A 272,808-nucleotide genomic window follows, 5' to 3' on the forward strand; every position below is an offset into this window, starting at 1 on the left:
TCTTTTATTATTTTTTTAATTTAACGCGATATCTCTCATTTTGATGTATTTCATACACAGTTGTTGTTTTTGCCCCTTTAACAGTTTGAGCAGATTAGTCTACAACTACAGTCTACGTTATATTCAATGGCTGTGAAGTTTCAGTCACACGTATACTTTTTGTATATGGACGTTTTTGCGATAGGTAGGTCTTGCAAAGGAGAGCGTATGATTTTATCACAAGAATGTCACAGTAACTTTGTTCCAGTATTGGTCAGATATAATAATAATAATAATAATAATAATAATAATAATAATAATAATAAACCACATTGTGGTACCCCGCGATGAACAAAACCCAAAGAATAAGAACCATACATATACTGTATGAATACAGACTCATTCGAAAGAAGAACTACAGCGCATGTCCCCAGTACCTGGCTATTGCTTATTGGACATTCTTGCCCGGGAGGAATAGGTCCACCTACTCGTCCAAAACACTGATAAAGTTATTCTAGCTATGGGTGCTAATGTTCCAGCCTTTAAGAAAATGCACGTTTCGTTCCTGTTAAATAATACAGAGTTGGTTTCGTGGTGGCAGTGATTTGTCTTGTGTGTGCTAAGACAGTAGTGGGTAGGAAATGTTACGTTGTTCTTTACGGCAGGAAAACCGCGCCCTTGGTGGTTAATAAATGGACTCCATACTGACGTCTGCTGTTGTCGTACTGTCTGTTAAAATATCGTTTCGATGTCTTTGTTTTAGAAAGTAGCAATGTTTTTGTCTTGTACCAGGGTAGTGGTACTGGCTCACAACAACGATTTACTGGATTAAGTGGTTATTGAAAACAAATTACTGGATATGTGTTTATTAATTTTAAAAAGTTACCCTATATCTTAAAGAAACTCAGTTTCATATTCCCTTTATATCTTATAGGGTTGTAAAGATAAGCCAAATTCTTGAAAACGGAAACTGGCAAAGTTGTTAAATGTAAATCCTTTCTGACTGGAAAGTTTTTGTCTATTTTTTACAACTGTTTTCTACCAGTAAAGTTCTTGAAATTAGTAGAATCACAAGAGATAAGAGAAGGCAACATAATTTTCCCGGAGTGAACTTTTCAGTCTGTGTAGCAAATTGACCTGTGCAATAATAATAATAATAATAATAATAATAAACTTTATTTTATATAGTGCCTTTAAAGGTGGCTTCTCAAAGCGCTTTACAGAAAGACACAGCAATGACAACAATAAAAAATACACAAGATGTGTAGAGGGTGGTACTAAATACAGTAGGAGCAGAAGGGTAAAGAACGGAACCAGTTAAGTAAAGGCTCTTCTAAAGAAGAAGGTTTTGAGTCTGGATTTAAAGGAGTTTGAGAATGTGACTCTGATATCCTTTTGGAGAGAGTTCCAGAGCTTTGGGGAATAACAGGAGAAGGCCCTGTCACCCATAGAGTGTAGATGGGCTTGGGGGACAGTTAGGAGACCAGAATTAGAGGAGCAAAGGTTGCGAGATGGGGAGTAGGGCGATACTAGCTCAGACAGGTACTGAGGTGCCAAGCCTTATAGGTGAGCGTGAGGATTTTGAAGTCGACACGAACCTTGACAGGAAGCCAGTGCAAGCACTCCAGGATAGGAGTAATGTTAACACTTGCACTAGACCTGGTCAGGATTCTGGGTGCCTCATTTTGGATATACAGGGGTTTGTTCAATGTGGATTTAGAAAGCTCAGCGAGTAGAGCATTAGAGTGGTCAATTCAGAAGAACACAAATGTGTTGATCAGCTTTCAGCCACAGTTAGTGATAACATAAAGGAAATTTTGAGTCATCCAAGTTTTTATGTAAGAGATACAATTAGAATAGAGACAGCAACATTAGTGTCAGGTTTGGTATGGATGTATATTTGACTTAGCAAGAATCCAGGATTTGGTACATTTTCATCTATATGTATTGCACACAGTAGGAGCCTTGTGGGACACAGACACAAAATGTAACCAAACCACTCAATGAATTCATCTGATAATTTTCTTTCCTCTCTAAAATGCAGAAAAACTGTGGTTTCCCTAAAAGGCTTCTTTCATATTGATGAACAAATTAATCCATCAATTTTTAACCTGTTTATCAGATGGCTGGGGAGCCAGAACCTCAGCAAGCAACAGATACAAGGCAATCTGTCACAGGGAACACACACAGACACAAACCTGCACTCATTCACACCAGGGCCAGTTTTTCCCAGAAGCCAATTAACCTACCAGTAGGTTAAACTGTTGGAGGAAACTGGAGCACCCAGAGGAAACCCACGCAAACATGAGGAGAATGCACAACTTCCACAAAGATAGCACCCCAGATCCAGAACTGAGCCTAGGGCCCTGGCACTACAAGGCTGCAATGCTAACCATTGTACTACAATTCTGCCCATGAACAAATTCAATTAAATTTCCTACCCCAAGTCTGGAGCTGTGGAGCAAACGTGTTCTTAAGATAGAGAAAATCCACAATAGCAGGCTTATAATCACTTACAGTCACTGAAAATAATAATGAACTTTGTCTATGCCATGGTTGCTGACCCCTAAATGCAGGAAAATTTTAGCTTTTGTAGCCAAATATGCCACCTAGTAATTTTAAGGGTGATAGGACCATTTTATTCCTGCCACAGGTTCTTCTTATCTCTTAGAGCCAACAGAGCAGACAAGACAATAGTATTACATAGTTACTCATTTTATTCTCCTTACTGGGATTTTTGTCTTGAGTGTGGGCAGAGATAATTGCTCAGGGCTAATAAATGAACTGGGTATATGCAGAAGGCCAGGTGTAACTTGCCTATACTTGTTCTGGAGACCCCCCTCTTGGTCTGTGGCCCAGTTAGAGGTGGCTCACAATCCCACTTGTCACCTCTGAGCTGTGTGGAAATTAAGGAGTCTAAGCCAGGAGGACCTTTGATCAATGGGAAACTCCTAGAACAAAGACAAATATACCAACCCTTATGGTGACACTTAAAGTTAACATAGTCCCTGATACCTGTTGGTCCCACAACCGTTTTTTCACTCTTTGACACCTTAGTGTCCTGTAAATGTTATCATTTACAGTTTTCAGATTAAAAATAAATGTAGAAGTCATCACTGAGTAACATGCACAATAAACACATCCACTTTTCTTCCATGGCTATTACCTGTGGGAAACAGAAAGTATTTAGCTGTTAGCCATTTAAAAGGAAAGCAAGTTAATCATTATTAGTTTCCACACCCTTAACGCATAATGCATAAATAAAACACATATATATATGCACACAAATTAGTTGTGCTGCTCTTAGTTTGAGTAGAACACAGGCAAGATCTGGTTTGATCTGAAAAATCAGGGTCGAAGTAGAACATACCCAAGTATAAACAAACTAGCCACTCTTCTTCTTTAATCTTATACTAATTTTCTAACAGTGTTCATAATTTGAAATTAGTCCCACTCCTGATTTTCCTGAACTGTGATGGGGTCAAAAGGCATTTCACTTTCTAGTGCTTATTTTTGTGTATTGTTCAGCATTCTTCACATCTGTTTATTGGTATAGAGTCATGACACTTCACACTTTTTTTGGTACATTGTTTAACAACAGATATCTAAGTTTAATGCAACACATGACAGATTTCTTTTAACATGACTGTTTTAATTATTCTCCTGATTTGTTTTTTAATTATGAAATTTTGCATTATCTATTGAGAGGATGACTTATTTTTGCTTATTGATCTTTTTAGGTTTTATAAATCAGGGCTGTTTTTCGTTTTTCGTATCATTATCCCAACTTCCAGAAATAAAACCAAAACAAAAAATTGTATGGAATTGTAGTAATATGTGGCTTTGTAAGAAAGACGCCACCTTGGCTCAAAACTCAGGCCGTGTGGTGTGGCCTTGATCCAAAATGGCCGCCTGTTAATTGTGAAAACCTGCAGAATGAGGCATAGCTGATCTGAATCGGCAATTAGCACTCAGAGAGTGAAATTCTACACTGGTAAAAGGCTGTCAAGGTAGCCTCTGAGTGCATTTAGCTATGCCTCTGTGATAGTTAAGAGGCTTGTAGTTGGGAGGAACTGGGTCTCAATCTGTGTTTGGACACCAGCATGGAAGGAGGGAGAGAGAGCTAGTAAGAGAAAATACAACTAAGGTTGTAATGGGGGTCTCACAGCTTCTGGACAGGTGGGCTGTGTTGTAGTTTCCCAGTGGGAATGAGGTGTGCTGCTGAGGTGTGCTTGCTCAGGGGCCCAATGGAGTAGGATTCATTTGCTGGCTGCAGGATACAAACCGGAAACCTTCCAGCCACAGGCGCAGATCCTTAGCCACAGAGCCACCACACCGCCCAGGGGACATGGGTGATTATTAGTGAACATCTGGCATTTGGTGAAGAGTTGAGCTGACTTATGTAGTGTGAAAATGGAAAATAAGGTGACAAGCAGTTTATTGAGTTAAATATTCTAAATCCTGGTGATTTACTGAAGACTCAGAGTGAAGAGTGGGAAGATCTTGTGTATATGAAACTAAGGGATCCAAGAGAAGAGCAGCAGAAGGAAGAGAACTGTGCAATCTTCCCTTACAGAGCACCAGTGTATGAGAAGTAGGATGCTGGAGGGAGGCTGAAAGAACAGGAAAATCCTCTTAAAAAAGTGGAAAAAACTAAAGTGGGACATTGGCTCACTAAAGTGTAATGGCTGTGTTAGCACGGGTTTGTCGCCATGTGGATTAAACCTACTAATAAATCAAAAGGCTGAGTAAATCAAAATTAATGATTAACTCTTCCCAGTCTAACCTGGCCATTTAAGTGACTTGAAACACCCGTTGGCTAATTAAAGAATATACTCTCCACAAAAAGGACATCAAACAATAAGACCTGTGAATCTGTGCCTTTGTATTTGATGTGTATAGACAAATTGAATTTGAACAGACAGCTGCACATGACACCTAAGGCAAAACTCAACCTTAGCTTGCCACAGCTATTTTTTAGTTTAAGGATGTTACACAAAGCATCTTAGCACTCTAAAACTATCTTACGTAAGGTGCGCATATGTTACTCTAATGACATTCTGTATTTTAGAAATTTATCGAACCACTGACTTAAAAAAATGCGTTTTCATTGTCAATTCTTTACAGCAAATGAGAGAAGTGGCTTAGATACATAAAAACATGGTATAAAAGCAAAATCATCTAGACATATGCTTTCCTGAATGCAGAGTATTATACAATATTCATTTACAAGCATAATGAAAAACCAAGCTTCATTTCAGAAGCCCTTGCAAAACTGAACTTTATTTCACAGTTTTCTCTTCCTCAGAGGTTAGTTATAAGAATCCATAATCAGCCTGTAACCTAACCCAATTGTTTAAATCTCCATGGTAGCACACATCTGCACTGAATCAGAAATTCATGATCAGACACAGAGATTATATGATGTGTGTAGGCGGTTGAGGTTGGGGAAGAGTATTCAACTTTAAAAAAGGATGTCGCAAACTGACATTCAAATTAAAATTTTGGGATTTCTTAATAGCAGTAATGCAAAATACTTTTGCAAAGCCAGTTTTGGTACAGGTTTTCTAATTACGTTTTAGCCTTGAAATGTATTTTGTACCTTTATGTTTGATACAATTTTAAGATTTATTAATTGTGTTCTATTAATACAATATACAATCTGTTCCTTGAATTTTTGTTTGAAAGCTTGCATTACTGTGAAACACCTTAAACAAAGACATCTGACAAATATAGTACACAAGTTCTCCATTGTAAAAGATTTAGGAAACACAGCCAATTGCCACTGACCAAATTCTGCATGTACTGTATAAGCCAAATTTTCAAGATTAATCTCTTCTGTTTTGTTTAACTTTATTCAAGGCCTTGCTTACTCTTGTGCTTTAACAAACACTACAGTACATATCACGGGGTTAGTGCTTTTAAAGCCTTTTTGTGTTGTGTGGTCCAAGGACCAAGCATTCCAGCACTACAGTTTGAGCTGTTTGAGCATACATTTGCCCATTTTGTGAAGGAAAATGCCCTTATTGTAAATGTCTGTCCTCACTGAATGTCATTTAGCTTCATAAACCCTCTACTTGGTGTTACAGCAGATATTATGTTGCCTCTTTTTCCCTAAACTCCTTGTGGCTATGCTGACGTATACTTAGTTGTCATGTATGCATTATTAAATATAACATTTCTATAAATTATTTTTTTTAGAAAAAGAATAAAAACAATAGTTGTTAATAGTTAAGTGCTTTGTTTGATTTATTGTTGAAATTATGGTTGTCACCTGCACTTAGTAGCACATAGCAAATGAAAGTTCTGTAATATCTCAAAAGCCATTCATACACTGCTTTACAGGTTTGTGGTAACTGCCAATACATGACCAGACATTTTGTCACAAAGATGGGCTCATAAGGTAGTACATGTGTTAGATGTTACTGCTCAGTGTTTTTTAAAAGATTTGTTCCCAATTCGGTCTTAAATGTTCCTTAGTATACCTGTTCAAGTACATAATTTACATTTGAGGTATATTTTTAAACACTTATCAGGGATACTGCAAGACATGTACAATGAACAACACAGTTTAATTATCTGGACTTCACTATGGTTTCAGATACAGGGCTATTGGCTGCCCCTGTAAAACAAAGAAATCTCATGACTCACCTCTCATTTTCCTTATTTAAACATCCATATCATTCATTGAAGTGTCACATTCTCGGCATGTTTCTTTATAAATACTGTAAAGAAATGTCTATAGGAACACTTGAGCGCTGCCGATAATGAATGTATTCATTCCATTTAAGCTCTTAATATTCCAGTTCTACTAATCATTGTCTTAATACAATTAGTTTATCAGCTTTCTCAAGTCCCCCTCCCCAAACACAAATGATCTGTCTAGCTTTTTAGACATGACAAAACATCACTGTGTATCCAGATACTAGCATTTTTGTAAACCATTAAAATGTACCTAAAATTGTGAAAACATCCTGAAATATTGGATATGAACAATGACAAATGGTATTGATTAATGCCTTCAGTACAGAGCTTACTGTTGATGAAATATGCTCACAGGAGCAATTTTTTTAATTACCTATTTTTGATAAGTATAAAGAATTTCAAAAACAAATAAAAGAGAAAAAGAAAACCACTTATCTCATTGCAGCTGTTCAGCAACCGCTCTAGTGAAGACATACAGGAACTAAATGAGCTTCAGTGCCCTCTGGGGGGGTTGTGTCAGGACAGCTGAGGATCTGGCAAAAGGAGCCGTAAGACGGGAGGCACTTTGCTCATCCCTGCGGCAACTGGTCCTCAGACTAAAAGCCTCAAGTGCTTTCATTTACTCAGCTTTCATAGCCCCAACCAATTCATCAAGCCACGCTTCAATTCCCCTGCACTTGAGCTTGGGGTGACCCAATAAGAAAGAGGAATGAAAGAGCAGACTGTTCCTGTTTTAGATGCGTGATACTACTCATATATGAAATAGATCAATGAAAGAAAGAAGGATTGTTGCAAGGAGAGTTCAAGTCACATCATTAAGAATGCAATTGAATGTATATTATGATGCTGCAGGGGACACGGTCACCATTGGACACACTAGAAGGCGGGTTCCAAACTCACCAGGTTAAGTTAAACAAAGGTTCTTTATTAACAGGGAAGAAAAGAAAAATAAAACAAACTAAATAACCTAGAAGCTAAACTAAAATGCCTAGCTTTTCTTTGGATGTCTGGATAAACATAAATGTTCTCTGTATAAATACTGGGCCAGTTACACTACTTACCAGTATGTTCAACTTCTTCTTTCCAGACAGGAGTAACACCATTTTCTCATGAACACAAAGGGGTGCAAAGGGGTTCAGAAAGAAAAATCTGAAAAAATGTTTTCCAAATCAGTTTTGGGACTGATTTCCTGCACTCATACATGGTTCCAAGTTATTCACACAGCACTTTCTCCTCCTGTTCAGCTTGTCATTCACCTTTCACCCACTTCCATCAATTTGGCATCAGCATTTTATCCAGCTCGGTGATCAACTTATAAAGGCCAATGTTTCAGGGAAAGTACCCCCCCCCCCCCCCCGAGGACTATGCTCCTTGTGGCATCACAATGTGTGATTTGTTACAATGCCTTTCAGTCACCTTTTGCCATGGCTAGGTGATCCCTCAAATAAGAATTATTCCCACCTTGCATATGACGACATTACCTAGCAAATACAAAAGGGTGCTAGGCCCCCTCTACTTTATAAAAGGTTCTGATTGTCTCCTCGAAATCACCAATGCACACACAAACCAGCAGCGGACATTAATATTAAGTGACATTTTTATTTTCTAAGGACATCAACATTTACTACTATCCAAAGAAAGAAAAAAACACACAGCATCAACAGCAACAAAATGTAACTACAAGGGGTACACTAGATCCCAAAGTGCAGCACACATTTAGGGGAACAGTGCTAGCAAGTTTTATTTGTCAGCAAAAGTCTTTGATGGTACAGAGAAGAACACCCACACAAAGAATAGGGATGCCACCCCATACAATTTTCCTTTGTCTCTGTTTGGACTGTATTGGAAGTCCATCTTTATTATTATTACCATATGTTGAACAGACCACAACGAGGGGTACATCTATTATTACTGATCAGTCTCAGACCCATATTAACAGGAAGAGAGCATGCAATCTACACACAGAAGGTGTACCCTGGAACCTTGGAATTACCAGTGTCAACTGCCACGCCACTATACAGCCCGACAGAAATGAGGTCATCATAGGATAAACAAAATGCCATGTCTGTAAGGTCTGCAATTATAAACACTGCTGGGAACAAAACATCCTTTCAATTAAGAGAGATAATCTGGCTAGAAATGTACGTATCTGTTATTGGCCAGAACCATTTAAGGAGGTTTACCTCCCTTCCTGCTTTTAGAAGAAAAACATATTGTTTTCTGAGGGTATTAGATCAATTGGGCATCTAGTTGAAATTAAGATTGTTTTACACCTTACTCCTAAAAGGCATGCAGGAATGAAGTATTTCATTCTAACTGCTCAACATCACAGATATATACTTCAAACACTTAGTGTTCCTAGTCTGACATTGCGGGTTTGTGTGTGAGAGGTCCTAATTTTACATGTTGTACTGGTGGAGTGGATTCAAATAATGATAATGGGGAAGACACTAGAGGGAGCCAAACACAAAGACTTGTGTACTTAGCAATTGTTTAATGTATTAAACAATGTGTGGAGTTGGACTAAGGCATTGGTATCCACAATCTTTGTGAAATATTTTTTATTTTTTTTAATTGTACATTAAAACCAGGCCCCTCCTGGACCTTGTTTCCATCTTATGTCAGGCCGAAGAGGACTGGTGTGTCTGTAGGTTATCTAGGTCTCATTAGAGCAATAGAAACCAGGGAGGTGTGAGAAGCTGCTTAACTGGTCCAATTCAATCAATAATTAACTTATTCAAGCAGTCATGAGCCCAGCTGAATCAAAACCCATAGACCAGCCCTGCAGGACCAGGATTGGGGATCTCCGCTTCACAGAAAGTCCTGATCAGCCATCCATCCTGAAGCAATGATTCGCAATGAGTAAACCACCAATCCCAAACCCTAGCCCTCAAGTCCCGGAATCCAGCAAATTTACTATTTCTTTTTAAAACCTCAAAAAGGATGAGGACCTTTTTAAAAATCCTAAATCAGTTTGGTTTAGCTAATGATGAGTTGTAGATTGTCAAGGTCATTAAGAGCAGAGACAGAGAAAAAAAAACCCTGACACTGCTGCCCTCCCAGACTGCAGTAGATGATTCTTGACTTTTCTGGTAATATGTTTTTATCCTGTTACTACAAGGAATAACATATCAAAGCACCAATAGGAATTTTAAGAGGTTTGCAATCTTGAAACATAACCAAAGAAGAGTTTGTCATACTGGAAGAGGTGTTAGTAGAGCCAGCAGGGGGCGTTCACCCTGTGGTCTATGTAGGTCGTAATGCCCCAGTGTAGTGATGGGTACAATGTACTGTAAACTGGTGCCTTGTTTTGGATGAGACGTAAAACCGACGTCTTGACTCTCTGTGGTCATTAAAAATCCCAGGGCGTTTCACGAAAAGAATAGGGGTGTAACCCAGGCGTCCTGGCCAAATTTCCCATTGGCCTTTACCAATCATGGCCTCCTAAAAATCCCCATCTATGAATTGGCTTCATTACTCTGTTCTCCTCCCCACTAATGCCTGATCTGTGGTGAGCGTTATGGTGCACTGTGGCTGCCGTCGCATCATCCAGGTGGGACATTGGTGGTGGTGGAGGGGAATCCCCATTACCCGTAAAGAGCTTTGAGAACAATGTCCAGAAAAGCACTATGAGTAAACAATTAATATTATGCAGAAAAGACTTGAAGAATTCACCCAAATCTTTTTCATATTTTGCTTCTTTAGGTTCACCCGCTAAATATTTGTTGGATATTTGGATATATTTGTAATGTAGTATGTACAGTATGTTCTTCTTGTCTTTATAAAATGCACTTGCTTGTACTGTATATCATCTGCCAGGCACATGTCCAGCATTCTTTTAGATTTTTATCTGCTGTTTTGTTCCACTAGTTACATTTGAAAATGTAACATATAAGTCCATAAGCATGCAATTTTAATTTGTAGATATTAGTGCAACTAGGCCTGAATTTAGGAACAAGTAAAGGTTTATCCCATGCTGAAAAGAGAAGAAAAGAAACACAACTTTTTTCATCTTACAGAATGATCCTTCCATCGGTACCCTTTTTCTGACCACCCCATTATCTCATATCGCCAACCACCTAATCTGCATAACCTTTTTGTTCACAGCTCCCTTGACCACCCTCAGCAATCATCCACACCAGGCACTTTCCCCTGCAACAGAACACACTGCACTCATTCAAGACCCCTCAGGACAATTCCGGATCACTCAAATAACATCTTGTACCTCCGGCAACCTTGCAAAAAATGCCCAGCTATCTACAGTACATTGGGGAAACAGGAAGGAGACTCAGAGACTGCTTCAGAGAACATGTTAGGGCTGTGAGAATCAAAGCTTTCTCCAAGCCCATAGTTTCTCATTTCACCTCTAAAAGCCATGACCACACTGATCTCTCTGTCAGCATTTTCAAAGAAAGGTTTCTTAACTATTGCAGAAAGACATCCGAAACCAAAATTATCCTGAAACTAGGATCACACCTTCCCTACTTGAAATACCGTAGCCCTGGATTTATACCTTCAGTACTTTAATAAGTGTATCATTTCATGCTGATGTTTCTCCAATCATTATTACCCTGTATTTTCTATACATTTACTAGTTTTTAATGGACATGCACATGCTACTGAAATTAACCATGTTAACTACTGTGAAACCTTAATCAGATATTTGAAGCTGAGCAAGCCTGGGTGTCTTTGGGGGGAACCCCTAAAGAAAACTGAACTGCTACTGAAGTTGTATTGGTGGTCTAGTAGGTGGCATTCCTCCCTTAGTATTAGATTCCAATGCTATGCTTTTCTGTGCTGATGGGACTTCAGGTGGGATTCCGTGGGATCAAAATTAAGATCAGTGCCAGTTATTAAAGGGTAAAATGGAACTAAAATTGTACCTTAATTTTTTTATTACTAGCATAACATTATATTGTTAGTATTATTTAACTAGATTTGGCTCGTTTGAAAGGGTGAACTGAACACCTAATGTGTTTAGTGACACACAGTTTGTAAATAAGGGGTGCAAGCATGCAAGAGTGAAAACATTCATTCATCCATCTTCTAACCACTTCATCCAATTCAGGGTTGCAGGGGGGCCGGAGCCTATTCCAGCAACAGTGGCGCAAGGAGGGATACACCCTGGATAGGATGCTAGTCCATTGCAGGGCAGATAGACACAAACACCCACACATTCACCCCTCTGGTTTCACTGGTCATTCTGAAGGAGTCCGCTGGTTTGACTTCAATGTCAATGGCTTTGAGGATTTTGAATACACATGTACCAGGTCCACTTGTAGTTTTCTGTTTTAAGACTAAAAAAGGTTTAGTATTGAATGGTTTAACCTTAAAAAAGGAGGATGTAACTTACATGTGCATATCTTTCTACCAAATTTAGAACATTCATATTTTGTTAAATATACATACAGAAATATATAGCATGATTGAGATGTTCCATTAAATGCTTTGACTCCAAAAACAGGAAAAATAAAAAAAGTACTGAATGAAATTATAAAGAACAGTGAACCTGGCATTTAAATAATTAACTTCAACTTGAAGTTTTAACCTGCCAATACCTCAAATTTCCCTACAATTCAATGTTTCTACTGAAAAAAATCAATGGTAGATGACATTTGCAGAGCTTGACTCTACATACACTTAGTCAAAAAGATTCTCATTTTAAATCAAAGATATTAAGTTTAAATATGTTATGACCTACAGAGTACAGCTACTAGTCTCACATACGATTCTACATCTAAAAGTCTTGCTTTTTGAACAGTTCCCAGGCTTTCTTTCAGGTTTAGATGAGGCTGTGAGTAACATTACTGTTTATACTAAAATTGCAGCAATGTAGAAAAAAAGGACTTTGAAAAAGGTCAACTTTGAAAAAGGTAAAAGGTAGTTGTGAAACTGAACAGCAGCAATACATCACAAAACAGACATAAACTAGAAAATTGCAAGATCAAGGAATTTGGAATCAAATTGCTGATTCAAGTTTCTTTAATTACAAGATCCAGGAATTTGGAATAAAATTGCTGATTCAAGTTTTATTTAATAAAACATTAAAATAATGGAAATTGTCAATAAATTTGTCAATAAAATAAGAATTCACAGGTAATGGATATCATACTCAGACGCCTGGAGATGCTGCAGACTCATGCAGTTTATTGAATGTGAAACAGCCTTGAGGACACCATTACTTGATGACTGTAATGGTGGCCAACAATGCCCCTAGTACATGCACAGCACTGCCAAAATGGCTCACAGCTGTGGAATAGGAACACAATGAAACAATGATTTGAATTCTACACAGAGGTGACGTGGAAAGAACAGTAATGGCTGACTGAGAACTATGTCTTTTTCAGAGTGTGCCACTAACACCTTGGTGAATGAAACCAAGTAAAACAGTGTTCACTAACTTGAGTCTGAGAATTTCCACATATTTTCATATTTCTAAATCACATGACCAAGTAAAGTGAAGTACCACATTTTTAGATCCAGATTATTTCAAGGGGTATGTATTACAAACAGAGCAGTGATGACAAATAACATCTATACAGCAAAGATGTTAATATAGTAATAAAATATCTACTATACAGAAAATATTTTGTCTGATAATTAAAAAAAATTAAAGTTTTAAATCTTGCATTTATTCATTTATGTTTGGCAAATATTTTCTTTTTGACTTTCTAAGCTTAAACAATACTACCCTGTTATATCTAAGGCATTGCAGTACATTCTGTGAACTTCACTCATTTATGTCATAAGAAGACCAGTATTTCAACTTTATTGGGGATCAAGCAAATTACAATAGTAAGAATGTACTCTGAAGTACCTGAGAGCCCTCATGGAAATGAAACGTGCTATCTCACTGTTATTTTTTTCAGACAAACTGAATGGTCAGACTGCAGTCATGTCTGCAGGCAGCAAAAGGATTTTAACAGTTGATAAATACAACTGCAACTACAGCCCTTATGGATTTTTTTATTGGTTTTATCACTGTAGCTCTCTGCTTTCATCTTGATGTTCTGTAATTAGCACATGGAGCTGCAGACTGTATAAAGGTTTGTGATTGGTCTGCTTTTAAAATATTCATTCACAGTACAGTAACATTGTCTGCATATTTTTATATGAAAAGCTATGAAATTAAAAGATCATGGGAATAAAACTTAAAGATATGAGGCTTATTTTCACTCAAATTCACACACAGTTACAAACCATGGTCCACCTTCATGACTGTAACATCTTTACAAAAAAACACAAGTGAATTTCAAACAAAAAATAAGGCTACTGTATATTAATAGCACCTTGATGGAGGTAAATTAACTTTTTATTTTGTGAAAAAAGACAGTTTTACAAAAATCTTTATTTCAGAGGTTTGCTGAGGTTTGAATATCCAGCTCCCACACATGTCATGAGCACCTTCTCCCCACCTTTCTGTTCTTCTTCCTGCTTTTGGGTTTCAATTTTGAACATAATTTGAAAGAAGTCTCTTATATGACGCAGAAACTCTATCCTGAAAAGAAGAACAGCAAAGCAATGTGTAAGAGTGATTTGCAATTCTGTATTCTCACAAAATACAGCCTGAATTTCTAAGAGCAGATTTTACAATTTACTACAGTATATAAAATATACTTCTAGGTAATATATTTCTAGGTAAAAGAACAGTTTCTTTATAATAACACTCCAGACTGCACATGCTTTATGAATCACCACTTTACATCCGTGGCTTTTTGAGTGGCTGTCAGGCGGTGAACTTGAGACAGTGTGCAGAAATAGCCTAACCACTGAGAACAAAGGAATTACTATTTCTGCAACATACCAATGTTCAGTCATGTTAAATTTCCCATCAACCAAAAGCACCTTGTATACTCTTGTACCCCCTGGTGGTCAGCGGTAATATAAAATATTCAATACAAACTGTTTAGTTACTGAGAATAAAAAGAATTGTAATAAATCTTTTTTTACCAACTGAAATAATGACCGTAGGAAAACCTCTCATCGTTGTTCTGTGAAAAAGTACAAAGCCAATATAACAAATTCTGGCCTGGAATGTAGTCTTGAGCTCAGAAAATGCTTTTTCTATATCTCAGTTGCCAACACCATATACATTTTAAAAAGTGGAGTCAACTGTCCACACAACGTATTAATATTGTGAATAGTGGACACAAACCCAATACACTGATTTCTGACAGCCAGGCTACTTTGAGGTCTCTAAATAGAAGAATATATCCATATCACCCCTTGCTAGTAGCACATACTGTTCAAGGGTATACTTGACACTATTTTTTCACAGGTAAAAACTAACAGAAAAATTAAACTTTAATATATTAAAACTATGTGGATGTCAACTTTGATAACTACATTTTACATATAAGATGTTTGCAGGAACATCTGAACATTTTTCAAACAAAAGTTTCACACAGTAGGTCTAGCATCACAGGTATTCTTCTATTTGCAACCAATTATAACCTTAGAAACAAGTAGTTTTACCTTTTATTCAAACAGTTCAACGAGTTAATTATGATATGGAATGAAAACCTCATGCACTGGTATTGGGTATTGCCTACCGCTGGTATATGCAATGAACAGCAGAGTTCTGCCTAAGTGTTCCTGAGTTACTGAAGGCTCCATATACTTTGAAATTAAACACTTAATTGAGGCAATCTTTTCCTATTCTTGTAGAAACTACTATAGCATTTAAAATAACATACTTAATAAAAATAGAATTTTAAATTAAGACTTAATAATAAAAAAGTAGAACTAGCATTTACTATTTGAGCTGGTGCTGTGATAAATAGTGGCTTCCTGACCTTTGATGCAGTGCCCAGGTAAGTCACTCTAAACTGGCATAAGCAGTAACCCAGGGAGCAACATGCCAGGACACATTGTACACAACAGCTCAAAGGTTGCACTGTTGCATGAGCAGACTTGTGAACGAAAGGAAACAAAAAAGAAAAACAAATCCTAACCTTGTATTTAACTCAACCAAGAAAAGTTTTAAGCATTGTAATTCCCCCTTCTATATAAATCTAATAACCACTAAAGTTAGTATCTTCACATTTCTGAAAGCAAGAGTTTACACTTACTTCATGACAAGGTTAAAGGAAAAGAAAAAAATAGTTTTGTTCCAGGGTAAAATACTGCATTTACCTTTGAAAGCATAATGCACAATTCTCTCCTGTTGTATTTTTTGACATTTTGACAATGTCCTGTTGACATTTTCTATATGTCATCTTACTTATTAAGGTGTTCTGGGCAAAGAGTAAACAGTGATATGTACTCACTGAAATATTTTATGCAGCTCAGTGAATGGCTACACTAAAACTAGTCCCTAAGAATGACCTCACATTCCTCAACATATTGGTGAACAGCACTAAGTGAAACAAACATATCACATTTCATTCATTTCAGTAGGCAGATCAATATTATATAGCTAATGAATTTCCATGCACACTGAAGCTTCAGAAAAAAATCTTAGAATAGTTCTGCTGACAATGGCTGAGCAGGATCTTTGTGATGGCACTGCCAATCTTCAGTTATCATAGTACTGTACTTTTGAAGTACACAGCACCGGTACCATGATAACTGAAAATGGACAGTTCAGTTCACTTCTTTCAGATTCTCATGTGTGAAATCTCCATTTCTGTTCAGTACTTCTTACCCGAAAGTAGCCTGTCAGGACAAAACTGAAGACCCTCTTTCACAGATCTATCCAAAAACAGCTATTATGGCAGACACATCATTAAAACATTTGTTATAAAATGGCAAATGTGCATTAAAAATATCTAAGTGGGTTTTTCAGTGGCTTTAATAAAGACACAGTGATTGACTTCTACAAGACTAACAATTAATAGCTCATTTCACTGAGCAACTGTGACTGGGCCCTTTTGGGCCGGAACACAAAAATGGCATACGTGTCTACTCTGGTGACATTTCAGAATGTAAGCAAGGCTAAGGCTAAGTTCAGTCTTAGGGTTGGAAAACCACTGAGGAAATGTACATTCAGTAAGACTGAAGCAGTACAGCAGTAAGATAATACGCTATCCCAGAATTGCTAACAGGGGAAACTGCACTAGAGGAGATGTTATCATTTGTATGACATTAAAACAAGGCTCTTTTGACTACATGGCAATTGAAGATTCCATGGTTATGCCTGGAAGACTAGGGATATTAACAACAGTGTCCTGGCAAAAGTTTGCTTTGGGTTTGATCTAGCTAGCCTACATTTCCCCTTTATCAAACTTCCTCATCTGCTGTGTAGAGGACCTTATTATAAACTGCAATATAATTCAGTGGTGGATACTCCAATAAGTAAAACTATTTGTGATCATTTGAAATGATTTCCATTTGTATCATGTTTATTTTTACTATTAAGCACTGTATTTGCATTGGAAATAATTGAAAGGGGGGGTGATCTAACATCAGATGGTTTGATGTTGAGATGAGAGATGAGAGACTAGGAAGGAAAGATGACTGCCTCCCTGGGCTGTGTCCCCTTTGTCTCCAAAGAGGGAAGGCTGATGTCCTATTCAAGTGTCCCTATATGGTGAGGGGGAACATTACAAGGTAGCATCCCCAATATTTTGTGGAAATAGGTGATGCAGGTGGATGGGTAATAAAATCCCGTATTAAACCTGGTGTGTTCAGACTGGAAAAGGTTGGGAAAAAACAATAAAAAACAATGGAAGGTGTTGAAAATAAAACCAGTACTTAATGACACAAACATACATCTTACATGTGTATGTTTTTGCTAAATAACAGTTTAACCTCTTTTGAACTTAAATACTTTAGTCATGAATATAACAAAACTTTATACCAATGTAAATTTTATAATATTTTTCTATTTGTTGCACAACTCTTACGTGCATGCATTCCTTTTCAAAGATTTGTGACAACTGTGTACTTTGCAGCTAGAGAGATAAGCATAAAGACAGCCGAGTTACAGTAAATCGCTCCAGATCTACACTAAAGACGAATTAAGCACACGTGACCTGGTGTGCTATCTGTGTGGAGCTTGTATGGTCTCCTCACATTTGTGTGGGTTTCCTCCGGGTACTCTGTTTCCTCCCACTGTCCAAAGACATAATGGTAGGTAAATCGGCTTCTGGGAAAATTAGCCCAAGGTGTGAGTGTGTGCGTGTCTGTGAGTCAGCACCTTGATAAACTGGCGTCCCATCTAGGGTGTACCCTGCCCTGCGGCTATTGCTTGACAGGATAGGCTCCAGCTCCCCCACAATCCTTTATTAAATAAAGCAGTCAGAAAACACATGAGATGGATTTACTGATCATGGATTTTTTCCTTCAAAAAATGAACTCTGCTTGGTATTGCTATGGTTTTATAGAAAAAAAAAACAACTCACGTGTATGGAGATAGAGGTCCTAGCAAAGCTTTAGAAACATCTTGCTGTCCTAAAGTCATGTACAGCAACACCAGACTCTGATTGATTGAATCCACACATCCTCCCTGAAAAGAATAGCAAGAAGTTAAAAATCAATTTAAGATTTGCACATTTTTGTATCTTGACAAACATTTTATTGTATAACATATGATTGAAATTTCTTCCAATTACAACAGGATCAAATTTTAGGAAATGAGCAACAAACTACCACAGACATTAAACTATCATGTTCTCCTAAAATAAGAACAGGAAAGGTTTGGAAAAAAGCGGCCTCTGCTTTTTGTTGTTCCTCATGGATGTTTTAACTAGATCCGTGCATATGTTTGTTAGTTTGTTAACGAGAAAACAATTATAATACTGAAAACTGAAATGTTACTTACAACAGCCTACCACAGTACTAAGGCAGTTACTCAGGAGAGGAAACATCGAAGTTGTTTCGTTGTCCCACAATGAAGTCCTGTGGGAGCTACTACCTCTAGACAGTTAAATTCTTCCCACCTTCTACAAATCACCAGTATTTAAAAGAGGGGATTCACTGGTCTTTTGAGTTGAAAATTTCTATAACGAGTTTCTACTGCACACTTGACAAATGAAACATGAAACCTTCAGAGCTCCATTATAACTTGCAGAAAACATCCCAAATTTTCTCTAACATGACAGTCAACATAACGTACAAAAAGTCCCTAAAAGACAAACCAGCCAGGACAGCTAAGAAATGAATCAGATCTTCTAACATGACAGCTCACGGTGAATTTTCACAAAAAGCTTATGTTTAGCTACAAAGCAATATTCTTTTTGATATTGAGAGTAATTGTAATATTGATGGTACTGAAGGTCTGTAAATATGTGCTTGCGTAAAGAAATTATTTTTAACCTAACACAAGCAGATGATGTGCATGCAGCATAGTGAAACGACTAAGTTCAAATATGTATTCCTACAAAACATTTTTTCCTGGGTGCTCTGCTTTGCTGCTGCCACTACAATTAAAAATAGAATGACAAATTCACTGTTTACTAAAACGATGTACTGCAGAAGTTACAACTATAGTAATATCAACACTGTCACCTCATTTATGACTCAGGGACTATAACATTATTGTAGGAATGTTGCTGATGATCAACACTGATTTTTACCAATTCAATAACTGAAATGACAGTTATGAAATCCACAATTTTGCTACAAATAAACATGATTTGTACCACTCTGTACGCAGGCGCAATCAGCAGCATGAAATGCAATTCATGTAGGTGCATCTTAGCTCACAGCTTTGAGGATAACAGGATGTCAAAAATATTCTAACTACAAACCATTACAGAATAAAAAGCCTAGTATAAAGTATTTTAACAGGCTTTAAGTCTTAATAGTTACACGATGTGCATTTTGTCAAACAAATTCAGTTTTGTCTAAAGTGTACTTTCCATACGAAATTCAGTGAAGACCGTTATACAGTACAAACATGTCAGCAAGTTACAGCACAGACTTTAAAAGCCCTTCGACAGTGAAAAAATAAAACAGCAAACAACTGATTTAAATTCAACTTCATTCTAATTTAACAGCATTCAGAAGCACTATATTGGTCATTGTGGCAGGATGTTGTATTGGTTTAATTTTTAGACTGGTTTTACATTGCATGATCCTGGATTACATAAAGGCTCATCTAAACTGGAGTAATGATTACATGATAAAACATCTCTTTCAAGTCTGCGCCCGTTTTAAAACGGCTTCTAAAAATCACATACAAATGTCAAGAAAATCTGCACCTGTGCAGTTTAAGTTCAACAAAATAAATCCTTATAAATTTAGTTTTTCTTTAATCAACAGTTCAATCAGTTTTATATGTGAATCCTATATCATTTCAAAGACTTTGGCACTAACCATTTATTGTCCAATTTACAACTCTGTACTGATTTATGCATATTTCTAAATCATTTACAAATGAGAGAAATTAGTCAACCTTCAGAGTTTAAAATTCAGAATTTTCTTACATGCTACTATATGTTTCTAGTGTATTTTAGGAGGCACCAGAACCATGAGTGAATGTTTATAGAGATTACATTAGGCAGCTGGACATTAAAGAAAGTGTAAAAGTGTCTGAAAGAGGAGGTCTACAATCAACAGTTTAATAAACTATTTTAATGAATTCACAGATTAGGGTAATAGGACCATTAGGCATTCCAAACCTGCTTTTTGTGCATCTTTAGATACTTGTTTTCTTGTAGAAAATATTACTGTAAAAGGTTTTTTTTAAAGATATGAATACATTAAAAACACAAATTGGGTGAATAAAATACCAATTATTGAAAAAAAATCATTTTTCCTTCTGGGTATATTTTTCTTGGATGAAAATGTATTCTAATATATTCTAATAGACCACACAGTGCAGGACACAAAATGTTTTATTGGAACAAACATTATATGAACATACTTTAGCCAGCTAGCAGCCATATCACTCTGCAACTCACAACTGGCAGCCTGGTCAGTATCTGGATGGGAGAAGTCCTGGGAAAAAACTAAGGTTGCTCCTGCAAGAGGTGTTAGTGGGGCCAGCAGGGGGCACTCGCCCTGTGGTCTATGTGGGTCCTAATGCCCCAGTATAGTGAAAGGGACACTATACTGTAAGGCAGCGGCATCCTTCGGATGACACAAAAACCGAGGTCCTGACTCTCTGTGGTCATTAAAATGCCAGGGCGTTTCGCAAAAAGAGTAGGGGTGTAACCCCGGCATCCTGGCCAAAATTCCCATAAGCCTTTACCAATCATGGCCTCCTAATAATCCCCATCTATGAACTGGCTTCATTACTCTGCTCTCCTCTCCACTGATAGCTGATGTGTGGTGAGCGTTATGGCGCACTATGGCTGCCACCGCATCATCCAGGTGGATGCTGCACATTGGTGGTGGTGGAGGGGAGTCCCCATTACCTGTAAAGAACTTTGAGTTGAGTGTCCAGAAAAGCACTATATAAGTGTAAGCAACTATTATTAATCATACTTCATCACTGGCCCTTTAATATTCAAGAACTGGCAACATAATAAATACAAATAATGTATGTCTAGTTATCTAATTATACCAATGCAATTACACACACAAGCAATGTAAACATTCATACATTTTATTTCTGATTTTGCAATAACCAGAATAATGGTTGATGTGCCTTAAATATGAAAATTTAGGATAACTTCCCATTTTAATTGCAGTCTTTCTGTAATATGAGCTGGTCATGTCCTTCCCAAATACATATGTACAGAAATATCCAATACATTTTTGCCTTTTCATTTTATGATTAAGGACATTAGTAATTAGAATGAATAATAATAAAAATGTACGTTTCATTATAATATAATTCTACACTGTACTCTCTCAGAATACACTGTACTAGTATTCTGTACTAGTCAACTCAAGCCTACCACCATACAGGAAAAAATAAAAATTTAATAGCATATTTTGAATAGTTATTTCATTATTAAAGTTAATATATACAAAATGAATCTAAATTCACAAAATCACCTGAACATGCATCAAAAAAGTGTGAGAAGTTTTCTTCTATGGCCGCTCCAAAACTGAAGTTACAAAGTAGATTTCACGATGGCCAACAGGAGGCAAATAAACTTTTATTCACATCACAAAAATAGAAACAATAATTGGTTTGAATTAAAGAGTTACTTAGGTAAGAAATTCTAATAGGTTTCTCCCAATTATGAGCAAAACCAAACAGTATTTACTCCTTTTTTAGATTTCTGAAAAAAGTGCTTAATAATGGGCACATTTACCCTATTTTTTGACTAGCCAAAGAAGCACCACATTACTTGTGAAAAGGACCAGACCTTCTCTGAAACAGAAGGAACTTTATAACACCTAACACAGAAGTGAAAACATAGGCATCACTATTTCTGTTTAAGAAAAGATCCTAACGACAACTAGTGAAAAATATAGCTCAAATACAATACAAACTATAGGGTTTGAAGTATAACAGTGAAAGACTGAAGAAATGGGCATTATTCTAAGAATACAGATTTATTATTAAGGTTAATAATTTAATATAGACACTACTGTGAGGGAACAGTAGCTGATAATTATAACACTAAGCAATCCTCTAACTGTGTTATAAAACTTACAGTTGTCATAAAATTCAGGACATTCATTATTCAACATATTTCAGGATGACACCTGAAGAAGGCTCCATGGCCGAAACGTTGTGTTTTCTTTCTTCTTTTTTTCAGCATGGAATAAACCTATTACTTGTTCCTTTGCAGCCTACGCATGCTGACGCAGCTACCCATCTGAAATATTTTAGGATGTTTTACTTAAGACTAAGTGTAGCCCTAAATTGATATTGAAGGTACTAGTACTTAAAAAAGCGTGAATTCAGATCCTGCTGCCAGCTTGAGCTACATTGGTGAGCTAACCAAAGATTTTAAGTAACTATAAACAATTAAGGTCTTCAGGCTATATAGTAGTTTAGAATTTTCATAAGCACCATAACACAATTCAAATACCAAAACACACTGGCAGTGGACAATGTTGTGGATTTAAGCTATGCTACTATCATAACTGTGAGTAAAAACAAATCCCTACTAGAAAAAGAGTGATTTACGAGAAAGGGTTCTCTCGCATTACAATCTCTCGCAAGTTCTCCTGATATTCTTCGTCACTCTAAGAACCACACTGTGATCCATGGGCTGCATTTGGCTGGATTTGATTTGCAGAGTAAAACTACAATGATCATGCTCAATAACACTGCTACCAGATTGTCCACAGTAGAATTCTGTGCTTTTTCTAAGTATAAGAAGAACATAAAAAACTGGGTGGCTGCCATTTTTTAACATGTTTCAAGGTTATTACAGTATCAACTAATGAAATAGTTTTAGCTATTCAATTAGATGCAATGTAATAAAATGCCATATATAACATACATTACTGCATAAGAACTTGAGAGAGGAAGAGCAAAGGTGAAAATAATATAATTAACACAACACCATACATATGATTCTTTTCAAGAGGTTAAAACAAAAAGGATAGATACTGTTATGAATACAATCTTTCCATCTATGAGCGAGTGGTTCATTTCAACATTTATTGCAATTTTATAAAGGCATCTTTAGTACTTACACTCTGACTTGTTCCTGTTCCTGACAGATCCTGTTTACTAGTTTCTATTTGTTGCTGCTACTGATTAACCACAAATCAAACTCCAAAATGGGTATACTAACAAAGGGATGGCATTGCTGGTATCCCATTTTAATAATTAATTCCTGGCTTGTGTTTTTTTTCATTCCTCACCTTCAAACCAAGGAGAAATGTTGGTCACCACTGCTGGCATACAGAGCACAAAATAATATTCAGCATTCAAAAGAAACATTTGTTGTTGTTTTTTTCCTAAAGCTAATAAGATTCACATGGTTTTTCAAAGAATGACGCTCTGGGATAAGTACAGTAAGAACAGGGGGAGCCTGTGGCTAATTACGTCTAAATCTTTTGAGGAAAATATAATTTTGGCCACAAATCAAAGTGAGAAATATTGGAGCCCTACTTATTTCTCCAAGTAGAGTAGTTTCTGTACAACACACCCAAGAAATACAAGATTCTGTAATTAAGTAGAAGAACTAGAAAATTGCTGTTAGCAATTTCTCCATCTTATAGACTATCCTCCTCAGATTTAAGAAGCTGGTATTGATGGGAATAATTCAGTGGAAAAGTGGATAGCTGCTTTCATTTTGCTGATGGATCTCTTGAAGGATCAATGCCCTGTAACTGTGGCAGGGGACACTGGTATATAGAGACAATCTTTCAGATGAAATACTAAAAAAATGTCCATTCCTGGTTCTGGTAATTAAAGATCACAATGCTCTACTTTAGCAGTTCTCAAACTTTTTGGACCAAGTACCATCCCTGATCAAACCAAAGCATCCAAGTATCACCTACAAGTCATCTTCTTATAGGAACCCCAGAAAATCTCAATGACCAACATGATTGCACATGCGCGCACACACTCACATACATATATAATAAATATTATAATAAACTTTATTTGATATAGCACCTTTAAAGTGGCTTCTCAAAGCACTCTATAGAATGACAAAAGGAACAACAACAACAACAACAATTAAAAATAAATAATAAAAAGCACCATTTCAGCAAGAGGGGTGAGCCTGTTTAGTCAAGCAAAGCAGATGTGAATTCACTGGTCGAGCCTTGATACAATTCACAACAGAGTCTAACAGATTTTAAATCGTCAGGCATTTTCTTGACGGCTGCAGTTCATATCTGGAGCAACCTCTCTAATCCGTGCAACTACACCGCTGTTTCGGCTTGTCATCGCTCTACAAACTCCGATGCATTTTATCCAGTCGATGCCATTCTCTTCGATAAATTCATTCAGAAGCTGAAATATGTGCTCTCCTGTAGTTCCTGTTGGTAGTGGCTTACAGAACAGAAAGCCCTTAAACTCGTATCGAACGTAAACGTGCAAATTGGCAAAATCAATGACATTTATAGACTCATCTAATTGCAGTGAAAAGCATCTGCTCATCTTAATGCGCTCTATCAGCATACTTTTGACATAGTCCACCATATCAATAACTCTATGAGTGACTGTCTTTGGAGGGGGCAGCAGGTCGAGCTGTTCAGCAGCTTTTCCTCCACACATGTAGTGTGGGGCTTACCTGCTTTAGCAATCCGCAAGCTTGCATTTTTCCCAGTTTCCATTTCAGGAGTTTGTCTCAGGAGTTAAAAAGTTATTTCATGCGCATGGGAGCGAAACACAGAGACTCTCGGTGTATTTTTCTCAAATTAACCTAGAACAGTTCTTAAATATTTTTCTGTTATCTATCACGTTCTCCTGAGCTCACAAGACTATCAGTGTTCGTAATACACATTTCTATGCTTTCCTGTGCTTACAACATTGGCATTGTTCCAAAATCACGCACATTCTCCTACCTCCTTATTTGCTTTGCTGGAGATAACTTTTTTTAAATACAATTGGTCACTTGTGTTCATAGCACGCATTCCTATAGAATGGTATAAAACTACATTGTAGCTCTTGTGTCCACTCAAGTATTAGCATGCGCTGTATCGTAGTACGCAGGCTGCGTATTCACCACAAACTAGTTTTATTAAAATAGAAAATATGAAAACCCATCCCAATTTTTCAGTGCACAAAACAAAGTTCCGGGGTCATATGGCGTACCACCTGGCGGCACTCCGCGTACCACAACTGGTACGCGTACCACAGTTTGAGAACTACTGCTCTAATTAAATCAGCAGGGATATTAAACTACAATCCAGAATTTCTCTTCACATGAACATACATACTCAATTTCTAACTTCTCCAAATAACTGACAACCATTTTATGAGCAAAGAAAGCACAATATATATTTCTCCACAAGATTATCTTTGATAAGTAAAAAGAACAAAGCTTCCCAATTTGAAAAATAACACCTCATATATAGATATAGATTGCATCATCACAAGGAACAATGTCTAGTTATCTTATGTGACTGAATACTGCAAAACTTGCTCTTAAATGTTTACAAGTATCACCAGTCTCTTCACAACATTTCAAAGTCTGGTCAACTGTAAATATCAAGTAAACTTAATCAAGCATAGACCAGAACGCAACAAAATCCTTCTCAATGGCGTCCTATACTGATATGCTATTATTAGATATCTCTGTGCTGTACAAGAAAGAAAATCAAATTATATTAACATGTCATCTGCAATACACACTGCACACTCGGCAATCACAATTAAGCAGGTAAAAAATTTCATTTGATGACAGACACAAAGTTAAGGTTAAGGGTTAAAGTCCTTTACTAGCAAACAGGATAACAGGGTCAGAAATTCCAGTGTCTGTAAAAATTAGCAAGCTGAGATTACTCCTCCCTGGAAATAGTGCTAGTTCACTATGCTACACCAAGCTTCACCATTGCAGGCATCCATTTTTTCCATCTGTGTGGACTGGAGAAACTGTAATAAAGATCCCCTGCTAATATATCCAGAGCACTAACTACTGCTTAAATGTTCCCTATACACTGAGTTACAGAGCTCAGGTTAATAAATTTATCACCCTGCCTATTATATAAATTAAGAAGAGCATTGGGGCTGTAAGATTTCAATTTGTGGAAACTGCTTGCCAACCATGAAAGAACAGAAAAATTAATGGTTGGTTTTAACAGAAAAATAAATCTGGAGAACGGTCTTGGAAGTCTTTCTCACTCCCCCCATCCCCTTCAAGCACCTGTTCTCTGTACTGAACCTAAATACTGAGAAAGCAAGTACGAGAAATAAATCTAAACTTATTACCAAAACCTTGGGTCTGGTCACAAGAGATGCATTACAATTTCTGGTAATTTCCTACAGTTTAAACTGTAAGTAGTGTTTACATTTGTGAAACCACTAGAGATTTATAAATGGGATCCAACTGACTTTTTCAATACTTTTGCCAAGAACCTAAATAATTTTGTGATTTCATCATGCATGTTTAACACGTTTTTCACAAACTCCTTATCCAACTGTATGTGAAACAATTAGAACATGAAATGGCAGAAAGTTCATTGCTTTCATTCAAAATAGTGGACTAAGTCATGATCTGTTACTTACCTCACTGAAGTCTGTTTGTACAATGTAGAATTCACAACCCACATTTTATACAAAATCCAAAAGTCCATGGTGCACAAGATACAGTTTTTCCTTTTAATCCCCCCCCCCCCCATCTCTTTTTTACCTCTTTCTTAAAGGTAAAGCACAAAATTGGCTTCAAACTAAGTCTGTGCTGTGGTGCTTTACTTTAGTTTACTGCTTAAAGCCTGCAATACAAACCTTAAACTACTGTTGTTCAACACAGAACTGCATTTCCACTAACAGGTTTATTAGCTATTATAAATATGAACACTTGCACAATCTGTTATTTGCTTTTTTGGATTCATCATTTAGGAAGATCTGTAGAATTTAGTTTTCACTTTGACATGACAGTGTTTTGTGTCAATCAACAGCAAAAAAAATCCCACATTATGATTCCATATTGTAACAATAAAATGTGAAAAAGTCCAAGGGCTGATAAGGAACCCTTACTGCATATCCATACATCTCTCTTCCATTTATTGCTAATTTTGTCTTTTCCAGGCTTTATTATTGTGATGTAGTCCTCACTGGTAAATTCAAACATGCAGTTATGTTCAAAATTCAGATGCATAGATTTTACCCAAAACCAGAATTGAAGAGCACATGACCCCTGTTTTAACTTTCTTGCCCTAACTGGGTTTCAGAAAACAATTCAACATACAATTCAATAATTTTTAAAGGCTTGAATATTTTGGATCCTAACTACATCTGTAAACTACTAACCTACTATACACATCACCTGCAGTCTTTCGATTCTGGACATCTTTTAGTTCCCAAAACAAGGCTCCAAATACTGTGACACTGTGCTTTCTGTTCTGCTGTTCCAAGACTGTGGAACGATCTCCCAGATTTTATCAGATCTTGCAAATAAATGAGCACTTTCAAACCTTAAAATGTATTTCCATATTAAGCTATAAATTTTTTAATGTACAATTTCAATTTGTGTATAACTGTCTTTGGTTTATTGTACAATTCTTGGAGATGTACGATGAAAAGCACTGTATAAAATAATGATTATAAACTGACTGCATTTTTCAGGTTTGGGCATGGGCATCCACTTTTATCCAAAACTGGTCTGCCAAAAACTCCATAAAGTGAGATTATAATACTTGGGATGCAGTGCAGAAGCCCTCAACACACTGGAAAATGCATGTGTGTGAGTACAGAACAGTGGAAAAATGTGATCTGGTCAGAAAAATCATCCTTCGCCATTTTCTTACAAACGGACAGGTGCATGTGTGGCCTCAAGAACTCTACAGCCCTAAGTGCATCTTCCAACGGTTCAGGGTTCTGGTGGTACCGGCATCCTGGCATGGTTTGAGTGCACTATATCTGTTAGAAAGCAAGGTCAATACTAATCACTACGTAATTGTACTGAATGATCATCTTCACCCCATGTGTCAGCATTTCTTTCCTGCCGATAGTTGCCTCTACCTGGATGGCTCTGCCCCCATCCACAGAACACTTGTGGTTGTCCAATGGTTTGATGAGCGTGTCACCGATGTTATTCAAATGCAGAGGGCTTCTCAGTCGCCAAACCCAGTTTAGCGTTTATGGGATATTTAGGAACAACGTCCGAGACAGTGTTTTCAACTTCTATCAAACATTTGATTGACTTTTTTGTTGTGTCCAAAATTCCACACACTGGCAGATTCTAAGCTATGGTGTATACACATGTACTGGCTGTGATGACTCAACACAGTGACTTCACATCATTATAGTGTTTTCTACTTTTTTGTCCACTACATTTCCTTAATAGTTATACTTCAAATTTTGCACTCGACTTCATGTTGTAATAGAGATATTGGTCGGGTAATTCATATTTTTTCAAATATTTAACATATAAATGCATTTATAACTTCATAAATCCACATTTTTAACATCTTAAGAATACACCATTTGCAATATCTACAGGCAGGGCTACATAGCCTTTAAAAAGTACTGTAAAATTGATGTAAATTGAAAAAAATCGCTAGAGTTGGTTAAAATTCAAACTAAATGCTGATATTGGATTTTGAGTTGACATTCAAAAAAAACTCTCTGAAGACTAAACTGTAGATCAGAGAAAACGGTTGTCATGGACAAACTGTTTAACACACATTCTCTAGCTTTTTTGTTTTTAACGGGTGAAAAAAACAGACTCTGACTGCCGTTTCAAAAGTCATCATATACGCACATGACATTATCACATGTTATTCACTACACGCTAGCTTAATTTAACTATAAACAACAGCAGCAGCAAAGAGCCAGCAAGTATGGCACATTACCACAAATAACCACAAATCACTGGCTTGTAACCAAGAGCAGCGAACACAAAAAGACATATAGGACCTGCAAACTGAACATTGGTGCTCAAGCCAACAAATCAATTTTCATGGACAAGGATGTTTCTGATGGAGCATGTACAGTGCCTTGCAAAAGTATTCACACCCATCTAACGATGTCAAATTTGAATTAATACAATGATTAATACACTTCAAAAGAATAGTTTTAGATCAAAACTTGAACGCCCAAAATGAACTGTCTGGGGGGTAGAATAAGTTATCAATTAAGAAAATAATAAGAATTAGGTGTTAAAATTAGGCAGATATCTGGGGGGTTGAGTTTATTAAGGCTCCAACTATGTAAAGATCACGATGAATTTGGTTTACTACGTACCAAGTAGGTGTGTGGAAACCAGAAAATGAAGCTCATCAGTTCAGAAATGGTTATAATGATGAGTGACATTCTACAAACAGAGAACGCTCATGACCTCAAATTATTCTACCCAAAAGTGGTGGTCTTACCAAAATCTCTCCAAGAACAAACCAGAAATTAATCAAGGAAGCTATAAAGAATCACAGAATAACATTAATGGAACTGTAACCCTTGGTTAATGCAATTGTTCACAACGAAAATTACTGAACAAGAATGGTGCTCATGGAAGCATAGCAAGGAGAACAACACTGCTCTCAAAAAAAGAACATTGCTGCCTGTCTGAAGTTTGCAAAAGAGCATGAAGATGACCCACAAGACTTCTTAAACAATGTTCTCTGGAAAGACGAGTCAAAGTTAGAACTCTTTGGCCTCAAAGAGAAACATTTTCCATCAATTCATTTTAGGATCACTTCCAATTCGGGGTCGCGGGGATATGGAGCCTATCTCAGAAACAAAGGGCACAAGGCGGCGTACATCCAAATAGGATGCCAGTCCATCGAAGGGCAGACACAGCCACACACATTCACACCAAGGGTATATTTCCAAAAGCCAATTAACTTACCATATTTTTTAACTAGGAGAAAACCCATACGAACACAGGGAGAACATACAAAATCCACAAAGATAGCACCCCAGGTCCAGAATTGAAACTGGGGCCTCAGTGCTGAGAGGCAGCCATGTTAATCACTGTGCCACCATTCTTTGTCATACGTGGATATAAAATTTGTATCGCTGAGGATAAATAAATGTTGAAAGATCATCATGTTTGGGTCATTTGTTTCATCAAGTTGACTATCATTAGGACAATAAATCTAATACATAACAGGTTTAAAAACTGTGAAATATGTGAAAAGCCTAAGGGGTTCAGAAACTTTTTCATAGAACTATACATACTCCTCCCTATAAACTCAATATCTATGAGGTTAATTTCAGTCTCTGAAATTGCAATACAAGCCTGCTTCTCAGAGAGTTTGTGCCCTAAAGTGGTTCCAATTGGTGCTTCCAGGTGGGTCTGTTACATAGATTAAAATTATTTTTTCATTGCAAGAAACTCCTGAATCCCGCTTTTTTTTAATCTACTTGTTATGATTAGGCAAAACACGGACAACCATGTTTTATACCTCTATGATGTTTGGTTTCAGAGAACAGTTTTCAAAATTCCTCATTTTTAAAAATAAATTCTATATGGCAGCCAAACTACACGACCAGCCAAAACACTTTCAATTTGATGACAGGACCCAAGATGGTGGTGCACACGGACGCAGCAGCTAATCTGGGTCTGGTAAAAACTGTGATAAATGTTGTTCCTGTGTTAAATATGCCCTCTAATCCTGATTTAGTCTACAATCATCTGAACCAATTTCTTAATTATTCAACTGGATTTCGCAGGAATTGGAAAATAACAGCTAAAAAATCTAAACAACAAAAACAGCGCTCTAGCAATTTTGTTGACCTTTAATAAAAATGCCATAACTGCAATTGTATTCTCCAGCATTGTGAATCCTGTTCATTAAAAAAAGTGCAATGAGCAAAACAGTAGCAATTAATTGTAAAAACAAGTAGCAAACAAAGTTTAAATTTTAATACTAAGGGATATAGCTTTGGATCAAAACAAAATTTGGACCCAGCTAGAGTCTGATATGGCAATAATAGAACAGGACAGCAGCTTTTAGTTTACTAGCTTGGAAGACTTCCCTCAAGCACTACAACTCATATCCTACACTGGGGAAAAAAATACTAACACTTATGTATACAGCAAGAGCAGGAAGAAAATGTGGTGTATACCTTGCAAAGAGATTTGTGATAAGAGCCATCTTATGAAGACCTTTGGCTAGCGGCTGCCCTGGGAAACTGTCACATTCTCACGAGGGCTCACTGTTTTCCAGGGTCTGCTGCTCTGACCAGATCCCCTTTTCGTGATCCATATTAATTAGTAGTTTCCTACTTATTTAATGCCTGGTTTTCTATTTAAAGCCGAGGCGCCGCTTTAATGAAGCTTAGTCATTTTTTCATTTCACCCTGGGTTTTTTCCTCACTGGCAGTACTGCTTTCACCCTCCACATTTCTCCACTGAGCATGAGCACTTCACTCTGTACAAATGTTGCAGCCTCAAGCCTGCCCTGCAAACCTGCTCTTCCCCTTTTTTCTGGAGGCTCGATATTCGGTTTCTCCCATACCCGTGGCTCCCTTTTTCTTCTGCCCCACGGGCTGTGCGGCAGTTTTCTACGTCAAGCAGTCCTCTCTGCACAGCAGTTGTCAGCCTGAAGCCTACCCTGCAAACTTATTTGGTCCCCATTGGCTCCCCGTCTCCCACCGGCGGATTGTATTTAGCAGCAGTCTCTGTTGCCTCAGGCCAGCGCCGCGCTGTGAGCACCAGCGTCAGCTCCTTGCCTGATCTCTGCATCACCCAACGCAGCAGCTTCAGATTCAAGCCCACACGCCATTCCGCACTTATTCCTTTCACTGGTCACCATGTCGACCCTCGGGCTTGCCAGCCTGCACCCCTGGCAATACTGAGGGCTGCCCTTCCAGCCTGTTCGGTTCCATTTTCAGGGGTCTCACTATTCAGTATCTTCCAGTAGCCAAGACTCCCTTTTCCAACCGATGGGCTGTGTTTAGCAGCCTCATTTCACAGGGGATGCAGTTAGCCAGCTTCTCCTGGGACAGTTGCGCCTCCCCATTTCTTTTCTTTCCCATTACTGACCAGCCTGGGCAGATTAAGTCCTGCTTGTCAGTAATCAATTATCTTATCATTATCTTTCACTTTTCACTCTCCAGTCTCTTGCACTTGAGTTCTGATAAATCACCACCTGCTCATCTTATTACACCTATAGTAGTGAATTACAGATTTTATTATTAAGTCTTATGCTTACACAGTCTGTGTTTAATTGAAGTTCTATATTTTTAAAAAAAGAATAAACTTTCTGTATATGTGATAATGTTTGGCTATTAAACTCTTTACTGCATGTATAATATTCTAAGAGATGAAACAATACAACCTAATGAGTAATGTTAAAAATGCTAACAACAACAACTTTGGTGAACTAACCTTTAAATATATTTGTGTTGCATTTGGCTCTAATTTTGGCAATATTGGGTTTTATGGCAAATCACATGTAAATAATAACGTCGTATCAATGACTCTCAATGGCACAGACTTTTCTTTCTGCCAGAGTATGATCATTAATCCAGATTGGGAACCATGTGGAGGCAGAACCAGAAGTGTATAATACTTTAATCACTGCTGACAGGGGCAAAAAATCATGCGATACTCATCATCTAATGGCACCTAATTTGAGACTATACGTGCAATTTACAAAATAATTGACTATTGATAAAAGACCTGTAAACAATCCCGAATTACTTCTCTACCAGTGATAGTTTACTATGAAAGGTTTTAGTTCAACTTTTTTTACTGGTAATGTCAAGATCAACAGTGATGACTATCTTTAGAACTAGAAAGGGATCTGTACTAGGACCACTGCAATTTCTAGCTTTTATTAATGACCTAGATTCTAGTATAGCTAGAAGACTAGTCAAGATTGAAGGCAATACTGAAACAGGAGTTTTAGAAAACACTACAGAAGTTGCAGAGAAAATAGATTTACAGCTGAAGATCAGAAAAATAAAATGTAGAAAACTGCACAAGATTACATGTAGACAACAAAACATGCATATAAAATAGGAAATGATGAGCTTGAAAAAAATGACTATGTTGATGTAAATCTACCAGATAACGTAGAGAAGCAATAAAAAGCAAGAAAAAAGTTAGGTAATTAAAATATAGACTTTAAAAAATCTTATTTTAAATCTGTACAATACATTAGTAAGTGTTTTAGTATATTGCACATAAATGTGTTCACAATAAAAAAAAAGTACTGCTGCTCTAGAATGTGTTCTGTAAAGAGTAAGCTCAAGGGAAGGTCCTATCTTGATATGATAAAATAATCTAGTCTTCAACAGAGTGGACTGACTACAAGGGGACATAAATCTACAAGGGCATTCAAATCTTTTTACTTCAGTGAAACGAACATTAGGACACAATCAAAATAAGGAAAAGTGCATTAAAAACTAAAAGGGGGAAGAAATTCTTTTCACAAACTATTATAGGAATACCAGCCACCCTGGTATGACATTAGTTACTAAGAATCAAATGAGCTAAAGGGGAAAATTGGTGTTCACTTTTGCAAGCTTTGCTTTTATGTAAGAAAAGCAAATAATCATTACTTTTAAATATGCTTTATATTTCATTATCAAACTGACTCCCTAAAAACTTAAAACAGCCTAAAACAGGCAGAAATGCAAAACATAAAAGCTAATCATCCGCTGATTTTGCTTTGTTACTTCTTTTTGTGCTTCAGAGATCTTGGAATTGAAACAGTATGGCATCACATTACTCAACTCACTCTGTAAATTTCTTCCAAAAGTAGCTTGGCACAGGTCTTTCCTAGGTCTTCTGGGAGAACTGGATCTCCCTGTCCCTGTGGATTGGAAGCCATTTCAGCACTGAGAAAGGTTCCATTTGTGGTCTCTGCTACCAAAGAGAGGCCAAAGCCCGGAGATCTGAAAAGAAGCAAAACATCTAGGTTTAACAGAAAAACTGTTTTCTAGGTGAAAACAGCTTTATCAATGACCTAAAAATTTATACTGCCGCTTGCAGCAGGATTACTGAAGAAAATGTAGGTCCACAGATGCACTGGGCTATTAATCAATGCAGAGAAAAGTGTGCGGTCTACTGGCACATACACAGGTATTTCAAATTGGCAAACATCCTGAAAATACACACCCTTTGGCCAAACCTGTTAATCTAAAAACCTGTAAAAAGTTAAGCAAAGCAATGGCAATACACGCTACATTTCAAATAGCTGTGTATTAGGGCAGAAAGAATTCCAGAAGATCAGTAATCATACAGTGAAAAACTACTCGTATTGAATTGCTCATCATACAAACAAAAGTTATGAAAAACAACATTAAACTCACGCACTTCCCAGAACTGGCCCCCTTCATGTGGTCTGTGTAAATGTAAATGTCCGGTATAAACTTGTTTAAGATGCTTCTGGCTGAATCCACAATTCTGTTTGCAATCTGTGGGGAAACTCTAACTGAGTATCTTTTTTTTATGTTAAGGAAAAACTTTAACATTCAATAAAAACTACTGAAAGACATCAAACTTTTCTACAATGCACCTGATAGTAAACAAGGAAAGTGTATTCAAAGGCAAGTCCAATGTTATAATAAATCTTAAAGAACACTTTATGAAAGAAGTCCAGGAAAAAAAACACAGATTTCTAAAGACCAAGCTTTGTGAAGATGTGAAAAACCAGGACCAAAAAATATCCATCCTGTAATCTATATAGATTTTCTATTACTTTGCACAAAGTAAGATACCACAGAAATGTTATTGGAGAGAAAAAACACTGCATTGTGGTTGCTGCTTAGTGATATTGTAGTTACAGGTGTGACATAGAAAAGTTTAAGACTTCCCTCCTATCTTTGTTTGATAAAGTGAGATATGACAGAATTTCAGAAAAAAAATCTTCCTATTTAGGGTTTGCGAGCTCTACCAGCCCATCCCAATCCCATGATCTCTGCTTCCTTTATATTTATCACCCTAGTGAAACAAGTTTCCAAAATGGCTTTATGCCTCAGCAGCCAACTCTTTTGTAATACTGCTATACTAAGAGACAGCTGAAGGACTGTATTGCAAATGGAAGATTAACAGCTCTTCATGCATATTATATCTTTTGTTGAAGATCATCCATGAGCATTAGCAATTAAAACACATACTAATAAACAACCATGAATGTGAGCTCCTAGTCTGATGCAATATAAGCAGATGCAGCTGAAACATAGGAAAAGGATACGCCATTCCGCGAATTCGCTTGATTTTGCCAGGGTCAGTCAGCTGCACTGGTTTAATACACCTGCGAACAGGGCACGTGAAAAGCACTTCTCCGCCACCCCCTGGAGGCATCCCTCTTTTCACGATCTACACAGGCAAGGAAATGTCCATTAGCAACATGTTAAGCTCTGTAGTGTTTAGGGGGGTTTGGAGCAATGCTGGTATTCACATTCTGGTATTATGCAGTTTAGAGGTTTTACTAATTGTACAAAAGGGCCAAACAGCCCTCAGTAGCCTGAAAACTTCTACAAGAAGAAAATCTGTAGTTGTTTTCTATTATATTTTGTATAGGGCTTTTGAAGGTACTAATAATGTGATTGTAAATGTACTACGGTAATGTTTTAAAAAAAACAATGGTCCAGTTCTATCTTCATCTATTAACCTTAACATGAGGCTGTGACATCACAGACATACATCACACACAGACATTAAAAATAAACATCTGATGAGAGAAATGTAAGAATTTCAACACATTTGCTTTTTAAATGCTGCCATATCACTCTGCAAAAAAAACTAAGGTTGCTCCTGCAAGAGGTGTTAGTGGGGCCAGCAGGGAGCACTCGTCCTGAGGTCCATGTGGGTCCTAATGCCCCAGTGTAGTGACGGGGAGTCTATACTGTAAACAGACGCTGTCCTTCGGATGAGATGTAAAACCGAGGTCCTGACTCTCTGTGGTCATTAAAAATCCCAGGGCGTTTCTCAAAAAGAGTAGGGGTGTAACCCCGGCATAGTGGCCAAATTTGGTATTGGCCCTTCCCAATTATAGCTTCCAAATAATCCCCATCTATGAATTGGCTTCATTACTCTGCTCTCCTCCCCAACGATAGCTGATGTGTGGTGAGCGTTCTGGCACACTATGGCTGCCGTTGCATCATCCAGGTGGATGCTGCACGTTGCTGGTGGTGGAGGGGAGTCCCCATTACCTGTAAAGCGTTTTGAGTGGAGTGTCCAGAAAAGCGCTATATAAGTGTAAGCAATACACTTAGTATTTATTATTAAGCAATTAGTATAATTATTATTATTAAATGGGAAACTTGAAAAAAAACCAAATGCAAAGCAAAGGCAAACATCTGGGAACACTACAGGCTTTATGCATAAGTTGAATTACTCAGCAAAAAAGTAAAAAATGCATAACGTTGTGGAAATGTTAAGTTAAGTCCATAACCTGACATCTTTCAGGAAACAACTGGAAAGCCCCTTGGATCAATTAGATACTAACTAACAAATAGAATAGATAGAGAACTTGTTACCTTTCTTATGTTCACCACTTCAACTTTTCATGAGAACATAGGCTCAATGCTAGGCATCAGGTGTCCCTAAATAATTTCTCTAAATTTTGCACTATTCAACAAGTGTAAACAGGAAACGTGAATTGTTGTTTACCAAAACCAAGTATGCTGTGATATAGGCAATCTTTTCTTCAGGATTCAATGTAATTCTGACTATAAAATTATTGGTAAGCACAAACATACAATAACATTTAAAAGGCTTAACTATACAAGTGGGCGAATAAAAATTACCTTCAGCTCAAGGCCTTCCCCATCAAGACCAAACTTCTTCATCAGGGGAACTGCTGTGGCCTTGAGGGTGTCAACCTTCAAGTAAGGAGACAATGATGGATTATTAAATGTCTTTGACAGGCTTCTCAGCAACAGATCTTAAAACCCCTGACAAAATGAGTTAACTAACGTATAATGCATAAAGGTGAACTAGAAAAGGGCTCTCTGGCCACACTGACATAAGAATCCTCATGTATGTGTCATTTTGGATTGCCACACCACAAAAAGGATATTATAGACAGAGTCGAAAGAAGAGCAATCATGATTCTGACTGTCTCAAGATTGTCACATACAGATATGTTAAGGCACTAAATTTCCTCAGTCTACAAGAATGGACATTGAGATGAAAGTACATTATGTCAAACCATAATACTTCTTTGGACATTGAAAGAAAATTAAGAGATGAGACTTCAGCTAGAAACGTTTTGTTGTTCCCAAGGCTCTTTGAGGGGTATTTTTTTAAAGGAATGCAACAATCCATTTTTATTTTCATGAGTTTAAGGTAAGAGATTGGGCAAATCCCCAGTTAAACATGGCTATCTAACAACCTGCATTTCCATTAACAGTGCCAGAATAACCTTGACAGCACACATCTCAGAGGCTAAACCTTCCTTCCTAAATCAGTACTGTCATCTCTGAATTAGTGCTCCAAAATCTAGGCTTAAAGACATGGAAAAGAAACCAGTAAATCTGCATTAACAAAGTTCAAATAATACAATAATATTTGATACAATTAGCCAGAATAACTGCAAGTAGTAAAGCAAACAGAAGGCTTACAGATGGGTCCTTCTGGTCATTAGTGACACCTCTCAGCACAGCCCTGATTGGGTTCTTCATGAAAGGAGCCAGTGCAAGCAGAGCCTCCAGGTAGTAGCCAATGGAGCGCTGGGGATTACAGTCATGCTCTACAGTCCCTCCATATAGCAGCCCTGGCTGATAGAACAGAGCAGTACCTGAAGCAGGAGGACACATGGGAATACAGACAAAAGCATGGATTATTACACTTCAAAATAAACAACTCAATTAAATCTAAGGCTAAAACAAGAGAGTCAAGAGTAATACTTCTTGAAATCATAGCATAACTGACTTGATACTAGATTTGAACAGCAATTTAAATGGTGCACCTCAAAGTGCTTTGAGCCACACAGCCCAGGCTGACATGAAAGCTGCAATGCCAGAAGCTCACTTTTGTCATGAGGAGAACCGAGTGCTCCTGAGACCTAGATAACTGTAGCAGACACTTTGCAAATTTGCACAGGAATTCTGACCAGCATGTAAGAACGGTCACACAGAATATTGCAATTGGCTTTTTACCCAGAAGCATAAAGTCTGATCCTTCAAAAAAGTAATTTTGTGATCTCAGCAGCTGAAAACATTTTTAGAAAATAGTAAGACAGCATGGATAGTTCTAAACACTAGTAACTATTTCTGGCCACTACAATTCTCAGACTGTTTTCTGTATTTACTGCTAGTTAAAACAGAATAGTATTTTCTCCTTCATCAGTAGTGGAATACGAAGGCCCGTTTCTTTTGAGTTCTAATTATTTTCCAGTCTGAGGCAATCTTTCCATTGAGGGCTGCCATGGATCATGTAACTATAGCTCTGTCTGAATCTGTCTGCCTGCTGGCTAAAGCCGTAGCTGATGCTATGACACACCCATTCTGGAAAAACAGCACATCACTCACTGCAGAAACTCCTATTCTCAACACACCCTTCCTGTCTGATCATAAAGTTATAAGATACATTTTTGACTTATGAATTTCCATGTCGTGATATAGCAAACCACAGCATTGCTGACATTTTTCCCTTTAATGCATTTCAGTATATCCTTAATTTTCAGAAACAATTCACCATCGTCATTAATCATGACATTTAAAAAATTAATCATTAAATCACACTATATTTTAAAGTTAGTTCAAATCTATCACATATGCAGATTACTCAAGATTTATAGTAAAAAGTTATTACAGCACAGAAGTGATAAAATACTACAGAAAAACATTTTCAAATGTTCTGATTTAAAGAAATAACCTGTTTGATTGATTTCTATCCTTGTGCCATTGGTGATCTTGTCCATCAGCCTAATGAAGCTGGCTTCAAAATCTAGAAAACAAAAACTATTATAAGAAGAAATACAATACCATCAAAAAGCAACGTTTGTCGCAGACAAACAGACAAACAATAGTTTTAAATATTTTAATACTGATATTAGAAATAACCTGAGGGCACATGACTTGTCCTTCAATACTTGATACGACATATGATACAAGATCTTTGATCTAGCATATCTTCTTTCATGTCTTCATAAAGTCCAATACAAGATACAATACCAATAACTTGAGTGCACATGATTTTTTAAAATATATGATCTTAAGACATTTCTATCACAGTCATTTCTGAACAGCCTAAGAGAAAACGTCACACATCTGCCAACAAAAATTCTCTTCAAATTCCTTTAGAATAAGACGTCAAATAAGTTGTGCACTGACACCACATATTTCACTATTTCAAAAAGGCAAACAAAGTTCTATTAGCTCTTTTAGCTTTTGCTAAAGATAAATTAAACTAAAATACTAGAGGAATAGAAAAACGGACGGACATAGAAACAAGCAGAATAATACATAATTGTCATTAAAACAAAGCATGTTTTTTTTTAAATTTCCCACAAGTAGCACATGGACTGTTCCAGAATTCTTGGCCCATAAAGCCACACAACCACGTTTTGAGAAACCGAACCGATTTAATGTCGTTTTCTCCACCTTGACTAACTACAAATGTAAATTACTCGACGTATAACTTCTAAAGAGAAACTAATTTATATTTTGGAACTCTTACAACATTCTACATTTAAATTCAAAATTTAAATCAAATGTACATTTAAACTGGATTATCTTAACCCGTATACCATTCGCGCAAAGGGGAGCAGAATTAAACATGCGCCACTCATCATACACTCATACACGCAGTAATAATTACGCTGCGAAACATTAAAAAAAAGAATTAAAGCACAATGGCAAAATCAGTATTAGTTTTGTCTCTGTTGCAGCGAATGTACACATTCACACATTAACGGTAAAATACAAAAAAAACCCGAAATTATTAGATACTGCGTACTACTTTTTAGCAAGACATTCAACAATTATTTTTCAAGATAACTTTTTGCTTCGTTTAAGAAACACACCTCGGAGTCCGGGGTTATCATCTTTATATCGAATATTTCGTATTTTGACCCGTTTTCCACTGAGCGTTGATAAAACTAGCCTCTGTCTTAAGAAATTACATCCCTCATAAGTGAGACACTGACTCGCCATGTTGTTATTGCTACACATCCATCTGTGTCCACGTGTTTGGGAAGGGAAATCAATCACAGTACATGAGGTCAAGGGTCACATAACTACAGAGAATCGGCTGGGACAAACAATGCGAATACGACCACCTGTTTAAATCGTTTATGAGTTCAAACACGTATGTCGAGTTTGAGTAGTATTTAAGAGTGAGATAGTAAAACACGATTGAATTTTATTTCATGTTCTGTGGCTCATTATAGTAAAAGATAATGAGGTAATTGTAAATGGCATTTTATGACTATTCTATACATCTCAGTTTAAAAATAATAATTTAAGAATTATTTTACCAAAAATGCAATTCTTCTTAAGACCTCTGCAGTGTGGTTTTCAAAATGTCGATTTTACCTGTTTTTCTCACTTTGTGTATCTATGTCAACGTATATATAAACAGGAAACATAGGAAAAAGGAAATAATTAGATTATTATTCTTATTTTAAAACCCCAAATTTAATGCACTGTATATAAAGACACTTTCACAATAATCTATAAGGATCTCTTTCAGAGGACCAATCTTAATTTATCTTGTGGGATTTACTTGTGTCTTTCTACAAAGATTTCTTAGAATTCTAGTGGGTTTTTGTCTTAATGAAAAAAAGTTACAGATTTTTCCACTGTGCAAAGCAATATGTCAGCATTCAAGGAAGTTGTTTTACTCACAAACAAGAAATAATAAGAAAATCTGAAGGAATTATATGTTTTCATTTTAGAAAGAAGGCAAGCACCTTTTGTATTACACTACAAATGTACATTTCTAGTAAGTGTAAAAGTCTTGTTTCTTAATGCATTGGCATAATTTTTATTTGTGAAATAGGACAACATTTGTGAAGGCATGCTTGACACCACTTTCCTGATCTGTGCCTTTCTATTACTTTATGGTCGATTTGTTTCAATAACTCCTTTATCTTCATGGTTGATCACTATATCATATTGTATTACTATCTCAGTTGTGGCTAGCAAATCAATATCTATCTAAAGGAACATGTAGATACTCTCAAGTCAAGTTGAACTCCTTCTATTACAGACAGATGGGTCAATTACACTAATGTTGTGTAACTTTCAAGCTCAGGAACCAAACCAAGATGCTCACAAAATTGAGAAAACACTCCTAAATGTATTAACATCATTAGAACCACTGTAGAAATGATATGTCTAATTAAAATATTTCAAAATTTAATTAACAATATCGTGTTTGGTAGCTTTGAAGTGGAGTGATACATTTCCACATTAATCTAAGGGTTCTACTAATGTTGCATTTACATTTTTACTAGGATTAAAAATTTGTATGAGCAAAGTTTTTGAATTCAGGCTGAAGTTTGAGATAGAGATTGCAATAGGATTAAACACAGGCAGAAGTTAACAAAAATATCAAGTATAACTTTCAAGATACAACTAAAACTCACATCCTACAGTCTATAAATAAGCCATCTGAAATGCAGACTTAACCCTTAACCGTTTAATGCCAATTTTTATGGGTTTTCCAAATCTAACCCTAAATAGGGACTGTTTCTAACCCTAGTTTTTTAAATATGTTTAGAATAGTTTCAGTAAGAAACCAAGATATGCATAAAGACAAACCACTCTTAAAGTCTTAAAGTCATCACAACATAGTTTTCATGGCACTCTTACTTTTATATATATTCCACAAAACAAAGGAATTTTCAAGTGTGTTATACCTGAAGGCTCCACAGCTGAAATCTTTTGTCTCTTTTCTTTTCAGCATGGAATAAACCTTTACCTGCTCCTGAATAACTTGCTACAGGTATGTTGTTTTATTAGTTGAAGCCAACAGTGCAGTCTTTTTCTGTTTGCTTGAAAGAGGCCCAACACGTATGTGAATGTGTTGCTTCTTAATATTCTTAATATGCTTTATTCCATAAATTGTGATGATAAATTCTGCTTGCTCCATTACATTAGTCACTCTCATCTGCTTAAAAACAGATATGCATTAATCACATTATGTACTGCTTGAAAAGTGTTTTATTGAAAATGTTTTTTTTTATGAAACCTGTTGTGAATTTTATGAAAGTTGTGAATTGCAGGTAAATAACAAGCATACTGTAAAACAGCGCAAGTTTAAACTCTTTGTGCTGCATGATTTGAGAAATAATTTTATGGGTTGAATAAACAGATGAAGCATGATAAAAAATATTACATTTTTTCTCAATTGCTTGAACACAAGTCTTGAAACATTGTTCACATTTTCAAAAAAGTTAACACAATTTTCAAAACTATTATGTTGCAAAACAGTTAATAATTTATTATTGTTTTCACTCAAAATCCCAGTCTAAAACACATTTTTGCAGAACAGTGAATACAAATCTCTGCACTAGACACAAAAATCAATTATATGAGTCTCTTCAATCTAAAGACAATTTTTCACAGGAGAAGAAAATGGTCCCAAAAGTGTTGATTTACATCTTGTGTGTGCAAAAAGTAATTGCTAAATTGTTCAATCAATAATACATCATATTATATATGCAGAAGGTTTTCTTTAGTAGCTAGGGGACAGGGAAAGCACGCATACTGCACAGAAAATTGAGATTCATGCTACAACAGTATACCATGTAATTAACCACAACCTGGCAATGAGAGGGGCTGTACAGGAGGTGCAGTCAACCCTAAATAGGTTTCCATATATCCCATTAGCTCAAGATCATGCAGCTTTATCAAGAAAAAAGTTAGTGATGGTTTACCGAAAGTGAGATACAAATTAGATACAATTATAATTAATGTAATTGTATATAACTATAATATAAAATATGATTATATTTAATTTACATTCAATAACCTTGTTTACCAACAGGCGGGTGGAGTTGCCATTGGCACCAAAATGGGACCCAGCTGTGCCAGTATTTTTATCGGCTGGGTAGAAAAACGCTTCTTCGCTTACTACACTGGCTATGTCCCTGACCTCTACACGCGATACATTGATGACTGTGTTGGTGCCGCCACATGCTCCAACAACCAGCTTGAGTGCTTTCTTTATCATTTCACCAACTTCCACCCATCCCTCAAATATACGGTTAACATATCTTCCACTACTCTTCCATTTCTAGACATCAAATTCTCCATCAACTACCCCCGACTCTCCACTTCGGTTTATTACAAACCCACGGATTCACACAGCTATCTCCTGTATAGCTCATTTCACCCCAAACACACTAAAAACTCTCCCTTTTTCACAGTTCCTTCGGCTATGACGATTATGCAGCAACAACATTGACTTCCAGAACCAAGTCCTCAAAATGTACTCCTTTTTCATCAACAGAGGATACCCCAGCAGTGTTATTGACAGGGCCCTTGCCCGAGCCAAAAACACCCCTCGGACCATCAACTCAATCAGGAACTCCCGCCATAACAACCGCATCCCTTTGGTGCTTCCCTACCACCCCAACACACTTCCTATCCCCAGGACTATTAACGACAACTTTTCCTCCTACAGGATGATCCCTCCATTGGGGCTTTTTTGACAACCCCATCATCTCATATCGCTGACCACCTAATCTGCGTAACCTTCTTGTTCACAGCTTCCTTGACCACCCTCAGCAACCATCCACACCAGGCACTTTCCCTTGCAACAGAGCTCGCTGTATCACCTGCAAGTACACATCTAACGTCACACTCATTCAAGGCCCCTCAGGACAATTCTGGATCACCCAGATGGCATCTTGTACCTCCAGCAACCTTATTTACTGTACAGTATCTCTTGCAGTAAATGCCCAGCCATCTACGTTGGAGAAACAGGATGGAGACTCGGAGACTGCTTCAGAGAACATGTTAGGGCTGTGAAGATTAAAGATCTCTCCAAGCCCATTGTTTCTCATTTCACCTCTGATGGCCATGACCACTCTAATCTCTCCGTCTGTGTTCTCAAAGATGGTTTTCTGAACTCATACATCAGAAAGACTACAGAAACCAAAATTATCCTGCAGCTAGGATCATACCTTCCCCCGTCTCTTAACGACAGACTACTTTTCTTCTAAATTTTCCCATTCATTGGAGGTTTCATTTCACACCTCTCTACACCTATCCTGACTTCACACCTCTTGATTGGCCTCTCTTGTCCCCTGTCCCCTGCTCCCGCCTCTCGCTCCTCCTCTCTCCCAGCCTTTGTTCTCCCGCTACATTACCTTTGCTTACTGCCTTGTCTTTCTCACACCTGAAGAAGACTCCATGGCCGAAACGTTGTGTTTTCTTTCTTCTTTTTTTCAGCATGAAATAAACTTATTACATGTTCCTTTGCAGCCTACACATGCTGACGCAGCTACCCACCTGATTATATTTTGGACTACCTTGTGTTATTTTAAATAAGCAGATCTTAGGCTATGACTACTCAAGGTTTGTCGAGCCACCCTTAGTGTTACCGGCACAGCCGGCACCTATTAACTCCAAATTATTCAATCTTTATTCCAAACCTGTTACGGCTGCAGTTGGTCTCAATTAACCCTCATTATCCAATTTTCCTTACGTACCCCTTCCTTCACTATTTAAACTTTCAGTTCACCCTGTAAGATTCCTCGGTATTAGGATTTCTTCTGCCACCTGTGCTCACCTTGCCCCTTTTCTTCTAGTACCTTTTTACCTCATCTGGACTCCCTCAATGTTGACTCTTTGGTTTTGGATTTCTCGCTCTTGCCTAGCCCATATTGAATTTGTTTGCCTCTCTTCTTGCCTATTACCTGGACTTGACTGTACCTCGTTGTCTGCCTTGGATACCTCAGCTACCGGACCTTGCCTGGAGACCAGCACAGGGTTTGTAAATTACTCCGTTCTTACAACACCTTTTCCCTTTAACTGTTTAAACCCTCTGCTCACTGCTACTGGCGCTCGGTATTAGGATTTAATCTGCCTCCTGAGCTTGCCTTGCCTCGCCTCACCCTCCTTTCCTGAAATCCTCTCTACCTTGTCTGGATCCCCTCACCTACAACTTTTTTAATTTTTTTACGATCTCTCTCTCCTCTCGCCCCTCTCGGATTTGTTTGCCTGACTACATTCTCACTACCTGGATTTGACCTCGCTTGGTAATACCGACCACTCTTCGTCACCTGTCTTGGATATTTTAGCTTTCGGACCCCGTCTCGAGACCTATTAATAACTTGTCACTAACAGAATAGCTGACAATTTGAACTCCGCGGGTCAGAGCGATCTTTTTTCCATACTCCAGCAACACCCCCAGGCCCTGGGACAACTAACAGCGTCTGTTCAACAACTCGTCACTCATGTGACTGAATCCTCGCCTCCCCAGCTGGCCACAGCCCCCGTACCTCCTCAACCTCCTGCAGCATCCATCAGCCCTCTACCTCTCCCCACTCCGGATAAGTTTGACGGTGACTCCACCAACTGCCAGTGCTTCCTGACTCAGTGTTGGATGGCCTTCCAACTCCGCCTGGACTGCTTACCCTCTGACCTCTCCGGTCGAGCCCTGGACTGGGCCACTGCCCTCCTCATCTGGAATGCTCCCGAAATAGCCAATGTCATCTGGTTCCAAGCCACCTTGCAAGCCACTTTCGGTCAGCTCTATCCTCGTCACCTGGCTGCTCATCGCCTTTCCACCCCTGGACAAGGAAATCGCCCCCTGCAGGATTACACCGCCAAATTTCTCTCCCTGGCCCCTCAGACAACCTGGGATCAGGAATCACTCATTCGACAGTTCCGTCAGGGGTTATCCAATGAATTAAAGGACCACCTTATCCACCTTCCCCTCGACTTTACCTTACTGGACTTCTTCATTTTCTGGGTCTTTGAGATTGACATCAGAACGGATAGACACCTGCCCACCGCCTCCACCTCTCTCCCTCCATGACCCATCTCACCGACTACTACTCTCGAAGATAGAAAAGGCCACTGTCTTTCAGCAGAAGAGAATGAAACGCCTCCGCGAGGGTCTTTGCATGTACCATGGCTCCTCTGAACATCTTCCTGGTTGCCCCCTCCGATCCCACGGCCCTCCACGCAATACTACATCTCCCAGGTTAGTATCGTTTCCACCTCGCACCTTAGTTCCTGCCCTTCTCTCACCATATGCCTTTCATGGGGGGAAATGCCAATTCAATCTCTTGGCTTTTCTTAACTAGGGTGCAACCGGGAACTTTATAGATGCCGCTTTAGTTGAGGATCAGAACATCCTTTGTGTCCCACTGTTACTCCCTCTCCAGGTCTCCTCCCTTGATGGCTCACTACTCTCCCCTGGACAGATCTGCTGGCAAACAGTCCCACTCACCCATTTGATCAGTGCTACTCATCAAGAAAGCATCCAGTTCCTGCTCCTGGACTCCACATCTCACCCCCTTCTCCTGGGTCACCCCTGGCTTCTCAAACATGACCCTTCCCTTTTCCTGGGCCCGCAGGGGCCGCTCTGAGTTTTGCCGTCTCTTGGTGTGCACACCAAGTATTTTTCTACAGCCCTTTCTCTTCCACCTCACCGCCCCTAGGACTGCACGATTGATCTACTTCCTGGTGTGTTACCTTCAAAGGGGTGGGTCTATTCCCTTTCAGTTCCGGAAGAGAGCTCTGGAGGAATACATCTGGGACTCCCTGGCTGCGGGTTTCATACGCCCATCCTCGTTGCCAGCCTGCGCCGTTTTTTTCTTTGTGGGGGGGATGGCTCACTCAGACCGTGTAGACTACTGGGGTCTCAATAGCATCGCTATTCCCAACTGCTATCCCCTCCCTCTTATACCTTTAGCTCGAATCTTTTCGGGGAGCAACAATATTCAGTAAATTGGATCTGTGAGGCGCTTATAATCTTATTTGCATTAAGGAGGGAGATGAATGGAAAACTGCATTTATAACGACTCGAGTACATTATGAATGCCCCTTGGCCTGGTTAATGCCCCCTTCGTTTCATTCATTAACTATATTTTTTGTGACATCCTGCACAGATACGTTTTAGTTTACCTGGAGGACATTTTGATCTTTTCTAGTAACTTCCAGGACCATGTCCATGAGGTCCTTTCACACCTCATCAAGCATAATCTCTATGCTAAGCTTGAAAAATGCATTTTCATGCTTCAAGAATTCACTTCCTCAGGTTTGTAATCTCTCCCCAGGGTGTGGAAATAGATTCTGATAAGGTAATGGCTATTAGAGACTGGCCTGCCCCTAGGAACCTCAAACAGATCCAGTGGTTTCTGGGGTTTGCTAACTTTTACCGCTGGTTTATCAGGACCTTTAGCTTGGTCATCGCCCCAATCACAGCACTCACGCGTTAGGGGCCTGGCCTTGGCAAGTGGAACCCTGAAGCCTACAAAGCCTTCCTTAAACAACTTTTTACCTTGGCCCCTCTGCTCCAACACCCTGATCGCTTATTACCCTTCGTTGTTGAAGTCAACGCCTCTGCCTATGGGGTTGGCGCTGTTCTCTCCCAGAGACATGGGGAAAAGAACATCCTCCACCCCTGTGCTGCCTTCTCCAGAAAATTATCCTGAAACTTGGTTCACACCATCCCCCTTCTCTCAGTAACAGTCTTATTTTTGTGTAATCTACTCTATTCACATGCAGGTTTTGACTTCACACCTCTCTCCACTTCTCACCACCTGAGTGGCCTCTCTGCCTCTCCCCTGCTCTCACCTCCTCCACTCTCCCAGCTTTTGTTCTCCTATGCTATTTAATCTTTGCTGTCTGCCCTGTTTTTCTGACACCCGAAGAAGGCTCCACAGCAAAAAACATTGTGTTTTCTTTCTTCTCTTTTCAGCATGGAATAAACCTATTGTTCCTTTATAGAAAGGATACATAAATAGTTTTAAACATTTTTATTTGTTTAAACAGTTATTATTCAGTTAAGAAAAAGTAAAAAATATATATTGCTGTTTCCAGAATATGCACCTTAACCTTATTTTTAAAGTCACAATAAGCTTCTAGAAACATAAAGAGGAAGAAAAGAGTAATGTATTAGTATTCAAGTTTGGAAAGCATCATTGATCTACTTAGATAATTATCCACCATTTTTTTTCTTTTTTAGCCAGTGGTTAGTTGTTTCTATTCTGCTTTCGATGTGGAAAAAAATAAACATGGTAAAAATGCACTTTGGCCAAAAGTTAATAATTCTTTATCATGTTTGCCTTAGTGCTGGTGAAGTAATTTGGTGTTCTTGCTTCATTAAGAGTGTCTCCTGATTTTTTGTGCCATTGGTGGGGGGTGGGGGGGTGGGGGGGATGGGAGGGAGGTTGTGCTGTTACTGAGGCAAAGAAAACACAGCCTTGATCATAATGGGTGACAGTGCTTTCTCTCATTTTCAGAAAGTGTGTAAGGAGTCCTCCTATCTATTTAATATGTTAGCATCCATTTTTAGATGTTTTGTTACCTTTTTGTTCTGCTATCAATATTAATAAAAAATAAGAGGTAGCTGTCTCAGAGCTGCAACGTCTTGTTTTGACTTCAAGATTCAAGACTTATTGCCATACCAACTTAGTTGTTAGGAATTTGCCTCAGTGTGCTCATAACAGTTAAACAATAAGATGATAAAAAAAATAACAGAAACATTAAACACAACATAAAACCATAAGGTAACAAGAAAGAATCTCGCACAATCTTAAAATAAAATGAAAAAACTGGTGCATTAAAGGGGTTTATAATCTATTTACATTGTCAATAGTCATCATAAAGTACTAATGTGTAATTGGAAGGCTCTTCAGTATCCGGATAGTCTTATAGTAAGTACTATTAAGGAAATCAGAGGTTTTGGTCTTAATGGTCTTTTTTCCTGATGGAAGGGGTATAAAAAGGGCATTAGCAGGGTGTGCAGAGTCTTAGAGTATTTTCAATCCTTTGTGCTGCATGCGGGACCGATAGATATCAGAGATGCAGGTCAGCGCACAGCTGATGATTTTTTGTTCTTAGTCAAGTAACTGAGGTCATGAGAAAGCTGGTACACTTTTTCTCTGCTGTTGGACTTATTAATAGATTTGAGCAGAAACCCAGAGTCTAGAAAGTGCAACATTCAAAGTTTACAAAAAGTAAGGAAAATAATCAAACAAATTGCTGAAAAGGGTTTTAATAAATGTATACATGCAAATGTAATTATTTTCTTATTTATAATTTCTATATATTTTTCCACATCTGACTAAAGGATAATAAGGAAATGAGAATTTTATGGAAAATCAGATATACTCCTTTGGGAGTAAAATGAAGGCATATTGCTGCATTTACTTTATTTTACAATTGCTTTACAAAGTTAGTGCTTCATTTTATGATAAAAAGTTTTTTTTATTATTTTTGGGTCATATCTGCTTTGTCAAGCCATAAACTTTTAGATGCCTGAATTCCTCATTGTTTCATGAAAAGATAAACAATCTGGAATTCCTGCTTTTCAGCCTTTTTGAACCTGCTCTAGTTAGCATTAAAATAATTTTATGGATTATGGAGCTGATTATTACTGGTTTACATTACTCTGGCCTGCTGTCACCTTAGGTTTCTGTTCAAATTCTGTTCTTTAAAATTTAGAATTTATATTGCAGATAGAAATATAGGGCCTTTCAGAATGAAAAAGGATCTTTCATGGGACTCTGGAAAATATAGTTACAGATTATATAAAAGACAGTCTATCTTTTTATTATCTTATTAAACTAATTAATCAGACATTTAAGAAATCTGGAAAGTAAAAAGAATACAGCCCTTTTCTACAGTGCAGCAGCCAAGTCTTTTGCTATGAGCAGGTCCATAAAAGTGTTTTTTATAATATTATAAAAATCATACACATTTTGGAGGAGTAGGAACAGAAAGTTGTTTTAAGTTGTTTTGGAAGTTGTTTTTTCTAACTTCACTATCTCTACTGCCCTCATTACTGCAAAATATACATGATATTCATTGCTGAGGATGAGTGAAATATACAGCCGAGATCTCATCTTCAATGAACAGGAAGTGCTTCTCAATTTCACTTGGTTTATCCCTAGTTCATATTAGAAAATATAGGCAGAAAAATCTGAACAAAAAGGTTATTTTCATTACAGTCACACTCATATATTCACATTCAAGGCATCCATAGCTATATTTATTGTACTAATTTTGTATACATCTAGATGTCTCAATGCAGTTAACATAGATTTCAGCTTTATTATTTAAGGGTGTTTGATGACACAATAAAAAACCCTTCTTAGTACCACCATAGGTTCTACACTAGAAGCACTGTGGTTTCAAGGCTGGTTAAATAGAAGATATTTCTGGGTTCTACCACGGTGAAACCTTTTTATTCTCCAATTAGGTACAAACTGTGCACTGCCGAAAGTTATCAGTCACCAAAAATACACAGACACTTCAGATGAAGCTCTCAGTCAGAAAATAGTAACAGTGTTATTTTACAAAAACTTTGTACCAAACCAAAAACAAAATAGCTTCTGTAGTTATGACTGCCTACAGATTAAAATCCATAATGTCACAGAAGAAGCAGTCATGCTATTAAAGTGTTACTGCAATTTTGGCAACAGTTTTAAACCAAAATTAACCAATTTGCCCCTTTTTCTTATTATTTTACATGATCACATCCCCAGTTGTTTTTATTGGAGTCCTTATAAAAGAGGCATATGACCAAGTCATTTTTAAATACAACACTAATTTATATGCAAAATTCAATCAAATGGCGTTTTCACTTTTAATCAGGTCTGTTATGATCTTTATAGTCTTGTCATCTGAAAGAGAAGAAGAGGAGACTGTATTAACTCTCCGCTTACCAGAACAAATCCTTACTTGCACATGTGGCATGAATGTACATTTATAATCCATAGTAAAAGCTGGTACTGCAGAGTATTAAAGCAAATTTTAATAAAATAATCACTGACTTATCATGGTCACAACAATTTTTTTTTACAAAAAATACAAGTTTACAAAATAATTGTTTTAAAAAAGAGAGGTTATTACGTGTGTCTTTGTCATTCTTTATCATCAATATTACTTCTAGAGAAAATACTAAACTACCTTTCAAGTTTATTTTGGGGTTCTCGAGTTTTTTCTCCAGAACACTGTCTATCAGTTTTCTAAGTTGTTTAAATATTACTCCAATTCTCACTGGTGCCTGGGAAAATAAGAAAGACAAAAGAGCAGAGAAAGAAATAATGAAAAGCATTATACATATGTATGTTAACTCTTATTTATCTCCATTATTAGTAATAAATCTATTACAAAACCCAGTTGTCTCTGTAATCCATGTATTTTTGTAATGTTGGAGGCCTGGCATAACCTCCACTGTATATTTAAGTATGAAATATCTCCTTCCTTAGAGTCAACTATTTGGCATTACTCAAATTTATTGGGGAATTAGTATTGGGAATAAACCCATTCATTTTGCAGCACTGAAGTAAAAGGGCAATGTTAAGCTTGGGCAGTTAATTTCTGATGTTGAATTAATTTCCTTTCATCAGTTGGCTCTGGAATATTTTTTTTCCCCCCAATTACCCAGATATTTCAGTACAACCAACGTCTATATGTGATCATATGTATAGTAAAATCAATACTTCTCTTGAACTGACCCCAGTTATATCATGATTAGAAAATGATGGGGGAAAGTAAAATTATCTATAAACTATAAGCTACATTTATTTCTATTCATTGTATTCATGGTTCACTGTATTTTCCACAAAGTAAGTGGAGTAACAGCACCTGTTATTAAGTAATTCTGATTATTACTGGCTTAAATGTTGTTTGCAAACCTTCATATTTTCTTCCAACATGAAAATTCAGTTAATACATTTTTTCATTGGGTAGATTTTACTTCAAGAAGAATTTTTAAATGGCTGTAAAGAATCTAAATCATGTAAACAATATAATCAACAGACAACTGACACTTATTTACATGCATTATACAACTGCATACCCATTAAGGACTTTTGGGACAAAATTTCCAATCTTATCTCTAGTATAATGGGGAAAAGTATTCCAACAGATCTGTAATCTGCCTCATTTGGGATCTTTCAGGGCTCAAGATCTCCAAACAGGGTTCCTTCCTATTATTTCTTTCTTAATCCTCCTCAGCTGGAAGAATAAGAATAATTATATTATTAATTCTATTATAAGAATAATATCTATTGCACATTGGCTTTCTGTTATGGTGGACCATTTTAAATTAGAAATACTTATGTTTAGAAACTTGGATGAGATTATTTTCTTTTATAAATTATTGAAGATCATACTCCTATTTTTATTTTTGTTGTACACATTAATTTTGAAAGGGGTTTATATAGATCATTACAGCATATAAATCTCATAACAGGGCAGAGTCATATACAACAAAACAATGAAAAAATACATTCACATAACCTTCTAGGTTTTCGAATGCTACAAAACTTTAGCCTAAGATAAATAAAGCTCTAAAGCAATTTACTGGAGGATTCTCCCTGCCCAGTCTCCTTAGATAGAATTCCCCATCACCACTGACCAGCTCCAGGAATGGTAGCAACAGCCATTGGTAAACAGTAATAACCTACTTTTTAAAACGAATTGAGGGTTAATGTTAAAATTAAGCCTTTATTATCGCAGCAATAAGCATCAGATAATTTTGGTATGATTATTCTGATATCATGTATAGGTGTGTATTTTAATGCGATATTTCAAGATCTCAGTAGTTAACTAGTGCCGTGACAAACATGAAATTTGCCATTAAGGTCTCAATATTTATTAGCCAATTATGAAGGTCTGGTACACATGGCTGTATCCTGACCTGGAAGTGGATCCATCCATCTAGAGAGATGAGTCTCTCACGGTGCTGCACATCAATGTCTCCTCCGAACAGAAGCATTGGGAATGGAGAGATCAGAGTAGTGTCCCGTAGATACACCTTGGAATACCTCACCTGTGTGAAAAACACAATCAGCACAAAGAACTGTTACAATCTTCCTTTTCTCACTTTGAAAGTCATCTCATTAGTTGTCGCTTGCAGGCTTATTGACCTTTTCCTGGAAGAGCAGCCAGCCATAGGTCTGCAGGTTCCTGTTGACAGAGGAGGGATGGACCTGTGCCTTGCCTTGTGCCGTCTCCACAGTGCACACTGCCTTGTCATTGACATCCACAGAAGGGGTGTAGATAATCCTGCCCACACTGTCATACAAGCCCGCTGTCAGTACAGTGTTGACAATGGCAATCTCCTGGGCAGACAGAGAGCTCTTGGGAGAAGGCTGGCTTGTTCTTGACACTGGTGAAGAGAACCCTACTGCTTCCATCATCCTCGTCAGCTCCCGCTTCACATCCTGTGTAAAAGAAAAAAATTAATCAGGTTGTTTTTACATGCCTTCATGCCCATACTTGTCATAGTAAATCACTTGTGAACATGCTCTGGTTGATTCTTTAATTAAACATAAGTGCACCATAAATAATATTAAATATGATTAAATAAGAACTAAACTTTGGCAAATTCTGAAGTTAAAATACGATGAGAAATCTTAATTAATTTAATCACCTTCATCCTGATGCCAGTATATAACCAGTAAACTTTATTTCAAGTATAACATAAAATAATTTAATTCATTTGTCTGAATGCATAAGAACACTATCAGTTTAAACACTTTTTTTGATGTTTTATCTTAAAAAATTGTTTAATGAGCTATTTCTATATCTTCTGAACTCAATTTTGTCAATTGTTTTGTCAATTGAATTTGTCAATTTTTTGTGCATTTGCTCAGTTCAGTTTTGAAATCTAATAGAACATTGTTCAAAAAACAGAAAGCTGCAACAACACAACTAGTACAAACAATGTACCTCGATGGTCAGAAGGGCCGTGCGATTCAGAAAGTGTTTCCTGCAATAAGCCATTTCAGCTCGCCACCCCTCACTGCGTGCACTCTTCCACCTGAGAATAAAAATTTCTCAATTATGTATAGTACAAAACCAGAGATGTGGTTTAATAAAGTCACCTACAGTGTAAAAAAGGATTACTGAAGATAATTTTGTATTTCATTTTCTATTTTCTTTCCTTTATTCTACAAGCAAGATGCAGCCACTGTGGATGGACAGACAGAGGCCTAGTGTCTGTGAGCACAACCCACTCCTAGAAATTCAAAGTCACGAGGTTATGAAGTTATTTTTTTGACTACATAGCATACTATACCTTTAATAAATATGTACAGTGCCTTGCAAAAGTATTAACCCCCCCCCCACATTTTATTGTGTTACAGCATGGAACCATGATGCATTTAACTGAGAATTTTTGCCACTCAACACAAAGTACTCTATAATGCCAAAGTGGGAAAAAAAATCCAGACATTTTACTAAATCAATTAAAAATAAAAAACAGAAAATAACTGAATCCATAGGTATTCACTCCCCAGAGTTAATACTTGGTAGGACCACCTTTGGCAGTAATTACAGCTGTGAGTCTCTTTGGGTAAGTCTCTATCAGCGTTGCACATCTTGACACTGGAATTTTTGCCCATTCTTCTTGGCAAAATTGCTCAAGCTCCATCAAGTTGAATGGGGACCATTGGTGAACAGCAATTTTTAAGTCATTCCACAGATGCTCAATTTGACTGGGCCACTCCAGGACATTAACCTTTTTGGTTTTAAGCTACTCCAGTGTGGCTTTTGCTATACGTTTCGGGTCATTGTCCTGTTGGAAGATGAATTGTCTTCCAAGTCCCAGTGCTCTTGCGGATTGCAGCACTTTTTTCTCCAGTATTTCTCTGTACTTAGCTCCATCCACTTTTCCTTCTATCTTTATGTTTTCCAGTCCCTGCCGCAGAGAAGTATCCCCAAAGCATGATGCTGCCACCACCAATGCTTCACTGTACAGATGGTATTCTCAGTGTGATGTGCTGTGTTCGGTTTGTGCGAAACAAAATTCAATTTTGATCAGACCATAGAATCTTCCTCCAAATTGTTGAGTCTCTCACATACCTTTGGGCAAACTCCAGCCAAGATGTGATATGAGTTTTTTTTCAACAAAGGGTTTCTTCTTGCCACCCTTCCGTACAAGCTATTCATTTATCTCATTCACAGTTTCTCCCATCTCTGCATCTCAGTCACGGAGGACTGTAACTCCTTTAGAGTTGCCATAGGCCTCTTGGTGGCCTCCCTTACTACGGCTCTTCTTGCCCAGACACTCAGTTTTGGAGGATGATGTTCTGGGCAGATTCACAGTTGTTCCATATTTTCTCATCTTTTTAATGATGGAATTCACACTGTGCTACGAGGTATATTCAATGCCTTGGAAATGTTCTTATATCCTTGCCCTGACTGGTAATTTTCAAGAAACACCTTGTATCAGATCTGCTTGGAATGTTTCTTGGTCTTCCTTGGAAATGCACTAAGTGGGGAAACTCCCAGAAACAGGTGAATTTATTCTGAAATCATGTGAAACACCTCAACTGCACACAGGTGGACTCCAGTCAAGTAATTATGTGACTTGGAAAAGAGAGTTGGTTACTTCAGAAGTAATTTAGGTGTGTCAAAGCAAGGGGGTGAATTCTTATGCTGTTAATCAATTTCTATTTTTTATTTATTATTTATTATTTATTTAGTAAAATGTCTGGATTTTTTTTCGCACTTTGACATTATAGAGTACTTTGTGTTGATGATTGGCATAAATTATCTGTTAAATCCATCATGGTTCCATCCTGAAACTCAATAAAATGTCCAAGGGGGGTGAATACTTTTGCAAGGCACTGTACATCAACTCACACAAAAATGCAACCCAAGCTTTTCTAATTAATAAACACACAGCAATAAACAGAATGATAATGACAGCAACAACATCTTACCCTAAGTACGCATTATAAATGGTCAGGTGGTCCGAATTGGCTATAGCCAGAGCAGCTTTAGCAAGGTTTGCGTCATCCTTTCTGTTCATTGGAGTTGCAAATGGAGATTTTTCAGATATTGCAGCTGCAATAGTAGCCTGGGAAATGAGCAAAATTAAAGACATTTAATGTGTGGTTTGCAAAAACAATATTTTTAGCCACTGCGGTAGTGCAATACTCTATTATTGTGCAACATAAAGGTAGGTTTTTATACAGATGTCACTGTAATAATGATATTAACAATAATTTGCCTCTGAAAGATGAGTATATGGTAGAAAGAGCACAAAGAGGTCAAAAAAGAAAGCTAAAACAACACAGCAAAGCATGACACATTTATCTCAATCAGCTGTGATAAAAATTCTGTTTCTCAACTCATTTTTCATATTGGACACCAAATTACTTAAGGAAATCAGAAGGCTGTTAGCAAGTACTTCTGGAAAACTGTGATTTTGCATATTTAAAAATATAATATAAAATCAAACTTTAGAATGTAAATGTTAAACTTATATGTTAAAATGTTTTACATTTATTTGAAATGAGTTCATTCAACCTTCACCTAATCATATATCTAGATATAAAGTATACCAACAGTAGCACACACCCTACTACAATCGAGGCTTTGCAAGTATTCTCCAAAAATGGCACAGAAATTTTTGATAGGTTAAGCCATACAAGGGGCTTAACCTTGTTGAGTACTTTAGAAACCTGCAGTAGGTTTAAGAAAAACATCTGCTTAGTTATCTCTGGTCTTTAGTCCTTCATTGAGAGAAAAATCTCTCTTTATTGCTGATCAGCATCAGTTATTGTTTTACGAATGATTTTCTGTCAACACAGGTTCCAGGAAAAATCCTGACAATTTCTATCAAACTGTAACATGACTAGTCTGAATGTAAAAATAAATGTATCTAATCAAGCACCCATTAATCAAAATATTAATAAACCTTTCTGGTATGAAAATCATGTTTCCCTTATAAACTTTCAATTTCAATGGACAAATGTTAACAGCGTATTTGATGGGCTCATATACATCTATCAATATAATATGAAATACTTTTCCTTACTTTTCAGTATTCCCAAATGACTGAACAGGATTTGATCATTTTCCCAAAATATGTATTCTGGAGGACAATTTAAAAAATAATTTCTAAATGTAAACATGCAAGTGCCATTTTGAAGGTAAAACACAAACACTCTTCCTCAGTCAACCAAAGACTGTCACAGAACGTAATATTGTGACCTATAGGACAGAAACAACTTATCTACATGACAGCTGTGTAATTCAGAACATATACATTCTGAGAAAGAAGAAAAGCAACAGCAACAGAGTTACAAACTGTACAGAGAGAAGGCGGCTTGCTCGGGTCACATTTTGTGGTGAGGTTTGGTCTGAACTTTGAAAGCTGATTGTTATTTAACATAGCAAAATAGTGCTAGTAGGCGTATTAAACCAATGCAGATATACAACGAGAATCTTAGGGACCCCAGGGATATCCGAAGCAACTCTTGCTTATTAAGGCTGTGCTCTTCTAGTGTGGGTGATAGGGAAAGCAAATCAATTGCCTGTTTGGTTTGCTAAAGCGTCAGTAACCCGACGGCATGCCTTATAGCTCTGCCTAAAAACCTGAGGGTCAGAGGCAATCTTCTTAAAAAAAAAACTGGCTGAACTGTTGAACTGCTGAAGTCATCTTTTACACAAAAGGCAATGTAGGTTAATACACATTCTTGTGTCTTCTCCAGTATTTGCCTGCAGAAATGGGTAGACAGCCACAGTTTTCTTGGTAAAAGAGCCATAGGAGATGAAAAATTCACTGTGACAATTAGGGGTAATTGGGAAATCGCTTGGGGACTTTGGACGTCTCGATTATGAGATCTCTTGGTCCCCTTCTGACGCATGCATTTTCTATGCAAACTACCAAACTGAGAAACAGCTGCTTCTCTTTATAAAGGCTGAGTAAGCATGTATGCATATCTAAAATGTATTTTCAACAAAAAACAACATATCAGTCTACACTTCACTTTTTGTCTGTATGATTTTGTCCTGTTGTATATTCAAATAAATGTTGTTTTTCCTTCAGGTCCTGTTGACACCACTATTTATAATCTGTAGAATTGTTTGCCCTGAGGAAAAGCCTTGGTGAGACAACTCTTTTAGCATGCAAATGTGAGATTCTGATGTGCTCTATGCCTTTATCAGAACCAGCTCAGAGAGGAATTGTAATGAGTCCACACCTTCATTGCCAGAGGTAGTATGAAGACACTGCAATGAATTCAAAATCATACTACCGCTCAGATAACACATTGATATTCATTATGAAGTGCTAACACTTTTGTCCTTGTCTTATTGTTTGGCCTGTTGCTCAGAATTCAGCCCTATATTGCTAAATACTCCATGAAATACTAAGTGGTTGCCAGAACATAGAACTGTGACAGACTTAAGAAACAAAGGCAATCTTACAATCGGTTCTAAACATCCGAATATAGCGCCGAAGACAAGCATTTTCCCAATCTTGACATTGACGGGCAGAGCTGCTAGATGCTGTCCCAGTGGGGTGAGGGTGGGGCTGTCGTGTTCACAGGCCCCAATCCTCCGGAGCAGACTCACTGCATTACTGACAGACTGGGGCTGGGGTGGATCCAGAGATCGAGACAGGAACTCCTCAGGAGAGCCGTACTCGCACTTCTGCAAGGAATAACAAACAGGAATTCTGTAAAACAGGCAGGATTCATGTCTTACTGTAGCATTCATCAATTTATTTTCTAGCCAATTTATGCAATACAGATATCCCGGCAAGCAAGGACACAAGGGCAGACACACAGACACTCACAGCAGGGCCAGTTTCCCCTGAAGCAAGTTAAGCCTTTGTCACACTACAGAACTTCTAGTCGGAGAGCATGTAAAATTTAACGACTGCAGTTGCTGAATCACACTGCCTTTTCTGTCCTAGAGGGTGTCAAATTATACAACTAGGAATTACAGGGTGACTACAGGATTCCCTCACGACTTTTCGTCAAGGTTCCAAATCCTTGGTTCCTTGCATTACACCGCGAAAGTACCGTGAGGTCGCCTCACTTTGGTAGCCAATCAACGCGGAGCACACCGGAATAAGAGGAGGAGCACTGCACGAAAGTAAACAAACAACAAACAGGAAACATCAAACAGACATCTGTGCTGACTCCAAAGTTCGACGAGCCTCTCCCTCATTTGCACAGTCCAAAACACTCGCTTTCCTTCTTTCCTTGCATTTGCATTGTATGTATTGTACTTCCGGTTGAGATCTGTTGACTGTCGCTGACACAAGAGCCCACCCCTACGACTTGTGACTCGCTACGAGAAAATCAAACCTGTTTAAGGTTAAGAGCTGTTAAGAGCGCTATGATTGAGTCGCTCGGGGTGTCACACTACACAACTGACGGTAACGGGCGAGCGCTACGTCTCTCTACAACTCACTGTGATTTTCTTACGATTATGTAAATGAAGGCTACGACTGAAAATCTTAGGAAAAGTTGTGTAGTGCAACGCCAGCTTTAACTAACCAGAATGTCTTTGGACTGGAAGGAAACTGGAGCACCCAGAGAAATCCACACGGACACGGTTAGAACATACAAACAATGCAATGCATTTAAAACCAACTTGTCTTAGACAGAGCAAACCAAACACCAAACACACTTTAAAGAGCAATCATGAAATACAAAGTGTTGATGTATGGAAAGTGAAAATCAACCGTAAAATCTTACCATAATATGCAGACAGAGCTCTTCCAAAGGAACTCGCAGAATTTCTGGCACAGAGTAATCTACAAAGCCTTCATATCTGCAGGAACACAGAAGTCCACAACCAGCAGACTATACAGTTAATAAACTAATCTGTGAGAACCTTAAAGCAAGAACTGTGCCAAACAATTTACATATTACATAACATAATAAGTATTATTTCATTGTCATTTTGTGTGTGCTTCCCGTATTTACAGACATAATACATAATTATTACAAGAAATGGATCAACAGAAAAAGAACATGAAAATACATATTTCAGTTAATTTAATTTATTTAAATCAATATTAAATATATTTTTTAAATAATTATTTTTAGAGCACTTCTTTTTCTTTTTTCTATTGTCACTTTGCTAGACAGAGGCAAGGCTCAGCAGGTTATCTTTAAGACAGTGCCATCTGCTGGGCTATAATATTCCCTACAAGTCGATACCAAACCTAAAGTCCAACAGAGCATTCTCCCAGATGAGCTAACAATACTTTTGAGTTTCAGTCATTAGTTTGTGTTCATCAATGATGTATGAATGGCCACACGTCAGAGAAATTCAACTGTGTTTGCCCAGTTTGACTGCATTAAATTAGCAAAAAGAGGCTTACCTTTCTTTTGTGAAGAGGCGGAAACAGAAGCCTTCCCTGACGCGCCCGGCACGACCCTGTCTCTGGAGGGCACTGGCCTTACTTACGAAGGTCTCCACCAATGAACTCATCTGACTGCTCTCATGGTACCTGGGCCCCAGGAAAGTGAGGAATGGCATTTGTTGGAGACAGTGTTTTAGTCATTCACACCACAATGTATGAAGCAATATACATATCACATACGCATTCATCAGCAAACCAAAACCATTACACAATCTGTAATTTATATTGGCTATTGTACATTAATGGAAGTGCATTAAATCCACAGTAATGCTCAGAAGAACATGATTGTATTAGAAATGACAACAGTTTGAATACACATTATACTCTACCTGTTTTCTTTGGTCTTTCCAGAGTCGATGACAAAAACAACATCAGGTATTGTGACTCCCGTTTCTGCAATATTGGTAGACAGCACTATCTGAAATAAATCCAAGACCACAACGACTGGTCAGATCAGAGATCCTGACTACAAAATACTGATTTGCAAAACGTTGGCATCAAAAGAGGATCTAACCTTCAGCTTTTCATATTAGTATAATGGACATGATTTATGTAATTGTTACAGATTTCTAAAAAGCATGATTTAGTATAAAGTGCCAAAAATGGGGAGTTCCTCAATCCATCTACAAAATATCAGTTACACATTACAAAAAGTGAAGGAGAGAAATTGAATTACAATACCTTCCTGACACCAGGAGGGGGTACTGTAAATGCTGCAGCTTGGTCTTGAGACGAAAGAGTGGAGTGAAGAGGAACCAGTTTATACCTGCAGCATTAACAAAACATTACATCTCTAACACTACTGTACAATTATTCATGACACAAAACAGCTTTCATGTAACACAGGAAAAGTTGGATTTATTTTTTTCTGGTTTGAAAAGAAAGCTTTGCTTCCTCTGACCACTGTTCCATAAAACATTAGATATTAGTATCAAAACCTGAGTAATACCTTGCAAATCAAATGTTCCAATACACCTATAAATGAAAGAAAGTTCATTTGAGAAGTACATGGAAAATTACCTTTCTTTCATCCGAAATCTTTTGTCTGTTGATAAGATGTCATAGAGCTGCTGAATGTGAGCGAGGCCCGGTAAGAAAATCAAAACAGCACCATCCACACCTCTGAACTGAGGAGCCTTATCTGCACCAAAGGAAACAACACTTATCTTTAAATGTTCAAGACATGTTCATGAGATATGCATTCAGCACTTGAACTGGATTAAGTGGCATCAGTTCAGCTACACTTTTATTTTAAATATACACAGATGCAGATCCTAAAACAGTGATTCCCAACTGGGGGTGAGTTGAGCTCATACTTCAGTAACATTGAAACCAGGTCTGCTAAACTGGACTGGGTCAGGAATCCCTTCATTGTGACCGAGAGCAGCAGCAGCCTTCCTGCCAGATTGCAGGAACATCAGACGGATGTGTCCTCAGACTGTGGGTTGAAGATGAAACATGCAGACAAGACTGACAGTTCTGGTGCGATGTGGAAAAGGAATACCCTGAGTGGGGGAGATATACACTTAATGAACTTTTACCCTTTGGATCTACCTACTCGTGTGAAGTGGCTTTCTCAGCTTTGACCCAGATCAAAACCAAGCAGAGGAACAGACTCAATGTAGAGAACAGTCTGATTACAGCCATGGCCACACTGCCCCCAGAACTGTCAAAACTTTTGAAAGACAAACAAGCTCCGGTGTCTCATTAAAGGGAGATGAATCTACTTGGTGAGTCTGAGTTTTTTCACCCACAGTATCAATAATTGGTCCTTTGGTTGAAAGTGAATCATTATAATGATATCCAGTTCAATAATATTATTAATAATGTTTAACAATATCCAGTTTAATACCAGTTTAAATTAACAAATTTAGGCTCATACTGTTTTTTTGTGGATGAGGGGGTACTTGAGCCATACTGAAAGGGCTGTGCGGGTACATAAAACAAAAAAAGTTGGGAACCACCGCCTTAAAACATGCAGTTTTTCATGTACCACTGGGCTCACAGCTCTACACTGAAGCCGTCTTTGCAGCAAAGCAAATACATGTGCTCTTTCACTTTTGCTTTAGGCACAAGCCATTTTAACTAGTTAATCACTATTAAGACTAAAAAAAAGACTATAACATAATTTGATTGTATTTACCATATTTTGATGTTGATGTTTTTTTCAGTTGACAGTAAAATACATTACCAAGATTCAACTGTTAATAAGAACTGAAGCCCATATAGAACTTCTTGATGTGAAAACATACTTTCTAATTTGTTGCCATTATACTTAAGGTTTTAAAAGTTTGAAATCTCAAATGAATGTTTCTATGACAGTTTGAGGATCCTTTAATTTTTTTCAAAGAAAAATTAAAGCTCGTTATTTTTACCAAGGAAAAGCAGCAGTTCTAGGATGAGGTCCATGTTGATCTTGTTGGGGTTCATGTACTGAATGGCGTGTCGTGTTCGGTTGGAGTAGTTGTCTAGGTTAGCTCCTACATCCCAGCCACACCCGGAGTCTCTCACAATGAACTCCTGAAACAGCCCAGTGGCGGGAAGAAAAGAAAGAAGATAATTATTAAAAATTAAATGGCTATGCTGTTTGGCTGTGTGTCCACAGAGAGATCTGAGATGCTGAAGTTACCTGGTGCACGTCAGTCCTTCCTCCTTTTCCTGTGACAGTCACACTGATTTCTTCCTCTTCTTCCAGGAATTTTTGACTATAGTCAGAGTCCTGCTCCAACACATAGCCAGTGTGCTCCACCACATCCTCAAGGTGGAACACCTAGTCACAGAGCATAAAATATGAGTGTTGAATCACCACAAACTGGTGCGTACGAGAGCTGCAATATTTCACAACCCCATGGTATTATAATGAACCATTATCGCTATGTTAATACATAAACTGAAAATGGCTTTTCTTGCCCAAGAAAAGTTACCAAGTCAGAAAGAATATAGTATAGAATATAGTTGTCTTTACTTCTGATTTAGAGGCTTACAGTAAGAATCATTGTTGTTAATATTAATATTAACAAAAGCTCCTCTTATTTATATATCACATTTCATCCTAAAGGATAGCAAAGCACATAACGTGAGAAGGGACATCCACCATTGGTGCACCCATCTGGATGACACATATCAGCCATTGTGCACCAGAAAACCCACTACATAGCAGATTAGAAGCGAGAAATTGCTTCGCCAATTTAATTTATTATGGGGGAAATTTAGGAAGGCTGGACTATACATGATCAAAGTGAAATTTAGCCAGACTGAAACAGTTAATACCCCTAATCGTAATAAAAATGTCATAGGATATTTAATGACCAGGAGCTCAGTAAGGTGTCTTATCTGAAGAATGGCGCCTTTTACAGTATAACTTCCCATCAGCCACCATACTGGGATATTGGTACTGAAATTACGGAAGTGGGAAGAATACCACCTCCTGACCCCCCAACACTTGTAGCAGAAACCTGGATTTCCTTAGAGGTCTCCCATTATAGTACAGTACATACTATAAAGAAATATTCACATCTGTACATATGAGAACATACTAAATTAAAAAGTAAAGAAGCAGATGCTGAAGTAATGTTACTTTGCAGTCTTTACTACTAAATTACTAAATCACATCTTTTTATATAAAACATGTACTGCAAATTCAAGGTAAGACATGAGAACACATGTTTAATAACTCACGTCCACAGGAAAAGTCCTCCCTGGGATGCTTATGACAGGACAGTGCCCAAAATAGGTCGCAAACTTGTCACAGTCGACAGTGGCACTCATGAGAATAAGGTGAAGATCAGAGCGCTTCTGTAAGATATCCCTCAGGATGGCGAGTAAGAAATCTGACTGGACGCTTCGCTCATGAACCTGAAAAAAAAGAGGATATGTTATACCTGAGAAACTCCATATGCAAAGTAGAAGAGCTAAATTGAACAGTATATAACAAACTGCCAAAAACATTTTCAGAAGGCATTAAAGCAGCTGTAAAGCTAGGAACTAAAGTGAACAATATAGGGTAGCGTTGCGTCACAGGGGTTAGCATTGCTGCCTTGCAGCACTGGAGTCCTGAGTTTATTTCCTGGTGTGCCATCAGCTCAGGGTTTGCATGTTCTCTCCGTGTTCGCATAGGTTTCCTCTGAGTACTTCAGTTTCCTCTCACAATCCAAAAACACGCTGGTAGGTTGATTGGCTTTTGGGATAACTGGACCTAGTGTGAGTGTGCACATGTCTGTGTCTGTGTGTGCCCTGCGATGGACTGGAGTCCCATCCAAGGTGTATCCTTCCTTGTGCCTGTTGCTTCTCAGGACAGGTTCCAAGCTAGTTTGACCCTGAATGGATTAAGTGGTTATTAAAAGTGATGGTGTAATGCTACTTGAAATCAGCTGTAAATTGTGATCTTATAATTTCATCATAGTATCGGGCAGTAGTCCAATGAAAAAACATCTGTCAGTTTACATTTGTATAAAGAACAATTTATACAAGAAAAGAAAGCAATGAGAGGAGAGTAGAATTACACAATTACAATAAGGGTTTGGAATACAGTAGGAAAACAAAGGGGCAGAAACAGAACCAATTAAATAAAAGTCCTTCTAAAGAAGAATGTTTTGAGTCTTGGTTTGAAAGTGCTCAGGGTAGGTGACTCTCTGATATCCCTAGGGATATAATTTCAGAGCTTTGGGGCATAGCAGGAGAAGACCCTGTCACCCAGGCTTGGGGGACAGACAGGGACCAGAAGTAGATGAACAAAGGTGGGGAGTAGGATGGAAGTCAGACAGGTACTGAGGTGCCAAGCCATGTAGAGCTTTATGGGTCAGCATGAGGATTTTGAAATCCAAACAAATCCTGATAGAAAGCCAGTACATGGACTCCAGGATAGGAGTAATGTGATCACTTACCTACTGACCTGGTCAGACTTCTGTCTGCCAAATTTTGGACATACTGGAGTTTGTTCAGTGTGGATTTAGATAACCCAGAGAGTAGGGCGTTACAGTAATTAATTCGAGAGAAGATGAAAGTGTTGATTCAGTCATCAAAAACATAGGACACAGTCTGGTGATATTTCTGAATCCAAAGAATATTTTACAATATTTCGCACATGCGAGTCAAACGTCAAACCTGGATCAAATATCACCCCCAGGTTGTTCCAATTTAGATTGAAATTCAAGTACAGTGCCATCTATAGTTAGGGTTACTACACTGGTTTTACATAATTGATAGGAGGTGCTGAGAAGCATGACTTCAGTCTTATTGCAATTTAAATGAAGGAAATTTTGAGTCATCCAGGTGTACTAAGCACCACCTTGAAATTTTTAGTGCCTTCATTGTAGTTAAATTCCATAAACTTGGGTATGACTGTACAAAAAAAGCCCTTCTGTTTACCTCATCAACAATGACATGTGAGACAGAGCTCAGAAGACTGTCAATCTGTAGTTTCCTCAGCAGTACACCAGTGGTACAATATAGCAGCTTTGTAGAATCTCCACATTTAGACTCCATTCTGATCTGGTAGCCACAGAGCGAAGTCTGAAAAAAGCATATGTATACTTATATTATACAATAACATTTTAATGCTGTGGGCTCTGTTAAAGTTCCCTTTAAGACTAATCAAGATAAAATGCTTTCCCATTTTAAGTGGGCACATCGTCTACTCAATTATCAGTTTCCATGACAGAGTAAATAATAAATATGAAGGGCAGTAACAAATAAGCTGGGTTTCTGTTTACATAAACTTGAAACTGAATAATTCAGAAGCAAAACTGCAAATCTGTTCTAGGTTCTTCTCTGAACTCACACTTTCATAAAAACATTAGAAAAATCAAACAAACCAGCTAGAGGCAAACATTTGCCTTTGCCATCTTCAAATTGTCCCCAAGCAGAAAAATATTGAGCAATTTTCACTGAGTTAGAACCTGCTTCATCAGATGCACACATTTATTTTTTAGCATGTAAATTCTGCTTAGGAAATAAAAGTTCTTAAAGATTAATAATTTGTTTCTCCTCTTCGCTCTCCATTTGGTACGGAAAAATAGATCAACTTTTTTGTGTTTTGCAGTACAGCTTAGACAACCTCACCCTTGCTCCTGGCCCGTCTTCACAGCCCAACTCCTGGGACACCCTGGTAGCCAAGCTCATGGCGGAGATTCGGCGTGGCTGAGTACATACAATATTACAGTACTGGGCTTCAGAACCACCTATCAGCAGGTCTTCCAGGATAAACTGGGGTATCTGGGTACTCTTCCCACTGCCCGTCTCTCCTGCCACCACCACCACACGATGTCTCTGCACCATCTCCAGTACCCGGTCTTTGTGCTGGAACACAGGCAGCTGCTGTCTGTCCCTCAGCAGCTTCTTGGCCAATGAAGAGTTCCTCAGGGAGAGGAACTGAGTTCTGACGGACTCCATTTTCCCACAACCAGAGCTAGACATGGACTGCTTGCCTGGTTCCTCTTCTGCAGAGATCAGATCTTCCCAGGAATCCTCTGGCTCCTCCCCTTTTTCAGAGGCGCTTTGGCTAGGTTGTGATTGCTTTTGACTTTGTGTCTGCTGCTGTTTCAGCCTGCTAAGCAGCCTGGAAATGAACTGATCCCTTGGCTTGTTAATTTCCGATTTGCTGTGTTCCTCCTTTTTCTTCTCATTGTCTTGCCATTCCAGCCAAACATTTCTGTATGTGGGTGGCAGCAGCTGATGAACTGACTAAAAATAAAATAAAATAGCTCAAATAGTTCAATTAGTGGTAATAGTTCAAGTTCAAGAGAAACATTATAATCACAATTTGTACAATGATCTGACTGGACATGATGAGTTCTACTAACAACTGATGCAACTGCTTGATTAAGAATTAAACTAATCTAAGTTAAAAATTAGCTGCTACACTTAGTTTTATTTACCACTGAAAAAGAACAATTCCAAAAGACATCACTGTGGCAGCTTTGTGCATCTTTTATTTGACACATAATAGAATACTGACAACAAACTGATCATATATCACAGGAAGAATAATTATAAGGTGATCTGACCTAATATTTTTCTGCTCTTGTTTGTGTATACTTTATTAACTGCTACTTTCAAGAATTGTGAAGAAGATATTCCAAGAAACTCCACACTGGGAAGTCACACTATAGCGCATTAGATGAGGTAACAGACAGGTGCAACAGAATCTATTGTTCTTACTTTAACAACAACTCTTTTTCAGAACATTAAAGATTTACTTAAGGTTTACAAGAATGGACTTGCCTTACCTGTCCCTTGACTAAGCTGTAAAGTGCCAGAGTGGCTCCCAGGTGCTGGGCCTGCATGCTGTCTTCAGTAAGAATTGTAGGGCACACTTCTAAAAAATCATCACTCGACTTCTGAACTCGAACCCTGGAGAAGAAAAAATGAAAGAGTGGTTGATCCTACCATTAATATAATGGTCATCATTTTCCAAGAGGCTAAGAGAAAAATCCTTATTTTCAAGGAGAGGCTGAGATATTAAACCTATAAACAAAGCACTGTGCATTATTAGGTATGAGCTGGTAATACATGACATAGACAATTACTAACAATAACAGGTTTCAACTGAGCAGAGAGAAGAAATCTCTGTTAAAGAAAAATCTGAGCTCAAGTAGTGGGTTTGGCCAAATAATTTATTTGATCCAATCCCATATATGACGTTTACTGTATTAATACTATTATTTATTGGAAAAGCCAATATATTTTTGTATCTGAATGCTGAGGGATGAGAATAGCCACAGTCAGCTTTAAGGATTTAGGCCTTGAAAATTTACTATTGCAAATAGCCTAACTGGATCTAAACACACATAGTAAAAGAAGTGCTCAACCCGATCCTTGATATTTAACCTTGATATTTTCCTTGGTGGCAAATATGAAATTTTCCCACAGTGTCCTGGAAATTTTGACAAAGACTGTAATTTTACAGAGAAGAAGTAGTCTTCTTTTTTGCAGACAATGAAACACACCTGCATCTCCAATATCTACCAGCTGGCACCTTTTGGAAAGAAGGAGGTGGGCTTTTGGGGAGGTTTTTTCTGCACCAGTCAATCAGAAACTGTTTGGGAGATTTGCCAGTCCAGCTCCTTGCTGTATAGTCAAAGTTCCTTATATCTTTGGGTTCATTTTTTTTCACTGCAGGGTGAATAGAAACATTATAAACAGCATTAACATGACTTAATACTCCAGCAATAATTAAGTATAAATATATATATTAATATTCAAGTTTAAAGATGGCACTTCTTAGGAATGAAGAGAGAAACAGAATCAATTGATAGTGCTTGATAGTAATTCTAGGTTGGGAACAGCATGGGGTGATGATTTATATCATATAATTATGCTTTTGAAGTTAAGAAAATTTTTTCTTCCTTCTATTAAGAACAGGTATTAAAGACATTAAAATCTTCACTGAAGCTTTTGTTTGGTTGATGAATGATTTAAACTTCACAGTGTGGAAAATAATGTTTCAAGAGTTATACTTCAATCTGTTATGTTACATGGAAAACTCTTTTAATCATTTTCCACAGTCTTGAACATATTCTTGAAAGAATAAATAATAGTTCTCATTACCATTATGACTTCTACACAAAGCCAAAAGACAATGGAAACTTCATAGAGTTTGACACCTTCTGTTTTTCCTACTGGCATTTAACATGCAATTTCAATCCTGGTTCCAAACTAAGGAATAGATTTTTTAACTCTCCACAAAACTAGGAACAAATACTTTTGGAGTGAACAAAAGCAAATTATTGGTTGTACTGAATTATTAATAAGCATTATGAATACTTGTCTCAAAAGCAAGAAATAACTACAAAAATAATTGTTTATATTGAAAATGTGTGAATCTTCACCATTTGGAGATAGATACCTAATATTTCAGAGAAATAAAATGTCTACATTTGGTCAATACAAGGGGAATTATAACTATTTCTAAATATGTAATGATATAAAGTAAACCTATGGCTTTCTCAGCTTAAAGCAAAAAGGATTTAGGTTTTATTTTTTGTTACTGTGCTAAATTAAAATAATTTTCTTACCCTTTTCTTGAGGAGGTGCTTGTGCCTTTTCCAACAAATTAAAGTTAAAGTCATCTTTTCCCTCAAGGGGTGGAGCCAATTTTTTTTCTTCTTTCGGCACATCTGTCAATTTAATTGCTGGATTGAACATAGGATGAGATTCCAAGGGCTTCATTTCTAAATAGTAGAAAAAACAAGTCAATAAACAATCCTATTCCTAGGAAGGCAACATATTATAATGTGCTCTTGCAGGATAAAAATTGGGTGATTTCAGAGATACTGTTCTTTAAAAAGCCATCTTTTGTTGCTCATTATTGATGTACATCAAAGACTGGAAATCTATTCTTTTTTCAAAATTTAGCAGCACATTTTCTTAGTTGCTTTTTAATATTTGAAGGCAGCCTTACTAACTTTTAGCTTGATCTCATCAGATCTCAGAAGCTTAGTAAAAACTGGGCCTGGTCAGAACTGAGATGAAAGTCCTCCAAGGCAAACCAGACAGCTGCAACGTGTGCAAGTGCAATAGTATCTGTAGGACAATTTCCAAAAGCAATGTCCTAGTATGAGGACTGGGACAATATGTTGTAGGAAGTGCTGTTCTTTGAATGATATGTGAAAGACAGTTCCTGGCTACATGGTCATTCATGATCACATGGCACTTTTTTGAAAAATATGGCTATTAACCCAAGTGTTCTTGCTAAATTAATCTTGGGTTTGTTTTTATTTACAATCTGGCCTACTGAACGTTGCTCCAGTAAACGTGTGAAGCAATGTCTCCCTTCTCTATCCGGTAGCTGTGGAGTGGGGCTGTTGGCAGTCAATGACTGAGACATCACAAAGATGAGTGTGCACTTCAGCAGCGCATTCAGAGGGTAAAGCTCTCCAAGACCCATGGGGAAGGAAATCACTATGAAAATTCTAGGAATTATTATTACCTCACTTCTATTTCACCTCACCATTCCAACACACAAATTAACATGCAAGGTCAAAGTATGATTTGTATAAAACAAAATGTTTGATTGTAAGCTTACTAAAAGTATGGAAGGTTATGAACTAATTCAGAACCAGCTTACCCTGCTGTATGATCCTTATTCTGTCCTGAGCTGTTCTTTGCCCTTGTTTGTCCCTTTTCTGCTTTGCAGAAGCTGCTAATTCCTTCGCATCCAAAAGCTGAGCTGTCAGCACCAGGTACCGATCATTCTGTTCAAAATACACAACAGAGACCTCACAATCTATGGTAAGACTGATTAAAATCTAAGATGGGGATGGGCTGCTTCAGGTGTTGTAATTTTTCACTAAATGATCCCCTTGCTATTTTAAGAAAGATATAACATTTTTTGCTAACGTTTTCTTCTCTGTGTGATATTAATATGAAATCAGCAATTATTGTAAGATTGCAAAACAAAGGAACATAACCATGCTCCACCAAAAATCTGGCATGTAGAGCCATTTGTCATCTGACACCTTTTGATTGGAGAAGCAAGAGGTCTGTCACTGATATCACTGCAGAGGTGCAGGTAACTGGACATTTTCATTCCTGTGAATTGCCTAAGCTGAGTGATCCCAGATCAGCTGTTCCAAATCCTGCTCTGCCAATGTTAAGACAATAACACAGCCAATGGGGGAACAGCTGTACCCAAAAGGGGACTGTTTGTAACTGTTCTTAATCAATCAGATAGCAACACAAAGAAAGATCACATTGCACCTTCTCATATCTCTTAGCATTTCACTGGTCGGAAACTCACAGGATCAAATTTTTCCTCCTCCTCTGGATTCTTTGCGGATTTTCCACACTCCTCTTTCTCATCATCATCTTCACTGGACTGCTCAGCATATCTCAATATCCACTCCTTCATAGTCACACTCTCCTCTTTCACATGTGTCTGCTGTTCACAAAAGCCACAGATTGAATTAAGTACCAATACAAAAATAGGCCCACAAAATTTCCATTTAATTTGCAGTTTTTTAGGAGATTCACTGAAACAGGACTTAAAATAAATAATTTTGAGTGAATCAACTACAGTAAGTTAAAGAAATTAAAGTCATAGTTAACTGAATAATGTGCTTGTGAAGATAACATATTTACTATAGTACACAATTCTATATACATTAATAACATTCATACATGCATTAATAACATGTTAATTAATAATGATATAGTAAACCACTTCATTGCCTCATTTCTCTCAATATGACACAACAAGAAGACTGCAATATGATATGAGGGTTTATACTATAAATTACAAATGCATTAAACTAAAGCTCTGAACTAAAAGAGGAAGTAAACAAATATTATTTTTTTAAGGAAAATTGAACATTTTGTGCTACTAAATGTGTTGTTCAATTTCAAAATAATACGTTTACAATTAACAATTAATCAAATTAACACTCACCCAGTAAAGAGTCACAACATTTGACTTCATTTACAGAATCTGAGTAAGTCATCCATACATTCATTTTCTTACCAGTTCATTTTATACAGGGTTGCGGATAGGCTAGAGCCTATCCTGGCAAACAACGGGTACAAGCAATGATACACTTTAGAAGGCATGCCAGTCCATCGCAGGGAAACACATTCACACCAGGGCTACTTTTCCCAAAAGCCAATTAACCTTCCAGTATGTTTTTGAACTGTGTGGGCTGTAGGAGGAAGTCAAAGCGCCCAAAGGAAACCCAAGCTCCATAAGTTCAAGTCATTTTTCATTAATTTAAGATGAGGTGAACATTTCTAGGTTTTAGAAATAACACTTGTAGAAAACATTGTACCTACAGTATAAACCACAACTTATAAATTAAACATGACTAGGAAGAAACTGAATGGTTGTTTTATGTTTTTAGTTTACAAAGCGTTACAAAGTCACACTGTCACTCATTTATGTCATAATTTGACATTAAAAACTGAAAGTTGCACTGACTCAAACAGAAAAGTGCAGAACATTAAAGAACTACCATTGTGTTACAAATTATGTTAAATGACAACTAGTTATATGGGTCCTCATTTGCTGTTTATAATACACAGTGGTCTGTTCACCTGTTTTGTAATGAAGACATTAGAAACGAAGCAACAAAATGACAATATGCTCTGTATAGTTATGTGTTAGATAGCATTGCATCTAATATCCAATTTCTTGATCGGGTCTGGAATTGTTATAGGGACATACTTAGTCTTTGCAGAGTATGTTCCTCTGGATTTAAGGCACATAATTAAACTGTCATAATAGGTGTGCATGAAAATAAGGCAGTGTGTAAAATATGCACATCTGAAGTGAGATGCGTTCTCATGACAACATAATGTTTTATATAGCTTTCTAGAATATACAAATACTTTCATTAGTAAAAAAATAAAAAGATAAATATTTGTGTGTGAAAGTCAGTTTCACTGCATAAATAAAATGTTTTCTACCTTTACCAAAAAATTAAGATCTCAAAATATATTGTTAATCATCAATAGGATTCTAGAACAGACACTGCATTAAGATGTACATTAAAAATATTAGCTCAACTCCTCAAAGTTAAAAAAGCAGTCTTTGAAAATATATGCCTTCTTCTGTGTTTCATCTTTGGCATTAAGAAAGATAGGCACATTGTCAACTCTTGTTCCATTTTACACATTAAACTGTAAACATTTCACTCTAGATTACTTCTATGAATTACAAGCTCATCTTATGCGTGCAAGATGAATGGATGGGACCAGTATTCCCTACAGCTAAAGCATTGAAGTAATCATAATGTCCATAATGTATACTGGGGTTGAATAAGAACACTTTTGTAGAAGTCCAGTTCAATGATCCATATATTTTATTTAGATCAAATCTTGTATGAGGTAATTCCAGATTTATAATAAAAATTACTGTTTTCAGGTAGATAAAATAGAAAATATTTTAGTCCTGAAATTATAACACTGGTTAATTTTTTCTAAGGAAGAAAAAAAAGATAGCAAAAAATGTGTTATGTGAAACTTCACAGTAACCATGAGCTCAGTGGGTAATGATCAGCACGAGTTTTCATGGTGAGGGTTAAGAACTTACCAGTTTTTCCTGCTTTGCACTGGTCTGTCTCACTTCAGTACGTGGCTGTTCTTTCTTCTCTGGAGGTGGCTGAAACGTAGGCTTCTTTTTTTGATTTTCTTCTTGCATTTTTTGACTGAAGCCCTCAGGAAGCTCCTCTAACAGATAATAATAATTATTTTAAATGACTCGTACAACGTAAAATGTAATTAACCTGATTTTGTTCCCAAATTATCAGTAAAAACCTTACTTCCATCATAAATGTCTTATTTCACAGTTATATACATCACAGGCATTCAAACAATAAGTAGTTCAGGTGGGTAGCTGCATCAGCATGCGTAGGCTTCAAAGGAACAAGTAATAGGTTTATTCCATGCTGAAAAAAAGAAGAAAGAACTTTTTTTGCTCACACCTGAAGAAGGCTCCACGGCCGAAACATTGTGTTTTCTTTCTTCTTTTTTTTCAGCATGGAATAAACCTATTACTTGTTCCTTTGCATTCAAACAATAAGTTTTTTGAGTTCCTCATACAAGCGTATGGTATGTGAGAGATCTAGGAGGGTCCAAACTTCATTTCAGAGGACACTCGTTTTTATTATCTCAACAATTTAGGAAGTAGTGTTAGTCATTGTCCCAAAAAACTACAAAGCACTGTTTCAAGAACAACACAACAAAAAAAATTAAGTGTTTACAATACATAAAAATACTGAAAAGATTAATCCAGCCAACTACTTCAAGACAACCTGTGAGCCAGAGTACATGCTTATACTAAGAGGTGATGCAGTTAACACTGATTAGAGTAGGACTTTCTTTACAAAAAAGAATTGAGAGGAATCTGGAACAAGCTAGCCCAGTTGAAACCTTTGCTTCCTTCAAGAATCAGGAGGATGAGATCCTCAGATCAATTACCTACTAATAACCAAATGAGCTGGATGAGCTGAGTCTGTACTTGAGCCATCAGGCTGAAGCTGAATTAGGTCTTTGTAGTGTAACATGGATTTCTGCCCTAGATGGGATGCAAGCCCATTACAGTGTTACTCTCAGAAAGTGTGGGTGGGTGGTGAAGCAATTGAAGTAGCTTGGTGAAGGACACAATGGTGGAAAATAAAAGCAGTGACTCAAACTTACAACCATCTAATCCATTATTTCTCATTTTTCTTTCTTATGTTCTTAATAATCAGGTGTCCAAAAAACTATTCAAGTTCTTGACTACTGTGACATACTGCATGAAAATGTACAGCGTAAGAAGAAGTTAATACCAGCAAAAAACAAAAATCAAAATTCAGATTTTTTTGTGATTCTTCTACCAGAACAATAACAGTAACAATTCTGAACACAACATTGCATAAAGTAAGTTAAGGATTGCTGCCTCTCAGCACAGGTGCCCTGGGTTCAGTTTGTGGGGCGCTATCTGCATGGGGTTTGTATGTTCTCCTCATGGTTGTATTAGTTTCCCCAGGGTGTTAAGTTTTCCTCCCACAGTCCACAAGCATACTAGTAGGTTAAATGTCTTCTGGGAAAACCATCCCAGGTGTGAGTATGTGCTTGTCTGTTTGTGTCAGTGTGTTCCCTGTGATGGACTGCAGTCCCATCTAGGGTAGAGTATGCCCTGCCTTGCACCCTTTACATGCCAGAATAAGTCCTGGCTCCTCTGCGACCCTGTATTGGATAAAAACAGTTACAAAAATATATACTGTAGATGGATGTATTTAACAACTCTTCTTACCATCACACAGATTTAGGCAAAGCCAGTCGAGGGCTGAATGAAGATCCCCTCCGTACATAACACTGCTTTTCATGGCTTCCTCAATGTGCTCTGTCTTGAAGGAGAAGCCTTGCAAAGCTGTGTAAAGATCCTGCACAGAATGGGATTAAACATGAGTCAACTGTCCTCTTTTAATTAGAGCAGTCAATTACACAGATAGTAACTGAGGCACAGATGTATTATTTATTAAATGGCATGTTGTGAAAAAAAGGGTTCAAATTTATTCTATAACACAACTTTATTCCTGTAAGGTCTCAGTATTGCTTAAATGCTGAAAAAATAATCTTTAGTGTAGATACACATTTCTAAAGTACTTAATGTTTAATTCTAAAACAGGTTAATGTTTTAGTAGGAGGAAATAAGCACAACATTTCTAATTTTCACTCACCAACAGCTTTTTGGTAGTAAGTCTTCCTGAAATTGGTCCTTTATCACTATACTGTCTCCTGTACTCATTGATCAGCTGGATAATTTTTTTCTCTAAGTCTGCTTGAATCACAACCTACAAGTAAAGAAAATGAACATCCAAGTTAGGTTTGCTGGAATGGAACAGGAAAATGCACAACACTGATTAATTGTAGTTTATGGTACATTGCATTAATTTACCACAGGATAAGCATGTATCTGAGCACCACAAATTCTAACTAATAGTAACAGATTGTTTTCAGCACTGCTTAAAATCAATTTCATGGCAGTCAGAAAAGAATGTACAGTATATTAATAATAATGCAGCATAAACAAACAGAATTACTATTGTAGTTTGAGTTGAAAGCTTGATTATAACATATTAGAGACACAGCAGGAAAGCAGTATATTTAAAATCCCGTCTGAAATACTGCAGCATCATTTTAGTGTAAACAGAAACCTGGAGCCTGGATTTGCCTGGAGTCAAATTAGATGTTTTCATTAGATTTCTTCCTAAAAAAAATTACTGACAGTTTACTATTCATTGTACACCAACTCATAATAATTTTCATGACATTTTAAAGAAAATAAAAATTAAATTGGCCATAAACCAGCATAGTTAGTACATAAAATGCATCCCCACTCTTCAGCGGGAATATTAACATAATTAAATCCTGTCCAGCGATAGCTTTGATCATTCTTCTTACTTTATGAGTTAGAGCATTTGAAAGTTAAATGAGGTCATCTGGTTTTACCTTCAGAACAGATTTGTCAAGACTGGAAGCACTTCCTGACTCAGACGATGGTGTGTTGACGAAGCTGTAAGTTTTCGGAGCTGGTGAAAAAATAGATTATTTGCTTTCTGAGTCATTCAAAATGTTGATTTTTGCGACACCCAAAACAAATACAAATTTAACAAATAGCTCCTTATTAATTTAACACACAACACTGGAATCTACTTTCTACCCTCAAACCTTTAAATATAAAACTTATATTCCCAAACAGCTTTTCTAACAGGAATGTACAAAAATACAACGTAAAGTTAAAAATGATCAGATTATCAGAAAATGTCAACCACAAATTTCTGATGTGCAGCTCAGTTAAAAAATACAAGGCTGATGTCAGCCCTGTATGGAGCTCTTCTTCCGTTACTATGGTTTCCACCTAGGATTAGACACCACTCAAATGAAGTAATGTAATGTAGTTTACTTGGTATAATATAAAAATATGTCTTAGCTACCGTTTTTACTTTAAACACAAGGTTTTGGTAGGAGTGTCTGTAAGGGGAGAGCCAAGGACTGGAGATGATCCCATTTCGCTGTAGTATAAGAAAGTATGACATCCTGTACTTTACAGAAAGTGCCTTCCTTTGCTGTCCATGTAATGGCATTCAATTGGTAAAACAATGTATAAAAAATGCCTGGGTAAAAAACTACTACTGTTTCTATCAGTTAAAGAAATTGGGAAAGTATTCTGAAAGGTTCCAGCACAGCATATTGTCATAAACGTTTTGCTAACTCTACACCTTGCCTAATTTGTACACCTTGTCAAATTTTTCTACCTGCACCAACATGGTTTTTGAATGTTTCCGGTTTGAAACAATATATTGTATCAAATACATTTTCATAGTGGAATTAAAGATAAGGTTTTAGGAATTAATGAAAAAAATGCAAAGATGATAATATACAATTTAACATTTCACTGTAAAAGTTAGAGCTGATTTATGTAATTCCGAATAAATGAAGAACACGTGACTTTATTCATGAATTGGAATAGGGCTTTACCTGTTACATGTATCAGTGTTTTTTAAAGGACCAAACAAAACTGTACAAAAAGTTTTTAAACTCTCAATATACATTGCATACATTTGAGTAGAAACCTTCTGCCTGCTTCCTTCTGGAGAAAGATGATCAGCTTGTCTACTCTGATGTTCTCCATAGGTGTCCCTACTTTATACTGCTGAAAAAGGGTGTGTGACACAGTGTCCACAGAGATCCATCTTCTCCACACTAGTATCAAGTGGCTTCTGCAGGAGTACCAACTTCCTAGTAGAAGGCTCCCCAGGAAAGTGACTATACAGGAAACATTTCATTTGGTGCAATGAAATGCTCAGAACCCAGAGCCCCATGCACAACCAACAGCACTACTTCCCTCAGTGCTCCAAGGATTATCAACTGCCAAAACCTCTACCACATACCTGATACCCACCATGAGCAGTATAGCACTGAATCTCACAATTTCTTAGAGTCCCACAGTGCCACTAGCCCTAGTGAGTAGGGGCCGAGTTGCTTCATTCCAGATTTCATTCCTTTGACATCAATAGAGATGCACAGACGCAGCAGTCCTCAATGTCATGACAGTGACAAGTGTAGGTGGTTTCCATGTCTCCTCCTGTATCTTTGCCCACTTGCAGGGACTATAAGCTGCCTCAGAGCACAACATATGCAAGACCGCATTGGAGTTCAGGTGGTTCACCCAAGCACGGTACTCCACAGTCTTAGTGGTGCGATGCCGCAGCACATGGCTGAAGTGTGCAAACACCCAACCCCCAGGGCCCACGTGGGCTAAGACCTCTCCCATCACCATGTTGCTCGCGTCAGCATCCAGCACAACCGACAACCATGGGCAGGGAATACCAGTACGGAAAAAAAAGTGTAAGTTCTTCTTCAAAGCTTTGCAGTCTTTCATTCATTCAAGTCAGATTCCTTTCACTTTATTGCTCACCAGTTCGGCCCCAAAACTGTTAGTGGTTCTCAATTTTGGGGGCAGCTGGGCAACAACTAACCTTCCCCTTTCTTCTGCTGCTCTGTCAGCCCTTCCCTGCTGCTTGTACTTCTTGTTGCTGGCACTTATGGAGTGGACCCAGGTTCTTTGATCAGAGCCCACAACCTCACTCACTAGCTCAGCCTTCCTGACCTAGGATGAACATACGCCTCACTGGAGTCCCCTCTGTGAAGGGACAGCTGTAACCCAGGCAGCCTTCTCTAGGAGTTGATTCAAGCTTGTACATTGCATGAGGCCAGCCTAGTGGCAAAGGGTAGAAGCTGAAAGTCCTAGTATTGTAGCAATCAAAGAGAGACACTTAAGGTTAGCAGAAATTGCTCATCAAGATTTAACTTTCCATTTTTCTTAGCTCTTCAACATCTATAGCATACAAAGTGGTAGTCACAGACCCCAGTTAGGTTCAGGAATACCAACAGATGAGAGCTGAGCAGTTTATGCTTCCTTGGTGCTTCCAAGTGTTGGCATGACACAGGGGCCAATGGGAGTAGCTGAGACAATTCCTGAATCACCAGCCTCCTCCTGTTCCCCTCAGTCCGGTTACATAGCTCTTCCCCATTTTGCTCACCAAATGCTATACTCCCAGAATTAAAGTAGGTGACAAACCCAATACATTTCTTTGTGATCAGCAGTGAAATATGAACATGAACCTGAGGATAGAAATGGAAACTAAGAACAAAAAATAGTTATGGGAGTCTAGATCTAACTACTAGTTTTGTTGTTGAAGCCAATACCATAGCTTCTTTCATGAACATTTAGATGAGATCCTCTGACGACTAATTTATTAAAAATCACTGACCCAAATGGTCTCCTTTTGCAAAAAAATGCATCATTTTGAGACGATTACAAAATGATGCAATTCATCATGTGGTTCCAAAAACCGTTACTTAAGCATTTGTGGCACGATTTGAAGTCTGAAACACTACTTTCTGAAAGTATTTTTCCTCCAGTAACGTAAATCAAATACAGTGGATTGTAGAAGTTTGTGTTACTTTTTTTGCTACTTGATTATTTACTTTTTGGAACTCATAACTGAAAAGGTTATTGATGTCCAGATGACCAGATGAATTTTAAATGTGGTGGGGGCACTGATGCACCATTTTCCCACTTCACCACTTCATAGTCACAGAATAGCCAATGGTGCAATTACGGATTTTGTCATAAATTAAATTTATATTAACAGTACAAAGATGCCATAAGCAAAATTAAGTGAGTTAGCGGCACGTCCTACCCCTTGCAGTTGATTTCGCGGAGTTTGGTTTGTGCTGTTGTTTCTTTCCAGTACATTCGATCAACGCGTTCCCGGCAGCAGGAGTAGCACTGCTGGCACCGGCAGCTGGCATGAAAGGAGCTGTCGCCGATTTAGCTTCCGATTTCTTCTTTTTTCCTCCCATTGCAATTCACCGATTATATGTTAAGAAATCTATACAATCTCATTCAATTTAAAGCGTCGACAAATTTGATAACTAGTACATGAGCCATTAAATCTCGTATTGCTTCCCCAGCATCCTGGTAACCCGGTGTAAATGCAAGGTCTTTTTCGCACACACCAAGTAAGATCAATCACAACTCAATGTTTTTACACATTCAAAACACTAAATGTTTGCTCTAACTTAAAACTTTGTTCAGCAAGAGTTGTTTAAAACTCTTAGCATACAAATGACTACTTAATTGATTTTTGTTATAAAAACACACATTCACCAACACGGCCTTACACTTTGCTCAAACAAGATTGTCCCTTTTATTTGCCGTAGCGGAAGTTATCCTTTTCAAGGAAGTGCATTGTGGGCACTGTGGATACTTCTTTCTGCAGCAATGGCGGATACCTTTGGAGATGAGTTGTTTAGCGTGTTTGAGGAGGACCAAACAAGCACTAAGAAGCGGCAAAATGAGAATATTGGATCACAACCAGGGTAAAAGACAGTTTTATTTATACTAAGTCATTTCTGCTCTTAAACACGAAAGCAGGACATTGGACTGTGGCTCTGTATAGATCTCAAAGTGAAACACGTGTTGTTTGTTTAAACCTAAAGTTCTGTCGTATGTTCAAGGTAAATACTGTAGTTGTAAAATGATGTTAGATATTGTTAAACAAATCAGCATAGGCAGCTTTGCAGGAGCTCGTACGTGCTGATGGTATTTTGTACAGTTGCTCTACATCATTAGTGAATGTTAGAAAATATTGTGGCTAATGTTAGTATTCAGGATTTGTTAAAATGGATAGCTTGATGTTTTGAATTTTGACTTACTGTTGTTCAGGATATGGAACAACACTCTTGGGTGTTTAAGTTTTCGAAGATATGTATCTATTGGCATCGTTACAGGACACAATCAGAGAAAAGCAAGTAGTGTGCAGTGCTTTTGAAGAATCAATTGATGAATGGGATAAAAAAACTTGTATTGTTGCCACTGTGGTAGCATGTTAGGCAAACCTGATTTTAATTTTTTAATATAAAACATATGTAGTTATTTTAAGGAAAATCTCAATGTGCTTAATGAGATACAATCATAAATCAGAATTAAAGTAAAACAAATATAGTTATGCAATTACTCATTTGAACAAGCCATTTTATTAAAGCTTTTGAATAAAAAACAAGATAGAAAACGCAAAATTGATACATAACTATTCAATACCAGGAATTGCTTTGCAATTTTTTATGATCAGTTTATACAAGATTCCATGTATGAATCTCTACATTTCTTTAACCTTGTTAACTTGAAACTTTGTGACAGTCAACAAAACGCTGCTACAAATATATAGTTTGGATTACTGTATAGTTCTGCATTTTTGTTTCCTAGGAAATCGGCTCAGCAAAAGGATAAAACGGAAAACAGCTCTACTGCTAAGAACAAGCGAGAGCTTGATAATGATGGCACAGATGAAGTAATCTTTGGGAAGAAGCCGAAGATCGAGACTGTATCTGCAGAAGAAATAAAGTAAGCAAATGCAGAGATCAACTGCCTATTAATTTTAATCTATTTTTTCCTGGATATTTATTTATGGTGTTGTGCTTGAGGAATTACAAGGCTGGAACTAAAATGTAGCCATGTAGTTTGTTTTATATAGCTTGGAATCCATCAAAAATATGTAAGAAGACATTTTACATCTAGAAATATCTTGAAGGGTAGAAATTCATTTTACCAAACTTTGAAATTAAGAAAAGACGTACAGAATTCTAAACACTTTGAAGTTAACTAAGTACTTTTACAGAATGTAAATGTTTGGCTGTAGACATCTGTGCCAGACCATTCATGACTGCCAAGGCCATGTTATCATGTAGCCTGATGCTTTGTACTTACTCTGCTATGTGTTGTTTTGATCAATGCTCACATGTAAAATGGTCCACAGATCGCAATGATTCAGAAATAACACGTATAGAGCAGTAAAAGTGTAATGGATAGGGAAACGGCAAACGTTTGTGATGTTGTTGGAAGAGTGAAGAAACTTTGTAAGTGGGCTAGACACTGCAAAATGACTTGGTTTGAATTAGACTGAGAACATTCTGACATTGATCCAAAGAAATGAGAAAACTAACAAGGAGGCCTCGTGAAAGAAGGCAACCTAAAATGTTTTGCAGCAGAGATAGTGCTACAAAGAGCTGAAGAATCTCTAGAGAGCCCTTGGGGAGGTATTCTTCCAGCAGTGGATCAAATGGGGTTGCTGATGGTTGTTGGTAATGAGGGTCTCAGTATTGTCACATGCAGTTTTATCACTGTATCTGAGTTGCTCATTTTGAAAGGGTGGGTCTTGAGCACAGAATCACTTCTGATTTGGCGATATTACTAGTTTGTAGAAGCAGTGACATCAGGTTTGGTTTAAAATTGTCCAGAAAGATGACTTAAGTTTTGTAATTGAAAACTCCATCTAGTCTTGCAGATCTTATGCCCAAAGTAAGGGTGGAACAGGTGGAGACTGTGGAAGGCTGCACACATGAGGTAAGAGCAAACAAACCTGAAAATGTCCTGGATTAATGTTATTTAATCTTTTATTCCGTAAAACTTCATTGTAAGAATTATAAATGCAATTTTATCTGTTCAGGTTGCTCTACCAGCAAATGAAGAGTACACCCAGCTAAAGCCACGTGTTGGAAAAGCAGCAAAGGTATCAAGGACTATTGCAGTTTTTACTGGACTCTTAGTAAATCATAGCAATGTATAATTGTACCAATTTAACCATCTTATTAAATTGTTAAAACACTATTAATTGTAACATTAAAATGCCCTTAGATTAATGTGTAATTGGATATTTTGAGGAGCATTCATGACCAGAGAAAATGTATACAGGGCTATCAGAAAGGTCATAGTTAATCAATTTGTGCAAAAAAATCAGGTTTTACTTTGATCTTGTCTGTTATCTGTCCTACATTAATCATTATGTATATAATTCTTTAAAGTTAACTAAGTACATTTACAGAATATTTTACTTGTTTGCATATTTTTACTTGCTAGTAAAAAAATGACCCAATATTTGTCTCTTATAGGAGTATCCATTCATTCTGGACCCTTTCCAAAGGGAAGCTATTTTATGCTTAGACAACAACCAGTCCGTGCTGGTGTCAGCCCATACTTCTGCAGGAAAAACTGTATGTGCAGAGTAAGTATCTCCCATGCATTGGTAAGATGAACAACAAAAACTTTAATAATGGATTAGCAGAAACATTGTCCATTACATGAGGTTCTCATAGCCCATATGAATGAGGAAAAGAACAATATCTTTTAATATTATGGTGTACTAATATGATAATAAAGGTTACAAACACAAGTGGACCATTTGGCCTAACAAGCTCTTTTGGTAGTAGGTAATGGACCCAAAGATCTCATCCAGCCATTTTCATGAAAGAAGCTAGGGTATCCACTTCAACACCATAGCAGGATAGTTTGTTCCTTATTTCCACAACCCTCTGGGTAAAGATGTGCCTCCTGTTCTCTTTTTTAAGTGTACTTTCATGTAATTTCCATCTGTGCTCTGTGGTTCATGTTTTACTGTTCATTCTGAAGAAATCTGCTGGGTTGACTTTCTCAATGCCTTTGATGATTTTAAATACTTCTATCAGGTCTCCTCATAGTTTTCTGTTCAAAACTGAAAAGGTTTGGTTCCTTCAGCCTGTCAGTGTTGGAAATTCTCTTAAAAGGAAAACCACAAGTCAAGGGTATATAAACTATTTAAAGGAATTATATTTTAATATTTGACAGCATTTGTCAAGTAGGACTCAGTTTTATGGGTTTGTTCATGTCTATACCAAAGCATTCCTGTAGTAAAAAATTGCCTTTTTATCTTAGAATTGCAGACAATGCTTCTTTAATTTTTTTTTTGCATCTCAAACAGGTATGCAATTGCATTAGCTCTGAGGGAGAAGCAACGAGTTATATTTACCAGCCCTATTAAAGCCCTAAGCAACCAGAAATACCGGGAGATGTACGAGGAGTTCCAGGATGTAGGCTTGATGACTGGTGATGTCACAATCAATCCCACAGCTTCATGCCTTGTCATGACCACTGAGGTAGTGTGTCCTTAAAAACCAGAAAGAAGAGACTATTTGATGAGTGGATCAGTTGCTTTGTAGAACCAACTAAAATCTGCTTGTTGGCTTTATTTCTGTATAAGATGTCAAATGAATATCCCACATTTTAAAACTTTATTGCCATAAACTGTATTAATATTTGCCCTATCACCTGTGGAAAAAATAAGTTTTCATGGTTCTTGTTACAAATGAAATGATTAGAAAGGGAAAAAAGGCCTGTAAACTTTGTGACAGTATGGAGCTTTTATATTTTTCAGAGTTTCCTTAATCCTGATTACAATACTTACCTGCATAGCCTAAATACAAAAAGTCATTTTATGAAGGAAACATCAGCATAAAATGTTCTGTTTGCAAAAGTTGACTTGTTTTAATTGACTCTGGAGGATGATAAAAAGAAAACCCAGTGTTGAGATGTGATATTAAACCTGCACATGACAAGTTTAAAACTACTTGAGGGAAAAAATAATACCAAACTACAATTGAATGTATGACTTCAAGTTAGTCTGCCTTGGAGCAGTACTGTGTATTGTTTAAGGTTAAGCAATCTCTGATCATTTTCCAAAGTGAGGTATCAACAGGAAATTTTCATTCAATTTGCCCAGGTGCAGAGATCCGAGTTTATAAGTAATACAAGTTAATCTGCTTTTTTAGGTTCCTTACATTTGCATTTGATGAAAAACCTACTTGAATACCAAAGATGAAAGGAGGACACTGATTGATAAATTAACATTTACACAGATGGCTTACTTGTTTTGTAAAAGTGAAATCTGTGTGCTTTTTTCCTACCATCATACTAACCCTGTGACATGTGAAATAAGAAAGTCATAAATGGTAGCATTCCGTTTAGAATTTAGATTCTGTAATAAAACTGGCTTCCCAACTGCAGTCTCCATAGCAATCCGTTGTCTTTTTTATTGCAGATTTTAAGAAGTATGTTGTACAGAGGATCAGAGGTTATGAGGGAAGTAGCGTGGGTTGTTTTTGATGAAATCCATTACATGAGAGATGCAGGTAAGTCTTCAGTCATACTAAATAGACCATTAGCATTCTAGTTTTAGTAGCAGTTTTGGTTTAAAAAAATAAGATTTCTCCTCTGACTCTAGACTTCATTATTGAAGTTTATGATCTGGTTCTCTTTTTTTATAATTGGGAAATAATATGGTTAATATTTCAACCTTAATTTTTGACCGACAGTATGTACATTATAATAAAGTGAAGTAGGTATTTATTTCATTGTAGTCAAGGACTTTGAGTATGTACATTTGGTATTTAAAAAAATATTTTTTTTTCTTAAGCTATTGCCTTCCATTCATGTTTTATTATTCCCGGGAAAATTTGTTTTATGGCCTCTACAGCAAAAGCGGATTTAAAAAATGCGTAAAAAAAAAGACATTTCAGTACTGTTACAGAAGTTAGGACAGTTACTTTACCATGTTTGAGGTGTGCCTCTTGCTCTTCTTTACAACCCTCTTTTTGCATATTTAAGTTGATTTGATTTGCCCCAATCATTTTGCTACTAAATTTCACTAATTTACCTAACCCATTAAAATTAGCACTGCTGACGTTGAAAACCCAATAAGTGAGGCAGTGTGCTTAGACACATTCAATAAATGTTGTATATTTTGAATTACCTGTAGGTAATTGTTAGTAACAATATACAAGTGATTTATTGAATTGTACGGTTTCAAATTGTGAACCTGGAGTTGTTGTTTTTTTAGACAGGATATGAATATCATTTAACTGTTTAAGCTTCATTACCCTTTTATTCATGCTCTCTATGGTGTGCTGTGTTCTTGGATGTTTCATCTGTTGTCAGACAGCCTCTTTTTCCTGGTGAGGGTCACAGGACAGGCTCCAGACTTCCTAGAAGCATGGGATACAAGGCTGAACCACAAGCTGATTGTGCCACATACACACCAAGGCGAAACACCACTGAACCTAATCAACATGTCTTTAGAAGACAAATACACGCGTTTAAAACAGGGGAAGGAGATATCAGTTCCATACAATAGAATACCCAGTCTGGTAGAGAACACAGAACCTAAGAGCTGTGAAGCAGCAGTGCTGCATAGGCATAGCAGGAAAATATTCTGAAAATGAATGTCCTCTAGCAGGTAGTTACAGATGACTTTTCAGTTGACATAAAAAGATGCATCTTTAGGACTTAAGTCCAATACAGAAGAAAATTGATCTTGCAACTAACAATCAACAGCTGAGTTTCTTGAAGGGTGTTTTTTTTAAGTACAAAAGATTGTAAGGGTGCTTGTTGCTACACATTTTTTGTCCAATTATTTCAGGTTTGGGCTGGCACCACAATCGGACATCTCATAGATGGGTGCATCCCACTTTAAATGCTTTTGAACAGTTTATGGATGGAAATTATGTTCCTTTACACCTCAGCACACAGTGGAATCCTCCCTTCCTTCAGGGAATATTTTTAGACATTCTTGTTATTCTTGGCACTTATTCCATTCCTTACTATGAGGAGATTTTTTGTGTGTCTTAAATTTCATCTGGAGACTCCTGTGTAGTAAAGGGTATTTCACATGAATGAAATTAACTTTCTTTTATGCTTGACTACAGTGCATATTTAAATAAAATCACCATCAATGCATGTCAGAGTAAATGTAGTACAATATGAAGTAAATTTCCTTTTCCTTAGTTTTGCCATGTGACTTCTAAACAAAGTTGAAGAGCATGCTTAACCTTTTTTTGTGTACTATTTTTAATGTAAACAATCCACCCTGCTATATACATAAGAAAATAAAGTCTAAGTTTAATAAGAGGCCATTCAACCAAACAAGCTCATTTGGTTGCTTGTAACTAATTGATCTGAAAATCATATCTGCCATTTCATTTAAGGATTCAGCAGTATCCACTTTGGATGTGAGCTTGTTTCAGATTCCTATAATTGTTTTTTTAGCACAGAACCACTACCTGTTCAGTCTTAAATACACATTCTCTCAATTTCCACTTGCATCCTTTGGATTGTTTCAGTGTTAATCTTCATGTCAGTGGAATTATGGTTTTCACTGTTCTTGAGGATTTAAAATATCTAAATTATTTCCCTTTTCATTGTCGTCTGGTCAGGACTAAAGACTTTTAGATTTGCTTATCTTACATGTAATTCTGCTTTTATTGTGATGTTTTTTGCAGAGCGTGGTGTGGTGTGGGAAGAAACCATTATTCTCCTCCCAGATAATGTGCACTATGTTTTCTTGTCTGCTACCATTCCAAATGCACGGCAGTTTGCTGAGTGGATCTGCCACCTTCACAAACAGGTGTTTCATCGCGTTTTTCACTATAGATTATAGTAGTGCCATTGACATTCCTACTATTCAGATTCTTTGATAAAATGTTTTAATTCATTAATTATCCACAAGTACCTAACAAGAAATAGTTTAACAAAGAGGATTTCAGTCTGTGAAGAACTTTAATTTTATTCTTTTTATGACTGTAAGAAATGGTTTAAAATGAAAATACACTCATATTTTGTAAAACGAGCTCTTTACTCCTGAGTACTCTTTAAAACGAGTGATGCTGTACATCTATTTTTGTAAGAAGAGTGAATTTCCCCTGCTTATACGCGCTCCAAGCAGGTAGCTCATTCTTCCATTTTCATTTTTTGCTAGTCCCAGCGGTATTACCTTAGCTATCTTGACGGAGGTTGTTAGGGTATTATCTTAGTTATGGGGTTCAATTATTTTTAAAATGCATGAGTTGTAAAAACGAGTTTCAAACATTTTATACAATTGTTTTATTTTGATTATGTATGCTATGAATACACACTATCCATATTTCCAGACATCTGTCTTAATTTTATTGTAATTCTTTGTATTCAAAGTATTCTTTGACTGCACAAGGTTTATCAACTAATGAACAATTTTAGTATTAAATTTTCATGTGTACTTGCATATCACCTAACTGCTTCAACTACTTGCATTTAAACAGCTTGCTTAAAATTGGATACTTATACATGTATCATAATGGTAATGTAGTGTCACTTTTATTAGTTTTCAACTATGAACAGATATTTTGGAGCCAATTGTATTTAGCAAGGAATGAGTGTATATATATTTGGACAGTGTTCGAATTTTAAAATTTCTGTTTTTATGGGAAGTAAAAATATGATGGGATATTCATTTTTTACATTGGTAAGTACAGTACATACATCAAGGTATAATTGTACAAATCCTTTCAATAATTTTAATCGTCATTGTAAATGTTTTCTACAGCCTTGCCACGTTATCTATACAGACTATCGGCCTACTCCACTGCAACACTATATCTTTCCAGCAGGGGGAGATGGACTTCACTTAGTGGTGGATGAAAATGTAAGTACAGTTGATGTAAAAAATCACAGAAAATGTATTGTAAAACTTTCAGGGGTATGTCTTAGTTTTGTAGTTTGGCCTCATCAGAATGTACACATCTTTCAGTTAAATATTTTGTTCTTTCTTTACAGTAATGGCTCTCATGAGTCAGGTCAAATATACTTCTTTATTAGAAATTTATTACAGTGGCCTCAAAGTATTGGAACAAGTAAAGTTATTTTTGCTTTTAAGCATGCAATTTGTTTGTAACCATGAGAGTAATATGAATGACAGAAACAGTATAATTTTTTTTGGGGAAATGGAATATAACCAAATGTATGCATATTAAGAAGCTACTCTGTGGTCAAACCAGTGAGTCAAGTGACCATTTGTATTGGAATATATTAAATACATTTCAGAGTGTAAAAGTAAATATTGGGTTGGATATCTCTTTGTGGGCAATAACTGCATGAAGTCTGCAAACCATTGGGCTCATCAAACTCTTTCACTGCCCCCTCCCAGTACTCATAGGAAGCTGCATGTACCCACTTTGGTATTTATGCATTAAGAATTCATTTCTTAATTTCTTAAAGTTTAAAACTGGTATTTTCAAATTTTAGTTAGTCTTATACGTCACCCATTTAAAGTTTTGCAACTCCTGAAGGTTTTAATGAGTCAAACCAAGTAATCTGTTAGATTTAGAAAATTCTTGTCCTTGAGTGCTGGAGAGTACTTAGATTTCAGTCCTAAATGTCCAGTCCTTTAAATTATTCCATTTAACAAATCACCTGCTTAGTTGAGCACAATGGAATGATTCCAGATCTTTATGTTGATTTAATGGTTATCTGTGATACAAGGCCAAAGTTGGAGATCTCTAGTCTAAAATATTTAATTCCACTAAAAATAGGCTTGAAAACACAGAAACAGTTTTCACTGACTAGTGCATGTTCTGCATTTGTTTGTCCATGTGTACATGAATATTTTGAACAAAGTATTCTAGCCACCTTGTTTTTGTAATGAGTTCTAAAATGAAATAATGGTAGTCCTGTTGCCAATCCATACAGGGGTCTGAGACTGTGGCAGGCTCATGGGCTACATGAGCACAGGCTGTGCTGGATTCCATTTTAAAGTTCCTAGAAGAAAGGACTAGAAAATGGTCCTTTAAGGTGCCCTTTGTATGAGCATAATGGTTCCTTTGAAGGGTGAATCTTTTTCAATGCTCAAGCAGATAGTGACTTTCATTTTACTGTTGATTTATTGTTTATCCAAAATAAAAACCCATCAATAAATATTTTTTGAATGATAAATTAACAACATAGTTCATGAAATGTCATGTTTTTAAAGGGGTGTCCTAAAGTGACAATAGGAAATATTACTTCCAGAAGACGAAGTATTAAGGTGTTTTGTTTCTTGTAGTTGGGGTTTATTTTAGTTTTCATAAGGAGTACATCTTGACCAAATAGTGTTTCCAAAACCTTGTGAGTCAATGGCTGATCAGGTGTCTGTTACTTCTTGAAGAAAACACTGTAAATATCCCATCTGATCCTCTTTGGGTTTATTTTGTAGGGAGACTTTACTTTCATGTAGTCCCTGTGACTGTAATTTACTGAACACTGGATGGCACAGGTGTGGTGGTGATCAATACTCTTGGTTCCAGGGTGTATTCTGTAGGCAGGGGAGAGGACACATGTACTCATGTTCTCTCCAGTGTTTATGTGGGTTTAGGCGCTCTAAACTCTTTGCAGTAATCAGTTGCTTTCTGGTGATGGGTGATTTTGGAGTGATAGCAGTGAAACAGAGAAAGGTGATGTTTGTTTGTTTATTAAGAAAAAGAGTAGCCGCTTAAGTACAATATAGGAAAGGAAAAAAATACTTTTAATTTAAGCATATTTCAGTACTGTAATAATCAAAAACCTTTTAACTGATGACAAACTTCTTTAACTGTTATATGATAAAGAAAAAGAGTTGCAATGCATCTCCCGAGATTTGGCAAGAGACTATCTAGGCAGGTGTCTGTCTACCTGTAGTGTGTTGCTTATTAAATTCTGTAAATTTGCCTTCTAGATCATAAATCTCAATATGATCTAAATCTGAATCATATTCCAAGCCTAAATCATCATATTCAAAGCCTGGGATATTGATAGACACACTATTCATAATGATCATTCGATAGAATCAATCTGTGGATCGTTTGATGGCCCCAGCCTTGGCAGTTTTTCCCTTAAATTTATGCAGTAGTGAATGTAGAAGAATTCTGTGACTATGGACTAGCATGTAGCCATACCTTTGTAATGTTAAATTATCACTTGGTTTATAGCATTACTCTGTGACACAGGACTAAATATAAATCCATTAATTTTATTTCTCCTGATACTAGATTTCAATTAGATTTTCTTAGAGCCCAAGGGTACCTGGCTTTCTGACATGCTTGGAACAATCAAAACATATTTCTAGGATTTATGTGTTGGGTCCAGTAGGTTTGATTTTTGTGTCTAGACAGCAGAGGTTAAATTATTTCTTGTACTTTGTGTGAGCTTGATGGCCGTCTCTAATAGTATGCAGATTTCTGTATGTGGATTCCAGTTGTTGAGTGAAATCTGTGGAGATCATCATTAAAATAAATCGCCTTCTGGAATGTTTTCTAGTATGAGTCAGTGATCAGTACATGTACAGTGTTCCTTGTGGACCAGTTATTTCCAAGTCCTCATGTTCCATGTGGACTCATGAATTAAATTTGTATTTATCTCTGCAATCAGTCAAAGAACAAAACCATATTTGTTTTATTATTGCATGATTATTAATTGCAGTATAGTCACTGGTAGATTTGCTCAAGAAGTTTTACTACATGAACTACATGTTCATATCATTTGCTATTAGATCTAAAGAGATTAGTTATGAGCATCAGGCAAGAAAAACCTAAAAATACCCATGTCCTTTTCCACAGGGAGAGTTCAGAGAAGATAATTTCAACACAGCAATGCAAGTGCTCAGAGACTCTGGTGACAGCGGCAAATGGGATCCAAAAGGACGTAAAGGAGGGACAAAAGGTTTGGAATAAATTAAAATGGGAAAATAAATGGTGGAGGGCAGTTTGTGGCTGCAGTTCACAAGACGATATCCCTACAAATATCCTGTAGTACGTTCATGGCAAGGAAAAGCTCTGGCTCTGGAGGTTTTTTATACCTTTATGAGTGAAACATAACAGCCCGCCAGTAAATTTGAAAAGAAGTGCTTAACTACTTGGATACAGGAAAAATCCCCAACTTTTCCAGACAACACACACAAGGCTGGTTACTTGTCCTGTGTATTTCCCTGTTTTGTATCGCATGTAAATGAGAGTGAATCCATGCTTTGTAATGCTTAATGTAAATGGTAGTTCCATATGAATTAAAACTTAAATCTCTACTGAACAACTGACAATTCCGTAGTTGTCAATTTGTTCTGTATTGTATTCAAAATCAAAAGTATTCCTGTGATGTGTCCTCAAGGTTTATAAGAAAAAGGGCTATACACAGTCATTTGATTGTAATGATGTAAGTTTATAAACTTTGAGTCAGAAGTCAGAAAAGTTTTTGACCCTGCCCTCAGCTTTAGAATATATTTCTTGATATCTTTGTAAACAGTGAAATGTTATCTTTCTTTTTTGTAATTTACTCTTCTAGTTTTGAATTTCAATTTGAAATTTATAACTCTCAGATGATTAGCCTGATGTTAATTTCAGGTGTTTTTCACCTCTCGAGGGAAATCCACTTTATTCTTCACTGTCATTGTAACTGTTAGATTAATTGTGAATGATGAATAATAAACACCTAACACTGCACAAGTTTTTTGTTTTTTGTTTTTTAATTTTATTTAAATGTTTATTTTAATGCTTTTAGCAGTTGTTTTGATTTGAAGTTATGCATAACTGTCTTTAGACTAAAAAGAAATGTTAGAAAGTAACCATATGTGGTTTTTTGTTTCCCCCAGGACCATCTAATGTTTTCAAGATAGTGAAGATGATCATGGAGCGGAATTTCCAGCCTGTAATCATTTTCAGTTTCAGCAAGAAGGAATGCGAAGCCTATGCACTGCAGGTGTCAAAGCTCGACTTCAATACAGGTAGACTAATAAATTTATAAGTAGTTAGTAACCCTCTTCTTTCCTTTTGATATCCCTCATTTTGACTAATGCCAGTGCCGAGTTTTGTCTTTAGGGAGCTGATTAGTTTGAGTATAGTAACAGAATAGAACAAACGTGGCTTTTTATTAGAGAGAGCTTTTCCGATTTTGAATAAGATATCCTTTGTAAAAGAACACAAAGTTATCTTTTGAAAGCACTTGCCATCCTCTTATCAGAAAGGAAAGCAGGCTTCCTTTTTCGTTGTGTTATGGTGTTATCATGGACTTGTCTGTACATTGCTCCATTTCTGATGTTGTTATTTCTAGATTACATTCTACCTTGGGACAGAAAGAACAATATGGTGTTAAGGATTTGGTTTGGCCTGAAACATGCATCTGTAAAGATTGTCTGACTCATTAGGGCTTGTAGGAAAAAGTCCAACAAAAGTATTGTGAACTTGTGTGGCTTCACAGGAAGATTAATATAAATGGCACTGATAAAATCTTCCCTGACTGTGATAAATTTGGGAAGTCACTTTTAAAAGTATAATGGAAAAGTTAATTTGAGAATATAAGTCATATTAGTTATTTAGTTTTGTTTGGGCTGTTGAATAAACATTGATTTGTGTATGTTTTTGGATGTTAAATACAGTGTGGATATTACTGGACATAACCCAATTGGAAAGTCTGTTAAACGAGTCTGACTCAACCTTATCTGTTAACTTTGGAAAATGGTTCTCAAAGGGTAGTGGTAAATGAGAAAACAGTACCAAATGGAATTATTGTGATGGTAATAACAAAAAAAGAAAAAAAAACACTGGACTGGTATGAAGCCATCTATACTGCAGATAACGGGACTGAAAACAGATTTAGTAGGAAAAAATAATTGTTCCACATGAAGATACATTTACAGAATCACTTTTAAAGATATCTAATGTTTTAGAGCTTTTTGTAGATGGCTATTCTAGACCTGTCGGAACTATAGCAACTTGCTTGTTTCTAATTCTTGCTTCTTTTCACACTGCATCTTAGAAAGTTTCCAACTTCAAGAAATGTTCTGTTCTGTCAGGGATGGACAAATAATCCATGCTGATGTTGTGATGTGGCTCCACAGGCCAGCCGCCAGTTGCATTATTGCTGTAATGCTGCAGTTGAATAGCCCTTTAGCTATATAATCTTTGGTTGTGGTCTTGGTGTCAATCTTCCTGGTCCTGGTGCTGTTCAGCCAGTATTTCACCTGCCAAGTGGCACAGACTGTTCTCATTCTCCAATAAAGCCTGAGCACTTAAATGAATGAATTTCTCTGCAGATCCTGATCCAGTGTCTTGAAAAAGTACTCAGACCCTTCCAGTGGGCTTCCATTTAGTAAAATTATAAAATAACCATAATATTTTATATAGCATAATATTTAATTCAATCTGGAATGCTTGAACTGAAGACATCTAAGGGGTAAGATAAATGACATTAAATGACAAAAAAAACAAAACTGAAATATGTTGATGGCCTTATTATTGAATCCATGGATCTAAACATTTAGTGGAAGCACCATACTTAAAGAAATATTAAGGGTCTTAATATTTTATACCATTCTTCTGATTAATATTCTCTCTGAGTTGTTTTTGAGAGCTCTTTTCTTTTTCTGGATGTCTGCTTGAAATTCACTCCCTGACTGGAACCTCTCACACTGCAATTAGATAGAAGTAACTCAACTAATTGTCTGATTTGTTAAGGTATTTTTGTAAGCCTAAATTAATTTTACCACAGAAATGGTTTGAAGACTTATAATTAAGTATTTTTTTCATATTCATTTATTTTTGAATGTGTGGACTATATTGTGTATATATCTCACTTATTTTTTCTTTCATGTGTCATGACTACAAGCTTTAAAACAAGAACATTTAAAAAATGCACAATGGTCTGAATACTTTTGCAAGGTACTGTTCATGTTTTGAGTGACTTGTGCTTATATGTGAAAGACCCCACAAAAAAGATCACTTTCCATTTTTTTAACAAACTCCTTTGCTATTGTAAGGATTAGAACTAGTGACATTCATGAAAAGTGAAATATTAATTTTGCACCTTAGTTCAACTGGGAGTAGAACTGTGTACTGTATTAAGACCACGGATGAAGAGCTTTATTAAACTTTGCAACAATCGGACTTATTTTCTAGTTCACTAACAAGAACATTTTTTTAACCAATAAAAGTGCAGAACTTGATAGTGGGCCAGCAGGAGAAAAAGGTTTTCTCTCCTCTAGCTGTACAGTTACAGCTTATTCCTGACAGGAAGGCTTTGCACTGGCACATTCTAGATTTCTGTAAGTTGCCCCTAAGTTGTATTGATTTAATTTTCCTCACATCCAACAGAATCTAATTATGATTTATAACAAATGGGAACAAGGGATATGTACATGGAGGAGGGATTTTAAAGATGGCAATTTCACAACCTTTGTAAGCTTATGCAGTTGGATGAATAATAAAGGTAAAGACTTGTAAACAAATTATTGTTTTTAGGAATGGCATAGAAAGAGTGGATATACTAAATGTATGTTTGTGTTAGTCAATTGAAATGGAGGAAAATGTTTTTTCTGTCGGTATTTTGGAATTGTTGAACAGCTCGCATTTTTAGACTTAATGGAATGTAGTCCTTTTTTGCTTAATTTCATTAGTAGTTTTATAATACTGTGTGACCCAGATAGTGATAAAGCCAGTTCAAATTATTTTGCCACGTGCAGCTTTTTCTGTAATGAACTGCAGTTGTCCTTTTCTCCCGCTGTGCTTCTTTTTCTTGCTTTGTTTCTTTGGAGTGTTTATAGACCTATAAAGAATGACTTAACAGACATGGCGTCTGTCAGTCACATTTTGCATTCTTTGGACTTTTAACTATTTTTCTTTATTTTAATTCAATCCAGAAATTCAAGTTTTGTGACAAGTGGTGAAGATAACTTTTTCCTTTTCTCCCTTTGTTCCTGTGGACCTTCTTTTGGCAGAGAGCACTGCCAGGCAATGTAGTTTGTGCTCTGCCTCAGTCCCAGCATATTAGTAGTCTCTTTGGAGAGAAGGTGTCAGGTTTTTGCCAGATGGAATGATGTAAGAAGTTTGAGCCTCTTAGTATGTCTGCTTGTAGGAATAGCTCTAACTGGGCTTTTGTGATTTTTGAATTGTTAAAGACACCTGAAGAAAAATGTTTCAGAAAAGTGTTCTTGAAGACCTATATATATTTATTAATTGGTGAATTACTTTCTTCGGAATGGTTTACATAATTCAAAACCAACCACATTCCAATCTTTGTCTTTGGAGACAACTTATTTACTTTGTTGTTAAACCTCATATTTGTTTGATTGCTAGCTGCTGTTAAATTCCAAAACTGCTTTTTACACAATATACACAGAACATGGGAAGAAATGTATATCAATGTGAGTAAGTTTTTTTAGAAAATGAATATACAGATTTTGGACATAACTTTTGTCATGCACTTGAGTGACTTTGTTGCATAAGAACTAAATCATTTTGTGAGAGAGTTCATTGGATTTAGGTGATAAGATGATTTTACTTGTTTGAAGTAAAGAAAAAGAAAGGAACTGAAATGCCCAACTTATCAACAAATAGGTTTGCCCTTGCGTGATGAAGATTGGATCCTAATGGATGCGAGCATAGTGCTGAGGTATAGAACTGTGTGCATTGATTTCCTCTTCCCTGTTTAAAGGTTTTAAGTAAGGTGGATTTTATCTGGGCTCAGAGGTTTCCTGAAACTTTCGTGTTTGACTCAATGGTATATGCTGTTGAGCTAAAATTTGTTTGAGCCTGGAACAATCCTTTGAGTCGAGAGTAATGGGTCTGTTGTTGGGCGTTTCCATCAGTAGTGTTTCTCTCTTGTGAATCATTTTTTGTCTACGTTTGAACCAGGAGTTTAATGATCAATCATGAATTGTGTGTTTCAGTTAAACATGCATATACTTATCTAATGGACAAAGTAACCTTTCCCAACTTGTGTATTGTAGATATTTACCTGCCTATCTTCTGGACTTTATTTAAACTGAGTTTTTGCTTATGTTTAAATCTCAATGGCTGTCTTCATTCAGTAATCTTCTGACAGTTTTGCAATGTTTCTTCTTGAAGAATGTTTTCTAATGGCCACCGATCATATTGTTAGCTTGAAGTGTAACACATGGTGTTTTTTGGATCTAAAGGGAGCTTCAAAATAAGGGTTTACTTAAATGTCTTTTATAAAGACTGCAGAAATGTGAATTTTAACTTTGGATGAAATGAAAGCTAAAACTCGAGAGGAAATGTTTTCTCAGTCTTTTCAAACCTCACATCCCCCTTTTGTAGCACCAGCTGCACTATGGCTTACTGCCATATGCCGAGGTCCCAGTCCCACCACTCTGCAGGGCAATAAAAGCGCGTCTAGCGTCCTGCTGCCCAACTTCACTCAATTTACATGTATTTCCTGTGATTCTAGTTTCTGTGCTTTTTTTAAAATCACTGTGACAAATCTTCTCAAACATCTCCAGTTTTCAAAATGCTTCTGTGCTTTCCTTTAACCTCTTGGCTAATATTTTAATTTCCCCTACCATATCCTTTTCATTTCCCCTATTTAGTTTATTTCACTTAGTCACATCACTGTATTTTTGCTTAATTGGTAACGGTTAACCGATTAGAAAATATACATTACAAATATCCCATAAGATTTCTGTATCTTTCAAATAGCAGAACTGTTTAATCCCAAGGAAATGGTTTAAATATTTATTAGAAGTTTCTTAAGATAGAGTGAAATGTTCTTTTCTACCAAGTAGCTGCAAAGTCAATGTCTGCTTTTCAAATTTACCTTCTAACAGTTGAAACAGCATCCTGCAGTTATGACATAATGCACACAGGAAGAAAGGCATGCTTTCAGGTTGCCACTTCAAAGTCTTCCTGGTTCAGTCATTGGATATGCAGTTTGCCTATTTCCAGATTACATTTACATTGGCAAACCTATCGCTAAAGTCCTTGTACAGTTGTAAACAATGTAAAAAGGCGTTTGTTGTTTTGCCCAGAGAATAAGACTTTGCTATTTGTTGAGGTCATCACTTTTTAATTCTTCAGTCCCTTTTATTTGAGGAGTTACTGAATGATTTAGTAAAGCTGTGCTTTACTTACAAAGGTTTAATGATGTCATTATCATCAGACCTGGATCTTCAACTTGAGTTCTGTCATGGACTGTGACTCTTAGTATACTAACACATAATAACATTTATACCTATGCCTCTGATGTAATAGTTTAAGGAGCTGAACAGGTTTTTGCACTGCAATTTCAGCTTGGAGCATAATTACATTTAAGGTTTTGGAAATGTGTTTTGTATGTTTTAAGAGTGGAATGCTTTTGTTTTGCAGAGGAGGAGAAGAAGCTTGTTGAGGAGGTCTTTAATAATGCTATTGATTGTCTCTCTGATGAAGACAAGAAACTTCCACAAGTAAGTACTCCTACAATAAGCACACAAGGTATTAGGTATTGTCATGGTTTTCTAAATAGTATTGAGAGTATCGCTTTGCCAAACATTTTTGTGAACCTTTGTGTGAGATGACCATTATGTGCCCTAGTATTTAAAAAAAACAGAGCTATTGAATGCTTTTCTCTAAATGTTCTATAAATGGAATGTTGTAATACAAAACCTGACCAAAAATAGGCATACAATTTAAACATTCTTTTCCAAAAATTTCTTTAGTCTCGGTCTTTAGTCTTTAGTCTCTTTTCCACCAGAACTACAGTGGAAAATAAAAACGAAAACGAGATTTCTTCATGCGGTTTGCATCTAAACGAAACAAAAGAACAGTCACATTTTTGTCCCCCGTGTAAAGATCTGATGTAGATCAGACCTATGAAAAATATATATTATATGGATGGTCTAGAGATTTTCTTGACCTCCTAACCTGTCATTCAGTCATTGTCCTCCCAGTGTTCCTTTTATGTAGTCCAGTCTCAACAAATATTGGGGAATCAGCACAGGAACTGCATTCAGTTAGAAACCAGTTTCTAATTGAAAGATCAACTTGTTGGAAAAAAACAATACATTCATGCTATTACATAAAAATATGAAGAAAATTAAAAATGGGACAAGCTACATCAAAAACAGTTCATTAAGTGAACAAGTGCAACTACCCTCCACCAACAGTTTTATTGTGCAAAAAATTAAAATATTAAAAGAGAATATTATATTAACATTTCAAAAATGCAGGTACTGAGATAAACAATTAAAGAGGAACTTGGAACCCTGTCGTGCTTTACTTTAGGATTTGGCAGGCATAGGCCTGTGCAGATATTTCCTGGAAAAAGTTGACCATCCCACGATATGTACTTTTCTCAGTAAACGTAATAAATAAAGGGGAATGTTCTTTATAAAGTCAATTGAGAAAAGAGATTTTACACCTGACAGCTGACAAACAACTTAAGGAAATGATGTAAACATCTTACATCTGTAGAGTTGTAACAACAGATGCACATTTGTTTTACAAAGACAATACAGTGAAATGACTTTTATCCTAGGGGTTGTAGTTTATCTGCTCTCGGTACTCTTCAGTGACACAAGGCATTTTGAAATGTTTAAATGTATTTGAAGTGGATTTTAAAAAATGGCAAGGTTTGCCAAAGGTAATGCAAGTTATTTGATAAAGAACCTTTTTTGGTGACTTTTATGAAATTCTCGTTGTTTAAAATGCTCATGCATGAGCCCTTGTGAATAACATGTTGGAAAATTACTTGCCGAAACCAGACAAGCATGTTGCCACCATGCAAATATGTTTTTTTTAACTTTGTCAGAAGCTCAGTTTTTACTGTTTGCGATGCATGGTAAGAGTTTGATGTCATATAGTGGTCTGGAAATTATGAAGTTAGATTTTACTAAACATACAGGAGGAGGAGCTACTGTGCACTGAATATTAACATACCATTTTAAAACCTTAAGTGCAGTTATTGAAAGACTGACTACATATTTCAACCCAATTAAGAGAGATCTGTTTTATTCAGCCAACTCTGATTTCTCAAGGCAGTCAGGATATTTGACCCAGAACAGTTTGTCTTGTTACATTCTATTCTGTCCTGCGAACATTGTTGTAATGACCATCATGCCAAGATCAAAGATACTCAAAAAACAGAAATAGTTTTGTGGCTTCTTATTTATTATATGACTGCTTTATTTAAATTTTACTTGTTTAGAAACATAAAATGTTAGTTACTATGTAAGACATTGTTTGCATTGTTTTGTTTGTTACAGTAGAATTACCCTTTTTGCAAATTAATTTATATTCTTAAGCAGATTGTCAGGATTTAATGCAACATTTATAGCATGTATCAAGAAAAAAATGTGCCTTCATTAATGTGTAGATTTTAAAGAAAATTTTTAAACATTTGACACTGTCATTTAAATACTTTTAATCTTGAAAGCTCAGTGAAAGTATGCATTTAAAAAAAACACTCCAGTTGTAGTACATCTGCAATGTTGTATTTTGGTTGTATTGTTGTTCTCTGTTGACAGATGCTTTTGATAGAAATTGCAGTAAATTGGAGAATTAAATGTTAATAGCTAATGCTGGCACCAGAGTAACTAGAATTCTGTATGAACCACAGCACAGACCTAAATGACTAAAGCTCCTACACTGACCGAATGCATCATAATGGTTGAAACCGAGAGTGAGAACTGAAACTGTGAATGCGAGAGCTCTAAATCTCTTCTGTGAATTTACCAGTTGGTTTTAATTAAGTGCTTTCTACCTCCCAGACAGGCCATATGGGACAAATGGCCTCCCCTCCTGATGTTTTTTTTGTTATCCATCTTTTAATGTGCTTTCCTTTTGATTGACTTCTACCCCTTTCAAATAACTGAAGGATGGATCCTGTGAAGTTTAAACAGTACTTAAAACTTAATATTACAAGATGTAGATTCAACTACAGCTTCCCGGTGAACATGTTGAAGAATACCTTGGATCAGCTTGTCCCTCTTTGCTTAGTTCTCTGTTTTAAGTCAGTTGCAAAGAATTGTGGAAATTGCTCGTTAACAGACTAATTGTAGCATGCAGAAATCAATCCCTAATTCCCTATTGTTGTGGGTTTAGCCACTCAATTTTGGAATTGCCATTATTTTCATGGCTGTGAACCCTGCAACTTTACGCAAAAGGCCTCCACCACATTTATTCCCACACAATCCACTCAGCAGTGCATGGTCATTCAGTAATCTGCAGTATTTTGTATTATGGCTATTCTATTGTCCAATATGATACAGAAAACAGAGTTATTACTATTAAAAGGTGACTTTTCGGTCATTATCAGCAGTTGCATTTGAAGTTTTCTTTTCATTGTCTTTACCAAGTGTAGTGTTTTCGTTTTTGCTGCATTTTCAAAAGTGATCTTTGATTAGTGATCTTTAGTGTCTCCCTTTCTGACATACATAAACATGTCCCATTAGTTCCACCTGCCTGAAGCTTTTCTGCATGTTCATGGAAGTCATGGAGGAGATGGCTTTTAACTGCGACACCTGAAGCTTTTCTGAATACGACACCTGGATCATAGAGCTCAACCTGCACTCAGGCGGGTGCCTTTACCAGTTGAGCCACTTAGAAGGCCCCATTGTTTGGATTTTTTAAAGTTGTGTGCTTTTTTCTGTTAAAGGTTGAACATGTTTTGCCTCTTCTGAAGAGAGGAATTGGGATTCACCATGGGGGCCTGCTTCCTATTTTGAAGGAGACAATTGAGATTCTCTTCTCTGAAGGGTTGCTCAAGGTAAGTGTCAGTTTAAATTTTATTGGAACTCTTTATTTTACAGGAATTCTTTTCTCTTTATGAAATTCCTAAAATAGCTGCAAAAGCTGATTTTTTTTAACTTGTTCTTTTTGGATGTACTGGTAGACTTCATATAGATGAGTACTTTTTAACAAAAATGCTTTACATTAGAAAGAAAGCTGGGTCTACTTAACAAGTCTTCTGATTTGAATTTATAATTCTGGTCATTCAATTGGATTGAAATCCATAAGCATTAAGAATTATACCGATTATATCATTTTGTACAGTTGTAATAGTATTTACAAAATAACCATTTAAACCTTTGTATATTGTTGCATTTGTCTTGGATTTGTTATTTTATCCCATAACTGGCCATCTTTGCATTGCAAAGTCAAAAAAGACAGAAGCACCAGATGAATGCGGTTGTTAACCCGGGAGTTCCTAATTGAGTTGATAGTCCGAAGACTGTTTATGGCTCGGGTGAGGGCCCTGTCAATAACATGTTTGGGGTATCCTCTGTTGATGGAAAAAAGTGTATTTTGAGTGCTTGGTTCTAGAAATCGATGTCATCATTGCAGAGTCGTCGTAGCTGAAGGACCTGTGAAAAAGGAAGAGATTTTGTAGTGTGTTTGGGGTTAAATGAGCTGTATAGAAGATGGCTGTGTGAATTGGGGTTTGTAATAGACCGAAGTAGAGAGTCAGGGATGGTTAATGGATAGGTTTATGTCTAGAAACGGAAGAGTAGCGGAGGATATGTTAACTGTATATTTAAGGGGTGTGTGAAAGTTGGTGAAGTGATGCAGAAAGTGCTCTAGTTGGTCATTATAGCATGTGGCGACACCGACACAGTCATCAATGTATCTCTTGTAGAGGTCCGGGACAAAGCCAGTGTAGGAAGCGAAGAAGCGTATTTCAGGTTCTTTTGTTGACTATCCAGGTACTCTTTGGCAAATTAGAGACGAGTGGCAGTGTCCTTCCAGAAAGCAGTCATTTCTTCCTGGCTATTTACCCATTGAAAACTATCCCTGTTTAATCTTTTTCTCATGGTTGGGGCATAAATATTGACATTAACTGTAGTGAGAGAGACCTGCAGATCCTTAGATCTTATAATATAAATCATATGTTATTCTTAGGTTTTTTGTGAGTTCTGGGTTTTCTGTGTTACTCTTGAGGAAGTCTTGGCAAGATGACTGTTCCTGGACAGGGTGACTGTGAACTTGAATATTTTCCATTTGTGGACTGTCTGATAAAGCCTCAAATGTTGAGAAGTGGTTTTGTAACCTCCAGATTGATGAGCTTCACCTACTGCTTTTCCAAGGTCCTCTTAAATCTTTGATTGTGGCATGGAGTGTTTACATTAACATGTATGTTGATTAATAAATTCACAACATTTTTGACCATTATGTAAGACAGGGCTGCCCAAACTCATTATATTTATTTTGTTAGTTACCTGATTATTTAGTTGTCTGATTCAAAATACCCACTTAATTGGGCTAAGTACACTAGGGATTCACTTACTATTTAATATACAGTGATTCTCAATCTTTTTTCCTTCTTCATGTATTATTATTTCTCAAAACACTTAAAATTGGTAAACATAGACCCTTTGATTATTTTAGAACAGACCTGTTTAGATTATACAAAGATATCATGGTAAGACATAATTTCTGTTGAGTGTTCAACCATTTTTTTGTCATTGTACAGTAAGACTAGATGTACTTGCACATGAAACAATATATATTTTTTGGAAGCCATAAAATTATCTGAGAGCTAGTTTACTGTTGTTTATGTATATATAACAAAGATATGTAGAGAGAGGTATACGAGCGACTCCAAAAAATGCCTAGTGAACGTTTTTTATGATCCTCCTGACTTTCTGATAATGCAAGTTGTACTGCGTATGATTCATTTAGATCACATCAACAGCTTTTACTTTGACTGTCAAACCATTCAGCCTACTGTGTAAAAAATTAAATTCTAAAGATACAAAACAATTAAGAACAATTAAGTTCTAAAGATACAAAATATTTCTGAGTAGAAGAACTAGTGGTATTTATCATTTATGATGTGTTTTTCTAGGCATTGTTTGCCACAGAGACATTTGCCATGGGCATCAACATGCCAGCCAGGACAGTGCTGTTCACGAGTGCCCGCAAGTTTGATGGGAAGGATTTCCGCTGGGTAAGCGAAGGAGAATTTTCCATTACCTTTAAAGTTTATTTTTGTATTATTTTGAGTTCTGTATTGTGAATGTATTTACCCGAATATTAGCAGCACATTCTTTCAGGTTGATACAGCTGGTCTGTGGCTTATATTCAAATACAAGTAAAACAAATTCTGTACTGAAGTGCTGAACTGAGTTCAGCTGTTTGAGCGTGCTGTAATGGCCCACCATTTTGATTGGTTCTGGTGTGTTTATGCAGTTGAGTGAAAAATTATATTCATTTTTAGTTATCCGAAATGAGGAAGAACCTGCAGTGTTCTTTTAAATTCAAGAAGGAAGTGAGTGCTGAACAGCACAGGAATCATCAGGCTGGAAGGCAGTTTGGAGTGGATTCACAGTCACAACAGTGGATAAAGCTTAAAGCCCCCTGAGCTAAATGTTGTAGTTCCAGAATTCAAAGCGTTGGTTTGCTAGGAAAATGTAATTTCTGTAATGAGGAGGAATGGGTTTTATCATTGTGGTGTTTTCCTAATCATTTTGCTTTAGACTAGGTGACATTGCTTAGCCAATTTGATTTAATCGTATCTATCCGAAAAATCCTCGTATCTTCTGGAAATGAGGGAGCTTGCTGTATTATTTGCCTTTAAACTTCCCTCCATTTTCTTTTATTTAAAACCAAGAGAGCTTTTTTCATTTCAACCATTTCTATTTAGAAAGGTAGCTTGTGTTATGAAAAGTTCTCTTATATTTGCATAAATAAGGTATTAAGTCCTTTATAAGTAATTTAACCTGCTCTTACATCAATTAAAATAAATGTTTATTTAAAGTGCATCTAAATTGTTTTTTTAAAGCTGTAGTTTGACTTTTTCTTGATTAAACTTATTATGTATGGTACTCTTGTGTTTTGTTTAGTACCAGTTTTTTGGGTATGCTATTAAATAAAAGGGGTGAAAAGGTTGCGTAATGTTTGTTTATAATCCATAAGTTAAGCTTTTATGATGAATGACCTTATTTTGAAACTTTTTAGCTGAAGTACAATAACATCCTCCAAGAAAAGCTATAGTCCTTAATCTTGCTGCTTCAAACATCTGGAATTGATACATGCCTAAAAACATGCTTTCAAGTACTACTTCCTTTTGCAACAAAGGAAAAATATTTTAGGATTTGAGCTAGTATGCCTTTTCCTCCTCCATAAATTAATTACTTAATACGGTTTTAAATGCATGGCTTTTAGATCAAAACCTAGAATGGATTACACCTAACCAGGGTTGTTTAAATATATAAGATGTCAAATGATTACTGTGAGTCTTGAAGAATTAAGTTAATGGGATCTATATGTGAGTTTTATTGCAAAGTATAACTTCAGTATACGTGCATCTGTCAGAGTACCCTAATGTGGGCCCTCGCCTCTGAGTTTCTCTGTACACTTCTTGTATAGTTTGGGGAATCTGTATTTGCATTGCAGTGCTGTGTTAAATACGAACATTTGCATTGTAGAATACATTTATTTAAAAGCACAAAATATGATTTTCCATCTCATCCCAGTGTCATAGGTTCTTCCTCTTTGTTTTAAAGATAACATCAGGTGAATACATTCAGATGTCTGGTCGCGCTGGCAGGCGAGGCATGGATGAACGAGGAATTGTCATCTTCATGGTTGATGAAAAGATGAGCCCTACAGTGGGAAAACAGCTTCTCAAGGTGAAACAAATTTCTTGAATTTATTAATAATGACCAATTATAATTAAATTTCATGTAAAACTAGCTAAGATGGTGTAAAGGTGACAGTAATATGACCATGCCTAAACATCTTTATTACTCCCCTTATAATTCCCTCAAAGATTGCTCTTACAGAGTCAGATTCTGAAGCCGTGCTTGTTGCTTAACTGGAGTAAATGCCTTGGCAAGAGTATTTGTCATGATGCTTTTTTTTGTTTTATAATTCAGAGTGTGTATGTAGTTTTTTTTAGTCTGTCAGATGAAAAAAAATTGATGATTTGCAGGCCTCACTGTGCCTCTGTATGGGGCTGCTAAACCAATACCAAGTGCTCTTGGGAGGACTGCTAGCAATTTCCCCTACTTTGCATTAAAGATAGGTAGGCTGGAGCCATTCCATATCACAAGAAACGTTGATGGGGAAAAAAAAACATTATTGTGCAAAGTAATCTTTTGCATAAGTGAGTTTTTCCATTCCATGGAGTAAATTCACTAAAATCCTGCACTTGCTGATATTTGAAAATATGAAGTTAATTTTGGCAGATCTTCAGTATTTGTTAGATGTTCCTTTTTTACACGGGTGTCATGAGCCAAGGGTTACTACTAACAGATTGGAAACTGCTGAACTACATTTGACTAAATTGAATATATTATCCAATATCGGTATGTTAGCCGAGCATTTTTCTCTTTAGTGATATGTACCCCATATTGTTTGGGAGCTCTCCAGGATTTAGAGTAATACTTCTAGCTAAAGGCTTGCAAATCAACAGCTTATCCAGCTTTCATTAGCTGAGGTTTTATGTTGAGAAACATAACATGCCAGATGTTCCTTGAGGATTTTTAAATGGCTCTTTTTATGCGTAAAAGGTCAATATTTTGGAATGCTTTTGCGTGCAAGAGGGAGTATTGTGTGTATTGTTTGTGTATCCTTTTAGCTGCCAATTTTTCTTTGGGAGCACTCTGGTCAGTTTTGTTGTTTTGTTGTACTCAATTGGAAATCCCATGGCAGTTTTAAAGTCGTGAATTTTGTATATCTTCTTAGAAAGGTACCAGGGAAGCAGAGCACATCCAAATATTGTTTTTATTATTAATGATTCCCCATTCATAATTTCATGGCTGTGGAAAATGTTCTTTCTCAATATAAATAGTTGTAACTGTTCCAAACCATTCAGAAAGGTTTGTTTTAGTAAAAATCAAGCCTGTTTTCAGATTGCACTCATGACTAAGTACAGAGGTGCAGTATAAATACACACATTGAGACCCAAAGGTGCCAGATAAGTATTATAAACATACTATAAATTGATTATAAGTCATTGCTAGGACTCAGTAACAAAACCTTGCCTTTAAACACTCACTCTCACTTTTAGACGGTAATGTGCAGTTAAACATTCATTTGCACTTCTTTTATTCTAAAGAGTATTAAATGGAAAAAAAGATAATGCAAAACAGACAGCTACAAAAAGATACAGTAGCAATGTTAAGCAACAACAAAGAGGCATTGACTACCACTAATAATGTCCCACAAATTTCTGTTTTGTAAAGGCACAGTAACTGTATTTCTAAAAATATAGAAAACAAAGAGTAATTGACAACGATTGATAAGCTTTATCAATTGATAATACTCCTCAGCTCTTTCAAAGCTAAACGTTATATCGTGAGGAAGATAAAGACTTCACAGGTGTCTTTTAACTTAACCACAAAAGATGGAAATGTAATGCAGTTAAATCTTTTTTTAATCTTCGGACTATTGATCTTGGACTGTTTCCAGGCATGTACATACAACAACACTAAAGTAAAGTTATTTTTAACAAAAAGACACAAAGGTTTTGAAAAATCTCAAACCCTTCACTTATATTTTTTTTTCCTCCGGTAGTGATCCTCAAACCCATTTTAGCAGCAGGGCTTGGTATAGTCCTAAATAGGAAAAAAATAAAGAGCAAAAATACAAAAAATATAATAATCCAATACATACAGCATTAAAGGGAAAATAATTGCTTGTCCTTAATCCTTCTAGATCTAAGGAAAGTAGACTGGGTGAAATCATTTTTGTGTAGCTGTTTATTTACCCATGGCTTTTTATTTCTGTCTTCCTGCGTTACCATGTCCAGTGCTCCGCAGACTCGCATGCTTTTAATAGCTCTCATCCCCTACCAGCTACAAGGTTTCCAGCCTAATGGCTTTTCTACAGATATGATATAAACCAACTTAAAACTTGCTATTGAAAACTAATTCCACTAGAAAAAGAAAGGACTGAGTTAAAATAAAATTAAACTATTTTTGTTAATTCTGAGAACTCATTTAATGAGTGAATGTAGTTTAAGAACAGTGAATTGAGCTCTGATGTTGAATCCAGTGCCTCATTCCATCTCTTCAGTTTGTTTTGCCGCATGCTGATCCTATCTGCAGTGTAGACAATAGCTTGAAAGTCATCTCGGTTACCGTTTATTGCAAGTTTGTATGGGTTAAATGAAATACTATGTGATGAACTATAGGAGTTGTTGATCATGGTGACATCATTCTTAACCAAAGATTTTAGTAGAGAATGTAATTAATAAATGCTAAATTCCATTGTGTGCTTCATCATCACATCTGAAGTCTGTATACAAAATCCCTACCTAAGTTCATTTTTTATCCTGTAGTGCTTAATTTGTGTTTAAAAAATGTTTTTGTTTACAATGTGGTTTAAAATTGAATAATGCTTTTTTTATAATCAAATCAAATTTAGAATTATGTGTTTTGTGAGTCCTTAGAAATTATGTTTTATAGGTTTTGAGTTAAACCAATGTCTATACATGTGAGTCTCTTGATAAGTTGGACTCTTTCCTTCTTTCATGCTGCTTGAGCCCAGATATCTGGTGTACGCAAGCTACCCCTGTATATCTCAAAGGGTTTTGGGGCTTCTTATGCTGCTAGCTTGAAAATACTTTACTAAACTTGCAGGGAGAGACTACCTCACAGAGTAGTAAAATACTTCCAGAAGTGAAAACAAATTAGTTTTGAGTTTACAAAAAAGGATGCCTACAAAGAAGCCTTTAAAGCCACCTACTTTAAAACATTATAAAAAATTCCATCTCTTGCTCAGCTGCTGAAAGAGGCAAGAAATGTGACTATATGTGATAAGAGAACAATACTGCCATTGGTTTAGTAGCTTTAAAACTAAGTCATTAAATAAAAAGTAAGTGCCATTTAACTAACTGGACTAATTTGATCTTTCAGAACTAGTAATGATGTCCTTCATAAATGAAGGCATTTTCTTTCATTGATTCCAGGAAATGCACTGATTCTTGGGATATGAAACTAATCAAGCACTGTGGAGGAAAAGAATGCTGTCAAAAAGCCTTATTGGTCATTTCTGTTCACTCATTTCAATCACTGTACTGCGACATTCTAGAATTAGTTTTTTTGTGTGCTACTGGACACAGTTTAATTGCTTTGCTGTGAAGATGGCACAGAACACACAGTAGATATGCACTAAAACAACCACATAATTTAGAGGACCATCCATTTTTTGTGGTGTTTGTAATGCTAGTATCTCATCCACATGTCTAAGTGTTGTATTCACTTAATTGCTCAAAAGTTGTTTTAATTTTCCTTTTCCCCTTTTAGAACATAATCTAAAGATATGCTTCCTTTTCCAGGGCTCTGCTGATCCTCTCAACAGTGCTTTCCATCTCACTTATAACATGGTCCTTAACCTGTTGCGTGTTGAAGAGATCAATCCAGAGTACATGTTGGAGAAGTCTTTCTACCAGTTTCAGCACTACAGAGCTGTCCCAGGGGTTGTGGATAGTAAGTGTCAGTCTTTATTAGCAGTAGATATTATGTAGCCAATACTGACATTCGAAGTAAATTGAATACAGAAGTAGTCTTGAACATATGTATATTTGAATGATATACCTAATAGCTTGAATATACAATATTCTTGTGCATACCCTTTTGATGGAATGTCAGCATGTACAGGTGAAGTTGTAAGTTGAATTTCTTTGACATATTCCGCATGTTGTGGATAAACCATGATACAAAATGTATCCAAATTCTTGCCTCCCAAAACGCAGTAATTTTGATAGAAAAGCAAAACGGTTCTCTTGCACCCTGATATTCTTTCCCAGTATTTATTTTGTATTTTCAGCATTCTCTTGATAAAAAAACTGGAACATGCTAAGAATAAAAATTCTTTGTGTTTTATAATGGAGGCATGGTGGCAACGCTGGGACCCTGGGTTCCATTTCAGGCTTGGGGTGCTATCTGCTTGGCGTTTGTATGTTCTCTGTGTTAGTGTGGGTTTCCTCCAGTTTCTTCCAGCAGTTCAGCAGCATAGTGGTAGGTTAACTGGCTTCTGGTAGAATGGCCATGGTGTTTGTGAAGGACTGGCATCTCGTCCAGGGTGTATCCTGCCCTGTGCTCAATGCTTGCTGGGATAGGCTTGGGATCACCAAAACCTAAATTGGAGAAGTGGTTATTGAAGAACTTAATAATTATGTAGTCAAATAGTCCCAATGGATTTTAGCAGCTAATTTATCTTAAAATCTTATCCAGGCATCTGCCTTTGATGGACTGTTATCCCATTCAGGATGTACCCTGCCTTGCACCTGTTTCTTTCTCCATCTCCCCCCCAACTTTGAATTGGATGAAGTGGTTAGAAATTCTATGTGTTTTATTAACTTGCTCCGCTTTTTGCAGAAATGAAGAAACTGGAAGGACTGTATAATGAGATTGAAATCCCTAATGAAGAAAGTGTGGTTACCTACTACAAAATTCGCCAACAGCTGGCGAAGCTTGGAAAGGAGATTGAAGAGTACATTCATAAACCCAAGTACTGCTTGCCCTTTCTGCAGCCTGGGAGACTGGTCAAAGTAAGCCCAAGTACAACCTGTCATTGCTGTAAATTTAGTCAGTCTGCTGACTACTTCTTGTACCTTAATAAACAGTGTGGTTTTTACCCACAATTTTGTAGCCACAGCTATAGCCACAAATGTCATGTATAGTTACAGGGGTGAGTTCCTTTAATGAGTTAAACCACATACAGACAAACTTTATGTCCCTCACTTATAATATAGGAGATACTGTATTATATTTATGTTATTCATTATAAAGGGTGAAATACAAATTTACATTTACAAATTTACACAGGATGTTGTGACCAGTTACCAAGAAATATATTTGAAGTGTTCTTTGGTTTGTTAGTATTTAATATACATTACTATGTATTACATACATGTAGCTTCACCACTGAACTAAATTAAGATATTTAGTGTATTGGAGCAACAATAACAATGTCAGCCCCACCCAGAATTTACTTTTAATGTCAGCCCCAATATACTAAATGTCAGAATTTACCATGTAGCTTAAATACTATGTATTTATTGGAGCAACAAAATGTTACAATTCATAAAGTTCACATTTTGTAAACTCTTTAATAACGGATTGTCCACTAAAATATTAGTTGCAATATGCTGCAGAAGAGTTTGATGGAAGGAATGTTGCATTTGTTTTGCAAGCCATTTAAATCCTGGTATATATAAATTCACAGCAGATGTTAAGTCAGTAGTGTTTAATTGATATTAGAAAGTAGGAAATAAGTTAGAATCCTACATTTGATACATTTAGTCTTTAATTTTTCAAAGAATGTGTCAACAATTTACTTAAATCCAGATCATTTGCATTTTCTCAAAGTCTTCAGTTACCAAAGGAAGGTTAATCGTTTTCATATGTGCATGTATTCAGGATGCAATATAAATATAAAATTGACAATTTAAAAGATTCAACAATTTTCCAAATGTCACCATTTTCTTATTTTAAGATTTTGTGGTTATCTGCTTTTAGAGTTTATTTTTTCTGCACTGGAATATCATTTATTACTTCAATTATAGCACTTTGACTGAGATATTAATGGAATATTTTATCTTGTCTGGTGTTATATTTAAGGAGGCATGGAGGAACAGTGGTTAGCATTGCTGCCTTGCAGCGCTGGGTCCCTGGGTTCAGTTCTGTTCTTAAAAGAGCGAAGGTTGCGAGGTGGGGAGTAGGGCAATAATAGTTCAAACAGGTACTGAGGTGACAAGCCATGCAGAGCCTTATAGGTGAGCATGAGGATTTTAAAGACCACACGAAATTTGACAGGAAGCCAGTGCAAGGACTCTAGGATAGGAGTAATGTGATCAGTTGCAGTAGACCTGGACAGGATTCTGGCTGCCGAATACTGCAGTTTGTTTAAAGTAGATTTAGATAGATTTAGATACCCCAGCGAGTAGAGCATTACAGTAGTCAATTCGAGAGAACAAATGTGTTGATCAGCTTTTCAGCCACAGTTAGTGATAACATAGGGCGTAGTCTAGCGATTATTTCTAAGGTGAAAAAACGATGTTTTGACAATATTCTGCACATGTGGGTCAAATGTTAAGCCAGAATCAAATATCACCCAAAGGTTTTTCAATTTAGACTGAAGCTCAAGATGGCTCCAGTCTGTTAAAACATGTAATATAATAAGCTTACGAAGATGAAGAGTTCCACTTCTGCATTCTTTGGCAGTGTTACCCGCTATGACCCATTGTGTTATCGGTGTCCCCTTAGAATGACTGAAGATTGATGAAGTTGGACACTGTCACATCTTTCCTGTTTATCTTCCCTTGCCTTTATGTAGAACGTGGCATTATGACATTTATTTTTAATACTTTGTGATGAATTAGAAATCGTAGACATGAATATTTGAGAATTATTTTGTGTTACTGATCCCTTATTCATAATGCAAACCAGAAGAGTATAATAAATAAAAGGATTTTGTTTAATATATTGGGCAGGGAGATGGCACTTGGTACAGCTGTGGCTGCCCATATGCACATATGAAAGCTATTTTCTCATTTTGATTTTTAACAGATCTTAGAGATAATTGAATGAGTTATGTGTATTAAAATAGGTCAGCAAAATTATCTGTTTTATATTTGGAAAATGTTGGATGAGAAAGTGACAGTGTTAGGGACTTTTGAAGACCCTAATCTGAGAGTCCGATACAAATTCTTCTACATGGGTGCTTCAAATAATTCACTTTGAACACAGAAGAAATTAACTGATTATTTCAGTAGCTTTCTATTAATAATACCTGGGCAGTTCATGGCCTGAAGAAATTGGCAGGGCTTTCCAAAAAAAGGCTGTCTCTCTGACCTTTGGTGACCTATTAAACATGCAGTAAATTATCAGAAAGAGTGCACAGCGGTGAAATGTATGGACAAGTATCTGCACAGGGTGGGAACAATTCATGAATCAGAGAAATGTTTAGAAATGTGTCTGAAAATGCACACAATTTAGTGAAGAAAATTTTGGCAGACTAACAACCTCTGAAACTCTTAGCTATAGGAATATGAAAGCTGGTGATGGGGTACAATCTACAGAAATATATATATATTTCAGGTAATGATGAAATATGTATTCTTTAAGACTGTTTGTTATAGTCATGAATTCATTCAAATGAGCTGGCTTTTGAATTGATATCTAATGGGTTATCACTTGAAACCATGAAAGAAGAGCAACCATGTTGTATTATTCTATATCTTACCCTTATAGATAAAGTAGTGAATATTTTTATACCAGTCCCACTTTCATTGTGTTCCTGAAGGCAGTAACTGGCAACTGATACTGGCATAGTGAAAGTATAGTGGTTAAAGTATAGATGACATTTACATGCATTTTCAAATCATAACCTTGAATTGAAAGCAGTAGCTCATGGATGAATTAATCATTGCAGGTCAGAAATAGTGAGGTCTTTACTAAACTTAGTCTGGTTGAATTTGTTAAAAATTCCTAAAGGCCTTTATTGGAACTTGAAAAATTAACACTCTACACTGAAAGTAACAAGATTTCCTGCAAAACAACAGTAGTTTTTTGTAGTAGTGTTTGGACCTAGTTCCACCATCTTTGGCACAGCTGCCAAAGTGAATGCTTTTTTGGGAGAATCTCCAGATTATTATGCCTTTTCTGCCCAAATTAACCTAGAAGCTCTTCGTGATGAGGACATTCACTATCTTTTCCTTCCTGAAAGGACAAAATGAACAGGGATACAATTTTGCCACAGTTATGAGACATTAGTAAAATAGTTACAGATGCTTTGGTCATAGCTTTTGTTACTTCTGGTCAAAGTGTATAATGCCTTTCCATAAGATGTCTGGTGCAATGATTCCAATGAATGACCTAATTTAGGTTTACAGAAGGTCTATATTCTTTCAAAGGAGGAGGAGCAGAATGTGGTGTAGTACTGGATACTGAATGTATTCTATGCTGTCATGTAGAATATCCTGCAAACATTCTAGCAATGCCTTTGCAATTCTTGCATGTTTAGTTGTGTTAAACACTGTTCTTAGACACGATAGGAATTTAAAAAAACCATCAAGGCAGTTTTTTCCCCACATGAGATTAATAAAATAACATTTCTGTTTTTATATAAGTCTCAGTAAGAAATTGTGGTCATATTTACAACATAATATTGAAAAAAATCTTAATATTCAGATTTTAAGAAAAGTGTTGTTAAAACGGATGTATTTGCTATTTTTGAAAACGTGTAGAGGAGCATTGCCCCATCAGGGTGAAGTAAAGTTAACTGATTGACATTCTTCAGACCTTGCTGTCCAGCCACGATACTTCACATATTTACAGCAGGTCACATGCACCTGATTCTTCCATGCCTTTAAGTTAGTTTGCTTTTATGGGGTTTGTGCCACCTTTCAATCAGGGTACCTGATGTTGGTGTTCTAAACAGGCTAGAAAAGGGAAATTAAATTTATGAGTCTATCCATGTGTTTTGAGAAAAATCATATGGTTTATAATACAGTGATTAATTTATCCTTTATGACAGACCATAATGCACTTGTGACTTTGTTGCTTAAGCGCTGAATCACCTTACTGTATTAGCTGACAAGCCACTCACTAGTGATTAGGGGAACGTCTGAAGGGTTCACTGTCAATAGTTCCTAACACAGTAAGACTACAGCTACGCACAATCTAGTAGTTATAGGTCACGATCTGAGAAACCATCATGTTTTCCATATGAACATTTTTTTTTTAATGGAGAGGAGTATGGATAAGAAACAGGAATAAAAATAGAATGGGAAGGAAAAGCAGAAAATTGCATCTGTCCTTTAAGAAGCCCCTAACAGGACAACAGGCTCTAAATCATACAACCTTCCAAAAACATTGTGGAAACACTCTTACTCTTTAGCTGAAGTTAAGCTTGAAAATGATGTATAATAAATTCTCATTTTACCATCAGTCTGTTTTTGTAAATTTATTTTAAATAGGAAGTACACACCCTCTCAGCACCTCGGCTTATGGCTTTTCTATTCTGATAGAAAGCCATCACAGCAGTGGCTTTCTACATGAACTATGTGATTCGAATTCTCTTATTACTTTTTCTTTAATGCTGTATTCTGTTTTTAACTATATTTTCATCTAATATTAACTCTCCCTGGTTCAGATTTGTAAGTATCATTTTTGACACCAGAGCTTATTTCAAGCTATTTACATTTCTGGTTTTATCAAGAAGTCTAAATTGCTTACTGCTAATGCCATCTCATTCCAGAGTTGTTTATTCTTGTAATTTGAACAGATGCAATAATATTGGTTTCTTGTTTTTCCGTAGGTGAAAAATGATGACAATGATTTTGGATGGGGGGTTGTCATTAATTTCTCAAAAAAATCAAATGTAAAGGTACGGTCATGTGTTACTTGCTAAATTGTGTATTTGAAGTGCTTGCAGAATGCTTTATTTCATCAGGATATTGACAATTTACTTTCCATCACTGTGGCAGAAATAAACTGACAACACTTTAACTCAGTATCAGTATTAATGGGTGTCTGTATATTGTAACTACTCAGAAGATAGTGAGTGATAACTATTATAGTAACAAGTGTGTTGTAAATGATAATTGTTAAAAACTGATGATGTTTTTTATCACTTAGTATACAGTCATATCTGCTATAACACACATTTGCATTGTGGCAATTGGGTATAGCTCAACAATCGAATAAGGGAGTATTATTTATGTTGTATGAATGTCTTTGGGGTCCATGTGCACTTCATTCAAAATTAAAATTGCAAATTTATATTTCATTGGTTTCTTTTATTCTTGCATGATTGTTAATTGCTGTCAGGGCATAGAATTATAGTAAATGATCCAACAACCACGCAAAGAAAAGTTGAATGTAATTTTGTATTATTAGGGCGGTAGACTGCTTTCATTCTGTGCATTTTGAATAGCATCTTACATAAGAACATAAGATGGAATTTTTGTGCTATACATTTTTAATTGCATTGAGTCATTGAAAAATTCTGAGTAATGTTGGCGAGTTTGGAGACACATTGGGCTGAATATTAAATGTTTTGATCAAAAACAAATGGTAGCAGAATTGTAGAAGCCACTGCTCTGCTTTGTCATTTTGTGTCTTTATCTCAATGGCATGGAAGGAAACAGAACAGAAATGCCCTGAATATGGAAAGATTGATCTTGATGTTCTGTTGGTACAGGCCAACACTGGGGACCTGGATCCTCTGTATGTGGTGGAGGTGCTAGTCCACTGCAGCAAAGAGAGTGTCAAGAATGCTGCAACAGAGGCTGCCAAACCTGCCAAGCCTGGAGAAAAGGGAGAAATGCAGGTTAGTGACTCTCCTGTTTTTTAATCCATGATGTAAAGCACTCTGCAACTAAAATAATTATTTTTTTATAACTGCAGACATGATATCCTTAAGTCATAGTGTTTTGAAAGCACATAAGTAGAAATTACTGGGTAATGCATTTAAAACTGAGAACAGAAGATCTTTTAATTGACATGAAGGGTTGTTGATGACCTGGAATAAGCTCCCCAGTGATGCCGATGAAGCAAATATCTTGGCTTCTTTCAATAAATAGCTGGGTGAGATCTTCATCAATTAACTACTTTCAACTCTCTGCAGTATTCATTTAATTCTGTGTCTATTCTCCAACATGTCGATACTTTGCCTAATTTTTGTAGCATAAAGAGGTGATTGGCATGGCCAGAAAAAAGGTTTAAAGGGAAGTTATTGTCTTTTTGGTTTAATGGGTCTGTAATTTTGATTCGGTAGTTTTGTGATATTTTCGTATTCAGGTCGAAGAAAGAGAAAGTGTTGATTTAAAAAAAAATAATACTGCACACTAGTGTCAGTCGGAGGCATTCTTGCAGGGCTTCCTGTCCTCTGTTTAGTCCAAAACTAACAAACACCAATCCTGTGATGATGTGCATCTGGATGAATCCCAGGGCCGGGTGTTTACTTTGGCTTGAAGAGCCTTTTCTGAATAAGCCTTTCGAAATGTCTTATTTTTCTTTCTGCCCTTTTGTCCTTGTTCTGATTTCAGCTTGCTTTCTGCTCCCATGGAATCCTTGCTTGCTAGTTAGAACCCAAAAGACAAAATATTTATCACTTTTGCAGTATCCACAAAGCCTTGTATTCTTAATACAAATGACAGTGCATATTTGTAAAAGGTTACACATATTAATAATGTTAATGAAGTCAGATCTTTCTTCATCAAATTGGTCTCATCGTTAGCCCAAATCACTAAACACCTTAATCATTTTTTTATGTAGAATTTTAAATGCATGTGTAGGCGCTATAGAATATTCTTCAAATTCTGAATTCATATGTGCTGAGTTGAGTTTTAGTTGGTACCAATGATAGATGATCATGAGTTGAATGGAAATAGTTCATTGCCCTGTGAAGGACTTGCATCCTGTTCAGGGTGTATACTGCCTTGTGCCAGATGCTTGCCATGATAGGCTCTAGGCGACCGTGACCCCCGATTGGATAAGTAGTTACTGAATAACAATGTTTTTTCCTTTAGCCAAGTAATATATTTGGATTTTAGTAATTAATTAATCCCAGGATTTCATCCAATATTTTAAGTCAGGGTATCGACATGAACAGCATGGCTGTGTTGCTTGTTCCATAGTCCCACAACTTTTTTCATTTTTGCTGGTGTCATGTGCTTTTCTTTCACTGTTGAATTTGAAGAATTCTGCTGAGCTACCTTTTTTCCTCTCATAGTCATATTGTGTAATTGTTATGCTGAAATGTGTTATACCAGAGTTTAGCAGACCACATTAAACACATTTGGAACTCCCTATCAATTGACTAATTGTACATACAATTAATGGATTGCTCTGCATCTCTGTGCCGTACTCACTGACTTCAATCAGAGTGGTCTTTGCAAAACCTTGATTCAGCTAAAAATGCCTTGCTGCACTGTTTAAGACTCAGATCAGTGTTGCATTAGAGAGCACTGGTGAGCTTTTTTCACCGAGTGAAATTAATTTTATTTCTACTGAAACACATTTTAAAGGAAATGTAATTTTCCTTATTTTATAAACAATGACATTGTTGTTAAATCCAAGTATGCAGTTTTGATAATGCCATTTATTTCATCCTGATTTCAATATAAACATCTTAGAAGATATGTGGTTTATTAAGTGCGTCATAGTGTGGTATGGCAAATTGCCAGAAGAGGCCTTTCTGTGCTCTACTTGAGCAACACTAGTATGTACAATGCAAAATGTTTTTAATGAATTTTCACTTTGGAGTGTCTGTTAAACTAATTTTATTTTGGATAAGAAATGGTGTACCAGGTGAATGCAGATTTTTTGTTTTTGCAATAATATCACCATAAACAGTTGTTGAAAAATGCGAGTAAGTAAATTATTGCAAATAATTTACTTACTAGTAAATGTATTATTATTGATGATGATGCCGATTTTACCAATTTAGGTAATTGGACAAATTAGAGTATAGATCCTAAATCTTGTCTGTTTTTTCAGATAGACTGCACAGTACAGCATAAAATAACCCTTTTCTACTCTTTCCTGATAAACAAAAATCTGTTTTATCCTAACCAGTGATTTCTGCTTAAAATATCATTCTTTTAGCAACGATGAGATTAAATATGTGGTAGTTGCCATGCAGTTTTTTTTTTGTTGTGTAAAATAGTTGTGTTATGAATCATAATGCTAAGTGTAATACTTGGCATGTTTCTCCAGACTTACCAGTTTATCACTTAAATGCAGAAGAGCTTTTGCTTCCCTTAACACTTTCTCTGGCTCATTTAAAAAGAGGAGGATTTGCTTGTTCACTGAGACTAAGGTATTAGATTATCCGGGGGCTAACTGTAGATTAAGTAATACAATCTCTAATCCCGGGTCCCTTGTATGTGTTGCCTTCATATTTCTGAATGTGCAAGACTATCTAGGGATCACAGATTTTGAAGGTGGAGACTGATGTTTACTGAATTGATGTTTTTGTCCATAGCTTTGTGCCTGAAAGGTAATTACACAACAGCACTTATGCAACATTGACTGAAAAACTCCAGAATCCTGCTCCTCTCACTACCTCTCAGAGACAGGCCTGCAAATTATATTTTTATTCTCACTTGGTTTCTTCCTGGTGAAACATTTTAATAAATACTCCAATTCAAAAGGGATCTCTAATTTGACCGTTTTTACCATTTAGCACGTAGCTGCTTCTGCCTGGCCTGGGAACGAGTTATGATTTTCTCTGACCTCAGTGGTCTGTGGGAGGTAAGCTGCTCTGGAAGTGTGATTTGAGTGTAGTCTCCGATAGAAACCTTTTTCCAATGTCAGCACAAAAAAAGAACAAATAAGCCCTTTCCTGGAGACTGTCAAAACAAAAAAGTATAGTTTTTAATGTTTTGCGCACTCTCTTGTAATGCCAGTCCACAATATGAGTGCCACAGAAACCTGTGTTGGAGTTAATGGTGTTTGTTTCTTGTTTAGGTTGTTCCTGTGATGCTCCATCTTCTCGCATCAATTAGTTCAGTCAGGCTTTACATCCCCAAAGACCTTAGACCATTTGACAACAGACAAAGTGTCCTCAAATCCATTCAGGTGAGATTATAAATTTGCCTTTGTATTTAATCCTAAATCCAATCTGTTTTGTAAAACAAGAGATGACAATGGCCAATTTCAGACTTGTACTTGATGGAACAAGTCAAAAGTTTTTAATAAGTTAAGGAAATGGATCTGTGATTTTGTGGTATAGTTAAATAGTGTACATTCAGTTTTTAAACATTTCAGCAGTAGCTAAAGCCTTAAATATAAGAAAGCATCTTAGTTATTGGGAAAGTACTGTACGTACAGTTGTATATTCAACCATTAGCAACCCAAGAACTTAGCATGTCAAGCCTCCACAACAAGCTGCAAACAGCTGATTGATGTAACTGGCCTAGGAATGGAGCAGAACATCCAGTAAATAATAACTTGCTACAGCTAATCATGTACTGTGTGTTTATTAATTTCTGATTGTGAGATCATCTCTTCCATTTACCACAGAGAAATGTAATGGAATACTTTGCAATAGGAACTAGATTTGTTAAAAAAGCATCCTGGGATGGAACCTTTGTTTTTATGTATGTTTAGCTTGGCGGTACAGTAGCCAGATTGTAAGCCAATAACTGTTAAAGAAATATGTGGCTGGCCTAAGAAGGGGCACAGTTCTCGCAAGCCTAAGCCTAAGGCCAAAGGCTACAGTTCCCCACTCTTTTCTGCGAGAACCTAATATTTGTTTCCAGTTGTCTCCTGCACTCTTATGTTCAGGTCACCCTGGCCCTGACAACAAGTTTCCTCTAAGATAGGACAGAGACTGCCACCAGAGTCCAGGCCATGTCAATGATCCTATATCTTCTGAAGTTACGGAAGAGTACCTGAAGAACTAGAAACGCATAGAAGCAGACCCTGTTTTGTTTCTTGGCTATTTCTTTTTTAAGTGACTCCAGGTCAGTTTAGAGGGATTAGTCATTTTGCCAGTAGGTGCCAGCAGTCACATTTTGTTGATGGCTGCTGCCTTTTCTGTATATCCAAGTTTTGCTCAATGCCCAAGAAGGACTGGGTTTCTGCTTTTAAATTGCTATATTGTTCCAAATTTTCCTCTTTTCTAATTGAGAACTTCAATAACCACATTCATTTTTAAAACTAGAATTGTAAGTGCGTATTATCCCATCACTCCATCGGGTTAATACTTCTGAGGTGACAGTGAACATGGTACTTTGTTGGCAATTTGCACTACTACCTAATATGAATCAATTTATGTTCATCCCAGGAGGTGCAAAAACGTTTTCCTGATGGGATACCTCTTCTGGATCCCATTGACGATATGGGAATCAAGGACCAGGGGCTGAAGAAAGTAATCCAGAAAGTAGAAGCCTTTGAGCACAGGATGTACTCGCACCCTCTACATAATGACCCTAACCTGGACTCCGTGTACAAGCTATGTGAGAAGAAAGCACAGGTAAGCCTTAACTATTCTTGTGTCTTCTGAGGCACTGATTGCATCTGCAAACTGTCAGGAACCAGAATTCCAAGTCTATCAAAACATTTAGATTTAAATGTAAGGAACATTTAGGCAGGTGAGATAAGTCTGTCTAAGAGTAGCCTTATACCTGTCCTTGAGTCAGTCTTGACAGCTTTTAATATTTGTCTATGTTCATACCCTAGGTTTGGTTTTTAAACAGTTTCTAAACTGTATGAAACAGTTGGAGATGAACAAGTATCATTAGAGTGAATCTAAAAATAAATAATATTAATTTTAATAGGTATTTTTGGAGACCTGGACATTTTTGGTTTGGTGTTCCTCAGTAAATATAGTTGTGAAAGGGGAGTGTTTTAAGTACCTATGTTAAGTATTACTTAATTTATTATTACCACTGCATACATAGCTCACGCTATATAATGCAGCTGCTACTTATCTTCTAGAGTGTGTCATCCAGATTGAGCATGAGTAAGGACATGTGGTATTACAATTGAGAGCTTTCCTTAAATAGACTGTCATGACAGCTTTAGATTTGGTTATTTGGAATTCTAAACATTTGATTAGAGAATATCTTTAATCAACAGCCAAACACTCTTTGAAGAACATTAAAATAATAACACATTTCCTTCAGTAAGTGATGTCTCAGTAAATACTGTATTACTTAGTATTAATGACAAGTAATTATGATTTCACATTCCTTTTGCCTTACATGGAAGATGTATAGAGCCCTTCTTTCTCATATCTGTTTGGCTGTTAACAGCTGTTGAGCTGATAAAAGCTTTCGATTATGGTTTTAATTAAGAAGCCTTATTTTTGAGTTCCATTGTTTTCATTTCACAGTGTGAGTGACCCTTTTTAGTCATTTTGATGCAAAGCTAAAAAGTCACATTCCCATATTTAGTCCTCTTAGTAAAATATTGTATTTTACTAATACTGTATTTATTTTTATTAGTTTAATATATTGGGTTACCATGCAAATGTAATTGAAGAGATGCTATGCAAAGACCACAATTAATTTTAGTGATTTGATTTTACTAGACAATGCAGTATTAGAATATGTGTATATTTTAATTATACCATGAAAGCAAAAAGTCCTAGAAATGTTTTGGTAACTACAGCATTTATTTTAAGGTTTTAATTTAGTTCCAAAATCTTAAGGAAAAAGCTCCATCTGCAGTGGATAGTAAACACTCACTGTATACTTTCTTTATAGGAATTATAGGAAGAGACAATGTGTGGGCATGTGCACTGCAATGTTTTATAAAAAAATACTTTTTTAGATGGAAAATGTGTCCAAACCAAACCTATAGATCCTTCTATTTCCTAACTTTTTTATCCAGTACAGTCTTGTGGGGGATCTGGAGTCTATCCCGGCAAGCACAGGGCTCAGTGCAAGATGCACCCTGGACAGGACACTAGTCCACCACAGGGCCCACCCAAACACAAACATGCACACACTTACATCATGGCCAGTTTCCCCAGAAGCCAGTTAACCTACCAGTACATCTTTGGACTGTGGGGAGAAATCGGAGCACCCAGGCCACCAGTGCTGAGTGGCAACAATGCTAACCACTGCACCACCATGCTGCCTGCAAAAGAAACCATGCTTTCAGATACTGATTTCTAGAGCTGTAGATCCCAACCCTGAAGGCATTCCTATGCCTGCTGGTCTTCATTCCAACTGAGCTTTAAAGCTCAGGTCCTAACTGATTACTTATGTGATCTGTTTTTTGTTTATATTATATCAGTCTTGAGTTTCAAAAATACCCTGCCTCATTGCTACTGTTTCCACTAATATCAACATGCAGAACTTTACACAGCCTTCCCTCAGCTTGATTGCCATTATTTTTCGTTAAACATCTCCTACCAGTTGATCAGTTTATGATGAACAGACACTTGAAGGAAAGACATTGTATCAGTGATCACAGTCTGTGATTAAGAAATCGCCTGGAGCAAAAACCATAAGATCGTTACTCCAGGGCCAGGTTTGGGAACAATATATCTAGAGCTATATCTTGAAACAAGCTGCAGTAAGACCGTCATTTATATTAATATTAGGTGTTCCAGAAACAACTGTGTCCTTGTATTGGACTAAGTGATTTTAAATTTCTAAATTGTCTTATGGGTATTCTGAGGGACTTGCACAGAGCTCTTTAGCATTAATGTACATACATTCTAACACCTTTATGCTAAATTTGTACATATTTGAACAATATTAGAGTCCCAATTTAAGCATCAAATTCAGCAGTATTTATGGGGTGTTCGTTGAAATTTCAGATTGCTGGAGACCTAAAGGCAGCGAAGAGAGAGCTTAAGAAAGCAAGGACAGTGCTGCAGATGGATGAACTTAAGTGCCGAAAACGAGTCCTTAGGCGGCTGGGTTTTTCAACCTCCTCTGATGTCATTGAGATGAAAGGACGCGTTGCATGTGAAATCAGCAGGTGATTTTTTAAAATATGATTTTCCATTTAACAACTATTTTTTCCCTGAAAATAATTTAGCAACAATGTCATGTATTCACTTGAACTGAAACCTTAATGTCTTAGATAGATTTTCTTCCCTTCCGCTGTTTCAGTTGCACTTCAGCTTTATACAGAATTAGCCTGGTTATTTCGGAATAGACCATATTTGACAACAGCCCATGTGGCAAAACTCCCACACAGTTTGCTACAGTTTAGAGACAAACTTATTGAGCTTTGGGAGGATCAAGTTACCATCTAGCAATTCTGTTACTCAAATCAACAGTAGGCAACTACTATAAGTACTATAAATATAAATTAATGTCTTCCATATTTTTAACAGTAAAAAGGTATGAGATGACTAAAGCCTTGTTAGATTTTTATATTATTGTATCCAAATAGATTTCCCATGCAGTCTGCTGCATATGGTATTATATACTGTAAATAAAGGAGAATCCAATGAAGTGCTGGATTAAAATTTTGTGTAATGCTGCCAAGTAGGACTTAAACTGTAAAAGGTATTTATGAATTTGGAGGAGAGTTGCTTCATTAGAGTCTATGAAGATAAAAGGAAATGCAGGTTTTCCAGACATGCTGAATGTTAAAACCAAAGAGAATGACCCATAATGTATTTTCAAGATGCATGTTTTAAACGCATCAGGTGGTTAGAGCCATCGTTTGTAGTGTGTGTTATGGATTTAAATTTACCCATTGAGCTTTAACCTCAGGACACCTTCATATTAGTTGAACCTAGGTGGGGGGGTTGGCTCAAATTTCTGCAATGCGATGGACTGATATCCCGCCTTGCACACTTTGCTTTTGTGGCAACCCAAAAGTCCATCTCGGTATTTACCAGGTATAAACAGTTTTCTAGTGATGAAGTAATCTGAATTTCCATCCATTTTAGTCTCTGACAATTTTATGAAGTCATTTTATAATGAAAGTAAAATGACTAATGTGTCATTAGTCATCAGGATGTCAATTCTCAATATTGTTAATGACGAAAAAGGTGAAGGTTTTATTTTCGGTCTAGATCGTTTTAATATGCTGCTGGCTAGTAAAAACACTGCAATAATTGTAGTTCTAGCACAAGCTAATCTTATTCTGCTCATTTCAGTAACATAATAAAAGACTATAATTGAAAAGGGTTGACTTTAACACGTTGTTTTATAAAGTTGGAGACAGGATTCAGCAAATCATGAAAACTAAATCTAGCAGAAAATTCATAAATTTAGTCACAGCTTCTAATTTTGCCGACTCTAATTTTTAAAATGGTGCTGAGCAGAAACACCTTTTGAGAAAAGCATTAATTTTAGTACCGTTTGGTCATTCCCAGAATTTCAGTTCTCACTTGTTTATTTTCAGTTTAAGTCAGTAGGGAGTTAAGGTGCTAAATTACTGTATGTTCCCGACTTAAATTCATCTAGTACTGAAGAAACTTTAAATCAGGTTCTTTTATATTCTAACTTTTATCTTCGTTGTTTTACAGTGCGGATGAGCTCCTGTTGACAGAAATGATTTTTAATGGCCTCTTCAATGACCTTACTTCTGAACAAGCAACAGCTTTGCTCAGCTGTTTTGTGTTCCAGGAAAATGTAAGCTGTTTTTCCCTTTTCTTTACACAGTACACTATAGAAGTAACAGTAGCATTGTCAATTCAAATCAATACTTTTCTGCGATGCAATCACAGTGCTCTCCAAACTTATTGGCACCCTTGGTAAAGATGAGGAAAAAAGGCTATTAAAAATGTCTTTGTTGTTTATCAATTTGATCTTACGCTGAAAATATGAGAGAAATCTAACCTTTCAGTGAGGTAAAATTATTCAAAGATTTTTTTTCTTAAAAACACGTGTCACAGTTATTGGCACCTCTGCATTAAGTACTTTGTGCACCCTCCCTTTTCCATGATAACAGCACTGCGTCTTCTCTTATAATGCTGGATGAAGTGGGAGAACGCGTATAAATGGATATGAGACCATTCCTCCATACAAAATCTCTCCAGATCCTTCAGGGTCCTTGGTCCTCGCTTGTAGACTCTCTTCTTCAGCTCACCCCACAGGTTTTCAATGGGGTTTAGGTCAGGGGACTGGGATGGCCACTGCAAAAGCTTGATTCTGTGGTCAGTGAACCATTTCTGTGTGGATTTGGAGGTATGCTTTGGATCATTGTCCTGCTGGAAGATCCAACCAGAGGCTGGCAGAGGAAGACAGATTTTGATCTAAAATCTTCCGGTATTTGATGGAGTCCATGATGCCATGTATCCCAACAAGATTCCCAGGGCCTTTGGAAGAAAAACAGCCCCACAACATCACAGATCCACCACCATACTTCACAGTGGGGATTAGGTTCTTTTCTGTATGACCTTGACTCTTTTTACGCCAAACCCACCTCTGGTGTTTGTTGCCAAAAAGCTCTATTTTTGTCTCATTTGACCATAGACCTCAGTTCCAATCAAAGTTCCAGTGATATTTAGCGAACTCCAGGCACTTACGTTTGTGGTTTGACACCAGCAGAGGCTTTCTTCTGGCAAGCCTTCCTATTTAGTAAACTATTTAGTTTGTTGGCATGCAGGTGGCATCGATTATGATTTTTTTATAGCGATTGCCTGATTTATGAATGTCAACAACCTTTTGTTTTATTTCATTTGTGTATTCTCTTATCTTCCCATGTTGATGGATGACTAAGGGTGTTTGGCTTGCGTGTCACCTCATATTTATACCCCAGTGAAACAGGAACTCATGGATGACCACTTTAAAGTTCCTAAAGATATGTGCTTAAAAAGGTCAAATATAAACAGGAATATATGTCAATTAGATTTTGTTCATAGGAATTTCTAGGGGTGCCAATAATTGTGAAATGTGTTTTTGAGAAAAATGTTTATTTTTATAAGGATTTTTTTTCTTTGAATAATTTTGCCTCACTGAAAGGTTAGATTTCTCTCATATTTTCAGTGTAAGATCAAGCTGATAAACAACAAAGACATTTTTTCATAGCCTTTTTTGCTCATCTTTATCAAGGGTGCCAATAATTCTGGAGGGCACTGTACATTACGATGCGTTAAACAGAGCATACTTTTTTCATACAGATTTAATTAAAAATACTATAGTTCAGTACATCCTGACTGAAGGAACATCCCAATTTCAAGACAGCATTTTGAAATCTTGGCTTGTTTATGCTTATTGATTTTTCTGCTTTTAATTATATCTTTATGTAATTATGCAATTTTTTAGCAAATGGTAAAGAAATGTCAAAGTCAACATTTCTGTGTTTATAGAAGCTCTGTGTAACTCCCAATATGTAACTGTTTTCAGAGGATCTGTTTGCCTGTTATGTTTTTTTTGGTTCACTCTACTTTAAAAAAAAAATAGATGGTAGTTGCTTGTACCTAATTATAGAGGAATTAGTTTATTTAATTATTCTGAGTGTTTTAACACTTTAAACAACATAAAACAGCATGCTAGCTTATCTGTGTTTTAACATCTCAAGAGGTCTTGATCCACTCAAGTAAAATACCCTGCATGAACTCTGAGCATCATGAGCAGAGCCATTAAATAGAAAAGGCAAATGGTTTCCTCAGTTGACCCACTGGCGATATACTATCCTGGGAAATCGAAACACATGGATTCTGCTTCCCATTGGCTGTGTGTCTGAGAGAGTCTGAATGATGCTCTTCAGACTGTGCCAATGTGGATGTGTTTGTGCAGCTGGGAATGGCAGGAGGGCCATAAATGGTTCTTTGACAAAGTAGTTTGCAGTGCTCAGTTATGATGAGACACTGGTGCTTGATCTTAAATGTTATAAAGCACTGCAGTTCAGTTATTTTTTTCCCTGTTTTTATAAACTGCCTTGTTCCATGTATGTCACGGCAAAGTGTTTTCTTAATTCTGGGCACATAAGCTCACTATGTTGCCTTTCTCGCATATGCCTGCCTGTAACTAAAGTATTAACATGTTAAAAACGCTATAAAATAACTGTATGATGCATTGTGAATACAAGTGTGGTATTGTATTTATTACACAGCTTCACAATAAGTTCATTTTTACAGCAATGCTGTGGACACCTACATTAATATTTCTCTTTTGTAAATGTAATACCACTATGTGAATGGAAATGCTGTAAAAAGAGAGAGAAAAAACACAAAAAACACAAAGGCACACACCTGAAGAAGGCTCCACGGCCGAAACGTTGTGTTTTTTCTCTCTTCTTTTTTTCAGCATGGAATAAACCTATTACTTGTTCCAATGTACATTATCCACTATTTTCAAATTTGTTGGCACTAATCTGTGTGTATTTTGTGAATGGAAGCAAGGGAGGTTCACATTAATAAAGCTACAGCAATCACAGCACTGCTTTCTATTTAAAAGTGGAAGGTTTGTTTTTACAGCACCTAGCTTTTTTGGCATTTCCTTTAATGAAAAACTTTTTTCATTTGAAAAAATCATTAGGCTTATAACGTTTAAAGTGTTTTTGTAGATTTCTTTAGATTCTTCATGAATTGGATTGTAATCTGCCTCAGAAAAGGAATCACTGCAAGTTAAGCTGTGTCAACTACACACTCCCAGACACCATCACTTTAGGCCTCTGTTTACGGAGAGGCACTGTGTGTTCTGTGAGCGACTGTGCTCATATCCTAGCAGGAAAAAAATCGAGCTATACCTGTCACAGTGTTACAGAGATGTCTATTGGTCACTGTCATGGTTTGCTTCAGAGGAGGAGATTAGAGAGGAAGAGCGTAAGAGTTGAGTAGGAAGCCGGTGTAGAATTCTCCCACTGCTGAAAACCTGGCCTTTTAGTGTGTTGGAGTTCATCACTGTCTAGTGCATAGCACTTTGCATCACCTTAGTCAGCAGGCAACCATGATCAAATCTCAACAGAGGTAGACCGGAGTTGCACCCATCACATGCTTCACAAGCTTCATAAGATATTTTAATAATTTGACTGTCTAAGCACCACCTGTGAACATGTCGTCAGTCCTGGGCCGTTAATGCAGCAGCACAGCATATTGCATGCAACCTACTGTGTATGTGCGCTGCTGTTAGTGAGTTGCTCAGTTGCTTTCTCATTACCTTCCAAGTGAAATATAGATGCTTTCATTCCATTTGTCAGTTACAAAATTGCACTAACCATGGGTGATAAGCATAATGGTGCTCTCACAGCGATACCTGTATGAAGGAAAAGTAATATATTTTGAAATGAAATTAGACAAAGTGTCTTAGATTAGTTAAATTAATCTAAAATTAGTTTAGAGAAAGGAGAACCTCATCACAGATCGGGTATGTTTGGTGGTGATTATCAAAGACAAAGCCAGAAATTTAGTACATGTGAAATGATCTGTATAACCGTAATATTAGTAACTAAATAAGTGGTATCATTTCCGAGAAGAGCAAATTGAAGGTCAATATCTGCATGAAGTGCCTCTTTTACATTGCAAATCAAATGTACTATTGTATGCACACTGTGAAGATATAATGGGTTAAACAAGTTTTTGTGGGCTAGCCTTGGGACCTAAACACCATTTGTAACATTGTTTCTTTTAGAAAATGCATTCTGATTTTCAAACAACTGACTTGGAAACACAATCTGTGTTTAATTTATGCACTTCCTTTATATATTTATACACATAACCTTGACAGTTGCTTTTTGTAAGAGATATAGTACATATATGCACAGCTGTTTCATAGTTCAATGTTAGAAGTCTTACGCACCTGTCTGTGACCGATAATGGTGACTTTATGACCTCAAAACAGAATTATAAGTTGGAAGAATAGAAGTACAAGTCTTGGACAGTTGTGCTTCGTATTGTAGTGAAATGACCAGAGCTAATTAATTTTCATATACCATTAATTCCTTGTTCTTAAAAATGATACTAATGGGTATATTATGGGTAACAGTGGATCTGTAAAAGAAGTATATGAAAGCAGTGAATCCAAAGTTTCGTAGTGCTCAGTGTTATGAAAACTGTTTGATTCTTTTCCAGGCCAATGAAATGCCTAAGATGACGGAGCAGCTGGCAGGACCTCTGCGGCAGATGCAGGTATGCCTGTTGCACTAAAATAGTGTTGGATAAACTTTCGCGATCTTCCCCTCCTGCTCCTTTTTCTGTCTGTGACACACACACACACACACACACACACAGCCAGCAGCTGGGCACAGTGCTGAAAAATGTAGGAAGGTTATTTTAAAGTGTTCTCGTGTCAGACAACAGCTGAGGGGGTGAAAACAGTTATAAGTTATGTTGTTTAAGGATACAAACAGTGTGCTACTTATGCTAATATAGTGCTGTATGTACAGCACATAAAATTAGTTACTACAGTTATATTTGTGAAATTGTAGAACGAGTACTTAGATGTAATCTGTGAATAGTACACACTGGCTAAATATTTAATCTGGAGCAACACAGCAGCAGTTGCGAATGAGTTGATCAACGCAGAGATGGGGCAAACTTTTCCAATACTGGGGTTTGTTTTCACCAAGTCAGTAAATTTTCATTAATGGTAGTGTGAGAATCAAAGTCTTTAGCTGAGAATGTTGAGAATGAGAGTGCCTTTAAATTTCACTTTTCATTGAATCACACTGCTGCTATGTTTGATCAAATATTTTATGACAAGTTCCGTAAAGTTGCTTTTTCCCCCTTCAAAGAGTAGAAATTGTGACTCCCAATTCATAATGAGTTCCTCAAAGCAGTAGTCAAAACAACCATGTTGCAAGATGACCTTTATATATGTTACAATGTTTTATTGACATAAACTCAGCCCATAGTAGTACCAGGATGGACATGTATTCTAATAAGGAACAAGTAACGGGTTTATTCCATGCTGAAAAGAAATAAAACGGAACATTTCGGCTGTGGAGCCTTCCTCAGGTGTTAATGTATTCTAATAGTCTGGTACTTTTCTCCCTTTATGTATTAGCTACATACAAAATACAATGATTAGATACAACACTATTTTTTAATCTAAGAAATTGCATTAATTTGTTCATTTTAATCTTTTAAGTATGGAATTTAAACAGTTCTTCACCTTTAGCAAATTACATTGCTTTGAAGACTTGCAAGTTAATTTGTTTTCAGAAAAAAAAGATTTTTTTTTAACTTCCACCTTTTTAAAAAAGGATAATACAAAGATAGTTGTAATTTTATAATTAATGCACATATGCACGCAGACCAATAATAGATAATCATCAGTCATTTTAAATGAAGAAGATCTATACCTGAACAGACTGAGAAAGCAATTAGTAGGTATCAAAATCGGCTCAATAGCACAAAAAATTTGTTTTTAAAAGGGCAAACATGATGTGCTGAGTGACATCACTTCCCAGAAAAGATTTTCTAACATCTCAGAATACAAAGCAGCATATACCCTTGTTCAATCAATTTAAACAAATGAGATGGGTTTGGTTTTCCTGCACCATTGTTGGGGAGGCTGACTGACGTCACTCCTGCCAGAAAAGTATTGCTTATCTCAGAAATGAAAGCAGCAGAAACGGTACTTGTAGTGGCTCAAACATAGCAGTGTAGATGCATTGGGACTTCATGCCTGCCATGTTGGGGGGCTCATTTTAGTGAGCTATTAATTCCTCCTATCTCGATATTTATCATGAATGTTTTTATGTTTTTGGCTTTCACATACTTCTATCTTCTTGTTAATAATTTTCAAACAAACCTAAACCCTTAAAAATATATATGGATTCTAATTTGATGTTGCCAGTTAGTACAGTTTAAAAATTTTAGATGTCCGTCTTTAATGTCTTAAAGGTCTTTCAAAAAATAAGATAAAAATGGACCGATTCACAAAATGGATTAAGTTAGTCTAAAATGTAAAACATTTTTAGTCCCATGGAAGTTGCCCATTAATGTGTTAACGCACGAATGATTACAGAATAATCTATTAAAATGCAATGTAGAGAATTACCCAGTAGGAAGCCGACTTAAGTAGATTCTTTCTAATGTACAGTGCCATCTACAGACCACTGGTCTTTAGATTCAATGGTAGCAATATCTGTTTTTAATCTGTTCATTGCTCTGGAGTGCCTATAGCACTGCAACACCATTGCTTTCCTGCATTAAGCTTGGTGCACTCCACAGTTTGCCTATCACTTTTGTATGTAAAGGTGTGTTCTTTTATTTGTGGTGCTGTACTGTCTGTTTTCAGAAGAGTTGCTCTCACAGTAGGGCAACATAAGAAAGGTTACAAGTGAGAAGAGGCCATTCAGTCTACGCTACGCTGTTTGGTAGTGGTTGACAGGAGGATCTTATTCACTGTTTCTTGAAAGAAACCAGGGTATTGGCTTCAACAGCTTGGAAGAGTAGCTTGTTTCATATTCCCACAATCCTTTGGATAACGAAATGCCTCCTGATCTGAAGTCTAAATGAACTTCCATATATATTACACTTGAGTGCACCGGTTCCTGATTGCTTATATTAAGTCCCTTTTTTAATCTTTTTATGACTAAAAAGGTTCAGTTCCTTCAGCATTGTAGGGCAGAACACTCCCTTAGACCTTGAATTGATCTTGTTGCTCTTTAGGAAGATTACACCGTGGAAGAATGCTGTAGTATAAACTATTTTGTTTGAAGTTGCAGTGTAAAAGGCTAAAACTGAACATTGTTTGGTTTTGTATTTAATGTCCTATATGATAGTTTGTAAGACGTTTTCAGCCTTTGTCATAAATCGGTGTTCAATTATGTATATGCAAATCTTTGAGACGTATACATTTGTATTAAAAAAGGTATTAAATTGCACCAAGGAAATGTGCAATTAACCTGTTGTTGAAAATAACTTTGTGCAAAGTAAAAAAAAATCTCTTGTGATAACAGAAATCAATATAAATGCATTATATATTCAAACCCAATAATAAAAATTAGGAGAATGTTTTCTGTACTTATTATGCATATATATATATACTGTTGCAGTTTTATTATTGGGGGATCTCTTTTTATTGACGTTGTAGTAAGTGTCTAAAGCCAGAAATGTTTCCTAATTAGTACTTGTCTAAATCTTTGGTTTCAGGAATGTGCTAAGCGGATAGCCAAAGTATCAGCAGAAGCCAAGCTGGAAGTTGATGAAGAGATGTACCTCAATTCTTTCCGCCCCCATCTGATGGATGTGGTCTATACTTGGGCCAACGGATCAACATTTGCCCAGATTTGCAAAATGACAGATGTTTTTGAAGGTAATCAGAGATTCTAAAATGGGGGTTATGATCATCCAGAGACAGGGGGAAAGAAAGTAATGCAGCACATCAGAGACAAATGCTCAATCACAGTGTTTACCTTTTTTTTTGTACACAAGACAATTGTAATTTAAGATTTTTTTACATATGTAACTGCTATATACAGATGGAGTTTTATTTTCTCTATATAGTTTAACATGCTCCTGATATTGTTTCTTGCTAAATTGTGCACAGTGAAAAGCATAACTGCAAACACCATATTTTTTTAGACAGGACAGTTACTTTGACTACAAAATTATTATTCAAATAATTCAAATTGGGGGAAAAAAGTAAATTTACTTACTGCAAATGGCTACACATGTAAGCATTGTTTTATTGTTAAGATAAAACTATAATTTTATTTATCTTACTTGAAATGTAAACTTTCCCTTGTCTGTGCAATAGAAGTACATTCCACATCACCTGCTTTATTAATTGCATAAATGTTATCTGGCTGCCATTCCTTTTTGCACACAAGCAGAAATTTAATTTTCTTTCATGATTAGTTGTGGAACATTGACACAGAATATAGTCAGAATATGTCCAGTTTTTTCAACAAAGCTGTGGCTGGGCATCCTTACCTGGATGAGGTAGCAATTGGGTACTTGCTATATGTTGTGTGGCGTTTATTTGGATGTTTAGTACTTTATTGCCATAACTAGTTGCATGGAATTTGGTTCGTTGAGCTCTTACAATTAAAAGACATACTGTACAATACAAACATACTGTCCTGTTACGAAACCTGTTACCAGTCCTCGTCTTGATAGCATTAAGCTGCTTGCGAGAGGGGCGGAAAGTAATCAGAAGTTGGACAGGGTGGGAAGGGTTTTGTTTCAGTCTAGAGAAGTAGAGTGAGTCCACAGGGGAAGGTGGCATTCTACAATTTTGAATGCAATATACACTAGTCTCTTGCTGCTTCTTGTCCTGGACAGAAGTATTGCCATACCACATATTGATGGAGAAGGTTCATGACAGATCTGTGAAAAAGAGTCATTTCTTCCTGCGACACTCCATATTTCTTAAAATGTCTCAGAATAGCCTCTGATGAGCCTGCATGACCATGAATGCATTGACCTCACATTTTAGACTGCTGGAGAGAGTGTTGCCCAGGAGCTTAGTTTACCATCTCCTTTACAACCAGACCATTGATTTATAGTGGTGAGAGTGCTCCTTGCTTCACCTAATGTCCATGACAAATTCTGTTGTTTTACTGCCATTTAGCTCCAGGTTGTTTAGGCTGCACCATTCAATTAATTCAGCTTCTTTCCTTTATACCACCTCATTGTGACAGAATGTGAAATACAAGTGAGTACTGGAGAGGTGATAAAACAATCCTGAGGAAATATATCATGGAGCCGTATGGAGACTGCATCATCCACTGACCCACTTGCTCTGTAGCCAAACTGGCGTGGGTCCAAGTGCACATCAGACAGGAAAATGGCTATGAGTCTCTGGAAAACTATCATAACAGGTCTGTAGTCATTGAGGCGGCTCACACTGGAGATTTTGTAGGTACTAGAGTGGTATTCATTGTATTCTAGTAGCCATTTTAAAGCAGTGTGGTACTTTATCCTGCTTAAGGAATAGATTGAAAATATCTGTAAAAACGGGAACAGGGTGATTGTCACAAAATTTCAGTGTGGTTGTTGAAACAAGGTTGGGTTTAGATGCTTTCCTACTGTTCTATATGTGGAAAAGTCATCTTACATTATGGTCCTGAATGATAAATGGTGAATGGAGGGGCTCCACTGTCGGCGGCATGACGCTTTGTGTATCAGACCTGCCAAGATAGATTTTTGTTAAAGGTAATATTAATTGACAGCTATGAGGGGAAGTGTAAAAATGTATGTTAATGGCTGGCAGTGGTAGTATAAAAGTACTATTGAGGAACAAGTAATAGGTTTATTCCATGCTGAAAAGAGAGGAAAACACAACGTTGTGTTTTCTTTCTTCTCTTTTCAGCATGGAATAAACCTATTACTTGTTCCTTTGCGGCCTAAAGCATGCTGACGCAGCTACCCACCTGAACTAAAAGTACTATTGACTTACTGTTACATAGTTTTTAGATCTTCAGTTGACACCTAGAAGGTTGGCATCTCTGGCTGTTAGGAGTCTTGAAAAAGTACACATTCACATGATTTCTGTGTTGTCCCATACTGAGTATATTTAATATTGACTTTCCCTTAAGTTGAGAGGTGTATATTTGAATTTAAACATAAATAGTAAAAATGTACCAGTATTAACCAAGGCAGATGTTATTGAACATCTTTTGGAAATCCAAATCTGTGCTACATCAAGTCACTTAAAGTAGTTTTTCTTGATATAAGACTCCATCCATCCATTTTCAGTAAATGCTTTATCATTATTGGGTTACGCTGCTTATAGCAGGGTCAGGGTTTGCAGTCTCCCCCTTGATTTAGATGATGTTATTCCATTACAGGGTGCACTTGTATGCAATCAACTACTCATACATGCATACACTGGCAACTTAGAGACTTCAGTTAACCTGCACACCATATCTTTGAACTGTAGTAGAAAGCCATAATATGAGAAATGGTGAGAACATGCACATGCTATACAGAAGGATAGCAGGGACAAACGACTATACAGCCACAGTTTGGGTTTACTCCATGGCAAAAACCAAAGAAATATGTGACAGCTTGTTGTGCCCATTATTAATATTTAGATTTTCATAGAACCACTAGGCAGAAATATTGATAAGCACGACAAGGAGATATAAACCTTTACCGAGCAAAAGTCAGGCCAGCTATGGCCTGATTTTCAGTTACTGTTACTGGGTTGGCACCCCCTTTTCCTGTTTTAGTGTTAGTTTTTTATTTCTTTAACTACATTTGGAGCCTGTCCTGACATTTAGCTGGCAAATACAAAGCAGATATAGTGGACCGATCAAATTGCAGTCCAGCTAATGTGAATTCCAGGAACTCTGAATGATCTTAGGGGGGCAAATGCACATTATTCCCCTTGGGAGACTTAGTGGAGTTTTGGGAAAAAATGTGGTTTTATTTGTACAGTTTAAGCGCTTTTTTAAATGCAGTCATTCTAAATCAAAATCTCTGAGATGAGATGTTTAACTAGTATGTCCTGATCTATTAACTTGTGATTAACTGTTTTATTCAACTATTGTTGTACAGGTCAAAGTAGCCCAGTAATGCCAAAACTCTTTTGGTGTGTTCAGTTTATGCCCTGTGAAATATTTTCTCTTTAAGATTTTAAACACGTAGAAAATTCTTAGTGGATTTTTGGGAGAAAGTTTTTTTTGGTTGAGGGGTTCAAACATACATAAAAAGTTTGTGAAAATGAATTCACCCCAAAATAAGATTGGGAACCCTGTATTGGAATTTTTTCATAATGTTCAAGAATCCTACAATCCTCTGTCAAAAGCTGGAATTTTGTACAACCACCAAAACATAAGGGTGTTAGATCTCTAACGTTTCTTTAAAAACTGCTTAAGAATATGAAAAACAAAAGGTTTAAAACCTTTCTAACTACTAGTTCTAGCAGAACACATTTTAGAATTGTTTAAACTGTTTTCAAACAGCAAATTGTTTATTTTTGATCACAGATATTATAGTCTTTGATCTCTAATTCCATGTGCATATTACCCCACACTTTAGTACATTAAATAAAAGTACAAATATTTTTGCCCTGATGCCACTTGTGATTGGAAGTGTAAAACATAGTCATAATTTCTCATCATGTTTTTTAAACATTAATTTCAAGCAGTTTACTTGAAAATCTTTATATTTTAAGTTACCACATTGCCAGCAATATACACTGCTGTAAATTATAACCTTGTTTATGCCAAAATCAGAAAAAAATATTTCTACAGGAAGCTGAAGTTCTTTAGGTTTTTTAAGCTTTGTAGATAGAACAAGACTGGACACATTTGTAACTAGGAAAACAGTCACATGTACCTTGTACCTTAATGTCTATGATGCTGACTCAATGTACCTATAGTTTTTCTGCCTTTCTAAGAGTGTGTATACAGGCAGTGGACATAAACTCATAAGAATCAATAAAAAGTTGCTTAAAAGGTTGTTAGCCCACCATGTGCAGCCAGTACAGCCACCAGCATGGACTTTTTGCAAGAGGGATGTGACAGCATTCTTTCACGAGAAAGTCAATCATGGAAAACATCTCAGACTTCATTTCAGAAAAAAAACTGAGGCACTGTTTCAGAATATTCCATAAATGCCCGATTATGTTGTGATCTGGTGACTGAAGAGACCATGACATATGAATAACATCAGTGTCATGCTCATCAAAGCATTTGACAACCACACGTGCTCTGTGGATAACAGCACTGTCATCCTGGAAGACACCCCTCCGAGCAGGAGAGAAATGTTGCAAAATGGGGTGAAGATAATCACTCCATACCACTAAGCAGCAATTGGCTTGCCTTCTAAGGCGATGATTTCACCCACACCCAAACATGCTAGGAAAATGTGACACTCAACAGTATGGAACCAACAGAGCCCTTCGTTGTTGGGACCTACCTCTCTGGGCTGTAGAATCACATGTGTCCCCGTCTGTTTGTTATGGTGAACATGATGAGGAATAACTCATCTGTTATTTCTCTGCTACTTGGTAGCCTCTTGCCTGTAGTCTTTGCACCACTGGACTTGTGGAATTCTGGATGGACCCTTTTCTGGTGAAGCTGGCTGTTCTCACCACAGGATACAATTTGCAGTCAGTTGATCTTGCTCGCCTGTTTTGCCTTGAATTTCAAATGAATACACAGATATCGAAATCCTGGAGTTTGAGGTTCCGCCCACAGTTGCCCTTTGCTGATGATGTCCTTACCTTGGGCTTCCATGCTGGCTTTGCCATTGCTCACGAAACATCAGCAAGTTGAGCTTGCTGTCTTGGTTATGAAGCTCCTTCCAAATGTGCCCCAAGTATTTACCAAGTATTTTGAATGATTTCAAAATACTTGGTGTCCCCCATTTACCCAGGTGTTTCATTTTTTTGTACCTATCTCTGTATTTCTAAAATATATATATAAATCTATAAATATATGCAATTAGTGTAATCTATATGCTTTTAGTTATATTAGTATAATAGTAATGGCTTTTTTTGATGTAGTACATCGGTAAGAAACCAGATTGTACACAAGTAACAACTCCTTCCTACCTTCATAACATTCATTGCACCTACTGATTCCAATTGTCCACAGGCAGCATTATCCGGTGTATGAGACGTTTGGAGGAGCTGCTGAGACAGATGTGTCAGGCTGCAAAGGCCATAGGAAACACTGAGTTGGAAAACAAGTTTGCAGAAGGTAAGTTTTTTTTTTCTTATCTACTTTTAAGAAAAATGTGACATAGTATGTAAAATATAGATATATAGAATGGGAGCTCCTTGGGGGTTTTGAGTCCAGTGGGTAACTTTTTGTGCAAGTATGCTATATACAGTACTTTGGTAATATTATATAATATTTGTATAATACTGTGTTGACTGACATTTGGTAATGTCAAAAGCTAGAAGTTTTGGTACATTGTGTGTAATTAAGAGATTGAATTTTCTTTGGTCTTTGTAATAGACTTTTAGAAATATCTAAACAATATTTGCTAATGGACCATCCCACCTTTAATCAAGGTTGTTGATTTGTACCTTTGTTTTTTCAGGTATCACGAAGATCAAGAGAGACATTGTGTTTGCTGCCAGTCTTTATTTATAAGTGGATTATTTTTTACCTGCAGTTAAGTAGTCATTTGACTGAACTCAAACTAAGTCTTCTATAATAGTTGTACAAGAAATGAGGCTACATTTTTTGAATATTTTATTTTTGTTCATATGTGAACAAGCATGATAAATTTCAAAAGCTTAAAAACATAGTTTTGTACATAGTTTTAAGTTTTAATTAAAAAAAATACTGAAATTGGACTGCTGTTTTTTATAAGAAAAGTTAAAAAAAGATAAAGAAGTGCTAGTTCATGTACATAATAGTCACGTTTAGTTGTGAGATAGATGTTAGGCTTTGATAGTAGCAGCAGTCTTGCCAAGGCATATTTTACATAATCAAGACATAGACAGAAGGTTCAGTAATCCTCCAGACTTGAGTATATTTTTGACGTGGCAAAAAGCAGGGTTACATTCACAGGTTGTCCACATCGGTCTTCTGTGCCTAATGAGTGCTACCATAATGGTTTCCATTAGTGGGGGTTTCATGTAAAGTTGAGTGGGACCTTTCTTCTTCTGTAGGAGGAAAGCATGCAACCCTTGTCTTGAAGAAGTCTGATACAAATACAACCTGCATTAAAGAAAGAGGAAGGAAAGGTACATCAATTTTGCATAGGAGAATGATTGTGATTCTTCTGACCATCTGTATGAAGATGGAAGATTGGATGTAAATAAAAAGTAGTCAGTCCAAGAACTTTTTATGACTGGTTACAATCTAATTTTGATTAATGTTCTATTGTGTATACTGTATTTTAGACCCCCACTAAGTTTCAATAGGTTCACATTAAAAAGTTATTTGATAACCAGTTTTCCAGTGTGTGGAGCTGTCTTGTACAAATCTGACTTTCACATGTCCCTGTTATCCCATACGTTATTTTGTAATCTATACAGATTTCCCTTTACATTTGTCCTCTCTCCTTTTTTCATTTCATACTCTCTCACTATGAATTTGTAAGTGACAAAGTGTAGAGTTCTGCAAGGGATGTGTGAGCAGAGCAGCATTGACTGATGGCAGTTTCTTTTCAGTTATGGTAAACAATGTTTTTACTAATGTTAAATTTAACAGAATATACAGAAATAAATACAAGTTACATAAACAATCTGTACAGTTCTGCTTTACTTATGTTTTATATTGATATTTGTGCTTTTTATGCATGCTTTAAAAACAATTTAGAAGCTAGAATATTAAACCAAATGGGATTAAACACTACATTTGTAACCATTTAAACCAAATGTATTGAAATCGTGTACAAATGTAGTGGATAAGAATATTCTAAAATTACTTTATATGCATTGGATGTTTTTTCCCTAGTATGTTTCAAAGAAGTACATAAATGTTTTGCTTTATACAGCTGTAAATTCAGTGAACTAGTCATGTTGGTTTCTGTAATTTCAACTGATGTGATTGAAAGGCTGTGTTATAGACTGTTCAATAACATTGAAAGAATACTGCAGAGTCAGTGAAAGCTTTGGTGACTAGTGTAAGCAATCTTTGGGGCAGATATGAAAAATAAAAGCTCAGCTAAACCTATCTGGATCTTGACTCATCATTTACTCACAATCAGTATGGCCACAGCAGCACCCTGCAAGAGTCCTGTTAAAACATCACTCCAGTGGTGTTTGTAGTCTGACACACGAGAGAGGCCCACATATACAGAGGCTGCAATCAGGAAGAACTGGATTGTGGGACGCAACAATCTTGCCCATTCCACCTGAAGTCTTGCTTGAATATAAAGCTACAAAGGAAAAATTAAGTTAATGAAATAAGCTTACATTTTAGCACAGGCTTTATACTTACTAACTCTGCGCTTTGAAAATAAAATAATGTTAAATATACAGTTTCAGTAAAGTAAAATTCATCACTGCAAACCTGTTAAAAGTGGAAGAAACTTACTGGGTGAATCATTTAATCTCCCATTTCACTGATTGAGTGGGACTGTTGTAAAGACGAGCCAAGGTGAGATAACCAAATTTTAATCTAATGGTGATTTGAGACATGAACATGAAATGACAAAGAAATTATACACGGAAGAATGGTAAGTAATTAAGGAGAAGCTGTCCAATCTTGAAAAAACTATCTGCACTTCTAATATGATTTTGTCTGACATGCATATACACATAAACCCTGAATAAATAGATGGGTTTATTTTAAATTCTGTATATTGGAAAAAAATAGAACCATATATTACCATATTCTATAGTACCTGTAGAATTAGTAGAATCCTTCAAGTGCCAGATTGATGATATTAGAATCTCTAGAAATGCATTAATGCCCAGATTTATTTTCAGATTAATTTGACCAGAAGTGAGCCAAAAATATGTTTGGTTTTAACTGATATCTTGGGCTGCAAATTGTCTGAAACCATTTTGAAACTAATTCCCAAAAATTGGTTAAACTTAAGTAAACAAGAATGATGCCAGTATCCATGCTTTTTTTTTTTTAGAGATTTTAGCATTGATAGCCTGATGTTATTAGGCACTTAATCACTCGGAAATAAAGCCAAACAATGTTTTCCCTTCCCCGAAGGTAACAGATGCATTTTTTAAGTTGAATTTATCCAAAACCTCCAATGATGGTTCATAAATCTGTGACCAATATTGTTATAAAAGTATTGAAAAATCTTTTGAAATTAACATGAGCTGTAATGTCTTATGGTTGGATCATTGTTCCTGTGTTTTTAAAAAAAAACATTTAGGGATAAAAAAAGGCAAATTGATGAATAGAATGGTACAAGTTTTTTTCCAATTTTTCTGTTACTCTTGCATAAAAAACAGTGCAACTCCAACTGCATCTTTTATAGTATGTGAGAGTCTGGAACAGACTGCACAGCTATGTTGTTGAATCCAAAGCCAGTACCCTGACTTCTTTCAAGAAACAGCTGGATGTGATCATTAGATATATTAACTAGCATCCAAACAAGCTAGATGTACCCAATGGCCTCAATTCCTTTGTAGCCTTTGTTATATTGAGTAGCAAAACTAAGCTTATCTAGTAGAACTATAATTCTGGCTTAGAGAAACTCTGGAATCACATTTTAAAATATGTATGGCCAAGCACACTAATAGGGGGTGCTACCAGCTCCCAGTATGTCAAATTATTTATAAGACAGAAGCTACTAACCACAACAGCAGCCCCCTTAGCAGACTGTAGAACTATAATGCTAATGTAAATCAAAATACAGGTTATTTCTTCCAGTATTCCCCTGGTATTCTGAAGTTTTTCAATCATGCTTTAAATTGTTTTACACATGTATAAACCTTAGAGTAAATTATTTTAACAGTAACTGTAGATTAAATAAGTATTCTCAAAACATGTATCACTTGAGAAAAGTAGTAGCTAGCAGATATATATATATATGACATATGAATCATTATGCCATCACTGCAATGTTCTGTAAGTCATCCCCTTTAAAAGAAAACCTCCACAAAGCAGTGCCACATTAAGGCGCTAAATGTGCAGAATGACTTGCAGTAGGCCCTAAGAGATGTTCACTACTGTGGGCTCTCACATATCCGCTGTAAGGGGATGGGGGTGTCACCTAGAATTGACAGTTGCTGCAAGTTGTATAGCATTCGTCATTACCTCAGGTTACCATTGCTTTCTTGAGCACACAGATGATAAACAGCATGTCACACACGGCCTTCATATCCACCACAAACCCTACTCAAACCACAAGCATCTTTAACAGGCAGCTTGCAAAGTTCACTACTTTCCTACTCTCTAAGCTGGGCATGCATTTCTTTCAGTTCCATCATTGTAAGTACAGCCCGGAAAGCAGAGCAACACAGACTGAACCCATGGTTACCAAACTAAGATGTGATACACCTCTTTCTGTTTTTGAGATACTTAAAACATTTTTGTATGCTTGTAAAACGCTTTATTTAATTGTATTGGCATAAATGTGTAAAGTCTGAGGGACAGATGCTTTATTTTTTATATGCTTATCCATGAAAGAACCTATACCATTCCTCTTTAACAGGGATAAAAAGTGAAGTAATACTAATTAAAGAGATTTCTCTCAGACACTGGTGGAAATATGGATCCACCTATTGTGTGTAGTCAAGGCTTTTGAAATATGTAAGAAAAGCAGGTACTTTTTATATTTTATGAGGAAACCTGAGCATACTGCATAGCTAACAGCATTATTTCTGAAGATGACATCATACTTCCACTGATGGATGGCATTACGCACTGTTAGAAGCAGTACAGAAAATGTCAAGTGTAACATCTGCATATGGCCTCTGCATTCATTCCTAATGGACTTGTCAATTTTGGTTCAGAACGAGGTTGGAATTCAATTCAAGAGTAGATTGCAAGATTGCCCAAAGCTGAATGACCTTTTATGCTCATGCAACACCTTTATAAAATTGTAAAAAAATCATGAACTGGCCTGAGCACTACTCAGGTTTCCACTATTATCACAGTAATTACTGTTCCTGTTTATGACAATGAGATCCTTATCACTTCTTTAACTTTCTTGCTGAGGTATATAGGTGTAAGGCAGATATATTAAATGTAGTTCTTCAAGTGTTCTGGTTTCTTTATCTTTTTCCTAGGCTCAAAATATTCAATGGCTACTGTATCTTTCAAATATTTGCATCAATTCAATTGTCAAATGTATGTGACATGAAAAGCTTTCAATTCAGTTCTAAATAAAAGTTTCAGTTAGTGAAATCCTTACCCAACCCAGTTCTGCTCACCTTTGTATCATTGTCATATTAAAAAAAAACATTAAGGGAATACAAAAAGCAAAGTGGTGACTAGAACAATGTATCACTCATTATACTTACAAGTTTATGACTTAACCTCTGCTGCTTATCAAGGAATTCCTGTCCTTACAAATCAAATCCTTAGGATTGTGTACTTCCAAAGCCTACCACGCATATATTAGATCAAATCTAATGATCTCTAAGCCAAGCTTACTGAAGTATTCTGCATAAGTATTAGGTCCCAAATCCTTTTTTGGGGGGGGGGGGGGGGGTTCACAGCTTTGTCTTTACGGTTAGATAATTTCCCCACCCAAAAGTAAGTAAAGCCAATAAATTAATCTAATTAAAATAATAGAGATATGTAGGGTATAGCTGAACTGCTCAAATGTAGTGTTAAAGTTTGTCAGGAGTTACAATCTTGAAGTTACTTTCAATAAAGATGATTCAGCCATTTCACTCAGAGCTTACAATGGTGAAACATTATTAGATCTTCATGTTATTTAGGTCAAGGTTAATACAAACTTTTTAACGTCTGAACATATTATTTCAAACTGGTAACAAGATGGGTTTGAATTTATCAATGCAACAAATACCACAGTGCCAGTCAGTCATTTTCCACCCAAACATACACAAATTTCATCTTTAATTTCAGCTCTGAGATTTTTGTAAGATCCTCAAATTTATATTGATAATGCTTTACCTTTTTATACAAATACATATTGGTTTCTATTTCTGCTTTCAGTATGGAAATAGGGCTCTGATAACCATTTAAAATTGTAATTTTCCATCTTTTAATATGGATTGTTAAAATCACTTTTTGCTCCATAGTGTAACAATTTGTTTTCTTTTTTTAAGAGGAAAAAAGTTCAGTTGAAATTTGATCTAAGAGGCTGTGGTTTACGTTGTCAATGTGTTCCCAATTAACACATCACAAGAACAGAAACTTGAAGGAGCTCATTGTTTCATAAGAGTTCAGGACACTAAAGTTTTCCAATTATTTTTCTGAATAATCTCAAAACTCTCATTAGAAATTAAAGTTTAATTTTTCACTGAATAAAGTTCTATAGAAGATCTGCCCAAAGCTGATTAACTCAACATGTAAACCAAATTGAGTTAATATGAGAGAGAAGTGTTCACACTGCACTTATTCTTTAACATCCCCTTTTTTCTCCAGTTTTTTTCTCACGTGGTATATCTAAATGAAATCTGCAGTTAATATGAATAACCAGCAAAACGTCCACATCTGTGAAATGCTGTTATATATACATTTTAACTTTCCATATGTTCCGTACGTTTCCACTTGTTGATGCTTTCATTGTGAAGTTTATTTTGAATTTAATTAATTTTAGCTTCTGAGCCAGCCCCACTGCAGTTCAAAGAAAGAGACTGAGATTGAGCTAGCAATTTCAAACACCAATAAGTGATGTCAAATAATACAGATCATCTGGTAATGATGATTATATAAGCTTCAGAAGTTATGCAACCCTTTATCACTGTTTTTGCTTAACGGACGGAAACTGTTGCTCATTTGCAGGATTGGGTTCAAAGTTACCCAGTAAAGTACAACCTCATAAAGTGCCTCACTCACTAAAAATAGCTTCCTATAGAGACATCTACACAATTTATTTGACTATATTTCATGGGACCAAATTTCTATTACAATACAGAACTTTTGTTGCTGGACAATAAAGCAAAAGACCAGATTTAGAGTGGAGGAATTATACGTACATAATGGCTAATGTTGCTTAAATTACAACATTGTTCTGAATGTTAAAGAAATAAGTTAGATACAGTCAACACTAGTGTGATGTCTTTTTTAAAAATAGACATTACACTACAAAAAATGCAGGCTATAACATTAGTAATGTAATATTTGGCAATATCATACAATCACAATGCCTCTGGAATGAGAACACTGTAAAATACTGGCAAGTGGAAATTTGGACGAAGCCAGACTCAACTCAAAACTGTCCAGAGAGAACACTAAATAAAATTAACAACAAAATATGATAGCTTCTTTTCTGTATTTTGAAAGCAATTCAATTCATTTATTTTTCTTTGCTCTTTAAAATATAGTAGTATTGTTTTACTATATATGTTAAATGTGTGATAATTTTTAAGATGATAGTAATGTTTCCCATATGGGTACTTTTTTCTGTTTTTTTATGCAATCGCTGATATAATGTAGTACAACTGGCCAGGCTCCAAGATTTCACATATTTCAATAAGGTAGAAAACTTGAGACACTACAGGAGAAACATTTTCATCTCATGACATGTGGAAACTCACTGAAAATGATGTTGACAAATGGAGAATCAAGTTTATTAAAAACATATGCTTTAAAAAATGTAAAGCACATCAATAAAAATACTGTGAGCCCCCAAACCTTTCTACAACTATGCCTGTGAATAATGTAAAGGCTTATTCCTTTGCACAGTTTTCAAAATTCATTTGACCTCCTCATGATATAACATAAATAAGATGATCTTCTACTATAAGCAATCTGTCAAAGGCAGTTATCAATTAAAACCTGAAAGCTTAAGAACACAGTCACCTTTAAACTTTAGAAATTCTTGTCAACGTGGAAAATGGTGCTCTACACCACATTTAAAAACCTCCACATATACAAATAACAGATTCCCTGTAGTTTACTTTTTCCAGATAAACACTTTAGTACTCATAAATCATCTAATAACTCCCAAAAAAGAGTGGGAAAATTAAGGGTATTTCATAACAAAATGCAAAGAAAAAAATCATTTTTGGCTTGATATATAGTTTGTTTACTAAAAGAATATTTAATCAAGTCACAATTAAATTTGACAAAAAAAACTACTACAAACAACCACATTCTCACATGAGATTCAAAGTAAAGTCACTTCTACTTTTAATCAATCAATAATCTGCTCTAAGCTATCTACACACTGGAATGTAAGGGGATGAATCATATCGCATTGCATGTACAAAGGTTAGCTTATGAAAGGTTATTACAAAAAATGTCAAACGTAGTTATCTAGCAAAAAGGAGGTACTGTACAGTGAATTTAGTATAGTTTGGTGAGCTCACTGATATGGCTTCTGATTTCTGTTCCATCTGAACACTCAGTGACATAGTTGGTATAATAATTTCATTGAGTGAAATAATTCTAACAAGGCTCCATGTTTTCTACCTTTGATGATGTGCATGATTTGAGCAATCTGCATTAAAAGACCATAAGAAGAATCATATGTATATACTGTACCTGAGAAAATAGTTTGACTAGGTTAGAATCCAACCCAGAAGTAGGTCTACCAGAAACTATATAAAACTATAAGAGTTTGACATCTCTTATCGGCCTGATGGGAAGTAGGTTAAGCAGATACTAGCTATGGCTTAGACCACATCAATTTAAGTTTTTCAGCTGACTGACAGAATGTTCTGTCTCTGTATTGATCATTAAGGTGGGTCTGTTACATGGCTTTATGATACTGCAAGCATTCAGATCCCTTTAACACTAGATGTAATCTTAAAAGTAAAAGCTGGCAAGCTACTAAGCCCAGTACAACATGCCATGGTTTCTTAAAGAAGAGGTAGTCAAACAGGAGTTCTCCCAATTCATTTCATTGTGATTACATGATTTTGATTCGGCTGAATTTGTTTTTTAGGTAATTTTAATGGTACAGAATGATCATTTTCACACCACGTCACAGCAGTTAATTTCTGCCAGGAGGGATGTTTTCTAGAATGACGAGGTCTCCACAGAACTCTACAGAGTATGTGTGGTCATCCAATGATTTGATTTCATCCATATGTCACTCACCAGACCTGAACCCAATTGAACATGATTAGGATATTCTCAATACCTGAGACAGTGTTTGCTACCTCCATAAACCAGGAGTTGATTTATTTTTTTAACAAAATATACTCTCTCACAATAAATTGATTTTGTTGAATTGACTGATTTTCTCATGAAAGAATGGTGTGTCTCATCCCTCCTGCAGAATCAGATATCGATAGACTCTATGCCACAGTGGATACAGTGTATACTGGCCACACATGGTGACTCAACGTTTCTTGAAGTGACTTTACAATGGTGTTTCTATTTTTGTCCACAACCTGTAAATAGATCAGGTGAGTAGCTGCGTCAGCATGTGTAGGCTGCAAAGGAACAAGTGATAGGTTATTTTTATAAAAGACATCACACTAGTGTTGACTGTATCTAATTTGTTTCTTTAACATTCAGAACAATGTTGTAATTTAAGCAACATTAGCCATTATGCACATATAATTCCTCCACTCTAAATCTGGTCTTTTGCTTTATTGTCCAGCAACAAAAGTTCTGTATTGTAATAGAAATTTGGTCCCATGAAATATAGTCAAATAAATTGTGTAGTTGTCTCTATAGGAAGCTATTTTTAGTGAGTGAGGCACTTTATGGGGTTGTACTTTGCTGGGTAACTTTGAACCCAATCCTGCAAACGAGCAACAGTTTCCGTCTGTTAAGCAAAAACAGTGATAAAGGGTTGCATAACTTCTAAAGCTAATATAATCATCATTACCAGATGATCTGTATTATTTGACATCACTTATTGGTGTTTGAAATTGCTAGCTCAATCTCAGTCTCTTTCTTTGAACTGCAGTGGGGCTGGCTCAGAAGCTAAAATTAATTAAATTCAAAATAAACTTCACAATGAAAGCATCAACAAGTGGAAACGTACGGAACATATGGAAAGTTAAAATGTATGTATAACAGCATTTATACATATATGTAAATAGATTATTTTTTCAATTGAAAAATGCAATCCAGTGTTCCAAAATAATGGAAACACCAACCAATATATGAATATTGATTAGCTAATAAGGCGTTGGGCTGCCATTTGCCTTCAGAACAGCTTCAGTCCTTCTTGGAATATACTTACTGTATACAAGTTTTGACCTGTTACTAGTGGGAAACTGAATCATTTTTTCAAGGAGGAAATCCTCCAGTTCTTTGAGAAATGAAGGAGGTGGAATTCTACTCCAGATTCTGCATTTTCAATTATGTTTAGATCAGGTGATTTGGGAGGTTATTTGAAGTGTCTGACTCCATCCTGGAGTTTGTAAACCACTCCTGAAGATGTCTAGCACTGTGCATAGGGTATTATCATCTTAGAATATGGTAACATCCTGTGGAAGCAATGTTTGCAGTATATGTTGTACCTGGTTACATAAAATGGCTTTGTATTCCTTTGCCATAATTCTAACATGCAGAATAATATTTGGACCCAATGACTCCCATCAGATAGCTGCCCATAACATAACCACTATGTTTAACAGCTGGGAACAGGCAAGGTGGATTGAAGGCCTCCTCTGGCTTTCTTCAAACATTGGAAAAAGAGTACGAAGACTCATCAGACCATATTACTTTCTTCCATTGCTCAAAATTCCAGGTTTTGCACTCATTACACCTGGTTATGCGTTTCCTGATGCTGATTTCCTTCATGATTTTTGACACTGTTCCCCTTGAAACACATAATTTTGTTGCTTCTGTGACTGAGGAACCTGCAATTTGGACACCAAGTACAGTAGTTCACCTCTTTAAAAATCTGTTAGATCTCCAATGCTGCTTTAGAAGCTCACATAATTAAAAGAGTTAGTTTTAAAATATATTTTAAAGTGAAAACATATTAGTAATTAGTGATTACATTTATTAATTTTAAATTTTGGAATTTAATTACTTCAAAATACAAGTTACTTGTAAGGTGTTCCTATTATTGTGTCCTCCCCTTGTATGTTATACCACATTAACATAACACCACTTAGATGTAAAATCTAGCTGTGAAACTACAATTTGTTTTATAATGAAAAATTTTTTTTCTCCCTCTTTGGTTGCTGTGCAACAGTGGAACCCAAATATAGGACCTTCCAGTTAAGTATTACATAAACCGCATACATTTATTACATACATTTCAGAACAAGACCCAATTAGAATAAATAAGAGGGCATATATTTAAGACTAAGAATAGTAGGTACTTCTTTCATGGAAAGAGTTGTAAGGATCTGGAACAAACTACAATAATCAATCACTTACTAAGCAAATGGACTAGATGAGCCAAATGGCTTCTCTTATTTATAACCTCTCTCATGTTCATCACAGTGCAGGTCTCTGGAAATCCTTATTATTGAGGTGCCAATAAGTCAAACAATTAGCATTACTATATTGTATTAAAATGACATATACTAAATTATGTAATATGTTACATGTTAAACATATATTTATATAAAGTATCTAAAATAACACCAGTAAAGTGCTTTATATCCTGATTAAAAAGTGTTACAAGCACAGTAGACCATGGCTGATTATGGGTTCATATTTTGTACTCTAAGACATAATTAGACTATTTTAGAAACACAACTTATATGCTCGTTGAAAGGGAATTTCTACCTTTCTATTATGTTTTGTGTGATTTCTAAACCATAAATTAACATTTATAATCTATTTATAATCTGTCTGTTTCTCACATTTCAAAAAAGAATATTACAAAGAGTGTAGTCTCGAACATAAGAGGGATTGATTCAAGTACTGAAAATCTGCAAGGTAATGTCAACATCAGCTGACATTAATGAATGACTAATACTCATAACCCACCCTATCACTCTTCATAGAGTAGCCAGAATTTCTTTCTTTCTGATTTGTCATAAAATGAGCACACGTGCACAGCTTTAATAATCCTAAGAATTTGCTGATCCAAAGACAGTTGGATGTTTCAGACATCTTCCTGAACCATGATTACTCAACGCCACACCACAAGTAATTACTGTATAGTAACGTCTCATTTTTCAAAGAGAAAATTATCACAAACCTTTCCTCCTCTCATGTTAAAGACACTTAATCCCATGAGCACAGAGCAAACAAACACAAAGGAAGAGAGTAGTGAGATCATTAATGTTTCATAGAAACCAGGAGCTTCTTTATGGCTATAGCCTTTAAATGTCACCCTTAGAAAGCATTCATTCAACAGGTTGATAATTACAAATAGTCACATTCTAAAATGCTTTTCCCTTGTTTGCCAGTGTGGAACAGCACAAGCTTTATATTAGTTGAATCAACGGAGGTTGCTATCATGACTCTACGTCAGGTGAATGATCATTAAAAAAAATTAACAGGGTTGGCCCCCAGCAGAAGCCAGGTATCCTAAGAATCATACACAGATAAATCAGAAAAAAACAGTGATTCTGTGAATAAAGCACAACTAACACATACTATATATCAGTAATGTGTACAAAAAAAGATTAATACTTACTGCTAGGAATAACATGCAATACATTGAAAAAGAGGAGTGTCCAGAATAAAAGGAGAGTCTGCAAAAGAAAGATAATGACAACATGAAAAAGGGATTATTAGATATAGAACCACATCGGATATACTATTGTCTTAGCACTTTATTTCTAAAAAAGAGCTGCACAGTTCCTCCTAACTGCTCATAGGGAAAAACATTACTAAAGTCTTTATTTATTTTTATGGTATGTACTAGCAAAACAAAATATCTTTCATTTTCAAAAATAATATTTCTGGCCTCAGATAGCAACTGCAGCTCATATACCTGTACATATCTTGATTTTTTTGTATTTTAATACAAAAATTAAGAATGCTGTATTAAATGTTACAGCTGCATAGCATCCCTTTCAGTTAAAGGCCTACAATTTGACTTTTCAACATCTTTTAACACTAATGTATTGAAACTTATTCCTTCTAAGCACTTACTGTACATATTTTACATTTTTCAACTATAAAAATGACAGATGAGACTGATAGATAGATCCACAGGTCACATTGTTCATTTATTAATTCACCCTCCCCCTACTATATCAATTGTGGATAAAAAAGCATTATTCAGCAAAAATCCTGAAATAACACTAACAATTTGCAATGAAGCAAGCACGCAATGACATTAGTACTTGCCTCTTTACTTTAAAAATGCTGTACAGGCATTACCAAAATATACAATCTATTTGATAAACAATTATTACTAAATTAGAGGCTATATACTATAACTAACACAAAAATTCAGCAAACGTAAAATGAGATTTAGGGTTAATGACATTACAGTAAAAATATATATTTAAATTGTAAACCCAAATACAAAAATAAAACAATAGCTCTGTAAAACCCAGTGAAGGGGATAATTATATTTTTAGGAATGCTTGAACTATAGCATGCATACATACTAGACAAGTACTGAAGTGTCACATAAATACTAAGTGGGTTATATCCAGGACAGATGTTTATGATTTGAGGCCCCAAGAAAGTAGACAAGCAGCGCACAGTACTGTAACGGAGCAGAAAAATGGCTAAAGGGCTAGACAACTATAGGGCTACAGCCTATATTTTAAGTTATTGGAGCCTTTGGTATTGTATAACATGAACATACTGCTAAGTGGAACACTTCCAGGAGAAAAATTTGCTCAATTGTTGAAAGATGTAATTGGCTAGTTCCAAACTACAGCTTGCCTTAGCACTATGTTTACTTATTCTGTGAATGACACCCTATTATTTCCAAACACATTGGACCTTTACCAGAATAGCTTAAGTATACTGAATGCACAAACAATAGGGAAAAAACAAATCTTCCCAAAACTCCTGGGAATCCTTCAGGGACTAAAGCACATTTGCTTGTGGTGTTGTGGTCCTTGTGGTCCATGTATTAAGAGTTATACAGTACGTACTCTCAATTCTTGTTAAAACCATTCGACCATGGCTAACCTACCTCTTTCAAGAATTGTGATTGAATGGTGTCATAAGTAAAATTCTTAATTTTGCTAAATAACATTTATTGGTGCAATTGAGAATTTTAAAGTGAAATTTCATTTGTTTTAATCAAATTGAAACAGACATTCTCCCCCGTTTACTATGCATCACCCTGTTAATTGTAATGCAAGTAGAAATCTCTTCATAAATGATTTAACATGCTTTCATTCTTAATGATGCTTTTAGATGCAGTGCTTTAAGATTGAGCAACTTTTAAAAGCACTACATAATATTGATCATCTGAGTTTGTTTCCACATCCAGTGTTAAATCCTATCAATAAAAGACAAGGTCAATCAACAGGATTATAGAATATAGCAATACCAGGAAGGAGAACTTTTTTGTATCTCTTACACAATCTTTTTAACTTCTAGGGCTTGGGTTTGTATGAAAACTTCATAAAACAATATGTAATTTTAACTATTTTTATTGATGTTCTGGAGGAGCAGAGACTGGTATAGCAGCAGATAAACATTCAAAGTTCCAAATGGAAATGCAAAAATGATTAAGAAGTTGCCAAGCACTGTAATGTATAGATATGTCTTTATATAAAGTAATTGTTTCATAATGACTAATACTTTGTCTACAGTAATGAGAGAAAATGTCCTATGCGGAAGTCTTCTTAATGATATTTTACATAATTTTATGTCATACAAACTTCAGAAATTAGTAAGGTTTTACAAATTTATTTGACATTAAACTAATTTAAAACTCAACCAGTTACCCATATAAAACAAAATATTATCTATCTTCCTAGAATATTAGTGTTTATCCTGTTTTTGAAACAACTCAGGGTCGCAGGAGAGCTGGCAATCAATGGGTTCAAGGCAGGATACACCCTGGACAGGATACCAGCCCACTGCAGGGTAGGCACAAACACACACACACATTCACACCTATGGCCAATGTTTCTAGAAGCCAAGTAGCCTACTAGTCCATTTGTGGACTGTTGCAGGAAACTGGGGTAGCCAGAGAAAATCTACGCAAATATGGAGAGAACGAATTCCACACGGACAGAAAACTCCAGAAGAACTTGGGGCCCCAGCGCTGCAAGACAGCAATGCTTACCACTGCACCACCCACCTTTTCTCTTTTCATTTTTCATATGAACACATCTGTGACTGTGACATATTAAAGTAAAAAATAAAAGACAAATCTGTAGGATGTTTGGTCAGTTGATAGCACAGTATGAAATGGTCCTGTGTTTACTCCTAGCCTAGAGTACCTGACAGAGATTCTCTCTTGTTTAACTGAAACATTAGATTCTAATTCTAACACTTGAGTTCTTTTGTGCACTTAGGAAGATGGAACTTTTAAGTGACCTGTAAGAATTAAATTCCTTTCAATTTTTTAGTTAAGATATATAAAAGTGAAAAAGGAGTCTTGTACACATTAAGGGTTCAGTGGCCTAAATAATTCTGGCAACCCCTCATTTAATCTTATAATGAGCTCACACTCCAACACCTTCTCAAGAGCTTAATTTGAATGTCTTTGAATTTACTAGTGTCTTGTCCTTAAGTTCTTCCCGAATTATAATTTACAAACCCATTTGTAGTGTTCTCATTTATAGTGGGATTTTATTTGTATACCAATACTTCACTTTCACTTGAAAAACATAGGCCTGACATGGACATACAAGCAGATTCTAGTAGTTAAAGATGTTAACTCAAAGTGTTCTCGACTCAATAAGGCATTAAATTGAACAGGCCTGCTCTGTCCAGGAAGAAAGAGTAGCTGTCAGTACTGTGAATGACTTAAGCAGCCGCCATGGATTTCCAGTGGTTTGCTATTCCCACTACATCAGCTTACACTAGCCTCAACAAGAACTGGGATATAAGCTTCCAAACCAAAAAAAGCTAGCAAAAAACAACTGAGGAATGGTTTTCCAATCATTATGTCTCACCACAGCACTGTCTGCAGGCTGAGTGACTCTGTTTAGGGATCTAGCTGTTATAAGTCAAGATTAAGATATTACTAAAAACTTTTGGGCCCAATTTTTTATTAAGGACATGGAATAATTAACACATGCACAGCTCTTTTGCTTCCCAAAAGTAATGCAACCTTTCATAAATAGGAAATTAGTACTTTCCCCCCCAAGTGTTTATGAAATACTTTTATTTATATCACCATAGTTATTCAAGTTCAGTGATCATGACAGATATGTATATTCCCAAGGGCTTGCTCAATGTGACCTGCATACTCCAGGCAGTGCTCTAAGGCATGGTTCGATTGAAATGCAATTCTAAATCCCCTTTAGTGAATCCCTTTTATCAATTAAATTAAATCCTCTTGCTACTTATAGCAAACAGCAGAGAAGCACATAAGGCTAAACATAACAATGGTGGACCACATAAATATTAGAAAATGGCTGTAAATTATTGTAAGATTTTTCCTTTCTTACCATGCTAAACATGAATTCCACTAAGTGGGATCTATTTTTTTTCTCAGGTTATACTGTTTATCCATTATTTTCAAAATTAATCTCCTCTAAACTGAGAAGACCGTAGAAACACAGTTTTTAGTATATTATTATATTTTGTTAAAGGGTGTTAGAAATTAGTGCATACGGGAGTACATATCAAAACAGAAGGAAAAAGCAGAAAAATGTAGAATGTACAAACGACTGATTTAAAAATCATTAACAAAGCGATGTGACGTACCTGGCTTCATTGACCACGGTTGCATCACCAGTGCAGGTGAAGTTTTCAATGTATCCTGCTTGGCAGTTGATGTCTTTCCACACGGGCATACAGACCTCTAGAAAATGAGGTCTCAGCCGACCAATAGAATACTTGGCAATGTCAGTCAGGGACTGGCTCATTGCTGCACCAAACACAAATGTCCCAATGGCCTTGTAAATGCATGCCACATAGTTATTACCAATAGAGGAGTTTGAGCTGATCCGTTTATAATACACTGAAAGGCCCTCCCCTATGATCATCTGTAAGAAAAATATAGACACACAAGTTAATGGAGCCAAGGAATTAATTAAATACTCTACTTAGTCATGATATGTTTCCAAAATGTATTCATATCATAAAGTACATTTGTATTTTCCTTTGATTTGCTTTCAATACTTGGACAACCTTTACAAATTTTAAAAGAAACATTTTTGGAAGATTTAATATGAAAACCACACTGATATGTGTTTGTGTCACACAGAACATGTTCAGAATTTGTAATAAATACACTGTAAACAATGTTAAAATAAATCGGAAGACAGAAAAACAAACACTTGATGTAACATAAACAAGTGGTACATCATAATGCAGCTGCTACTGGATTCTTGAGGCGGTGATTACAAAGAAAAAAGACTTGAGAAGAAAACTCATGGGGCAGTGTCATTTCTGATTATGGAAACTAGAAGAGCTACAAAGTGTTCAAAGAAGTGCTCTCAGTTACCAATGAAAGAAGCCCTTTATAATTTCTGTCATGCGACAGTTTTATGCTGAAACAATGACTAGATTCATATTTCCCATTTAAATTAGTGTGAAACTAAGGCAGGTCATGATACTGTAGATAGGGACATTAGTATATCCAGTTGTCACATTGCAAAATTTACCAGGAATTATTAAACAAAAACTACATTTCTTCTCTAGACCCCAGACCTTATATGTAGAAATTTATTTTTTTTTAGTTTCATAATTTAAAAGCAAAAACCTCAAAATATTTCTGTACCCACTTTTAAGAAAAATGGATGAAGTCACACAAAAACATTTTTTTTGTGTTTTTTTTACCCCACAGCTTTGTGAAACCTTTGGATTTCATAATATTAAAAGACGTATTTCAGATGAATATGCATCAGTTTAGAAGCAGGTTAACATTCCACAGAAACAGCAGAAAATTAAATGATCTTCACATTAAAGTGGGGGGTGTGATTGATTTTGCATCACTGAAAATGTTTAAAGTATAAAATAATTTAGATAATAGATAATGAAATCTCATATGAAGATTTTAATTGGGGAACTAAGAGGTAGCCCTGGAAAATCGCTGACCAATTATTTGATTTTACCAGTTGTGATAATTTAAGTTAAAAGAGTTTTTGACAGGCTGGACATTTTATTTCTTCTACTAAGCATACAAAGCTGTTAATTGGTCATATCTAAAATGTAACTGCTCAGGACTCCTTACACATACCTGACTAACCTTAAGTAGGTCAGCTGTTATTTCAGCTGGCACCCTTGTAATATATTCATATGAAGACAGTGAAATTTTACAATATTTTACAATAAAATAGCAGATGTGGAGTATTATTAAACGGAATCTCCTGTTGTCTGTTGTTGTCCTGAAGCCTTTAAGTGCTTCATATTTCCCTCAAAAATATTTGAGAAAAGTTATTTTACAATCACTTGGATAGCAGAACACTTGTGAAAAGAAAGCTTTTTGTGACCAAATATTTTGAAGGTAATTCTAAATTAGGCCGATATACTATACGTTTGTTTAACAGCAACCAGGAAGTTTTGTGGGATAACAGATAGCTCAGTGGACAGGTCTATTAAACCCACAAGGTGTGTGTGACTCACACAGTCAGCAGTCACAACTTAAACATATAAGTTGTCACAGAAACTACAATTCATTGTCTACTGCCATTCATATTAAAAAAGTAATTACAACTTCAGGGAGTCACCCCCAACTAGAAAAAGTTCTGTTGTGAAGATAAGAAAATAATGTTTGGGTTAATTCCAATTTTTAATCATAAACTTCTAGATTCAAATATATATTTTAAATAAATAATTTTAGAAATATATATATACAGTATATAAATGTCACAATTTAAATAACAATTGTGTGATATTTCTAAATGTTTTATATATTCAGATTTTTTTTGTTGAATACATTGCTATTTTGAAAGACTTTTTCCTTTACAATTGGTCAGATATTTTAACATTCAATGAAATTACAAAACATGATTGGAATGAAGAAATGTTGATTTTCTTTAATTGCAAAGGTTGTTTTGATGGCAAGAAAGTGTGCAAACACCAATAACAATGAATACTCCAAAAAAGGAATGGAACCAACCACTGTACAAAGACAAAACCAATTGCTATAGATCTTTCTCAACATTACATAGAGATAACAAAAATTCACCTTTAAATCTGCACTCTTTGCTAAAAACACTGCCATGTCAGTATTGTTCATATGACAAATGTACTGTACAAGCAAATTGGTTCTCAGGTTTGAAATACTCATCATTTCTCACTGAGTTGAATGATCTCCTAAACATATCAGGAATGTCTAAACAAATCCAAAAACCTAACAAGAACATCATCCTCACATTTTCCTAGAATTTTTCCTTGAAGCAGCAACCAGTGAACGTGATCTACCTTACGATAAAGCAATCAAAGTGTACAGCACTGTAAGGTAGAGCCCTGTCTTTGGGGTTAAAAGAATAATAATGTCTGATAATCGTATTAGGTTACTTAATCATTATTGGACTGATGAAGTCAAATCCTTAATGTCTTTTTTTTCCCCAATAATTTTTAAATCATTAAAAATATTCAATTTTTAACTTAATTTTTAGCAAGTCACCCTGATGACTGTGGCAATTCAGGATTCACGTTAGGATCCCTTTTAGATCCCTTGAAATAAAATTCATGATTTAAATGCAAGAAATTGGAACTAAAAATTGGATGCTACAAAGCAATGTACATTAATGGTCATATATTAAAAACTACAGTGCCTTACAAAAGTATTCTGACCCTTCCTTTGGTGTCCCGTTTGGTGAAATTACAAACTGATGCCTATGCATTGTGTAAACTTAATATTTTATTCTAAACATGAATGCTCAAACTGAGGACTTCCAAGTTTAAATTACAGAAAATGTCAGCAAAAACTAAAGATAAATAAATTAAATATTGAGTGCTTAAGTATTTAGACCCATGAACTCAATCTATGATTGAAGCAACTTTGGGAGCAGTCACAGCCACAAGTCTTTAGCAACTGTGCACAATGGCTTTATGCAATTTTTGCCCATTGTTTTTGAAAGATTTGCTCAAGGTCTCACGATGCTTAAGGACCACTTATGGCAGCAGCTTTCAAGTGTTTCCACAGATCCTCAGCAGGACTCCAAGTCAGGAGCCAGGACTTGAACTTGGACACTCAAGGACATTAATGCCGTTATTCTTAAGCCATTCCATTTTAGCTTTGACCTTGCGTTTTGGATCCCTTATGCAAGCATGACATCTGACATTTTTCTATTAAATGATTGTTTTTTTGGTTTGTTGCTTTAATCTTGTAGAGTGGGTTGTGTACACAAAACATATGTTAAACATATATTGTGTATATTAAAATGTGTCACTTGAAAGTGTAATGACTGTAAGCTCTAAAAAAATGTAAAAAATTGTGCAGGGGTTGGAATACTTTTTCAATGAACTGTATATTTATGTATTTAGAAAAAACAGGCAGATAAGAACACAACTTAGTGCTTCCAGAACCATCTTAATTTCTCACAACCAGTAATTGACTAATTGTTCGAAAGCATGGAATCTTTAAATGAGTACCTTGCTCTCAAAATATGACGTTGACCATCTACAATTACAGAATGACAGAGTGGTACATCTGTTCTGCATTTTACTGCATGTTACAGCTGATATTCATTTGCAAACACTGGTGAAATTCCAAAATGCAGTTATTAGTCATCTATTGTATCTCAATAAAATTACTTAGAATTATTACAGAACAGAAAACATTGCTCTGTTAAAGTCTGTGCTTATATATTTCAAAATATTTTTATAGGTTTTTGTCATGTAACAAATACCATATATTTTTAGTACCAGAGTAACTTTCTGGGCACATGTTCATTTCCAGCTTTTGTTTCTACGGTATATTTATAAAGGAGGCCAAAGGATTTTTTAATTTCAATGTATTTTGCAAAACCAGGTACTAACCTAAGAGAGCTAATCACCTGTTTCTTCTTATTTTGAGACATGTCAGCTTCACGCAGGGGTGTACAGGTTCATATATGTTTCAAATAGTGCATATAAAAAGCTAGACAGTTTCTTTGTTGGGCTAGAGAATACTCCATATGAAAAAGAAATACAGTACTCAAGGGCAGGATATGCCATCTGAATAAAACATTTGCATATACATGTTTGGCTACTTCATTTTAAACAATGTATAATACCATTGGAATTCTGTTAATATCTATTCATTTATTTCTATTTATAATCATCTCTTATATATACTGATGGAAAAAAGAAACAACATTTTCTGGAATGAGAATACTATAGTTATAGTTTTTGTACTTTCTCAAAACTTTATCAATTTGTTTTAAGCCCTCTGACTAGCAATCCAGCTTGTGCAGTGAGGCATTCCACCTTTCAATCACTCGAAAGCCCGTTAGGTGCACTTTTACCCAACAAGGTCCAGGTGGAACAATGCCTGATCAGGTCACCTTTAAAAAGGCCTTAATTCAAAGCTTAGGTCACTGCAAGAAAAGGCCACACTTTTCTTCAGTTTTCTATGCATTCCATAATGCCTCGAATGTCACCAGAAGTAAGAGAGAGGGCCATTGGCATGTTGCAGGCAGGCAGGCATGTCATGTGCCAACATTGCCAGAAACTATAGAGTAAGCCGCTCCACTGTGTCCCAGCTGCAGAAAAGGTTTCAGCATACCAGCAGAACAGATGACCGTCCAAGATCCGGTTGCCCTTGAGTGACCACACCAGAGCAGGACCGACACATCAGACTGGTCCATCTGAGAGATAAGTTTCAGACCTGCCACTCGTACTGCTGCTTAAAGCTGCCAGCAGACACAATGCCCGCATCAGTGACAGGACAGTGAGGCTCCATGCTGCTGGCCTTAGAGCAAGGCGACTTGTCAGAGGCCCTCTGCTCACACCTCCTAGACGTCACACCCGACTGGCTTGGGCCAGACAGAGGCTGTGATGGACTCTTCAGCAGTGCCATCAGGTCCTCTTCACAGATGAGTCACTCTTCAGCCTCTTCCACACAGACGGGATGGACAGAGCGTGAAAGAGGAGGAGGTGTTGCGTTTCTTTTTTCCCCATCAGTATAACATTCCAAGCATATTGAATATTAAACGTTTTTTGTGTTATTTTCCCACATATTTGTTTTTCATATGGATGCAGTAATTACTGGGCAAACAGCAAGACAAAGAATTAAGTGAGCGAAAGTATGCAATTATGCAAAGCACTTTAAAAGACAACTGCTGAAATACAGATTGCTATTAGCAATGGCATGTTAGCAAATGAGCAGAAAAGGCAAGAGTATTATTGTATAATACAAAAAATCACTTACAACGAGAACTGTGAGAGGTATCATTATTCCACCTAATAACTCATAGGATATGGTGTCTTCTTTAAGAGGGTACTTGATTGATTCATCGCTACAGAAAAATCCTCGTTTGAACGGATTGTGCCGTGGTGTGAGTATTGCAAATGGCAGTCCAGCTAGCAAAAGCAATGAAAAAATAAAAGGATAATTAAAAGGAGATTTCCAAACCAAATACCAAAAAGGCACAGAACCAACTGTAGCTTCCCTGGATTACAGCATATTCCTGAACAGGCATGTACACAATTAAGCACAAGTACAATAGTGAAATCTGCACTTGACTGCTGCTCCAGTCTTCTCTGGAATTTAATCGACAAAGAAAAAGTTTGAACAAAATGAAGTCAACTCTTACTGCCCAAAATATTTATCAGGGTGTTATAGTAGCTCCAGTCCATCATTATATCACATCTAACTTAATTAAATACATATAATTTATCTTATATTTGCTATGAATTGAACAGGACATACATAATTCAAACTAACTCCTGTGCAGGATATGTTAGAAGCAATCACAACATATTCCAATGGGCTTTTCGAATTAGCCAGACACAAACTGGGTAATTAAATCTTCATTATTAATGAAGATGGTTAGTACTGGTCTTTTTATTTCAAGGCTGTTTTCCCAAAGAATGGAGTCTTTTAAAAAAGCACGCTGTGGCAATGATTATAACTGTGCAGCTTTTTTAACCTGTTTAATTACAATTAACAAATAGATATATTAGCTGTATCATAGTAGGAAATAGAGTAGTTGTTAGAGATGAATGAATGTTGGGTTTCTGTATTTCACAGCCGATGCACTGGCACATAGCTCTCAAATCATTGATTATGGAGTGTGTTGCTGTTTTTCTTACACATTTTAATAAATTGTATTGTGTGTGACAGTCTGTATTGTTACTTGCCACAAAAACAGGAAAGCCATAGAAATTACAGAGGGTCAGTTATGTAACAAATAGCAGGAAAAGTGCAAATTAATCTAATGTTTCTGTGAAGGTTGGCCACCATCTTTCTCTATGAGATTAAACATTTTTTTTATTCATTCATTACTTAATCTTTTATAAACTACCAATTTGTGGTTGATAAACCTCACTTCTATCATTGTGGACTATTACTTTTCAGTACAGTACCATTAAGCCGTGTCTGAATTCCACTTAGAAGTAGGATTCTTTTGTACTAGAAGTCAAGTATCTTTGGAAGTGCAAGTTAAAATAAAATGCCTATATTGTACAATAACTTACCGTTGGCATTTTAAACCAGGAAAAACCCCACCACTGCAATAAAAGCCCTTGCTGAAAAAACTCAAACACAAAAGCCAGTAGAAACCCTTGAAGTTACAGGTAATTTCTCTTTAAATTTAACAAAGAAATCATAATGCAGTTCAACAGAACTGAGAGTACTGATCTGAAGCCAAGTGCCAAGATTCCTGTAGATAATTTTGCATGGCTTTCAAAAGGCAGAGCACCCTTTCTTATCACAGGATGTACTATATGAGTAATAGCTCCCAAGTAGTATTCACCAGATCAGCCTGATGATGGTTTGAGCTCATATGATTAACTTCTTTAAAAACTGGTGAATGACTATCAGGACTGTTTCACTGCGTTTTTAAAATATATTTAGATACTAAATTTTACAAAAAATCAGTGTTAATTTCAATGTAACTAGGCAGTCACAAGGCAGATATGACAATTAAATAATGCGGTCAAGGTTTTTAAAGAGAAATTCAGCTCTTTAAATGAGTGATACATTTTATCCAGTACCCATGTATTGTTCAAATGTTACATGTGTTTACTACTGGAACAAACTTCCCACAAAGTTTCTCTTGCATTTTACACTTCTGTATTCTATTTGTTTTCATTAGAGGTAAGGAAGTAAAGTGATCTCCCAAAACAAAGAGTCAGTGATTATCTGCCAGCCACTATATTACTCTGAAAATCTGGGCTGGTTAGCATGGAAACCTTTATCTGCTTGTAGTAAATAAAAACAAAACATATGACTGTGTGTGAATCCCCAAAGTGACTTTTTGGCAATCCCATGGTTTTGACCTACTGTACATACTTAAGAATGTGTAAAATTCAACAATAAATTGGAACAAGAAAAGGATGCAAAAAGACTTGTATTCTAGAGCTCATGTCTCAGTTATAGAAGTTCTTATTCACGTTGAGTTAAGCTCAGCTGCTTTTACACTGTAGTGAATGAGCTTTTTTTGTCATGTTAATACACAGAAAAAAAAGAGAACAAGTAATAGGTTTATTCCATGCTGAAAAAAAGAAGAAAGAGAACACAACGTTTCGGCCGTGGAGCCTTCTTCAGGTGTGAGGAAGACCTGAAGAAGGCTCCACGGCCGAAACGTTGTGTTCTCTTTCTTCTTTTTTTCAGCATGGAATAAACCTATTACTTGTTCCTTTGCAGCCTACGCATGCTGACGCAGCTACCCACCTGAAAAAAAAGAGATTCAGGTGTAAAGTTAATTGTTTACAGACATAACTAAATGCAATTTCCTAACTGTCACAGGGACCTTCAATTGCTAATCTTTCATTTATGTATTTCTAGTGGTTTAGTGCAAGGGAATCTCAATTTTATTTCAAACAAATCTTAAAATTACGCAATAATAGAACTGTTCACTAAAAAGGAATCCTCAATTTGGATAAGAATATAGACAAAATTTAAAGCAAGTAGATTATAAAGAATGAAGGGCCCCCATGACAATGTAGATGTAAAATATTAAATAGAATAAATAAAAAATAAATTTGAATTTCCCTTCACAATACACTTCATGTTCAAATGTAAAAAGTAGTTCACACTATCTTCTTCGGTGTTGATTGTTGTGTACATATTTTTGTTACTTTTGTTGTGTACAGACTTATGTATGCTATTTCACACACAGCACATACTAAAATATAAGAAACCCCACAGGGAAATAAACCACATTTGTGCAGCCAGGATTTTAGAAACTGGAAACTAAATCAATGTAGTACTGATATGATTCCTTACAACTTTGTAGTGGGCCTTTGAACTAACTTGTATAAAGAAGTAACTAGACAACGAAATTTGAGCATGCCATTTCGGCCAGTGCAAATGTCTGCTTTTCTCTAAAAACTAAATGACAAAATTAACATTTCAAGTCACTAGTAAAGATACTAAAATAGTAAATGTCACAGTCAGTAACAAATTTAGCTTGCTGAACCAGTCTGTAAGACAAATCACAATTCTGAGTTGTACAAATGACACTGCAAAAACACAGATGATCTACCAACCATTCTACTAATGTTTAATTGCAGGCTGGTGCTTTTTGAAAATTACAATTTCATTCTATAAGTAATATTTTCTTCAATTTTAAATAGCATCTTAATCTCACTACAGCAGTGAACACTGTCAACCATGCAACCAAATGAAAACAGACCACTAAAAATGCAAATAATATTCAAATTTCCATCCAATCCTATCCCTAAAAACAGCACAGTATCAATACAACTAAAAATTCAGTACTTAAATTTGTTGAAATATTGTTAATTTTTTAAATCTTAACCAAGATGATGGGATTGAATGGGACATGAATGAAATTTACTTTCAGCAGTAGAAGGGTTATATTTAAAAAAATGCAAAACGAAGTAGACATATTAATCCTGAAACCACAGGGTGACAAGAAACGTTTTAGCTTTTGACACAGATCAAAGAGAAAAGTTCAAAAAAAGATTTTGGCGTTATCCTGAACAACATGCAAGTTTAATAACTTCACTGAACATGATAAAAAGTAATGACCACATTAGCACAATGTTTACTTTCATGCTCACTGTGTACTTAACATAGACCATTTAAGAGATATCCTGCTGACAGTACAATTTTCTCTTTATGATGTTACACCAAAGGTGTTGTAACATTAAGTATTTTAAAACTCAGTGACTCAACTTTGTATTAGTATCCAGGCCGCTGCTAGGGTATTAGCAAAAGTCTACCCTGGTAAGTCCTCTTCTGTGAATACAAGCACATTAACTACTTAATCATTTACAGACCTAATAAAACCTTATACAGAGATTTATGTAATAGTGTGATTTAATGGTCTGTTGTTTACAGTCGCTGTAAACATTTAGCAAGATCTGCTTATTTGATTCTTCTGTAATAAACATCTTCAAATGTATCTTACTTTATTATTATTGATATATTTCCATACCTTCTGTCTAAAGAATGGAAAGGATTTTAGTAGCATATTCTATATTTTATTTATAATCCTTTTTTCTTGCAATATATTAAAGATGGGCATTATAGATAAGAAAACGGACAGTTTTTCTTTGCTCCTTAAAATTGTTTGTTTCATTCTAAACCACAGAATCATAACAGCAAAAAACTGGAAAGAGTCTTGGTAGGTTTATAATTCTATGGATGTCCACAATATCTTAAGGTTTTTAAGTCAAGCCATTTTTGAATGTACAACAATAATGGGGACTCATTTTAAGTAACAAGCATTTCTGCATTACTGCTTTTGTGTGGAAATATGCCACTATTCAAGTTTTAGATTAAAAAAATGTTCTGCTTTTTATTTAAATAAGCTCATTGCATGATTTAAAAGACTGGAGTCTTCCCTTTCAGTAACTGAAATTGCAAACTGTCAGTTATATTACTTTCACAACAAACTGGACACTTCTGGTTCAGTTTCACAAATGAAATCATACATCAAATTACCTGGTTTCTCTGCAAGGATTTAGATACAGGCTCATACTTGCAGCTCCAGCGCACAGCTCAGTATTTTTTAAGAACGTTTTTAGAAGCTGCACAAGCTTTTAGAGCAATCAGCTCCTTGCTACCTCACATCCACAACCTGACCTGTATTTAAAAAGCTGTAGTAGAGCTGTAATTTCAGTACAATTACTACCACTGAGCATCCCAAGATACAAACCACCAGTGACGCTATCCAATTGATTACAGGGTGTGATATCAATCCTTTTAACTAGGATTGTCATCAGCTGAAGTAAAAAAAAAACATTTTAGTTGCCAAAAAATCTATTTTCTCAGCACAGACATGACCCAAAACAGTTTTTGCGTGAGTGTATCCGAGTTAAAGTACATGAAGAATGTTTACATGTTTAATTTTAATAAATATACTCTTCTATTAAGTTAATCATTGTAAACACATCTGACAAAATGCACTATACTTATGTGTATAACTAGTAGGGGAAAAGCTGCAAAAAGTGCTCTTTTAAATCAGACCAATCATTCAGAACCTAATACAAAATTAATAGGATGACATAATTTGATAAAAATGGGAATGAATTACTGATCAACCTAAAGAGGGAGGCAAAATACAGATGTTTCACTCAAACAACAGATTTGACAAGGTGCTACAAAGATTGTTTTCAGTTGTCAACCAAACATTTGACATTTGGTGTAAAAATGAATTAAACATGCCTAAATGTACATTACTAAAACAAAATTTAAATGAATATGCTGTGAAACCAATGCAGGAAGAAAAATAGCATTTAATCAAGCAACATCTAAGTTCTCTCAATTTGTATCCTTAACTGCTCACTCATTAAATCAAGTAAAAACATTTTACTGCTTACAAGAACATGAGGCCCCAAGATCTAATGACCCATCGAAGTCAGTTTGGTCTTTCTATATACAGGCACAAGCCTAAGGGCTTCAAAATGAAAGGGCTATGGTCTGCAGTGGGCAAGTCCACTAGTACTGCTGTTATCTGTTGCTACAGCAGGATGTTGCCACAATCCAAATTTCCTTTTCAGTTCTAGATAAAGGAGTAGATAATCACTCTGTAGTCTGAATATCTTTGCCCTTATCCATCAATTCATCCATTTTCTACTGCATCCAATTTAGGACTCACCAAGCATTGGGCACAAGGCAAGGATACACCTTTGACAGAACACCAGACCATCACTGGACTGATACAAAAACAAACACTCCCTCACATTAGGACCAATTTTCTCAGAATCCGTTTAAACTACCATTATGTCCTTGGACTATGGGACAAAACTGGAGCACCTGACTGAAAACCCATGCAAACACAGGGAGAACACACAAAGTCCATGCAGACAGCACCCCAGGTCCAGATTTTAACCCAGAGCGTCAGCACTGGAAGGCAGCAACACCACTGTATTGCCACTGTAACACAATTGCAATTTAATTACTTCAAAATATCAGTCCTTTTTCATTGTCCACCCCTGTATGAAACACAAGCATGTGGAGAACATACAAACTCCATGCAGAGAGCACTCCAGGAAGAATCAAACCCAGGGCCCCAGCACTGTGAGGCAGCAATGCTAACCATTGCACCACTGTGCAGACCCACTGCCCTTATGCCTGCTAAAAATAATTTCAAACAAACGAACACAAAATGCTTTTTTATGTTACTCCCTTAGCTAATATTTTGTAACTTAGCAGTTTAATTCTTAAAGAGTACACAATTTTAGTGACAACTCCACCCATCTATCCATTATTAAAAAGTCCCCGTTTCTCAGTAAGGATTACTGGAATAAGAAAACTCTCCTAGAAACATTGGATGCAAAATGGAATTACAGCCTTGAATGGACCAGGTTCCATCACAGGGTAGGTGCAAACACACATTATAAAGACAATAACTACAGCTCAAAACAGGTGAAATGCAATGAAAAACTACTTTGCTAAAGATGAATGAATTAGAACAGTATTACGTATTGCTTCTCCTTTACCAGTAAATGCTGCATTGTGAGTACCACTTGTGAACTGAATTGCTCTCTACCAGTCTAAAGCAAAAATGTTCAACAATTATAATGTAGTAAAACAGTGTGCATCAAACTAAATGTGCTGAAACAACAATTAAGATACAGTATATACTATTATAAAATTCAATTTATAGGACTCTGTATAGGTTCGGCCATGTGCAACATTTATTTTGTGATAAAACACTTCTGCCGTTTCATGTTTTATTTTCTGGAGAAAAGCCTTCTTGCATTTCAAGTCTGGATACTTATTCATCAAACAGAAATAGATTTAAGGGACAGACCAGGGGCAAGACCCCCTCACGCTGCAAAGAAGAAGCAGTAAAATGTCTGATGGTCCCATACCATCAAGAGAAAAAAAGACAAGACCCTACGATTATAACATCATCACATACAAATATCAGACACTTGTTGTTTAAGCTGTTTTCCATATGCACATCATGCAAGTTATCATCAGCCATTGCTTTTCTCACCAGAAAATATTCCAGCCATTTTCATAGAGAGAACTTCAAGTAAAATCCAGAAAGAGGAAGAGTCAATTAAAAATGGTCTTTACAAATTCATTACTGTTTTAATGTGCTATAGTTTCTTAATTAAAAGCAGAGCTGCATAGGAGACGATGCCGGTCAAAATTGAACTGGTAACCTTTTTATTGCAAAATAGCCTTAACTGCTAGATGTATAGTAATTTCTTGAAAATAGAATAATTTTGAATTTATTGCATCCTTACACTAAAAGCCACATTAAAATATGCATATGGAGTATTTTATAAGATTTTCCTTTTATGAAAGCAACATTGCCCTTTATGCATTTTGGAAAACAGGATGTAAAGAATTAGATTTATGGTCAATAATTTACTGGAACCCCCATTCCTATACAAATTTTGACCTTTAACTATCTGAAAGTGGTTTGAATAACAGTTTATTGTCCCATTCCTAAGCACTAAGAAGGACTATAAAGCATCTTAATGAGAACATGGTTGCTTTTATACTCAAATATACACATTGTTTGAAACTCTTTGAATACTTTATTTTTAATATCAATAACTTGGTAGACTAAAATAGTTTCTGCTTTTGCAGTGGAACAGTAGTTTAGTATAAAAAGTCACCATGAAGCTCCTCCTTCTTTAACAGACAAGATCCATTCTCCTCCACTCTCTAAACCCTATAAGAAGGTTAACTCATTCCCTAATTCCTTGCTAAATCTGTTATGCACTTCACATTAGTTTCTTAGACAGGCAATGCAACATAGCCATCACAATATGCTCTAAAATTCTGGGGCAGGATTTTAGCCTTCAGCTTCTACCAAACTAAATCTTTTGGGTGTGCATGTCATCCCAAGTTAAACATTTTCTAATCACCTAATCCAATACATCCTCGTACACATTCTGGTCTGGATCCAAAATGTAGTCCCATAAATTCTGAAGATAACAGTAATAAAAAAATTCAGCATTAGTTGTTTGGCACTGTAGTGATTGGTGTTCTTCAGATGTTTGAAATAGTATCCTAAACAGCACTTTCTATCCATGACATCACACATTGGAGCTTTTACTTCTTTTTTTCCATAAAGATAATTTATAATTGTACAGGTACAGCATGTATAATACATACTGCAGATATCCTTGATATAAGTTATGTATTCTGTAGAAAGCACTCGTAGACACTAAGATAATCATTTGGTTAGATTTGACACTAAACTCAGAAACCCCTTCCTTCCCTTCTACAGATACTACAATTTCTCCATTTGTTTACAAACAGTGCACGTCAGGCAGGTATAGTTAAAACACACAGGCATACTCAGGGGGTTTAAGTAGTATTAAGAAGCCCTTGAGAAACAGCACCCAGATGGGACATCACAAAAAGCTTAATAAAGATGACATCTCTGAGAGATTACACTTGTTACAATGATCAAACATCTGGGGTTTCTATAGAACAAAACATAACCAAACAAAAGTGAAATACGTATTTTTTGTGCTTACTTTAGATACAAGGATTCTGTCATTGGATTTTGTAGTTTAATTGGAAATGCACTCTCCTGCATTAGCTTCACTTCTGTCACTGACAAAAACTAGGATTACTGAATATAAAGATTATCCTAAGCACTCACAATTAAATCCTAATTAATTGTACTTATATATTGTAGCACTCATTATTTCAAAGGATCCCAAAGGACATTATGTATCGGGGCAACACTCTCCTTGATGATGTGTGCCATTATGCTCCAGCAACCTCACTATACAGCAGATCCAAGCGGATGCACATTTTTCAACTGAATTAAAGGAAAGTGGATTTTAGACAAAGGAATGGGATTTTTAAAAACAAGTAGTCAGGACCATCTTAAGAATGGCACATCCTACACCATAGAGTAGAAATTCTGGTTTAGAGGGAAGAGTGCCAGTTACTTATCCACCAGCATCAGAAACATCCTGATTTTTCCTTGGAAGTCTCCCATCTCAGTACTGACCAGGTCCAGAACTGCTTAGCTTCCATGATCGGATGAGGTTTCTGTCAAGGCTTTCACAGCACAAGTTGCTGAGATACTGAATACAGGATGGAACTCTCTGATCTGGCTTTTCATTTGATTTACTTGTTTTGTAAACAGTTGAGGTGCAAAGAGAAAAATGAAGGACATGTAATCTACTGGAGTTAACTAGAACCACTTTATCATTTGAAAATATTACTTACTTCAACTAACAAAAAGAAAACCCATAAAACTATCCTCTATTCTTTGGAGCATTTGTTTTTAGGCACTAATGTATTAATTGTTTAGATCAAATACAGTTAATTTAATTAATTCAGTACACAAGACCCCAGCACGTATAGTGTTGAAATGATTGCTCCAGAGGTGAAGGGTAGACAACACATACTGTAGATGACCCCCATTTCTTCTTTTACATGTAGCAACACATTACAAAGGATGTGCGAATTGCAATAGACTACCAATTGCAGCAGATATTAAAAACCTCTAGGATGTTAAATACAAAGCAATGAGAACAGTGCTTGTGTATTACTGTCATCATATATAAAATGACTCAATATTCACATCATATACAGTACCTCTGTATACGATATATCCCATGTTTGAGATAGCCAGGTGAGGAAATGTGTGTATTGCATTCCACATGACATTGTTTCTTAATAATGCTGTTGGTTGCCACTCATTTGAGCCCCCTGGCATGCAGCATGCTATTTTAAAGCCAGTCCCCCTTTTTGCTTATGAAAGCGAGTTACTTACAGAGCAAATTGGCAGAGTGAACCCCACTGTGTAGAGGACAGTGGAGGTGATGGTACTGTTATGGAATGGGTAGTTGATGCTGTCATCATTACAGAAAAAGCCCCTCTGATAAGGTTTTATTTTGGCCAGGTTAAAAACAGCAAGCGGCAAACCAGCTGTGAACGGAAAGGGTAAACACAGAAGTGTTAACATTTCGGTCAGTCCAGTCTTTCTCCAAAAGACACTCCATACCAATCAAGTATGTTTCATCAGAAAAACTCCTTTTTGATGGCTACTGTAGAAACACCAGGTAATTATACAAAGGTCTTGTGCTCAAAGTGCTTTCTAACCCATTTAAACACAATTCTTTTTAAGATCTGCTGTGGCCCATAGAATAATATCATATAATAAAAAGCAAAGCAGCTTTATAACTCTAGCTACCCAGTTTAAAAGAAGCACCTAAATCATTAAAGGATGAATGATTTAAAAAAATAATTAAAAGCCAAAAGAACTCAAACTCTCCAACACAAACAGGATTTTCAGAAAACAGCCTACAATCTACAGGAATTCCTCGTGTTGACTTTATTCTTGATTTCTTCATGAATTTTGTGCATGCTACAGCTTCTCATATAGAAATATCAGTAATATACATTGATGTGAGTTAACTGAATTTTCAAAATTATGACTTGCTTGCAAGAAAAGTACTTTAGAAACAAAATCATACAGATAGTCAAAAACTGTAAATGAAGCTACAAGTTACAACTAAAAGCATCTATCCCAAAGGGGTCTACACTGTGTTATAGGATTGTTATTTTAGCTGTGCAATAGCTGTGATTCTATTCTTAGTTGGAAGGAAAAGTGCTGTGTAAAAGTGATTTGCTGTTCACAATATAACAACAACAGAGGGGAAAAGGGAATGTTGGAACAAATAATGTTACTTGCTATCCACTTCTTTAGTAATCTTTAAATTCACTGCCTAAAAATATATATGCAGCAAACAAGGTTGTTATTATTATTCTCTGTATCCCCAGAAAGATAACTACTCTCTTTGAAGGGGTCCAGTATCTATCAAGCCAGCACTTTGGTGTTATATTGAGTGTAAAACTCAGATATGGGAATGAGATGTAAATAGGTTATATTGACAGCATGGTATTTGTATCCAGGGTTTATACACTTTTCACTCTCAGCAGAATGTTTTCATTTTAAATGCAGGCAAAAGCACGAGTCAGAAATTGCCACTGAAGTTACGTCACATCAAAGCACTATGGAATGGTTTCACTTAAGGACAGACTTTTAGCAATCTGAATTGCCATCATTGTCATAAAAGCAGACAAAAGAGATTGACTATAGTTAAATTTTCTCTTTTATAACTCAAAAGCCAAAACTAAACTACATCATAAGCTACACATACCAAGACTGTCCCCACTGCCTGGGTTTCATACTTCACAGTTCATGCACCAGAAAAAAATTGCTTGATATAATGTGTCATTCACTGTATAATGACAAACTGACACCTTTAACTTGAGAATTGACTTTACAACTACAACCAATCTAACATTTAAACACGATACATTGTTCATGTTAGTATACTAAGTGAAATAAGGAAGAAACAATCAGTAAATACCATAAATACTATAGATGTGTACTGCGATCTCCGATTAACAGTCATTACTTTCAATGGCCAGAAATAGTACCACAAAACCAGCAGAGACACGTATTGCAGCTGGAAAAGGAGATCTACAATTTACTCAATTCAACTGCTGCTTCCTTCGAGGCTGCTTTTGTCAAACCACATGTGCTGTAATACATGCTTGCCTGTAGTGTTCGTGGGTGTTAAAAAACATTACAACCTGAAAGGTTTGTTAGACACGTTTGTGTGGTTTCAAACAATTGTTTCAAACTCTTGCAAAACTGTAGTATCCTTCTACAATTTCTCCTTTAGAGAAATTGTGACACTTGTGGAATTGTGGAGAAATTTAGAGTTATTGTAGCATTAATTCACACACGGGATATCTTTCTTAGATTTTCATCTTATCCAATATTATTTTCACGTATACTGAAAGCATTTAATATTGTGGCATGGACTTTCCTAAAAAACACAGCCATGATATTTGTTATTATCACAATTAATGGCTTAATACTACAATTTGTTTTGTTGTGAAATGCAATTTGTGACTTGTATGCCACACTTCAGGGGATGTGCCTGTGCACACTGTAGCTGCCACATTCAAGATAAGGCTATTGGGATAAATTGCCATGTATAATCAAAGTCAAATACAATGCTTATTGTATTACTTTGTTGGCTAGTAGTCTAATTTAAATATATTTTCCTTGAAATTTATCTGAAAATACTAACAACCCATTCACCTACAACAAGCTATTCACAGTAATTAAATGGCAGCACAGGCAAAGGACATGAGATTTTTCAATTATAGCATAATACATTTATATGAATGATGGAAAAACGCAAAATTTAGTTCTATTACTTAATGTGCATGCTAAACAGATTTACCTTAGAAATTAGAAATGCTGTTAATGCTCAATTCTAATACCTTAGCTTTATAAGAGAAAATAAGTCAGAAAATATATTATGTATTTAAACCCCTGAAAAATACCTGAAACCATTGAAATATGAACCTACAGTATTACTGTAAAATCAGAGTAGACCTGACAACTTCAGAATCTTAATGAAAGAGGTCACCTCTGACAGTAGTGCCCTATGATGCTTTTTCAGAAAGTACAAAACCAAAAGAACAACATCCCCACTGGATAGAACATTTCACATGCCATTCTTTTAGATGTCCTGTTTCATTTGATTTTCCGTGACTCACTGACAATAATTTTTCAAGTAATTGGGTTTGTAAAATACCGTACTTTTGTTTATCTTAAAGGTATTCCTAAGCGCACTGAAGAGGCCCATTGAAGCACTGCTATGTCAATATATTCTACAGCAACACTTGGCATGAAAGAGGATTTACATTCTAAAGAATGTATTTGCTTTAGAAAAGCATGTTAGATTATATTAAATGTTTTTATTAAGTTCCCTGGCATCACATGTTTTACCCATCTGATGCAAAGGGCAACATCATTTTGTTTGTACCTAAACTTTGAAATATACAATTAAAATAATCCTGAATAGTTGGAATCAGATGACAGCACATTAACATGCGTCTACAAGACACTGAAATTAAATTAAATCCCTCACTTCTGCATATCTCCATCTTAACCTGCCTCCTCACTGATGAATTACAAGAACACACTGAAGAGCAGCATTTGCTATAGATTAAAAAGAGAAGTGAATCTGAGGCATCTTGCTGAACAGACATGTTTATAGTAGCTGTAAAACAAGGACAGATAATGAATACTTAACCCTACAAAGGAAATTCCAACCAATACAAATCTGTAGCCTTTCTTGCCAATAAAAGTATTTTAGAAAATCATAAACCTACAATAACTTTTTCACAGAATGGCCAGATGAGATTAACGTGGGCGGGCTAAAGGCCCTAACTACTTTCCACTAAGAGGTCAATATATAAATCAGCAGACATTTCACACAGTGGCTTCCAAAGATTAATTTCCTCAACCTTTTCACATACAATAATCCCATATTATTAATAAGTGGTAACTTACTTTTTACAAACAGATACATTTTTTAATGAGATATATGATGTTTGAATAGAAAAAGCCCCTCAAACCAGTTTCATTTTAGCAGATCAATATTACTGTGCTATAGTTGTTTCTTTAAGTATGCACGTTCATGCAGCTAAAGTACATCTTCTGACAAAAAATAAACCACATACTGTACCAACACACATCTGAATTAACGGTGGGCTACGATTTCTAAAAGATGTTTATTTCTTTGCTGTTTACAACTCAGGCTTTTTAGTTTCCATCAGTTCCCTTATCAGTTATAAACACAGGAAAATGACCATCTCGTCTATTTTACCTAAATTATAACAGTTTAAAATGTTACTGTTAAATGCTGAATTCTAATCACAAAAAATATATATCTTGCAACTGAGCAATGCAGCCCTTTAAACATTGTTTCAGAGGTTATTAAAGGACATTTCATATTCTTACATACAATAAATCATGCTGCATTAAGACAGCAGCTAAATTAAATACAATATTTGCTCTGTGAGTTCAATCTTTTAACAGTGGTTCCTTAAAGACCATTTGAAAGACACTGCCTCTGGAAACAAGAGTAAACGAGCACACAGAAATCTCATGTGTATCACGTGCAGACTGTGCTAAACCACTTGCTTTGATATGAATTAATTCCTGCATGTTTCTAGAAAAGCAATTTTACAAACATGAAACTAATATATAATGGTGTATATCATCACTGTATGTTTTTTACTAAATAATAAAAAGTAGCAGAAGAAGGGGTAGCATTAGTTGGCATAATAGCCGCACTAATAGCAGTGAACACAAAGTGTTAATTTATTTTGTAATGTTCTGATCATTGTGTAAGTGAAAAGTGAAAACCAATCATTTGCAGAAAAACTTGAAGCATCGCAGAAATACCCACTAGATTGCCTCAATATGTCAGAGTGCCAGTGTTGCACTACAACAGCTGATCCTGTGCTGTACCCTTGGTAACCTAAAAATAGTCCTTTTTTTAGGAACACATGATCACCCCCTGTGGAAATGTCAGCAGAGAACTGTCTGCATGCTGAATCCTAACAAAAACTACTGCTGTGCTTGACAAAGCAACAGGAAAGCACTGGTTAAAAACACAACATTCCTCCTTATATGAGTGATTATAAATGCTTTTAAACAGTTCTTTGGTCACGGTTCCTCTTGACTGCTGTGCTTTCCTTTGAATCCAATATAACATAAAAGGACTACTTTCGAATTGTTTTACTTCAAACATTCACATTTCCTTTTTTCAAAATCAATGGCCATTTGAAAAACCTATGCTGCGTTTTAGGGGAAAAATATTTGAATTTCTGTTTTTTTTCCCCTCACATATTTTATTGTATTTCAAGACTGACATCTTCCTACTGTTACAAACCATATGAAGGTTAAATTTGACTCTGGAGAAAGATGCTTTGAAAGTCTGGTTGTCCATGCATAAGAATAACTTGAAAGTGAACATTCAGCCTGGCTGAAAATCTGAAACAGCCAAAGCTTTTTACATGAACTAATGCTAATATACACTTTAAGACACTGTATTAAGATTCAGAGCCATTAAAATTACCAACCGCAAACAGTACAATTTCTCCAATTCAGTTTACAGTTGGTACTCTGGATGACAGAGGTCAATCAGTTCTGGAAAAAGGTTGCAGACAAAGTTGAATATGTATGCATAATTTGTATAATTGTGTATTGCACATACTTGCAATAAAAACTCATGTTTCATTTTCAGCACCTGTATGCTTTTTAAAGAGATGGTGTAAATGTAAATAATGTATGTTTAAATATTACAACATTGCAAACTATTTGTACTTATTGTTACCTCCTCAGCATGAAATAGCAAAAAGTGTAATTGAAATGTTCATAGTAAAAATGTGAATCTATGAATTTGCATGTACAGAATGGCTCTGCACATGTAAAATGCAAACAAGTTTGCTGTATTTCATCATGCTGCCACAATACCACAGTTCAACAAAAGAGAGAGGGAACACACCCTAGGAATGCTGTTAGTAAGAACACTATTAAATCACTACAACATTCAGGGTTCATCCACCATCACTAAGCTTTAGGAATTCTGCCAGTTGACAGCGTGTGTTGTCCTAGAAGGGGCCACTTAAGGAATTACTTCTGAAAAGCAGCAATGGTGGCTGTTAATATACAGTAATTTGACCCCACAGAAGGTCCATAAATAATACAGTCGTCACATGACTCAGTTCTACTGATAATCAGGATCACATCATGTTCAAGAGCACTGGGCTGTCTGATTGCAGTTTATGCACCAACATGTTGTACTGTAAGGTGAGTGTTTTCTAATAAATTCAGATCAACACACTGTGTTTTAGAAGACTGTAAAATCTTAGGAAATCTGTACATAAAAGAGATTATGACAGATAATTGAGGTCTGAGATCCTAGGCAATTACTTTATGTTGGTGGGGCATTAATGCCAATGTTAATAGTCAAATTTACTGTATGTTGTTGATGTAGTGCACAGTATTACCTTGACATTCTGAAAGTTGTACTGTACTTGTTAAAGCAACCTCAATGTCAATATAATCCATTCATCTGGTACTTAAACTGGTACCAACACCATGCACTGAACACTTATATGAATGGATCTTAACTCAGCTGAGAACCTGTGATATAAAAATACATCAATGTCAACTACCAATGGTAGTCTGTAACAGAATAGAGGAATGTTACTGTTACAATACTGCTCTCTGTCTCTATCTCAGTTTAGCACCTTGTTTACATGCATGTGTCCAAATTAACACAAAAGGTAAAGATCGCTAATACAGGAGTACTTCGCTTTAATGCATTAAGTGACTCAAATCACAAGGAACAATTGAATGTCACCAGTAACGTTTACAATTGGTGAATTAATGCTACAGCCAATGAAATAACTTTGTTCAGTGTAATGTTTCTCATAAATCTGAGTTTTATTAAAAGAATTTTCCAATGAAATTATATATCCAGTACATACTATTAGACTTGACTGAATGTTGTTTTCAAATCTATCTTCATTCAATATGGAAGAACCAGAAGTGGGATGAGTGACAGCCAGATTTGTGGAGTCTGAAAAAACAACTGCACAAAGAATACTTAGCGGGGGAAACATAGGAAGAAAGAACCAAACCAGGTTAAGGGCCAATTTTTCTACTTTGGTAAGAATTTGTTTGTCAGTTAGCAATTGTTTTAGCCAGTAATTTACCTTTGTTTACCTTTAGAAAAAGCATACTTGTTTATATATATATACACAGTATTACATAATTATAACATGATTAAAAAACAACAGGAGGTAAAAACAAACACAGGTAAAAATAGATATTAGAAAGAGATACAGAAACATATTTGTGACAAAAACAGGAACCTTCTAGACAATGAAAGGTAAATGACTAATATACTAAATGAGTATTTCATACAGATGTTCACAAAAGGAATAAGTTAACTTCATGCCTCAGGCAGGAGAAGGTCAAAGTTGAACAGTTGTAAAATAGTGTTAAATAGTATTTGGATAGAACAGCATTTTGGTTGCTAGTAGCAGTCAACATTATAAATCCCCAAGGTTAGATTGTATCTTCCGAATCGTACATAAGGAAACAAGAGTTCCAAAATTCGTTGAAGACCAACAGATGGGAAAATTGTACTATAATACTAATAATACTTTAAAACCTATGGGACATTTTCATAAAAAGTGATAAAATGTAGTCAAGTAATTATAGATCAATAGGTCTGACTTCTATTATATACAAGGTCATGAAATCAAATACTAGAACTAAACTTGAGGGCCTACAGTATATAGAAATAATATAGGAAATAGACAAAATTGTTTAAAAATTTAAGTCTTGGTTAACTAACTTTATGTTCTTTGAACAAACAACAACCGTAATGGATACACACAGAACATATTATATGGTACTATATATTTAGATTTTCAGAAGGTTGATAAAGTTTTTCATAAACAATTAATTCTCAAACTGCAGGCCATAAGCATTCAGGGAAATACGAGTGGATTGACAATTGGTTATTAAATAGAAAACAGTGTAGAGATAAAGTTTAATACTAAAATTAGGGTATGTATTTAGTGTAGTACCATTTGAATCTGAACTAGGACAACCATTTTTCTTAAATTATATAATATTTTAATTTATGTTATGTTTTTAATTTGTCATAGTTAACAAAAACGTGTGCAGACATTACGAAATAAGGAGGATTAGGAAACACTGAAAAAATGGCAAATGAAATTAAATAAGATTAGATAAAATTCAAAACTTAGGTGATGTTGGCACATCGTTTACATTTTCTAAACAATGTGAGAAATCAAATAAGTCAAACAAAACGATATGACACATAGTTAAGACATAGACAATTATTTGTGTATTATATTGGTCACCACATTTTAGAAAGATAGTGCTGCTGTGGCAACTGAAGAGCTACCAGGGTGCAAGGCACTAATTCACCCAAAGGATTGTGGGAGTATGAAACAAGATATCCAGCAATGCTGTTGAAACTAATACCCTGGTTTCTTTCAAGAAGCTGCCGATAGAGATCCTTGAATCAATTAACTACTAACTACCACACAGTAGATGGGCTGAATGGCCTCCTCTTCTTTGGAACTTTTATGTTATGTTCTTAAATTATATAGCAGACCAGAGGAGAATCAACAGCAATGGACAACACATGAGATTACGTGTGCTACCTTAAATTTGTGCCATATGGAACAACATCAGTTTTATAATAATTCCAGGATTTCTCATTTCCAAGAATGAGGTTCCCAGTTGTCTAATTAGGTCATGATTATTCGGGTGACAATGCAGATGTGCATCATGGGTTATGTTTTAGCTATCCAGTCCCAGGAAAGCTGTCAAGAAAGTGTTAGATGCACATTGTGTGTAGACCCATTACAAGAGTAATGCCTGTATGTGAGTGTTATACCATTAAATACAAGAAATGTAAAAAAAAACTTTCGTTGTCTCCTTTGTTTTCACAGTCTCAGTTCTCTTCAAAAGAGATAACAAAAGAAATCTAAAGAAAGAGAATTGGACAAACCACATGAGCAGAAGAGAGACCTGGCTGTGAGAAGGGACTGAGCACACTTAATCTACTTTGCTGTCTATTATTACCATGAAATAAACTTTACTACAGTACAGTAGTGCTGCATTTCTAATAGTAATAAAGCCAAAACAAAAAAGTAAAGATAATGTGCTCTACTTAAAATGAAAAAATGAACTCTAATACAGGGTAACCTACTGTATAACTTCATAACAGGGTTTTGTTTGCACATGCAATAACTTGAATAATGAGAAAACAATGCTTTGTTTTAAGTTTACAGTATTCATCACATCACATTACTTTGAATTACTACTTATCCAATTCAGGGTCACGAGCCTATTTCTGGAAAGCACTGGGCGCAAGGTTAAATGTACCAGTCCATTCCAGGGCACACACAGACATGTACAGTATTCCTTTTACTATAAAAAATACTTGCCACCAATAAATACTAACACCATTTCTAAAACAGTTAACAGTCATAATAAAAATATTACTATGAAACACATTTCAACAGCTGCAGACCAATATTGTATCCACCCCATAAAATATTAAGTTCAAGCTACTTGACTGTCCAGATACCAAGGTTTTATTGTATAGCATGAAAATGGTCCTGAATGTCACAAAAGGCCAGTGCAACACAAGCAGATGATGTAGAACAATGACACCTCATGACACATCTTTTGCCCAGTCAAACACTGGGCATGAACTGCATTACTTAAACTTTCCTTATACAACAATCACAGTAGCTATTTAGACTCTATGCCAGAAATAGGCCACAATTGCCTAATCCACACAAGGCGTACAGAGTATGGACAAAATAATGGAAACACCTAATGCCACTGTACAAGTTGCATAGTTGTACATAAAGGACACACCTATTGAAAAGGACTGGTAATTTTAAGTAATTAAATTGCAACTGTGGGCGTTACAGTGGCACAGTGATTAGTATTGTTGCCTTGCAGTGCTGAGGCCCTGGGCTAAATTCTGGACTTGGAGTGCTGTCTTCACAAAGTTTAGATGTTCTCCCCATGTTTGAGTAATCTTCCTCCAGGTTCTCCAGTTTCCTCCCACACAGTCCAAAGACAAATGTGTAAATTAACTGGCTTCTGGGGAAACTGGCCCTGGTGTGAGTGTGTGCCTGTCTTTGTGTCTGTGTGTCTCCTGCAAAGGAATGGCATCCAGTCCAGGGTGTTTTCTTCTGTGTGCCCATTGCTTAGGCTCTGGCTCCCCTGCGACCCTGAACTGGATGCAGTGGTTATCGGATTGATGGATAAATCACAATTAAAAAGGATTCTACTTAATTTCATATTAATTTCAAAACTAATTGCCAATATATTTCAAAGCTCACCAACAGGGGTAGACAGACAGGAAGGACAGCCTTCAATCCACCCTGCCTATTCCCAGCTGTTTAACATGGTGATGGATCTGTTTTTGTATGGGCAGTCATCTGATGGGAGTCATTGGGTCTACGTATTACTCTGCATGCTAGAATTACGACCAAGGAATACAAAGCCATTTTAGTGTGACTAGTTGCACCATATGGTGTAAACATTGTTTGCTCAAAATGTTTCCATATTCTAAGATGATAAGGCTCCATGCACAGTGCTAAATAGATTCAACAGTGGTTTCACGAACACCAGGATGAAGTCAAACACCTTCAATGGCCTCCCCAATCACAAGATCTAAACATCATTTAACCTTTATGGGACACTCTGGAGCACAGAATGTAGTAGTTTTCCACCTCCTTCATCTCTCAAAGAACTGGAGGCTTTACTTCTTGAATAATAGTCCAATAGCTATCCAATCTAGAGGTCCCACTACAAACAGTTCAAAACTTGTAGAACTGTATTCCAAGAATGATTAAAGTGGTTTGGAAGGCAAAGGGCAGTCCAACTACTTATTAGTTAATAAATATTCATGCACTGTTTGGTGTTTCCATTATTTTGTCCACCCCCTGTACATACATCACAGCACTGAAGAAGGCCTACATTGCAAAGCAATGAACAATCTTGAGATTTTCCAGTACCATCTATGGTTTCTAGATAAGAAGGTCTTTTAGACTTGTGTGTCTATTTAAGTGACTTCTGTGTTAAAGTCTTGCCAGTGGGATTTCACATTGATTCACTTAGCTTTTACATTCGCAAACATTCTTAATCTCTTTACAAGTCATAAAACAAAAAAAATTCAATGTCACCAAACCACTGTATGAAATGTCTGCCTACATTTTGTATAACTTACAGTACTTATCTAAAACTTCAATCGCATCAAAATAGTTTAGGAGTTAACAAGTTACCAAAAACCTAATATTTCAGCTCCTGTAGCAGGCTGACTAGTATTTCTATTTTTTGTAAATTGAAAGCAAAGGAAATTTGAAGGAAAGGTAGATAGCATGGTTAACCATGGATATAAATATTGCTGTAAAGACTTGCAGCTTACTTTAAAACCTTCATAAGGGTACTGTTACAAAAATGTCATGAACCACTCTGCTATATTGATAGAATGGAAAGAGAATGACATCCAAAGTATTAATGCTATTCATTCAGTCATGTTAGCAATGAAATTGACAAGTAGTAGTTTCAGCAATATTTGCACTGAAAGTGTAATATAGAACCCAACATATGGATTTGGTTATGAGAGCTAACCTTACAGTTAAGTTCATATCACATTTATCTTCACTGTCTGCCAAAAAAAAACCAAAACTGATGTTCGCATTCATCACTATTTCTAAACTAACAAACTGCTTTACAACAGAGCATTTACCCATGCAGCTACCTTCAGAAATATCAGAGTTTTAGCCGAGGACGGATTTAATTTCTTCATAACTAAAAACCACAAACTGTGCATTTACTACGGCCTCTCTCAGTATTGAAGGCTTAACGTTAGCTTGTGGGTCTGTTTCAAAAGAAACAACATTAATACTTGGAAATAATGCTTCCTATTTATTGACGATATTTAATTTAATACAACTTTCAAATCTCTCATCTTTAAAAGTAATTGATGCAATACAAATGTCCATTTGTCACTAATTTTTTATCCTTTAACACATCATAGTTGTCCTCATCTAACCATTACACACAACTGTAACTTGATTAAGTGCAGTTAACTTGTTTCTAATTCTTTAAAGACCAATATAGCATTTGACAAACCAGGCTGATGCAATTATTTGTTCCAAACTCACAAAGAATAAAATGTTCTTCCTCCCATCTCTTAAAGAGCTAATCATTATCTCCAAGCGTAAGACAAATAAGGCATCAAATTCATCCTCATCACTCCTACACTGTGCTCATCTTGTAACATCAAGGACATTACAAACTTCATTCTATACACTCACATCCTAGAATAGACTACAACAATTAGCTGGTAAGGCAGAAGCAGAAAATCAGCTACATCATTTAACACAGAGAATATAACCAGGACCATCAACAGCTATGTAAATACATATCCACCCCTTTCAAACACAATGTACAATATAAGGAAATATGAGAATCCCTAGTACATCTTCTGGTCATTTTAAAAATTATTTTCATAAAGATGTTCATCATTACAAGGCATTTCATTCTGATTTTGTTCTGGTAATACTGTAAGTCAGGATTTCTTATCAAAGTAAAGTAAAGTAAAGCAACCCAAAACCTACACTTATACGCAAATAAACACACTTTTATGCTATCACACAAAACACAGACATACATTTACAAGTGTATTAAGCTATAACACTAACAGATTTGACAACAAGGCTGCATGAACAACAACACACATTTTTTAAGCAAATGTATGTTTTCCACAATAAAATTAGACTGAGGAGCCTTTTGGCACATAACCTGCTATTGGTTAAATTCAGACACAAAGTTACTTCCTGGCCTTGCTACAATATACAGTGTCTAAAAAAATGTTGGTGAACCACCTAGGCTGTTATTACCAATACTAATATTACTGATATCTTTTTACTAATGTAATTAGACCTTCATGAAAGCCTTCATAATAGATGAAGATAAATTAAAATAACATGATTATAACGCAATGATGTATTTTGATTACTTCCATCCATCCATTTTCTAAACCCTTTATCCAATACAGCATCTAGAGGGAGCTATCTCAGAAAGCAATGGGTGCAGAGCAGAGTACACCCTGGATGGAACACCAGTCTATTGCAGGGCACACACAGATACAAAGACATGAACACACCCACAACAGGGCCAGTTTTTCAGGAACTCAATTATCCTACCACTCTTTGGACTGTGGGGGGAAACCAGAGCACCCAGAGGAAACCCACGCTAACATGGGGAGAACCCCCTAACTTCACACAGATAGCACTACAGGTCCAGAATTGAACCCAGAAACTCTAGTGCTGGAATGTTAATCACTGCCCCAACACTAAATATCCTCATGTGAATATGTATACCCAGTAACAATGACTTCAACCAGACGTTTCCTGTAATTGTTTGTCTCGCATTGGCTTTTGTGAATTTTGTCCTATTCTTCCTTACAAAACTGCTTCATATCAGTGACATTTGAGGCCATGAACAGCTTACTTCAGGTTCTGCTATAACATTTCAGTGGGGTTTAGGTCTGGAATTTGAATTTGTCTATCCAAAATGATTTTTTTTTATTTTTCAGCCATGTTGTTGTATATCTGTGTATATACTTCGAATCATTCTCTACCTGCATGACCTACTTCCAGCTCTTCTTTAAAATTTCATATGAATATATGAAGAATGTGGACCAAGCTAGATTCCTTGGAGTTTGATATTCTTTTAAGGAAACAAGTGACTCATTGGTTATAAATGCAAACCCGACTTCACCAGGATATAACTAATTAGATTAAGGGCAATTCAACAAATACCATTAAGAAACCGCACTCAGTACATCTTACTCAACACAGATCATGTTTTATAAATCCACAGCATTTCGTCGCGTGGGGCGAGAGGTATATACACTAATAATGTATATTTATGTACAATATGTACATAAAAAGAACTTAAGACATTAAAGTTCAGCAATACAGGACAACCAATGTATATACTAAATATAAACCTAACGCTACAAACTGTAATTTGCGCTGCATCTATTACCAGGAAACACTGCAGCTTTGATACAAAACTATTTTAAGAACGTAGCATTTGAGCGACTAACTATACTGGTAGTAATAATTTGTTTCTTCGAAACACTCCTTGACAACCTTGTTATTTGATAAGAGTTGCGCATAAACTTTTTAATACAAGAGAGTAAACAATATGGTTACGATAATGCACGTTTATATCAATGGAGGAGAAAGATATCATTAGCACAAATACAGAACGATTTGCTGCGCTCCTATTATTATTTACCACTATTTTTCATACCTTCATGCCTACTGACATATATGTCAATAAAACCGTATTAATCATACAAAAACATAAATGCATTGCAAAATTTGTACATTTAAAAGATATTACTCGCAGCACACATGCAAAGTATATCCAGCTTCTGCTAATTACAGAATGGAAACAGTATCAAATAATCCACAAGCATGTTTAAACGCGCAGGCGTACTTTCAGTCAATGATCAAGACAAGAACTACAATTTAATGCAGTATTACAGTCCATATTCTAATTAGATTACCAACACCCTTCTAAGCAGAAGCTTTTGAGTGTTTTGCAGTTTTCTACAGCGCAACAGTTAAGAACCTCATAAACTCAGTATTCGTGAAATGTTGAGTCTTGTTACAAAGACACAAAGTCCTAACCATGTGTTAGTACTCAAAAGGATTCTAAACAGTTTCACACACACATTTCCACATATGTGTCTGTTTTCTATATAAATGCTCTGTTTTGTTTCTTATAGTATATTTATAATTAGAACATTTGTTCATGGTTCAAACGATTTTGGTTAGCTTGTTACCGTAGGTTTTACGGAGGCCTGTAATGATTTATGTATGTCTGTATAAACGCAGATCTCAAATCATGTCCATTGCATTTAACTACTTACAATATTAAGATATTTTATGTAATGCAAGAAATAGTCTAAGCACACCACATAACCATGAACTGTACGCCATAATTATTCAGTGGTCCAATTTTTATGTATTGCCGCATTAAATACATACCTAGAACAACACAGATTATATCAAGGACAACGAATGGGATTCCTGTTCCTTCAAACATGTTTGCTCTTCTTGCTCTTCAGTTCCCTATCAAATAGTCAATTGTTCCTTATATGGTGTTATGTTCTCAGAGGGTTTATCGGCGTCCCTTTAGAAAACTCAAGTCTAATACTTTATCTTCTGTGAATTAAGGCTTAAAATAAAACGAATACAAGCCGTTTGAATTCTTAAATTCTCGCAGACGACTATCTTTTTAATACATCGATTTCACTGGAGTTATTTTTAGGAAATAAGAATCTTCTTAATTTTACATATAACAAAAAGTGACCCTCACTCACTAAACTTGACCCACCCCCACCGTCTCATCAAGCACCAATTCTCTCTATTGTTGCCGATGCGGTGAAATCCAGTCCCGAACTAAGCTTGGAGAGATGATCCCTCAAAGATGTCATGTTGATAACTGTGGCAGGGATCAGGCGAGGAGCCTATCGCGTTCTTGCCAGAACAATACGAAACCCCTCGCCACGTCTAAATCGCTCCACCTTCTAAAGTCGTCGCGTATAGTTCAGCCCTGCCTACACTTCAGAGGTTAAACACTCCTCCGCTTGTACGTCAGTGCTGTTTGTTATTAACATAGGGATTTCCCCAGTATGGATTTGTATAACCCTTTAGTATATTATTTGTATTTTTTTAGTAGAATGGATTCCTTTTATTATGCTTTGAATACTGCACCTCATCTCAATTTGAAGAACACCATTAATAAAACAGTGGGAATCTAAGAAGAGATAAGAAGGATGCAGTCGCTTATTTTTCACGGGGCGATAATTGTACCTTTACAGAAATAAGAAAACGTCTGAAAAACGTCATCTGCCAAACATCAGAATTGAAAGCTGCCGAAAAGCAAATTAAATTTCTCCCTTTTCATCTCGGGAATTGTACACGGACTCTTTGGAATTCACACCTTTAATAGTAATCAAAGCGCCCAAATCCAACTAATGTCATACACATGAAGCAACATTTCAAGTAGCTGGTTTGTTGAACGTTATACCAGGTCTAATCCGAATTAATTCCACATCTGTTCAAAGCTATGAGGTGTAATTGTATACCTTGTACCCATATGCACATCTATGCAAATTAAATGTAAATATTGTACAATTTTTAAACATAAATAAAAGTATATTGATATATAATATTCTACCATGTAGTGACGTGATATGCATAGTCTTGAGTACATTTCTGTTAGGATAATTAAAGTGAGTGCAATAAAATAGTCGCTGGTGTTTTCTGTGTTGTTAAAATGTGTTAATAATGGAAGCTCAAATTGTCTTAAAATAAGCACAGCCCTATTAAATACTCCTCTGTGGAAACTGTTCTTTTCATTTATCTGGCAATTGATTTATATTACATCCCATTATACCTTTAATATCATAGAATGAATGACTGTTTGATGCTTATTTACTTTGCTTTGTTTTTCTTTTGATCATAAAGAGCTTGACCCATCACATCAATTGCAGCCTCTTCTGAGACGGAACAGAATATCCATCCTTCCATTTTCTATCTGCTTCCAATCCAGGGTTTTGTTGGAGCCAGAGCCTGTCCTGGAAAGCAACAGGTGCAAAGCAGGGTACACCTGGATGGGATGCTAGTCCATCACACAGCACACAGAACACAGACACAGATGCAGACACGCACACACTCACAACCAGGGCCAGTGTTTCCAGAAACCAATTAACCTACCAGTATGCCTTTGGACTGTGGGAGGAAACCAGGCACCCAGAAGAAACTCTCACAAATGGGCAGAACATACAAACTCCATGCAGACAGCACTCCAGGTCTGAAACTGAGCCCAGGGCCTCGGCACTGTGAGGCAGCAATGCTAACTACTGTGCCACCATGCTGCTCTAACAGAATATCCATTTTGTGGAAACAAAAAATAACATTGTGACCATTGAAACATCCCAAAAGGAAGGAAAAGCAGGAACCAGATAGTTTCCGTGAATTTTACAGAAGTCTTCAGACAGTGTAGATTTTGTTCACAAATGTTAGACTTTGCCTTGGCACATAAGTTATTTCTTTGAAGATTTTAAACTCTCATGGAGCTCTTGAAAGTCTTAAAGTGACTTCTGTCATCATACATCCAAACAGGATGGAGAGAATGAAATCTTTAAGAATCAAAGTTTGTAAACAGCTTATTTTAGACAGCATTGATGTGCCGACACTATCTGCCCTGTAGTACCACAGAAACCTGTCTTCAGTTCCTTAGTGTTAGCATAAGGCTTATTTGGCTAGGTGAATTAGGAAATGAATTAGGAAATTGGCTAGCCTTTATGTGGTTCCCCTTTTTAAGAAGATATAACTTTGCCACTGATTCAGTGAGAAAGTTAATTCATGTCCCTATGTTGAATGAGGTTTCAAATCAAGGTCTTATTGGAATGAAATGAAATTGTAGATCTATTAAAGTTGGTTTGGAATTAACAAATTCTGCTTCCTTTGTGCATTGTCATGTTTAAAAGTGAACTGCTTTCATTTTCCAGGATACACTAACAGTGGAAGGAAAATTAGATGCACAATTTTGTCCACAAAGAAGTGAGCAGTAAATCAGCCCTGCACAGTAACAAGGTCTCAATAGGACAGAGCAGATTAATTTTCATGTGAAGCAACATGGTAGGATGTTACTGTACTTAGTGCTGCTGCCTCACAGCTCTTGGTTCCTGAATTTGATTCCAGCCTGTTGTGCCTATTGTGTGGAGTTTGCATGTTTTCTAAGTGTTTGCATGGGTTTCTCTCTTGTGTCCACTGGCAGTAAGTCTGCCACGTGCAACAACAAGGTAGGAACAGAACTTATAATTAATTGTGTACCCAAAAGAAGATAGGAACCTGTCTGTGAAGTGGAAGGTGGAAAGAGTTACTGGTCAGTAGAAAATCTAATATAATTTGTAAATATCTCATAGCAAAAGGTTTGCCTCTCAGTGGTACCTTAGAGTTAAGCTCTAATGTTGGAGCACTGGTCTGTCGGAGGATCCTACCTTAAATATCTGGCTTAATGGGATGATTGCTCAGTGGATAGGCTGCCTAATTGAAATATATATATGTTTTAATTGATAACCATCCCAACCTAGCTCACATATGATAAGATTACTTTATTAGCCCCATACAATTTCTTGTATTAGGAATTTGTCTTTTCACATACCCCAGCTTGCTCTCCACGAGACACACAGGCAGGGAGAGAGAACCTTCGGTTCAGCCATTTATACAGCACCCCTGGAGGAGTTGGGGGTAAGGGCCTTGCTCAGTATGATTCCTCTGGTGGTTACAGGATTTGAACCAGCAACCTTCCAGCCACAGGCGCAGATCCTTAGCCACAGTGCCACACTCTGCCCAGTGTTGTATGTGGCTAGTGGAAGGCTGAGTCTGCATACGAATATGAAGGTCACCTGGAGCAATGGCAGAGGGTCATGACACAACATGCACCATTATGATATCTTCTGATTGGCATTCCACACAAGTCCTGTTTTCTTCCATTTGTTCCACTCTTGCCACCAATTCAGAAACAATACTTGCCAAAATCGGTTTTCCCACACCACATTTCGAACAAGCAGATGATAAAGAAGGAGATCAGAAGAGAGAAAAAAGTACCCAGATCAAATAGACTTATTGTAAAATAGCGGTCTATACTAAAAATAAGGTGTCAAAATGCTGGGAAATTTCAACAATGAAACAGTAAGTCCAACTGGATTCTTGTATGTGGACAATGGATTAAATTGTCCACGTTTTATTAAAAATGCAGGGTTTTAAATAACTCATTTTATAATAATGGTTGAAAATGAATGTTGGACAGGAAGAATATTGGTTTATCTTATAAATGTGGACTATTTATTCTTTGTGAAGAAGGTTCTAATAAGAATGTTTGAATACCATAGGTGAGGTCAATTCAAGCACAATTAATGTAGCTGCATAAATGAGCACCACCCTGTACACACAACAGTACAAGCATGCAAAGGCCACAGAAGTGATTACATTAATTTAATTTAAAGTCCAGATTTGAAAAGGCGCATACGAGCTCTAACATTGCAGACTCTTATATACTTGGATTAATCAGTTAGCACTACAAAATTAATAACTGAGAGCATAAAAATTTTACCTGTAGTATTTCAATTGTGTGGTCCTTGTTACTACTACTAGCTACCGTACTTTATGCAGCACGCTTAAACACCTTCGTAGGATAATATGTTGCATCTGCAATGGAAAACTCTCTTGGTTGCTGTGACTTTTTAATAAGATGCATGAGTGTATATAGCACCTGACACTGTTTCTGCCTGGTACTGCCATGGAGGTTAGCATTTTTGAGCTTTTTATGTGTAGTATGGCCTTGTCAGACCTTGGTGAACAACTAATGAAAATTGTACTGTTCATTTTCATTGCTTAACACCCTGCTTTGCATGCATACACATTGTTCAAATCGAATGAGGTGGCAGCATTGATCTCTCTCAGTCAGTTTCCCTCCCAATAAAACCTAATTTTCTGCAAGAGGATGGTACAGAACAATGGACACACTCATCCTTTTGAATTGGCATGTCCTCTATTGCCCTTATGTAAACCAGGCCCCTTGTACGCCTTTGCATGGAGTGACATTTCTTATCTTCTACATTTAAAAGTATTATTGTCAGCTTTTCTTTGTGCAATGGAAATAATATCATAACTCTGTAGTGTCACTAGTCAGTATTTAGTCCTTTCGAGATGAATATATTGTATGTACATATGTATTGTATGAACAGTCCATGTTCAGCAACCAGGAGAGAATCTCAGAGGTTTCGCAGCAGACCTCCACTATCTTGTGTGCACAACTTGTTTCTGGTTTCCTAATGAGAACCAGAAAGTGATGACCCTCCCCACAGATTTTTTCTGGCCTAAGATAAGCAGCAACCCAGAAGGCATATAAGATGAAGTGGTCTTCAGCAAATGCTATCTATGGGTTGTTGCCATAGAAGACTTTTTTTGGTCTTTTTTGGTGACTTTTAAATACTTTCTAAAAAGTTAAGCATGACCCTATATCACCAAATAATCTTCCTCATGGAACATGTGCTGCTCCAGAGTTGACAGCAGATTAAGTTGCAAGTGGGGCAGCATAGTAGGGTGGTAGTTAGCACTGCTGCCTCAGAGCTTTTTTTTTTAAGCCTAGTGTGCCTGTTGGAGTTCTAAGTACTCTTGTACTCTTTAAGTCCTCTTGTTTCTTCCCTAATAAGCAGAGTATATTTGAATGACTATTGTGAAATGTTTCCCTTTCTCTAAGACCCTGTGCGGGGTTAGCATCCTGCCCAAATTAGAGAGTCACATTACTCTAAACCGTGCATTGCACCCTATGGTTTTGGGATAGGCCCTAGGTTGCTGTAACCCTCTGCAGGACTATCTGTTTTCAGATAATGCTTTCTGAATGGAATGAATGGATGATAGTTAATATGTGAGTGTCCAATGGACAAGCAGTGAATCTAATAGTTCAAGATTAAATTATGTTCCTTTGAGTAATCATATTAACCTATTTAATGCCTGATACACCTGCTTGATTAGTGAATTATTCAGTGAAATTCTAATTTTCCTTTTTAATTCACATTAGATATGTCACAACATTCACTAATTGGGATCAATGACTAATTGCTGAGAAATTTTTTTTTCTTAAAAGAAAACACATTTTATTTGCTATAAAAGTTGAGTTTAAATATTTTAAATGAATTTCAATCCTACTTATCTCAAGTTAAACAATATAGAAAACATTTTGAATTAATTAAAACTGTGCCAACAGTTACATCTTAGTTTTTTAAAAGGAGCCCACCCAAAATGGAAATGTCAGAGTTGCCCTTATTTCACAATAGAGGACATAATCATTTAAAATGACTCATTTAGAAGTAGGCACACAGCATTCCAAATTACAGCAGTACTCCGACACTCCCAAAAACATCAGCTAAAATGTAATAACCAGGTATGTACGTCCATTTGTGTAGAAATAATGTGATTTAACATGGAAAGGAAATAGCACTCCTTTCTCTCTAAATTAAGGAGATCACGTTAAATTATTATACTGCATTCCAGTTTAATTTGGTTTCAGCAAAAATATCCAAATCTAATATTAGACTGGGAATCTCTTTATAACATGAGAAAAAAAGAACAAAAGTGTGATTCTTTGATCCAGAATTTTCTAGTTCTAACAACTGCACATTAAGAGAGTTAAACTGAAACCTTCCTTTTTGACTGTTTTGTTGTACAGTACATAATAAAAAATAATTTATATTTTCATTGAAAAGCCAATATAATCTTTCTTTTGTGACAGATAAGTCAAAATAAATTCTAAAACATACTTACAGAGGACTTTTATAAGCAAAGCTGTGGATGTGTTTGGCAACTATTTGAGATACAAAGAGTTACTAGAAAATCTGTGACAAACCAACTAATGATTTCCATGTTTTTTAAACAATATACATGAAAAAGTATTAAAATGAGTGTATAGAGAGCAAGTTAAGATGCCTAGAGGAGAGAAAGTAAATTAATGATAATCTATCATTATATATCATTCCCCTTAATAAATAAAAATGTTCTGTCAAGGAATTTGCAAGCAGAAATCAGTAAAAAAATAAAAAGGGAAGGAAAAGTATAGATATGTGAGAAACAAAACAAAAAAGACACCATCCGAATGTTCCTAAATGCTATGGTAAAATACACTAAAGGTGATATGAAATTTGGTTTGGGTTTTCTTTTGTGGAGAAAACATAATTCCATTGTTCCTCATGCAATGCCTTGTAATACACAGCCTGACTAAACCTACATAAGGAATGCAAGTAGCTAAAGAGAGCAGTGGCATGTAAAAAGATATTATTATTATCATTAATTATAAATAAGATGTTATTATTATTAAATTTAAAATAGGAATGAGCTTTTATAAATCAGTTTTAACTTATCTAACTGGAATTGTTTAGAATTGAAAGACTGGATTCACGTCATACACCCCTGGAATGTGGTAAAAGGAATGTGTTATGGTTGGAAATACTTATTTACATACTTATTATTTACAGTCTACAAGAAACATGTAGGAAGGCTATTCAGATGGGAGGGTACATCTGATATGCTGGGTATTGTTTTGTTGCAGTGTGGGAGGCACACTTTCTGTGCCCTAAGAAACAACTTCAAACAGTACCTAACCTTCATAGTGAGATACTGCCATCTACAGGTTAAATACATAAAAATGGATGAAATTAAGAGATTAACAGCACTAGAACTACACATATTTTTAAAATTATGTAAGACTTTTGGGAAATTGTAAAACCATAAAAACTAAAATGTTTTTGATTTGAAGTTAAATGCTGTATTGCTGTGTTAAGTCAGGTGAAAAGTAAATGGGACTGAATCATAATCATGAGCTGACAGAACATCTTACATCTTCCCCACAGAGTGGTTCTCTGTAAATTTCTTGGAAAGTCTTAGTTTTTTTAAATGAGCTCACTCATTTACAAATGGAAATACTAAAGTTGCCCTCATTTCATAATAGAGGACATATACATATATTAATATGTACAATATGTACATATAAAGCACATACAATACAATATATGGGATGTGAATGTTATGTGTCTTGTGCATTCAGGGTCTTTTAAATTCTCTAAAAATGAAAAAAAATATTGATACACATTATAGATGTAAATGTGCTACACTAATGATGATTTATTTGACTGGAATTTTCAAGAGTGATGTGTCATTTAATAACTGATAAGAAGCAAATATTTAAAATAAATGCCTTTATGTATTTTTGCATTGTTATATGACTATAGGGTGGCATAGGGGTGCAGTAGTTAGCAATTCTGCCTTACAGTGCTGTGGCCCTGAGCCCTTCAATTGCTGTTTATGTGAAGTTTGTATGTTCTCTCCATGTTTTCATGGGTTTCCTCTGGATGCTCGATTTCCTCCCAGATACTTGTAGGTCAATTGGCTTCTGGGAAAATTGACCCTGGTGGGTTTGTGCAATGCTGTAACACTAAACTATAACTGCCTTTTATGCAATGCAAGCTTTTGTATACTAAACGAAAAACAGCAGGTAGGTAGATCCTTTTTCAGGCCATAAAGGCCCATGGGGAATGGGGGGCAAGGTCCACCATTTTTCTTTGACCACTGAAGGTGGAGGTGATGTGATCAGCATCACGTTTTGGAACAACAGCAGAGGTTTAAGTATATCTATTTTATTTTCTTCTTCTTTACTAGTGGAAACAGTACTTGACCTTATTTGTGGGAACAGCTTGAAGAGTCCATGTTCAGCAACCAGGAGAGAATCTCAGGGGTTGTGCACACAGCTTACTTCTGGTTTCTTAGATGAAAGTGATGACCCCCCCCAACAGATTTCTCTGGCTTAAGATAAGTAGCACCCCAGAAGGCATGTAAGGTGAAGTGGTCTTCAACAAATGGGAGGTTGCCATAGAAGTCTGTGAGTTGTCTTTGGGGACTTAGCTTCTAAATATTTTCTATAAAGTTCTAAAATTTTCTATAAACCTGATCCTATATCACCAAATAATCTTCCTGGATATGAGCTGACGGCTGATTAAGTTTCAATTGGAGCAATCCGAGCCTGGAGTTTGTATGTGTTTTTTATAAATACCCTTGTTTCTTCCCAAATACATGCAGAGCATGTTACGAGCACAGCCTTCACCAAATAACTCCAATTTAATCTTCATTCCACACCTTTTCCCTGCAACTATTTCAACCCTCTGCTCACTGCTACCAGCGCTCAGTATTAGGATTTCATCCGCCTCCTGAGCTCACCTTGTCTCGCCTTGCCCTCCTTTCCTGAAACCTTCTGTACCTCAATTGGATCCCCTAAACCCATGACTCTTTAACTTTGGATTTCTCGCTACCTCTCTCTCGTCTTGCCCCTCTCGGATTTAACTACCTGGATTTGACCTTGCTTGGTAATTCCAACCACTCTTCTTCGTCACCCGTCTTGGATACTTTAGCTTTCGGACCCTGTCTCGAGACCTGCACAGGGTTTGTTAATAGCTCGATGCTAACAAGTCTATGTATATAAGTGAAATGTTTCCCTTACTCTAAGACCCTGTGAGGGGCATCCTCCCTGAGATTAGAGAGCCATGTTCTCAGCTCTGCGTTGCACCCTATGGTTTTGGGATAGGCTCTAGGTTACTGTAACTCTCCACAGGACAAGCCAGTTTCTGATAATGCTTTCTGAACAGAATAAATGAATGATAGTTAAAAAGGTGCACATCACTCACTGCCGAAGTGACCAGGTTCCCTCATCCCTCATTTTCACCCATCTAAGCTTTTAATCCTGCCCCTGAGTCTCAGATGCAACCCCCGTACACCACTGGATGATGGTGCTCTTTAGGAACTGGGAAAGTTTGGGGACCAGTGTAGGAGAGACACCTCTGGACCCCGAAGCATTTACAAGAAAAAGTGACTGATCTTATAGTGCATAACATCAATATTCCTTTCTCCATTCATCGTCACTCACTGTGGAGCACCAGATTGTCTAGCACTTCCCTGTCTGAGTAATGGTGGTACTACAGTAAGTGGTATCATACCAGATGCTATTGGACATGAGGTTGATGGTCACCATCGTCCACAATGATGCCCTCCCACATGTGCCCAGTTGGAAACAACTTGATGATGAGCATGGCTAGAGGAGAGGAGAAACACATACAGTACACGGTTGGACATCAATAGTCCTGGAGGGGGATTGTCAGTGCTTCAAAGGACAAGTCTTTGGGTTTCTGCCAAACAGTATACATGCATTCTAGAATTGAACTTCTTCCAAGGGACTGGTACTCCACTGGAGGGATCAATTTGCTTCCTGAGAGGCCCAACACTCAACCCACATATCACCTGGCTCATGAAATGTCCCTCAAGAGTAGTTGTACAGTTAGAGCTGCACAAGTCAGACATGCCCTTAATGCAGGGAGTTTTTCTCCCTGCAAAAAATGTAAGCTTAATCATAACCATCATTTTCAACTGCACATGCAAAGTGGTTTGTGTAGGACACACACCACATCAATGATTCGGTGATTGACACCCCCTGAGGAAGGGTACCCGAGAGCCTCATTGTATAACAAAAATAAGTCCCCTCCACCACTGAACTGATCTACTACAGAGACCTGGCTCTAGGGTCCCAAAGTCTGGCACCCAATGTCACGGATGTCGGAAGGGACAAGCTGTGGAATGGCAGGAGAGCAAAAAAATGACCCTATGCGTAGCAGCAGAGCAGGGGTTAGCCCGGGCTCAGCTGGTCAGACAATGTCAGGTAGAAACCTATAACCTCAGGCCACGGACGTGGGGCGACCTGGTGCTAGGTGGGTCTCAAGACATCTGAACCCTCACTGCTGAGCGAGGACTCACTAGACCCGCTCACAGGCATGGATGTCGGGAGTGGCATCCCGCAATGAGAACAGGAGAGCCAGCTCAACATTCAATCATGGATGTGAGGAGTGACAACCCGAGGAAAGCCAGGTATTCATACGCGGATGTCAGGAAGGCATACCGCTGAATGACCCGCTCACAGGCATGGATGTCTGGAGTAGCATCCCGCAATTAGAATAGAAGAACTGAAAAAAAAGGCCCAAAACATTGCGGAAAAACAAAAAGCGCCACTTGCAGGGTCAGGAGATGGCTCAGCATTCTCTCACAGATGTTGGAAGGGACAAGCTGTAGACAATGTCAGGCTCAGCTGGTCAGACAATGTTAGGTAGAAACCTATGCCCTCAGGCCACGGATGTGGGGCAACCTGGTGCTAGGCGGGTCTCAAGACATCCAAACCCTAACTGCTGAGTGAGGAGGAAAGTGTGACTTGGAAATATATAGCCCCAGACAATGACACACCGGAAGGACAAGCAAAGCACAGGAAACTAGGGACAGGACAGAGTAGGAGCATCTTCTAGCTGTAGAGGGTGTGACACCCAAGGCATCCAAGCTTACTGCCCAGAAACTGACTGTGCCCACAGAACTCCAGGACCAGAGCAATAGAGAGGCAATGTTCAAAGGTTTCTTGGAGTGGAATGCCAAGAAACCTTAGCTGAGAGCAAGGCAGTTACAATACATTTTTGTTGTGATGTGCTATGAACTGGGCCTTTTCCAACACCATACTGACACTACAGAAGAGTTTCCCATCAGATAGAGTCTTTGCTGGCTATTTGCTGTGTGGGAACTGCACCATAGCAGAAATGTGAGAGGCTGGAATTATAGAACCCTTGGGCAGCACCTGTTGTGATGGTCCACAAGCAAAACACCTAGAAGTTTTGTATGGGTTATTAGTGCTTAAATGCAGTCACCTGGATAGACTACTCTCTTCCCCAGATTGACGAGTACCTGGATCTCCTCACTGGCTCCCGCTTTTTCTCCTATTTAGACCTCAAGAATGATTTCTGGCAAGGAGAGATGACTCCAGACACATTCCTGATTTTCCACAAAAAGGAGCATCTGGTAATTCAGGGCTATGCCATTCGGGCTCTACAGTAGCTGAAGCACCTGACCACAGTACCACCCTCTCAGTATCTAGTCTGTTTGGATGTCCTGGTAACCCATAGTCCATCCTTTGACAGTTACCTCCAAGTCCTCCATCTATTCGTGAGAAAAAACCCAGCCTCAAGATGCACTCTGAGAAATGCCTTCTGCAAGCTGGTTTGTGGAACTGGAATTGCTACCAAAGGGGACAATATTAGGACAGAGTTGGATGGACCAGTGCAGGCCTGCTTAGAATAGCCTTCCTGGAATTAACTTCTTATTACAGTAGTTTTATGGTTGGTTTCACCATCATTGCTGCCTCCTCCAATAATTCATCAGGAAAGAAGGCAAACCTTTGATACCCTCAAGGATGCATTATGTAGTTTCCCAGTCCTCTCTGCACCACAGCCCACCTTCCCATTCCTGGTTGAAAACCGATACAAGCGATGAAGGAGTAGATAATGTTTTTTCCTAAGACTCTGGTGATAGTGAAAGATGAGTTGCCTATTGCCTAAGCTGGACCTTCACCAGACCTGAGTGTAAATATTGCATCACCAGACAGTAATATCTAGTGGTAGTTGATACTGTTTATTATTTCTAACACTACCTGTGTGGCCTTACATTCACAATTCTCACTAACCATGTGCTCTGTGTTGGCTCATATCATTCAAGGATCCACAGGGCAGGTGGCCTGGTGGGATGAAAAGCACCAAACTTACCAATATTTGGTTCAGCATTGGACTGGAGAGTGCCACAAGAATGTGGATGCCTTAACCAGATGACATTGTGCGGACGGTGGTTGTTGTCAGTGTGATAACAACAGACAGTGGGAACCGGAGCACTGCCTAACATAAGTTATCGGATCACTTTATTCCAGTGTACATCCTGAAAGAAAGAATGTAGATCCAAGAACAAAAGTAGATCCAGAACTTCAAATGGCTCCCAGGTGGGTGCTAGACTGGGAGTGCCCATTTTAAGATCTCTCCAAGATCATCATTGAACCCCCAGGTTGGTTCACATCAGATTTACCTCTGTGGGGTCCACAGGCCTTCTACTGGGGGAGCATCAGACAGGATGCAAAAGACTACTGTTGCTGCTGTGCCTGTACTGCCCACAAATCCTCAAGAGCACTCTTTTGAAGCTCTTCAGCCTTTCCCATTGAGAGCGCCTGTGGAGCAGGTGCCCGTTGACACCTTGAGCCCTCTTCCTCACACCCTCAGACTTTATAACAGCGGCCATTTCACTCACTGCCCATAGGCACATGTACTGTACTACCAAGTGAGGAGGCTGAGGCTGTGTGCTACCTGCTCATTGGAAGCTTCTTCAGTCAACTCAGGGTCCACTATGATCAGGACCAGTACCTTGAATCTTATGTGTTCCAGCCCATGTGTGCCTGCCTCAGCATTTGAATGACCAGGATCACTTCCCTACAACCTCAAGGGAATGGACTACTGGAACACTTTAACCTGACTGTGAGGACTCAGCTGGCCCTAGATGTAAAGACTCACCAAAACACTGAGACCTTCAACTTCCCTGGCCTGCTGCTCTGCAGGGCAAGAATCAAGCTCCTCTCACCAGCTTTCCTCAACAGGGATATGAACTCAGTACACAAGCAGAGATGGCAGCTGACGGATCACCTTGAGGGGACTGATGGTCTAGAGCAGGGGTGCCCAACCAGTCGATCGCGATCCACCAGTCGATCTCAGAGTGCCTGCCAGTCGATCGCAAGAATGTTTGGCAAAAAATAAATGGGTTATTTGACTTCTTTTTTTGATAGCCTAAAAATTCATTCAGATCTGTGCTTGTAATGTCATACGTTTCACTGTGTAAAGTTTAACCCTTGTGGAATGGGTTGTAAAAGTCCCTTCTCTGAGTGCTGGCTGACACTGAAATAAAGGCTACAGGAGCTCCGTAAATAGAGAGTGTAGTATGTGCTACCCATGAATGTTCTCTTGGTTATTGCTGCACGAACCCCACATTCGCTACAGTACATAGTGGAGCAAAACAGACTGTCCGTGACAAATTCGCCAACAGTTTGATAAGTTTGATAGCTTATTTAATAGTTGTAGTGTTTGAGCGAAAATGATGAAGCAAAGAGACCGAAAATTTACTGTTACCACAAGGAATGGGAGCATGATTATTTTTTTCTTATTTATTATAAATCTGCAATGCTTGTGTCTACGTGAAAAAGGGAAATATAGGACAACATTTCAAAACTGCACACAAAACGTATGATGTGGACTTTCCCGATAAAAGTAAGTTACGTAAAAGGAAAAGTGGAAAGAGGCCTAATACAAGAGGGAAAGCGGCAATCATCACATCGTTCCATGTGAGCCACGTCCTGGGTAAACACAAAAATTCAATCACGGATTGAGAAATAATTTTAAAAAAGTGATTGAAAAAAAAACTAAATTTTCCGTTAAGTGCCCGCTGTTTTAGAATTAACCTTTTATGGGAAGATTTATCAAAAGCCTTCTGAAAATCTAAATTCACTACATCATAAGCTCTATTTGAATCCATTACTGTTGTTTGTTCAATGAACTCTAACAAGCTGGATAGACAAGACCTAAACTTATTAGACCTTAAATCCATGCTATTCTCTAGGATATTATTTCTATACAAGTGATCCTCTAATTGTGTTATAATGTTTTAGAATGGGTATAATTGTTTCCATTATGCATGTAATAAGATAAGATCACTTTATTGGCCATATACAATTTCTTGTATTAGCAATTTGTCTTTTCGCATACCCCAACTTGCTCTTCATGAGTCACATAGATACACAGACAGGGAGAGAAGCTTGGGGCAATAGAAATCAGACTTAAAGGTCTGTAATTACTTGGTTTAGTTTTCCTGTCTTTTTTTATGGACAGGTACTAGGCTACCACATTAGCAATTCTCCAGTCACTGGGATGTGCTCTCATCTTAAGTGATTGGTGAGATGTCTCTCATTTCTTTGAGTACAATTGGTAAGATACTATCAGAACTTAGTTCCCAATACCCTTCCACCTCTTTTATACTTCACTAATTAATACAGAGCTTTGTCTTTCAACTGCTGGAGGTTCCTTAGTGAATAAGGAACCTTGGTACATTTGGTAACTTTGTTACATTAGCCATTTCCCTTACGTTGTCGAGAAGTTTACTATTTTTCACCTTGAATTATTTTTTTCCCTCTTAATGGTTCATTTCCTGTTGTAGAACTGAAAGCATTTTGTATTTCAAGTTCTCTCTTGGCCTTACTGACCTCCTTTTCTTTTTTTGTCTGGGCTTGCAATACATTGTGGTCTCACATGTCTGTGTTTCTAACCTGTGATGGACTGACATCCTGTGCGGGGTGTACCCTGCCTTGTGTTCATTGCTTGCTGGGATACCCTCTGGCTCCCCTACAGCCCTGAATTGGTTGTAACCGGTCAGAAAATGGATGCATTTTTTTCTGTACTTCAAGAATAATCTGTTTAAACTATTGTTGTCCATTCACCACAGATTTTATATCTATCTTGTTGCATTTTAATTTTTTTAAACATGTCTCATTACTTCATTTCGGATAGCACGCTTAAATGGGCGCAGTTCTAAAACTCAATAATTAGTACAGGATTCATACCAATTCCAGATCTATTCTAGACTTAACTTTGCCAATCTTTTTAGCCATAGCAACTTACTTCCCTTTATACAGCCAAATAATTTACCTGAAAAATTTAGGAGACATACTTTTCAAGGGTTCAACAGCAGTATTTGGGCAACTATTTGAACCCACAACTTTCTGTAACCAATGCTCTGTGACATTTAACAAAAGGTTGAAATAAAAAAGAAAAATCACAAAATGCTACTTTGAAGTGGTACAGTGCACTAATAAGATCTAATTTAGAATAACATGTAGAATTATGGTCACCACAATAATACAAAGACATTGCTGATGTGGAATCAGAGAAAGGAGAGTTGGTATATATCAAAACTCATATGAATATAGACTAAGAACGAAAATCCCTTTTGTTTCTAGCAGAAGATTACAAGTTCTTTCAACCATTCAACTCACCGCTACATTTCAACGTGCTCTCTTCACTCCAATTAACCTATTAGCCAACCAAGAATCCCCTTTGCTCTACTTAAACCTCTCCTCTCGATGCTCACTATTGAACTCTACTCACCCGAGCCACCCCCTGCTTGTCTTGCTTGTCTTGCTTCCTTTTTGAATACTGCCTTCCTCTGACAAAGGACCTGCCTCACCAGTCAGATTTGGTTTTCGGACTCAGCCCTCTGGATAATGGATCTTGGCCCTCCTTCCTAACCATGGTACTGTTTTATGATTTGGACTTCGGTGATGGAGCACACACTCTCTCACTCCTGCCCGCACATGGTCCTAAACTATGCATCGTGACAATAAGCTAAATAAACTTAACATCTCTTTTTTTCATTATAAGATTATTTTAAAATAAAATTCCAAGCTCAAACTGCAGAACTAAGCTTCAGTTTTATTTAAGTTAAGTTTAATTATAAATGATTTAAGTATGAAAAATAACTAATATAAAACAATTTGCTTTTTGTGAAAAGTGGTCATGAGAATTTTTTTGGATGTGACAATTCCACAAGGAACAAACAATGGCTGATTCATATTATCATTGAAAATATATTTAAAAAATCCTACTTTCTTATTTTTCAACTAATAAAAATCCCTCTAGTATTTCAATCCACAAGTTTTATTTATTTAAAAACATGAAATACTCCTTTTCCTAAAATTTTTAACCCTAACTAATACTCAATATCAGAGGCATTAGAATAAATTTAGTATGTTAAAGCCAATGTAAACACAAAAACAAATGTATTGCCATCTCTCAATCCAAAATGATATTAGTGACATACAGTATTTAAATTAGGTCTGAAAAGTGTTAAATTATAGACTAAATATTACAGGGAAAATCTTTTAATCATAATCCACAAAATACTGTACAAAGGTTTTTACACTCGTCCTATGCTAGAGTTTGTATAACAGTTTTTGAACAAAAACTTTAACTTAATACCTTTCTTTGCTGAACACAGCCTTGAAAAGGTATGTAATAAATAGACAGGTAGCAATTTGAAAAAAGTACATTATAATTCAATTTCATCCCAAGTACTGATAGCATGATGTCAACACATCTATTTTTGTGGTTCTTATGAGTCATTATAATCTTTTGTTTTATACAAGCAAGCATAACTGCTGTCATTGCACACTGCATTCTAATATATTATAGTCTTCACTGTACTGACTTTAATAAAACACAGAAAGATAGGACTCTTGCTTCATTATGTAGAATCCTGAGACCAGAAATACACTGGAATTGACAGCAAGAGTTCTATAAAAATCTTCTTTAAATCCCTACATAAACATTTTCTATATTTTTAAGACATTGGGTGACTTGAGTAATGAATAATTTTAAATTAAAAACTACAGTAACTGCTAATCCATCTACACTTTCTCTTTAAAATGATAGATCCACACTTAAAAAGCTTTGAAGGAGATATCAGCAAATAGTACATCTTTAAAGCAATTCTGAAAGTACTGCTGTTCTGTTTTATGTAAGCACAATGAAATGCTGAATGCAAATTGAATCAATGCCACAGCTGTGTTATTTGGCCACTATGTGGCTCTAAAACACAAGCTAAAGGCATCATGTACTGTACATGTGCCTTGTTTACACATTTTTGTTCTTTGCACTGTCACTATTCTTGGGTCTGAATTTCCTATCAGTGCCCCAGTATTGTAACAGTGGACATGGCTTCAGTCCAAACTGAGTGTCCAAACTTCAGAAATTATGAGACATTAATCTTAGGTATTAATTTCTTGGTCATAAAGATCACATTGTTGAAAACAGTAGGGGTCCTGGGCTTGTACAAATTAAAGTTCCCATTTAATTCAATGGAAGATCATTGTATTGAATGTTGTTGTGTAGGTGCTGGTGCAACTTGGCACCCACACGTCACACATGTCGATGAATCTTTTTCGATGAAAAGCACTACATTAATGCAAGGGACTGATGGAAAAACAGGATGCATTTTCTAAATCATAAATCATTTAACTTTAGTTAGAAAAATAAACAACTCTGAATCCACAAGTAGAAAAAGTGCACCTTTCTATATCGGGTTTGCTTCAAATAACAGAAGGGTTGCTTAAAAATTCACAAGTTTATCCTTATTTCCTTTTCACTGGTCGGTCCTACTTAAAGCAAAGGGATATAGGCCATTCCAACATACAGCATAACACTCACAGCCATGAACACAATAGTACCTTCAAAAGAAAAAATTGCAGAAAAAAATAGCAAATACATTAGTGTTTTAAAAAAAGAAATTGAAGTTGAAAATATTGAAAGCATTATATAAAACTGATAATTTGCTTATTGTATCATATTATATATTGCTTCTGTGCAAACTACTTATAAATATAGCAAAATAAATTAAAGATGCAAATTCCTTCATGAAGATGCACTGCAATAAACACAATTTAATACATTAGAACAAATTTAAACTATAAATAACATTTCATTATAATGCTTGCTTTTCTTTAAAAGAAGAAACCTGACTGGAAAATTTGCTTACAATTATGCATGTCCATTTTTTGTTTTTACATTAAAAGGATTTTCATCCATATGTTCTGGCTTTTCCTTTTATTTAGTATTTTATAACAATATATGAGTTTTTTCTGCAAAATCAATCATGACCTTCAGTAATATACAGTATGAAGCCCCATTTGCTTATTTGTATGGTGTTCAATTTACCTGAAGCCTACTATGAAAGGCATACAAATATATCATTTTAAATCATTAAAGGACATACATGAAAGTAATTATTGGGCTTCTTAAAGTATTTTTCCACCTTGGCTTTATAAACATCTCCCTCTCCACACTTTTTCTTGTACCAAGCCAAAATGATTGCTTCTTGTCTTGTCTTCAAGACTTTCTGGTTTTATCTTCTGTCTCTATTCAAATGCCAAAATCAATAAGAGAAAATACATCAACGAGGTTTACCTCAGACAAAACTGAGGATTTGAAAGTAGTAAAAAAAAACATTATGGATGGTATTATGGACAAGGCCATTAAATAATTACACTGCAGCATTATTCCAAAGGGTTCAGATAATTAAGCCACAGTAACAATGCACCTGTATAGATAATTATTTACACATTACCTGATAAAATGCACAACAAAAGGTAGCTGAAACTAATGTGTTTTTATGCATGTCACTGATTTTTTAGAAAGGACAACAGGTGCATAGTCTTCCAAATTCCTGGCAGCCTTTTGACTACAAGAATCCATTGAGCTCAGTGATGGGAAACATGCACTTCGCTCATTATAAAAAAATTCTAAAATTTGGTAAAGTGCAGGGTACATACATGAAATTATAACATAGGTCAATAACAAATTCAGGAAGAAGGGTACAGTATATCCTAATCTTGCACACTTCCGCTCGCCTGCATATACATATACTGTAAGTCTCACAACAGGGACTTCTGGTAACACATCTTTCTCGTACCCTATACAATACCCCTGTAGCAGCTTCCAGGCTTAATCCTCTCAATACAGGGGGGTTTGGGCAGCCTTGAGCAACGTCAATATACTTTTCATATTTCATCTCACATATTTATGTGTCTACATCTTAAGCACCTTGTTTACACATTGCTATTCTTTACACTGTCACTATTCCTGGATCTTAATTTCCAATCAGTGTCCCAGTATGGTAACAGTAACCAAGCTACAGAATAAAGCATTACAATATTCTAAGCATCAAATAAACACAAACAAATGTAATGTACTGAGTAACACTCGTCATCAACTGTGATGATCAATGGGGGGTCTACTTTGAAAGTCTCAGGTTAGTACCGTATGTGGCCACTGTACTGTTGGAAGCAGTACAAGCTGTACATCGGTGACTCATGCTTTTCAACAGTTTGCAGATGCTGTTTCATAGTATTCCCTACTCTTTCTTCTCATAGAGCTTGGACAAACATTTGTCTGTTCACTGAAACACAGCTGCCAAATATCGTCCCAACTCATCCCACAAATGTTCAAGTCTTCAGCTTGTAAGAAAGCCTTTGATAAACACATTGCATTGGATTATCCTCCTGGAATGTTGTGACTTCCAAACGAGCCAAAGTGCAGTCATGTTGTCATCAATCACTGCGAGAAGAGTTTGCTACTGACTGCCCAGACTATCACATTTGGACTTCCCTATCAATTAGTCTAAATTCCATTAATTAATAATTAGCACATCATTACCATATTTGCTGACACCCATCATGGTGGTCGACACACAGTTGCTACATCTTAGCAATGAAAAGATTTGATATCAGGTGAGTCCACCTGATATGTTGCTCGCACTACCTCATTCTTCTGTTTTGATGAACATTAGTGAACACCGGGCCCCTGTATTGTCATCTGGCCCTCAGACAATAACTCTGTAGCTACTCTCTCACCATTGAACTACTTATGTGTTTGTTGTAACAACATAGCATTTTGGTTGCAGTGTAACTGGCAGTGTCAAAATGATCACTAAAACTGGGCATGATGTCAGCCTGAAGAAGGCTCCACAGCCAAAACTTTGTTTTCTTTCTTCTCTTTTCAGCATGGATAAACCTATTACTTGTTCCATTGCAGCCTACGCATGGTGACGCAACTACCCACCTAAATTAAGTCATACACTTTTCTGATACTTAGTACATTTTCTTGTATTTCATATGCTACAAAAAGCATGATTTCACACAGATATCCCTAACTGTATGTGTAGTATTAAAATATTTTTGTAGTAAATTAAATTGGTGTATACAGATGTCATATGTTTTGGAAAAAGAACGCATTCATCATACCTCAGAACTACTGCTTGTAGTACTTGTCCAGATCTTTTTCCAGCTTGTCCAGAGTTTATAGCTAAAGTGCAGTAACATGAAATTGTAGCAGTAACTTATTTTGTAGTTTTAGTCCGTTATGCACAAGATCTCAAACTATTGTAACCAGAAATCTTGGGAGCTGTTGAAACAGGTCAATGTTTTCAGATTTTGTGCAAAAATGATATATTTTGTGACTTATGAATAATTTTATATTTATGTTTCCATGTTCCCTGTAACTTTTGCAAAAACATGTTCTGGTGACTGATTTTGAATGAATTGCAGTTTGAATGCCATTACCGACAGACTGCTCTTATTTTCATTGCCTGAGTGTATGCTAGAGTAGATAATGCAGCTAACAGTTACTGTACATCATTATTATTGATTGTGGTTTTCTAGGAAGAAGAATTACCATATTTATAAATCATTCAATATTTCAGCCCAGTACAAAGTTAAAACTGACAATACGAGAACAAACATGGAAAATAAGATTAGCAAAAACATTTTTTTTTTTCAGAGTAGGTGTAATGCAATTAATATATAGTAAAATACATTAAATTAATTTACAAAAGCAGTCAAAATGTTAAATGTTTTAGAAGGTGTTTAAAATACCTAACTTAAACCTCAGGAAAATTAAGGTACACCAGTGATTTTGAGAAAATATAACACAAAGTGTATATTCATAGGCAAACCTATGCCAATTTGTTATTGATTTCAAAAGCAGCTGTTCTAGAAGTTATCTGTAAATAAATGTATAGCTCAGATCTTTGGTTTTCAATTAATCTAAGATCTGTGGTAAATAATATTTTGTGTCTGTGCTTGATAAATCACACATCCTGAGGTGTTCTAAATCTACTCACACTATTTTATTTGTACTGGAGAAGAACCATATTACCTATAGTAACTGACCAGCATCTGTTGGAAATTAAACTAGGTTAGAGCAGTGCTCCACATTTTATTGTCTTTTAATCGTGTTGATCATCTGCTAAAAATCTAGGGATCCTAGAAATTGTGGAAATAAAATTAATAATAATTAGTTAAATTAAGAAATTCAGATCTCACGTCAGCACAAAAAAATGTATTGCAAGAAGTGAATTTTAGTCACCCCTCAGTTTGAGAATAAGTGCTTGAAACTGTCATTTAAGAGGTATGGAAAAAGTAAAAAAGATTGTGAGGGAAATTCATATAACCTTATTCATATAATTCATACTGTATAACCAATGAAAAATGATTCATTGTTCCTATTATAAACTAAATGGATATTAGAACAATAAACAATAAAATGCTTTATGCTGACAATGCTTTATGCTTGACCTCTTTTTGAAACACAACAAACCTATTATATTATTAAATCAATTAAAAATCATCTAATCAAATATAATGAAAAAATAGACTTCTACAATAATAAGCAGATCCATCTGATTAATCAGCAGAAGATGAAGAGTTTTTGCTGTAGACTTGAATCACGTTTTCTTGACAGGGCTTTTTTGCTTCTGCTTCCTGAGGTGGGCCTCGATCTCGTGGCGGAAGAACAGCATTCCCAGCTGACCGTGGGACGCCTCGTTCATGGCCTTGGACTGCATGCACATTCTGTACTGCTCAGGCGTGAGCTCGTCAGCACAATGCTTCTCATGCCACAGGTGGAAGAGGCCTCGTGATGGAGACCGTACCACCATCAGGTTGCTATGCAAATACTTCCTGTACAAGTGCACATCCTCTCCTCCCCAGCCTTTGATGTCCACATCAAAGCCACCTGTTAGAGGACACATTCACATCCGTTAAATCAACACTACACAATGGCAGAGGTAACCATGGGAATTACCTATTACAATACTCCAAGGCTGTAAAATAAGGAATTTCCTGAAAGATTTTGTGCAAAGCCCCAGTGTCCCTGAAATAGCACACTTTTGATTTATACTGATGGAAAAAAGAAACACAACACCTCCTCCTCCACATTTTGGCCCTCCTGTCTGCGTGGAACAGGCTGAAGAGTCCATGAAGAGGATCTGATGCCACTGCTGACGAGTTAATCGCAGCCTCTGTCTGGCCCAAGCCAGTCGAGTGTGACATCTATGAGGTGTGAGCAGAGGGCCTCTGACAGGTCACTTTGCTCTAAGGCCAGCAGCATGGAGCCTCACCGTCCTGTCACTGATGCGGGCATTGTGTCTGCCGGAAGTTTCAGCAGTAGTACAGTAGTACAAGTCTGAATCTGAAATAATCTCTCAGATTGACCAGCCTGATGTGTCGGTCCTGCTCTGGTGTGGTCACTCGAGGGCGACCAGATCTTGAATGGTCATCTGTCCTACTGCTGCACAGTGGAGCAGCTTACTCCATAGTGTCTGGCAACGCTGGCACATGACATGCCTGCCTGCAGCATGCCAATGACCCTCTCCCTTGCTTCTGGTGATATTCGAGGCATTATGGAATGCACAGAAAACTGACTAAGTGTGACCCTTTTCTTGCAGTGACCTAAGAATTAAGGCTTTGAAGGCCTTTTTCAGGGGACCTGATCAGATGTTGTTCCACCTGGACCTTGTTGGGTAAAAGCGCACCTAACAAGCTTTCGTGCGATTGGCAAGTTGCAATGCCTCACTGCACAAGCTGTATTGTTGGTCAGAGGGCTTAAAACAAATTGACAACTTTTTGTTAAAGTACATAAGCTATAAGTATAGTATTCTCATTCCAGAAAATGTTGCGTTTTTTCCATCAGTATATACTGTATATATGCACTTTCCCTTATTTTAATTAATGTTCTCTAGTTTGTAATTTACTGTTTAGCCAATATAAGGTAATAGGACCAATTTAAAATAATAACTAAGCTAATATATCACTTAATAGCTTGGCTGAGAAAAAATGTAGATTTTAACATTAGCTCATCTGCATAGTGATTCAAACAAGCTGGGAAAGGATCTGGCAACAATTCAAATGAAAGAAACAACAGTATTGTTATCCCTTCACATGTGCTGCTGTATTTCCTCCCAGGGATTATTTACAGTAACGTTTAAAAACAGGAGATGAATTGACAAATTGTGACTTTATGTTAAAAGTTCAGAGTGGTGACTCTCAAGCAAAAAAGCTGAATCTTTATATGCAGAACTCAAAAGGACAGATTTGTAGGGAGTCAATGCTCATTATATAAGTTTGAACCTTTGCTAAACTACATGGGCTGAGAAAAAATGTGTGGGTGTATTAATTTTTGTTTTTTTGTCTTTTTATTTTCTCTGTCTACTTATGTAGTGCTGGGAAGCATAACAGCAAAGCGTGGCATGGTTATATTTTTTCTACATGGCAGATTTTTTTTAAATGTCCTGAAATATAGATACATATTTTAACCATTTTAACTAATATAAATATACAGCACCTTAGAGAATTATTTGGATCCTTCCTATTGTTTCCCATTTTATGAAAAATGTGCATATAAAATGTATTAAAAACCTGAAACCTCAAACTAAAATCTTCTAAGTTACTATATACTGTATGTCAGCAAAGATAAAAAAAAATGAAACAAAAAAAAACTTAAATGAATGCATAAGATTTCAGACCTGTGAACTCAATATTTGATGGAAGCACTTTTGGTAGCAATTAGAGTTGCAGATTCTTTGGGTAAGTCTCTACCATCTTTGCATACTCTCTGCATCTTTGCTTAGTGCATTTTTGGAGATTGTTCTTGTAAGATTTGCATAAGCTCTCTCAAGGTGCTTGTTGAGGATCATTTGTGGACAACAATTTTCAAATCTTTCCACAGATACTTAATAGGATTCAAGTCAAGACGTTGACTGTGCCTCTCAAGGATATTCACTTTCTTATTCTTGAGCCACTCCAGCATAATTTTGACCTTGTGTTATAGACCATTACCTGCTAAAAGGTGATTTTTATTTTGTACCAGTTATAGAACTAAAGCAGGTTTTTCATATAAGTTTGCTGGTACTTTCCTCCATTTAATGTATGTTCCTAGTAGAACTATAAAAGTGGAACTATAGAAGTAAAATTTTAAAATAAGGCTGCCACCACCATGCTTGACAGTAGGGATGCTGTTAACTGGGTGAAGCACTATTTTGTTTGCAACATTTTGCACTTAGATCAAAAGGTTCCAATTATGTGTTGTCTGGCCACAAAACCTATTGCCAAATACAGTATATTGCTTATAGAACGTTTACACAGCCTTTCCAATGTAGACCTTTTTGGCCTAACAGTCTGCAATCCAGACCCATTTACCTTTATTAACACATTGTAACACAACCTCCAAGTGAAAAACATATGCTCAGACATTCTGAAATGTTCTCAGAAATAACAAACCTAGGAAAATGGGTTGGATAAGTGTACACCTTAGCACACTTACCTTAGTAACAGCAATTGTAAAATATCTTCGGTGTAACCAATTGCCTTCCAAATCACACAACAAGCTAATTAGCCTCCACCCATATTCAATTGTAGTGATTCTGATGATTTCAGAATAAAATCAGTTGTTGAGTAGGATGTCTCAAAGTAAAGAGTCAATGATGGGCACCAAAGAGCTATAGACATACCTCTGGGATAAAATTGTGAAGTGGAATAGAGCAGGAGATGGATTAAAAAATATATCAAATGCCTTTAATATCCCTTGGTCAAGATCATTAAGAAGTGGAAGCAGTATGGCACCACCAAGACCTTGTGTAGATCAGGTCATCTTTCCAAAATGGCTGACCAAGGAAGGAGGAGACTGATCAGGGGGCCTACCATGAATCCAGTGGCAACTTTGCAGGTCTTTATTCAAAGACTGGTCAAAGTGTACATGTCACAATAATATTACAAGCTCTCCACAAGTCTGGGCTTTATGGGAAAGTTGCACGAAGAAAGCCACAACTAAAAAAATGCCCACATTGTCTTGTTTAAGGTATGCAAAAGAACACTGGAGATTCTGAAGTGATTAGCAAAAACGTTTTGTGATTTGATGAAACCAGGGTAGAACCTTTTGGGCTAAATGCAAAATGTTATGTTTTTGGTGAAAAATCAATAAAACACATCACCGACAGAACAACTTCCTCACTGCAAAGCAAGGTGGGGGCAACATTTTGTTATGAGGTGTTTCTCTGCAACAGAGACTGTTGGAAACTGGATAGAGCGAAAAACACATGGTTTCTTAAAGAAAACCTGCTGCCCTCTTTAGGGAAGCTGAAATTGGGTAAGGTAGTTTACCATTCAACATGACAACAATCCTGAGCACACAGTCAAAGCAACAGTGGAGTTGCTAAAGAACAAAAAGATAAATATCCTTGAGTGGCCCAGACAGAACCCTGATCTCAATTCAACTGAAAATCTTTGAAATGATGGTTGCAGTCCATCAACAGTCCCCTCGCATTCTGACTGAGCTTGAACAAATCTAGGTAGTACAGACTTATCCAAACAGAATTATGGCTGTAATTCATACAAAAGATGCTTTCACCAGATACTCACTGAGGGGTGTGTACACTTATCCCACCCATTTTTCTAGGTTTTCATTTTTTAATGCTTTTCAGAATGTTTGAGTGCTACAGAGTGAAAAATGGGCAGGGGCAGAGGTGTCAAAGGCTGTGTCGATGTTGAGTTGCACTGAAGGGCCAGTGTCGCCCTAGTGTTCATGCAGCTCCACATCTTATTCTCTGGGTTTCTGCCTTGAACAAAAGCCCTCTTACAATGGATGCCTGGCAATTATCACTCCATTCAGAAGTGACATGTAGGGCTTAAAAGAGGTTTGACGTGTCCGTGGTCAATGTCACAGGAGCCGGTCCTGACTCCTGTAAAGTGTGTTGTTTAGGACCCTATGTGGACGGTATAATCTGGAAGTGACTGGACAAGGATATCAGGGTTAACACAGTGAGGAATGGATGGGATGACTAACAGGGGGTGGTGCAGGCTGTGATCAGGTGTATGGGAGAAACGTAGGCAAACAAGTCCAAGGGGAGTCCAATTGGGAAAAAACAGGGCACAGTCCAAAATCCAGTACCAGGAGATCCAAAGCCAAAGATGAACACAGGGATCAGGAAACAGGAACACAGAAAATAAAGCCATAACGGAGCTAGGCGCCCCGAGCCCAGGACTCAGATGGTCAGGACGCCATTCTGAAGCCTATGCCGTCAGGTCTCTCCTGGACCCGCTGGTAGGCGGACTTCCGGGCGTCCTTCTTCCAATGCTGAGCCCTGAGCTTCAGCGGCACGGGGTTTAAATAATAAAAGGGAAACCAGGGACAGGTGTACGTAATAACTAAAGTAAAATACAAAAGGGTCAGAGCGTTGTCTAGAGGAGGGATGACGATCATGACAGTCAAAAAGGGGGGACACTGAGACATAGCTGGGGGACAGTTAGCTCTGCCCACACAATGAGTCATGAGCCCTTGCTAAGAAAGCCTCAAAAAGAGAACAGACTTTTGGAAGAAGGAAGGTTTGCAGGAAAGATGGCAGAAATTGGCAGAGGAGGAAACCCCAGCATTGTCTTTCTCTCCCCTCTAACCAAAACTGGATTCAGAGACAAAAAGGGTAGAAGAGGACACCAGGTACACATTGTTCAGGATGCCAAGGACTGAGAAGAATGTCTAAAACTTCATTGTTTCTATGCTGTGGTGTTAGGAGGCAAATCAGGTTACCGACCGGGGCTGGTTCTGGAAAATGGCAATACAAGACTATTCATGTGGGACATTTGACTGTTCACGTGGTTCTTGGACTGCTTTATAAGTTGTGGTAAGTGTTCTGTGCATTAGGTAAGTGGTCAAAAAAATACAGTGTTATGGCAATGCCTTTATGTGAAGGGAAAATTGATTACTGTAAATGGGATATTTAATTTCTTTATTCCAGGCTGTTAGGCTACAAAATGTGTTATTTTGGAAAGGATTAGGAAGGATGTGTAAGCTTTCTACAGGCAACATATTTTCTAATTTCGTATCGCTTACCTGTACCTGTAGGTGCTTTTTAAGGATCAACTTCACTATGCTCAAAGAGATATTAAGGATATTTGAAATGATTATATATACTTCTATTGATCTATGTTGCATACAACTTTATCTCTGAGTTGTTTTGGTTGTCTCTTTGTCTTCATGGTTGAATATTTGCTTGGAATTTAATACTTGAGGGGTCTTACATAGGTAGTCGTATTTGAAATGAGGTTAACCACTATTATTGCACACAGACAGTTGAGTCAGACCATACAACTAAATTTGTAGGCTGTTAAGTAATTTTGTGAACTTAAATTTATTTATTATTGTTGCAGCAAAGGGTTTGAATACTTATGCAATCGTGACCTTTTTATTTCATTTTAATAATGAACAAATGGTGTTTATCGCTACTTGGTTTACTTTATTTGAATAATATAAAACTTTTATAAACCTACTGTATATGATATTTTAGATATGACATGTGGGATGCATGTAGTTTTTAGAAGATTTAACAGCTTCACAAAGTGACGGAATCACTTCTTACCTATGTTGATGAAATCAGACCTGTACTGGCAGGTCATTCCAAAGCCAAAGTCTCTCCAGAATCCTGTATCCTTTTTAATAACCTGTGGAAACAAAATTCAAATACTGTACATCAAACCCAGCTCTTGCCACAGCAACAGAAAACCTGTGATTTGTGATTAAAAGGGATTTACCAGATCAATTATTTTGCTAATATTGTGGAGTTTTAGATGTGTTACTTTACAAAAGTTTCAGTTTAAGAAAAGCGAAGACAAGGAGAGACGATAATTAATTTCCTCAGATTTACATGGTCCTTTTAATGTATTTTGTAAAGCACACTGAAATGCATGCTTTCTTTTAGTTTCATTTTAACTGTTTTATTGAGAAATAGTGAATAGGTGGTGTGTGCAGAATAACAATTGCTAAAGTTTATTAGTAGGTTTCACAATGCATGGGCCTCAGAAGAAAAATGATTGTGTGCTTGAGATTTTACCTTGGTGATACAATTTCAGCCATTTAGAGAAGATCGCCTTTGTCTAAATGGCACAATCAATCATTCAGCACCACAGACAATTCCCAAACTATGGTACTCGCGTCCTCATAAATCCGACATCATATATTACATTTACTATAATGTAATATAAAACAGAATGATTAAAATTAAACTAAGACAACTGCTAATTGAAAGAATAATTACTGTTACTAAGAAGAATAAATATTTATTTTTCACAAAGGTCTTTGCTCTCTCAAATTCTGTAAAATGTTAACATAAATATTGAAAATAATTTTAACGTAATACGTTTAAGCTACATTTATAATTAATACATCCAAAATGCTGCTAACAATAAAGAATACTTTACCAGTTGCTGATCTATGGGTGGAATGCCATCATGATGTCCATATATCAATCCCGGATTATACTGACTGAAGAGGATTGGATAGAACACTTTTTTACCTATGTGGTGTGGAAAAAACAAATCAAATCTGTCAAAAACCTCACATATACAAATTGACTACATTAATTACTCAAAAAATGTGAACTCTGGCCAGTTCACTTTACGATGGAACATGACTTAATTTTGTTATTTCCATCTAAGTGCCTATAACTACACATATTAGATGTAGAATTTCGAATAAAATGTTTAACTCAGTACAATAACATGCCTCCACTGGGATATTCTTTTCTTGTGTTGTTCTATTTAACATATGCTTCAGATTGTGATTGAAATGTATAGCAATCTCCTGTGTGTTTCTGTTAATCTACTAATGCAGACAGACTAATATTTCCAAAGCAATCAATTCTGAGCTGCAAAATATACAAATACGTGTATGGTATTAAAATCAATGAAAAAGGTTAGGCAATAATATTTATCTTTTAGGTGACCTTTATTAAGGAGAACTGTATTATCTATTGAGTTCCACTTGAAATTATTTTTTTCCTTCTCCTGTATAAATCATATACATTTTTAGCTGTCCTTATTTTTACATTTTTAAACCTAGGCTATAAAATAATATTTAAACAATTATTTAAGGTAGTAAAACATAATTAATAATATATGGATGTTTATACTTTTAAAGAAGAAAAATATCTAATAATTGGAACCTTAACTGGAATTGGAATGAGAATAATAATTAACCACTTCAAAAAACTGTAATATGTCTTCATTTATAAAAATTAGTATCTTAAAAGGATCTGTGTTTCTTTAAGTTCATTTTTGTGTTGATACAAAGAATATATTCTTCCTGATACTGGGAAATGACAGAAGGTATTCTGAGGCTATTCAGAGAAGTTTATGTTGTTATGGTCCCAGGCTGAGGAACTTTCAAACAGTACAAAAATAAATGCTCCTTTTAAAATGAGACTTATCTAGATGTTGTTTGATTGTTATGAAGCTTTAGCAGCTTTTTTTACGGCAATCATGGCAAGTGTTGAATAATTTCATGAAACTTCACTATGAACCACCACTTGTAGGCTTCATTTGTTTTGGTTAATTTTGCTCTCACCTGGCTGTGCATTGAGTCTGCAGGAATTGAGAAACTCTGCAGTGAAGTAAATGTCCACATCACAGAAGAACAGGAGGATGTTGTTGCCCTTCCAGGCTCGAGCTCCAATGTCAAGCCCTCTTCCCCGTGAAAATTCCTCATTTAGCTGGATGAAGGTGAAGTTCTTAAAGCTCATTTCCCTGTGCAGTAATTATGCATTTTATTACAGATTCATCGAAGACAAATATTTCACGAACATCAGAAGAAAGCAAAGACATTTTCAAAGGAAGACACTCAGAGAATAAAGTCTAAAGGAAAACCCAAGGGAATAATAAAAGAAAGAATCAGGAAATTAAGTGCCTGAGATAGAACCTACAACATTAACAGGAGATAATAATGTAATTGTAATTCCAGCAAAGAAACATGGCTCACAGAGAGTGATGGAGATGAATACAACATTATAGGATTCATGGTATTCAGAAGACATAGGCAATAGGTAAAAGGGAGATGTACTGTAGCACTGTACATATCAAACAGAACAGACATAGAAGCGAAACCAAGAGGAATTAATAATCCATATGGATCAGACACATTAAAAGCACCCAAAAGATGTAGTGCTGGAAGTATGATATAGACCACAAAATACTGATTGTAATTTAGCATCATACAATATTCAGAATATACTGTATATTATGTGCAATGTTTGGTGTTTACAGGAGACTTTGACTTTCAAGTCTAAGAAAAACATCTAGAAATGTCAGCATCTGAAACTGAAATGGTTGGCCTGGCTAGTGCCATCTTTCTTACTTTATTTGCTAGAGAACCTACGAGAGAGTGTCTGTGTTGTTCTAGTCTTTTCAAGTAATTAACACAATGTGAAGAAAACAGGTGAGAGAATCATTAGAGAAATGTGAAATTACCACATACTTTGAAGTCAATTTTGAAACTGTAAAGGTAGAGTCCAAGTCAAAAATGCAAAAAAAAAATGTTCTAAATGAATGACACAATTCTTTAGTGGTGTAGAATGGGATAGGATAGATTCAATCAGTGGAGAATGGATTGCAATAGTTAAAAGAAATTATGGAGAACGGAGAACGAAAGCTAATTTTTTTACAAAGGTAAAATGGTAATAGAAAGGTCAAGAGAGAGAGGAAGGGATATTGTAATAGAGGCTAAATAATAAATGTCACTTCACTATTATAACAGAAAAAGAACGGTAAAGGATTAATTAAAATGTATCTGAAATAATAATTGAAACATCTAGACAATGAAAGGGAAATGGATGATATTCAGTACAGTATCAAATGAGTGTTTCACTCAGGTGCTTACCTGGTTACTACATGTTTAGTTGGATTACTGGGATTCCTGAGGATACTCAACATGCATTTAGAAAAGGCAGGCTTTTTTAAACTAATTTTTGGGAATTATTTGTACAACCAACACCAGTAATGATACAAAACTAATAGAATGCAAATGGAAACTAATAAATAATCAATGGATGCTCATACTGGGATAATATTACTAATCACATGGATCACATGAGTATCACATGGATCAACAGTATTTAATGACCATTACTTCTCAAATTTACATTAATGATCTGGATTTTGGTATAGTTAATAACCTAGCTGGGCTGTAGTAGAACAGAACAATGTTGACAAATAAGATTAAAAAAGATTTAAATATTTTATAATTAATTTAGAAACATGTGGACTATTGTATTCAGGTAGCAAAAACATCATTAGAAATATAAGATGGGGAAACACACAGCATGAGGTACTGTACCTACTTATCAAAAAGACATAGGTGTTTATTTATATTCATACATAATATACATCTTATAGACTATGTAGGGAAACAGAATGTTAGGATATATAGTTAAAAGTGTAGAATTTAAATCATGTTATGTTAGGTTTATATTATACAATGTTCTAGTAAGACCACATCTAGGATATTACAATGAAGTGTACCTACTCAATACTATGTGCAATTTTGGTCAACACATATACACAACACATTACACAAAATACTGTACCTATATATTGCTGCAATGGGATCAGTACAGAGAAGACTGATCAGATACATTCCTGGGATTAAAGAAATGTTCTACACCTACTGGCTAAAAAACTGACTTTTTTTGTCTTAAACTGAGAACACTGAATGGATAGAATTAAGAGTGAAGCAAAAACAGAGGATATACAGTAGGTGGAAACTACTGCATATGGAAATGCATTTTAGTGGAGTTTTTATTCCACAAAGTGTTGGGGAGATTCTGGAGCAAGTTAGATTTAACCTGCTGTATTTCTGCCACCTCAAAAAAGAGTAAGAATAAGAATGTTGAAACATGAAGTTCATATAACAGAACCACTGTATTTCTACAAAGCATGTGCAATAGAAACAAGAGATCGATTTGTTTAGCCGTGAGCAGCTAGTGAGTGAGAGTATTCAAATATCAATAACTCTAAATGTCACAGTTGCTCATCCTGATATAACAAGTACTCTCTTTGTGAAATATGTGTATAATGAAATTAAAAAATATAAACATTTTAAAATCATTGACTTATATGTATCACTAAAATAATAATTTATGATTGGCATAACTCATTGCTGTTTTATTATATTTTCTTTTAACATTGACTGACTGTCCAAGCCTTTCTGCTTAATATATTTAGTGTCTAACTGCTGTAGATCATCAGAAATAACAGGGCCAACCTGAGTGGGAGACTCATCAGGTTTGGGATCTTAACATTTTTGCTATATCCTACTTTTTCTATACACATTCAAAAGATACAAAATCCTGCTGGCCTTGTATCTTTAAAGCAGTGAATAACTTTCTATGCAAATCATGCAAAAGAACATAACAGTAAGAAAACTCTGTCACTTCTTACTTACGGCATAAAACTGATATGAAGAGGAAAGACATTAATCCAAGAAATCTATCCAAAAGTTGCAAATATAGAATAATGGGATGAACTTTTCAAAATTGTAATCCCTGTGAATTTTAATCCACAGCATTTAGGTTTCAGCAAGTCTCAAGTGGCTAATTGCATAAGATGATGGCTCACTATAAAACATTATAACTTCATATCAGTATGAAAGAGTCTAAGATATTGTACATGACAAGTTAACACTTTGAAAACTGCTGCAGCTTTTACTGACATAAATGTCCAATACAACCCTCCCAGTGGCAGTCAAAGAAATATGCATTCCTACCTAGATAAATTCCGTAATTGTTCTCTAATGAAATTAGTAGACTTGGACTTAGACTTTTAGCTTTCTTTTTTGGTAAAGTGTCTCTGCTATATTCTTATGCTACTCTATTTTCATTTTTCTCTTGACGGAAACATTTTAACAGTGTGTATTAAATGCAAGATTAGTAGAAAATACAATATAAAAGCATAACAGAGGAAAAGGAAGAAAGACAGCAGTTAGTTAAATATCTTGGAAAATACTTTAGTGGTTGCTTAGTTAACTGACACTGAGTTTCAGCTGGGTAAAACCAAAAGAAATATGTACTGAATAAGTAGAAATACAAAAATGAGAGAATACCTGATGGACAGCAGGCAAAGGAAATGTTATTTTTAATGCAGTTACTATAGCAACAGTATGGAACTGAATTCAGTGTGGCCTTTTGTTTTAATTTTAAAAGCTAACTCTATGTGGCTGCTGACACCTGTATAACTATTCAATGTTATATTTTGCTCTAAAAAAGTTTAATGACAATATTTTTAGAGACAAGGTCCACACTGTAAAGTTTGATATTGATATTCATCACCCCCAAAAGAAAATAAGTGGAAATGTGGACTAAAATAATCCAAAATGTTGTAACTTTCTGTGACTTACTACTTTTTGAGTGCATTCAACACAAGCTATAAGTAATTGCAGATACAATAGCCTCTGGTGTTTGAATCTACATTCAGCTAAGAGCTTTTTGAACCACTCAAGTAAAGGCAATAAAATTAAGCTGCCTGCATATCTTTAAAACAAAAACCACTCAATTTCATGGAGAATTAACTAAAAATAATGTGGAATGTCTCAGCTTGAGGCTTTTGTCAATAGAGAGCTAGCTTGACAGGACCAGAAACAGGATTGTGCGATAGACAGTGCCGAATTTCCTTAAGCCAAAGTCATGTCCTTGTTGAGCTAGTAGTGAGAAAATGGCCAACATTTAGACTTTACACTGGATCAATGCCATGCTGGTACCCTGTCTGGCAATTGGTGGTACAATTTTGTTTTGCTTTAATTTATTGTTGTTTCTACATACAGTACAGTAAATTGTTACAATACATCCTGGCTGAAAGACAATAACATTGAAAGTTATTTTGATTTATATGAGAGTATGAATATAATGCTATGTATTTGCTGTTATTGAAAATAAAATACAGTATAGAATGGAATATATTTTAATATAAAATCTTCACATTTAGCAAACTACATACCACAACAGCTATACATATGTTGATAGAAGACAAGTCATAATACCTCACACAGTGGCCATTTCTGACCTTAATTTAAGCTTAGCATTGTACAAATATTTGAAGACAGGATTGGAATGTAATTAACATGCATGCTCAGAGCAGTGATACAGTATGTGACACTTTATATTTTATTCTCAATCTGTACCTTTGAATTCCTATAATTATGATTTGCCTTTTTTTTAAAAAGTCAATACTTTGCGTTAGAGTATCTGAATAGAATGGTCCTTTTTGTTTTGATTACAACCCACATGTCAAATAAATTACCAATACCAGCACATGGTTATTCTTTCTGTATTCCAGCATTACAATTCATTTGAAGAATTCCATTCCATTTTCCCTGCATATTCGGGGTGGAGTGGTGGCACTGTGGCTAAGGAGCTGTGCCTGTGGCTAGAAGGTTGCTGGTTCAAATCCAATGACCAGCAGAGGAATCCTACTCTGTTGGGCCCCTGAGCAAGGCTCTTAACCCCAACTGCTCCAGGGGTGCTGTACAATAGTTAACCCCAAGCTTCTCTCCCTCCTTGTCTGTGTGTCTATGTCTCATAGAGAGCAAGCTGAGGTATGCAAAAAGACAACTTCCTAATGCAAGAAATTGTATATGGCTAATAAAGTGATCTCTCTATTCCTTTGAGATTTGTTCAAAAGGAATGTGGATTTCACTCAATAATGTGATGATGCAAGAAATATTTCATTTTAATGACTACCAGAAGATGTAACAAAGCACAGAAAGTAGAAAAATCATAAAACATAAGAAGTTTGCATTAAAGCATATAAATTACACTAAATGTCAGTTCTTTACAAAATATATTGCAGCATGGCTTAATATGCATGTAATATACTTGTCTTTAGCTTTATTATTTGTAAAGTAGTATCATAATTTAGAATACCAAAACTGAGGAGGGTACACATACTATTGTTACGTTTTAAAATGTTTATTAACTTTACTTACATATAGAAACAAACCCGTGTATGTGAAGGTGTATGTTTTGTCTGCTGATTGTGTGCAAAAGTTACAGTATGTCTGTGTTAACCTGGTTTGAACTGGTTTGCACCACCACATTGTTATATATTGTTACATGCATTCCAAATGGACAGCGCATACTCCCCAAGAGCACCTGATTAGAGTTAAGATTTTGTAGAACAGATGTTTATTTCAAGTTCCATTTCCTCTGTGATGTAGAAAAACCTTACAATACATTACAGGGAAACAATGCATCACTTTTTAAAAAAACATTCAGAATTGTCCCTCATAATTGAGGGCAATGCTTCATTAAAGTAATTTCAGATATACATTAAAAAATTCCTAATTGAAAAAGGTTGATAGAACTATGCTTGTCCACATGACAGCTACAGTAGTATTAAAATCAAAAGGTGAATTTGAAGTTTGCTTCAAAACTGAATGATCCAGATGCAATTTGAAAATGTAGTATTGTACCAGATTTTTCTTAAGACCTGTCTCCTGAGATATTCCTCTCTTCTTCCCAAAACACTTTAAAAGTATTCCTCTTTTCTTTAAAAGAGTTTATTAATAACTGAAAAAGAAAAACAGAAGCTTAAGAGTTTCCTAAATACCCCCCAAAAATTATCCTTTAAAAGTTTGAGGAATTCCAAGGACATTAAAACATTGTTTTTCTATTTGGTATGAGGAACTCTGCCCTGGATAGATGCCTAAGCACAAAGTCTGAAATGTTTTTTCCAAAAGCTAGTTCCAAAAATATACTTAGTTCTGTATTTATTGAATGAAAGTATTTTTCACTGGGTCATCAGTGCATGGTGAACATATATTAATAAAATGTGCTTAATTTCTAATGGGGTGATTGTGAATTTACATGTAATTATGTTATCAGAGCTCTACTACAGCCTTTATGTAAGAATTTACATAAAAAGTATAACAAATTTAAAATGGGAGTCCACTGTACACCATACTTTGCATCTTTTCTTACATGTGCATGTAAATCTTCTGGTGCATGGACATGCACAATTCAGATATCGCAAATACAGTCAGCCTTTGTTAATTCATCTAAAGGGATGCTACTTAGTGCTAAATAGGATGTTGAGAAAATTGTGATTGGAATTGACGTATGTGAATTGTGAAATGTTCCAGATGTAACATTTTATTGTTATGTTATAGGAATGTTCCAGGTTGTATCTCTCCTTGCATCTGTTGCTTGCCAGGATAGGTTCTGTGACCCTGAATTGGATGAAGCAGTTAGAAAATGGATGGATAGATGTTCTGACTTCTTAATTGAAGGGTCCACCTGTTTAGCTGGACATCGATAAATATTTTCAGGACTTTAGAAACTTCAATTTAATTTTAAATGCTAAGTCTGATGTGCGACATTTTGAAACTATCACACATGCAAGACTGGGGCTCTTCAGGACCGGGGTTGGAGTCAACCTTGTGTAGAGTTATTAATTAAAAATTGTGTCTATACCTATGCATATATGATGCCAATATTTATATAGAAAATGACAGAATTAATAAAGATTAATTGAATTAAAAGAATAAATATATCCACCAGTCATGTTAAAAGAAATGGACTAATACTAAACATATAAGCAATAAAATAGTTGCAGTTTAAAAACTACATTAATAAAGTGTTCAATTACTAAATGGCAAGAATGTTATTAGATATACATAACACACAAATGACTTTGGACAGTGATTTAGAAACAGGTAACACTGTGGTTTAATGGAGTTTTAAAGTCAAGTTTTAGAGAAGGTCAAATCTCATCCATTTCCGCTCTGATACTGTATATAAATATCTCTCCTCCTGATCCCTTTCCACACATTTTTATTTGGCACATCTTTGTTTGCTTGTCAGCTTTCAGCTATCGAAGAACTTGTGCTTCTGCCTGCTGAATTTGATCCCCCTTCTTGCATAGAAGTGGTGTAGGAGCAAGTGGTGAGTAACCACTTTGAGATGTTTGCAGGACTTAAAATAGAGATGCATAGGGCTGATAGGGGAATTGACCTTGATGCATTGAATGTAAATGCCATGACTGAAAACCTTTGTCAACAAGGCTTTCGTTAAATAGATATTTGTGTCTGCCCTTTTGCATCTATTACATCCTAAACCCTTCTGTTCCTTGGTGCTATTATTTTTTTTCTCCTTTGTTGCTGTTTTCATTGCTTTAATTGTTTTTTCTTGTTTCCTGTTTTTTTATTATTAATATTATTATCATCATTCTGGCCAATTTGATGAATATCGGGACCAAATACCAATGTGACACTTCTGTGTGATCTGAGACTTGGTGTGATATGAGCTTGAGCTTGTTACTTGTTACTGCCACTTCCTGGATCTGGGCAAAGGCACTAGTGTGACTGAGGACTCTGGCCCACTGCTGATGCAGTGCACCTTCATTCTTGCTCAGTAAGGAGTCACTAATATCAAGCAGGAGTCCAGTTCACTTGAAAAGGAAGGCTTGAATCACAGGAGCCTGGATGACAGGGGTTGCTCCTGGAGGCTTGGGGTTGGGGGGGGACTGAGGTCTGACACCACACTGCTTGAATGCCAGCAGAAGGAGGGAAAAAGAAGGGAACCTGTTGCCATCACACAACTGGCTGCAAGCAGGGCACAGGCACTAGGGGCAATGAGAGCTATGAATGGGGAGGCCTAGATTCTGTGTAGACTAATGCCATGTGCATCCATGGGGAGACGTGAGCATCAGTGACTGGCAGGGCTCCTACATGGACAGCAGAAAAGAGGATTCAAGAGGAAAAGACAAAACAGGAAAGATAGGCTGGGGCCAGCTAGTGGATGTAGGGTGTTAGACTCTCGACCACAAGTGCAGGGAAATGTGGGAGACAGAACAGAGGAAGCAGAATTGCAGAAATGGGAGGGGGAGGGAGGGAAAAAATGGCTGCAGTTGGGATGACTACAGGAGAAATGGAAGAAAGAGCTTATTTTGATACATTCTGGAAGAGGTATTTTCTACATTGCAGAAAATCTTACAGAAAGTATTGTTAAGTGTACTGTATCTCTTTTTATCTGTGCATTTTTCCATTAAATCTGAATACAGTATTCTGCAAAGGAACAAGTACAGGTTTATTCCATGCTGAAAAGAGAAGAAAAGAAACACAATGTTTCGGTTGTGCAATCTTGTTCAGGTGTCACACCTTAATGTTCCCCAAACATAAAAAATAAAATATAAGTTAAACTAAATTGGAGCTTTTGAGTCAAGAACTTATTAAATAAAAAAACAGCTATTACAAGAGACACCTACTGCAGTTGCTAGGAACTTGACTTTCCTAACAACTGCAGTCAAAACCATTGTCACCCCACTGGTTCCAGGAACCTAAGCTATGTACTGTATTTAAACTCCATTAAAATGATAATAAAATTATTCTACAATTTATTTTGCATACAAACTTTCAATTTAACATTTTGATGTGAATTAAATCTTATTTTTCGCCTATTTTGTCCAGTATTTATTTATGGCCTCTGTCAAGTCAAACAAGAAGGCTCAGAATTTCTATTTCATGAGATGGACTGATTTAAAGAATATCTTACTATTTAGACTAAAACAGCATTTTCGATCAGAAATTTACTTCAGGACCATGACAGAAACAAGATCGCAGATAACTTAACCATCATGATTTTGCTGGTTGATGGACAGATGCATCTGGAAAGGTCATCTGTTATGTTATACTTGATTGAATTGGTTAAACATGCTTTTCTGTCCAGTTTTCATCCAGTTTTCTTTGCAAATGTGCTCAAGTTCTGTGAAGTTGCAGGGGATTACTGATGGACAACAATTTTTAAGTTTTGCCCCAGATTGTCTATCAAATGAAATCAGGCCATTGACCGGGCCAGTTAAGTAATTTCACTTTCATGTTAAGTCTTTCCAGTGTAATTTTGATCTTTAGATTATTGTCCTGCTGAAAGGTGTCTTCGTTCAGTTTTAGGCCTTTAGCAGGTTAAAGAAGATTTTCCTCTAAGATTTGCCAATAAGAAGCAGTTCCGTAACATAAAGCCACCAACATGCTTGACAGTAGGGATAGGTTTCAACAAGTTATGTGCTATGATGGGTGTGTCAGATGTAACACTTTGTATTTAGACCAAAAATTCCCATTTTATCTCTTTTGACCACAACATAATTTGCCACATGGTTACAGTATCATTTAAATGCTTTAATGCAAACTATCTCCATTATTCTTTAGTCGGGTGGATTGAAACTTCAGTGGCTTTTCATGGGCAGTCATCCAGTCCTGGAAGACTGTATGACCCCTTTTCCTAGAGCGTGGAAACAGTATTATGCTCTGAAGTTGAGTGGGCTACATGCCGAGAGCTGAGGCTCCTTTGTTCCGGTCAACGTTGCCAACTACCCTCACCCTTCTCCCCTGAAGCAACCCGCACTTTCAAACACCCCGCATCACCACTGCAGCCTTCACTGCAGCTCCGTCTCCAAATCATCACTCGGCACTGCAGCTCTGGTTCCAAGGCTTCACTCCTCTCTGCACTCTGCTTTGCACTCCAGTCTGCACGGCGGCCCCTGGCCTTCACTCTGGAACCCTGGACTCTATCCCACTGGCCTCCTCTTCACTGTTGGGCATTCGACTCACTTCAGGGAGTAGCCTCTGTTGTCCAGAACCCCAGTGCTCTCTCTGTGCAGTCATCTTCTCTCAGACTAGCAGCCCTGTTCCTGCCTGTCCCAGAGGGTCCTGTTCCCTGGTCTTTTCTTTCACTGCCCTTATCCCTGCCACCTTTCTGGCTTCTCTTCTGGGCAGTCCTTCTCTAGTTCTTCGGGGCTTTTTCCTTTTTCTTAGCCCTCTTTTCTCTGGCTGTTGGGTCACTTTTCTTTTTTTTCTATTTTTTCCTTTCCAGCAGAGCCTTCTCCTTTTCTTTCTAGGGAGCCAGGCATTAGGAATGTGCTTCGAAGCTTAGTGAATGACACCGCGTTAGCCTGATCTCCCTGAGGGTTATTATGTTCTCAGACTCTGACTGGGAGAGTCCCCAGCAGCTGTGCTCACTTCGGGATCTGGAAGATGAGAGGGGACAAAAGATGTGTTACCTTGTCACCCGCTCCTAGCAGATGTCTCCCCTGTTGATCCAAAGGGCACCTGGGTATCACTGGCATTCTTATCTGGGCACTTCCATCATAATGAGGAACCCGGTAGACCAAGTTGAGAGCGCACTCCTGGCCTGGTCTCAGAGGAGACCCCCTTTTAGGGCATGTACCTTGAATCACTGGCTCCAGAGGCCTCCAACTGGACCACCGAGTGGGTTTTCCTGTCTCACCAGTATTGTGTGAAACCTCACAGTGAAGCCTTCACAGTGAACCTGGTGGGTTCTCTCAAAATAGCTTGCCACTCTGCCACTCTGTGTGCCGCTTTTACCCAGGAGCTTGGTAACAACTTTGAGCAACACCCAGTGCTTTGGGGATCCCTGATTCTGGTTGGCAGGCTGAGTTGGGCAGTTTGAATGAAGTCCGATTTTTTTCTTTCTTGCCAGGGAAGCAGAGAGCAGGTTTTTCCTCAGACCCATGATCCTCACCTGTTCTTTTTTTGAGCAGACCAGCCAGGGCAGCCCTTGCTCCGTTGGCCAGCTGTCCTTATTATTTTTTCAGTTGTCTTTATTATTTATTCGACTAATAAAGTATATATACTACTCAAGAGGGCTGTCCACCAGACCAATGTGGTCTCTCTTTTTTTTCGGGGAGCTCGGCAGCTGAGAGGGCGACGTCCCAAGATGATTATTGCCTGATAATGATTGACAGCCGAGGTGGGCAGTTTCTCTGAAGGTTGGTTTTTCACCACGTCACCCTTTCTTCTTTTCTTGTGGGATGTGGACAGTCAGCTTCTCTACAGAGTGTCATGTCTCGTTACTGACTGGCTAGGGCTGACAAAGATCTGGCGGATAGTATTCAATTATTCTATTAGCACCCTCTTTCACTTCACTTTCCTTCCATCCCAGAGTGCTAGAGCCCCAACCAGTCAAGCCTCTTCGGGCGGTTCTGCAGCTCTCTGGTTTCTTGTGCTTGGGTTTAATCCAATCACCACAAATGCGGCTGTATTCAGTCATGTTGTAAAAGCACATTTTTAAGAGAATTTTAATCAAGTTAATTTAAGCATGTTAATTTAAAATTGCACATTGTTCTATTAAGACCCTATTTAGTGTATTTGTTTGTTAACATATTCAGAATGGTTCCAACAAAGAGCAAACAAATGCTGTACATGGTCAGGCCCTAAGAGCCAAAAGAAATTGAGTCTCAGTCCTGAATGGGAAAGATTACGAGGAAATCGAGGAAGTATTACAAGGAAGTATTCAAAGTCCTCAAAGACATTGACAACACGTCAGAGTAAATAATAACAGACCAGAGAAAACAAATGGAAACTAATGGTAATATAAAACCTAAATATAAAATAAAAATATAAAACCGAGAACAAGAGAACAAGTGTACTTTTTTACACATAGTGTTTGAAGAATCTGGAATAAGATATTCTGCCATGTTGTTGAAGCTGATACTCTTCTTTTGTTAAGAAATAGTTGGATAAGATCCTCAAATCAATTAGCAATGAAACAGACTTGAAAGGCTGAATGGCCTTGGTCTAGCCTTTCTTATGTTCCATGACGTCATTGAAGTTTCTCCCACACTAAAAGTTTCTGAGCCTAACCTAGTAATAATCATCTGGTTCCTTGGTTGCAATAAAGGATTTGAGAAACCATTATTGTTATTTATTATTATTATTTAAGTTACAGCTATTGTTGGACATGTAAAACGTTCCTTTTGTAAGCACACATTACACAGAAAAATGAAAACGTTACTGGCATACTGTATGGCAACCTTCTTAAAATTGCAAACATAAACAATAGGACCATCTCATAGCAATGCCTGAGGTAGAAGACTTCTAACTCTATGCTAATACTTTTAGAACCTTCACAAATCAGAGGATTCAGCCAAACATATTTAAGAAATGACTCAGCAAAACAGGAAAGAAAAACGCATTATAGAAACATGGCCCGTCTGACAGATCTATTAACAGTGCTGTCAGATGCTTTGTGATTAACTCCCATGGGGAACTTGTCTTCCTATTTTCCATACCTAGGAACTGACAACAGAAATTCACTCAAGCAGCACAGACCACAACAGCCCATCTGGCAAGTACAATGGTTAGTAAATATCTTATTGCCAGATCTCAGCAGGCCATCAAAAAACTGAGACTTTCTGCCATTTTGAGCTTTATCTGTCCAATACAAAAAGCTTGCTAAAGAGGCAGAGATCAACTCACTAGGAGAGTCAACGCACCACCAAATTATAGCAATTCAAAAGCTTTAACTAAAAGAAATTCTCACAATTCTGTTATTGCACCGAACAATTTTAATATTTTCTGTTTGGATTAGCTGATATCAAGATCAGGTATATTTGACCAGATAAGATCTGGTAAAATGATTATTAGAAAAGCAATTTGATATATTACAAAGCAAAGATACAGAAATTAAAATCCAGTGTCATAATGCTAATATGATTGATTTTCTTGTGTGAGTGGAGTATCTTTTGGAGGAAAAATCCATTCAGTCAAGCATGCTTTATAAATATGGATACAGATATAACTCAGGTAGTGGTATTGATCATAGTGTGTGTGAATCTAATCTAACTTAAAAAAATAATAACCATGTGCTATTTCACAAGGGATTTGCTTTTGGGTTACTGACCCTTAAAAGCTGCTGATTTATTATAAATAACTTTCCAATGAAAATGTGTATATTTCCAATAAATTGTATTATATGTTATGTCATACTGTATAGCCAGCAACTCACAACTGGCAGCCCTCTGAAGCTAAGCAGGTGTGAGCCTGGTCAGTACCTAGATGGGAGACCCTCTGGGAAAAACTATGGTTGCTGCTGGAAGTGGTGTTAGTGGGACCAGTAGTGGGTGCTCAGCCTGTGGTCTGTGCGGCTCCTAATGCCCAAGTATAGAGACAGGGACACTATAAAGTAAAAATTGCCGTTCTTTGGTTGAGATGTAAAACCAAGGTCCTGACTCTGTTTGGTCATTAAAAATCCCAGGGTTTTTCTCAAAAAGAGTAGGGGTGTAACCCTGGCTTTCTGGCCAAATTTTCCATTGGCCTTTACCAAGCATGGCATCCTAATAATCCCCATCTGTGAACTGGCTTCATCACTCTGTTCTCCTCCTCACTGATAGCTGGTGTGTGGTGAGCATACTGGCGCACTATGGCTGCTGTCTCATCACCCAGCTGCACATTGGTGGTGGGGGAGGGAAGACCCCATTACCTGTAAAGCGCTTTTAGTGGAGGGTCCAGAAAAGCGCTATATAAATGTAAGGATTTATTTTTATATCTAAAAATTATGTTCTGTAGTTAAATGGGAAAAACAAAAAGTAAATAACCTCTGAGGGGTTGTACAGTATAGTAAACAGTGTTTCAAATTTCTAAGTGGTAATCTTATCTAAGCTGATTCTCTGCTTACTTTGATGTGTTTTCCAGTATTCCTTTCACTTCTCCCACTTGATCTCTTCCAAAGTATACCACTGTGAGATGAATCCTTCCATCCTTGCGAATGCAAACCTCCCTGTAACAAGAAGAGGAAAGGTATTAGGCCCTCCCAACAAAACAATGTCTACTGAAACTCAGAAACCCAGAAACCCAGAAATGTTTACCCCAGCATACATTTATCAGCATACATTTAGGACTTTTATGTGTTCTAAAGACCACTTGTACTCATGGGACACATTTCATCTTTACAAAACTATATGGAGTCTATAACATAAGTTTGGGAGGAATGACAACAATCAAACTCAATCAGACTCAGCTGTCAGTAATCGCTGAGTAATCTTACCCAAATGCTATAAATACCTATGAAATCCCTATCTCCCTCTCTTGCACGTCTCTTGCATGAGCCTCGCTGTCTCGCATGCATTTTTGCATAGACAGTACTAAGACGCTGCCTACACCATTCAATCAATATTCTTGTTTGCTGCTCCAATGCACAGTCGATCTCAGCCAGAAGCTGCAGATTTTCTCGTTCTTCGCGTACCAGCTAGCTATTGATCTGACTCTTCGTCGCTTTTCAACATCTGCAGGTCATGCCTTTCCCAAGACCGGGACCTGCTGTTGCTAACCTGTCTATTCGAAACACCTAGCGTTTGACTAACCAGTTACTTTTCCTGTTAAAACAAAATGGGCTGCTCACGGCAAATGCATATTCGCCACCACGTTAGCAAATCTCCCATTCAAAACCTTCCCTCCTGTTATCACCTGGACAGTAGCAAGTCACTAAACTACGTTTAAACAGCTTTCGTTCAGAACGTATCTAGGAATATTACTCGTTTTCCTATCAAAGATTGTAACGCATACGGCCTCCATGGGTTGCAAGAGCTGGCTTACCAGTGCGGTGACGTCACCGCCCTTCCATGTGAATAGCAGGGACCGCAGCCACCGGGCTGACGGGAGATTTCCCTTTGGCTCAAGAGGCTGGGTCCCTGTTGAGTGATGCCGGAGGCCCAGGTTCGAGTCCCCGATGGTGGGGGGCTGACCTGATGCGGCAGCGGCGAGGGGGCCCACATGAACCCTGGAGTGTTACATTGGTGTCAGAGTGGGATGAGATAGCCCTTCGCCAAGGATGGCTAATTAAGCGGGGGAGAGTGTAACGCATACAGCCTCCATTGGTTGAAAGAGCTGGCTTACCAGTGCGGTGACATCACCGCTGTTCCCTGTGAATAGCAGGGACTGTAGCCGCCGGGCTGAGGGGAGATTTCCCACCTCCACCCCATCTCCTGCTCTGCAGCTGCCCCTTGGTCACCCTGCGTGGGGCTCCTGGTCTCCTTGTCCTATGGCCAGGATTCCAGCCCTCAGCAAAGCGTTTAAGCCACAATTTCGCTCCATGACGCTTTCATCTTGTGTGTTTGTCATTCCTCGTGAAATTAAGTTACATTCTGGATTTAGAGCTGCTTTTAGCCCTTACTAATAGAACTACTTTTTTCAACTCATTATAGTCCCATAGTATGTTTCACTGATGTTGCCTTGATGTTGATATTATTTTCTTTAACCATTTTTCACTGCTTTTTTGCAGTAGACGCATTCTTGATTCGTCTGTTTGTGCTTCCGATCAGTTTTATATCACTGCATATGTGCAATGTTAACAACGATAGGATGTACCAAAGTTGTACCCCAGCTCTTGAAATGCTCCCTGTAGCACAATATGGGTGTGAACAGTGCCTTACAAGGGGACATTACCCCATACCAGGGGGTTTTCTTTTGAAAACCTCTGAGAAGGGACCAGTCAAGAAGATGGGGAGATATGAGGGGCAGCAAAATTATTTGGCAGACATCCAAAAAATAATCGCCTCTATTTCTAAGAAATTGATAACACAGGAAAATAGTTACAGGAAGACTTCAGGATGGAGATACAACAACCTGCATTTACTGTACATGTAAAACTTTGTTGAGTTCCTAAACTGATTTTATTGTTTGCTATTTAGTTTATAGTATATGCATACAGTATTGTGATTGGTGAAGTGTCAAAAAACTCTAGAGTACTGATATTTTTATTTTACTCCAGTTGTCACAGCTAAGACAAAAGTGGATAATATAGTTGCTTATGACGATTAACAGCTATAACTTCTAATAATGAATTTCAAACTTTGTGTAATAAAGACGTAATATACTGTAAGTGACAAGGCTTTAAAATCCAAACAATGTAATTTTTTCCAAACTTCTTGAAAACTCTGTATACTTAATTTAGGCTTTTGTGTCAAAAGCCATCAACTGTTGCGAATCAACATCATCCTTATTACCCTGTGCTATTTTCCTACTGATTCTAATTTTCATGTGAGTTGCCTGCCAACTAATTAGTAAATAGAATAATATACATGCTGTAAATGCAATGAGTACTCACCATTTGCCATGCATTGTAATGTCCAGATTATTGTCATTTAATAGTGTGTAGGTCCTGTATCTGTTTTGTCCTCTTTTCATAAGAACTTGCATAAAAACAAAAGAAAGACTGCAAATGAGAGGCAGTCAGTCTGCTCATCCAGCTTGTTTGGTTTTAAAGCAGGCCTGGCCTAAGCCTTATTGTTTTACGCATAATGTATACATTTTTTCCTTTTTTTTGCTCCGCCCGATGTGCACTGCTGCTTGTTGAATCCCAGTCACAGCTCACTAATGACACAGCCCAGGCTAAAAGCAATGAAGACTACATTTGAAATTTTGTATTTTTGTTTTTGTTTTGTTTTAGGAAACCTGCAGAAGTGTTTACTAATCAAATCTTTTTTTTACCTCTCCACAAAGCCACTGGCTAATGACCTCTGAAAAGGCTGCTCTTCTACAGAAGTTCTACTTAAAAAATCACAACCCTTCTGAGATGCATCGATCGGCAGTTAGTGATTCCTTCTAATTGATTTTACAATGTCATCCTTTAGGAAAAACACTTAGAGAATCATCTCAAATAATGTTGAAGATCATGGTAACGCGCTAGTATAGAGCTGCAAAACAGTTTGATTTTATATTTGTGATGTGTGGTGCAGAATACAATTTGAATCGCAAAACTGTAACAATGTCACTGGCATCTTTTTTCATTGTATACACACTTCCCACAGACCTCCACAGTAAAACACAAAGAGAAAGCACCAATATTTAACCTCTGTGTTCTGAAGATGGTTTGAAGAAAACTATGGATATAGATTTCATCATTCTGGATTTGAAGTCAGTTTTTAAAACATCACGGCAATCTTATTAAAGATGTGAATCATATATAATTCTGTTATGCTTGCTTAGTAAACTGTGTTTTTCTGCTTAGCACAATGTTCCTACTATGTCTGGGATGATTTCACACTGAGAGTAAATGTTTTTCAATTATAAAGGCTAAGTTCCTGGTAGAACCCAGCGGAAGTAAAATTGTTGAAGGATCAGAGATGTCTGCTATTATCGAACAGCAGTCAGGGGAAGGTTATAGGGAGCTTTGCAGAGTTGTCACAGCAGGATGAACTGCTGTAGCTTAAAAAGTATAATTACAAAACAGCACATTTCACTCTTTACAAATGTTTTGGAGTATGTTCAACATTTTTCAGTCATTAAAATGCAGTATTCACTTCAATTGAATTGAGATCTATTATCCTCAGGCAAGGATGTACCTATGACTGTCCATCAGACAGTTTAGCTTTATTCAACACTAAGGTTTTTTACTCAGAATCGTATTTTTTCCAATTTTATATTCAAATTAAATGTGGATCATAAGAACCCCTTCCAAAGTGTCCTGTGATACCACCTGTACAGTGATATGCAAGCAGAACTTCAAAATACCTTAGCTAGGTTCAAACAATGAGTAACAACCAAGGCATTTATGCAAATATGCATGTATGAAAGCAAAATGGATGAAAATAAGCTTATATATTCCTATAAAAACAGTGCCATACATTATTCAAAACGTGAAAAAACATTATGCAACATGTTGCGAACATTAATTTCTCTGGGAATAAATGTGTATGTGGTAGGGTACAGACAGAGAAGCTTAATGTTATAGGCTGGATTGAAGCAGAGACCTGCAAGCTGTAGGAATCACTCTGCAGTCAAACAGATGCTTTTATTTAATGAGCCTCCCTAGCACTTTTCATTAAGCACAAGAAACTCAATGAGGAAAATATATCCAGGAATCACCTTCGCTTAATCATGTGACACTGCACTATAGAAGCTGAAGATAAACTGGTTATCAGAAATAAAACAAATGTAAATGAGATAAATAAGGATATAAAAATTTACTTGATTCCTTTGAGTTCCTTTTGTAAATTGACCCATTATTGCAATTATTTGGTTTGCTATAGAGTCAGTTCTCTACATTTAAAGTTATTGCACATTGTATGTAGCACATAAAAATGAATTCTAATATAGAATTAAGAAGCAATTTCAAAATATTTTTGTTGATTAATTGATGTTTTTTTTTATAAAATTATAAATTGAAATGAAGCTATGGCCCAAGAAATGTAAGGCCATAGAAAAAGTATACTTTCAAGTACACAGGAAAGACGTACAAATGCTCTGTTCACCGAGGAAGTTGGGATAAATGCAAAACCTCCTGAAGATCTCTCTTAAAATTGTTTAGGTGGGTTTCAGCTTCTCTGTGAAATTCCCCGCCTTAAGACAAAACACATTCTGAGGGGCAGCTGAAGAATTTCACACACTGATGAGAACTATTCTTTCACTCATTTTCAATCAATCTGAGGGCTCTACTGTAAATCGTTGTACAGTAGGTGCATTACAATTATTAACAAAAAGAAATTCCTTAACATAAAACCCAACTTCAGGAAAGGTCTCATTGATAATACATTTTATATACAGTAGATCCCTTTGTAGCTTTTCAAGAGGGAGATGAAGACTTTTTAGAACAATACATCCTTATGTTTTATGACAATAAAAATGATTTACATACAAAATCTTTTGACTGTTGAGTTTCTTTTAACAAAGGTCATACACAAAAATTCAGACAAAGTGAAATGTTTAACTTGGGAAAACAGATGATGATAACACGTTCTGATAAGACTAATTTATAAATGTTTTATAATAATAATCATTTTGTAATTATTCTTTTTCTTTCAAACATTCCTTAATGTTACATATACAGCTCCCATCCCCTTTCTACTGTTATTGCACTCTCCTGACTCCAATGTACTAAACATAGCCTCTTCTTTAGAGTTAAAAATGAGAATGTTGTTTATATTGTATTTGCACTAGGGATATGTTATTCACTGAGTCACTAAACATGGTTTCTCAGTTACTGTATATTTTATGTACAGTACGCTGTAGCTCACTATGTGGTACTGTCTTAAAAAGGTACAATTTGGCTGCCCAACTTCAGTTAATAACTTCTATTAATTACTCCTATCCCAATCTGAGCATTCACCCTTATCTGTACTGTTTTCCATTTTTAAACAAATACAAACACAGTCTCTGCATTTCTAATGCCTATTATTGAAGAATTAATCTTTGGAACTTCAGCAAAAGGAACTTATACACCACAATATATGATTATCTCTTTGTGTGTCTATTACTGTTGTTGCTTATTTAAATCATTCTAAGAAATTGGTTAGGCAAGACCTATATTTTCTAAATCTGTATAGACTGTTCCCTAGGATCTTTTTTATATAAACAATTCTCTTATTTACAGTAGTTCTAATATTTGTTTCCTAACCTTATATTATCATATAATATATTATAATATATAAGGAGTCAGATTTTTTTACTCAGTTCAACCTCCTTATAAATGGGCATTATGTATCCAGTCCAAGAGTCTTAAATGACTGTCGGAAAAGTTCTGTTTACAGTCTCTTGTTTTTTTTTGATAGAATTGGTGAGGTAGCATTGGCCTTGTGGATGTATTTATCTTGAGAGCTTCTAGAACATAGACTTCTGCCACTGGGTGGTCCTCAATTGTTCTGCTGTAAAATTCACACTTCTACATTTACTTGCTCAAATGGAAAAACTGTTGTCTTAGTGTATCACTGAATAGTAAGAAGGACACTGATCTGCACCAAAGATGTTCTTCTGCTTTTTGAACACAGGAGCCAACCTAATGCTTATCATCTTGTTTTCACATGCTGATTTCTGTCAGAAGTGGTACTGCTCTGCCTTCCAGGACATGGTCTGTCACTTATAGAGCCATATCTCTGTACTACTGCTTGCTGAAACAGAACATCTCATTCTCCGGTAACTTCTCACACAGACAGATTGCTTCCAATCATGCAGGTACTGTAGCAACCAGGTGATCTTCATTACTCAAGCAGGCATAATCAGATCTTCTGATATTCTTGGACTAATTAAAATAAATTTTAGATTTTTAATCAACACATTTAGGCAATTTCAACACCTTGAATTTCAAATTATTCAACTCCTGCTGGTTATCATGTGACTTGAACTCTGACTCACTAATTGTATTTGTAATCGGCTAATTGTTGTAAAACACAAGACTTTTCATATGCAACAATATGTATCACTATTCCCCATTTCATTAACATTCACAACGGCAAAGAGTTTTTTCAGTCATTCACTAGTGTTAACCATTAGCTACAGTTACCACAACACAGTTTAACACATGGTTTCAAATTTTACTATGTAAACATATGCATTTAATGCTATTGACATTCTGGTCTAGTCGGTATTATGCTATTTAACTGGCCCACCAACATCATATACACTGTATAGCAATAATCTACTGTATTGTTTTTCTTGGAGGACACTCATCACAATACTGAGCTTTATTGAGGTTCTGATATCTAATGAACAAGAATGTGCTGATGCTGCTTTTAATATGGTCACTTCAACAATTGTAACAAGTATACAGTATTTATCTTATATATATAACCTGCGTTGGTAAGCGCTTTGCAGGGAAATCATTGTTATGCAAAAGTCAATAAGGTCACATTTTTTAAGATTTTGTCTGAGATATTGTTTTGAATTCAATAAGCAACTACTGTAATGCACAATTAGACTATTGAACAACGTATGCAAGTCACTCTATGAAACACGTTGTCAAGTCTTGGATCCTGTCACTGACACTAAGTCTCCAGGTAAGAGTTGCCTTGGTAACTGATTTACAACATAAAGTTATAGTACAGTATATACCTGTACCATCTGTGGTCTGCATTGAATCCATTTGTGTCACAAATATACTCCGCTGGTATGTTGTATTCTTTGATTTCTGCTTTTGTTCTTTTTAACTCAAGGCAGTGTCCTATCTCAGTGTGCCCAATGAAGGGTAATACATATACAGTATGCATTATTATCAATGGCAATAATAATAATAACAACAATACATTTTATTATGAAATTTTAGTGAGGTGAGCAGTGTTGAATTGTGAGCTACAGAAGAACAAACAGAAGTTAGGTGGAGCGGTAGCTCTGTGGCTAAGGATCTGTGCTTGTGCCTGTGCCTGGAAGGTTGCTGGTTCAAATCCTGCAGCTGGCAGAGGATTCCTACTCTGTTGGGCCCCTGAGCAAGGCCCTTAACCCCAACTGCTGCAGGGACACTGTACAATGGCTGACCCTGTGCTCTGACCCCAAGCTCTTTGTGTCTCATGGAGAAAAGCTGGGGTATGTGAAAAGATGAATTCCTAATGCAAGAAATTGTATTGGGTTAATAAAGAAACATTATCATTATTATAGTTAATTGGACACCAAACAGTAATTTTACAATTGAAAAGTAAATTCTAGACATAAATATTAGACAAAAAGTAAGGATGGAAGCAAAAAAACAAAACATGAAAATGGGTAATGGTTTCCACCAAGCTTAAGAATAATTTTGGTTTCTAATGTCTTTTGAGTGTAGGAATCTTTCAGTCCCAAGACTCCTACTCCTACTTATCCTACTCCTACTCAGCCTGTCAAAGGGCACAACAGCAAGATCAGTTTAATCATACAAGAGAGGTAAAGTGGGGACCTAGCAGCTTGAAGAGATCTTTTATTCACTATTTTATTTAAATATCCCCCTAGAACTCAGGGATCAAGTAGTCTTAATTCTCCATTACAGTATTTATAGATTACTTCCATATTTCCCCTGAAAGTTGTTGTCTAAATGCTTAACTTTAGTTTCTTTTCACACACCCGCACTCCTTCTCATATTTTGTGTTTTCCAGCTGAAGCCTTTTGTCTTGTATTTCTACTCTGTTCTCCACAAACCCAAGGAGTGTGTAGGGAAAGCATGCAAGGACATGCATACATTTAACATTTAACATTTTGGCATTAACATTAACAGTACAAGCATTTAAACTGGGCATTTCTGACTGGACAGCTGTCTTATCGGACCTCCATTTCATATTAAAAATAAAAAAGGCTTTAAGTCTAAATTTGGGAGGTCAGCTAGTTTGGTGGAAAATATCAGAATAGCTCCACAGTGCAGCTCAATCTGTTTTCCTTAAAGATTTTGTTGATCATTACAATGAGACAAGTTGTTGAAGTCCAGGTCCTACAAAAACACAGTTTGTTTCTCTTGCTTGTAATAAGCATCAGCCATATAATTAAAGCTTTTTATAATGTTTCCACCATTATAACCACTTTGACTGCAATTAATACAGATAGGTTTGGTTGGGAATTAAGCAGGCTTGCTATTTAGCAGTTTTTAATTCCCATCAATCAAAATCTTTAAATACTTGATCACAGCAACTGCAGGCAAACTATACATGAGCAGTCAATAAGAATTATTTGAATCACTAATTAACATTAACATAATTTGTTCTTCTCTGCACACCCCACAATGCCAAAAGGCTTTTACAGATCTGTACAAAAATGCAGATCTGTCAGGAGTAACTGTCATCTTATTAAAAAATGGCTACCATTTTGACCATCATATAGAGTTGCATAGAATTGTGTTTCTGTATAATGAAGGAACGAGTCAAACAATAGAATAGTAATCATTTTTTATCATTTCTGTTTTAAGAAAAAAGCCTCTAAGTGTACAACCCAAAGTTATCAGAATTGTATTCATGTGAAGTTAATTTTGGGATCACAGAAGTATTTACAATAAAACAAGAAATTAAACTCCTACCTGAAATTTTGCATGAACTGCCGAAATTTGTCAGTCCTTTTAGCCAGAGGCACTATAATGTTGATCAGCATGTTGGATGTGTCGACCCTTTCGTTCTTCACCTTCATCACAGGCCCGAATGGACGGAAAAACACCAGCCTCCTGAACTCATGGTTCTGGTTGCCCTTGAAAGTCAGCTCATACAGAGTGCCCTTGTCCTTCTCTGTGCGGTATATCCCTGTCAGGAATGTTGGATGTACAGTAAGCAAATTTTCACAATAGGTTTGGGTAATACAGAAATGTGTATGCTTTATTTTTTAAACCTGTTTATACTTAAATATTATTTTAAACAATTGTAAAACATTTGATTTCCTGTTGATTAATAACTGTCCATATGAGCTCTATTACAAATGCACATCTGTTTGATAACATTACCACTTGGACCCAGATTTATGACACTTTCAGCATTGGCTTAAGAGCTGTGGAATAAAAACTGAAAAATATACAAAATGCAAGACTATCAAAGGAGCTATGCAAAATGATATATTTAATCATGGAGAACCTTAAAAATTTTTGTAATCTGATTCTTAATTTGCCTCCTTGGAAATTGAATTGCTATGAAGGTGTTTGATTTCTCATTAAACAGCAAATAGACTAATTTAATCATAATGAATAAAAAAGATAACATTAATGTATATTTTATATATCTATAGAATTATCATATTAATATGAATCTGGAATTAAAATCTACAAAAAAATTGAAAAACAATGTTTGTATTTAGTGAGAAACAAAAGTAAAATTCATAAGAAATAAAGAAGGATTTTGTGTGGTTCTAATTTAAATATGTAATTTTTCAACAATACTTGCAAGCCAACAGTCACAGTACGTGAATTGTAAAATATGTACGCCCCTTGTGCACATTTTGACACTTTTACTGATAGTAAGACACTTAGCTTTCAGCACAAAATCGAACAAAGAGAGGTTGAGGATTAATGACCAAATATTAAACAAAGAAGAGGCACAGTGGCATTGCGATTAGCACTTTAGCACTGTGACATCAAGGTTTTTGACAGCAGTACCTTCTGTGTCTGCATTTTCTCCTTGTGATCATGTGGGTTTTCTCTGGGTACTCCAGTTTCCTTCCAAAGACATGCTAGCTGGGACAACAGATGTCTCTGTCTTGTGCATTTGTGTGTGGCAGTTTAAGGTAGTCCTGGCTTGCATGATCTTGTAGGATAGACTTTGGGTTTCCTCAGCCCTTACCAGGGATACAGTAAGGAACTTTCGGATAATTGGAAACATGATCCCTGTATTTTGATGCAATGGGTGCTAATGAATAAATAGGTCAAACGTCCTTACTGAGCTCGAATTTTTATTCAAATTCTTCATTATTTCCTTACTTGGCAGCGCATAACAAAAGACTAGTTTTTTACAGTGGATAACGTGAATGAAACTCACAGCAATCCATCAAGAGGTCACATATCAGATCTGAAATACCACCCTTGCAGACATAAATATAAATTTTCTTCCTCCTTTGCAAGAGCTCAGCATTCTTCGAGGAGCTGAACACTGGAGCTTGCTCTGTATCTCAGAATCTCCATTAGGAAATAAAGTCATTAAGACAAATATAGTCAGAATCCAAAACAGCTGTTTTCATTTCCTGCAGAGGATCAGCATTGTCTCACCAACAGGATTTCCTAGCATGAAAGACTAAGCAGGGGAAACTGGATTCTTCTGCTGCTTTTATTCTGAAAATCTGCCTCTTCTTAATACAACACAACAACCTTAATACTGAAGAAGCTTGGCTTTTAACACAGAATTTATGTTCTGTCATTTTTTGAGTATTATGAAATAAGATTTTGGCGCTGACGGCTATAGTAATCGATGATGACAATTTCCTAATATGTCAGAAACAGTTAATTCACAGTACAGTATTTCAACTTTTTGGAGAAGAAACAGTAAAAACTAGAGTTTTAAGGATGAGGCAGGGGAATTATGTTTGATCAAATGAGCCAAAATCTGAAGAACTGTATATTGTTTTACTGATTATAATTTTATTTCCTTTCAGTAGATTTTAAATACTTTGTCATATGGTGTTTTTTTATTAAAAACATTCACAGTTTTTCCCTTTTAGCTATATTTGAATTTGAATTTGTTGGAAAATCAAATTCTTTCCTTTTCTTTTAAGATTAGAGGTTTGAAAGGATACTGAGGTTCTGAAAGGATACTGAGGTAACAAATAAATAATGTATATGGAAGAAGAAAGACTATATGACTGTGTAGAATGACCCAATTTCACTTTGTAACGCCTCCAAATTTTTTTATTGCTTTCTAAATTGAATGTTTTCTTCAGAGCTTGTTGCCATGAATGACTGAAATATTTTTCATCTTATCCAAAAGGAAAATAACAAAATACTGTATGTGGTACTGAAATACAGTAATTCTACATTTTCAAATGCTTGTATGTATATTTCTCAAAAAGAAAGACAAAGAGGCACATATTTGCACACTGAAGATACCACAGGGCACCACAGTGTACCACAGGGCCATGATCTTTATGATCAGTGTACCACAGGGCCACAGGGCCATGATCTTTATCACAGGGTCATGACTTTTGTATTGATATTGAATGTAGCAAAGACGAAGGAGCTGGTGATAGATTTCAGGAGGAAAAGGGTCCGACCTACTCCTGTCTACATCCATGGGAGTGGCGAAGAGATAGTGGACTCATCACACACAGACTGTTCATATTTGACAAAAAGTCTTAATAAAGTCTTTAAAAAATAAAGACTATGGAGTTTTATTTAAAACTAATTTTTTTTATTTTTAATAAAAATACAGTTTTATATAAGGGTGTTTTTCAAGAAACTCAAAGTACTGTACAACAGCACATACTGTATACAATACAATAGATAACTGAAGCAAAAAGAAAGAAAGGAAAAAAGTACAGAATATCAGCTTTGTGAAACCAAGAGTCGAAAACTTAATTTCACATTAAAAGATTTAGAGAAAAGTTTTGAAAATGTCAGTAGCCAAAGAATATCAAATGGAATTGGGCAGTGAGTTCCATAGACACGGTCCTGCACACAAAAAGACTCTGAGGCCCATTGTGTGGAGCCTGGGCTTTAGAAGAGTAAGAAGGCCTGAATCAGCAATTGTCAGATTAAGAGTTGGGCTATACTCATGACATAAATCCTTAAAATAACCTAGAGCTAGATTATTCTGTGCAAGAGAACCTCATAGTCTACATTTCAATGGGATCAGTGCAATTTAGAAGATGATAGTTGCTGTATATGTTGAAGCAGGTTAGTTTTAGTTAGCAAACAAGCTGCAGAATTCTAGTATATTTAAGCCCATTGAGTACCTCAGAAGATACTCCAGAAACATACAGGACAGTATGTTAAATAAGTACTGTAGTTTAATCCTGATTACTGTACATAAAGGCATATATCAGCATCAGATAGGCAGAGCAAGAATCTGACCTAAGCAATGTTATGTACTGTTACAGAATATTAATGAGGACCCTATGCAGAAAAATCAGGACGAACTCCAGAGGCGTAGTTGATTTAACAGTCCGAGGTCCGAAAGCCGAAGGAAAACAAACCAGTGCAAAAGTACAATATCAGAAGCGGAGCTGTAAGCCGTGAGGAAGCCAAGAGTCAAAGCCAGAATAATCAAAGTACCAAAACAAAACTCTAACCAGGAAAACCTAATACTGAGCAGAGGGAAGAGTGTGAAGCAGCTTTAAATAGGCTGGGGTAAAAGGGCTAATTGGGAACCATGCTGGAATGTGAGGTGGAATGACGAGTCCTCTGGGGGTGTGGTGTATGTATGATCATATCTAAGAAATTGTATTTAATATTTTTCTTCTATCTGGGGATATCTTTCAATTCCATAGTGAAATTATGGACTTTTGTATGTCTATTAAGAGGGAAATGGGTGGCCTAGCTGGTTAAAAATGGTGCTCATAAAAAGGTTTTCTCCCTTTCATTCCAGAGAGAATGAATCTGGACTCACCAGTGCTCTGTCACCTCTCTCCCCTCTCTCGTGTCACCAAACCCACAAAGTAAAATCTGATCGCTCAAGAAGTACTGTATAAGTGTGATCATTGTGAACTAGGTTTTAAAATATGCCCTGAACTATCTGCAGTTGCTTTTCTGAAAAGAAATGTGTGTAGGGAAATTTAATATTTGGTATGAAATACATTATGACAACTCTTTATATGCTTTACAAATTTATTCAAAGGATGTGTAGCTTACATGACTCACAGCTGGCATAAACACTCTGAGCAGGAGAAAACCAATTCAGATTCAGACTCTATTATGTTTGCAGCTATGGCTGGGTGTCATCAGATGTGTTGTTAAATTCCTTGAGCAATGCCGGGTCCATGTACGGTAAACTTATTTAATTCATGTTGTGCATTTAATTCACCTGACATTTAACTTCTGTTGTTTCTGTATAGGACTGTACTGTGCAAAGAGACAGTGGTTTTGGTGAGCATTTATTTAAATATAGTGGAGTGTCTGGTGAAATATCAATTAATGATTTTGAATTGGATAAGAAAAGAGAAAGTGACAGCCCCAGATTCATGAAAAATAATGGGTTTCATTACTATTTAATATTAGATACCCACCCCTAGAGGGAAAAGAAGGTCAGCAGTTAGATTTCTGTACATGTACCACCTAAAGCATCTTCTGCATAATTTGTTTCCATTCATTAAAAAATATCCAGAGCTTGGAGCCTTTAGCTAAAAATAAAGTATTATTAGCTATTAGCAAAAGAAAGTGTGTGTTGCATGTAAATAAACAGAAGGCATGCATTATTACTGATCTTTAAATGAGTCTGTAATAGAAGATGTGATTTTGAGCCAAGATCGTTAATCCAGTGATTAACTATTCAAATTTCTGGAATGCCATTGTAAATCCAAAAGTATGACAATTAAATCCAGTTCCATTTGATGTTTAGCTCTAGCTGGTTTAATGAACCTTCTAAATGTATGGGTTTGGTATTGATCTTACCTCACTACTGATCAATATTGCAGGAAAGATACATTACTTGTTTTTCAGGTATTATTATAGTTTGAAAAGTAGGGCAAGAAGGATTCACAAGGCACTTAACCTTGGAAACTATAGGCTTTAATTTTGGAAATGCAATCAACCTTCAGCCCTTCGAAACTGAAAATGCAAAATGTAGGGATCACCATGCAATTTTAAGATTGACACAAAACAGTTAAATGTATTGATTTGCATTTTCTTAGTATTTAATTTCCTACTGCTTTTATATCATTAGACATACTATGCAGCTTGAAACAGCTTCTGAAGACTGAAAAGCTGAACAAATGAAGTGTTACACTATATTTCATTTATTTGTCATTAAACCCACTGTAGCAAGTCCTTTGCACACTTCCTGTAGAACACACTAAGTAGCAAGCGGTTAACATGTAAACATTTTATCTTAAGAAATTAAAATAACAACAAAGAAATACCCAGAAGAAAATAACTGTAAAAGTAATGCAAAGATATTTAATAGGCTTATGGAGAGTTACATAAAGTACAAAAGTACATCTTAATTCTGTACTAAGTGTATGATTTATATAGACTCTAATGGGGACCAAAGAAATTGTGAAAGACTGCACTTTTTCTTGCAAAATATTTCTTCACGGCCACAAAAATTAAAATTAAAGTTAATTCAATTCCAAAACTACTGATCCTTTGACAAATCAAAAAGTGATACAGAAACAATGAATACTGGGATATACAAAGTGTACATCTGTAACATATTTATTATATATTTATTCATGATAGTCACTACATTCTGCGTATAGTATATTTTCCAATTAGGTAAGTCTCAACCATTGCCAAGGTATTCTTTGTGAATTCCTTTAATGTTTTTCTACTGTATTTCTTTATTCTTCAAATCTGAGTCTAAAACATCCATTTCGAACCCCTTCTTGCAATTCAGGGTTGATGGGCAATGGGTGCAAGGCAGGTAACATCCTGGACAAGACGCCAGTCCAAACAGACACAAACACAGACACAGACATGCACACACTTACTTCTAGGGCCAATTTATGTACTAGTACATTTTTGGACTGTGGAAAGAAACCAGAGTACCTGGAGGAAACCTACATGAACAAGGAGAGTCCACCATTGAACCCAGGGCCCCAGCACTGTGAGGCAGCAACGCTAACCAATGCACTAGAATGCTGCCCATATGTCTTAAATATATAGTTCAAGACATAAATATAAATGGTATTGCATTGTTATGGCCATTGGGTATTTTCTATGAAATGACACACAAACTCTTACAGAATAAAAATAAGAGTATAAGTGAAAATTCCATTCACTCACCTTCAATGAAATCAGAGGTTGTATACAAATGTCGGCGTTGTGTTTTGTCCTCATCCTCAGGAGTGTTGAGGGCCTCCAGTGCTTTCTCCAGGGTCTCAGTCAGTTCGTCCCGCTTGTCCTTGCGTATCGGCTTCTCCTCTGGGTGCCGTGTGAGTCCAGTCTCTAGCTGGTAGACTTTCTGCAGGGTGAAGCTCTCAAAAGGCACCATGGCATATTCACTGGCCAGCTTGGTGCCAGAGTGCACCTCTGCTCGATTCAGCTGGGTCCTTAGGAACTCTTGGAGGTCAGTGTGGCTCCTTTCTCCCATGCCATCAAGCAGCCCTGCCACTGGGCCAGCCCCAGCTCGCTCCAAAGATCCCTGCACATTCTTCAGTTGCTCGCTACGCTCCTGAAGAGCCTCTTTTAGCTGGGAGATTTGTTTCTTCAGACTGCTGATGTAGTGCCGGTGCTGCTCTTCCCTCTCCTGCAGCAGAGCCTGGTAACCTTCCTTGCCCGTGGGTCCATTTGCCCTGGGCAGGGTGACCTGGTTCTCATCTGCGCGTGGACTGCAAGCCAACACATAGATGAGGGAGAAGCAACAGCACAGCAGCACTAGAAGGAGCACCACTCGAGAAACCCAGGCAAGCAGCCCCCTCCGCAGCATCATACTTCCAGAGGCTACATCAGGTGTCTGGAACTGTGAAGCTGTTGCTCAAAATACCAGTTTATCCTGGATCCAGTTGAATGCTTGAATCTCTTTAATCTTCCTTGGTGCTAACAGTGAAGTACAATTACATCAGCTACCTGTTGGTTTTGTCAATTTACATTCAATACTTTACATACTGTCTGTCTTAATTCATTCAATTTTAGGTACATAGTGGCACTATGCATATCACAGCTTTTCAAGCAACACACCCAAGCTTACTTTGTTTGCTCCGCTATCAGAGAGGACTGTCAAATGTTGCTGTGTCTTTAATGCATCTGAAATACAGGTATGTACTGAATCAATTCCCTTGATTCAGGGATTCAGGCACATGCTGGAGCAAATATTCTGTCTTTAAGATCAAATAGTTCCACAGATATCCCAAAGGACCCATCAGCATCAACTCCAATGAAGAATCTCTTCAGTTTTTAGTCTCTTAACAATCTAGTCAGATATCAAGTCATTTTGTTTTCTTGAAACTGTTCTGTATTCTGTCTGAAAAGTCCCATATGTAAATTTAATCAATATATATTTTATTATAAGAAGCATGTAGCATTAGAAAAAGATGTAATGAAGAAATTGATTGTTACTGTTTACACAAAATGCATCTGACATAATCTGCCACAAACAGTATGTTTGTATATGGATGTTCATTTTTTAGATTCTGTCATCTGTCAATTAGTACAACTGAATGAAATAAAACTCTACATCACAACCAAATCCTCACACAGCCTTTCTAGTTTGAGGCATTCCTTTTATATAAAGTGCTGAAAGCTTTTGCTTTGAATTTGTTTTTTTTCCTGTTACAGTACATATGTGGTTAAACATTGGGTTCATCTGATAATGGTCAAAATACTTTTCAGTTGGACAGTTACATGTGTTGCAAGAGTGTCCGATTGATTATAGTAGAATTGCTCTATTAAATACATCCATTGAAAGAAAAGAAATTCTATAATGTACTGTAACGTGCACAATTAAAATTAATTTCCAGTGTCTGGGGGCTTGTCTAGATGGTTGAACAGCTCTTTAACACCTGTTTTTTTTAATCTGAGTGTTAACTAGCAGGCTCCAAAATATGAATCCAGTGTAATCCACCTTTGTTTGGCAGCAGAGGTTTTACAAGTGTAAGCTTTTCAAACCGTGGTGATAGGGAGTTCAGCTCCTGTGTTAGAACATGACTTGAAGATCAGTTCTTCAGTCTTCTGTCGCTGGGGAGAAATGAGAGAGAGATACATTATTTGAGTATTACTGGTGCCAGTGCAAGATCTGTTCAGCAGTGTATATTATGGAGTGTTTAGGAGAGTTCTGTGTATAAAGAAACGCATAAAGTATTACAATACCATCATGCAATTATATGCCACCATTTAGGGAATCCTGTCCATAGTCATCTGTTGAAATGACCCAAGATTGACTAGCAATATATGGATCATAAAGCTCAACTTGTGCTCCAAGAGAACATCTAAAATCAGAGGGTGCATACACATGACAACATTGTAAATTCAACCCAAGGGGAGTTGAGGGTCTCCTGTTCTTTCTCAGTCAGTTAATTCTGCCTATCCTTGCCTTCTCCTCTTGGTACCGTGTGAGTCCAGTCTCTAATTGGTAGACTTTCTGCAGGGTGAAGCTCTCAAAGGGCACCATGGCATATTCACTGGCCAGCTTGGTGCCAGAGTGCTGAGCCCATAGGCACTCTTGGAGTTCAGTGTGGCTCCTTTCTCCCCTCATCAAGCAACCCTGCCACTGGGCCAGCCCCAGCCTCAGTTTGCTCCACAGATTACTGCACATTCTATAGTTGCTTGCTGCACTCCTGAAGAGCCTCTTTTACCTAGGAGATTTGTTTCTTGACTTCTAATGTAGTGCTGATTCAAGTGAGTGCCTTTAGTGTCTGAACCACTTTAGCTCTATGCACTCTGAAATGGGTACCCAACAAATATAGTACTCCGATAGTTATAATCATCAAAATTATTTCTTTCCTTTGGTTTTCAAGTTGACATCTATGTTATTTGACATACTGTGTGTACTGACAGGGTATGTGGGTAGCTCCTCTTTTCCTATTAGCATACATTACCAAGGATACACAGCAGCCATATCATCCTGCAGCTCTCAACTGGCTACCCATAGAAGCTAAGCAGGGTTGAGCCTGGTCAGTGCCTGGATTGGAGAACTCCTGGGAAGCTATGGTTGCTGCTAGAAGAGGTGTTACTGGGACCAACGGTAGGGTGCCCACCCTGCGGTCTGTGTGGGTCCTAATGCCCCAGTATAGTGGTGCGGACAATATACTGTAGTGGGCTCCATCTTTCGGATGAGACATTACACTGAGGTTCTGACTCTCAGTGGTCATCAAAGATCTCCGGGCATTTCTCACTAAGAGTAGGGAGTTATCCTGGTGTTTGGGCCAAATTTCCCTCCCCAGCCTTTACTGTGACCTCCATATTGTCCCCATGTATGATTGGCTTGCTCTTGCCCTGCAATGAACTGGCACCCCATCCAGGGTGTACCCTGCCTTGCGCTAGTTGCTTGCCGGGTAGGCTCCGGTTTCCCGTGACACTGTATGGTATAAAGCGGTTTGGTAAATGACATGACCAAGGTTACAGTTATTGTCCTTGTTAGCTTGAACAGGAACATTCTGTTACTTGTAATAAAACATTTTTGTTGATCAGGACAAAATTATTGTCCTAATTATTTTACCAATAGAAGTTGGTGTGGGTAAAATTTCAATGATGAATTTGTGTATGACATTTAAAATATGCTCTAATTAAAATATTCTGGAAAAATCTGAAAAAATGAATTAGTAAATATATAATTTAATTATATACAGCATCTTATGGAGCAGAAAATTATGTTCAGGTTTTTTGCAGTATTGTTACAGATATTGATGTGCACTGTGTAAATATCTGAGTATTGGCAATAGAAAAAGATGTTTCATTAGATTTTATGTACAGTACACAGATCTTTCTCCTGCACTCGAATAGGATCACCTACACAGCATTTGTAGCACAGGTGAGAAAAAAAATCTATGTGAATGAATCCTCTTAAATTTGGACTTGTTGAGTCTTATGCTTTTCTCACAATGTAAGGCCTCAGCAACAATTAAAAAAGGTTAGTGCTTCAGTTTGACTAAAGACCACAATAATATAATGTCATGTTCGCAGGCACTTAACAGAACAGATGAATCTCCATTATGGAGAAAACTGTGGCTCTGCTGGCTGACTCAAATTCATGCAACTTCATGCAACAGTCAAATGTGAGACTTTCCTTGGGGAATCCCAGTCATGATTGCTTAACAATATAACCCAGGCTCAGGTACTGTAAATTATGCCTGCACTACAGTGTCTAATCTGGACATCAAACCAGAGTTGACTTACTGTAAGAACTATTAAGAGTGAATTTTGTAAAAGTGAATGTGATAACATGTTAAATAGAATCTTCTTTTGGCAAAAGCAGAAGGAGACTTCTTTCTAAGAGAATGCTGAGGTGAAGAAGTGAAACACAGAAATCTATTTTTTATTTAGTGCATTAATATCTCTGCAAGTGAACTCTAAAAAATGAACAGCACATCCACATGTTAAATGAATTGTGACATAGGTTTACAAGGGAACATTTCCAGCTTATATGAAGAAGAGATATTAATACAATTTGTTTATGTCAAGTGGTTCTAAACATTCTACTGATATTGGAATATCAGTGACCAATCTAATTGCAGGATATATTTTGTATTTCAATTGCATTTCTATATATCCATTGAAGTACAATTGTAAATAGTGAAAAACAGTCAGGTTCATCACTCTATAATATTTACAACAGTTTAACATATTAGTAAACCATCTAGTTTATCTAGCCCTATCTTTCCATTTTTAAAAATATTTATTGTCCACCAAGAATCACAATCTATTCATCTTAACATGAAGAGTCAAACAACTCCCTGCCTCATCATCTTAACAAGCTGAAGTTCCCTGCAACATAAACACACAAAAAATTCAAACATACTTTATGAACAGTAGTGGGTCCAAGGTTCTTTCTGGTACATTTCTGTCACACTGGGGTAGCTGTTTGTTAGTAAATGCCAGATGGTCCACAAAAAACATACCTCCCAGTTAGGTTATATGTTTACTGTTTTGACCTTTAACATCTTAAAATAACTAGTTTTGAAATCTGTCACCTGTAATATACAAAACTCTAGAAACCTACAATGAGATAGTAGCTTCATTCCCAAAAAAAGGAATTACAGTTACTAGTTTTAAAGGCATTGCATTTTAAACATTATGAAAGTATTCTTACTTTAAATTGCAAGACTCTTCAGACATAATTTCTTATACAGTATTTCCCTGCCTGAAATGAATTTAAACTCATGACTATATTCTAAATGTTTTCCCTAGATTTTGAAATGTACTTCAATGCATTTCCAAATGCATATCAATGTTCCAGTCATTTGTCAATACTGCAATTTATGCTGTATCTACAATGTTTCCATTATGTTTACTTAGATTTTACTTGTTATGTAACATAAATGCAGTTGAACTCTTTACAGATAGTTTGCATTTTTTATCTGTTGTTTTTTTTATATTTGAATCTGCATTTATATCGATGCTGATGTGAAGAAAGGAATATGCAGAAAGCAAAAAAAAATATCTACAGTACACAACACATCCACCTAAAGGAGTGTCAACTGTTCATGTGTCAGACTTATTTTTCTGCCATTGAAGAGAACAATGTTAAAACTGTTCTGTGAATATATTAAAACCCTGAAAAAATACTTAGAGATGTATAGCTCTCCTTGTACAGAAAGAACAGCCTCACTGTAGAAAACCCAAACTAATGGGCAGGGTGTGTGGGTTTTACTGCTACTCTGAAGAAGTGTGTGTGTTTGTGTGCCTCTGTACACTCACCCACACAATTGGTCCTTTTATAGGACTAGTGAAGTTTTATTTTAGTGAAAGGAACAGTTATGTTACTAGTGAATATTGAACTACATCTTAACAGCCTGGACAAAATTGAACACTTCATTCCAAAAGAAAAAAGGTAGCCTATGTTAAATCAAGATTCAACAACTGTTTATTATTAGAAAGCCAAAGAAAGTTAAATAATCTCCATTTAAACCCTGAAGTAAGATAGAAGACCCATTTAGAAAATGTATGGGACAGGAAACTATTGCATGTGCCAAAGGCCTGGTTACTTGTATGATTCACAATCATCAAGGTCTACATACATTTTCACTTTTTAAGTCATTCCACTTCTGCCAACGATCGATATACAATGAATCCTGAGAGTATTTACTTATCATGCATCTTGCATATTTCTAAAAGGAGGTATTGGTCTATACTGTCATATTGTATTCCTCCATATAGAGACAGGTTTCTCCAAGTTCAGGTTCTCCACTTATTTATTAACTTAGATATGAATAAAGAAGGAAAAAAAATCAATTTATTTGTGATTTTTTTCGACTTTAGAGAAATGCATGAAAAATCACTGCAATAATGAAAAAAGTGTAAATTTGCACTGCAAGCACGATTTTATAGTTATTAGCAATATTTTGATTATTTTATTTACATTTAACCAGTTCCAAAATGTTCAGAGTGCCAGTTTACTAAAGTTAATTAAATATTGGAATGAACTAGTTTGATGTATTTTAAAAAATGTGCACTTACAGTTATGGATAAAAGTTGACACATCAATGAGGCAGGGCAGAGTCTCCAAAAAAAATGGTGGATCAAGATTTTTCTTTTTCAAGGAAGTCTTTAGTTAAAGGTTTTTACATTGTGAAGAGAAGCCACACCAGAGATGGATTCAAGTAACATTATGTTTAGAATAGTTTCGTTGGGAAATGGATTTCATTTAAAATAACATTGATCATATCATCTACAGACAGCAGCTATTGGAGATATAATATGTACCAAAATTTGGAGAACTTGATTGGTACGATTAGTACCTAGAAGAAGATTTAACATTTTACTGAGTAACCTGTACACTTTCTCATCAATGAAAAATGGGACATAATTTTGTCTAAGATCAATTCATATTTGGTTCCCAGAATAATGACATTAAATAAATTGTGTGAAGAGAAATCGAAGCCATTTTGAAAGAAAAACGTATATTTTGTACCAAAAACTGCAACATAAGATGTTATTATAAAGACCAAGCAGATGTATATTAAGCAGAAAGGTTCGCTGACTCAGAAAACAAAATCCAGGTGCAGTCATTAGATAGGGGTGTCATGGCCATATTTCTTATTGGACTCTGAAGGACCTCTAGCTGATTACATTCCTCACAAAAGCAACATAATGTGGACTCTGCTACTACATGAAAATAAAGATATCACATCACTGAAAATAGCTAGATGATTCATTTTCACTTCAATGCTCAAGGTCTTATTTAAAATGTGATATGAATGTGTAGTTTTGAGGACATTAACACTAATCCAACAGGCCAGATGTAGTTTCAAGGTTTTTTCTGTGCAGCTTTTTGTCTTTGATTATCATATAATCATCTAGTGAGAACCATGACATTTAAACAGGGGGAATACATAAAATAATAAAAAAACTTGCCATATTAATGTGAAGTAAATTATTTAAGAGCTAAAAATGTGAAAGTACGTGAAAGGGTAGATAACTGTCAAATGTTTGACTCATGGGACTTAAAATTAATAAAACGAAAAAAATTCCTTTTTAACATAAAAATGCATTTATTAAACACAAGCAGTGTATGATGTCCATTGTCACAGATTTTGTTATTTATGTGTTCCAGTTTTCCTCAGGCAATCCTAGTAACTTTTTAGTACCATTAAGGTTTGATACTTTGATGTTTGAGTGAACCAAAGCCCTTAGAAAGCTTCAAATAGTAATTCAGCAGAGGAAGCTGAAAAGCTACAGGGCCAGGGGATATCCTCAGCAGACCATTCCCCTTTCAACTCCAAAACAGAGCTGATTAAAGCTCGTTATTTTTACTGACCGAATAGCATTTCCCTATTAATAGCATTATTTTCATTAGACTTTCCATTGTCTGTTTCCTTTTTTCCAGGTCACCGAAACTTTAAGATGCTGACAGAATTGCTCCTGGGTCTGACCTGGAAATGCTCAAGTGTGTTTACGTCTTTTTGTGGCACATCATGGGAATGCTTTGAAAAGGATCTGCCTGCACTCCTGCTGTTACAAGGGTGAAAGTCTGAGTGGAAGGGAGTGTGCTCTTTGTTAGCAAAGGTAATGAGATGCAGCTAAAGAGATTAAGCTAGCCCCAGGTGTTAGACTGAGCTGTTATAAAGAAGGGGGAAAAGAATACGACTGAATACCTTAAAGCTCTTTTGATCCCAGATCATTTACATTTAGCGCTGCTGACTCAGGGGGTATGTTTCTTTTTTACTCTACTTTCAACAGACCATAAAATATACTGCACTTAACTAAATCAAATGGTACAGCAATGTAAATATAATTTTAAAATTATTTGGAAATCTTTTTTTTCTCATTTAGCTCTTTTAGTGTGATCACTAAGAACAGTGTACTGTGGATGTTGGATCAGATTTAGCAAAAGGACTCCAGAAGTGAAGTCAGATCTTGAATTCACCTTCAAATTGCGAAAACCTCTAAATTGAGTGACTTGTTGCATTAATATTCTCTGGTGGTCTAGGGAAGAACAATCAAAAGGACACTTCTCACACTGTATTCTAAAATGCTTATCTGACAAATATTGTCCTAATTATCAAGAGACTTGGCACCAGCTGTAATGTTTTTGATCTTTCTTCTTCTTCTTTTTGTTATGTTACTGATTAAAATGTCTGTCCAGTCGAGTTTCATGCATTGTGTACAGGGAGTAGGGAAGATGAACTAATCCACTCAGTACAAGGTCAGGGATAATGAGGTGAGGAGAACATCTGTCTTTCTTGTGGGAAAGAGGAAAATTAGCTTAAATAGTCAGGCTTACCATGCTTGTCTTTGGGAGGTGGGAAAAAATTGGAACACTGAAACGTGACACGTTGGGTTAAGCAAGCGCCTCAGGCCAGAATCTAACCTTAAGCAGCAGTATTAACTGACACATCACAGTGCTGCCCACTGACTGAGGTGATCCATTTAAATTCGCATCCAGATTCATTTCTGGACAAACTGAGCTACACAGTAGCAGTTGTAACACTCCCTATAGTATGTACAGTATATATTTGTTTGAAGCATTTCTTGGCCTGGATAGAGTAAGAACCTACACATCCTGAAGTTTACTTAAGAGTATTTCTCACTGCTCTTGAGGGAGTTTTAACAGTACAAACATATTTCTCAGTTGACCACTTACATATAAGACCCCATTCAATGTAATAAAGAATTTGTAAATTCATTTCAGAATTTAGAAGGAGACCTTGTCTTCAGCAACAGCGACTAAACAGTAAGATGAGTGAAGAAATAGTATTCTGTGTCCTCACTATCCTCTTCCAATTATGTGAAGACAAACCCTCATATCATGGACATTGTGGATATAGCTATCATTTAGGAGGATTTGGCTCGTCTACAGAGATCTGCATGGAGTACCGACATACAGAAGACATGATGGATGGATGGATTAATACCCTCATTCATTTATTTCCTTTTTTAAAATTATATAATGTTAGTATGCCCAAAGGGGTTGGTCAGCCAGTTGACCTTGGACCCCTACAGGTTTTTTTTCTCCTTAAAGAGGAGTTTTTGGTTCCTCTCCTCCGTTGTCTTCTGGTCTTCTGTTCTGTATTCACAAAATGTATGGTTACTTGCATTGTTAAGCGCCTTGGGGCAACCTTGTTGTGAAAGGTGCTATATAAAAATAAATTGAATTGAATTGAACATAACAGGAACAGGTATCTGAAGGGTGACCTGAAGCCTCTCATCCAAATTAGTCATACAGTACCTTCCCACCAGTGATGAAGCTACTGCTCACAATGCATAAAGTATTCTTTCCTCTGGATCTTTGTAGGGGACTGTGGCAGCTGGTACTGGCATCTTGCAGTCTGAATTTTCATGTCATGCTTTATTAATTGGGTTTAATACTTTATTGAGTCAAACACAAGTTTGTAATTTTCCCTAAAAGTAGGCTTGACCTAAGGCAGTGATGAGAAATTTCTTTTACATCTCTGGCTTCATCAAACTATTAGGAAAAATAAACTATATACATGTGCAGCTATGGTAAATCATCCAGCTCATCATGAGCATTTATATATATATAGAACTAGTAAAAAACACCTGTTCTTTGAATATGCAGGTGGGATATGACTTAAAGAGAATCATTCTGATTGTCACGGTTGGGGAATCCGGGCACAACTCATGTATTCCTGAGAACAGGCACATTTTTCTCTCACATGTGAGGGAAGAGAAATATGGATCGTCTAACTACTCCGAAACAAATGATTACATCCAGCTTCACTGGTAGTGCCAGCTGGTGGTCCAGAGACGGATTAATTATTACTGAACAATGTGGCTGGAGTAATACAGTAACACTATACAGTACATGTCAGGTTAACCTTGATTTATCTCTGAAGGACTTGGCTCAATGCTGGCAAGCCTAACTGAGATTTTGCACCAGTATATGAATGCACAGTGGTGCGGTTCTTTTGGTAAATTTGGCAAATGCTCTACTTGCAATCCTACAATCCAGTTGGAGGTAGCTAGGCTGTATTTCTTTAAAGACAAAGTATTCCAGCTAGAATTGGAATAGCATTCAGATGTGTTTTGGCTCCTTTCTGTGTTATTCTTTTTTTGGTTTTCACTGGGTTTGACACTTACCCGGTAAACCATCACCTGTGTCCAATCAACAGTCCCACTGAGAAGGTGATTTAGTACTAATGCCACAAAAACACTAGAGTAAATCATGGTCAGTGAACCCAAGTAACACCAAAATATTTAACAGTATCCAAAAATTATGTACTTAAATGTATCTAAAAACTTATAATTAGAGTTAAAAACTCATTATATGCTCTTCTTATTAACATATTTTCTATAAGTACTGTATATAGGATGCAATGTTTTTCACATCACAGCTACAGACAGTAAGTTGTATGTTTCCACTCTACTGGCTTTTCTTCGCATATTTCTCATTCAGCCACTTAATTCTCCATAAGAAACTATGGAGATTTTATGCACCTACAGTATATATTTTGAATACAGGGCCCAGTATATCTGATTGACAGCTTGTACCACTATTTAAATTTGACACATTTTTTTCTTTCTAAATGAAAACTAAATATACATTATATACAGGAACAAGTAATAGGTTTATTCCATGCTGAAAAAAGGAAGAAAGAAAAAACAACGTTTCGGCCGTGGAGCCTTCTTCAGGTGTGAGCTCAGGTGTGAACAAATGCAGTTAGAAATCAGTCACAAAAATCTCTTATTTTGTCTATTTTTTAAAAGCAAACAGTATGGCTATAGAATATGATTTTGGAATGTAGTTTACTAGTATTACCCATCTGGGCATGATCTGTTTTTCTCTCACACCCTGACCCAGCTCACCAGAGGCACTGTAAGAATAAGTTAATATAGGAAATCATAAATCCTTGAAAGAAATTTCACAGACCCAAAGCAGGTGATAAATGATGTGGAGAAAAAGACTTTCATCTTTGATTCAATAATAAAAAAGTGCATTTATTCATAAACCATCTGTGAGACATTGTCAAGCCATTATTTATATTTAAAAACTAAAGAGAAGTATAATAAATTGTCCATAAAATAAACTTTACTAACAATCTAAAATAAAGTTTAACTGTAAACATTAACAGAGTAAATTAAATAGCAAATTCAGTTCAGTTATTCTTAAAATCAGTCTACATGAACAATTTTGGTGGTTTTATTCTGGTTATTCTTGCTGAACTTCCTTGGGTTAAGATCAACTAGGTTTTCCTATTTAATATGCATTATGCTACAGCTTTCCTCAAATTGTATTTCCTTTCTGAGTAGCAGTTGAGAGTCCTGAATCTCTAAAATCAAACCTGTTCCTTTCAGATCATTTTTTACATAAAGACTACTATCTCCTCAGGCAGTGCAAATCTATAATTCATCACTCCTCAGGGAAAACTGGTGCCAAGTGATGGTCACCACAAACCAAGTTTTGAATAAGCAGCTACTACCCTTTCAATATCCCTTTCTCAGGTTATCTGATCATATTTCACCTTCCCTCATCCTACAGTATCAGCACCCAAGCAACATGTGCTTGGCAGGCAGACTGCATGCCTTTCTTGCAAAAAAGAAGAACCTGTTTCTTTTTGAAAGAAAGCAAACCAAACAATTTCCATTTCTGACCATACGACAGAGAATGTTCACATCTGGACCAATGTCTGACTCATTCTTTGGCTCTGAATCACCGTCTGTCTACAGAGAACAATACAACCATGCTCCAACAACAAATGTGGATAGTAAAGGTCACAAGTGAACTATAACACTGATTCATATGTTTATTGAATCATTCAATGCTCCTGAGAAGGTGGAATATTTAGCTCCCCTTTTTTGATCTTTCATGCAGCACTACAGAAAACTTTGTTTTTAGAGCTCAGTCTTCAGAGCTGATGGTTCTATGCTTGCAGCAATCACTTTAATCCAAGTGTTAAATTGTTAAATTTATCTTTAAATTGCTGATCCGTGTTTAATCTTTAATAAAATAATACATATTGTTTTTGCATATTGTACCATTTATGTTTTTTTTAATAATTAATTGATATTTTATTCTTTCAAATATTTTTTGCAGTCTAAATGGAAATACAGAAACTAATAATAGACTTACTCCATGCTAAAAAAACAGAAGAAAGAAAACACAATGTTTCGGCCATGGAGCCTTTTTCAGGTGTGAGCAATGGAAATATTTCTTCATCAAGTAATGCCTTGGTTCAGGCAGAAGACTGGATTTTATTATTTTAATTTTACTAAATCCATACTGTATATCCAGAGAACAGCAAGGAAAGAATTGCTAATGGTGCCACCAATCTTGGACAATAAATAATGATGTATGTTTGAATTCGTTATCTTCTAACCAGATACTACTTGCTTCCTTAACTTTTTCCATTGGCAGTGTTCTACCTTCCTGCCCAGAGATTGTGGCTGGTCAGGTAACCTTACTCTCAAAGAATGCTTTGAAGAGTTCTCCAGGTACTACCTGAAAGCTACAGGAACCACAAGGACAATAGGAGTACCATAAGTCTATGGAACTGGAAAATTCCACATTCATTGAAATACCTCAGATTATCAGAATTTATCTTGACAGTTCTATCTAACCACACATCACCAAACTAGCTTGTGACACTCCAAGACCTTGGAAAAGAAAATCAAGGCTTAAAAGCTTGAGGCAGCAGCTCCAATGACACCATAATCACAAGTTCAAATCCCTGTCACTAAAATATAATTTACTAACTTTCAACTGTTCACCAAAGAAGAAGTCAACAACGTGCCTCAGGCAGTAGCTGATAAAATTACTTAATTAAATATTATCAGCATAGAAAAGGTACAAGTTTTTAGGGTACTAGACTGAAGTCAGGACTAATAAGTCCCCACGGGCTGATGGCATCCTTCTAATTTTATTATTATTTACCACAATACAGGAGCAAGAACAGAAACTATAAATACAAAATGGGAAACACTGAGATATAAGAGGCTACTTATGAAAAGGACATGTGTTTATGTTGAACATCACTAATATCTTCTGGATAATGTGGGGGAGCATTACAAATTTAAACACAATGTTAGCTTAATTTACAATAGTAGGTACCACATATGGAAAAGACATTGACAAGCAGAACCATCTGAACCTTTTTTGGCCTTGAATGAAGAACGATACAAGGGGACCTGATACAGGTATTGTTAAAAGGCACTGACAAAGTCAACCCAGACAAAGAACTTACATGAAAGTATATTTAAAAATGAGAAGATAAATACAACTCCACTTCCATAAAAAACAATTTCATTTTCAGGGAATCTAGTGTTTCAACATTTCTCACATGGTTTGGAAGGGAGTTCCAGAAATGTGGAGCAGTAGTAGCTGAGAGCCCTTAATCAGTCTGACTGGAAACAGACAAATCTCAATGAATGATTAGGTACATATGAACTTAATAGCTCCTGGAAGTATGAAGATTTTATTTTTTTTATATTATTTGCTACAGTACCTTTGAATATGAGTATAAACCAAGAACTTGGCTGTAGTATTTTGAAAAACCTGGAGCCTTTTGAGCTTGTTTTCAAGCATACCAGCAAATATGAGCACTGCAAAAGAATTTAAACTAGAATAGAAAGAGGGAGAATCTGAACTATATCCAAACAGGGTGATACAATGGGCATAGAGACAAAAAGAGGTAGGTACATAGTTTTCAAGAGAGATTAGGGAAAAAGCACTATACTGTACATTAAATGGAGCATTTAGACTGAAGAACTTAACATACATAAACACGGCATGTAATATTTAGATTTTCAGAAGACTTTTTGATGTTCCCTATAGTATATTCATTTAAATGGAATTTAAATGCATGTTTGTATTTGGATTAAGAACAAGTTAAAGCATAGAAAAAGGGCAGGGATAAAGGGTGTACAGTATGTGTACAAATTGTTACTAAATGTTAAATACAAATTGTTCGACAAACATGTTGGTTACATTAGGTGAACACTGCACCAGTTTGGTCTTCCTGAAGAAGAAACTAAATCCAAAACAATTTCCAACCAGAAACAATCCCAAAACTCTTTTTGAATTGTTAAATTTTGTAACTTGTTCATAACTGTGCAAAATGGTATTTGTATACTGTACGTGTGTGTTTTAAATGGTGTAAGTGTAATTGTACTTGTGTTATTGTTCTTCAATCAATTTTCTAAACTGGTTTATCTAGGATTGCTGGGGAAGCCGGAGCCTAAACCTGCAAGCGACGGGTGCAAAGTGGGATACACTCTGGCCGGGATGCCAGTCCACTGCTGGGCACACACAGACACAAACAAACACATATTAGGGCCAGTTTTACAGAATCCAGTTCATCTAGTAAGCATGTCAGTTTAATCACTCCAGCATGTCTTTGGACTGTGGGACAGAACTGGAGCACCTAGAGGAAATCCATGCAAACACAGGAACAACATACAAACTCCCCACAGAGTTTGTAATTGAGCCGAGCATCTTGGTGCTACTAGGCAGAAATGTTAACCCCTGCGCCATCACACTGCCCTTTTGTTTTTGTTTAATTGTATAATTGACACTGTATAGATGGGTAATTGTTTTGGTGTAATATTGTATGTCGTTTTTCTTTTAATTGCTACGTGTAATTTATGTAATTGTGGGAGTTTAAGTCCTCTGATGCACTGACTTCCTGTCCAGGGTGCAGTGCTACTTTGTGCCATCTGTTTCTGACTTTGGGCTGTTACAACCTTCACCAGGAATAAGCAGATTTCCAGCGACCGATGAATGTTATGTTGGTATATTGTAAGACAAAAGATATTATTCTCCTCCCCACGATTCTGTTTCCAGTCTTTATTAGAAAGCTAAAATTTTGTATTTAAACACTAAAATATATTGAATACCAAAAATGTCCTTTATTTATTTCACATTTATTTCATTTATTACATATCTCAGGAATACTGATTGGCTACTAGATTTACTATTGGAAAACATTAGATAAACATTATTTTATCTATTATTTTATCAGAGATGTACTGTAATGATTTAAATGGCACTACACTACTCAGTGTAAGACATAACTCAGTGAAAGAGAGGGACTACACTCTGAGCATGCTGCTATTAGAAATGTTATCACATGGAGCCACTAGGATACTTCCATTCACCATCAGTAACCTCCAACAGTGTTGCCAGCTGACACAAAGACACATGATCATTCCAGACCTACAGAACAGAATAAATTCAACTAAATGACTTCACCACCATTATCTGGTTATGTGATTCAGGCAGTACTGCATTAATAATGCCATAACAAAGTGGGTGACAACTCCAATGATATTGTCTGATGGATGTACAGTATGATTGTAATTAATAATATATCTTTGCTGCATTGATAAGGATATACTATGGTCTGTACAAAGAACCAACACTATTTTGTTGACCAGAAGAACATTTATGTGGTCTGTGAGCAAAGCATGTTCCAATCTCACATTTTGTGAGATGATGTTCACACTAAAGATGTAAATATGAGGAAAAGTATCCAGAGAAATGTATCTATTCCACATGTGACTCAAACTTTCATGTCAATACATATGCAGTGATTTAGTCTATTTATATTTAACATTTACAGTTTATCAAAAGGATGTTTGCTATTTTAGTCATGGCTGCATAATCTACAAACATGGACTGTATGACATGCAGCCAAATAAGACTATGAATATTTGTCAATGATCCACAAAGCCTAGAGTCCAGATTAAGACCTAGAAAACAAGCCAGTGAGTCAGTTCAAATTAGCACCGTGGCTGAAGAAAGATCCAGTGCAAAAGAGAGAATAACTGTCAAAACAATAACTCTGTCTATCATGATGCGATGTGGAGGTAACTGGAAACTTGATCCAGACACAAATGCAGGCTGTCAGCTCCTCCACGGGAGACTACTTAATATTTTACCAAGAGAGCTGAGGGCTGTGTTTTGAAGGCTGTGACAGGGGGGTCAGGTTTACACTAATAGAAAGAATCATTTAAGTGCGATGGCTAGTTAGGCCAAATGGCCTGAATACCCAGCTAGCAATATGGCACGTACTGTCAGAAATACCAACATGCAGTTTTAGCCACATGAATTCAGCATATAGACAAGCATACAGATAAGTTAACAGGCAACCAATGACAGAATTGTTAAAGAAAAGAGCTAAAGGAAGTTAAAATTCCATTTATTTTACAGGAAAATCTTGAACAAAGAAAGAAATGTTAATTTGCAAATTTAATCACACCCACAACTTTTCTTATTATTTTTCTGTACTGTGGAAAGGTACCAATCTAAGCAGTTATTGTCACTCCCAAGTCAACAAAAAAGCCAGAGGAAATCAAGTATATTTTATTGATTTGCAGCTTGCAGGACTGTTAATCTCTTAATTCCCATTCAGAAAGAATTGTATCTAAAGACAGAACTCTGATCACTCTGATAGCTTGTCTTGAGATTTGCTCTAAAAGCAGCATGTCTCCTCAGTTACTATTAGTCAGGACTAACCTAGAGTGTTGAACAATTAGATGTCCTTTGGGAAGAATTTGTCTTCCTTTCTCACCAGAAAATGGCCTTCAAATACTGTTCGCAGACATTGTTACAGCACTTGCTTTTAATTTATTTATATCCAAGGCATCTTGAAAATAACTTGGCAAGTTGAAGGAGGGTAGATGGATAAAATTTCCTCTGCCAATATCTTTAGTCCTTAATCACAATTGACAGTTTTGCAGAGACAGGAAGATCTCATTCTGTAAAACAAGCTTTGATGTGTACAAATTTAGTTAGGAAAATCAGTTTGTATGTACACAAGTGTTTAAAAACACGCTACTGTATGGATAAAATATAGTCTAAAGATGGCTGGTTAGCAGTTAATAGATTGTGGAAATGGAGAAGCTTAAGAAATTAAATTCTAATCACACTCACTGGAAATTTTAAATTTACCCAATGCTGTAGACATAAAGCATATTTTGCAAAATATATCCTTATAATACGAAAACATCTTAGACAGATTTTTTGTGGCTCTAAATATTCTTTATATATACACATGGATGTTGATACATAATATTTTAAGTGTTCTAAATAATTTGTGTAAAATCCATTGGTATCTCTGACTAAACTATTTACTGTATATGTAGTTTAAATATGCAAACAGATAAAAGGCATTTCTAAAAATGTTCAGTTTTGCTGATTTCTAAGACATACTGGTATTTACCTTTTAGCTCCAATCTTACACCATTAATTTAGAATTTAAACTCAGTCTCAATTATACTTTTTCTATTAGCTGTTTATATCCATTTTATACCAATTGTTTTCTAGCAGTTCTGAATTTGGATGGCAACTTTAAAATGTAAGGCTGTTTTCCTAGCTGCATAAGTTTGAAGATAATAAGATATAGAGACTTAAAATAAAACAGGACAAGGAGTGTATTTATACAGAAGCTGGCATAAGAACAACGATTACATGCATTCATGTTGTGTCCCAGCATCAGCCAAAACAACCCCACAGTCCTGCAAGGCTGCTCACTCAGTCACACACTACATGCTTTGCTTACCTCAAGAAAATCCTTCTCAGGCATTCCTCTGACACAAAATAAGGAAGCCTAACATCTCCTTTCGATTCTCAATTCCTTTTCCTTCACAGGATTAATTCCACTGTGGAGTGTCAGTAAAGTACCTTCCCATGCCCATAGCAAAGCAAGCTCTCCACTTTTTAATTGCCATTTCGCTCCCTGAGTTTGTCGAGAGAGTGCCCCAGACTGAGCAAGAATACTGATCTCTGTAACTGTATCTTCTGTGGAGGCTCGGAGAGCCTGGCTCCTCCCACTGCTACTATAAAGACTGAGTTGTTACCTGAAAGCGGCTCTCTGTTAGCCTCCCAGACATCTCTGTTTGCATAGGAAATACTGTACCACACTTTCTCAAGTCTTGTCCTGTCTCAAAAAGAAATGTGTTTTTTTCTCTGGTAAACCACTTTAAATTATCTTTAAAAAAATAAGTTTGCAATGTCAATACTTCTTGCCCTTGCTATATATTCCATTTGGTAAAAAGTTTAGATCTCCCTGATAGAAAGTGATAAAAAAATACTAAGAAGAGCTATTTTAAAAATGTCAAGTGTAGTAACATTGTGTTTATTATAACATTATTTCTAAATAACATTGCATTTATTATCTTGAATAGTTTGAGTATGATATGGAACATTTCCAGATCTGAAAAGAAACTTTGTTTTCAGCATATTTTGCTATATAGAATACAATAACTCATTGCTCTTTCAGTTACATCTTATATTCTTATGAATATTAACAATATTTTAGGAAAGTGAAAATGTTATGTTTTGTAATTGTAATAATTGTAGTATGGGACAAAATTGCTTCCAGTCTTTATGTGACTTTTAGTGGTCTTACTTTATGCTGCCAAATGCTATGTTTTTTTCTGGATTTTTCAACTTTTGCCCTAAATAGACAGCCCACACCAAAAACCTAAAACAATTTATGCATACAAAATTTGGTTATTTTTAATATTAGAGTTGTGAGAAGGTTTTGGGATAAGATATACTGTAGAATATTCTGGTATACTCAGATTTACTGGGATATGTATTTGTGAAAACTACAATGAACTCTTTGAGCCCTCATTAGCATACAATGATGATTGTCACTCTTGGCTCTCAGGGTCTTCTGCTTTTCATTCTACTTGACTTCCTGATGGAATAAGCAAACCAGTTATGGTCTTAATTGTTCTTAATTGTAATGGCTTTCAAGTCAATAGGATTTTGCATTTCCTGTAAAACCTGCAGAGATATGGCTGTCTATGCCCAGAGTTAGGATCACTAACAATATTTTGTTAAAAATGTACTTAGTGAAAACAGTAGTGGTTCCAATTATGTTAATACATTTCTATTCTGTTGCTATGCCATTGATTCAAATATCACTTATTCCAACCATATGGAGACTGAAGCTTAAGATTCAAGGACAACACTCCCTTGGAAATCTCAAAGATGCATAAAATGGCAATTCAATTTAGTTTTAGATTCTTTCACTCGCAACTTTCAATTGACTTAGTCACTCCTACTGTGTTTTGTATGGCTGTTGTATGAGAAGACCCTTGCCAATGTCTTTGTTGGCTGTCAGAACAAAAGTATTGGACAAGCAGATCTGGAAATGTTTTCCAGGATTATGCATTCTTAATTTTTTTGTCACTTTCTTTGTAACAATAACAAAATAACAATAACAAAATGAAATTTACATACCAAATAATGTATAATTTCTTACCAAGTACATTGTAGTCCCGTTGCCTACAAAAATTCTAAATCTCACTCCAATTATGAAGACATTCTTTTGAGAAATGTTTTAACTTAGTTTTTTTCATATTACTGTGGAACATGACATTTCCATTAATAAGACCATTGCAAAAAATATTTGAAATAATATAATTCAATTATGACCTTAATTTGCAAACCATTCAAATTTTGGAAAACATTGGCAAAAGTTTTTTTTCAAATTGTGCTCATAGGAGCAATTTTTGAGCCATGTGTTTTTATGTACTATAGTGGTCATTTTCAGAATCACATTCCTCTGCTCTGCAAGAGTCCCCCCTGCTGTACAGTCAGTGTCAGGCTCAAAGAATCAGAATGAGAAGGGCATCTTAAAGCTCAACCCCATCATCTTTAAATTCAAATGAAGATTAATACCCTTGTATATTCCCCAGGAAGGGGAACATAGTATCAAAATGTTTCAAAAAGGGCATATTGAGTGTATTTGAGAATGAAAAGGATAAAACACATTAATTTAACTTCAGAATCTTTCTGTTAAGCTGGTGCTGTATGCTGTAGCTCTGAAAATATTTTTTAGTCTGCCTGTTGTTGCTATCTAATAATAACTCAGGATTACTTTAGTAAAGCATTTTTTTCATTCATCCTTGCCCATTTTCAATTCACTTAATATATTTCACAGCATAATAATGTAGGCATTCTCAGGTTTTGTATACCTACCTCTGTGCAATATCAGTGTAGGATCCTACAATGAATATCTGACAGCAGTGATAACCTGTATTTTTAAGAAAAAGAAAATGTTACATTGTGCATTTTTTTCCTTTGTGAACATCTCAATAAGACCAAAGTAAAAAAAAACAACATTAACATATTATCTTAATATGTTATTGATATTTTTAGAAAATAAAATTACCTTAGCATTAGGGTAATGGGTTTCAATTTATACAATTTATACAACTGTCACTATATGATTGTATTCTTCACAAATTAATAAACTTGTGACCGACTTCTCAGGATTATGTATTTATAATAACTATGCATTGGTTTATTGATTATGCTTTGGTTACACTTTTCAACAGTGAAACACATGCAGACCTCTAAGCAGTGGTAAAACAATTTATGAAGTGTTGTTTATGTCCAATTTTTTACTTGTTTTTTAATGTTCAGTGTGAGCTGTGATGTGAATGAAAACAAAAATTAAAAGGAACGTTTATAAGTACAACAAACAGAAAACAGATAGAAAACACTCTATAATGCCAAAATAAAAACAACATTCTACAGATCTTCATAAATATATTATAAATATAAAACAGAAAGTAATTGCATCCTCCTAGAGTCACTGCTCTGTAATTTTACCATGTTGTAATACTTAATGGGATCCAGGATACATTATAACTAAAGTTGTATTATTACAATCTCCATTTTCATTGTTTCTTGTGCGTCACATGGAATTTCGTGGAATTCGAATGAAGTCGTGAGGTACTTTTTACACTGATTTTTTAATCAATGAAAAAAGTCAATTTTTACTTATTGAATCAAGGAAAATGAACATTTTGTACTTTAGTGAGTTTACATTTTTCACATTGAACAGTTAATTACAGTTGATTAATTAGAAGAGATAGAAGCTTTTTACTTCAATTAGTGGGGTGAGGGGAGGTGATGGAGGGAGACTACTTGTATTGATAAGCTCGGCTAATTCAACATTTGTTTTTCAAGCCAAACTTTGATATTGTCTTCCTTCAAAACTCTGGATATGCTTCAAATAAATCTCATTAGGTAGAAGAGAAATGTCATCAAGGACTATAATTTAAGAGACCTTCATTTGATATTTTCAAAGATGTTAGAAAAGGGTATTGGCTTCAACAACATGTCTGGGTAGCTTGTTCCATGCTCTCACAACACTTTGCATTCAGAAAGTGCCTCCTGTTCTTATTTTTTAATGCACGTACGTGTCATTTTCACTTCTGTCCTCTATTTCCCTTTTCACTGTTGATTCTGAAGAAGCCTACTGGTTTAACTGTGTCAGTGTCTTTGAGGTTTTGTAATATGTGGATCAAGTAATTTCATGGTCTTCTCTGCCCCAAACTAAATAGACTCGACACCTTCAGCCTGTAAGTATAGAACATTTCTTTAAGCCCAAATGAATCCATTAATGGCTGCCCTATCTTCCACTGTTTCTGATTCCAGCTTAAGACTGTCTAGTGTGATATATGACTGGGTGCTTTGTTTTTTATGTTATTTATTATAACATTTAACACTGGCACCTGCTATTGCTCTCATCATTATGACCTCTATTTTTTATTGATTGGTTCAAACTCCATACTAGAAAAATGCTTCATTGGTTTAATGCAAGATTCACTACTGATAGACATTTTAGTTGCAAATGACTGAAATACCCAGGATGGGAACCCAGACCATCACAGGGCACACACAGACACAAACACAGACATGTACACAGTCAAGAAAAGGTAAGTTTTCCCAGAAGCCAATTAACCAACCTGTATGTCTTTAGACTGTGGGAAGAAACTCAAGCAAACACATTTCATCCCAGGCCTTGAACCAGGTGAGGCAGCAATGCTAACCACTGCACCAATGTGCTGAAGATACATCTAAACCATTTGGAAAAAATGCTGTTCTTTAGGTTAGTTTGGCTTAAACTACACGTTTCATTCAAAAAGTATCAAGCATGCCTAACAGGTTTTATCACCAAAAACACAGATTTTTCTTTGGTCAATTGCCAAAGTGTGTACAGTAGTTGAAACACTGACAGGAAATGTAGAAACTGGCTCCTCATTGGCTGAATTCTGCTTGTTAATATTTATTTTGCATTGTCTTTTTCTCTGGGAAGCCCATTTTCCAGGGAGGCAGTGTGTACAGTTTCAAACAGAATTATGTTTTAAGCTTTGAGTGCATTGATGTGTCTCTCATTTTATTGGCTTGAAAAGGTGCTCTGGGGAAAAATATGGCTTCCTCATAAAATGAATGAATTACTCAATGAATCCCAACAGAAAGGCACTTTCTATCATAATGTCACAAAACAAAGAAGAGGGCCGTATGAAAACAAAAAGAATATGAATGCTTTTCTTTTCATTTGTGATTATTTCTTAAAAGCCTTAAGCACAACTTTTATCATAAGAACATAAAATGTGGTTAAAAATTTAAGAAGACTAACATAAGAATTTAAAATGTTGAGTATGCATATAGTAGTTCAGGTGGGTAGCTGCGTTAGCATGTGTAGGCTGCAAAGGAACAAGTAATAGGTTTATTCCATGCTGAAAAAAAGAAGAAAGAAAACACAACGTTTCAGCCATGGAGCCTTCTTCAAGTGTGAGAAAGACAAGGCAGTAAGCAAAGATGGCTGGGCATTTCCTGCAAGAAATACAGTAAATAAGGTTGCTGGAGGTACAAGATGCCATCTGGGTGATCCGGAATTGTCCTGAGGGGCCTTGAATGAGTGTGGTGTTAGATGTGTACTTGCAGGTGATACAGCGAGCTCTGTTGCAAGGGAAAGTGCCTGCTGTGGATGGTTGCTGAGGGCGCTCAAGGGAGCTGTGAACAAGAAGGTTGCACAGATTAGGTAGTTGGCGATATGAGATGATGGGGCGGTCAGAAAAGAGGGCCCCAATGGAGGGATCATCCTATAGGATGGAAAAGTTGTCGTTAATAGTCCTGGGGATAGGAAGTGTGTTGGGGTGGTAGGAATGCACCAAAGGAATGCGGTTGTTAGGTGGGAGTTCCTGATTGAGTTGATGGTCCGAGGGGTGTTTTTGGCACGGGCAAGGGCCCTGTCAATAACACTGCTGGGGTATTCTCTGTTGATGAAAAATGAGTACATTTTGAGGGCTTGGTTCCGGTATGCATATAGTCTTGTAGGCTTGAAAATAAAATCAGAATACACAATATTCTGAACATTTTTGTTGTGAATCATAGAACCTGTAGAACTAAGGAATTATTCTTCGTTTGTTGCAAAAGCTAGTTCCATTAGGGACAGTATCAAAATCTAATTTGGATTATTCTCAATGACCAAGAGAAATCTGTGTTTCCCAGGAAACTAAAATGTAGTTACTGTATATACTGAACATTGGTTGTATCTCCACACCCAGTCAAAATTTGCATGTGTTTTATGCTACTAAAACACGTGCGTTTTGAAGTGAGCTTGTCTGTATTGTTAACATATACTGTATAGTTTCAGAGAATCCATAGTGTTTGTCAGTGGACTGACCTGCATACTCAGACGTCTACCTTTATTGAAGACAATAATCAGGCACAGAGAAGATAAAATACTGAAGGGGAAAACTATACAAGAAGTTTCTTTACTTAAATATATTATAGTGATTTAGAGCATTCTCACTCTTGCGCCTATTAGGCAGTTTAAAATTCAGATGATTAAGGAACATTTAAAGTAGGCACAAATCGATGACATAGCAGTACCTGAGTTTGATTCTGACAACAGATAACTGTTGAAACAAATGTAAAAGATATTATTCCCTAAGGAAGACATTTGTGATGCATTTACAGTACATTAATTTGTACTGTTAATAATGCCACTTTTCCATTTCTAAACTTTCTTTTGTTCTTATGTTCACTAGATTTTAGTTTTATGTACAGTACTATATCTGAAACATTGCAACCTACTCAACTTTCCTAGCTATGTTTTTCCTTTTTAACCATAGGCCTCTTCTATATTTAAAAAATAGTCTCAAATATTTAATTGTACCTGTTGTCTCCCATAAGACAGCTTACAAGAGATGTACATCAATGTAATCTATAGCAAGAGTTGTAATGGTGGCAAAAAGTGATATTTTATGCTTTTTGCCAATGGGAAATTAAGGCTGTCAGACGTGCAATTTAACCAACAATGTATTTTAACACTGAAATCCATTAAGGACAGATTACATTACAGTGCCATTGGCTAAAAGCAAAATTTCGTCAGTGAAATTCTGAAGAGAACATGATTCAATTAGTTCTTGGAATGTCTCATTCATCTGGATTTATAAAAAAGTTAGCTTATGTCTTTTCTGCAAAACCAAGGGAGGATAAAGCTTCATAGTTCATGGCCAGCTGTGGGAACCAAGACAGTGGTATTTTTAGCAGTGTATATAGATGCCATTATCATTAATTGTGTATCACCTTATTTTTTTGGTAACAGGAAAACAACACTCTCAATTTCTGATTGGTGAATATATGTTTCAGCACCAAGTAATTTGTGGTAAAACCTACATGCCCTTTCACAACATAACATTCTATCAACCCATTACAATTTTCAAATGTTTAATGTATGTGTGAATGGAGCTGCCCTCACGGGACCCAATATCTACAAATTTTCTTTAATTCTATTTTGAGATAGAAGCCACAGTATTAGCGGGCAATTATTATGTCATCTATCAGTCATCTATCTTCTAGGCAATGTGAGAATGTGTTCTAAAAGACAAACATAACATTAGGGTAATCTATTTAAATTAAGGGATGTAAGGTTAAAATAATACACTGCACTAGAAAGACCTCATTTAAAATATTGGTCTTGAATCAGTCAAGAGAAAAACAACATGATGCATTCCAGGATTGAAGGGAATGTCCTACACTGACAAGTCTGAGTAAAATTAAACAATTTTAGTCCTAAATAGGGATGATTATGAAAAGGCATGTTACACATATTCAAAATCTTCAAAGTTAATCTGGGGGGACTCTTCAGTAATTGCCCTTGAAACACAAACCAGAAGACACAAGGAGGATGGGAAGTGCACATGAAGCACATTTTAAATCTGAGAACAGAAGGTACATCTTTACACAAAGAATTGTGGGAGTATGGTGCAATCTTAAAAGCCATGGTGTTAAAGTCAATACCCTTGACTTTCAAAGCAGCAATCCTTGGTTCTATCATCTGCTAGCACCTAGCAGCTACTGTAGATGGGCAAAAATTTTGTAACCTTTCTTATTTTCTCATTTTCCTAAGCATATTATGTAAACTTAGATGATCTTTTCAATAGATTAAATTTAGATCTTATATTTAGTTAGCTTGGAGTGTTCTCTGCAAATATTTGTCTGTTTGCAAAAATGATGACTTGTCAAGTTGTTTTTGGCATCCTAAACCATAGTTAGTCATTAAGGCCTGTTTTGTATCTTCTAAACATCTTCTCCACTGGACAGCTAAAATTGGATCATGTTATAAGATTTTTTTCATCCTATCGTGAATGTTTATATCCTTCTGTTTTTCATTGTTGTGTGCTAAAACAAATTTTCAATGCATAATGCCATTGACTTGGAAGCTGTGTAATGAGTTTGAAGCTACACCTGCATTTCTTATCTGCTGATGATACCAAAACTTGACAGGAGGTATTTGATATTTACTGAACCTTTTACATAAACACCTACTGTATGTGTATTCCAAACTCCCCTTGATCAAAAACAGTCTGTCACGATCCTACTCCCTCCTCTTAAGGCCGCTCCAACTTTTTCGTTTAGTGTTCATTTCGTGCACCTGTCCCTTGTTTGTCTGTCTTTATTTAAGCCTGGCGCTCCTGCAGTGCCTTGCTCAGCATTGGGAGATGGACACCCAGAAGCCCGCCTACCAGAGGCTCCAGAAGAGACCCATCGACATCGCTCAGAGCGCCTGGTCTCGTTACCTTGGTTTATTCCCTGTCCCTGTTCTGGATCCTGTTCCGGATTTTAGCCACGTTTGTCTCATCTTGGATGGATCACCCGGTTTTGGACTTTGGACTGCATCCCGGATTTGTCACGAAGGCATTCTTTCCGGACCCTATGCAGACGACACAATCCGGGGATGAGTGAGGAAAACACGAGGAAAAAAAGCATGCGGGAGTCTGGAATGTAAACAGGAGGCATGCCCATAGTGCGCAGGTGTTCAGGGGGGTGAGTCCGGGGCAAACAATCCAAAACAGAGTCCAAAGAGAAATCCAAGAGGGAGGCAAAAGGTCCAAAGCCGGGCAGTCCATCCGAGACAAGGACAAACAGGATTAAAAACCAGAGCGGGATCCGGTGGAGGGTCGGGGGGAAAAAGGGGGAATGGGACCAGACGCTCAGATCCCGGATTAGCCTGCTGCGGGAACCAATGCAGAGCCCAGAACAGAGTGGGTGTCTGGCTTTTAAGGTGGGCTGGAAGGAGGCTGGAACAGGGGACAGGTGCACAAAATCAAGTCCGAAGTGAAAGAGCCGGAGAAAGTCCCGGCCCTACAATTGTGACAGGATTTTCCCCCTGGACTGTCTGATCTTGTTTGCCAGCGCCACGCCCCCCAAGCACCGGATCACTGTCGTCACACCCCCCTGTCTGTCAACCTGTCCTATCCTACTGTACCTTCCCCGGATGTCCTTCTCCACTTCTGGATTATACCCTCTGCATAGGGTCCTGAACTACACTTTGCGGGAGCCTGAACCGGCTTCCGTTACACAGTCAAATTAAAGCGGGAAAAATAATACTTCTTGTCAGCATATGTCTCCTAAATGTACAATCATTTATAGTTTAATGTTCTAAAAAAGAGACTAAAGAGTTGTTTATACCTGTGTTTATACTTTGTTGAACCAAGTGAGCATTATAAACTGTTATAATTGTAAAAAAGAAGATAAGTATCATAACTAGTATATGCGTTTTTATTTAGTGTTGTGTGTTGTGTAATTGAATATTTTTATTGATAATAAATATTTGGTTGCCTATCAAGCTTTGATTCTGAAATGATTACTCTTTTTCCAGAGCTGTGCCAGAATAAAGAACTCACATGCCAGAAAATACTGTATGCCTACTGTTCGGATATATTTTTTTACATTTGGGTTAATTTAATTTACTTGATTTCCTGCTCCCACTATTTTGTAACAATATGAACATTTAGGCAAGCTATAATACATGAATGTTCTGAGTAAAAAAGGCGATTTTACAATACAAATCATATTAAACTACTTAAGTTAAGGGCAAAGTGTTTGCAGGCTCTGTACGGTCCAGGATAACAGAGCCTGCTGGATGAAACCTAATGTCTATTTGCTGTCTTTGTGGACAGAATCAATATGTGTTACTCTTCAAGTGTACTGATTATCACAGAGTTTTTCTTCAATGGACACCTTTGTACATAAAGAAAAGAGGTTCGTGGTACCTCTTTGTAAGAAAAGTTACCAGATTCTTGTACATCCTGTCTCACTGTAACAATGTGACATTGGCTCAGGCTCTCTGGCTGTCTGCAGTTCAGCCATTCATCTTTCCAGCAGTAAAGTAATGGATGGAGCTGGCTGTGGAGCTGGAGCAGTGTCCTTTGTGGGACCCTGCTGCTGATAACCCTTGAGTGAAGCACTTTATTCAGACTGCTCCACTAAATGTCCTACAGTATAAGTGAAATCCAGATTCTTTATTGACATATATGCTAAAATAACAAAACTGAAAATGAGTCATGTCTCATTCCAGTCTTTGATGTCTTTGATTAAAAAAGTTTAAAGTATTAAAAGTTTAGTATACAGTAACACTTAAGCACCTCAGAATTGTTATGAAAAATCCTCCAGATGGCTTCCAATTAAGTTGTAATGATTGATTGTAGACCATCAATCAGTGAGATTCACACCATCCTCTGTTGCAATAAAGCCCAATCCATCATTCAGGATCTCAACCATCCCAGCCACAAAATGTTCTCCCCCTGCGCTCTGGCAAGCAGTACAGCACTGTTAAAGCAAGGACCACTAGGCTTAAGAAATGCTTCTACACTACAGGCGGTTGCATCCTTAACAGATGATTCAATGCGCCTTTGCACTATGAAGTTTTTGCATGGACTACTATGTTTTTTTCACTACCACATATTTATTGTTCTCTGCAACATTGTTATTGTTCTGCTTGTTATTATTTATTATGTTTGTAATGTACTATCTACACTGTGTGGTGTTGTCTGCTGTACTGTGCATGTCCTGAGAGATCAGCACAAATAAGAATTGTACATATGTACATTGTACAAATTGTACATATGGCAATACACTGCTCTACTCTTCTCTAATGATATTATTACACTTACTTTTAAGTAACTGAAGAGTATTGCCTCTCCAGTGGAGCTTCTATCACCAGATACTCCTTTGCTGCTGCTGTAGGCTCATAGATTCCATCTCATATGAACTCTAAACCCATCTGCTGTTCTGGACAAAACTGCAGTCTCTCTATTAAGCAACAAGTACTTAAATACTTTAGCTCAGACTTGTTGTGGGCAGATTCATATCACCCTTTTTGATCTGTTTATTCTGTGATTTGAAAGAAAAGTGCATTTAACAGAGTGACCACACAAAGTGTGGGTAGAGAAAAGAATTGCTGTAAATAAACAGTTGTAGAATAGTTAATGAATCATAACATATACTGTATGTTTCATTATGCATTTGGCATGCAGAGGCATTATGAATAGATGAGGCAGAGCTTTACAGTGAAAAAGTATTTCATCTTGGTCTCTTCTCAGAAAACAGTTATTAAAGTCAGTTTAAATGTTAAATTAGCTGTGTTACCTTTTATAAATGAATTCTGAAGTAGGAACAGGTGCTGAAAAATACTTGAATAGTATCATACTAAAGTAAATGCAATAAGTGATCATTTATCACTTGAAGCTCTTTGCTATTTGTTTTCAGCTTAATATAATAACATTTAGCCAAAACATCAGCTGTTTGAATATGTGTGTTGTATGGAATAGTTTAGATTATTTTGCATTAATTTTCATCTTTACAAAATAAGACATAAACGATGGTTATATGTTTTGTCAAATATGCTCTTAAGAATATTTGACATTCATGTAGCTATTTAATTACTGTATGTAATTTCTATCATGCCCTCAAATTGTTTTCTGTAATTTAGTCTTTTTGTGTCAGATATATAATGTGTGTTTTGGTTTCAGACAGCACTAAAGATAAATACTTCAATCAAAATAATAGATAGCTGACTCATTGTGGAAGATTTACAGTATATACAGTATGATGATTTGTGAATATATTCATCCCTTTACAGTGATGCTCCATTTTGTTGAAGTACAAATGATGCATACATCATACCATTTTTCAAAGTGACTATTTTAATCAAAATTTGAATGCTCAAATTGAACATTTTTATTGTTGAAACAAGTTATTATAGGATTAATTAAAATCTTTATTTGTTGAGTTCAAATCATTTACCATGTATTTTGTTAAGTGTATGAATATATACCATAAGTGTATATATACTGTACTATATATACTAACAATACAAACAATTCTCTCCAGGACAGACTTAATTATTGAAGACTGCCACTACTTTGGAGTACTACATTTGTTACTTCACAG

General features: G+C 36.4%; 5 protein-coding genes across 8 annotated transcripts; 1 reads left to right on the forward strand and 4 right to left on the reverse strand.

The window, feature by feature from the left end:
• Positions 1 to 13,980: 13,980 nt before the first annotated feature.
• Positions 13,981 to 40,189, reverse strand: rcl1 (RNA terminal phosphate cyclase-like 1). Of its 2 annotated transcripts, XM_088910866.1 has the most exons (10): positions 40,027 to 40,189; positions 38,877 to 38,948; positions 37,622 to 37,797; positions 36,806 to 36,880; positions 35,248 to 35,372; positions 34,368 to 34,493; positions 33,790 to 33,946; positions 18,030 to 18,133; positions 17,825 to 17,907; positions 13,981 to 14,182 (listed from the first exon to the last, which is right to left on the reverse strand). In XM_088910866.1, the coding sequence occupies exons 1-10, from the start codon at positions 40,172 to 40,174 to the stop codon at positions 14,178 to 14,180; spliced, it is 1,071 nt and encodes a 356-aa protein (XP_088766992.1). In that variant the 5' UTR covers positions 40,175 to 40,189; the 3' UTR covers positions 13,981 to 14,177. The 2 variants fall into 2 exon arrangements, with proteins under 2 accessions (XP_088766992.1, XP_088766991.1); XM_088910865.1 differs by lacking the exon at positions 17,825 to 17,907.
• A 9,969-nt stretch (positions 40,190 to 50,158) lies between these two features.
• Positions 50,159 to 79,991, reverse strand: dhx29 (DExH-box helicase 29). Of its 2 annotated transcripts, none has more exons than XM_088912156.1 (27): positions 79,499 to 79,991; positions 76,242 to 76,321; positions 75,470 to 75,583; positions 75,043 to 75,172; positions 73,339 to 73,475; positions 71,056 to 71,196; positions 70,384 to 70,510; positions 69,332 to 69,487; positions 68,264 to 68,429; positions 67,544 to 67,667; positions 66,378 to 66,998; positions 65,685 to 65,828; positions 63,996 to 64,172; positions 62,947 to 63,087; positions 62,693 to 62,837; positions 61,338 to 61,458; positions 60,999 to 61,083; positions 60,647 to 60,735; positions 60,276 to 60,404; positions 59,644 to 59,719; positions 58,364 to 58,588; positions 55,870 to 56,006; positions 53,873 to 53,963; positions 53,068 to 53,364; positions 52,839 to 52,970; positions 51,101 to 51,197; positions 50,159 to 50,814 (listed from the first exon to the last, which is right to left on the reverse strand). In XM_088912156.1, exons 1-27 carry the CDS (start codon positions 79,659 to 79,661, stop codon positions 50,759 to 50,761), a joined length of 4,101 nt encoding a protein of 1,366 aa, XP_088768282.1. In that variant the 5' UTR covers positions 79,662 to 79,991; the 3' UTR covers positions 50,159 to 50,758. The 2 variants fall into 2 exon arrangements, with proteins under 2 accessions (XP_088768282.1, XP_088768281.1); XM_088912155.1 differs by having other exon boundaries at positions 51,098 to 51,197.
• Positions 79,992 to 80,058: 67 nt separating this feature from the next.
• Positions 80,059 to 139,049, forward strand: mtrex (Mtr4 exosome RNA helicase). Its single transcript, XM_088909908.1, has 27 exons — positions 80,059 to 80,180; positions 81,067 to 81,204; positions 82,137 to 82,203; positions 82,307 to 82,369; positions 82,749 to 82,861; positions 83,594 to 83,768; positions 84,710 to 84,800; positions 86,946 to 87,070; positions 88,025 to 88,123; positions 91,047 to 91,149; positions 92,072 to 92,203; positions 97,578 to 97,657; positions 100,846 to 100,956; positions 103,036 to 103,137; positions 104,696 to 104,821; positions 108,475 to 108,625; positions 109,517 to 109,689; positions 114,462 to 114,530; positions 115,347 to 115,475; positions 118,619 to 118,729; positions 119,940 to 120,128; positions 122,427 to 122,590; positions 124,098 to 124,203; positions 128,586 to 128,642; positions 131,616 to 131,778; positions 137,015 to 137,119; positions 137,466 to 139,049. Exons 1-27 carry the CDS (start codon positions 80,083 to 80,085, stop codon positions 137,516 to 137,518), a joined length of 3,093 nt encoding a protein of 1,030 aa, XP_088766034.1. The 5' UTR covers positions 80,059 to 80,082; the 3' UTR covers positions 137,519 to 139,049.
• Positions 137,495 to 184,524, reverse strand: plpp1a (phospholipid phosphatase 1a). 2 transcript variants are annotated; one of them, XM_088909910.1, is made up of 6 exons: positions 183,972 to 184,524; positions 159,252 to 159,403; positions 153,653 to 153,933; positions 149,490 to 149,547; positions 139,080 to 139,256; positions 137,495 to 138,091 (listed from the first exon to the last, which is right to left on the reverse strand). In XM_088909910.1, exons 1-6 carry the CDS (start codon positions 184,027 to 184,029, stop codon positions 137,966 to 137,968), a joined length of 852 nt encoding a protein of 283 aa, XP_088766036.1. In that variant the 5' UTR covers positions 184,030 to 184,524; the 3' UTR covers positions 137,495 to 137,965. The 2 variants fall into 2 exon arrangements, with proteins under 2 accessions (XP_088766036.1, XP_088766035.1); XM_088909909.1 differs by lacking the exon at positions 159,252 to 159,403 and adding an exon at positions 169,222 to 169,376.
• A 20,948-nt stretch (positions 184,525 to 205,472) lies between these two features.
• Positions 205,473 to 261,043, reverse strand: csgalnact1a (chondroitin sulfate N-acetylgalactosaminyltransferase 1a). The gene is made up of 8 exons (XM_088910748.1): positions 260,819 to 261,043; positions 242,991 to 244,880; positions 236,661 to 236,877; positions 227,598 to 227,699; positions 213,710 to 213,888; positions 212,566 to 212,660; positions 211,728 to 211,809; positions 205,473 to 206,053 (listed from the first exon to the last, which is right to left on the reverse strand). Exons 2-8 carry the CDS (start codon positions 243,634 to 243,636, stop codon positions 205,764 to 205,766), a joined length of 1,611 nt encoding a protein of 536 aa, XP_088766874.1. The 5' UTR covers positions 243,637 to 244,880; positions 260,819 to 261,043; the 3' UTR covers positions 205,473 to 205,763.
• Positions 261,044 to 272,808: the final 11,765 nt, after the last annotated feature.

The sequence above is a fragment of the Atractosteus spatula genome, chromosome 3, assembly GCF_055471065.1.
Source record: "Atractosteus spatula isolate fAtrSpa1 chromosome 3, fAtrSpa1.hap1, whole genome shotgun sequence".
NCBI classification, from domain to species: Eukaryota; Metazoa; Chordata; class Actinopteri; order Semionotiformes; family Lepisosteidae; genus Atractosteus; species Atractosteus spatula.

Excerpts from the sequence above, each read along its gene's own strand:
- plpp1a (XM_088909909.1), bottom strand. The coding sequence starts at position 184,029 with ATGTTTGAAGGAACAGGAATCCCATTCGTTGTCCTTGATATAATCTGT. Across the intron at positions 169,377-183,971 it reads TATAATCTGTGTTGTTCTAG|CTGGTTTGCCGCTTGCTGTT; the intron begins GTATGTATTTAA and ends TTCCGTTCACAG. Across the intron at positions 153,934-169,221 it reads TCACTCTGCCAATTTGCTCT|ATGATCATAGGGGAGGGCCT; the intron begins GTAAGTAACTCG and ends TTTTTCTTACAG.
- rcl1 (XM_088910865.1), bottom strand. The coding sequence starts at position 40,174 with ATGTGTAGCAATAACAACATGGCGAGTCAGTGTCTCACTTATGAGGGA. Across the intron at positions 34,494-35,247 it reads AAGCGAATTCGCGGAATGGC|ATACTCAGTTAGAGTTTCCC; the intron begins GTATCCTTTTCC and ends CATAAAAAAAAG. Across the intron at positions 33,947-34,367 it reads AAGGGGGCCAGTTCTGGGAA|ATCTCCGGGCTTTGGCCTCT; the intron begins GTGCGTGAGTTT and ends GCTTCTTTTCAG.
- dhx29 (XM_088912155.1), bottom strand. The coding sequence starts at position 79,661 with ATGGGAGGAAAAAAGAAGAAATCGGAAGCTAAATCGGCGACAGCTCCT. Across the intron at positions 76,322-79,498 it reads CGCGAAATCAACTGCAAGGG|CTCCGAAAACTTACAGCTTC; the intron begins GTAGGACGTGCC and ends TTTTTTCACCAG. Across the intron at positions 69,488-70,383 it reads AATAAGGATCATACAGCAGG|AAATGAAGCCCTTGGAATCT; the intron begins GTAAGCTGGTTC and ends TCTACTATTTAG.
- csgalnact1a (XM_088910748.1), bottom strand. The coding sequence starts at position 243,636 with ATGATGCTGCGGAGGGGGCTGCTTGCCTGGGTTTCTCGAGTGGTGCTC. Across the intron at positions 236,878-242,990 it reads AACCTCTGATTTCATTGAAG|GGATATACCGCACAGAGAAG; the intron begins GTGAGTGAATGG and ends CATTCCTGACAG. Across the intron at positions 227,700-236,660 it reads CAGTTCATGCAAAATTTCAG|GGAGGTTTGCATTCGCAAGG; the intron begins GTAGGAGTTTAA and ends TTCTTGTTACAG.
- mtrex (XM_088909908.1), top strand. The coding sequence starts at position 80,083 with ATGGCGGATACCTTTGGAGATGAGTTGTTTAGCGTGTTTGAGGAGGAC. Across the intron at positions 83,769-84,709 it reads GCCTTGTCATGACCACTGAG|ATTTTAAGAAGTATGTTGTA; the intron begins GTAGTGTGTCCT and ends TTTTTATTGCAG. Across the intron at positions 124,204-128,585 it reads GTTTTGTGTTCCAGGAAAAT|GCCAATGAAATGCCTAAGAT; the intron begins GTAAGCTGTTTT and ends ATTCTTTTCCAG.